Raw genomic sequence first — 243,793 nt, forward strand, 5'->3', positions numbered from 1 at the left:
TTGTTCATTTTTATAAGAGTCAGCCTGTCGGCATTGTCAGTTGACAGGCGGATGTGCTTGTCTGTTATAATTCCACCAGCGGCACTAAAAGCCCGCTCTCACAGAACGCTAGCAGCAGGGCAGGCCAGGACCTCCAAGTCATAGAGAGCCAGTTCATGCCTTGTGTCCAGCTTGGATGCCCAATAATTAAAAGGCACAGAAGAATCCTGGAGGATGTTTGTACGATCTGCAAGCCACCGTATTCCCAAACATTGCACTTCTTGAGACACCACTCCTTGCCTCTGTGGCGGCACGATGAGAAGGTCTGAGAAAACTGTCCCAGAACTTTGCCATTGTTCCCGTCTGAGCTTGATTGTACTTTTGTCTCTCTTGCTTGGACTCCTTGGCAGTACAACAAACTCTGATGTCTGCTGCCAGTGTGCTCACATGGGAATTTTTTCAGTAATTCCTCTACAAGGGCAGTATGGTACAGCAACATTTTTGTACACCTCTCTGCCTCTGGAAGAAGATATTGAAAGTTTTCCTTGTAACATGGGTCTAGAAGTATCACTAACAAGTAATGAGTGTCACTAAAAATGTTTATGATGCGAGGGTCATGGGAAACGCAGCGCAACATAAAGTCAGCCATGTGTGTCAGACTGCTACAGGCAAGACAGCCGTGTCCTCACCAACAGGATGACTAACCATGCTGCCGCCCTCATCCTCCTCCTTCCTGTCCTCAGGTCATCTCCACTGAACAGACGGTATGACAGCTGTGCTTGTAGTACCGTCTATAGCACATGAAAGTAGCTCCTGTTCTTCCTCCTCCTCATTGTCTACCAATCCATGTTGCGACGACATGAGGCTGGGCTGAATGTAATCACCCTGCATGTTTCCTTGCTCCATGTCCACGTGCTCTGCCTGCAATGCATTATCTTTAATTGTGAGCAGAGAGGTTTTCAGAATGCTGAGAAACAGGATGGTGATGCTAATGATGGCGTCATTGCCGCTCACCATCATGGTGGAGTCCTCAAAGTTCTGGAGGATAGTACATATGTCTGACATCAGTGTCCACTCCTGAGGTCTTATGTGTGGAGTTGCAACTGAATATCGACGGCCTTGTTGATGCTGGTAGTCAACAAGTGCCCTCTTCTGCTCACAAATCTTTCCAACATATGCAATGTAGAGTTCCAATGCGTGGGGACCTCATACACCAGTCGGTGAGCCGTAAGTAGCAAATGCTGCTGAAGCCCGGCAAGGGCAGCTGAAGCTGTAACTGACTCTCTAAAATGGGCAAACAGATGGCGTACTTTCACTAGCAGATCCGGCAGCTCCGGGGAGCTTTAAAGAAAATGTTGAACCACGAGGTTAAGCACATGGGCCAGGCAAGGTACATGTGTGAGCTCACCTTGCCTCTGAGCCGCCACCAGGTTCTGGCCATTGTCACACACGACTATGCCTGGCTGTAGGTTCAGCGGTATCAGCTAAATATCTGACTGCTCTTTCAGCACTGTCCACAACTCTTCTGCATTGTGCAGTTTGTCACCTATGCAGATGAGCTTCAGCACAGCCTGTTGCCGCTTGGCTGAGGCAGTGCTTCCAGCTTGTGACTGATGTGTTCATTTCAGAGATGGAGGCTGAAGAAGAGGAGGAGGTGCAGGAGCTTTGGACTGTGAGGGCAACCCTGATTGACGTAGGGCCCGCAATCCTCGGTGAGGGGAGGATGTGTTCCATCCCAAGGTTCGACAGGGCCCCAGCTTCCACTATATTAACCCAGTGTGCTGTCAGTGAGATGTACTGTCCCTGCCCACAGGCACTTGTCCACGTGTCTGTGGTTAGGTGGACTTTCCCAGTAACAGCATTGTTGAGGGCACGGTTAATGTGGGACACATGCTGGTGTAATGCTGGTATGGCACAATGGGAGAAATAGTGGCAACTGGGGACTGAGTACCTTGGGACGGCTGCCGCCTTCAGGTTCCAGAAAGCTTCTGTCCCAACGAGCCTGAAAGGCAACATTTCGAGCGCAAGCAGATGAGAAATGTGCGAATTAAGTACTGTGGCCTGTGGGGCATTAGCTGCGTATTTCTGCTTGCGTTTCAATGACTGGGGTATAGACAACTGAAGGCTGGGCTGGGACAAGGATGTGAACAGGCTTGATGATGGTGCTGGTTGACTGTGGGCAACAACAGGTGCAGGATCTGAGGTATCTTCACAGGCACAGTGAACTGGTGATTGGCTTGGACGCAAAACAGTGGAAGAAGCAGTGTTGTCACCTGCAGACAGTGTTCCTGGGGTTCGGCCTACAAAGTCAGGTGCTTTGCTGTCATGTGCCTAATCATGCTGGTGGTGGTCAGGCTGGTAGTTTTGCTACCCCTGCTGATGTGGGCATGGCAAGTGCTGCAAATGGCCTGTTTGTGGTTATCGGTAGAGTCTTTAAAAAATAACCAGACTCGGGAAGATCTAACAGTTGGAATGGCAACTTCCGTCCTGTTGGTGTTACGGGGAACGGATGCACACCTTCTGTGTACGGCCACCACACTGCTTCTTCCTGCCTGTTGGGGTGATATGCCTCCTTCCCCATGTGCTGTCCTCGCTCTGCATGTCCTCCTGCCAGGTTGGGTCAGTCACTATGTCATCTACCACCTCGTCTTCCATATCCTCACGCTGCTCCTCCTGACTTTCCGGCAATTGGGTCTCATCATCGTCCACCTCTTGTGACCGTGGCTGCTCAAAGATTTGTGCATCGCTACATGGAATATCATCTTGCCCCGCTTCAAGTGGAGAGGGCGAGAGGTATGAATCTCCAAATGGGAGACTGAACAGCTCTTCGGAGTGTCCGAGTGTGGGATCAGTTGTCTCAGGGCACTTGACATGGTGGGAGGAAGGAGGATCAGGGTGAGTAAAATCCAGTCCACACTCATGGCTACTCAGACTTGGCCATATAGGAAGACATGGTGGTGGTGGTGGTGGCTAAATGACTGCAAGCATTATCTGGTATCCAACCAACAACTGTTTCATGCTGCTCTGGATTCAATAGTGGTGTGGTGCGGTCCCCTAGAACCTGGGACAGGAAGGTCGAGTGCGAAGATATGGGTCTTTGCTGTGGCCTGTTGTGAGTTCATTTTTCCCTTCACCATTGAGGTCTGATGAACTCCCTCCTCTGGTGAAGGAAGGTAGTGAGACTGATTACCAAACACCTGGGCAGCTAGATGATGACTGGGTGGCTGGAATTGAGGACTGGATATAAGGCTGCCGACGCCCTTCTTCCTGGCTGGTGATTTTCCTGCTGGATTCTTGGAGACCAGTCTGATTCCTGCGTCTCAAAGCTAAGTTTTTCTGCTCTGCTTTGTACTCTTCAGTTTTGTTTTTGTTTTGCCTTGTTTTTTGGGAGTTCTGCCATCCCCGGCCAGGGGTGAGCTGAATTTCATTTTTGTCTCTGATCTGTTGATCTTTTGCTCTGTCTTCAGAATATACCTGAGTGCTGATATAGTCTTTTGAAGCCTAGCGACTTCAGGGCCTGTTTTTCCTATCAGTTGGTTGGCTCATTTTGGATAGGGTTTTTGCGGATGGCAGACAGCAGCTTTCCTATCCTGTCCTATGTAGTTAGCTTGGGCCCCATCATTTGCTCAACCTATCTTTCTATCTGTGTTAGTGTTTTCATCTTGCTTCTCCGTCATTATATGTTGGGGGCTGCCTATTGCTTTGGGGTCTGCTCTGGGGCAGTTTAGTTTTTCCCCTTTCTGTCTTTAGGCTATGTAGTTCTCCGGCTGTGATCGAGGGGTCTAGGGCACCGTAGGAACCCCCCACGGCTACTGCTAGTTGTTATGGATAGGTTCAGGGGTCTGCAATCCGATAGCTGCCAACCTCTCTGGTTTTTCTGGACTTAGCTATTATTTTGTTTTTTCCTCCTTCAGTGACTCATCATAACAGTGGCCCACTTTCAGCTTGGTCATGGCCTCGTCCTCTGCATGCACCATCAGCATCATGTCCACTTCCCCATCCCTTGCCCCTTGCCTTGCCAATTTTAAATGGACTACTGAAATATTTGAAAAGCTCAATACAAATGGATTTATTTGGAGAAAAATTAGATGTGATAAGTATGCCTGCAAAGTGAAGATTTTTCCACCACAGATACACCAGGCCTCAGCCTGAGATAACAGACTGTATTCATTTTTTTGGGGGGGCTTGCTGTTATGTTTTGAAAAGACAAAATAATGAGTAGAACAAGGCTAGCAGACAGAACTATGCAACGTATGCCTGTAAAGCAAAGATTTTTACACCACACTAAAACCAGGCCTCAGCCTAAGATACTGTAAAACAGACTGTATTAATTTTTTTTTATACAAAAGACTGCTGGATATAAAGACAGTGACAGCCAGGCCAAAAAAAGAAAAACACTGTAAACTGGCAAAACTTTGAGCACACACATTTTAGGGGGTAAAGAGCAAGAAGAGTCCAAATGGGGTTACCTCCCCTGCTCCCTGTCCAGAACCACATAGCTGGGCAGAATGGTTTCCAGGGGTAAGACTGACTGACTTTTACCGACTGCACCATGTGACCATCAGGAGCTGTGGAGGAAGAGAAGGGGCAGGGGACCGAAAGCTAGAGAGACTGAGGGCGCGAAAGCAGTGCGCACCAGAGTCAGAGCAGCGCGTGTCACCGATAGAGCAGGCTGCAGCATTGCGCTCCAGGAGAGAGTGGACTCGCGGTCAGAGTACTGAGACAGAAGGACGTGATATAGAGATTGCTGTCTGTAAGTACATGAATGCGGAAGCCACGGTGACCAGAAGAGGCTACCCCCCTGACAGTACAAAGACAGTGACCCGTGCGTGTAGCCCCGCACAGATATGAGCTGGCACGGAGATACCACACCAAAAAATGTGTGGCCTGTATTCCAATTACACCTGGGGCTAGCTATATACAGCTTATATATCCCACAGGCTGCAGCAGCAGCACCAGAACACAGGAAGGGAATGGACCCTCTTGATGTATGCAATGCTCTATATACACACATACAGTGCCTGCAGGCCTTGCACTGATGTGTATAGAACGACGTACACTACCCTGCCTGCCTATAGCTGGAACCTATATACTTCGGAATTAGCGCTCAGAAGGACTGTTGGTTTAGCTGGTTGTGAGTATTTAGGATGGTAGACCCCACACTAACTAAGAAAACCCCAATTATTTCCCTGTTAAGGCAACCGCTCTCCCTACACTCTCACAACGGAGCTGAATGCGCAGAGCAGGGCGGCGTCCGGTCTCTTATACCCCTGATGATGCTGTGCGGCAAGCCAATCACTGCGCGACCACAACTAAGATGGCTGCGGCGTTTCATAGCCTGGCGGACAATCCCTGCAGCGTAATTGGGTCTCTAAAGTCCGCCAAAAATGCTGGGTGGAGACCCGAGTTCCCGCTGAGTAATCCCGGAAATGCTCGGTGCTCACTGAGTACAGTGATACTCAGGTGAGTACCGAGTAGTGGCGAACACGTTCGCTCATCACTAGTCAGCATTACTTGTATCTTTTAGGATGATTCTGTGCTCATCTATTTACTCTTGTCTGCATTAACATACTATGTCAAAACTTAATAGACTGGACACTACTTGAGCACACTATTATCTCCTCCATTCCCTTCTAAGGATTTTGTAGGGGGACGATATTAAAGCACAGTGCAATTTATGGCATGGTCTACATTTTTAAGACACTATTTTGGGCCTCCCCTTACTCTTCCTTTGACATTATATGCCTATCAGTTCGCTTCATGGTTGTATTGTTGCCCGCCTTTTTTATATGATGTAATCTGCTATATGGATCTGTTTACATTGTTACTGTCTTGTTTATGTGATTGTTTGGATAAATAAAATAATTTTATACTTTTTGGCAAAGACCAGGAATTTACTTGGGAATATATCCATGTATTTTTTTAGTATATCTAAGTTAATATAATCGAATATTTAATATAAAAAAATATATTATTCTACTCCATTTATAGCTTATTTACTACATTGTTATTATAAGTTGTATTTTTTATTTTCCACATATCTAATAATTTTAACACTTTGTGATTAGATTATTTAACAAAACCCCTAACCGATGTTAAGACGTACAAAAATTGCTTAACAGCGCTCTTCTCATGAGCAGACATTAAGCCTACAGCAAACTGCGGAGAGCTTTCACTTGTCATATTAACTGTGATACTGTAATGTGATCACCCAGCAAAAGGTTTAACATTTCAGACCTGCAATGATACAGTAACCACGTTACTAGGTAAACATTTTAATGGGATGTATAACTAAGTTGTAAATATCAACACAATAGGTTAAATACACAGACTTAAGCCACAGCAATACTTACCATTGTTTCAGACATTAATAAGAAAAACCTGTCCCGACTCCCCACTAAATGTCAGGTGTATTGGTTACTCCACTGAGAACAACAGGAGATTATCACTAATGGACTAATAAATCAGCTGCCATCAGGGGAATATATAGAAATCATGGGGTACCAAAGCAAAAGTCAATCAAAATAGTCATGTGAGGGCTTGTTTTTTGTAAGACAAGCTGTAGTTTTTAATGTACTGATCGATTTTTCCATACAATGTATTGAAGACTGAAAAGAAAATCCAAGCCTAGGTCTCAGAGCATGTGAGACTGAGGAATTGGGAGCTGCTGAGGGAAACCTCCTAAATCGACTAACATCCCAACTTCTGTAAGCCATCCAGCCCTATACTTTTACAAATAATGCTTCCTAATGCATAAGGATCATTTTGACACCAAAATCTGCAAGATTGAACCAACCAAAAGCAATTTCATGCCTGGAGCCTGCTATCTCCCTAGGCCGCAAATCAAGGCCTAGCCTAGCTTGTACATCAAACCCATCCAGGATTTAAGACATCTTTAATCCTCTAGCAACAGAGAAGATTAGAGGCACAAAATATCCAACAAAAGCTTGGCACAAAGTCCTTAACCGGCAAAGTGAGCATCATACCATGTTTGTGGAGAGTGAATACCAGCGACATGACTATATCCGCGGCCTGCGTGGCATATCCGGCCTCCTGGGACCAGAGTTCTCCTTCAACATCATCTGCCCTGGAATAAAAGAGTTCAAGCACCTCATCTTTGCAAGCGGTACACAGTTTGTCCACATCGTACATTATTAGCGGCCTTTCTCACTCTCCAGTGCGGCTGAACGTGCCCGGGTAAGTGGCTGACACCAGCAGTCAAGTGGGCAATAGCAGTAACAAGCAGACAGTGTTGCAGCTTATACCGGCATATAACTGGTACCACACATTCCCATAACGCGCACTGACTTATTTGAGTCCCTGCTGGCTGACATCTGCTCTAAGCTGGACAACAGCTTATACATATTTTGACTTGCTATTTGATATTACTGTCCACAATCCTGCTAATACTGAGGACAACAGCAGCAAAATCGCTAATATAACAGTCACCTATTGCAATAAATGTTGGAGCTGCTATTTACACTGCAACAATAAGCCACCCACCACTGACACCAGAGAGCTGACAGGAATATAACGGTCACCTGCTTGTGCGACACAGTCCCTGCAGCTGCTGTGATACCGCTGTTATCCATAGCTCCCAACCGTCCCGATTGTCGCGGGACAGTCCCGTTTTTGACACCCCCCACCCACATCCCGCCCACTATTTTTCCAGCATTTCACTGAGCCACAACGCCCCCCCATGCACCGACCCCATCCTCGCCCTCCCAGAGACCCACTGCAGCCTGCAATGATGTAGCTTGGTTGTTCTGTGGCTGTGCACACAGGACCTGTGATGAGGTCACAGGAGGGGAGGAGTCAGGGGTCACATAATCAGGAGCCGTGTCTGCAGGTCTCTGCTGTGCTGGTTGTCATGGTGCTGGATGAGGTGAAGTTTCTGTGTGGGGTCAACAGGAGTTTACAGTGTGGATGTAGCAGTGCTGTGTGTGTACGAGGTGTATGGAGCAGAGCCGTGTGTGTATGAGGTGTATGGAGCAGAGCCGCATGTGTGCGAGTTGCACAGAGCGGAGCCATGTGTGTACGAGGTGTATGGAGCAGAGCCGCGTGTGTGCGAGGTGTATGGAGAGGAGCCGCGTGTGTATGGGGTGTACGGAGTGGAGCCGCATGTGTGCGAGGTGTATGGAGTGGAGCCGTGCGGGTACGAGGTGTATGGAGCAGAGCCATGTGTGTACAAGGTTTAAGGAGTGGAGCCGCGCGTGCATGAGGTGTACGGAGCTGAGTTGTGTGTGTACTTGGTGTACGGAGCGGAGCCGTGTGTGTATGGGGTATGCGGAGCGGAGCCGTGTGTGTACGGAGTGGAGCAAAGTGTGTACGAGTCATACAAAGTGGGCTTTTCCCACGGACACAGGAGTACATGGCGGAGCCCCAAGGAGCACTTTAAAACTCACACATGACGGTCCACCGGAAGTGACGTGCTGGAAGCTGACCGGAAATGAGGTAATTTCATGAGTAGATTGTGACGGAACCATGGAGGCACTTCAGGGAATGCTTCAGATCCATCACCGTGTACTCCTCGGACAGCGCGAACAGCGGGATCGCCTTGGAATCGGGGATGCCGGCCATGTGAGTGGATCATGATATGTCCTGCACCGGGAGGCTCAGGTGGGCATTACAATGGGAGCCAGGCTGCTATAGTATCTTTATAGAATCTTTTATTTCTTTCTTTCTCTCTCTCTGTTTGTTTGTTTCTTTCTTTCTTTCTCTGTTCTTTCTTTCTGTTTCTTTCTCTCTCTGTTCTTTCTTTCCCCTCTTTCTTTCTTTCTTTCTTTCTTTTTCTTTCCTTCTCTCTGTTCTTTATTTTTCTTTCTCTCTCTGTTCTTTCTCTGTCTCTCTTTTCTTTCTTTCCCCTCTTTCTTTCTTTCTCTGTTCTTTCTTTCTTTTTTTCTCTTTCTTTCTTTCTTTCTTTCTTTCTTTCTTTCTTTCTCCTTCTTTCGCTCTCTGTTCTTTCTTTCCCCTCTTTCTCTCTCTCTATCACTCTGTTCTTTCTTTCTTTCTCTCTGTTCTCTCTGTTCTTTCTTTTTTTTCTCTTTCTTTATCTTTCTCTCTCTCTATTCTTTCTTTCCCCTCTTTCTTTCTCTGTTCTTTCTTTCTTTCCCCTCTTTCTTTCGCTCTCCCTCTGTTCTTTTTTCTGTCCCCTCTTCCTCTCTCTGTTCTTTCTTTCTCCTCTTTCTCTCGCTCTGTTCTTTCTTTTTTTCTTTCCCTCTTTCTTTCTTCTTTCTTTCTTTCTTTCTTTCTTTCCCCTCTTTCTTTCACTCTCTGTTCTTCATTTCTCTTTCTCTTCTTCCTTTCTCTTTCTCTCTCTGTTCTTTCTTTTTATCTCTTCTCTCTCTGTTCTTTCTTTCCCCTCTTTCTTTCTCTCTCTGTTTTTTCTTTCTCTCGCTCTGTTCTTTTTTCTGTCCCCTCTTTCTTTCTCTTTTCTTTCTCTTTCTTTTTTTTCTTTGTTCTTTCTTCCTTTCCCCTCTTTCTTTCTCTCTGTTCTTTCATTCTTTCCCCTTTCTTTCTCACTCTCTGTTCTTTCTTTCCCTCTCTCTTTCTCTCCAATCTTTCTTTTTTCTATCTCTCTGTTCTTCCTATTTCTTTCTTTATCTCTGTTCTTTCTTTACTTCTTTCTCTCTCTCTGTTCTTTCTTTCTTTCTTTTGTCTCTTTCTTTCGCTCTCCCTCTGTTCTTTTTTCTGTCCCCTCTTTCTTTCGCTCTCTGTTCTTTCTTTTTATCTTTCCCCTCTTTCTTTCTTTCTCTCTGTTATTTCTTTCACCTTTTTTTCTGTCTCTCTGTTCTTTCTTTCGCTCTCTGTTCTTTCTTTCTCCTTTCTCTCGCTCTGTTCTTTCTTTTTTTCTTTCCCCTCTTTCTTCTTTCTTTCTTTCTTTCTTTCTTTCACTCTCTGTTCTTCATTTCTCTTTCTCTCTCTGTTCTTTCTTTTTATCTCTTCTCTCTTTGTTCTTTCTTTCCCCTCTTTCTTTCTCTCTCTGTTCTTTCTATCTCTCGCTCTCTGTTCTTTTTTCTGTCCCCTCTTTCTTTCTCTTTTCTTTCTCTTTCTTTTTTTTCTTTGTTCTTTCTTCCTTTCCCCGCTTTCTTTCTCTGTTCTTTCATTCTTTCCCCTTTCTCTCTCTCTCTGTTCTTTCTTTCCCTCTCTCTTTCTCTCCAATCTTTCTTTTTTCTTTCTCTCTGTTCTTTCTATTTCTTTCTTTCTCTCTGTTCTTTCTCTTTCTTTCTTTAATTCTTTATCTCTCTCTGTTCTTTCTTTCTTTCCCTTCTTTCTCTATTCTTTCTTTCTTTCTTTCTTTTGTCTTTCTTTCGCTCTCCCTCTGTTCTTTTTTTCTGTCCCCTCTTTCTTTTGCTCTCTGTTCTTTCTTTTTATCTTTCCCCTCTTTCTTTCTTTCTCTCTTTCTCTCTGTTATTTCTTTCACCATTTTTTCTGTCTCTCTGTTCTTTCTTTCGCTCTCTTTTCTTTCTTTCACCTCTTTCTTTCTCTCTGTTCTTCCTTTCTATTTCTCTCTCTGTTGTTTCATTCTCTCTCTGTTCTTTCTATCTGTTCTTGCTCTGTTCTTTCTTTCCCCTTTCTTTCTTTCTTTCCCCTCTTTCTCTCTCTCTCTGTTCTTTCTTTCTTTCTCTCTCTCTGTTCTTTTTTCTGTCCCCTCTTTCTTCCTCTCTGTGTTCTTTCTTGCTTTCTTTCTCTTTCTTTTTTCCCTCTTTATTTTTCTCTGTTCTTTCTTTCTTTCCCCTTTCTTTCTCTCTCTGTTCTTTCTTTCTCTCTCGCTCTCCTTTCTTTATTTCTCTCTCTCTGTTTTCTTTTTTCTCTCTCTGTTTTCTTTATTTCTTTTCCTCAGTACCAGTCAGTGTGCCCACAGTACCAGCCACTGTGCCCTCAGTTGTTATGATGAGTCACCGAAGGAGGAAAAAACAAAATACCAGCTAAGTCCAGAAAAACCAGAGAGGTTGGCAGCTATCAGATTGCAGACCCCTGAACCTATCCACAACAACTAGCAGTAGCCGTGGGGGGTTCCTACGGTTCCCTAGACCCCTCGATCACAGCCGGAGAACTACATAGCCTAAAGACAGAAAGGGGAAAAACTAAACTGCCCCAGAGCAGACCCCAAAGCAATAGGCAGCCCCCAACATATAATGATGGTGAAGCAAGATGAAAACACTAACACAGATAGAAAGATAGGTTGAGCAAATGATGGGGCCCAAGCTAACTACATAGGACAGGATAGGAAAGCTGCTGTCTGCCATCCGCAAAACCCTATCAAAATGAGCCAACCGACTGATAGGAAAACAGGCCCTGAAGTCGCTAGGCTTCAAAAGACTATATCAGCACTCAGGTATATTCTGAAGACAGAGCAAAAGATCAACAGATCAGAGACAAAAATGGAATTCAGCTCACCCCAGGCCGGGGATGGCAGAACTCCCAAAAAACAAGGCAAAACAAAAACAAAACTGAAGAGTACAAAGCAGAGCAGAAAAACTTAGCTTTGAGATGCAGGAATCAGACTGGTCTCCAAGAATCCAGCAGGAAAATCAGCAGCCAGGAAGAAGGGCGTCGGCAGCCTTACATCCAGTCCTCAATTCCAGCTACCCAGTCATCATCTAGCTGCCCAGGTGTTTGGTAATCAGTCTCATTACCTTCCTTCACTAGAGGAGGGAGTTCATCAGACCTCAATGGTGAAGGGAAAAATGAACTCACAACAGTACCTCCCCCTTGAGGAGGGGTCACCGAACCCTAATCCATGCCACCAGGGCGATCCGGGCGAGCCCGATGAAAGGCACGCACCAATCTTTCGGCATGAATATCAGAGGCAGAGACCCAGGAATTATCCTCCTGACCATAACCCTTCCACTTAACCAAATACTGGAGTCTCCGTCTAGCCAGACGGGAATCCAGTATCTTCTCTACCTCATATTCCATGTTACCTTCAACCAATATAGGGTCAGGAGGTGCCACCACAGGAACTACTGGTTCAACAAACCTCTTCAACAAGGACTTATGAAACACATTATGAATTTTAAATGTGACAGGAAGAGCCAACCGAAAAGAGACCGGATTAATAATCTCCAAAATCTTGTAAGGTCCAATAAATCTAGGCTTAAACTTAGGAGAAGCCACCTTCATAGCGAAATTTTTTGATGACAACCAAACCATATCACCCACCTTAAACTGGGGACCAACGGTCCAACGCCGGTTGGAAAACCGCTGGGCCTTTTCCTGGGAGAGAGACAACTTATCCACTACTTGGTCCCAAATCTGGTGCATTCTCTCCACCACAGTGTCAACACCTAGGCAGGCAGAAGGCTCCACCTGCCCTGAAGAAAATCGAGGGTGAAATCCAAGTAACAAAAAAAGGTGACATCAAAGTGGCAGAACTAGCTCTATTATTTAAAGCAAATTCGGCCAAGGGCAAAAATGAAACCCAATCATCCTGATCGGCAGAAATAAAACATCTCAAATACGACTCCAAAGTCTGGTTTGTTCTCTCCATCTGCCCATTGGTCTGAGGGTGAAACGCAGAGGAGAAGGACAACTGAATTCCCAGCTTGGAACAGAAAGTCCTCCAAAATCTAGACACAAACTGAACTCCTCTGTCAGATACAATGTTCTCAGGAATCCCGTGCAAGCCAACCACCTGTTGCAAAAACAAGGGCACCAACTCAGAGGAAGATGGCAACTTAGGGAATGGTACAAGATGGACCATCTTAGAGAATCTATCACAAATCACCCAAATAACAGTCATTCTCTGAGAGACAGGCATATCAGAGATAAAATCCATTGAAATATGGGTCCATGGCCTCCTGGGCACCGGCAAAGGCATCAACAAGCCACTAGAGCGAGAACAAGGTTTAGACCAGGAGCAACTCCCACAGGACTGCACAAAATTCCTGACATCACGAGACAAGGCGGGCCACCAAAAAGATTGACTCACCAGATCTCTAGTACCAAAAATACCTGGATGACCAGCCAATGCAGAGCAATGAACTTCAGACATCACTCTCTTCCTCCACTGGTCAGGAACATACAACTTTCCACTGGGACAACGCTCAGGTTTGTCCTCCTGAAACTCTTCCAGAGCACGTCTCAAATCGGGCGAGATGGCAGAAAGAACTACCCCCTCGCCTAAGATGGTAGCAGGCTTAGTCACAACAGGAGAATCAGCAAGGAAACTCCTAGAGAGGGCGTCTGCCTTGACATTCTTAGTGCCCGGAAGAAAAGAGACGACAAAATCAAAACGTGTGAAAAACAAGGCCCACCTAGCCTGTCTAGGATTCAAGCGCTTGGCCGACTCCAGGTAAATCAAATTCTTGTGGTCAGTAAGGACCACGACTTCGTGTTTGGCGCCCTCCAACCAATGTCTCCACTACTCAAATGCCCATTTCATGGCCAACAGTTCCCGATTCCCCACATCATAGTTATGTTCGGATGGGGAGAACTTTTGGGAAAAGAAAGCACAAGGATTCATTTTAGATGTCACAGGATCTTTTTGGGACAACACCGCTCCTGCACCAATCTCAGAAGCATCCACCTCCACCTGAAACGGGAGTGAGACATCAGGTTGCCGCAGAACCGGAGCAGAAGTGAATCTTCGCTTCAGCTCCTGAAAGGAAGAAACAGCCTCCAGAGACCAATTCAGCACATCAGCACCCTTCCTAGTCAAATCCGTCAATGACTTGGCAATACCAGAAAAATTAGCTATAAATTTCGGATAAAAATTAGCAAAACCCAAAAACTTCTGGAGGGCCTTCAAAGAAGTGGGCTGAACCCAATCATAAATGTCCTGTACCTTGGCCGGGTCCATTTTAGTAGTTGACGGAGACAAAATAAATCCCAGAAATGAAATCCTCTGTACCCCAAAAAGGCATTTCGATCCCTTGACATACAGGGAATTCTCCCTCAAGATCCGGAACACAGTCCGAACATGTTCCACATGAGAGTCCCAATTCTTGGAGAAGATCAAAATATCATCCAGATAGATAATCAAAAATGTATCCACAAAGTCTCGGAATATATCGTTCATGAAGCACTGGAAGACAGAAGGGGCATTAGTGAGCCCAAAAGGCATCACCAGGTACTCAAAATGTCCCTCCGGAGTATTACGTCGTCTTCCATTCATCCCCATGCTTAATGCGAATAAGATTATACGCCCCCTGAGGTCAAGCTAGGTAAACCAGCAAGCACCTTTAACTCTGGAGAATAGATCAGAAATCAGGGGTAACGGATACTGATATTTAACAGTAATTTTGTTGAGGGCACGATAGTCAATACAAGGCCTTAATGAACCATCCTTTTTAGCCACGAAAAAAAACCCAGCACCTAAGGGAGAAGAGGATGGTCTAATATGACCCTTCTCCAATGCCTCCTTGATATAGGATCGCATAGCCTCGTGCTCGGGTACAGATAAATTGAAAAGCCGACCCTTGGGGAATTTACACCCCGGTTTCAGCTCAATAGCACAGTCATAACTCCTATGAGGAGGCAAAGACGCAGACTCATTCTCACTAAATACATCATAAAAGTCAGCCAAATAGTCAGGAAGATCATGTGACTGGGGAGAGGTGGAGAAAACAGGAGCATCACTAAGGGCACACCGACAACCCCAACTCACCACAGACAAAGATTTCCAATCCAGAACTGGATTATGGATTTGCAACCAGGGAAACCCCAGAAAAATGGTATCATGCAAATTATGCAACACCAAAAATCTGCAATTTTCTTGATGGTCTGGGGCGACCCGCATTACCACCTGGGTCCAAAACTGAGGTTTATTCTTCGCCAAAGGAGTAGCATCAATACCCCTCAAAGGGTTAGGCGTCCGCAGAGGTGTCATAGGAAATCCACAAGGTTTAGCAAAATCCAAGTCCATCAGGTTCACAGCTGCTCCTGAATCCACAAGAGCCTTGGCGGAAAATGTGGACAGGGAACAGATCAGAGTAATTGCCAGAAGAAACTTAGGTTGAACACCACCCACAGAAAACGTGTGTGCACAATGTTTCTCTCGTTCAGGGCAGACAGAAATAATACGCGAGGCATCTCCACAAAAAAAACACAGCTTATTAAGCCTTCTGAACTCCTGACGTTGCGCCCTAGACAAAGCTCTATCACATTGCATAGGTTCAGACATTTGTTCAACAGGTGGCAACATCTCTCGTGTAGTTTTGTGTTCACGTAAACGCCGATCCACCTGAATGGCTAATGACATAGAATCGTCAAGACCAGAGGGAACAGGAAATCCCACCATAGTATCTTTTACAGTTTCTGACAAACCCTTCCGAAAGAGGGCTGCCAAGGCATCATCATTCCAGGTAGTAAGGACCGCCCACTTTCTGAATTTTTGACAGTACAACTCTGCCGAATCCCGACCCTGGCTTAATGCCAACATGGTCTTTTCAGCCTGATCAATAGCATTAGGTTCATCATACAACAACCCCAAGGCTTGAAAAAATGCGTTCACATTATTCAGAATAGGATCATCAGGTTTCAAAGAAAACGCCCAATCCTGGGGATCGCCGCGCAGCAAAGAGATGACAATTTTAACCTGCTGCGCGGAGTTCCCCGATGAGTTAGGCTTCAAGGCAAAAAATAATTTACAATTATTCTTGAAATTCAAGAATTTAGACCGATCCCCAAAAAACACATCAGGAGTAGGAATCTTTGGTTCAGCAGCATGTGAATGAGCAAGATAGGCGGAAATTCCCCGCAATTCAGCAGCGAGCTGCTCCACACGATCAGACAATTGCTTCATCTCCATTGAGAGAAAAATTCCCCCTACGGCCTCAGAGATATTGAGGAAAAAATATGCACACAAAAAAAAAAAAAAAAAATTCTGACACTTTTTTTTTCCTTTTTTTTCTTTTTTTTTACAATTCTCTCCTGCTATTGAGTACCCTAGGATCTGCGGTATGTCTGGTGATTCTGTTATGAGTCACCGAAGGAGGAAAAAACAAAATACCAGCTAAGTCCAGAAAAACCAGAGAGGTTGGCAGCTATCGGATTGCAGACCCCTGAACCTATCCACAACAACTAGCAGTAGCCGTGGGGGGTTCCTACAGTGCCCTAGACCCTTCGATCACAGCCGGAGAACTACATAGCCTAAAGACAGAAAGGGGAAAAACTAAACTGTCCCAGAGCAGACCCCAAAGCAATAGGCAGCCCCCAACATATAATGACGGTGAAGCAAGATGAAAACACTAACACAGATAGAAAGATCGGTTGAGCAAATGATGGGGCCCAAGCTAACTACATAGGACAGGATAGGAAAGCTGCTGTCTGCCATCCGCAAAAACCCTATCAAAATGAGCCAACCGACTGATAGGAAAAACAGGCCCTGAAGTCGCTAGGCTTCAAAAGACTATATCAGCACTCAGGTATATTCTGAAGACAGAGCAAAAGATCAACAGATCAGAGACAAAAATGGAATTCAGCTCACCCCCGGCCGGGGATGGCAGAACTCCCAAAAAACAAGGCAAAACAAAAACAAAACTGAAGAGTACAAAGCAGAGCAGAAAAACTTAGCTTTGAGATGCAGGAATCAGACTGGTCTCCAAGAATCCAGCAGGAAAATCACCAGCTAGGAAGAAGGGCGTCGGCAGCCTTATATCCAGTCCTCAATTCCAGCCACCCAGTCATCATCTAGCTGCCCAGGTGTTTGGTAATCAGTCTCACTACCTTCCTTCACTAGAGGAGGGAGTTCATCAGACCTCAATGGTGAAGGGAAAAATGAACTCACAGCGCTCAGTACCAGTCCGTGTGATCAGCAGTGCTAAATGGGTGCAGTTGGGTTTGTACATGGGTGTGACTAGTTGAAAAATGGGGGTGGTCAAGGCGTGGCCTAAAATTTGCAACAGCGCGCTGTTTACCCCGCATCCCTTGTCTCTATTTTCCTTCTTCAAAACTTGGGAGGTATGTGTTATCTGTGAGCGGCCAGGAACACAGAGACCATTCACAATAACACAACACAAATCCTACAGCTTCCCTGAAACTGCTGACACCAGCGAACCAACAGGAAAACAGCGGTCACCTGGAATAGTGCAACATAAACCTACAGCCACATCCAAACCGCTGACATCTGCGAGCTGCCAGGAAAACACCAGCCACCTGTATCAGCGCTGCGCAAATTCTGTATTCACCTAGCGAGGTGTGGAACCACTGTGTGATATGCCTGAATCTCCTCCACTCCTACTCCGATCGGACTTGTCCCTGGGCATTGCAGTACAGATACTGAACTTCATCCCCATTGCTTGGCCCAGAGAAGGTAAACCTACTTGCAGAACATCCAATCTAGCCACTGTGCATTCTTCTAACCAGCCGCAGGAGCTTTCTGGGAAAGATATTTAAAGGGACTTTGTTGTTTTTTCCTTGATAATGTAATTATAGTTACATTATTCCAGTTATAGCTTCCACAATTTATCAGCCTGCGCATCTTATATAATTACCTCTAAGGGATACTCATACTAAGCGTAGTGAGTTGATAGAAACATTATTTAGTATATTTGGTTTTTATTGTTATCAGTAGTAGATTCTCATTTTATTTATATTTGCCTATTTTATCCTGTTATAACTCAAAGGTCCTAAAGCAGTTCTTAAAGGGACCGCATACTTAATATTCTATAATAGTCAATATACTAAGCACCTCTTACTATTGGCTAGTAAAGTTTCTTTAGACCTATTTGATAAGGCTAGTTATATCATATTAGCATTTTATTAATTTTTCTTTTTCTTTGCTTATATTTGTTTACTTATTTATTTTCTTTATTTTGATTTAGAAACTTCAACAGCACCTCTTAAAGGGCTACGCACCCAATAACCCACAACATCCAAATTATCCCTAACAATTTATACCTTTATTAATATTACTGGTCATCACATCTCTCTTACTTCCCTTTTTTAATTTTGCTTGTTTTATTTTTACTTAATTGTTTATCTTTAAAACCTAGTCTGTGATTCAACTAGAAAGATGAGTTCAGAATCTAGCGCAAAATCTTTTACTCTACCCTCAACCAAGACTTATAAATCACAAAAAACAGAGAAATCATACTCTCAACGCCATCATTCAAATAATCAGGAAAAGTTAATCAGCCCAGTGAATTCCAGATCCCCAATTAGGAGGGCCAATCGTTCTATAACATATATTAAAAAAGCTGACCCCTCAACTCTGAGTAAACCAGATAACTTGACTCCCAAAAGCAGCATGCAAAACAATGTATACCAAGCTGCTTCACCGCGTCAAGGTAACCCTATTGAAGCAGTCCCTATCTAATGTATTTTAAACCTGAACATGTGAACAGTGTCTATCGACTAAATACCCTGTATTTGTTATCATCTTTTCATCAGCACTTGCTGACTACTGTTATGTGTTTTACTGCAGGATATTTCTGCACAATTGTCATTCTGTGCTCTCTGTTTGTGTTTGAGTCAGTGGGTGGTATGAACAGTGTCCTACCGACTTGTTCATATGTGTGCATGTCACATGTGTTTTTAGAACATAAAACTGCAGACTCCTCTATTGATTTACAACAATTATCAGCTGAAGTCCAAAAACTGAAATTGAAGCTAGCTGACCTCAAAAACAATTTAACCCGTTCACTACCAAGGGTGGTTTGCACGTTAACTCCCGGGACAATTTTTACAATTCTGACCACTGTCCCTTTATGAGGTAATAACTCTAAAACGCTTCCATGGATCCCAGTGATTCTGACATTGTTTTCTCATGACATATTTTACTTCATGTTAGTGGTAAAATTTCATTCATATAACTTGCATTTATTTGTGAAAAACACAGAAATTTGGTGAAAATATAGAAAATTTTGCAATTTTCCAACTTTGAATTTTTATGCCCTTAACCCCTTAAGTTCGGCCATTCCTTTCCTGGGGGTGCCGGGGGGGCCGGTTCATCAAATGCACAAAGCAGTGGACAAGGGGCAAGGGAGTCAGTAGGGGCAATCGGTCAGCCAGAAGCAGGGTCTCTGCTGGCAATTGAATGATGGCCAGTGTAAATTTGGGGCTAGATTGCTGCAAATTCAAGCACCTTTGATCCCATTGCAAAGGAACCTAGCATGGTGCTTCCAGATGCTTTAGGAAGCAGAAAGGAGAAGCAGTGAGAGAGTGCTAATTCAAAAGGGGTAGACGCCATTGAAACTGGCCACGATGGTCCCTTATGTAAGTAGGTTTCCGGATGGGGTTAAGTCGGAACTGTTTTTGTCCGTTTTCAGTGACGGGTTTAAAATTCCCGCCCCTCCTTTTGAGATACCACGGGTGATTAATCGAGATGAGTGAGTTTCCCTTTTTTCGGGCCGAGTTGGGTTTCATGAAACCCAACTTTCGCAAAAGTCGGGTCGAATGAAATCGGCCGATTATCGTGAAAAGTCGAAGGCCGACTGAAAGACGAAACCCAATGCAGGTCAATGGGGAAGAAAAGTCGGCAGTGAGAGGAGGACAGGAAACATACCTACAGTGCCCATTTTAATGCCAAAAACGTCAATTCTTATTACTTAAGCTTGTCAACCTTAGTTTACTTTATAATAATAGCTAGGCATTGAAAACTGGGGGGAGTTTGGCTAAAGTTGTGGGGGGTAGGGCTGGCTCCAGATTTTCGTGGGCCCAGGGCCAAAGAGTGTCAATGGGCTCCTTTAACACATGCCACAATTCATGATCCTCTGATACGGCAGAGAAATAGCGGTATAGTACAATGAAAAATACTTCACTTCTTACATTACATGACTGATATCCATTTTAAATTCTCCAATAGCTCCAAAAACGGACAGTATATTACTCCATACAGTATTATGGCCACCGCATAGTGCGCTATACAGAGTAATGAGGCCCATATATTTCTCCATACAGAATCATTGGTCCCATATAATGTTCCATACAGTATATGATGAGCTCCACATAATGCTACAGTATATGTTGGTCCCCATGGATGAAGCTCCACTGTCTTATGGGCCCAAATAATGCTCCATATATAATGGGCCCCATTTCTAATGCTCCAGTGTATAATGGGCCCTGTAAATGCTGCTCCAGTGTCTAATGTCCACCTTTGGAATGCTACAGTGTATGGTGGGCCCCATATGTCATTCTCCAGAGTATAGTGCTCCCCAAAAATTGCTCCCAACCTTTAAAACAATTAAATAAGTCTCCTCACTAGGGAATCCCTGTACTAGTCTGGACTCCTCGTCGTCCCCATCTTCCATCTCTCTGCACTTGGACTGTTTAGGCAGAGGGCGTACAGACGTGATGTCATTGCGCTCTCTGACCAGAATGTCACTGTCAGGAAACACGGAAGAAGTCACAGCGGTGTAGCAGGGAGAGGTATGTATTTCAACTTTGCAAGTGCTGTGATCCTGAGCAAGCAGGGGCGGCCCACTCGTTGGCGACGGCACTGGCACAGGGCCCCTCATAGTACGGCGGTGTGTCAGACGGCGGGTGGGCCGGAGGGACACTTTTGCATACTATGAGGGGCTCTGTGCCAGTGCCGTCGCCCATGAGTATTCCACCCCACCTGCTCAAGGAACCTGCACTTTCATCTGCATCTTCCTCTTTGTCACCGTGTAAGGTGGTATAGTATGCGGGAAGGGGAACCTGAGTTTCATCAAGGTCAGATTCTGGCTGTGTAGAGTGCGAGGGGAATGTAGTGGTCTGGGTCAATGTACCAGCAGAATCATGTAGCAGTGGCTGGGCATCAGTGCACTTGTAGCGCCCCTGGGAGTATGGTCGCCACAGTGGCATTACCTTCCTCCTAGGGAGTGTGATGTCATGCTTGGGAGCAATGAAGGATCTCTAGCAGTTAAACCAACACACAACACAATTCCCACTCCAGGCCAGCAGGGAGAGCTCGGAACCTGACTGCTGAGGAGCTGCTCTCTGTGGTCGGGAGGAGGGAAGTTAGGGCAGTCTGTGAAGGGAAGAGGAAGTGTGTGGATGTGAGAAGGGGAGCTGGAGGATGAGCAGAGTTAAGGCTCACTCCTAGCTGGAGCGCATGGTCTGGATTCCGGTCTCCGAGTTTGTAGGGACACTGACGGTCCTGCAGCAGAAACCGGAGGAAGTAGCAGCTGTAAAAGCTCTGTTCCCAACTAAGGCTCGGAGGCCCCAGCAGCGACTTGTGTGAACCAGAAGGAAAAGGCTACGGCTACCTGCCATACGAGAAAGTTTCAAAAGAGAGTCAACAGGGGGAACTTCAGTGAACTCAGTACTGCGAGTACCTCAGATAAGCGCTAGAACGGAGGCCACACTACCTATCTGCAGAGACAGAATTCCTAATTTGCTTCCAGGCTGGCCAACTCCTTCTCCATCTGTACTCTGGGTCCTGTACGGCACTTACCTAGTACAGGTAAAAGAACTGCACGACTGTGTCTGTCATCTTTCTCCTGCACCTGGCGCACGGCTCTGCTACATCTTGCACTGCACACCATCTACCAACTCTTTCATCTGCCCTGTGACTACGGCCCTACCTGTGCAGGGCTTCTACATCTTAGCTGCACCACAACATCTGTCCCAGAGAAGCGACACTACAGCGCTGGTCAATCTGATCAGAATCCACAGGTGGTGTCACGTATCATTCACCTAAAAACGTTATTCACCCCTTTGCATGGACGCCCATGCCCATAGACCGGGTCACCACCACTGTGACACATCCCTCTGAGACACCGGCCCGGTACCGATTATCCCCACTGCCCTGGCTGGCCACACACACTCGATGTCAGATTCATCCTGGACTGGGGAATTTACGATTTGATTTGATAACCCAGGCATGGTATGTGGGAAAGAGCTACATGGACTAATGTGAAGTGTGGCCTGCTGCATTATTCACTTTTGGTGGGGGTGAAGGACACAAGGAAAGGGGTTCTTCCTGACCAGGAGCTAGCACTTGATAACACAGTGCTTGCATTTTTTTGAAACTTCAGAAGAGGAGGGCATATTTGCTGGAGTCTGTTTCGGCAATGTAAGCCAAAACCAGTTCCTGATGCTCCGGCTTTAAAAGCGGTTAACCTACTCCCAGAAAAGGTAGCCTTTCAGGCGTTCTGGAGCCAGGCCATGACGCAGGCTCAACACCTTCTGCCGTAGCTGCTATTGTGCTTTTGCCTCTACCAGCAGATGCACCACCACCATCAGTACCAGCTGGCCCCCCCCACGCCCACGTCTACTGCCTCTCCCACCATACTTCCAAATTTTGGAGAAAATGTACCCAAAATAACATCAGATATATGGTACTGTATCAGAAGCGCACAGCTCTATACAGTCAAAGGATAATTGTCAATCTCCCTATATATTTCATGAGTCACACAGAGACGCTCACAGGCTCAGTATGGATTAGACAAGAATATAAAAAGTAGAAAAAGGGTACAGTATCATCAGATAGCAGGTATATATAGCATAGTTTAAACATTCTAAATCTCCGTATATATTTCAGGAGTCAGACACAGACGCTCTCAGGCTCAGTATGGATTACAACACAATATAAAAAGCTGTATAATGGTAATGGATCTGAAGCGTTCAGCTGTACACAGTGTAGGGGTCATTGTCAATCTCAGTATTTATTTCCACAGAAACAGACTCTCACTGGGTCAGTTTGGATTAGACCAGAATATAAAAATCAGTATATGGGTAATGTATCACAAGCGTAGAGCTGTATACAGTGTTGGGATAATTTTTAAATATACAACCCACAGACTCTCACATGCTCAGGATGGATCACACCACAATATAAAAAGAAGATCCGCAAGAAATAATCACACATGTGGGCCAATGTTCCAGGTGTCAATGATACACTTAGAGTGGTGGGTGGAGGAGGACTTCCTGGCAGAAAGGGTACAGTATCACCAGATACCAGGTATATATAGCATAGTTTAAACATTAAAAATGTACTTCTATATATCAGGAGTAGTGTTGAGCCACCCCGCTAGTGTTCGAGTTCGGTTCGGTTCATCCAACAGGAGGCAGGTTCGTCAAATGTTCGTCGAACGTTCGACAAACACCGTTAAGCCCCATTGAAAACAGTGGCAGGCAAACACACAAACACATAGAAAACAATTACAAAACACCTTAAAAGATGTCCCAAAGCAGACACAATGCTCAGAAGACAAAAATAACATATGGAAAAGGGCAACTATAGAAAAGAGGTGAAAGAGTAAAAGGAGGAGGAGGAGACACAGATATAGGCATGTCATGCCCTTATAAAGTCAAGAAAGGCTGGACTAAAATGTAAAGTAAAAAAAAATTCTAAAATTGTAAAATCGAAGACTATCATATACCGTCGGACTTCCCACCATAAATTATGCCAACTGCTGATCGGGCGGCGTTATTCCCACGACCCTCCGAACAGCGTCCATGAAGGCAAAGTGTTTGGTTTCCGGGGGCAGTATGGTTGCAAAGCTGAACCTTAAAGGAATGTCCAGAAGGACACCACCAGGAGTGGAACCTGCGGCTTAATTGGACTCCACAAGGGCAACTTCAACCATGCCAGCTACGGAAAAGATGGACAGATTGCAAGCTTTGTCAATTCTGTGGGTGGTGGTGCATGGCCGTTTTTAGTTGTGCTAGCGATTTGTCAGATTAATTCCGTTAACGAACGAGACTCTGGCATGACCCCGCGGTCCGCTTCCAGCTTACTAGAGGGACACGCGAGGCTCTGGCACGCGAGATCGAGCAATAACAGGTCTGTCATGCCCTTACATGTCCAGGGCTGCATGCGCGCTACACTGAAAGGACCAGCGTGTGTCGCTTACAGGTGCAGATAACCCGCTGAACCCCATTAGTGATGGTGATCTGGGATTCCAATTCTTCCCCGCGAACGAGGATTTCCCAGTAAGTGCAGGTCAACTGGAATTCCGGAATTAGGCCTAACCGGCATTCCAGAAAGAATGTGAAAAAATTAATTGTCCAAACCACAGGTGCTCTAGCTTGCTTAACAGCTGGGCTCCACTGCTGAGTAGCACGCAGTTCTTACATAAACAGGCGGCATAGCTTGGTTCACGGGTGGGCAACTCTGCTGAGTAGTAGACAGTGCTTACATAAACAGGCAACATAGCTAGGTTCACGGGTGGGCTCCTCTGCTGAGCAGTAGACACAGGTACTATGCCCAAAGTATTGACTGGGCTAAATGGAGTTAAAAAATGGTTCTTACATAAACAGGCGGCACAGCTTGGTTCACGGGTGGGCTCCTCTGCTGAGTAGCAGACAGTGCTACAAGGCCCAAAAGGATTTTCTGGACAAGATGCGGTAAAAAATTATTAGAAACACACACGGTGTAGCTCCTTGACAGGTGCTCTACACCGCTGGCTACCAGACACCGCTACTATGCCATGAAACTGTCTATTAACATTTAAAACCATTATTAATGTGAAAATAAAGTTACGCTTTTGGTGAACGGACCGTTCTTGAATGGAACTTCTCACAGCCGAATTTTAAGCAAAGTGTTCGAGTTCAACGAACGGCTCGAACACCGCCCAAAACAGCTCGAATTTGAACTTGGTGAACAGGTCGATTCAAACACCGCTCATCTCTAATCAGGAGGCAGACTCGGTCTCACGCCCAGTATGGATTCGACAAGATTGTAGAAAGTTGAGAAAGGGTACAGTATCACCGGATAACAGGTATATATGTAGCATAGTTTACACATTAAAAATCTATGTCTATATATCAGGAGGCAGACTCAGACGGTCTCAGGCCCACTATGGATTTGACAAGATTGTAGAAAGTTGAGAAAGGGTACAGTATCACTAGATACCAGGTATATATAGCATAGTTTAAACATTAAAAATCTCTGTGTATATTGTCGTAGTCCGACAAAGACACTTACAGCCTCAGTATGGATTAGACAAGAATATAAAAAGTAGAAAAAGGGTAATGTATTCGAAGCGTACACCAGTATACACTGTTGGGGTATTTTTCAATCTTCATATATATTTCAGTCTCAGTAAGACAGTCCAGACTCTCCGCAAGAGGAAACGAAATGGATACAAGTACAGACGGAAAGTCGAGTTATTGCAGAAATTTGGGAATTAATAATCACGGGAAAAACTCCCGGGAGAATTCTCAGAGGCGATGCTGACCCTCAATTTCTTTGTCTGTGGAGACAGCGAAAACAGTTCTTGTGAAGAAAGGTTTGCTGTATCGCAGTACCTTGGATCCCATCACCGTTACTCATCTCCATCAAATTGTGATCAAAGGGAGAGATGTAGACATTGTCCTCACTGCCTATCATTATCTGTCAGGTAACTTTGGAGTGCAAAAGACAGAAGCCACAGGCCGTAGGTGATTCTATTGGATTAGCATGAGAGGACAAATGTGGGCAGGAATGTCACACATCTGTGAGTCGGAAAACTGTGAAAACTGATGATAAACCACCAATGCATCTCATTGTGAGTTGACGTCCATAGCAAATGGAAGCCATTGATCATCTGAAGATAGAGCCCAGCAGGACAGGGAATAGCTACGTCTTAACCATCATCTATCAGTTCACCAAATTTGTATTGGCAGTCCCAGTGAAGGATTTAACAGCCCAGACTACACAGCAGTGGAGCAGGGAGAGGTAAGTATTGCAAGTGCTGGGGCCCTGAGCAAGCAGGGGGGCCCACTCTTGGGCGGAGGTACTGGCACAGGGCCCCTCACAGTAGGTCTGTGTGTCTGACGGCGGGTATGCACCCCCACCATCAGAGACACTTGATTGTACTATGAGGGACCCTGTGCCAGTGCCGTCGCCCAAGAGTGGGCCCACCCACCTGTCCAGGGCAACGGCATTCGCATTTTGGCAATGCGGGGGTCCCTTTTTAGGATCTGCAAGGCATAATCACATATGTGGGCCAATGTTCCAGGTGTCAATGATGCACTGCGAGTGCTGGGTGGAGGAGCACTTTCTGGCAAATTAACATCCCTTCAGTCACGCACAAACCCTGTACCTGACCTTGCCACACCAACATTTTCTCTTGCCCCCTGAGAAGCATCCTCCTCCCCTAAATAATCACACCCATCATCCTCCTCCTCTTCCTCAACCTCGTCCAGGAGAGTTACCAGAGCAAACAATGTCTGACTGTCATCAAGGCTTCCCTCCTCCTCTTCCTCCTCGGCTGCAGATTCCTGCTTCTTAATATGCGTCAAAGTTTGCATGAGCAGATGCATAAGTGGGATGCTCATGCTTATGATGGCGTCGTCTGCACTTACCAGCCCTGTGCATTCCTCAAAACACTGAAGGACTTTACAGAGGTCTTTCAGCTTCGACCACTGCACACCAGACAACTCCATGTCTGCCTTCAACCTGCCTGCCCGTGTATCCTCCCACAAATGCATTACAGCCTGCCTCTGTTCGCACAGCCTCTGAACCATGTGCAGGGTGGAGTTCCACCTTGTTGCAACGTCGATAATTAGGCGGTGCTTGGGAAGGTGGAGCAATCGCTGCAGCTTCTGCATACGACTGGAGTGTACGGGCGACCGGCGGATGTGCGAGCACAGTCTTCACACCTTATGGAGCAGGGCTGTGAACTCTGGATAATTATTGAGGAAGCACTGTACCACCAGGTTCAAGGTGTGAGCCAGGCAAGGTACTGTATGTGTCTGAGTTTTGAAAGGGCTATGGCTGCCACAAAATTCCAGCCATTATCATTAACTACCTTGCCTGCCTCAAGATGTAGACTGCCCAGCCATGACTCAGTTTGTCGCTGCAAGTAGTCGGCCAGTACCTTCGCGGTGTGTCTGTTGCCACGCAAACACATCATCTTCAACACAGCCTGCTGACGCTTACCACTAGCTGTTCGATAGTGGGACACCTTGTGTGCAACACTGGCAGCTGCGGATGGAGTGCTCATGCGACTGCGCTCTGTGGACGAGCTTTCGCTTCTGGAGGAGGAGGAGGGTCGACTGCCTACAGCAAACTGTTTCCTATACCGTGGGCTAGGCAGCACTGTCCCACCACCTCTGTCCCCTGTGGACCCTGCATCCACCACATTAACCCAGTGTGCAGTGATGGACACGTAACGTCCCTGGCCATGCCTACTGGACCATGCATCTGTTGTGAGGTGCACCTTTCCACTCACTGATTGCTTGAGTGCATGGACAATGCGGTCTTTCACATCCAGGAGGAGGGCTGGGATGGCTTTTCGAGAAAAGAAGTGCCAACTGGGTAGGTCATAGCATGGTACTGCGTAGGCCATGAGCTCGTGGAAAGCTTCGCTTTCAACCAACCGGTAGGGCTTCATCTCTAACGATATTAGTTTGGCAATGTGGGCGTTCAAACACTGTACGCGGATGAAAGGATGAGTACTTTCTTCTCCTACTGAGAGTCTCTGGTAGGGTGAACTGGACTTGAGAGCTGCATATGGTGGAACTAGCGGTGGACATGGCGGACTGAGAGAGGGTTGGTGATGGTGATGGTGTTGGTGATCTTGCGGATGGCCTAGATTCAGTCTTTCGTAGCAATAACATTGTGATTCCCTGACTGCTTTGGCCTTGCGACGACACCTCAACATTTGCTGCTGGTGGTGTGCTAACCGGTGGGCTTACAATGGGGGAAGCGATGTAGCGTTGCTGACTACCTTCAGTCGGAGCAGGTGCACATGTGGTACGTGAGGTTTGGTTGTCCGTCCACGCTTGCAAGTGCATGGTGGTTAAATGACTAAGCATGCAACTGGTATTCAAATTTCTCTGATTTTTCCCTCAGCTGAAGGTCTTTGTGCACTTCTTACAGATAACCTTTGCCTGATCATTCGGATTTTGTTCAAAAAAGTGCCACACTGCACTCATCCTACTATGGAAGACATTTTGAAGCCTGGCACGCTGTGCTAATTTGACTATCTGGCCAAGCTGTCCTGCAACTCTTTGGGTTTTTGTAAACCGTTTTGGACTGCTAGTAGAGTTGAGCGATACCAGCCGATACTTGAAAATATCGGATCGGAATGGATCGGCCGATCTTAAAAAAAAATATCGGTATCGCCGATTCCGATACCGGGAACCAATGCAAGTCAATGGGGCCAAAATATCGGAATTAAAAAAAACCCTTTCTTTCCTTGTAGGTTAATTCTACATGAAGAAAAACAACTAAGAATAATGTAGAATGTATTGTGGGAGGTGGAGGAGACATTAAAGCCATAGAGGTTTAGCCCAATAAAATGGAATAGCAGGAATTAAACTTTTTTTTTAAAGACGTTAGGAGTTACAAAGATATTGACTATGTTAGCCTCATTTATATTTTGCCAGACATGTATGTCTTCTTCTTCTTTCTTCTTTCTTCTTCTTTCTTATTCTTCTTCCTTTTTTTACCTTCTTCTTCTTCTTATTATTCCTTTTTTTACATTCTTCTTCTTCTTCTTTCTTTTTTTACATTCTTCTACTTCCTTTTTTTACATTCTTCTTCTTATTCTTTTTTTTACATTCTTCTTCTTCTTCCTTTTTTTAAATTCTTCTACTTCCTTTTTTTACATTCTTCTTCTTCTTCCTTTTCTTACATTCTTCATATTCTTCTTATTCAACAATTATTATTCTACATATTCAACTTCATCTTCTTCCTATTCTTCTTCATCATATTCTTGTTTGTGTCAGGCATTCCTGTAGTTGTTATCTAGAAAAGTTAGAAGTTTACACCTTCCGTTCTGCCTGTCACAAAAGATTTACAACAGGATTTGTCCGCGTTCAGTTTGGCCTGCAGCAGCAGGCCTTTTCCAGGGGCACCACGAGGAGGAACGGACTCACCCCCATACACTGCTTAGTCTTCTTCTGCTTATAAATAAGATAATATCATTTGCTCAGAGTATTAGTCTTATGCTTAATGTTCTTCTGCTTTGTTTTTTTATGCTTCTTTGTCTTCTCTCTCTTGTTGTTCTGCATCTTGGTGGTTGTCTTCCTGTTCTTTGTCCTCTTGAACCAGCTGACGGTACTGGCACCCGGAGGGGCAGCAGAAGGAACAAGAGCCAATGGCACTACCGAGGACCAGCTGACGGTGCTGGAACCCGGTTACTAAGCAGGAGGTACCTGTGCTACAAAGCACTACCAAGGACCAGCAGACGTTGCCGGAACTCGGATACCGAGATGGAGGCACCTAGGCCAAAGGCTCTGACGAGAACCAGCTGACGGTGCTGGAACCCGGAGGGGTAGCATAAGCTGCAAGAGCAAATGGAAATAGCGAGGACCAGCTGACAGTGCTGGCACCCGGAGGGGCAGCAGAAGGAATAAGAGCCAATGGCACAACCGAGGACCAGCTGACGGTGCTGGAGCCCGGTTACTAAGCAGGAGGTACCTGTGCTACAAAGCACTACCAAGGACCAGCAGACGTTGCCGGAACTCGGATACCGAGATGGAGGCACCTAGGCCAAAGGCTCTGACGAGAACCAGCTGATGGTGCTGGAACCCGGAGGGGTAGCATAAGCTGCAAGAGCAAATGGAAATAGCGAGGACCAGCTGACAGTGCTGGCACCCGGAGGGGCAGCAGAAGGAATAAGAGCCAATGGCACAACCGAGGACCAGCTGACGGTGCTGGAACCCGGTTACTAAGCAGGAGGTACCTGTGCTACAAAGCACTACCAAGGACCAGCAGACGTTGCCGGAACTCGGATACCGAGATGGAGGCACCTAGGCCAAAGGCTCTGATGAGAACCAGCTGACGGTGCTGGAACCCGGAGGGGCAGCTGAAGTTACCCCTGAAAAGCAAAGTTGGCATGCCGCAAGCTGGCCGCAGTTACCGAATCACACAGTCCTACAGGGGGTGCTTGTCCTACTGGCACTACGGAACAAGCCTTTCTTACCAGAACCCGCAGTCCACATAGGAAGCACCTAAACTGCTGGCACCCTATCCTCGGCTAACCCAACCGCAACACGACATGGCAACTTGGGGTGGCAAACTGACATTGACACTTCCCGGAAACAGCAGGCAGGGCTGGAACCAAGCTGGGCAGGAGGGAGTACCCGTGCCAAAGTCAGTTATGAGCAGCAACTGGCGATGTTGGAGCCCAGGGACAAGCACTTAGCAGGCTGAGGCCTGATGTGCTGTCAATTGGGAGGCAGCAGGACAGATTGCCATCAAAACAGCAGGGGAACAGCTGACGTTACTGAACCCCACAAACACAGGAGCTAGTGTTTTACTCTGTGAAGACGGCACTTCCGAGCAACAACTGGCTGTGTTGAAGCCCAGGGACAAGCACGGAGCAGGCTGAGGCTGCATTGAAGAAATTTTAAGCTCGGTTGTAGACTTCTACTAATTTTAACCAAGCTCCACTTAGGCCTGTGGCTTCACTGATATTCGTATTTCCCCTGTCCTCCAACCCCGCCAGTTACAGCTCCGAATTGGCGTCTGCACAATCCACACTTGTTCCTGTGTTACAGGTGTTCAGTCCGGTCAGTTAATCCCCTGATGTGTGTCCGGCAATGTCGCCTGCTCTGTCCACATTCCCATAACTAGTTATGGGAATGTGGACAGAGCAGGTGACATTGCCGGACACACATCAGGGGATTAACTGACCGGACTGAACACCTGTAACACAGGAACAAGTGTGGATTGTGCAGACGCCACTTCGGAGCTGTAACTGGCGGGGTTGGAGGACAGGGGAAATACGAGAGACAGTGGAGCCACAGGCCTAATTGGAGCATGGTTAAAAATCAGTAGTAGTACGACTGTGTAGGCAGCAGGAGACTTTGCCATCCACACAGCAGGGGATCAGCTGACGTTACTGAACCCCACTGAGACACGGGAGCAAGTGTCTCTTTCCGTGTGGACGGCACTTCCGAGCTACAACTGGCTGTGTTGAAGCCCAGGAAATAGGAAGTTGTAGGCAGAGGCCTACTGTATTTTGAATGTGGAGACAGCAGGAGAGACTGCCATCCACACAGCAGGGGATCAGCTGACGTTACTGAACCCCACTGAGACACGGGAGCAAGTGTCTCTTTCCGTGTGGACGGCACTTCCGAGCTACAACTGGCTGTGTTGAAGCCCAGGAAATAGGAGGGTGTAGGCAGAGGCCTACTGTATTTTGAATGTGGAGACAGCAGGAGAGACTGCCATCCACACAGCAGGGGATCAGCTGACGTTACTGAACCCCACTGAGACACGGGAGCAAGTGTCTCTTTCCGTGTAGACGGCACTTCCGAGCTACAACTGGCTGTGTTGAAGCCCAGGAAATAGGAGGGTGTAGGCAGAGGCCTACTGTATTTTGAATGTGGAGACAGCAGGAGAGACTGCCATCCACACAGCAGGGGATCAGCTGACGTTACTGAACCCCACTGAGACACGGGAGCAAGTATCTCTTTCCGTGTGGACAGCACTTCCGAACTACAACTGGCTGTGTTGAAGCCCAGGAAATAGGAGGGTGTAGGCAGAGGCCTACTGTATTTTGAATGAGGTGACAGCAGGAGAGACTGCCATCCACACAGCAGGGGATCAGCTGACGTTACTGAACCCCACTGAGACACGGGAGCAAGTGTCTCTTTCCGTGTGGACGGCACTTCCGAGCTACAACTGGCTGTGTTGAAGCCCAGGAAATAGGAGGGTGTAGGCAGAGGCCTACTGTATTTTGAATGTGGAGACAGCAGGAGAGACTGCCATCCACACAGCAGGGGATCAGCTGACGTTACTGAACCCCACTGAGACACGGGAGCAAGTGTCTCTTTCCGTGTGGACGGCACTTCCGAGCTACAACTGGCTGTGTTGAAGCCCAGGAAATAGGAGGGTGTAGGCAGAGACCTACTGTATTTTGAATGTGGAGACAGCAGGAGAGACTGCCATCCACACAGCAGGGGATCAGCTGACGTTACTGAACCCCACTGAGACACGGGAGCAAGTATCTCTTTCCGTGTGGACGGCACTTCCGAACTACAACTGGCTGTGTTGAAGCCCAGGAAATTGGAGGGTGTAGGCAGAGACCTACTGTATTTTGAATGAGGTGACAGCAGGAGAGACTGCCATCCACACAGCAGGGGATCAGCTGACGTTACTGAACCCCACTGAGACACGGGAGCAAGTGTCTCTTTCCGTGTGGACGGCACTTCCGAACTACAACTGGCTGTGTTGAAGCCCAGGAAATTGGAGGGTGTAGGCAGAGGCCTACTGTATTTTGAATGTGGAGACAGCAGGAGAGACTGCCATCCACACAGCAGGGGATCAGCTGACGTTACTGAACCCCACTGAGACACGGGAGCAAGTGTCTTTCCATGCGGACGGCACTTCCGAGCTACAACTGGCTGTGTTGAAGCCCAGGAAATTGGAGGGTGTAGGCAGAGGCCTACTGTATTTTGAATGTGGAGACAGCAGGAGAGACTGCCATCCACACAGCAGGGGATCAGCTGACGTTACTGAACCCCACTGAGACACGGGAGCAAGTGTCTCTTTCCATGCGGACGGCACTTCCGAGCTACAACTGGCTGTGTTGAAGCCCAGGAAATAGGAGGGTGTAGGCAGAGACCTACTGTATTTTGAATGTGGAGACAGCAGGAGAGACTGCCATCCACACAGCAGGGGATCAGCTGACGTTACTGAACCCCACTGAGACACGGGAGCAAGTGTCTCTTTCCGTGTGGACGGCACTTCCGAGCTACAACTGGCTGTGTTGAAGCCCAGGAAATAGGAGGGTGTAGGCAGAGGCCTACTGTATTTTGAATGTGGAGACAGCGGGAGAGACTGCCATCCACACAGCAGGGGATCAGCTGACGTTACTGAACCCCACTGAGACACGGGAGCAAGTGTCTCTTTCCGTGTAGACGGCACTTCCGAGCTACAACTGGCTGTGTTGAAGCCCAGGAAATAGGAGGGTGTAGGCAGAGGCCTACTGTATTTTGAATGTGGAGACAGCAGGAGAGACTGCCATCCACACAGCAGGGGATCAGCTGACGTTACTGAACCCCACTGAGACACGGGAGCAAGTATCTCTTTCCGTGTGGACGGCACTTCCGAACTACAACTGGCTGTGTTGAAGCCCAGGAAATAGGAGGGTGTAGGCAGAGGCCTACTGTATTTTGAATGAGGTGACAGCAGGAGAGACTGCCATCCACACAGCAGGGGATCAGCTGACGTTACTGAACCCCACTGAGACACGGGAGCAAGTGTCTCTTTCCGTGTGGACGGCACTTCCGAGCTACAACTGGCTGTGTTGAAGCCCAGGAAATAGGAGGGTGTAGGCAGAGGCCTACTGTATTTTGAATGTGGAGACAGCAGGAGAGACTGCCATCCACACAGCAGGGGATCAGCTGACGTTACTGAACCCCACTGAGACACGGGAGCAAGTGTCTCTTTCCGTGTGGACGGCACTTCCGAGCTACAACTGGCTGTGTTGAAGCCCAGGAAATAGGAGGGTGTAGGCAGAGACCTACTGTATTTTGAATGTGGAGACAGCAGGAGAGACTGCCATCCACACAGCAGGGGATCAGCTGACGTTACTGAACCCCACTGAGACACGGGAGCAAGTATCTCTTTCCGTGTGGACGGCACTTCCGAACTACAACTGGCTGTGTTGAAGCCCAGGAAATAGGAGGGTGTAGGCAGAGGCCTACTGTATTTTGAATGAGGTGACAGCAGGAGAGACTGCCATCCACACAGCAGGGGATCAGCTGACGTTACTGAACCCCACTGAGACACGGGAGCAAGTATCTCTTTCCGTGTGGACGGCACTTCCGAACTACAACTGGCTGTGTTGAAGCCCAGGAAATTGGAGGGTGTAGGCAGAGGCCTACTGTATTTTGAATGAGGTGACAGCAGGAGAGACTGCCATCCACACAGCAGGGGATCAGCTGACGTTACTGAACCCCACTGAGACACGGGAGCAAGTGTCTCTTTCCGTGTGGACGGCACTTCCGAACTACAACTGGCTGTGTTGAAGCCCAGGAAATTGGAGGGTGTAGGCAGAGGCCTACTGTATTTTGAATGAGGTGACAGCAGGAGAGACTGCCATCCACACAGCAGGGGATCAGCTGACGTTACTGAACCCCACTGAGACACGGGAGCAAGTATCTCTTTCCGTGTGGACGGCACTTCCAAACTACAACTGGCTGTGTTGAAGCCCAGGAAATAGGAGGGTGTAGGCAGAGACCTACTGTATTTTGAATGTGGAGACAGCAGGAGAGACTGCCATCCACACAGCAGGGGATCAGCTGACGTTACTGAACCCCACTGAGACACGGGAGCAAGTATCTCTTTCCGTGTGGACGGCACTTCCGAACTACAACTGGCTGTGTTGAAGCCCAGGAAATTGGAGGGTGCAGGCAGAGGCCTACTGTATTTTGAATGAGGTGACAGCAGGAGAGACTGCCATCCACACAGCAGGGGATCAGCTGACGTTACTGAACCCCACTGAGAGATGGGAGCAAGTGTCTCTTTCCGTGTGGACGGCACTTCCGAACTACAACTGGCTGTGTTGAAGCCCAGGAAATAGGAGGGTGTAGGCAGAGGCCTACTGTATTTTGAATGAGGTGACAGCAGGAGAGACTGCCATCTCCACAGCAGGGGAACAGCTGGCAGTGCTGAACCCCACTAACACCTGAACGAATGTGTTTGGCTCTGTGGAGACGACACTTCTGAACACCAACTGACGCTGTTGGAGCCCAGGATTAGGCGAGGAGCAGGCTGGGGCCTGTTGTTTTTGGCAGGTGAAGGCAGCAGGAGACTTGCCATCTCCACAGCAGGGGAACAGCTGGCAGTGCTGAAACCCACTAACACTCGAACGAATGTGTTTGGCTCTGTGGAGACGACACTTCTGAACACCAACTGACGCTGTTGGAGCCCAGGATTAGGCGTGGAGCAGGCTGGGGCCTACTGGATTTTGGCAGGTGTAGGCAGCAGGAGACTTGCCATCTCCACAGCAGGGGAACAGCTGGCAGTGCTGAAACCCACTAACACTCGAACGAATGTGTTTGGCTCTGTGGAGACGACACTTCTGAACACCAACTGACGCTGTTGGAGCCCAGGATTAGGCATGGAGCAGGCTGGGGCCTACTGGATTTTGGCAGGTGTAGGCAGCAGGAGACTTGCCATCTCCACAGCAGGGGAACAGCTGGCAGTGCTGAAACCCACTAACACTCGAACGAATGTGTTTGGCTCTGTGGAGACGACACTTCTGAACACCAACTGACGCTGTTGGAGCCCAGGATTAGGCGAGGAGCAGGCTGGGGCCTGTTGTTTTTGGCAGGTGTAGGCAGCAGGAGACTTGCCATCTCCACAGCAGGGGAACAGCTGGCAGTGCTGAACCCCACTAACACTTGAACGAATGTGTTTGGCTCTGTGGAGACGACACTTCTGAACACCAACTGACGCTGTTGGAGCCCAGGATTAGGCGAGGAGCAGGCTGGGGCCTGTTGTTTTTGGCAGGTGAAGGCAGCAGGAGACTTGCCATCTCCACAGCAGGGGAACAGCTGGCAGTGCTGAAACCCACTAACACTCGAACGAATGTGTTTGGCTCTGTGGAGACGACACTTCTGAACACCAACTGACACTGTTGGAGCCCAGGATTACGCATGCCACATGCAGAGGCCAATGGGCAGCGGTTTTTATGGAGGTTGTGGACTACTACTGATTCTAACCATGCTCCACTTAGGCCTCTGGCTCCACTGTCTCTACTATTTACCCTGGCCTCCAAACCCGCCAGCTACATCTCTGAAGTGGCGTCAGCACAATCTACACTTGTTCCTGTGTTACTGGTGCTCAGTCCCGTCAGTTGATCCCCTGATGTTTGTCCGGCAAGTTCGCCAGCTCTGTCCTCATTCCCACTACTGGTTATGGGAATGTGGACAGAGCAGGAGACCTTGCCGGACACACATCAGGGGATAAACTGATGGGACTGAGCCACAGGAACACAGGAACAAGTGTAGATTGTGCTGACGCCACTTCAGAGATGTAGATGGCGGGGTTGGAGGTCAGGGGAAATAGTAGAGACAGTGGAGCCAGAGACCTAAGTTGGGCACGGTTAAAAATCAGTAGTGGTTTAAATGTTGATGGAGCTGGTGACTTTGCCGTCCACACAGCAGGGGATCAGCTGGCATTACTGAACCCCACTAACACAGGAGCTAGTGTGTTTCTCTGTGCAGACGACACATCTGAGCGACAACTGGCTGTGTTGAAGCACAGGGATTATAGTTCAGGTGGTAGAAAAATGAACACACCAGCAGACCTGGATACAGTTGCCAACCACTAATTTAGTCTGTAAGAGGAATGGCAAAGTCTTTGGAGATCCAGGCCTTGTTCATTTTCAGAAAAGTCAGCCGGTCAACATTATCGGAAGATAGTCGCGTGCGACGGTCTGTTAGTACACCACCTGCGGCACTAAAGACACGTTCCGATAATACACTGGCAGCAGGGCAAGCCAGCACCTCCAATGCATACTGGCTAAGCTCTGGCCATGTATCCAGCTTAGAGACCCAAAACTTGAAGGGGGAAGAGCCATCTGGGAGTACAGCGACAGGGCAAGACATGTAGTCTGACACCATCTGACGGAAGCGTTGCCTCCTGCTGACTCGAGGCGTCGCTGATGGTGTAGACAATTGTGGTGGACACACAAAACTTTGCCACATTTGGGCCATAGTGGTCTTGCCTTGTGCTGCGGCGCTGCCTCTGCTCCCTCTTTGTGCAGAGTTTCCTCCACTGCCTCGACGCACAGAGCTGCTTTTTAAAGCACTAGCAACAATGCTGTCGGGTGGAATGGAAAACATTATGGACTGCACCAGTGACTCTTCGTACTCCCGCATTTTACGCTCCCGGTTCAACGTTGGTATGAGCCTTTGTACGCTGTCCCGGTAGCGAGGATCTAGGAGGGTGTACACCCAATAATCAGCCGAGACGAGAATGTGGGCGATGCGGCGGTCGTTTCTCAGGCACTGCAGCATGAAATCAACCATGTGCTGCAGACTCCCAACTGCCAAAGAACCGCTGTCCCCTGTTTGAGGCGTGACCTCGGCCTGCTCTGCATCACCCCACCCTCGCTGTACATACTGAGTAGAGGTTTGTGTACCTCCCTCCTCTGGAGAGATGTCTTCCTCCTCCATCGACTCCTCCTCATCCTCCTCACAAAGTGTCCCCTGCCTAGGCCTTTGTGAGGAAACACGTAGCGCAGACTGTCCAGAAGCAGATGGCATTTGGGACTCCTCATCCTCCACCTCTTCCGAAACCTCATCCCTTAGTGCTTGCAGTGTTTGTTGAAGCAGGCAGATAAGGGGGACAGTCATGCTGACTAGTGCATCATCTGCACTCGCCATCCGCGTGGATTCATCGAAGGCACGCAAAACGAGGCAGATGTCCTTCATAGAGGCCCACTCAATGGTGCTGAAGTGTGAACGGCGCACAGTGCGACTTGTTTGCGCCTGATGCAGCTGGTACTCCATGACTGCTGCTCACACAACCGCTCCAACATATGTAACGTTGAATTCCACCGGGTGGGTAGGTCACATATGATGCGATGTTCCGGAAGGCCAAATCGTCGCTGCAGAGCAGCGAGGCGCGATCTTGCCGTGCTGGAACGTCGCAAGTGAGCGCACTCTATGCGGACCTTGTGCAACAGTGCATCAAGATCCGGATAGTCCCTCAGAAAGCTCTGCACGACCAAGTTAAGAACATGTGCCAGACATGGGATGTGTGTGAGGTTGCCTAGGCCAAGAGCTGCCACCAGATTTCGGCCATTGTCACACACTACCAAGCCCGGCTGGAGATTCGCTGGCCCAAACCACACATCGCTCTCCAGCTTGATAGCATTCCAGAGCTCCTGCGCTGTGTGGCTTCGATTCCCCAAAGAAATTAATTTGAGTACAGCCTGTTGACGTTTGGCCACGGCTGTGCTCATATCGGTCGTAACAGGCTCCTGCTCTGCTGTTTCTGAGGAACTTGAGTAGGAGGAGGAGTCTATGTGTACAGACTGGAGTCCTGCAATCCGTGGCGTTGGAAGAACACGTACAGCGCCACTCTCCAGATCCGTACCCGGCTCCACAACATTGACCCAGTGGGCAGTGAGGGAAAGGTATCGTCCCTGTCCATGGTTACTGGTCCACGCATCGGTGGTCAGGTGGACCTTGCTACTAACGGCGTTTAGTAGAGCATGTTTTATTTTGCCCTCAACATGTTTCTGCAGGGCAGGGACGGCTCGCCTGCTGAAATAAAAGCGGCTGGGCACGTTGTATTGGGGGACTGCCAATGCCATTAAGTCCCGGAAGGTGTCAGTGTCCACCAGCCTGAATGACAGCATTTCAACTGCCAGAAGTTTGGCAATGCCAGCATTCAGAGACTGTGCTCGGGGATGGTTTGCCGAGTAAGGGCGCCTTTTATCCCATGCCTGTGCTACCGATGGCTGTGATGGATGGGAACGTGCTGCTATGGGTGGAATCTGACAGGGTCTCCGGACAACAGTGGCAGAGGTTCTTCCTTGGCGATCCTGTGAGGAAGCCGAACCAGCAGTGTGTGAGCTGGAGGAAGAGGCCCCAACACGAACTGAAGAGGTGGTAGGTGGTGCTGTACGTTGGCCTACGTCTTCAGGGTGTCTCTGCAACTCCAACTCGTGCTTGGTGCGCACATGTTTCCACATATTTGTGGTATTGAGGTTGCTGACATTTCTCCCTCTTTTGACTCTCTGATGACACAGCTTGCATTTGACAAAGCAAATGTCATCTGCAACTGTGTCAAAAAAGGACCACGCACTGCAACTCTTGTGAGCGCCCGGTTTGCCTTTGGAAGGAGGAATGCTCCTAACGGGTGCCGAAGTGGAGGGTACAGGCAACCAAGTCTTCCCCCTCCCTCTGCCTCCTGTTTTGGCCGGTAGGGGAATCTCTTCCTCCGAGCTGCTCCCACCACCTTCCTGTTGCTCACGCCATGATGGGTCAAGGACCTCATCATCTTCCCTCCCCTCTTCAAACAGCTGCTTCTCCGGGGTTGTCTCGCCAGCACCGTACGCACCAGAAAGTGGCAACTGAGTCTCGTCATCATCTGATGCGTACTGAGGTGTGCTGACCATAGGCACTGGCCCACTCGCCTCTTCAGATTCAGAGGGACAAAGAAGTTGCGCATCACTGCATACTCCCTCTTCTTCACATTCAGGAATGCTGCTTGGCTGGCCCCCTCTTTCCAAGCCAACAGATTCCGAGAACAGAAGTAGAGACTGTGATGGCTCCTGTCCATGTCTCTCTGACTGCCTGGGCACTTTGGCAGGTGGTGAAGAGACAGATGGTTGCTCTTCGGTGCTCTGACCCTGAGAGGATGCGGAAGTAATTGAAGTCGATGCGTTAGCTGCCATCCATCCGACAACGGCTTCAATTTGTTCCTCCCGCAGCAGTGGGGTACGTTGAGGTCCTACAAAGCTGCGCATAAAGGACTGTTGCCTGCTAAAACTGGGGGATGCTGATCCACTGGTGCCCGCAGCAGGCCCAGAATCCCCACGTCCTCTACCTGTAGAATCCCCACGTCCTCTCCCTGCAGAATCCCCACGTCCTCTCCCTGCTGAAACTCCACGCCCACGCCCACGCCCACGCGCCTTACTCCCTGCCTTCTTCATTTTGCAAGACTGCTTAAGATAGGCAGAAAAGTACAAAGGGGGGCCTTAGTGTGCTTATTCCTGAACAGCTGGTTACAGGTACAAGAAACACTAATTTTATGAAGTGTGTGTGTGTGGACTACACTTTAATAGGAGCTGATGTGGCCTACACAAGTTCCAAATGTAGTGTTTGGTGAACTTTTTTTGTGGTTTCTTTGTTGGAAACAAACTCAAAGTATGTGAACAAAGAATTGAAACTGATAGTATCACCAACTTTTTGGAGCTATTACAATGCAGGCAGGTAACCTACAATGCAAAAGATGAGGCTCCAAAAAAATTGGGTAATAATCTGGCTGCGCCGGCAGGGCACAAGCCAGAAAAAAAGGCTCCTCTATCTACTCCTATATAGTGTTTGCAACCAACCAATGTTGATGGATACGGATGGATGCACACTAATAGGAAAAGAAAAAATGAGCTGCACTCAAAGACAAATATGTGTGAGGCAGTGATGCACGTTGAGCGTCCTACAACCAGACGTAGCTGCAGGACACTCTACTCAGCGTGAGCTGCACTCACACACAGTCAGAGACCTCTCAGACAGCCGTGAACAGTGCAGCTAAGTGGGCACTGGCACTGACAGGCTGCAGAAAGGCTCCGCTGTGTACTCCTATATAGTGTTTGCAACCACCGTAGATGGAGACGGATGGATGCACACTAATAGAAGAAAAAATGAGCTGCACTCAAATAAAAATATGTGTGAGGCACTGACGCACGCTGACCGTCCTACAGCCAGACGTAGCTGCAGGACACACTACTCAGCGTGAGCTGCACTCACACACAGTCAGAGACCTCTCAGACAGCCGTGAACAGTGCAGCAAAGTGGACACTAGCACTGAAAGGCTGCAGAAAGGCTCCGCTGTCTACTACTAGTGTTTGCAACCAACGTATATGGATACGGATGGAAGCACACTAGATTGAAATTATGTAAAAAATGCAGCTCAAAAAATAAAAGATGTATGAGGCAGCAGTGATCACACTGGGTGGCCTACAGCCTGACGTGGCTGCAGGACCCACTCCACAGCGTGAGCTGCACTCACACAGCCCTTGCAGACAGCTGTGAACACTGCTGCTAGGGCAAAGAAGGCTACAGTGGTGGTTTATGTAGCCTGGGTAAAGCACTAGATGTTTGGTGGAATCGCTATTTCTAACTGTCCCTCACAGTCTTCTACAGCAGCCTGTCCCTAACTGAATTCACAGCAGAGTGACCAGAAATGGCGGCTGCGGTGGCTTTTATAGTGCATCATGACATCATTTCGGAAGCCAATCACAGCCATGCCAATAGTTAACATGCCTACATGCCTAACAGGATGTGCCCACACTTCGGAGGATTCCCATTGGCTTAATCAAAGCAAGCAGGCTCATAGCATGATGGGAACTTCCGATTCCGATTCCGGATTCCGATATGACAAAAGTATCGGAAGTCAGTATCGGAATTCCGATACCGCTAATATCGGCCGATACCCGATACTTGCGGTATCGGAATGCTCAACACTAACTGCTAGTGGTCTGCCAGATAACAGCTGTTGTGATGTCGATGCCTGCTGTGGATCCTCCTCCTCTTCTGAGCTATTGGCAGTGGCACCCTCTTCCCCCAATGGATGCCAATCTGGGTCAACAACTGGGTCATCCATCACCTCCTCTTCAATTTCATGTGCACCTTCCTCTTTGTCACCGTGTAAGGTGGTATAGTATGCGGGAAGGGGCACCTGAGTTTCATCAGGGTCAGATTCTGGCTCAGTACACTGCAAGGACAATGTAGTGCTCTGAGTGAATGTACCAGCAGAAAAATCTAGCAGTGGCTGTGCATCAGTGCACTCCATGTCAGATTCATCTTGCACTGGGGAATTCACGATTTGACTTGATAACCCTGGCATGGTATGTGAAAAGAGCTCCATGGAGTAATCTGTAGTGTGGCCTGCCGCATCCTTCACTTTTGGTAGGGGTGAAGGACTCAAGGAAAGGTGTTGTTCCTGACCAGGAGCCTCCACTGACGACTCAGTGCTTTTATTTTTTGAAACTTCAGAAGAGGAGGCGATAGAGCTGGAGGCTGTGTCAGCAATGTAAGCCAAATCTTGTTCCTGAAGCTCCGGCTTTAAAAGCGGTTTACCTGCTCCCAGAAAAGGGAGCCTTCGAGGCCTTGTGGAGCCAGACGATGACGCAGGCTCAACATCTCCTGCCTTAGGTACTATTGTGCTTTTGCCACTACCAGCAGATGCACCCCCACCCCCACCTCCATCAGTACCAGCTGGCAACCCCCGCCCACTTCCACGGCCTCTTCCACAATACTTCCTCATTTTTGGAAAAATGTACCCAAAATACCCCCAGCTATATGGTACTGTAAAACAAGGTACAAGGTGTATATAGTATTGGGGAGAATTTGAATCTCCTTAGAGATTTTAGGAGGCTGAACTATTATCTCAGGCCCACTATAGATTACACCTCAATTTAACAGGCTGAAATTGGCTGGTGTATGACAAAGTACAAGGTGTATATATAGTATTGGGGAGAATTGCAAGCTCCCTAGAGATTTTAGGAGGCTGAACTATTATCTCAGGCCCACTATAGATTACACCTCAATATAACAGGCTGAAATTGGCTGGTGTATGACAAAGTACAAGGTGTGTATATAGTATTGGGGAGAATTGGAATCTCCCTAGAGATTTTAGGAGGCTGAACAATTATCTCAGGCCCACTATAGATTACACCTCAATTTAACAGGCTGAAATTGGCTGGTGTATGACAAAGTACAAGGTGTGTATATAGTATTGGGGAGAATTGGAATCTCCCTAGAGATTTTAGGAGGCTGAACAATTATCTCAGGCCCACTATAGATTACACCTCAATTTAACAGGCTGAAATTGGCTGGTGTATGACAAAGTACAAGGTGTGTATATAGTATTGGGGAGAATTGGAAGCTCCCTAGAGATTTTAGGAGGCTGAACTATTATCTCAGACCCACTATAGATTACACCTCAATTTAACAGGCTGAAATTGGCTGGTGCATGACAAAGTACAAGGTGTGTATATAGTATTGGGGAGAATTGGAAGCTCCCTAGAGATTTTAGGAGGCTGAACTATTATCTCAGGCCCACTATAGATTACACCTCAATTTAACAGGCTGAAATTGGCTGGTGTATGACAAAGTACAAGGTGTGTATATAGTATTGGGGAGAATTGCAAGCTCCCTAGAGATTTTAGGAGGCTGAACTATTATCTCTTGCCCACTATAGATTACACCTCAATTTAACAGGCTGAAATTGGCTGGTGTATGACAAAGTACAAGGTGTGTATATATTATTGGGGAGAATTGGAATCTCCCTAGAGATTTTAGGAGGCTGAACAATTATCTCAGGCCCACTATAGATTACACCTCAATGTAACAGGCTGAAATTGGCTGGTGTATGACAAAGTACAAGGTGTGTATATAGTATTGGGGAGAATTGGAAGCTCCCTAGAGATTTTAGGAGGCTGAACTATTATCTCAGGCCCACTATAGATTACACCTCAATTTAACAGGCTGAAATTGGCAGGTGTATGACAAAGTACAAGGTGTGTATATAGTATTGGGGAGAATTGCAAGCTCCCTAGAGAATTTAGGAGGCTGAACTATTATCTCAGTCCCAGTATAGATTACACCTCAATGTAACAGGCTGAAATTGTCTGGTGTATGACAAAGTACAAGGTGTATATAGTATTGGGGAGAATTGGAATCTCCCTAGAGATTTTAGGAGGCTGAACAATTATCTCAGGCCCACTATAGATTACACCTCAATTTAACAGGCTGAAATTGGCTGGTGTATGACAAAGTACAAGGTGTGTATATAGTATTGGGGAGAATTGCAAGCTCCCTAGAGAATTTAGGAGGCTGAACTATTATCTCAGTCCCAGTATAGATTACACCTCAATGTAACAGGCTGAAATTGGCTGGTGTATGACAAAGTACAAGGTGTATATATAGTATTGGGGAGAATTGGAAGCTCCCTAGAGATTTTAGGAGGCTGAACTATTATCTCAGGCCCACTATAGATTACACCTCAATTTAACAGGCTGAAATTGGCTGGTGTATGACAAAGTACAAGGTGTGTATATAGTATTGGGGAGAATTGGAATCTCCCTAGAGATTTTAGGAGGCTGAACAATTATCTCAGGCCCACTATAGATTACACCTCAATTTAACAGGCTGAAATTGGCAGGTGTATGACAAAGTACAAGGTGTGTATATAGTATTGGGGAGAATTGGAAGCTCCCTAGAGATTTTAGGAGGCTGAACTATTATCTCAGGCCCACTATAGATTACACCTCAATTTAACAGGCTGAAATTGGCTGGTGTATGACAAAGTACAAGGTGTATATATAGTATTGGGGAGAATTGGAAGCTCCCTAGAGATTTTAGGAGGCTGAACTATTATCTCAGGCCCACTATAGATTACACCTCAATTTAACAGGCTGAAATTGGCTTGTGTATGACAAAGTACAAGGTGTGTAAATAGTATTGGGGAGAATTGGAAGCTCCCTAGAGATTTTAGGAGGCTGAACTATTATCTCAGGCCCACTATAGATTACACCTCAATTTAACAGGCTGAAATTGGCTGGTGTATGACAAAGTACAAGGTGTATATATAGTATTGGGGAGAATTGGAAGCTCCCTAGAGATTTTAGGAGGCTGAACTATTATCTCAGGCCCACTATAGATTACACCTCAATTTAACAGGCTGAAATTGGCTTGTGTATGACAAAGTACAAGGTGTGTAAATAGTATTGGGGAGAATTGGAAGCTCCCTAGAGATTTTAGGAGGCTGAACTATTATCTCTGGCCCACTATAGATTACACCTCAATTTAACAGGCTGAAATTGGCTGGTGTATGACAAAGTACAAGGTGTGTATATAATATTGGGGAGAATTGGAATCTCCCTAGAGATTTTAGGAGGCTGAACAATTATCTCAGGCCCACTATAGATTACACCTCAATTTAACGGGCTGAAATAGGCTGGTGTATGACAAGGTACAAGGTGTGTGTATATAGTATTGGGGAGAATTGGAAGCTCCTAGAGATTTTAGGAGGCTGACAATGATGCTCTCAGTCCAGGTATGGCAGCAGGCAGCCTAATAAGCAGGACTGCTGCACACAAAAGTCTGGAAAAATGAACGTTTGGTAACTGTGCAGAAAAGAGGAAGAAAAATATTTTTGCTTTTAAAAAAGCAGTTTGCACAGCAGTGTGAAAACAGCAATGCAGCTATCAGGGAGCCTTATAAGGCAGCCTAATCACCAACAGAGCTGATGCACAAAAATAGAGCCTCCCCTGTCACTGCACACTAACTGTTGTGTTGTACAGTGGAAATCGCTACCAGCAGAAGCAGTTTTTTTGTTCTTCCCTGCCTAACGCTTTCCCTTATTCAGAATCAGCAGCTGCAACCTCTCCCTAATGCTATCGGTCGAAGTATGATGGCGGTCGGCGTTCACGCCCTTTTATAGCCCCTGTGACGCCACACAAAGCAAGCCAATCACTTGCATGCCCTTCTCAAAGATGGTGGTGACCGAAGGCCCATGTCATCGCGTTGCCCACAGTGTGCGTCCTCCATCATTGGCTGAAAAAGGTCGCTGGAAGCATCATTTGGAACGCGACTTTGGCGCTCTGGTCGCCGACCTCGTGGCTGACCTCAGGCTATGGTCGGGTTTCGTTTCATGAAACCCGACTTCAGCGAAAGTCGGCGACTTATGAATTTGACCGACCCGTTTAGCTCAACTCTAGTGATTAACAATCTGAGGTCAGCTGACCAATATGCTGAGGTGGTGTCATAACAGTTGGGGAAGGAGGTTAAGTTGGGAAGGATGTCCGTGCCATTTAGGGATCCTCCGTTTGAGGATTTGGTAGTCTCGCCCCTGGGTGTAGTGCCTAAGAAACAGCAGAATAAGTTCAGGCTCATTCACCATCTGTCTTTCCCTCATGGTAGGTCGGTGACTGATGGAATTGACCCGGAGCTGTGCTCTTTGTTTTATAAGTCATTTGATGAGGCGGCAAAGTTTGTCCGGAAATGTTGGAAGGGGGCACTTTTGCCTAAAACGGATTTTGAGTCAGCGTTTATGTTGATCCCTGTTCATCCGGATAGTGTTAAGTTGTTAGTATGTTACTGGGGTGGTGTTTTTTGGGTTGATAGGTGTTTGACAATGGGTTGATCGGTGTCTTGTGCCTTTTTTGAGGCATTGAGTTCTTTTCTCAAATGGGTTGTCCGTGAAGTATCGGCTTCTGATTCATTGATTCATTACCTGGATGATTGTTTGTGTATCAGACGGGCTAATTCAGGTTGCTGGGAGAGGTTACTTAGAGCGGTGGAATGGTTGGCGGACCGTTTTGCTGTTCCGCTTGCTCCCGGTAAAACAGGGGGGCCTTGTACGTGCCTATCGTTTTTGTGAATCGTGATTGATTCGGTAAAATGTGAGTACCGTTTGACGGAGGATAAGGTAAAGGCGTTGCGGGGTGAGGTGTCTCGGGCAAGACGGTTGAAGAATTTGTCGTTGACATAGGTGCAGTCACTACTTGTGAATTTGACTTTTGCTTGTCGCATTATTACAATGGGTCGGGACTAGTGTTGAGCATTCCGATACTGTAAATATCGGGTATCGGCCGATATTCGCTGTATCAGAATTCCGATACCGAGTACCGATATTTTTTCAATATCAGATACCGGAATCGGAAGTCCCCATAATGCAATGAGCCACTGTTGTGGCTGTGATTGGCTGCTGAAATGATGTCATCATGATGCGCAGTCTGTGCGCTTCATGATGCGCGGTCTGTGCTGACTGCGGGGGTCAGTGCCGACTGTCGGGGGTCTGTGCCGGCTGCCGGTTGTCTGTACGCGCCTCTCGGGGGCCTGTGCCAGCTGCCGGTGGTCTGTACGGGCCTCTTGGGGGTCTGTATAGGCCTGTTGGGGGCCTGTGCCGGCTGCCGGTGGTCTGTATGGGCCCCTCGGGGGTCTGTACAGGCCTGTCGGAGGCCTGTACCGGCTGCCGGTAGTCTGTATGGGCCTCTCGGGGGCCTGTGCCGGGTGCCGGTGGTCTGTGCCGGCTGCCGGTGGTCTGTGCGGGCTGCCGGGAGTCTTGTGTGTGTGCAGGCATCGTCCGATGGGACTACAAGTCCCATCGGGCGAAGCCTGCTACAATGACAGTGATTGACACATTAGCCAATGATGGGACAGTAGTAGTCCCATCATCCGGCTAATGTGCTGAATGTAAAAAAAAAACAAAACCATACTACATACATACTACATACTGTATATACTACATTCATACAACATACATACATACTACATACTGTACATACTTCATATATACTACATTCATACAACATACATATATACTACATACTACATACATACTACATATATACTACATTCATACAACATACATACATACTACATACATACTTCATATATACTACATTCATACAACATACATATATACTACACACATGCTACATATATACTACATTCATACAACATACATACTACATACATGCTACATATATACTACATTCATACAACATACATACATAGTACATACATACTACATTCATACAACATACATACATATATACTACATACTACATACATGCTACATGTATACTACATTCATACAACATACATACATACTACATGCATGCTTCATATATACTACATTCATACAACATACATACTACATACTGTATACATACTACATACATACTGCATACAATACATTCATACAATACATACATAGACATACAGTACATATAACATAGAGAACATACTCACCATCACTTGTCACTTTGATCCCCGAAGCCAGTGTCATCTATGAAAAAAATATGAAAATAACAAACAAGCCATACACTTCCTGATCCGCAGAAATCCACGAGGGTCCCACGCCGATCTCCCGTTGAGAACAGCAGCATCAGCTGATGCGACCGTTCTCTAGGGGCTGCAGGAATCCAATGACGGGAGGTAGGTATCCTTCGCACTGTATTCCTCCGCCACTGTAAAAAAATAGTCCCTAGTCTCACTTTTGGCATTGCTGTGTGAGAAAGTTCCCACGCAGCTTTTGCCATAAAGTGAGACCAGGGACTATTTTTTTACAGTGGCGGAGGAATACAGTGCGGAAGGATACCTACCTCCCGTCACTGGATTCCTGGAGCCCCGTAGAGAGCGGTCGCATCAGCTGATGCTGCTGTTCTCCATGGGAGATCGGCATGGGACACGCGTGGATTTCTGCGGATCAGGGAGTATATTGTTTGTTATTTTCATATTTTTCCACAGATGACACTGGCTTCAGGGATCAAAGTGACAAGTATTGGTGAGTATGTACTCTATGTTATATGTACTGTATGTCTATATGTATGTATTGTATGAATGTATTGTATGCAGTATGTATGCAGTATGTATGTAGTATGTATGTACTATGTATGTATGTTGTATGAATGTAGTATATATGAAGCATGTATGTAGTATGTAGTATGTATGTATGTTGTATGAATGTAGTATATATGTAGCATGTATGTAGTATGTATATTGTATGAATGTAGTATATATGTAGCATGTATGTAGTATGTATGTATGTTGTATGAATGTAGTATACATGTAGCATGTATGTAGTATATATGTATGTTGTATGAATGTAGTATATATGTAGCATGTATGTAGTATGTAGTATGTGTGTTGTATGAATGTAGTATATATGTAGCATGTTTGTACTATGTAGTATGTATGTATGTTGTGTGAATGTAGTATATATGTAGCAGGTATGTATTATGTATGTATGTATGTATTTTTTTTTTTGCATTCAACACATTAGCCGGATGATGTGACTACTACTGTCCCATCATTGGCTAGTGTGTCAATCACTGTCATTGTAGCAGGCATCGCCGAATGGGACTTGTAGTCCTATCGGACAATGCCTGCACACACACAAGACCCCCGGCAGGCCCGCACAGACCACGACAGCCGGCACAGGCCCCCGAGAGGCCCGTACAGACCACCAGCAGCCGGCACAGGCCCCCGGCAGCCGGCACAGACCACCGACAGCCGGCACAGGCCCCCGAGAGGCCCGCACAGACCACCGACAGCCGGCACACGCCCCCGAGAGGCCCGTACAGACCACCGGCAGCTGGCACAGGCCCCCGGCAGCCGGCACAGGCCCCCAACAGTCGTCACAGACCCCCAAGAGGCCCGTACAGACCACCGGCAGCCGGCACAGGCCCCCGGCAGTCGGCACAGACCCCCAAGAGGCCCGTACAGACCCCCAAGAGGCCCGCACAGACCCCGCCCGCACACACAGACATGCACCGTGTCTTCCCACGCACCGCCCACACTCTTCCCCCCTTCCGAACAGGATGTACAAGGCAAGAAAAGGATTTTTTTAGTTCCGATATTTCTGTCCCATTGACTTGAATGGGTCTTCCGGTATCGGAATCGGCGATACCCGATACTTTTTGTGTATCGGGCCGATCCAATCCAATCCGATATTTCTGAATATCAGATGTTATCGCTCAACACTAGTCGAGACTTTTCTCGGCGGTTGGCGAGCGCTATGGCGAGAGTGCGGGCTCCGCATCATTTTGTTTGGCTTTACAGTGAACATAAGGCTGATTTGGAATTGTGGGACTATTTTTTGGAGCAATACAATGGACGTTTTTTGCTCATGGAGGTGGCAGTTGTAAATGATGACTTGGAGTTGTTCACAGATGCGTGTGATGGAATGTGCTTTGGGTCATATTTTAGGGGCCTGCGGTGCGCAGATGCGTGACCAGAGGAGTGGTTTCAGCTGCGCCTTGTTAGAAATATTGTTTTGTTGGATATTTTGCCTGTACTGGTGGCTGTGAACCCATCGAAGGAGGAGTTTCGGGACAGAAGGATCCGTTTTAATTGTGACAACATGGGAGTTGTGTGTTCCATTAACAGCTTGACAGCGTCCTCTCCTCCAGTGATTCGAGTCCTGCGGCAGTTAATTTTGACTTGTTTATCGCTTAATGTTCATGTGACGGCTTCTCAGGTGGCAGGTATTAGGAATTCCATTGCTGATTCTTGATCTCGTTCACAGTGGTAGCGTTTTCGGTAATTGTCCCCGGATGAGTCCAGCCGGGCTTTGGAAGGTGGCCTCAGGGCTGCAGAACCTTTCATACGGGCATCTCTGTCTTCTATTATTTGGTCGATCTATCAGTCAGTATGGATTTAACCGTAATACAAAATGTTGGAAACAGGTACTGTAGATCCCACGTGTTTCCAGTCTAGGGGTAATTGTAAATCTCCATCTATATTTCAGGATTCAGACAAAGACAATCACAGGCTCAGTATGGATTAGACAAGAATATAAAAACTTCAGCTGCATACAGTGTTGGTGTCATTTTAAATCTCATATTTTACCAGAGTAAGGCACAAATTCTCACAGGCTCAGTATGGATTACACCAGAATATAAAAATGAGAAAAAGGGAAATGTATTCGAAACATACACCAGTATACAGTGTTGGGGTACTTTGAAATCTTCGTATATATTTCAGTCTCAGTAAGCCAGTCCAGACTCTCCGCTACAGGATGCTAGATGGATAAAAGTACAGACGGAAAGTCGAGTGATTTCAGAAATGTTGGAATTACTAATCACGGGAAAACCTCCCGGGAGAATTCAGAGGCGATGCAGACCCTCAATATCTTTTACTGTGGATACAGCAAAAATGCAAATTAGTGAAGAAAGGGTTTCTGTATCGCAGTAGCGTCGATCCCATCACCGTTACTCGTCTCCATCAAATTGTGATCACAGGGAGAGCTGTAGACATAGCCCTCACTGCATATCATGATCTCTCTGGTCACTTTGGAGTGCAAAACACAGAAGCCACAGGCCATAGGGGATTCTATTGGATTGCCATGAGAAGAGACATTGAAAAATGGTGGCAGGAATCTCACACGTCTGTGACTATGAAAACTGTGAAAGGTGATCATAAAGCACCACCGCATCCGATTGTGAGCTGACATCCATTACAAATGGGAGCCATTGTTAATCTGAAGGTAGAGGCCAGCAGGACAGGACATAGCTACATCTTAATCATCATCGATCAGTACACCAAATTTGTAGTGGCCGTCCCTGTGAAGGATTTAACTGGCCAGATTACACAGTGGTGGAGCAGGGAGAGGTAAGTATTGCAGTGCTGTGTCCTTGAGCAAGCAGGGGGGACCCACTCGTGGGCGCCGGAATGGGCACAGGGCCCCTCATAGTACGCCAGTGTGTCTGATGGCGAGTGGGCCCCCCACCGTCAGAGACACTTTATTGTACTATGAGAGGCCCTGTGCCAGTACCGTCACCCAAGGGTGGGGCCACACACCTGTTCAGGGCAACAGCACTTGCCCGGGTGCACCAGGTGGTGACCCCATTCCTTTGGGGGCAGCCCAGTTAGGGAGGTTTGAGAAGTCCGAGGAAGAGGAGGACAAAAGCGAGCCTTTTTTCTGGCAACCTATGTGTTATCAGGGGAAGGTGGGACAAAATCCTTTGAAACCCATGCATGGTTCATTTTAATGAAGGTTAGATCATCAACATTTTGGGTCGACAGATGGGTCCTTTTTTCTGTCGGGATTGATCCAGCAGCACTGAAGGCTCTTTCAGATAGCACACTACCAGCAGGGCAAGCGAGCTCCTGTAAGGCATATTGTGCCAATTCAGGCCATGTGTCCAGTTTAGAGGCCCAATAATCAAAGGGGAATGACCTGTGAGGGAGAGCCTCGATATGGGAGGAGAAGTAGTTTGTAACCATAGTTGACAACTGCTGTCTCCTGTCACTTGCAATCGATTCTGTATTAGCTGTCATGTGCGCGGTACTTGAGAAATCAGACCACAACATGGTCAGGAAACCCCTGTCTCCAACGCCAATTCGGCTTTGTGCACTATGAACACCTCTTCCATTTTGCCCACTATGGCTTGTGGGAGAACCAGCTCCGCTGCTGTGTGCTGGGAATGCCTCAAACGGTTTACCAGAGTTGCTTGTTTGTTAGCCAATATTAGCTCTAGGTTCTCCTGTGGCATGATGTTGTGTAATTTGCCTTTATAGCATGGATTGAGGATGCTGGCCAACCAGTAGTCATCTTCCCTCATCATTTTGGCAATGCGGGGGTCCCTTTTTAGGATCCTCAAGGCATAATCACACATGTGGGCCAATATTCCAGGTGTCAATCCTGCACTGCCAGTGGTGGGTGGAGGAGCACTTTCTGGCAAATCCACATCCCTCCAGTCATGCACAAACCCTGTACCTGACCGTGGCACGCTCACATTTTCTCTTGCCCCCTGAGAAGCATCCGCCTCCCCAAAATAATCATCCCCCTCACCCTCCTCCTCATCTTACTCTTCTTCCTCCACCTCGTTCACGACAGTTCCCTGAACAGACAATGGCTGACTGTCATCAAGGCTTCCCTCCTCCTCCTCCTCCTGTTGCTCCTCAGCTGCAGACACCTGATCCTTAATGTGCGTCAAAGTTTGCTTGAGCAGACGCATAAGTGGTATGCTCATGCTTATGATGGCATTGTCTGCGCTTACCAGCCGTGTGCATTCCTCAAAACACTGAAGGACTTTACAGAGGTCTTTCAGCTTTGACCACTGCACACCCGACAACTTCATGTCTTCTTTCAAACTGCCTGCCCGTGTATCCTCCCACAAATGCATTACAGCCTGCCTCTGTTTGCACAGCCTCTCAACCATGTGCATTGTGGAGTTCCATCTTGCAGCAACGTCTACGATTAGGCGGTGCTTGGTGAGGTGGAGCAATCGCTGCAGCTTCTGCATCCGACTGGAATGGACGGTCCAGTGAGGGATGTGTGAGCACAGTCTTCGCACCTTATGTAGCAGGGCTGTTAACTCCGGATAATTATTTAGGAGGCACTGCCCCACCAGGTTCAAGTTGTGAGCCAGGCAAGGTATGTGTGTGAGTTTGGCAAGGGCTATGGCTGCCACAAAATTCCGCCCATTATCACTGACTACCTTGCCTGACTCAAGATGCAGACTGCCCAGCCATGACTCAGTTTGTCGATGCAAGTAGTCAGCCAGTACCTCCGCGGTGTGTCTGCTGTTGCCCAAAGACATCATTTTTAAAACAGCCTGCTGCCGCTTACCACTAGCTGATCGATAGTTGGACACCTTGTGTGCAACACTGACAGATGTGGATGGTGTGCTCGTGCGACTGCGCTCTGTTGATGAGCTTTCGCTACAGCCAACTGTTTCCTATACTGTGGGCTAGGCAGCACTGTTCCACCGCCGCTGTCCCCTGTGGAGCCTGCATCCACCACATTAACCCAGTGCGCAGTGTTGTGAGCTCATCTGTTCATTCACCTTTTGTGTCTGAGGATCTCCCTCTTCTGGTGAAGGAAGGTAGTGAGGCTCATTTGGATGAAAGAAACCAAACACCTGATCAGGTGGATTGTGACTGGGTAATGGGAACTTCAGACTGGATATAAGGCAGCCGACGCCCTTCTGAGTGGCTGGTGATTTCTCTGCTGGATTCTTGGAGACCAGTCTGATTCCTGCTTCCCAAAGATAAGTTTTTGCTCTGCTATTGAACTTATTAGTTTTGGTTTTGTTTTCATTGTTTTCTGAGTTCAGCCATCCCCAGCTGGGGGTGTGCTGGATTCTTTTTCCTTGATCAGTGTTCTCTTTTGCTCTGCTTTCAGAATATTCTGAGTGCTGATATAGGGTTTGAAGTCTAGTGACTTCAGGGTCCTTTTTGCTTATCAATTGTGTTGGTAAAATTTTTAGCAGGGTTTTATCGGATTGCAGACAGCAGATTTTCTGTCCTGTCCTTTTTAGTTAGCTTGGGCCCCAGCGTTTGCTCAACCTATCTTTCTATCTGTGTTACTGTTTTCATCTTGCTTCACTGTCATTATATGTTGGGGGCTGCCTATTGCTTTGGGGTCTGCTCTGGGGTAGTCAGTTTTTCCCTTTTCTCTCTTTGGGCTTATGTAGATCTCCGGCTGTGACGAGGTGTCTAGGATCATCGTAGGAATGCTCCACGGCTACTGCTAGTTGTGTGATAGGATTAGGGGTCTGCAATCCGCTAGTTTCCAACCTCTCTGATTTTCTGGGCTGAGCTTGTGTTTTGTTTTTTCCTCCTCGGTGACTCAATCATAACAGCGCAGTGATGGACACGTAACGTCACTAACAATGCCTACTGGCCCATGCATCTGTTGTGAGGTGCACCTTTCCACTCACTGTTTGTTTTAGTGCCTGACAATGCGGTCTTTCACATGCCAGTGGAGGGCAGGGATGGCTTTTTGAGAAAAGAAGTGCCGGCTAGCTAGGTCATAGCGTGGGACAGCGTAGGCCATGAGCTCTCGGAAAGCTTCGCTTTCAACCAAACGGAAGGGCATCATCTCTAATGAGATCAGTTTTGCAATGTAGGAGTTCAAAGCCAGTGTACGTGGATGAGAGGATGAGTACTTTCTTGTCCTACTGAGAGTGTCTGGTAGGGTGAGCTGGACTTGAGAGCTGCATATGGGGGAACTAGCATTGGACATGACGGACTGAGAAAGGGTTGGTGATGGTGAGGGTGTTGATGGCCTAGATTCAGTGTTTCCTCGTGAAAATATTGTGATTCCCTGACTGCTTTGGCCTAGTGACGACACCTCAACATTTTTTGATGGTGGCGTGCTTAGCGGTGGCCTTACAGTGGGGGAAGCGATGGTGCGTTGCCGGCTAACTTCAGTAGGAGCAGGTGCACATGTGCTACCTGACCTTTTGTAGTCCGTCTACGCTTGCAAGTGCATGTTGGTTAAATGTCTAAGCATGCAACTGGTATTCAAATTTCGTAGATTTTTCCCTCTGCTAAAGATCCTTCGGCAATTCTTACAGATAACCTTTGTGTCATCAGTAGAATTTTGTTCAAAAAAAGTGCCACACTGCCCTCTTCCTACTATGGTACAAATGTTCAGGGCTTGCACGCTGTGCTAATTTGACCGTCTGGCCAAGCTGTCCTGCAACTGTTTTAGTTTTCTTACCAAGTCTTTTGACAGCTACGGGCCTGCCGGATAACCGCTGCTGCGATGACGATGCCTGCTGCGGATCCTTCTCCTGTTCTGACCATTTGTCACCAGCAACCTCTTCCCCCAATGGATGCCAATCCGGGTCAACAACTGGGTCATCCATGACCTAGTCTTCAATGTCATCTGCACCTTCCTCTGTACCTTCCTCTGTGTCACCGTGTAAGGTGGTATAGTATGCGGGAAGGGGCACCTGAGTTTCATCAGGGTCTGATTCAGGCTCAGTAGACTGCGAGGGCAATGTAGTGCTGTGGGTGAATGTACCAGCAGAATCATCTAGCAATGGCTGTGCATCAGTGCACTCCATGTCAGATTCATCTTGGACTGGGGAATTCACGATTTGACTTGATATCCCAGAAATGGTATGGGAAATGAGCTCCATGGAGTAATCTGAAGTGTTTGCTGCAGCATCCTTCACTTTTGGTGTGGGTGAAGGACAAGAGGAAAGGTGTTGTTCCTGACCAGAAGCCTGCACTGACAACTCTGTGCTTGCAGTTTTTTAACTTCATAAGAGGAGGCAATAGAGCTGGAGGCTGTTTCGGCAATGTATGCCAAAACCTGTTCCTGATGCTCCGGCTTTAAAAGCGGTTTACCTACTCCCAGAAAAGGGAACCTTAAAGGCCTTCTTGTGCCAGACGACGCAGGCTCAACACCTCCTGCCTTAGCTGCTATTGTGCTTTTGCCAGAACCAGCCGATGCACCACCACCACCATCAGTAACAGCTGCACCCCCCGCCCACGTCCGTGGCCTCTTCCACCATACTTCCTCATGTTTGGGAAAATGTACCAAAAATACCAGCAGAGAAATGGTACTGTATGAGGAGCGTACAGCTGTGTAAGGTGTATGTAAAAAGTGAAATCTCCGTATATATTTTGTGAGTCTCAGACGCTCACCCAGTATGTATTTCACCGTAATCCAACAAGCAGATATACGGTACTATATGAGAAGTGTACAGCTGTATACGTTGTTGGCGAAACTGTCAATCTCCGTATATGATTTAACTCAGTGTCACACACACACGCTGACTCTGTATAGATGTGACCGTAATAAGAACAGCAGATATACAATACTGTTTGAGAATCGGACAGCTCAATATGGTGTATGGAGAAATGGAAATGTCTGTATATGTAATTACGGAGTGTCACAGATACACGCTAACTCTGTGTAGATGTGACCGTAATAAGGACAGCTCAATACGGTGTACGGAGAAATGGAAATGTCCGTATATGTACAGTATTTACGGAGTCTCACAGACACACGCTGACTCTGTGTAGATGTGACCGTAATAAGAACAGCAGATATCCGATACTATTTGAGAATCGGACAGCTCAATATGGTGTAGCTTCTATCACTAACCACCTCTCTAGGCCTCTCACAGCTTTCAACCTCTGAGACACACAAGGACGGTAACACCCTTGATCTGGTCTTCTGCCGGCTCTGTTCAATCTCCCACCTAAACAACTCACCGCTTCCACTCTCTGACCACAACATTCTCTCCTTCACGCTCACAAATCCTCGCCCACCCCAGCTCATTCCTACCTACCACACAGTCAGAAATCTACAAGCTATTAACCCTCAGACACTTTCAGATTCCCTACACTCATCTCTGTCCCCAATCTCCTCTCTTTCCTGTCCTAATCTGGCTGTTCATCACTACAATGACACTCTTAGAAGCACCCTTGACCAAGTAGCTCCCCTCACCCTCAGAACCTCCAAACACAGAGTAAAAGAGCCCTGGCTCACATCGCAAACTCAACTTCTCCAGCGATGCTCCAGGAGTGCTGAACGCCTATGGAGAAAAACCCGCACACCAGAAGACTTCATCCACTTCAAATTTATGTTAAGAACCTATAACGCTGCCCTTCACCTTGCCAAACAGACCTACTTCACCACCCTGATCTCCTCACTAGCCAACAACCCCAAGAAACTTTTTGACACTTTTCACTCCCTCCTCAGGCCAAAAGCACAAGCCCCTATCACAGACATTTGTGCTGATGACCTGGCCTCCCACTTTACAGAAAAAATAGATAATATCCGTCAAGAAATCTGCTCCCAACCACCAAGTGCTGTGACTCCCATCCCTTCCTACATCTCCCCTGGCTCACTCTCCACATTTGATCCCATAACAGAAGAAGAAGTCTCCAGACTCCTCTCTTCTTCTCGTCCGACTACATGCACTACCGACCCCATTCCCTCACATCTCCTCCAGTCTCTCTCTCCAGTCGTCACAACCCACCTAACTACAATCTTTAATCTCTCCCTCTCCTCGGGCATTTTCCCATCCTCCTTCAAACACGCCATCGTTACTCCACTACTAAAGAAACCTGCTCTCGACCCATCCTGCACAAACAACTACAGACCAGTCTCCAATCTCCCCTTCATCTCTAAACTTTTGGAACGCCTAGCTTACTCCCGCCTTACCCGTTACCTCTCCATTCACTCCCTTCTAGACCCTTCACAGTCCGTCTTCCGCCCCCTACATTCGACTGAAACTGCACTCATCAAAGTGACCAATGACCTTCTGACAGCAAAACGTAACGGTGACCACTCTCTGCTCATTCTTCTTTACCTATCTGCAGCTTTCGATACTGTTGACCACCATCTCCTACTCTCTAGGCTCCAGTCACTAGGCATTAAGGACACTGCACTCTCCTGGTTCTCTTCCTATCTCTCTGACCGCTCCTTCAGTGTTTTGTTCTCTGGCTCCACGTCATCTCCTCTTCCTCTTGCTGTCGGGGTACCTCAGGGCTCAGTCCTTGGCCCCCTTCTTTTCTCTCTCTACACGGCCCCAATTGGACAGACCATCAGCAGATTTGGCTTTCAGTACCATCTTTATGCTGATGACACACAACTATACACGTCTTCCCCCGACCTTACCCCCGCTGTACTACAGAACGCCAGTGACTGTCTGTCCGCAGTCTCCAATATCATGTCCGCTCTCTATCTGAAACTCAACCTCTCCAAAACTGAACTTCTTCTGCTCCCGCCGTCTACTAACCTCCCTAAATCTGACATTTCCTTCTCCGTGGGTGGTACCACAATAACACCCCGGCAGCAGGTGCGCTGTCTGGGTGTTATGTTTGACACCAATCTCTCCTTTACATCCCATATACAATCCCTTGCCCGCTCTTGCCGCTTACACCTAAAGAACATCTCTAGAATCCGCCCTTTTCTCACTATGGAAACAACAAAAACCCTCACTGTTGCATTGATCCACTCTCGCCTGGATTACTGCAACGCTCTATTAATTGGCCTCCCCGTCACTCGACTATCCCCTCTCCAGTCCATACTCAATGCAGCAGCCAGGATCGTCCATCTGGGTAATCGGTACTCGGACGCGTCCGCTCTTCGCCAGTCCTTACATTGGCTGCCCATTCATTATAGGATCAAATTCAAAGTACTTGTTCTCACCCACAAAGCTCTCCACAGTGCGGCACTCCCTTACATCTCTTCTCTCATTTCTGTCTATCGGCCTAGCCGATCGCTGCGCTCTGCAAACGACTTTCGACTAACCTCTGCACTAATCCGTACCTCCCACTCCCGACTCCAAGACTTCTCCCGTGCTGCTCCTATCCTCTGGAATGCTCTACCCCAAGAAATCAGGACTATCCACAATTTGCATAGTTTTAGGCGCTCCCTCAAAACACACCTGTTCAGAGCGGCCTATCACATTCACTAATCAAAGTCATTCTCTGTGTAAGTGTGCGTGCGTAGCCCATTCACTATCTCCATCCATCCTTCACTCCTGCAAGATGGCTGGACCTTCATTGTAAATACACCATTGTAAATACACACCTGTACTCTGTATCTCCCTCACCTCATTGTAGATTGTACGCTCTCACGAGCAGGGTCGTCTTATTTCGTCTTATTTTGCTTTAATTATTGTATTGTTAGCGTTGTTACTTATGACTTGTGTTTTGAAACTGTTAAACTGTAAAGCGCTGCGGAATATGTTGCCGCTATATAAATAAAGATTATTATTATTATTATTATGGTGTATGGAGAAATGGAAATGTCCGTATATGTAATTACAGAGTGTCACAGATACACGCTGACTCTGTGTAGATGTGACCGTAATAAGAACACCAGATATCCGATACTGTTTGAAAATCGGTAACACCTCTATACACGGTGTATGTATGGAAAAATTTTAATCTCCGTGTATTTTTTTACGGAGTCACACACAAATAGCATGTATATTTGTCCATGATACCAGCCGGTACACGGTAGTGTGTGAGGAGCGTACACCTCTATTCGGTGTGTGCAAAAATTTACGCTCAGGTACTACTGTGCAGAAAAAAAGGAATAAAATTATTTTTGCTTTGAAAAAAGCAGTCTGCACAGCAGTGTGCACACAGCAGTGCAGCTATCAGGTAGCCTTATAAGGCAGCCTAATAACCACCAGCGCTGCTGCACACAAAAGTGTGAAAAAATGAACGCTTGGTAACTGTGCAGAGAAAAGGAATAAAAGTATTTTTGCTTTTAAAAAAGCACTCTGCACAGCAGTGTGCAAACAGCAATGCAGCTATCAGGGAGCCTTATAAGGCAGCCTAATCACCAACAGAGCTGCTGCACACAAATATAGCCTCCCCTGTCATTGCACACTATACTGTTGTGTTGTACAGTGAAAATCGCTATCAGCAGAAGCACTTTTTTTTTCCTGCCTAAACACTCTCCCTATTGAGAACGAGCAGCAGCAACCTCTTCCTATGCTAAGATCGGCAGAAGTAAGATGGCGGTCGGCGGTCACGGCCTTTTATAGCCACTGTGACACCACACAAAGCCAGCCAATCACTTGGATGCCCTTCTCTAAGATGGTGGGGGCCGCTGCCTATGTAATTGCGTTGCCCACAGTCTGCGTCCTTGATTATTGGCTGAGAAAAGGCGCAGGAAGTATTGTGGGAAACGTGACTTTGGCAGTCAAGTCGGCGACCTCATGGCCGACCTCACGCTATAGTCGGGTTTTGATAGGCGATACCCGACTTTAGCCGAAGTTGTCGACTTCTGAATTTGGCAGACCCGTTTCGCTCAACTCTAATAATGACTTCTCCTTGAGTCGCCGCTTCATCTATTTGCTTTTTGAGGATATTCTCAGTTGCTTCCATTATTTTTGGAGACTTATAACAAACCCCTATCAGTAATTTCTTTTGTTTTCCCCCTCCCCTGATCTCCACCCACAGGGACTCTACATTTTCATTAGATTCACATATATTATTACACAGGATGGGTTTTAAGGATGATTTTACATATAAAGACACACACCCCCTCGCTTATTCATACGGTCATTTCTAAACAGACAATAGCCCTTTAAATTAATAGCCCAGTCATGGCTCTCGTCCAGCCATGTCTCAGATTTTCTCACCATGTCATAATTATGTTCCAACAAAATTAATTCTAATTCCTCCATTTTGTTGGTGAGGCTTCTGGCATTAGTATACATGCACTTTATGTAACTCTCTGTACCTCTATTCTTTCTTAAATTATTAACTGTTCTAACCCCACCCCCATGACACCCCCACCCAAGGAAGCTCTAACTCCCTATCCACCACCCAGTTCTTTGGAGGAGGCCATGACTCAGGCCATTCATATAGATCATTGGAGATTCTGGGAGAGAGGAATAATTCAGCGAGAGGCTCTAATACAACCTGCTAAATCCGAGGTGATAACATATATGGAACCTATGGAGCTTGGGGCCACTAACCTCAAGGAGAAGGAGAGGAAGTGGCGATGCAAAGGGAGATTATGTTTTTATTGTGGAAGTCTGAGACATTGGAAAAAGCACTGCTCTTCTTGCCCACTGACTAACAAGTTGCCGGGAAACGCTTAAGTCTGGGTGATTGCCGAGGAGATCACCCAGACTCTCAGTTACCTTTTTCCTCATTTCAAAAGATTTTATTAGAGGTGGAACTTTGTTATAGAGATGGTCACGTACCCACTTCAGCTTTTGTGGACTGTGGGTCATCCATAAACTTTATAGACTTGAGCCTGGTGTCCAAGAGTAAGATAGGGACAGTTAGGCTTAAAACCCCAATCCATATCATTGCCATTGATAAGACACCACTGGCTCAAAATATTGTTAAGTTTGTCTCTGAGAAGTTTCTCCTCAAGGTGGGTTCCTTGCACCAGGAACGAATTTCATGTTATGTTCTGGATAATCTTCCAGTGGAACTGGTGTTGGGATTCCCCTAGTTACAGTTGCATAATCCTGTTATTGACTGGGAATCTCATGATATTGTGAAATGGGATCCTAATTGTTGTAATAGTTGTCTTTCTGCTGTTCTGGTGTTTTCCTTTATTCTGGATGGTATTCCGGAGTACCTGAAAGATTTTGAGTACGTGTTTTCTGAAAAACAGGCTGAGGTCTTGCCACCACATCGCCCCTATGATTGTACTATTAATCTGATTCCGGGTGCTAAATTGCCCAAGGCCTGTTTGTACAATCTTTCCGGCCCAGAACACACCGCTATGAAAGATTATATCTCAGAAAGTTTACCCAAAGGTCACAACCTTCCCTCTGTCTCACCTGTGGCTGCTGGATTCTTTTTTGTAAAAAAAATAAAATGGTGGTTTACGCCCTTGCCGCTATTTTCGGGAACTAAATAAAATTACGGTGAGAAATACCTACCCTATCCTGCTTATTCCAGATCTTTGTGACCAATTATCTGGGGCTAAGTGGTTTTCCAAGTTGGATCTCAGGGGAGCATATAATCGTATCCGTATTCAGAAAGGGGATGAGTGGAAAATGGCATTTCTCACCTCAGAGGATTTGTTTGAAAATTTAGTCTCATGAACATTCCAGCAGTTTTTCAAAACTTCATTAATGATGTATTTTCTGACTTCATTTGGCGTTTTATGGTTGTATACCTGGATGACATTCTTGTGTTTTCATCTGACAAAGAATCTTACATTGGTCATTTATGTGCAGTTCTTCATAGGTTACAGGAGAACTCTCTGAGAAGTGTTCATTTTGTGTCCAAGAGTTTTCCTTTCTGGGGTTCATCATCTCTGCCAAAGGGTTTTTTATGGACCCCGGAAAGGTACAGGCCATTCTTAATTGGGTGCAACCCAGAGACCTCAAGGGTCTTCAGCATTTTTTGGGTTTCACCAATTATTATCGTAAATTTATTAAGGGGTTTTCTCAGGTGGTCAAGCCTCTCACTGATGTCACTTGTAAGGCGGCTGATCTTAAAATCTGGTCATCTCTGGCAGTGGAAGCATTTTCTACATTAAAAATTTTTTTTTATGTCTCCTGTGTTTTTCCAGCACAATCCATCAGAACCATTCATTAAAGAGATGGATGCATTGGAGGTGGGAGTGGGGGCGGTCCTGTTTCAGGAACTCGTCACTTTGACTAACTTAAGACCTTGTGCCTTTTTCTCCAAGAAATTTTCTCCTGCGGAGAGAAATTGTGATGTTGGTAATAGGGAGTTGTTGGCCATAAAATTGGCTTTTAAAGAATGGAGGCACTTTTTGGAGAGGGCTGTTCATCGGATCACTGTGATTACGGACCATAAGAACCTGTTTTACATGGAGTTTGCCAAACGTTTAACTCCTAGACAGGCTTGGTGGTCGCTTTTTTTTCACGTTTTCATTTTTCTATCACTCTTCGTCCCGGTTTCAAGAATGTCAAGGCTGATGCCTTATCTCGCAGCTTGGATCCGATATCACCTCCCGCACCTCCTTCCTCCATTCTTCAGCACAGGGTGGTCGTTGCTGGGGTGTCCTCCGAATTGGAGCTTGAAATTTGTAAGGCTCAGTCTCTTGCTCCTCCATCATTGCCTGATAACAAGCTCTTTGTCCCAGTTAAGTAATAGTTGAGGGTGATCCTGGAGTTCAAACACTCTGCTCTCAGTGGGCACCCTGGAGTCTCAACCAACTAGAGAGCCAATGCTAGACTGTTTTGGTGGCCCTCCATGTCTTCTGATATCGCCGTGTTTGTGTCTGCTTGTGATCCAATCTACACGAAGATTTCACCCATTATAAGTTTATGCTTAGAACATACAACACTTCCCTTCACCTCTCCAAACAAACCTATTTCAACACCCTCATCACCTCACTGTCCAATAACCCGAAACGTCTCTTTGACACTTTTCATTCTCTACTCAACCCAAGAGTACAGGCCCCAACCACGGAGCTCCGAGCTGACGATCTGGCCAATTACTTCAAAGAAAAAATTGACCAGATCCGACAGGAAATTATCTCCCAATCACCTCATACCATGCACTGTCCTCCCTCCCCCATTGCATCTAGCTCACTCTCTGATTTTGAACCAGTTACAGAAGAAGAAGTAAGCAGGCTCCTTGCATCTTCTCGCCCAAACACTTGCACCAGTGACCCATTTCCGTCACATCTCCTCCAGTCCCTTTCCCCTGCTGTCACCCCTCACCTAACTAAAATAGTTAACCTCTCTCTCTCTTCTGGTATCTATCCCTCCTCATTTAAGCATGCCATCATACATCCACTACTTAAAAAACCATCCCTCGACCAAAACTGTGCCGCTAACTATAGACCTGTCTCTAATCTTCCCTTCATCTCTAAACTCCTGGAATGCCTGGTCCACTCCCATCTTATCCGCTATCTCTTTGATAACTCTCTTCTCTACCCTTCCAATCCGGTTTCCGCTCTTTACAATCTACTGAAACTGCCCTCACTAAAGTCTCTAATGATCTACTAACAGCTAAATTAAATGGTCATTATTCCATGCTAATTCTCTTGGATCTATCTGCAGCATTCGACACTGTGGATCATCAGCTCCTCCTCACTATGCTCTGTTCCATTGGCCTCAAGGACACCGTTCTCTCCTGGTTCTCCTCCTATCTCACTGACCGCTCCTTTACTGTATCTTTTGCAGGTTCCTCCTCCTCTCACCTTCCCCTTACTGTTGGGGTTCCTCAAGGACCGGTTCTAGGCCCCCTCCTCTTCTCCCTGTACACTGCCCCTATTGGTCAAACAATCAGTAGATTTGGTTTCCAGTACCATTTCTATGCTGATGACACCCAATTATACGCTTCTTCTCCTGACATCACGCCAGCCTTTCTAGAAAACACCAGCGATTGTCTAAATGCTGTGTCTAACATCATGTCCTCACTATATCTGAAACTGAACCTGTCAAAGACTGAACTCCTTGTGTTTCCTCCCTCTACTAATGTACCTATACCCGACATTGCCATTTCTGTGTGTGGTTCCACTATTACTCCCCAGCAACATGCCCGCTGTCTTGGGGTCATACTTGACTCCGAGCTTTCCTTTGCCCCCCACATTCGATCACTGGCTCGCTCTTGTCATCTGTACCTCAAAAACATTTCTAGAATTCAACCTTTTCTTACTTTTGACTCCGCAAAAACTCTTACTGTTTCTCTTATTCATTCTTGTCTCAACTATTGTAGCTCTCTTCTAATCGGTCTCCCTCTTACCAAACTCTCCCCTCTCCAATCTGTCTTGAATGCTGCAGCCAGGATCATATTCCTCACCAATTGTTACACCGATGCCTCTACCTTGTGCCAGTCATTACACTGGCTACCCATCCACTCCAGAATTCAGTATAAACGTATTACCCTCACCCACAAGGCCCTCCATGGCTTAGCACCACCCTACATCTCCTCCCTTGTTTCAGTATGCCACCCTACCTGCGCCCTCCGTTCTGCTGATGACTTGAGGTTAGCATCCTCAATAATCAGAACCTCCCACTCCCGTCTCCAAGACTTTACACGTGCTCCGCCAATTCTTTGGAATGCACTTCCCAGGTCAATACGATTAGTCCCCAATCCCCACAATTTTAAGCGTGCCCTGAAAGTGCATTTATTCAGACTGGCCTACCGCCTCAACACATTAACCTAATCTATACCTTGGAGGCACAGTCAAAAGTTTTACCATAACCAGGTTCCACGCATCATGTTCCCACATGCTTTATGCATCCATTAGCCCTCTGTTTCTGTACTGTTACACACTTAACATTATGGCTGGTCCAAACAATCAGGGCAATTGTTACCACCCACCTTTCGTGTCTACCTCTTTCCTCATAGACTGTAAGCTTGCGAGCAGGGCCCTCATTCCTCTTGGTGTTTGTTATAATCTATGTGATTATTGTTATGCTGTAATGTCTATTGTCTGCACAAATCCCCTCTGAAATGTAAAGTGCTGCGGAATATGTCGGCGCTATAGAAATAAAATTTATTATTATATATTATTATATGATACTTGTGCTCATGCTAAAGTCTCCCATAAAGACCGGCCGGGGAATTGGTGCCATTGCCAATTCCGAATAGACCCTTGACTCATTTGTCCATGGATTTTATCACTGATCTCCCTCCTTCCAATGGCAAGACTGTGGTTTGGGTATTGTTTGACAGATTTAGCAAACAGGCGCATTTTGTTCCTTTGGCAGGACTACCTAACGCTGAAACACTATCTAAATTGTTTATTGAGCACATTGTACATTGCATGGTGTGCCTCTGAACTTGGTGTCTGACAGAGGGGTGCAATTCGTGTCTAAATTTTTTAGGGCATTTTGCAAGAGATTGGGTATTAACTAAACTTTTTCCTCTGCCAACCATCCCGAGACCAATGGTCAGATGGAGAGGACCAGTCACTTGAACAGATTTTGCGGTGTCTTGCCACATCCCAGCAGGATGATTGGTGTTCCTCGGTGGCCATGGCTGAGTTAGCATTTAATAATCGGGATAATCAGTCCACTAGCACCTCTCCATTTTTCTTTAACTACGGTTTTCACCCACATTTTGTTGAATTTTCGTGCCTGGATTTGGGGTGTCAAGGGGCTGATTCGGCAGTTCTACGGTTGGGGAAGGTTTGGAGGGAGGTCCTGAAGAACATTGGGGTGGCTCAAGGCAGACAGAAACATTTTGCGGATAAGCGACGATCTGTAGGACCTAAGTTTTTGGTAGGAGATAAAGTGTGGTTGTCTACCAAGAACATACGTCTGAAACTAACCTCCGTTAAGCTGGGTACCAAGTTTATTGGTCCTTACGAGATCATTGAGGTTGTCAACCCAGTTGCATTTTGTTTGCACTTACCTCCGTTGTTTGTATCCCCAATGTGTTTCATAAGTCCCTTCTTAAATCATTTGTACCTTCTACTGCTGAATCTCCACCCCCTCCGCTTCCTGTTTCTGCGGATGGACAAACTGAGTATGAAGTTGAATGTATTGATGACTCTCAGATGGTTCGCTGTTCGCTTCAGTACTTGGTACATTGGAGGGATTATGGTCCTGAGGATCGATCTTGGGTCCCGACGCGATCAGTCCATGCTGATTGGTTGGTTTCTGCTTTTCGTACATGTTATCCTGGGAAACCTGGGAGTCCGGTGGCCCCCCTTGAGAGGAGGGTACTGTCATGATCCAGACCGGGTTTCGGTCTTGTCTCTCCTTTCTCGGTCTGGTCAAGTCAGGGGTTAACTTTCTCTGCCTCTTTCCTGTGTCCGGTTTGCTATACCTCTGCATTAAAACCGGCATGCAGTGCCAGTTATACTTCTTGCCTTCGGCGTGTGCAGCTGGCTCTGGTGAGTTCCTGATTTGTCCTACTGCATTTAGCTGACCCTACCCGTGTCTGTTTACCTTTCTCCTACCCGTCCCAGCTCCGTTTGTCCGTGTGTGTTTGCATTTCCCGGTACTCGACTCTGCTTTGGTTCTGACCCGGTTCTGTCTCTCCCTTCTGATACCTTTGCTACGGAATGGTACTGACCTTTTGCGCTCCTCTGACTCTGTGTTTAGGATTTTCCCCTTTCTACTACGCTACTCTCTGGTATCGATTCGGCTCTCTGACTATTCTGCTGCCACCTAGTGGTCTGCTCATAGCAGGATATTCAGCTCCACTCTGCTGCCATCTAGTGGAGTTTGTGTTATTCTGCATTTACCTGCAGTGCTGCATCGTGACAAAAGGCAAATGGATGAAATGTTACTCATTGGAGAGTGCCAAGCCACTGAACTCCTCATTAGACTCTACATCTACCTTTCATTTTTCATTCAATTTTACCAGGGGTCCATGTCTGAGTTTCATAGTGTAAGGAGGTGGCGGAGACCCTCAGCTGCTCCCTCTCTCCTTCTCTGTTTGTTGTCCCCTCATGCGGTGCTCGTGCAGTGGGTTCTGCATTGATGTATGTGCAATATTTACTATATGTATTAATGTGATGTCATGTGTGTGCTGTTTGACCTGTCTTAATGTTGTATCATTGCAATGTATGTATTAGTTTAGTGATAGGAAGGAGTTAACTGAGGGGGCTTGGTCAGCAGCCACCAAAGCAGACAGGAAGTCCCTGTCTGCAGGGAGAGCCCAGGAAGGCGTGCCCGTGGCAGGACGTGCTCCCCGACTGGGAGCTTGCCAGACCCCTGGAGCGGACTGGGCAGCCAGAGGACTGTCGGGCAGTGGGCACAGGGACTGGATGTGTGCCCCACCAGAGCCTTTTAGCTCTGGAGAGCCTGTGAATAGGGACAGATCAGGGATCATTACCTTCTTCTTTACTACACCTTTATTAAATACAAGTTGCCACTGTTGGGCCTTATAATGTGTGCCTTGTGTTTCATCCAGCATGGAGAACATCCTCATGATTGAAATAACCCACCGTGACCCGGGGCTGGGATTAGAACTGTCATTTTATGTGCAAGGGGCCGGGGTGTGGATTGACTCTGCTGTAGTGGACTCACCCGCAACTACCAGTCCGTGCCACCTTGTTACAATAGCATCAGATGACAGGAGAACTATATGGTGTCGGAGACTATATTGTTAGGGAAGAAAATAGAGACAGAACATCCATGTGTTTTTCCCCTTCTTAGAAAGTACAGTTCTGATAAATAGTTATTTATTATGATCTTGGCTAGAGCTCAGTGATTCCCATGAAATAAACGTATCACCAAAACCACATATTCACAACTAAGGACATGTTCAGGAGCTGGATGACATGAGAAAGCCTTTGACTAGTGTTGAGCGATACCTTCCGATATCGTGAAATATCGGATCGGATTGGATCGGTCCGATACCCAAAAAGTATTGGATATCGCCGATTCCGATACCGGAAACCAATGCAAGTCAATGGGACAGAAATATCGGAATTAAAAACCCTTTCTTTCCTTGTAGGTTAATTCTACATGAAGAAAAACAACTAATAATAATGTAGAATGTATTGGGGGAGGTGGATGAGACATTAAAGGCATAGAGGTTTATCCCAATCAAATGGAATAGCAGGAATAATTTTTTTTTAAGACGTTCGGAGTTACAAAGATATTGACTATGTTAACCTTTTTTATATTTTGTCAGATATGTATGTTTCACTACTTCCATGCTCTTCACCTTCTTTTTACTTCTCCCACACTTTCTCTTTCATGATCCTCAGCAGCAGCATCTTTTTCATCAACTTCTTCTTCACCTTATTCATCTTCTTCTTCACCTTCTTCCTATTATTCTTTTTTTTACATTCTTCATATTCTTCTTATTCAACTATTATTCTTCTTCATATTCTACTTCTTCATCTTCTTCCTATTCTTCTTCTTCATCATATTCTTATTTGTGACAGGCATTCCTGTAGTTGTTATCTATAAAAGTTTGAAGATTACACCAGCCGTTCTGCCTGTCACAAAAGATTTACAACAGGATTTGTCCTCGTTCAGTTTGGCCTGCAGCAGCAGGCATTTTCCAGGGGCACCACGAGGAGGAACGGACTAACCCCCATACACTGCTTAGTCTTCTTCTGCTTATAATTTAGATAATATCTTTTCCTCTGATTTTTAGTCTTATGCTTAATGTTCTTCTGCTTTTTGTTCTTCTGCTTTTTTTTCTTCTGCTTCTTGGTCTTCTGTCTCTTGTTGTTCTGTATCTTGTTGGTTGTCTTCATGTTCTTTGTCCTCTTGGTCATCTTCTTAAGGGTCATCTTTTTGGTCTTCTTTGGGGTGGTCTTCAGGGTCATCATCAGGGAGATCCAGAGTGATTACCAAAAACCATTTCAAAAAGTTTGAACTTGGAAATGTAGCAGAAGGTACAAGAAGGCTGAGGAACTGCCGAGAACCAGCTGACGGTACTGGAACCCGGAGGGGTGGCAGAAGAAACAAGAGCCAATGGAACTACCGAGGACCAGCTGATGGTACTGGAACCCGGTTACTAAGCAGGAGGTACCTGTGCTAGAAAGCACTACCAAGGACCAGCAGACGTTGCTGGAACTCGGATACCGAGAAGGAGGCACCTAAGCCAAAGGCACTGCTGAGAACCGGCTGACGGTGCTGGAACCCGGATGGGTAGCAGAAGGCACCCATGAAAAACAAAATTGCAGGGCCACGAGCCGGCCGCAGTTACCAAAACCCACAGTCCTACAGGGGGTGCTTGTCCTATTGGCACTACGGAACCAGCCTTTATTGCCAGAACCCGCAGCCCACATAGGAAGCACCTACACTGCAGGCACCATAGAGTCGGCTAACCTGACCGCAACACAACAGGACAATGTATTGGTGCCAAAGTGACGTTGACACTTCCCTGAAAAAGCTGACAGTGTTGGAACCCGGAGGGGCTGCAGAAGGAACAAGAGCCAATGGCACTACCGAGGACCAGCTGACGGTACTGGAACCCGGATGGATAGCAGAAGCTACAAGAGCCAATGGCACTACCGAGGACCAGCTGACGGTACTGGAACCCGGTTACTAAGCAGGAGGTACCTGTGCTAGAAAGCACTACCAAGGACCAGCAGACGTTGCTGGAACTCGGATACCGAGATGGAGGCACCTAAGCCAAAGGCACTGCCGAGAACCAGCTGACGGTGCTGGAACCCGGATGGGTAGCAGAAGGTACCCATGAAAAACAAAGTTGCAAGGCCACGAGCCGGCCGCAGTTACCAAAACTCACAGTCCTACAGGGGGTGCTTGTCCTATTGGCACTACGGAACCAGCCTTTATTGCCAGAACCCGCAGCCCACATAGGAAGCACCTAAACTGCAGGCAACATAGAGTCAGCTAACCAAGCCGCAACATGACAGGACAACGTGTTGGTGACAAAGTGACATTGACACCTCCCGGAAACAGCTGGCGCGCTGGAACCAGGCTGGCCAGGAAGGACTACCTGTGCCAAAGACACTTCTAAGCAGCAACTGGCGGTGTTGGAGCCCAGGGACTACAGTTCAAACAGAGTGGAGGAAGAGTCCTAATTGCAGCAAGTTTAAAATCTTTAGTTGTGTGAGTGTGGACAGAGCAGGAGACATTGCCGTACACACAGCTGGGGATCAGCTGACATTACTGAACCCCAATAACACTGGAGCATATGTTGACTGTGCAGTTCTGAGCAGCAACTGGCGGTGTTGGAGCCCAGGATCAATCATGGTGTAGGCTGAGGCCTACTTGGAGCAAGTTTAAAATCTGATGTAGTCTGATTTTGGAGGGAGCAGGAGATATTGCCGGACACACAGCAGGGGAGCAGCTGGCGTTACTGAACCCCACTAACACAGGAGCTAGTGTTTATTTCTGTGCAGACGGCACTTCTGAGCAACAACTGGTGGTGTTGGAGCCCAGGATCAACCATGGTGTAGGCTGAGGCCTACTTGGAGCAAGTTTAAAATCTGATGTAGTTTGAATGTGGAGGGAGCAGGAGATATTGCTGTACACACAGCAGGGGAGCAGCTGACGTTACTGAACCCCACTAACACAGGAGCTAGTGTTTTACTCTGTGCAGACGGCACTTCTGAGCAACAACTGGCGGTGTTGGAGCCCAGGGTCAATCATGGAGTAGGCTGAGGCTTACTTGGAGCAAGTTTAATATCTGATGTAGTTTGAATGTGGAGGGAGCAGGAGACATTGCCGTACACACAGCAGGGGAGCAGCTGCCGATACTGAACCCCACTAACACTGGAGCTAGTATTTTTTTCTGTGCAGACAGCACTTCTGAGCAACAACTGGCGGTGTTGGAGCCCAGGGATTACATTTCAGGTGGTAGAAACATGAACACAACAGGAGACCTGGCTACTGTTGCCAACCAATTATTTAATCTGGAAGAGGACTGGAAAATTCAGGCGAGATCCAGGCCTTTTTCATTTTCAGAAAAGTAAGCCGGTCAACGTTATCGGAGGATAGTCGCATGCGACGGTCTGTTAGTACACCACCTGCGGCACTAAAGACGCATTCCGATAATACACTGGCAGCAGGGCAAGCCAGCATGCTAAGCTCTGGCCAGGTATCCAGCTTAGAGACCCAAAACTTGAAGGGGGAAGAGCCGTCTGGGAGTACATTGAGAGGGCAAGACATGTAGACTGTCACCATCTGACGGAAACATTGCCTCCTGCTGACTGGAGCCATCTGTGATGGTGCAGACATTTGTGGCGGGCACACAAAACTTTGCCACATTTTGGTCATACTGGTCTTGCCTTGTGCTGAGGCGCTGCTTCTGCTCCCTCTTTGTGCAGAGCTTCCTCCACTGCCTCGACGCACAGAGCTGCTTTGTAAAGCACTATCAGCACTGCTCTCTGGTAGAATGGAGAACATGATGGAATGCACCAGTGTGTCTTGGTACTCCCGCATTTTACGCTTCCGGTTCAACGGTGTTATGAGGCTTTGTAAGTTGTCCCTGTAGAGAGGATCTAGGAGGGTGTACACCCAATAATCAGTCGTGTTGAGAATGTGGGCAATGCGGCGGTCGTTTCTCAGGCACTGCAGCATGAAATCAACCATGTGCTGCAGATTCCCAACTGCCCAAGAAACGCTGTCCCCTGCTTGAGGCGTCATCTCTGCCTGCTCTGCTTCACCCCACCCTCGCTCATAATTACTGACTACTAGAGCATTGTGTACTTCCCTCCTCTGGAGAGATGTCTTCCTCCTCCATTGACTCCTCCTTATCCTCCTCACAAAGTGTCCCCTACCTAGGCCTTTGTGAGGAACCATGTTGCGCAGACTGTCCAGAAGCAGATGGCATTTGTGACTCCTCATCCTCCACCTCTTCCAAAACCTCCTCCCTTAGTGCCTGCAGTGTTTTTTGAAGCAGGCAGATAAGGGGGACAGTCATGCTGACTAGTGCATCATCTGCACTCGCCATCCACATGGAATCATCGAAGGCACACAAAACATGGCAGATGTCCTTCATTGAGGCCCACTCAGTGGTGGAGAAGTGTGACCGGCGCGCAGTGCGACTTGTTTGTGCCTGATGCAGCTGGTACTCCATTACTGCTGCCTGCTGCTCACACAACCGCTCCAACATATGAAACGTTGAATTCCACCTGGTGGGTAGGTCACATATGATGCGATGTTCCGGAAGGCGGAATCGGCGCTGCAGAGCTGCAATGCGCGATCTTGCCATGCTGGAACGCCGCAAATGAGCGAACTCTATGTGGACCTTGTGCAGCAGTGCATCAAGATCCGGATAGTCCCTCAGAAAGCTCTGCACGACCAAGTTGAGCACATGTGCCAGACATGGGATGTGAGTGAGGTTGCCTAGGCACAGAGCTGCCACCAGATTTCGGCCATTGTCACACACTACCAAGCCTGACTGAAGATTCACTGGCACAAACCACACGTCGCTCTCCTGCTTGATGGCATTCCAGAGCTCCTGCGCTGTGTGGCTTCGATTCCCCAAAGAAATTAATTTCAGTACGGCCTGTTGACGTTTGGCCACGGCTGTGCTCATATCGGTTGTAACAGGTAAGCGTTCACGGGTCCATGTGGAGGTAGACCGTGACGGCTCCTGCAGCGCTGATTCTGAGGAACTGGAGTATGAGGAGGAGTCAATGTGTACAGACTGGATTCCTGCAATCCTTGGAGTTGGAAGAACACGTACAGCGCCACTCTCAAGATCTATACCCGGCTCCACAACATTGACCCAATGGGCAGTGAGGGAAAGGTATCATCCCTGTCCATGGTTACTGGTCCACGCATCGGTGGTCAGGTGGACCTTGCTACTGACGGCGTTTAGTAGCGCATGTTTAATTTTTCCCTCCACATGCTTTTGCAGGGCAGGGACGGCTTGCCTGCTGAAATAAAGGTGGCTGGGTACGGTGTATTGTGGGACTGCCAATGCCATGAAGTTACGGAAGGTGTCAGTCTCCACCAGCCTGAATGACAGCATTTCAAGGGCCAGTAGTTTTGCAATGCCAGCATTCACAGCCTGTGCTCGGGGATGGTTTGCCGAGTATGGCCGCCTTTTCTCCCATGCCTGTGCTACCGATGGCTGTAGAGTGGCCTAGGAGCGTGAGGATGACAGGGAACGTGGTGCTGTGGGTGGAATGTCACTGTGTCTCTGGACAACAGTGCCAGAGGTTCTTCCATGGCGATCCTGTGAGGAAGCCGAACCAGCTGTGTGTGAGCTGGAGGATGAGGCTACAACACGAGCTGAAGAGGTGGTAGGTGGTGCTGTAGGTTGGCCTATGTCTTCAGTGTGTCTTTGTAACTCCACCACATGCTTGGTCCGCACATGTTTCCACATATTTGTGGTATTGAGGTTGCTGACACTTTTCCCTCTTTTGACTTTCTGATTACACAGCTTGCAGTTGACAAAGCAAATGTCATCTGCAACTGTGTCAAAAAAGGACCACGCACTGCAAGTCCTGGGAGCGCCCGTTTTGGGTTTTGGAAGAGGAATGTTCCTAATGGGTGCTGAAGTGGAGGCTACAGGCAACCAAGTCTGCCCCCTCCCTCTCCCTCTGGTTTTGGCCGTTCGGGGAATCTCTTCCTCAGAGCTGCTCCCACCACCTTCCTGTTCCTCACGCCATGATGGGTCAAGGACCTCATCATCTACACTCCCCTCTTCAAACACCTGCTTCTCCTGGGTTGTCTCGCCAGCACCGTACGCAATAGAAAGTTGCACCTGTGTCTCGTCATCATCTGATGCGTACTGAGGTGTGCTGACCATAAGCACTGGCCCACCCGCCTCTTCAGATTCAGAGGGACAAAGAAGTTGCGCATCACTGCTTACTCCCTCTTCTTCACATTCTAGAATGCTGCTTGGCTGGCCCCCTGTTTCCAAGCAAAGAGATTCAGAGAACAGAAGTAGAAATGGCTCCTGTCCAGGGCTCTCTGACTGCCTGGGCAATTTGGCAGGTGGTGAAGAGACAGATGGTTGCTCTTCAGTGCTCGTGTCCTGAGAGGATGTGGAAGTAATTGAAGTCGATGCGCTAGCTGCCATCCATCTGACAACGGCTTCAATTTGTTCGTCCCGCTGCAGTGGGGTACGGCGAGGTCCTGCAAAGCTACGCATAAAGGATTGCTCCCTGGTAAAACTGGGGGATGCTGAGTCACTGGTGCCCACAGCAGGCACAGAATCCCCATGTCCTCTCCCTGCTGAAACTCCACGCCCACGACCACGTGCCTTACTCCCTGCCTTCTTCATCTTGGTAGACTGATAAAGATAGGCAGAAAAGTACTAAGGGGGGGGGGGGCTAGTGTGCTTATACCTGAACAGCTGCTAACAGGTATAAGAAACACTAATTTTATAAAGTGTGTGGACTACACTTTAATATGAGCTAATGCTGCAGCCTAGTGGAGTGTTTGGTGAACTTTATTTACGTGTTTTTTTTAAAAAAACAAAAAGGATGTGACCAAAGATGTAAAAACGATAGTATCACAAACTTTTTGGAGCTACTACAATGCAGGAAGGTAACCTACAATGCAATAGATGAGGCTCCAATAAATAGGCTAATACTAATCTGGCTGGGGCTGCAGGGCACAAGCCAGAAAAAAGGCTCCTCTATCTACTCCTATTTGCAACCAATCTAGCTGGATACAGATGGAAACACACTAATAGGAGAAATTCAGGAAAAATAAGGAGCACTACAGCAAAAAAGGACAATGTATGAGGCAGTGAAGCACGCTGAGCGGACTACAACTAGAGGTGGCCGCAGAACACACTACAGCGTGAGCTGGACTCACACACAGAGACCTCACAGACAGCTGTGAACAGTGCAGAGAACTGTGCACTAGCACTGAAAGGCTGCAGAAAGGCTCCGCTATCTACTTCTATATAGTGTTTGCAACCAATGTAGATGGATACGGATGGATGCACATTAATAGGAGAATTAATGAAAAATGAGCAGCAATAAAACAAAAATAAATATGTATGAGGCAGTGACGCACGGTGAGCGACCTACAACCAGAGATGGCTGCAGAACACACTACAGCATGTGCTGCACTCACAGACCTTGCAGACAGCTGTGAACAGCCCTGCAAGGCAAAAGAAAGCTTCTCACAGGGGTTGCTAAACTAGCCTGGGTAAAGCACAATTTAGCAAATTGATATTTCTAACTGTCCCTCAGAGTCACAAGAGCACCGTCCTGTCCCTAACTGAATTCACAGCAGAGTGAACCCAAAATGGCGGTGGCGGCTTTTATAGTGCATCTTGACATTTCAGCAGCCAATCACAGCCATGCCATTAGTTAACATGCCTACATGCCTAACAGGATGTGCCCACACTTCTTAGGATTCCTCATTGGCTGAATCAAATCAAACTGTCTCATAGCATTATGGGAACTTCCGATTCCGGTATTCGATATGCAAAAAGTATCGGAACTCAGTATCGGAATTCCGATACCGCAAATATCGGCTGATACCCGATATTTGCGGTATCGGAATGCTCAACACTACCTTTGACTATTTCACAACCATGTGGCACATTTTTGCAGGCCTTCCCAGTCCCAATTTTTTTATGCAGAGATTACAGGGTTGTATTGCATCTAATAATAGGAAGAAATGCACCAGTTAAACAAGGATCATGCTGGATTGTGACATTCACCAGTATTCATGTTAGGGAGCACTGAAGAAGTAGATTGGCTATGCTTACCTCTTACTTTTGCTGTACTTATGTCAGCCAAATGAATGCTTTGCAGGAAATGTCCCTCAGAGGTTTCTGAGGGGCTGCAGTAGGTGTGGATGGGCAAAGTCCACAATTTTAAAGATCACATGTTTTGTTTTGAACAATTTTCTTGGCCTGCACCCTTTAATCATTTCTCTAAAGTTGGCATTTTTTAATTTATATAGCAGTTCTGACAATTCTCTTCACTTCCAGGCTCCACTGATCTCTTACCAGGGAAGTAAAGATTGCTGTATTAAACATTTTATTGAAAGAATGTCAATTTTCAAATTATGGAAAGGTTATGCAATTGGACAAAAAGAGAGGCCGATAGAAAGATTTTTATTAAAGGAAAATGAAGATGTTACATCAAATGTAAAACATTTTGGGAAAAAAAATGCCCAAAGCATTTAATGAAAATATTTTAGTTTGACCTAGTTGCCAATAAAGTTCACCAATATATTGCATCTGAAATTAAAGGGTGAATTTAAATGCAATTTTTAAATTGCAAATAAAAAAATGTTTAGAATCAACTATTTTATTTCTTGAACCACCACTACTTTTCAATGCCTTCTAGTGTGTTGGACCTAATGGTATCAAACATGTGGCTCATCAGCTTTCATGAAAATAGTGCGTATTTGATGAATCCTTTTTTAACACAGCAAGGGACTTCAGGCTTTACAGACATTCACTGATATTAAGATTAGGTCCTAAAAAGAGATAACAAGAGATAAGAAGACTTTACTTTTTTCATATCAATGGATAATTAGATAGGTCAGTTCTTAATAATGAAACACTCCTGACACAATTTAAAGGCTGTGTTATAATTAGAGAAGTACCCATTAGGCAGAGCATGTGTGACGACATGAACATGTTGCCCACATTCCTCCTTGAAGAACATGTGAATTGTGTAATGTGAATAGTGATATGCGTTGATAATGTTTGTATGTGTAATGATTTGCATTGTTAATGATGAAGCTGTATTCTACCCAGCAACAGGTATTTGGCATGGACAGTTAAAGTTAATATTTGGAACTAGCCCAAAATGGTAGCTGAAGGGAAAGAGACAGCTTCCTGTCAGGGAGTTAGAAAGGATCGAGTGTGCATAGAAAAAGGACCTAAGGTCCAATATGAACAGTGTCGCATGACGTGGGTGTCCCTACCGAGAGGAGACAGAGAGCGAAATCCTAGCAGAAAAGAGAAAGAGAAGTCACTAAAGGAACAGGGCAATCAATATGAAACTGGACCCGGGTCAGGACTACTAGCAGTATAGTCCAGAGTTTATAACACAGTTAACAGGCCCAATAGGACTATAGTGCCAGCATCTCTGCAAGCTTCCTTCCATTCCTTGCAGGGATGCCAACTTACCGCCACAGCCGCTGCCCTGCACTCCATCCTCCTCTTCTGCTGCTGCTGCCCAGGGCACTGTGCTTAAGGTGCTTGGTCCCACCCTCTTAAAGGGACAGCATGTGCCATCCTAAAGTGTTCTCAGCCAAAGCTGGGAGACATTTATTATTTAAGGCACCTCCACCACATGCAAGGTGCCTAAGCAATGTGTAAAGTTACTCTTCTGCACGCTTGCTAATTGTCAGGTCCCCAGTACCTGCCAGTCCATTTACCTGTACTGTACCTGTTCTGCCCATACTTGCCTTTTGTCCTTGCAATCCAGCCGTGCCCGCCAGCACCTGCCTAGATATCAACCAGTGCCCATCTGTGTAACAGCCTGCAAATTCCAGTGCCTATCTGTACACCAGCCATACCCACCAGCATCTGTGGTTCCTGTGTTCATGCCGTACCAGCTGTACTCTCATTCCGGGCCATTTCAGCTACCTGTCCCTTGGGGGTCAGCTGCCATGAGTCTGAGGTCTGTCCTGGTGTAACACCTGGTGTTCATCAGAAGCCAAGCCTAATTCCACCACTAGGGGCTCTAGTGAAATGTCAGGTGCTCATCTAGTGATGCCCCTCCACGTTCTCCTCGGACCAAGGTACAGTGGTTCCACCACTACCTTTACAGGAACAGCATGTGTAAGACAAAGAGAGGCCCAGGCATGAGTTCCAAAGCATCAGAGGCAGATGAGATAGGTAAAGGCCATACTGGTAGCTCTTCTAATTGGAAAAGGACGTGGAATTGCGGGTTGAGCATAGGACTCCTACAAACTGGACTGTTGTACTGAGCTTGGCTGTAGTAACATAAAGCGGAAAGGGGCAGATAAAGGACATGTGAGAAAAGGAATATGTGTGGAAAATGCTCTGTATTGTAAAAGAAACGTTCATCAAGATATAACGTTCATCAAGATATGTTCCTGCTACTTCTTGCTTATAATCCCTAACAAGTTCCCGTTCAGTAAAAAAAATTTTTTCTTGAACTATGGTCTACCTCATTGAACTATGAAACATCTGGTGCTGGCAAACCAGTGCTATCGGTTACATGCAGCCGGCACGGGATCTTACACCCAGCTGGCACAGGTCCACACATCCAGCAAGCTCCCCCACCTTTATGCAACGTTGCGAGGTGTAAGAGACAAGTACCTCGCCCACGGCTGCTGCCCACTCCATGTTACACATGACATGCTACACATGACTAAGCTGTTCCCTGAATATCTGTGTCAGACACTGCCTCCTGAAAACAGAGCAGCTATGCCCAAGGTGTTCCAGACCTCAAAAGTATGTGAATGGATAGAATTGCCATTCAAAACCGAATTTCCTCTGGCCCATCCCTGAGACCCCTTTCTGAAGATACATACAGGTTTCAGTTACTGCTTTTATCTTATATTTATTGCATATCTAGAGGGGAAAGATTCTGCTGCAGCTAGTCATCTCTCAGCTAGACACAAAACAGTAATGAGAAGTAGGGAGGGGGATATGGCTAATCTCCTGCAATATCTTATTTTTACCAGTGTACTACTTGCCTGTTTTAATTGCATTAAGAGACAAGATGGGATAAAATAATGAGGAACAATTGCTGATCTTATTTATTATGGAGTGTGTATATATGTATATACAGAAACACATTTTTATTTTATTTTTAGTCCAATCATGTGGTTCCAGAAATATTATGGACCTTTATATTCAGTGATCATTTTTATGGTCTTTATAAAGGGGCTGTGGCTCACAGGGTAATTATATGAGCCACACTCCACTGGAACAGCTTAAAGACAGTCCTGTGAGCAATGTCCCCTTGATAAATATCATAAAAATTTGTACAAAATTAAAAGGCTCATATCTTGACATCTGTATGATGGATGTTATAAAAACAAAAAAAAGAATACTGAGGGGATCAGAGGGAATAAAATCTTTTAAACTTTTAAACCTAATAATATGTCTTCTTTAAGGGTATCTACTATAGCATTTGTCAGTGATGATTCTACTGTATTACCTTATATATTTCAATTTGACCATTAGCCAAATTGATATCCAGTTTCTGCAAGACGTCAGGAATGGGAATTGGTTGAAGTATACCTACAATCAAAAAAAATTTACATTTATTTGCATATTTCTTGAAGAGTTTTGTAAAATTGTATTAAATGTGTCTGTGTTGACATCATCAGTTTGCCTGTTATGTCCTTGTACAGAACATATTTGGGGTCATTAATATCTAGTCCAGTAGAAATTGGGGAGGTCTATACAGTGCAGAAGTAATACTAACCAGAAAGTAACAGCTTACCATTTATAGCGGGGGTGTACAGTGTGTTGATCATAGACTTTATAAACTCATTTAAGTCTTGCACCTGGATTAAAGATATAAAGTAACATTGGTGTGGGTAAATATGTGTATTCAACCATATATAATTAAAAAGTACTTTTTACATTTCATACATCAATCTTCTATATGTTGTATAGGAAATTGTACCATGTTGCTAAAATTATAAGAATCAAAATTCCTTTCTTTAACAATACATGCAAAAATGGAAATTTGGGATGACAGAAACCATATACACTCTTTTCAAGGATGGCAAAAAATCACAGGGAAAACAATGTATATATTAATTGATTTATACAGTCCTGCTCACCATTATTTGCATTTATTAATTAGTGGTCCAAAGTAATAGAACAATAAAACATTGTTTTTCAACTTACATATTACAATTTCAAAGAAGAAACAGAATAAACAGCATGTGCAGCAAAAAAAAAAGGCACCCCTAATTAATACTTGTTGTACACCCTCTGGCATGGATGACAGCCTCTGTTTCTTGCAGCCATCTATGAGCTTCTTGCACTTCTCAGCTGGTATTTTCTCCCAGTGTTCCTTTGCAGTTTAAGCTCCTGAATGAATGTTTGCAGGGTTCTTTTTCCCAATGGCAGATTTCAGCCCACCCCTAAGATTTTCAATGGGATTGAGGTCAGGACTAGAGTTGAGCGAAACGGGTCGAAAAATTTCAAAAGTCACCGACTTTTGGCAAAGTCGGGTTTCATGAAACGAAACCCGACCCTAGGATGAGATCGGCCACGAGGTCGGCGACTTACGCGCCAAAGTTGCGTTTCAAAAGTTTGTTTTGCGCTCTTTTTCAGCCAATCAGGATCCACGGACACTGTGGGCAACGTGATGACATAGGCAGGGGTCACCACCATCTTTCAGAAGGGCATGCAAGTGATTGGCTTGCTTTGGTGGGCGTCACAGGGGGTATAAAAGGGCGTGCACGCCGACCACCATCTTACTTCTGCCGATCTCAGTATAGGGAGAGGTTGCTGCTGATTCTGTAGGGAGAGCGTTAGGCAGGGAAGAAGACAAAAAAACTGCTTCTGCTGCTAGCGATTTGGCCTGTACAACACACCAGTCACTGTGTGTGCAGTGCAAGGGGAGGCTATATAGTGGTGTATCAGTGGTGTTGGTTGTTGGGCTGCCTTCTAAGGCTTCCTGACATTCCTGCATTGCTGTTTACCCACTGCTCCGCAAACTGCTTTTTTAAAAGCAATCCCAATTTTTTTTTTTGTCCTGCTGAGAAGAAAAAAAAACTGCTTCTGCTGCTAGCGATTTGGCCTGTACAACACACCAGTCACTGTGTGTGCAGTGCAAGGGGAGGCTATATAGTGGTGTATCAGTGGTGTTGGTTGTTGGGCTGCCTTCTAAGGCTTCCTGACATTCCTGCATTGCTGTTTACCCACTGCTCCGCAAACTGCTTTTTTAAAAGCAATCCCAATTTTTTTTTTTGTCCTGCTGAGAAGAAAAAAAAACTGCTTCTGCTGCTAGCGATTTGGCCTGTACAACACACCAGTCACTGTGTGTGCAGTGCAAGGGGAGGCTATATAGTGGTGTATCAGTGGTGTTGGTTGTTGGGCTGCCTTCTAAGGCTTCCTGACATTCCTGCATTGCTGTTTACCCACTGCTCCGCATACTGCTTTTTTAAAAGCAATCCCAATTTTTTTTTTTGTCCTGCTGAGAAGAAAAAAAAACTGCTTCTGCTGCTAGCGATTTGGCCTGTACAACACACCAGTCACTGTGTGTGCAGTGCAAGGGGAGGCTATATAGTGGTGTATCAGTGGTGTTGGTTGTTGGGCTGCCTTCTAAGGCTTCCTGACATTCCTGCATTGCTGTTTACCCACTGCTCCGCAAACTGCTTTTTTAAAAGCAATCCCAATTTTTTTTTTTGTCCTGCTGAGAAGAAAAAAAAACTGCTTCTGCTGCTAGCGATTTGGCCTGCACAACACACCAGTCACTGTGTGTGCAGTGCAAGGGGAGGCTATATAGTGGTGTATCAGTGGTGTTGGTTGTTGGGCTGCCTTTTAAAGCTTCCTGACAGGCTGGCATTGCTGTTTACCCACTGCTCTGCAAACTGCTTTTTTAAAAGCAATCCAATCTCCCTTATCCTCTAGTCACTTTTGTCACAGCTGTGCCATCGAGCCCGTGACATAGCGCTCAGATATCAGTGGGCCTCACACAATCCAAAAGTGTCCAGTGTCCACAAGTGTCTGCAGAAATTCAAAATCTCCCTTATCCTCTCGTCACTTTTGTCACAGCTGTGCCATCGAGCCTGTGACATAGCGCTCAGATATCAGTGGCCCTCACACAATCCAAAAGTGTCCAGTGTCCACAAGTGTCTGCAGAAATTCAAAATCTCCCTTATCCTCTAGTCACTTTGGTCACAGCTGTGCCATCGAGCCTGTCACATAGCGCTCAGATATTCATTGGGCCTCACACAATCCAAAAGTGTCCAGTGTCCACAAGTGTGTGCAGAAATTCAAAATCTCCCTTATCCTCTAGTCACTTTGGTCACAGCTGTGCCATCGAGCCTGTCACATAGCGCTCAGATATTCATTGGGCCTCACACAATCCAAAAGTGTCCAGTGTCCACAAGTGTGTGCAGAAATTCAAAATCTCCCTTATCCTCTCGTCACTTTTGTCACAGCTGTGCCATCGAGCCTGTGACATAGCACTCAGATATCAGTGGGCCTCACACAATCCAAAAGTGTCCAGTGTCCACAAGTGTCTGCAGAAATTCAAAATCTCCCTTATCCTCTCGTCACTTTTGTCACAGCTGTGCCATCGAGCCTATCACATAGCGCTCAGATATTCATTGGGCCTCACACAATCCAAAAGTGTCCAGTGTCCACAAGTGTGTGCAGAAATTCAAAATCTCCTTTATCCTCTAGTCACTTTGGTCACAGCTGTGCCATCGAGCCTGTCACATAGCTCTCAGATATTCATTGAGCCTCACACAATCCAAAAGTGTCCAGTGTCCACAAGTGTCTGCAGAAATTCAAAATCTCCCTTATCCTCTCGTCACTTTTGTCACAGCTGTGCCATCGAGCCTTTCACATAGCGCTCAGATATCAGTGGGCCTCACACAATCCAAAAGTGTCCAGTGTCCACAAGTGTCTGCAGAAATTCAAAATCTCCCTTATCCTCTCGTCACTTTTGTCACAGCTGTGCCATCGAGCCTGTGACATAGCGCTCAGATATCAGTGGCCCTCACACAATCCAAAAGTGTCCAGTGTCCACAAGTGTCTGCAGAAATTCAAAATCTCCCTTATCCTCTCGTCACTTTTTTCACAGCTGTGCCATCGAGCCTGTCACATAGCGCTCAGATATCAGTGGGCCTCACACAATCCAAAAGTGTCCAGTGTCCACAAGTGTCTGCAGAAATTCAAAATCTCCCTTATCCTCTAGTCACTTTGGTCACAGCTGTGCCATCGAGCCTGTCACATAGCGCTCAGATATTCATTGGGCCTCACACAATCCAAAAGTGTCCAGTGTCCACAAGTGTGTGCAGAAATTCAAAATCTCCCTTATCCTCTCGTCACTTTTGTCACAGCTGTGCCATCGAGCCTGTGACATAGCGCTCAGATATCAGTGGGCCTCACACAATCCAAAAGTGTCCAGTGTCCACAAGTGTCTGCAGAAATTCAAAATCTCCCTTATCCTCTCATCACTTTTGTCACAGCTGTGCCATCGAGCCTGTCACATAGCGCTCAGATATCAGTGGGCCTCACACAATCCAAAAGTGTCCAGTGTCCACAAGTGTCTGCAGAAATTCAAAATCTCCCTTATCCTCTCGTCACTTTTGTCACAGCTGTGCCATCGAGCCTGTGACATAGCGCTCAGATATCAGTGGCCCTCACACAATCCAAAAGTGTCCAGTGTCCACAAGTGTCTGCAGAAATTCAAAATCTCCCTTATCCTCTCGTCACTTTTGTCACAGCTGTGCCATCGAGCCTGTGACATAGCGCTCAGATATCAGTGGCCCTCACACAATCCAAAAGTGTCCAGTGTCCACAAGTGTCTGCAGAAATTCAAAATTTCCCCTGTCCTATAGACACCTTGTACCTTGTTTTACATTACTATATAGTTTGTTGGATTTTGTCTACATTTCTACCAAAAATGAGGAAGGCTGGTGGAAGAGGCCGTGGAATTGGGCGGGGGTTGGCAGCTGGTAATGATGGTTTTGGTGGTGGATCTGATGGTAGTGGCAAGAGCAAAATAGGACCGAATGCAGGAGGTGTTGAGCCTGCATCATCATCTGGCTACATAAGGCCTCGAACGCTTAGTTTTCTAGGAGTTGGCAAACCGCTTTTAAAGCCAGAGCATCAGGAAAAAGTTTTGTCTTACATTGCTGACTCAGCCTCCAGTTCTATCGCCTTCTCTTCTTCAGTTGTAAAAAGTAAAAGCACTGAGTCGTCATTGGAGGCTCATGTTCATGAACCACACCTTTCCTTGTGTCCTTCACCCCAACCAAGATTGAAGGATGACGCAGGCCATACTACTGATTACTCCATGGAGCTCTTTTCACATACCATGCCTGGATTATCAAGTCAAATGGTGAATTACCCAGGCCAAGATGAATCTGACATGGAGTGCACTGATGCACAGCCGCTGATGGATGATTCTGCTGGTACATTCACTCAGAGCACTACATTGTCCTCGCAGTGTACAGAGCCAGATTCTGACCCTGATGAGACTCAGGTGCCCCTTCCCGCACACTATACCACCATACACGGTGACACAGAGGAAGGTGCACATGACATAGAAGAGGAGGTGATGGATGACCCAGTTGTTGACCCAGATTGGCATCCATTGGGGGAAGAGGGTGCTGCTTCCAATAGCTCAGATGAGGAGCATCCACAGCAGACATCGACATCGCAACAGCTGTTATCTGGCAGGCCCGGAGCACTCCAAAGACAGGTTCCAAACATCAAAAGAGTTGCTGGACAGCTTGTCCAGAGGGTCAAAAGATCACAGCGTGCTAGGCCGCAAAATGTCTGCCAAAGTAGGAAGAGTGCAGTGTGGCACTTTTTTGACCAAAATCCTGATGATCAGGCCAAGGTTATCTGTAAGAAGTGCGCAAAGACCTTTAGCCGAGGGAAAAATCTGAAAAATTTGAATACCAGTTGCATGCTTAGACATTTAACCAGCATGCACTTGCAAGCGTGGACACAACAACAAACCTCAAGTGCCACATGTGCAACTGATCACAACGAAGGTAGTCAGCAACGCTACATTGTTTCCCCCACTGTAAGCCCACCGGTTAGCACAGCAGCAAATGTTGAGGTGTCGTTGCAAGGCCACAGCAGTCAGGGAATCCCACTGTTATATCAACAAAAGACTGATTCTAGGCCATCAGAAAGAACACCAACTCCATCACCATCATCAACCCTCTCTCAGTCCGCCCTGTCCACCGCTACTTCCACCATATGCAGCTCTCAAGTCCAGCTCACCCTCCCAGACACTATGAGTAGGTCAAGAAAGTACTCAGTCTCTCATCCGCGTACACTGGGTTTGAACGCCCACATTGCCAAACTAATCTCGTTTGAGATGATGCCCTTTCGGTTGGTGGAAAGCACAGCTTTCCGCGAACTCATGGCCTATGCAGTACCACGCTATGACCTACCCAGTCGCCACTTCTTCTCTCGCAAAGCCATCCCAGCCCTCCACCATCATGTGAAAGACCGCATTGTCCATGCACTCAAGCAGTCAGTGAGCGGAAAGGTGCACCTCACAACTGATGCATGGTCCAGTCGGCATGGCCAGGGCCGTTACGTGTCCATCACTGCGCACTGGGTTAATGTGGTGGATGCAGGGTCCACAGGGGACAGCGGTGGTGGGACAGTGCTGCCTAGCCCACGGTATAGGAAACAGTTGGCTGTAGGCGTTCGACCCTCCTCCTCCTCCAGAAGCGAAAGCTCGTCCACAGAGCGCAGTCGTACGAGCACTCCATCTGCAGCTGCCACTGTTGCACACGATGTGTCCCCCTGTCGAGCAGCTAGTGGAAAGCGTCAGCAGGCTGTGTTGCAGATGATGTGTTTGGGCAGCAGACACACCGCCGAGGTGCTGGCCGAGTACTTGAAGCGACAAACTGAGTCATGGCTGGGCAGTGTACATCTTGAGGCAGGCAAGGTAGTTAGTGATAACGGCTGTAATTTTGTGGCAGCCATAGCCCTTTCAAAATTCAGCCATATACCTTGCTTGGCTCACACCTTGAACCTGGTGGTGCAGTGCTTCCTCAAAAATTATCCGGAGTTAACAGCCCTGCTCCAGAAGGTGCGAAGACTGTGCGCGCACATCGGCCGGTCTCCTGTACACTCCGTTTGTATGCAGAAGCTGCAGCGATTGCTCCACCTTCCCAATCACCGCCTCATTATCGACATTGCAACAAGGTGGAACTCCACCCTGCACATGGTGGAGCGGCTGTGCGAGCAGAGGCAGGCCATAATGCATTTGTGGGAGGATACATGGCCAGGCACTTTGAGAGCAGACATGGAGTTGACAGGTGTGCAGTGGTTGAAGCTGAAAGACCTCTGTAAAGTCCTTCAGTGTTTTGAGGAATGCACACGGCTGGTAAGCGCAGACGACGCCATCCTAAGCATGAGCATCCCACTTATGCGTCTGCTCATGCAAACTTTGACGCACCTTAAGGAGCAGGCGTCTGCAGCCAATGTTGATGAGGAGGAAGAGGAGGAGGGAATCCTTGATGACATTCAGCCATTGTCTGCTCAGGGACCTCTCCTGGACGAGGTGGAGGAAGAAGAGGAGGAGGAGGAGGATGATGGGGATGATTACTTAGGGGAGGAGGATGCATCTCGTGGGGCAAGTGAAAATGTTGGCGTGGCAAGGTCTGGTACAGGGTTTGTGCGTGACTGGAGGGATGTGGATTTGCCAGAAAGTGCTCCTCCAACCAGCACTCGCAGTGCATCATTGACACCGGGAACATTGGCCCACATGTCAGATTATGCCTTGCAGATCCTAAAAAGGGACCCACGCATTGCCAAAATGATGAACGATGACGACTACTGGTTGGCCAGCATCCTGGATCCACGCTATAAAGGCAAATTACAAAACATCATGCCACAGGAGAACCTTGACCTAATATTGGCTAATAAACAAGCAACTCTGGTAAATCGGTTGCTTGAGGCATTCCCAGCACACAGCAGCGGTGATGGTTCTCACACGAGCCGTACGGGCCGGGGGCAGCTTGGCAGAGGTGTTCGTGGTGCACACAGCAGAAGTGGCGTTGGAGACAGGGGTTTCATGACAATGTTGTGGACTGATTTTTCAAATACCGCTCACACAACTGGTAATACTGCATCGATGGAAAGTGACAGGAGACAGCAGTTGTCAACTATGGTTACAAACTACTTTTCCTCCCATATCGATGTTCTCCCACACAGGTCATTCCCCTTTGACTATTGAGCCGCTAAACTGGACACCTGGCCTGAATTGGCCCAATATGCCTTACAGGAGCTCGCTTGCCCAGCTGCAAGTGTGCTATCGGAAAGAGTCTTCAGTGCAGCTGGATCAATCCTGACAGAAAAAAGGACCCGTCTGTCAACCCAAAATGTGGATGATCTAACCTTCATTAAAATGAACCATGCATGGGTTTCCAAGGATTTTGTCCCACTTTCCCCTGATGACACATAGGGTGACAGAAAAATGGCTTGCTTTGGTCCACCTCTTCCTGGGACTTCACCTATTTCGCCTTTTGCATCAGCTGAATGTCCAACATCAACATATGCCACTTTCTAAAACTCCTTAACTGTGCTGCCCCCCCCATGGCCGGGGTCACCACCTAGCGCACGACACCGTGCAAGTGCCGTTGCCCTGGACAGGTGGGTAGGCCGCTCTTGGGTGCGGGAACTGGCACAGGGTCCCTCATAGTGCAATCAAGTGTCTCTGACGGTGGTGGTGCACACCCACCGTCAGACACACCGCCGTACTATGAGGGGCCCAGTGCCAGTACCGACGCCCACGAGTGGGCCCCCCTTGCTTGGGCAGGGCCCCAGCATTTGCAATCTTTACCTCTCCCTGCTCCTCCGCTGTGTAATCTGGGCCGTCAAATCCATACTGTGTCTGACACCGTCTGAGCCTGCCTCCTGATGTACAGACATATATTTTGAATGTGTACGCTATCCATACATGTTATCCGGGGATACGGTACCCTTTCTAACCTTTGTGCAATCACGTGCAATCCATACTGGGCCTAACACCGTCTGAGCCTGCCTCCTGATGTACAGACATATATTTTGAATGTGTACGCTATCCATACATGTTATCCGGGGATACGGTACCCTTTCTAACCTTTGTGCAATCACGTGCAATCCATACTGGGCCTAACACCGTCTGAGCCTGCCTCCTGATGTACAAACATATATTTTGAATGTGTACGCTATCCATACATGTTATCCGGGGATACGGTACCCTTTCTAACCTTTGTGCAATCACGTGCAATCCATACTGGGCGTGAGAACGGCTGGCGAGCTGTTAAGCAAGCTACAGCACCTGTGGTTTGCACACGTAAGTTTTTCATTTTTTCAGGAATGACGGTTAGGCCTAATTCCGGAACTGCGGTTGACCTGCACTTACTGGGAAATCATTGTTCGCGGGTAATAATTGTCATCAGTGATCCCCATCACTAACGTTGTTCAGCGGGTTATCTGCACCTGTAAGCGACAAACGCTGGCCTTTTCAGTGTAGCGCACATGCAGCCATGGACACACCAGTTATTGGCCAATCTCATGTGCCAGAGCCTCACGTGTCCCTCTAGTAAGCCGGACTCGGACCACGGGGCATGACGGAGTCTTGTTCGTTAACAGAATTAAGCTTGCAATGTGCGCATCTGTTCTGTATCTGGCATGGTTGAGGTTTCCCAGGTGGAGTCGAATTTAACCATAGGCTCCACTCCTGGTGGTGCCCTTCTGGACATTCCTTTAAGGTTCAGCTTTGCAACCATATTGCCCACGTAAAACAAACACTTTGCCTTCTTGAACGCTGTTTGGAGGGTCATGACTCGTGGGAATAACGCCGCCCAATCAGTTAACCTGCTAGAGAGATCGTTCGTTGCTCCCAAGCATGACATCACACTCCCTAGGAAGAAGGTTATGCCACTGTGGCGACCGTACTCCTGGGGGCGACACAAGTGCACTGATGCCCAGCCACTGCTCGATGAATCTGCTGGTACATTGACCCAGACCACTACATTCCCCTCGCACGCTACACGGCCTGAATCTGACCCTGATGAAACTCAGGTTACCCTTCCCATATACAGTTCCATCTTACACGGTGACAAAGAGGAAGCTGCAGATGAAAGTGCAGGTTCGGCCCACCCGCCATCAGACACACCACCGTACTATCAGGGGCCCTGTGCCAGTGCCGTCGCCAACGAGTGGGCCCCCCTGCTTGCTCAGGATCACAGCACTTGCAAAGTTGAAATACTGTGCAGTGAGATGGAAGATGGGGACGACGAGGAGTCCAGACAAGTACAGGGATTCCCTAGCGAGGAGACTTATTTGATTGTTTTCAATGTTGGGACAGCAATTTTTGGGGAGCACTATACTCTGGAGAATGATAGATGGTGCCCACCATACACTGTAACATTCCAAAGGTGGACATCGGACACTGGAGCAGCATTTACAGGGCCCATTATACACTAGAGCATTAGAAATGGGGCCCATTATGTTTGGAGCATTATTTGGGCCCATAAGACAGTGGAGGTTCATCCATGGGGACCAACATATACTGTAGCATTATGTGGAGCTCATCATATACTGTTTCAAACATTATATGGGACCAATGATTCTGTATGGAGAAATAGATGGGCCTCGTCTTGAGATGTAAAAAGTGAAGTATTTTTCATTGTACTATACCGCTATTTCTCTGCCGTATCGGAGCATGATGAGTTGTGGTATGTGTTAAAGGGGCGCTCTTTCGCCCAGGGCACATAAAAACCTGGAGCCAGCCCTACCCCCCACAACTTTAGACAAATAACCCCCATTTTTCAGTGCGTAACTTGTATTATGAAGTTAATTAAGGTTGACAAGCTTAAGTAAGAAGAATTGATGCTTTTGGCATTCAAATGGGCACTGTAGGTCTGTTTCCTGTCCTCCTCTCACTGCCGACTTTTATTCCCCATTGACTTACATTGGGTTTCGTGTTTCGGGACGACCCCGACTTTTCCCTATAATCGGACGATCTTGCTCGACCCGACTTTTGGAAAAGTCGGGTTTCACGAAACGAAACGCGACCCTAAAAAACCAAAAGTCGCTCAACTCTAGTCAGGACTCATTGCTGGCCATTTTAAAACAGTCCTTTTTCTCTTTTCAACCTTTCCTGTGTACCTTTGGATGTGTGCTTTGGGTCATTGTTAGAGTTGAGCGACTTTGGTCGGATCGGGTTTCATGAAACAAAATTTGTTTCAGATGAAACTGGTCCGACTAGGGCAAAAAAAGTCGGAGTTTCGTCCGAAACCCGACCCCAATGCAAGTCAATGGGAAATAAAAGTCGTCATTGAGCGGATGACATTTATCCACTCAATGCCTACTTTTATTCCCCATTGACTTGCATTGGGGTTGGGTTTTGGACGAAACTCCGACATTTTTTGCCCTAGTCGGACCAGTTTCATCTGAAACAAATTTTGTTTCATGAAACCCGATCCGACCAAAGTCGCTCAACTCTAGTCATTGTCTTGCTGGAGGACCCACAATCTTTGACTCAAATAAAGTTTTCCTACACTGGACATTTTGCTCTAAAATCTCTTGATAATTCTCTGATTTCATTATTACGGCGATACGGTCAAGACCTAGAGTACCAGAGGTAGTAAAGCAACCCCACCACATTATTGATCCTCCACCATGCTTAACTGTTGGTAGGATGTTCTTTTCCTTATAAGATTCATTGCGTCGTCTGTAAACAAACTGTTGTTTTGCCAAAAAGCTCTAGTTTTGTTTCATCTGTACACAGAACATTTTCCCAGAAGGATTGTAGTTTGTTAAGGTATTCTATAGCAAAGATCAGCTGGTCTTTTTTATGTTTTTTCATCAGCAATGGTTTCTTCTTGGCCTTCGTCAATAAAGCTCTGCTTGATTTAGTGTGCGGCATATGGTACCATGACCCCAGACTGTTACAGATTAGCCTTCAGGTCTTTGGATGTTTGATGTGGTGTTTTTTCCACCACTTGCACCAACCTTTAAAGACATCTCTTGTCAACTTTCCTCTTTCCCCCACGTCCAGGGAGGTTCTTGAGGATTACATGCTTGGCATAACTTCTTATTAACATTGTGCACTGTTGAAACTGGGATACCAAGGTCTTTGGAGCTGGCCTTATAGCCTTTGGAAGTCTTGTGTTTGCTATTAATAGTGGTTCTGATGTCCTCGGACAGCTCCCTTTGTCTTCACCATTGTGACAAAGGAACAGAGCATACCATGTGGCTTTTTAAAACACTGAGGTCTTCATTCATTGGCTAATTCATGTCACATGGGCACCAGCAATCACAGGTGATTCTCATTTGTGATTTACCACTGGCGAGTCAAAATATGTTTCCATTCTAATTTAATGTAAAAGGTGCCAATACCAGTGTCACAGCAAGCTTTAGGTTCTATTTTTCCCTCCCACTGTTTTTGTTTTAAATTATTGTTCATCATTTGCTCTTTTGTATTTAACACGCATGCTCTATGCAAAAACTGTCTTAATTCATTTTTTTCAGGAGATATTCCTCATTATGTACTTACACTTCATGGGTGCTAATAACGATGAGCAGGACTGTATATATGCTCTCTTTTTGAAGCATCCTGTTATGGACGGGCGGAACGCACCTAATTAAATAAACGTAGAGGCTAGGTGCATTCGCTGTCCGTGGTCCACCGTGCAGAGGTGTTAACTGCTGCTAGACAATAACGGACAGTGTACAATAACGAACAGCCAAACTCACACGGGTTACAGTCACCCGGTGTGAACTGAGGCAAACTCTGTTACCTCACAGATAGCGTCCTGAAGGGTATAGGAACCGTAATCTGTTCAGCCTCACAGACTACAGCTAGGAGAGCGCAGGTGTGACGTCACAGGACGCTGCCCCAAGACACGGGGTCAGCGTCCCTCTAGACCCACTTGCGCACGGAACCACTACTGCGGTGCCAGGGCTATACCCTTAAGGGATGCTGTGCCCTGTTAACTGTCACAGGGTGCAGCAGACAGTTGTTTACCGCACAGAGTATGTACAGCACCGCACTGGCGGACGCTGTGGTAATGCGGTACAGAGGTGCCGTGTGCTGAATGGCGCCCTTGGGAGCTAAAGTGTAGATGGTGCAGAGAGCACTGCGGCACTAGGCAGTGCCAATACTCGGTGCTGACTCAAAGACCCTAAGCCCTAACAAAATGCGTATCAAAGAGAGGGAAATATAAAAAGTCAGTCACCAGAGTCAGACATCCATCATCAAACACACCACTTAGCTACAAGTCTCTATATTAGCGCATGGCCGGGCGGCCATGCAAGCCTTATTATAGCTGCATCCTTCCAGAACCTTCCTGACCTTCCTGATGGTCCAATCTGAGCTGGAGAAGGACCTGAGCTTGTGACCTCCGATCTCCAATGAGAGATCGTCTCACGGGCATGCTCAGTGGACTGAAAGGAGGACTTAGTCCCTGGAGTAACTCACTGCTGACCAGCATGCGTTGTTGTAGCTGGACCAAAGGTGGCAGCAGCAACCAACCCCACAGTGCTGGTCTGAGCAGAGCGCTGGAATCGACGAGTCTGCTGTACAGCCTCCTCTGCGGCCAGAGAGGAATGGGAGACCGCAAAATGCAAGACTCGGGATTCCTGCTGTGCATCGACAGGAACCTGACGCCTAACACATCCCTAAGCAAATTCCAAGCAGATGTTGTCTGTGGCCATATTTCAACCCATGTGGCATATGAGGAAAATAATGCTTGTAATGGAGCAGTCACTCTTTTCAATAAATGCAAAGCTAGAGAGAAAGTTAGTTAAATCAATTCTTTATTATTATTAGATGTCTTGGCAGGTAATGCATTCCGGGATAGACACCCCTTATTCAGACCAGGTTATTTAATTATCTTTGTTTATATAGCGCTATCTTATTCCGCAGCTCTTTAAAGGTATTATCATCACTGTCCCCATTGGGGATCACAATCTAGATTCCCTATCAGTATGTCTTTGGAGCATGGGAGGAAACCGGAGAAAACACATGCAAGCACAGGGAGAGCATACAAACTTTTTGCAGATGTTGTACTTGATGGGTTTTAAACCCAGAAACACCCCAGCAACTGTGCTGCTCTTATACAGAATTATGCATATTTGTCTATCTACAAATCACTTAACCCGCCAGACATCAGGAATAAAGGATTAATTGGAATAACTTTCTACCTACCTCTGCATATACTGGGTGAAATTTCAATGATATTTCAAGTGTCTTTTCATTTACTGACTTTCTCTAGAAGTGAACAAAGATCTGTACTCTCCTGGAGACAGAAGCTGCGCTTAAGCCGCAAGCCATAGAAGTCAACACTATTCTAAACCATGCAGAAATACAGTTCAAACGTTTTGCCACTGTAAGCACCCATTTGAGGGGGTAATTAATTTGGTTTCCTTTTATTAAAGTTTTCTATATGAGGAGTTGTCCTATTTTTGTATTTTTTTTTCCAATGCATATTTAAAACCAGGACCCCAAAGCTGATAGATTACAGTGTCAGTTATTGAGTCAAATATATTGAATATTCTGTTAATTTTCAAAATTGAAAAACAAGCTTTCAGAGGGCTGGAGGCAAGATAATCAGAATTAAATTGTAGACAGACTGTCTCCACATATATTGCAAATGATTTACCATCTTACCTCAAATTTTCCAACTGTGGATGACTCTAGAGCGAGGAAGGTCCTAAGAAAATAAAATAAATATGTTCTTTCATAATGTAGCTCTCATAATACACAGGCAAACATGGCAATCAAGTAACTCCAAGAAATAAGATGTGATGGAGGCTATAGGTGTACTAAAGTCAAATAGGTCAAAAGGGCCTGATGGTCAGTCAGACAGATAATTCTGTTACATTATATAATACAACTTCCACTTAGTGCCTTATTTGAAAAAAAAAAAAAAAAATCAGTTATTAATATTTGTTTCAAGACATATTACTGGCTTTAGTAATGAGGTTACTCAAGTCAGTCATTTCTTCAGCTTAATTATTCATCAAGTTTTAGACCAATTTCTGTCAGGTGATTCATACTGCCCAAACTGCAGTCAGCATGAATTCATCCAGATATATTATTCTCTGAAATGGTCCAGTGTATAGTTTAAAGATCTGGCTGAGGACCATAGGCGGCGACCAGACTTGTCCGCCGCCATGCCCTCTTTGCAGCACTGTTTGAAGTGGTAGACTGGTCCATAAGGAGAGGGAAAGGCCAGTCAATCACCTCTAGCAGTCCTGAGAAGATGGGGTGTCGCTAGTTTCGTCTCCAGCTATTGTCTTAAGTCGGATCTTCTAACCAACATATTTTTTGAAACACCGGAGCATTTCAGAGAATATTATACCTGACTGAATCCTTGTTGCACGTGGTTTGGGCATCATGAATTGCCTGACTAATAAAACTAACAAGTGTATAGGATTTTTTGTGCAAGATGTGATTTTTGGGTTTGTCTCCCCTAGAAATATCACTCACAACTATTATGAAAATACTGAATGAATTTGGTATAGTTTCTTTTAAAAATGCCAAATTTTAGATCTTAGGTTTATGAGTAAAGTTATAAAAAAATACTTAAAAAATCAATTAAAAAAGTATCAGTCAGATGCTTAATCTACTGCTTAAAAAGAACCTGTCAAGTAAAAAAATGCTATTCACCTGCAGATGTGGGGTTGATCTGAAGGTTAATTTCATTCTGAATCTGCCTGGCGACTGCACTAAGGACCCCTCTGTAGGGAGGAATTGCATCGAGCAGCATCAGGCTTTTAATAATAGAGGTGCTTCATTCACTCCTCAGTGCATAGTGAGCGGTGGCAGTAACCATACCATGGCACTGACTGACAGCCGACTCAGTATTAGATCCGGCTTTCAGTTTGTGCCAGGGCATTCTTACAGCTGCCGCTCACTATGTACTGACCGGTGACTGAAGCTGCATTGGCCATGCCTCTATGACTGAAAGCCCAAGACTGCCAGGAAGAATAAAGTTCATTTCCCCCGACAGTGGGGCTCGCAGGTTCAGAACGCTATTAACCTGCATATTAACCCCATATCTGCAGTTTAGTGTTTTTTTTATACGACTGGTTCCCTTTAAGCATCTGTTTAACTTTTGCCCCAAGAAAACAATTTAAGGAGATGATAATAGATGTGGTAAACCTCTGATTTCTTGGTTAAAAATACAGCAACATAAAAAATAAGATGTTGTTTTATATTATATTATGTCAGAACTTTTCAAATTCCACTACCAAGCTTAACGTTAATTCATTGGATCAAAAACTTCTGAGATTGACACAGAAGCTGAAATCAGTTTGTTAAACATATAGTATGTATCATAAAGGCTCATGTATAGATCCGTGATTGGGTCCATAGTCTGGTATGGGTCCATCAACTGCGATATTAATTAGGTACAATGAGAGTACCTTGGGAATGAGATTAAGACCCTTATATTTAAACAATGGATCAACTGAATTAATAAAGTAAATGTAATGTAATGTAATGTATTGAAATGTAAAGTGCTGCGGAATATGTCGGCGCTATAAAAATAAAATTTATTATTATTATTAATAAAGCAACGGATGTTTGGATTAATTGAAATTTATTTAATTAAATTAATTTAATTTAAACTATCTTAATGAAAAGTTTTCTGTTATAATTAAAATTACAAAATGTAAATATGCTAGGCACAACTGATTCACTCAGTCAGTTCCACTGTCTTCTGGACTCACTTTGTCTTATTTTAGTTTCTCCATTTTAATACTATTTTTAGTGGACATTACATTATTTTGTGATTGTGGAGATACTGAAGTAGAATTTCAGCAGAAGAAATGTAATCAATAACGCTATTGTATGTGAAGTCTAAAATACATACGGTGAATTTTAAACATTCAGACATGTTTTTGTTTTTTTCTTACTTGTCGAGGGAAATCATAAAGGTTAGTGTTTTTTTATTGGCTGTAAACTGGAGCTTAAAGTTCATATGCTGCAAAAAGAAATGAAAATATACTTGTTAACTTCAAGAAGTTTTTATATTTTTGCATTCATTTGCCACATTTATTGAAGTGACAGTTGCTCATTCTTAATCAAGAATCATACAGTACGTGCAGTTTTTGATGGTGTTTTTAATGATGCATGACAATACATGTGAGTGTGCTCGTGATTGGGGGGCTCATGGCAGTGATGTTATGCTCTTCTGTCACTTGCATGCTAAAGTCACCTGCCAGCTTAAGAAGAGGACGCCGCGTGTTGGAGGAGCGGAGGGAAGGAGAGTATAATAATGGTTTATTTTTTTCTATGTAACAGTGAATAGATGTCCATTTTAAAAAAGATATATATTTTACTAAGTAATATATTAAATGCAAATAATTAAAACTCAGAATAGGTACTGAAAATTGATGGACTCGGAAATGATTCTATTTAATGTTAATACGGTAGTAACATCAATTCTTAGTATTACAATACCAGGGCAATTAATGTATTTACAAGAGTTTTTTGGATATTGCAGCTAAAACAATGGTAACATATATGGGAGACATACATATATGCTGTTGCAGTTTGAGGACAGTGCTAACCTATGAATTGTGCCGTCAACCCTACTAGATATGGTCCACATGCGTTATACTTTAATAAAATTGTGTTCGCTAAGATCTTACATTTACTTGCCACTGGATGTCAGATTGTAGTGATGTGGTGAATTAGCACAGCGTCCCTTCGCCCCAACACACATTTCACCCATCTTCTTACCGGGGTAAAGAAGTATTCACTTCTCTTCTGCTACTGAGCAACACCTGCTCAGGGCTTGGTTTTAGTTTATAGGTATTGAAATGGTTTCTCTATGAGTTTTTCTCAATATTAGGAATGTTTTGTGATAAATATTTTTGTCTATGTATTAAAGAACGGCAGAATGGGGTATATATACCAGAATGGGGGATATATACCAGGATGGGGGATGCATATACCAGGATAGGGGATGTATATACCAGGATGGAGGATGTATATACCTTGATTGGGGATATATACCAGGCTGGAGGTGGCCTGGTCCAAATCTTGCATGGGGGCCCATTGGACTGGAGTTACACCACTGGTAAAAGAGCAGTGAAGAGTCAATCTTTCCTCTGAATTGTCGTTACTTTTAAATCTGATGCGGTCTTTGACTTAATACTGCATCAAAAACTATATATGTACTGGATAATTCCATATAGTGTAATAATCCTTAAATACGTTTTGGCGCATTTTTTATTAAACACAGGGCAGATTCGTTCATGAAATTTCAGTCGCAGTAACATGCTGCAAAAAATCACTCTAACAGGACTTTTTGTAATAAAGCTACTTTTAGATGTATTGTCACCAATATCAACAGTGTTATCATTAAAAGAACTTGTTGTCCCACCAAAATAATTTCTTTTCAGAAAAATATTGGCTAAAGTATCAAACTAATGAACAAACAAAACACCAGTGCCCCACTAGGTATGCCAAGCTACTGAGGGTTAGTATTGTGAGGAAAGAGGGAGACACAAGCGCAATATAGGGTCTTATCCCACAAATAAAGTAAGCGGTTTGACAAAAAACTGCTCACCTGGTAGTAGGTATTCAAAGCATGTATAGATAAGTATAGATAAGGGCTGCTGCAGATCCAGAAGTTGGTCACCGACTATCTGAAACAGAGCTCTGCAAAGGAATACGTGGATTTCGTCCACACTGCCCAAATGATGAAATTCCAGAAGGTTGATAAAGTTTGACAGTGGTTTGAAACACGTAGAATAAGCCACTGTCAAACTTTATCAACCTTCTGGAATTTCATCATTTGGGCAGCGCGGACGAAATCCACGTATTGCTTTGCAAAGCTACTGAGGGTAAAATACGGTATCTGTACAAACCGTGCAAAAAATGATATGACTCCCTGATGAATTAAATATTTCTAACAAAATGTGTGGAATTGTGGATTCACTAGGCCACTGTACTTCCACAGTGAGGTTACGCACTGACTATAAGAACATGTGCATCTAGTTGGTGGGACCTGTACCGGTCAGAGTGCACTCAACCAGATTACTTACAGCTATAAGGAATCCTTGATGTAAATCAAGCAAAAGTGACAGGCACTCACTGTTTTACTACTTTACTTAATGATACATTCATCAAGTATTACCGGGTTTATAAATCAGTACAATTATTAAACCTCGAATGAGGTATATTGATTTATAACATCAGATACAATGCAACACAAAGGCTTAAACAAATGTAGAGATGAGCGGATCTTTTGAAATTTGATTTCTTAACTTCACAGAATTTTCCCTCAAAATTTAATTTACGATGAATAAATTCACACAAATCTCAATACCGGAGATCTTAGAATGGCTTGGAAAATACATGGGAGAAGTGTTGTGACAGAGGATCTCACACAACACAAAAGCTTACACTCTACAGGAGAAAGAAAAAGAGGACCCTGCTGAACATAAGAGCTTACACTCTACAGGCAAGATAGACAGAGAATCCTGCTGATCATAAAGGCTTACAGAGTGGACAGGAGAGATAGAGTGGACCCAAGAGATTGGAAGAGCTTGCACGTTACAGGAGAGAGAAAGAGAGGACCCTGCTAATCATAACAGCTTACACTTTACAGGCGAGATAGCAAGAGAATCCTCCTGATCATAAGGGTTTACGTTTTGAGATATTTACTCAGTGACTCCAGAGATGAAAAATGACTCTGCCGTTCAAACTGTGCTCCACTGGGAACATCTGATCTGTGATGGCCCATCTACTGATCACCAAGGTACAAGTTATGATAATCCATATGATGTCATGGCTGCAGGACTTTATGAGGAAGCCCATGTGGCAATCCAAGATGACGTGAGCCTGCTCTCTGACTCTTGAGCAGTGTTGGAATTGGTGTTGGGCAAGTTTGTTTCTTTCAAACTGTGAATCGAATCTCAAAATGCTCTGATTCACGCAAAACTGCAAATTTTAAGAAATTCAACTCAAACTCAATCCTGAGCAGATCAATCCGCTTATCTCTAAATGAAGGCTGTAATTTTGGTGTATTTTTATGGTCACTTTTCAGTATGCTGAGTTATTACTGTTTAGTAGAGATGAGCAACTTTGCTTCCGGGAGGGTCGAGTCGGGTTTCGGACCACCCGACTTTGCCAAAAGTCGAGTCGAACGAAATCGGCCTACTATCGGAAAAAGTCGGAGTTCCGACTGAAATCCGACCCGACCCCAATGCAAGTCAATGGGGAATAAAAGTCGGCAGTGAGTGGAGGACAGTAAACACACCTACAGTGCCCATTTCAATAGCAGCGACATCAATTCTTATTACTTAAGCTTGTCAACCTTAATTTACTTTATAATAATAGTAACGCATTAAAAACTGGGGGTTATTTGGCTAAAGTTGTGGGGGGTACAGCCCAGTTAGGGAGGTGGAAAAACTGGCATATGTTGAGGTGTAGGCTGGACATTCAGCAGCTGCAAATGTAGGAATTGGAGAAGTCGGAGGAAGATGAGGACAAAGCGAGCCATTTTGCTGGCAACCTATGTGTCATCAGGGGAAGGTGGTAGAAAATCCTTGGAAACCCAGGCATGGTTCATTTTAATGAAGGTGAGATCACCTACATTTTGGGTCGACAGACGGGTCCTTCTTTCAGTCAGTATTGATCCAGCAGCACTGAAGACTCTTTCTGATAGCACACTACCAGCAGGGCAAGCGAGCTCCTGTAAGGCATATTGTGCCAATTCAGGCCAGGTGTCCAGTTTACAGGCCCAGTAGTCAAAGGGGAATGAACTGTGAGGAAGAACATCGATAGGGGAGGAGAGGTAATTTTGAACCATAGTTGACAACTGCTGTCTCCTGTCTGTTGCAATCGATTCAGTATTATCAGTCGTGTGAGCGGAAAATCAAGAAATCAGTCCACAACATGGTCATGAAACACCTGTCTCCAACGCCACTTCGGCTGTGTGCACGACGAACACCTCTTCCATGTTGCCTAGTACGACTCGTGGTAGAACCTGCACCGCTGCTGTGTGCTGGGAATGCCTCTAACAAACGGTTTACCAGAGTTGGTTGATTGTTCGTCAATATTAGCTCTAGGTTCTCCTGTGGCATGATGTTCTGTAATTTGCCTTTATAGCGTGGATCGAGGATGCTGGCCAACCAGTAGTCATCATCCTTCATAATATTGGCAATGTGGGGGTCCCTTTTTAGGATCCATAAGAGATAATCACACATGTGGACCAATGTTCCAGGTGTCAAAGATGCACTGCCAGTGGTTGGTGGAGGAGCACTTTCTGCCAAATCCACATCCCTCCAGTCACACACAAACCCTGTACCTGACCTTGGCAAGCCAACATTTTCTCTTGCCCCCTGAGAAGCATCCTCCTCCCCAAAATAATCATCCCCCCTCATCCTCCTCCTCCTCTTCCTCTTCTTCCTCCACCTCGTCCAGGACAGTTCCCTGTTATGATTGAGTCACCGCAGAAAGCAAAAACAGAAATGCTAGCTAAGTCCAGAAAACCGGAGAAGTTGGCAACTATCAGATTGCAGACCCCTGAACCTAACAACACAACTAGCAGTAGCCGTGGGGGGTTCCTACGATGACCTAGACCCCTCGATCACAGCCGGAGAGATAAATAGGCCTAAAGAAGGAAAGGGGAAATCTGACTGCCCCAGAGCAGACCCCAAAGCAATAGGCAGCCCCCCACATATAATGACGGTGAAGCAAGATGGAAACACTTACACAGACAGAAAGACAGAGTGAGCAAAGATGGGGCCCAAAAACTACCTGGATAGGAACGGATAGGAAAGCTGCTGTCTGCAATCTGAAAAAACCCTATCAAAGACAAAGCCAACCAGCTGATATAAAAATGGCCCTGAAGCAACTAAGCTTCAAAACTAAATCAGCACTCAGGTATTTTCAGAGGACAGAGCTACAGGAATACTGCACACTCCAGCAGGGAGTGGCAGAATCCAAAAAGCAAGAAAAACAAAAACAAATCTTAAATGCAAATGGCAAAGCACAAAACTTAGCTTTAGGAGAGCAGGAATCAGACTGGAGTCCAAGAGTCCACAGAGAAATCACCCGCAGGGCAGAAAGGGCGTAGGCAGCCCTACATCCAGTCAGAGACTCCACTCAGCCAATCATCTTCATCAGTCCCAGGTGCCTGATAATCAGGCTCACTACCTTCCTTCACCAGGATAGGGAGTTCACCAGGCCTCAGAGACAGAGGGGAAAATGAACTCACAACAGTTCCCTGAGCAGACAATGCCTGACTGTCATCAAGGCTTCCCTCCTCCTCCTCGGCTGCAGACGCCTAATCCTTAATGTGCGTCAAAGTTTGCATGAGCAGACGCATAAGTGGGATGCTCATGCTTATGATGGCGTCGTCTGTGCTTAGCAGCCGTGTGCATTCCTCAAAACACCAAAGGACTTTACAGAGGTCTTTCAGCTTTGACTACTGCACACCTGACAACTCGATGTCTGCCCTCAAACTGCCTGCCCGTGTATCCTCCCACAAATGCATTACAGCCTGCCTCTGTTCGCACAGCCTCTCAACCATGTGCATGGTGGAGTTCCACCTTGTTGCAACGTCTATGATTAGGCGGTGCTTGGGGAGGTGGAGCGATCGCTGCAGCCTCTGCATACGACTGGAGTCTACCGGCGAGCGACGGATGTACGAGCAGTCTTCGCACCTTATGGAGCAGGGCTGGTATCTCTGGAAAATTATTTATGAAGCACTGCACCACCAGGTTCAAGGTGTGAGCCAGGCAAGGTATGTGTTTGAGTTTTGCCAGGGCTATGGCCGCCACAAAACTACGTCCATTATCATTGACTACCTTGCCTGGCTCAAGATGTAGACTGTTCAGCCATGACTCAGTTTCTCGCTGCAAGTAGTTGGCCAGTACCTCCGCGGTGTGTCTGTTGTCACCCAAAGACATCATCTTTAAAACAGCCTGCTGACGCTTACCTCTAGCTGTTCGACAGTGGGACACCTCGTGTGCAACACTGGCAGCTGCGGAAGGAGTGCTCGTGTGACTGCATTCTGTCGATGAGCTTTTGCTTCTGGAAGAGGAGGAGGCGTAGGGTCGACCGCCAACAGCCAACTTTTGCCTATACCGTGGGCTAGGCAGCACTGTCCCACCCCCACTGTCCCCTGTGGACCCTGCATCCACCACATTCACCCAGTGCGCAGTGATGGACATGTAATGGCCTTGGCCATGCCTACTGGCCCATGCATGTGTTGTGAGGTGCACCTTTCCACTCACTGATTGTTTGAGTGCATGGACAATGCAGTCTTTCACATGCAGGAGGAGGGCAGGGATGGCTTTTCTAGAAAAGAAATGCCGACTGGGTAGGTCATAGCGTGGGACAGCATAGGCCATGAGCTCTTGGAATGCTGCGCTTTCAACCAAACGGAAGAGCATCATCTCTAATGAGATCAGTTTGGCAATGTAGGCGTTCAAAGTCAGTGTACGCGGATGAGAGGATGAGTACTTTCTTGTCCTACTCAGAGTCTCTACTAGGGTGAGCTGGACTTGAGAGCTGCATATGGTGGAACTAGCGGTGGACATGGCGGACTGAGAGGGGGTTGGTGATGGTGGTGGTGGTGGTGGTGATGATGGCCTAGATGCAGTCTTTTGTTGGAAAAACATTGTGATTCCCTGACTGCTTTGGCCTTGCGACGACACCTCAACATTTCTTGCTGGTGGTGTGCTAACCGATGGGCTTACAGTAGGGGAAGCGATGTAACGTTGCTGGCTACCTTCAGTCGGAGAAGGTGCACGTGTGCTACCTGAGGTTTTGTAGTCCATCCATGCTTGCAAGTGAATGGTGCTTACATGTCGAAGCATGCAACTGGTATTCAAATTTCGGTGATTGTTCCCTCACCTAAAGGTCCTTCCGCACTTCTTACAGATAACCTTTGTCTCATCAATAGGATTTTGGTCAAAAAAGTGCCACACTGCACTCTTCCTACTATGGTAAAAAATTTCAGGCCTTGCAAGCTGTGCTAATTTGACCGTCTAGCAAAGCTGTCCTGCAACTCTTGCTGTTTTTTTAACACATTTTTGGACTGCTACTGGCCTGCCAGATAACCGCAGATGCGATGTCGATGCCTGCTGAGGATCCTCCTCTTCTGAGCTATTGCCAGCGGCACCCTCTTCCCCCAATGAATGCCAATCCAGGTCAACAACTGGGTCATCCATCACCTCTTCAATTTCATCTGCACCTTCCTCTGTGTCACCATGTAAGGTGGTATAGTATGCGAGAAGGGGCATCTGAGTTTCATCAGGGTCATAATCTGTCTCAGTAGACTGCGAGGGCAATGCAGTGCTCTGGGTGAATGTATCAGCAGAATCATATAGCACTGGCTGTGCATCAGTGCACTCCATGTCATATTCATCTTGGACTGGGGAATTCAGGATTTCACTTGATAACTCAGGCATGGTATGTGAAAAGAGCTCCATGGAGTAATCTGAAGTGTGACCTGCCGCATCCTTCACTTTTGGTGGGGGTGAAGGACACAGGGAAAGTTGTTGTTCCTGACCAGGAGCCTGCACTAATGACTAAGTGCTTGCAGTTTTTGAAACTTCAGAAGAGGAGGCGATAGAGCTGGAGGCTGTTTCGGCAATGTAAGCCAAAACCTGTTCCTGATCCGGCTTTAAAAGCAGTTTACCTACTCCCAGAAATGGGAGCCTTCCAGGCCTTCTGGAGCCAGACAATGATGCAGGCTCAACACCTCCTGCCTTAGGTGCTATTGTGCTTTTGACATAACCAGCAGATGCACCACCACCACCACCATCAGTACCAGATGGCTCCCCCGCCCACGTCTGCGGCCTCTTCCACCATACTTCCTCATGTTTGGGAAAAAGTACCAAAAATACCAGCTGATACATGGTACTGTATCAGAAGCGTACAGCTGTATACGGTGTAGGGGAAAATTTAAACCTCCATAGTTATTTCCGGAGTCACACACAGACACTCTCCCAGTATGGATTTCACCATAATACAAACAGCAGATATACAGTACTGTATCAGAAGCGTACAGCTGTATACGGTGTAGGGGAAAATTTTAATCTCTGTATTTATTTCCAGAGTCAAAAACAGACGCTTTCCCAGTATGGATTTCACCGTAATACAAGCAGCAGATATACGGTACTGTATCAGAAGTGTACAGCTGTATACGGTGTAGGGGAAAATTTAAATCTCCGTATTTATTTCCGGAGTCACACACAGATAGTCAGCATGTATTTGTCCGTGATACCAGCTGGTACACGGTAGTGTGTGAGGAGCGTACAGCTCTATACGGTGTGAGAAAAAATGAACAGTCGGAAACTGTGCAGAAAAAAAAGAATAAAAGTATTAGTGCTGTGTAAAAATCAGTCTGCTCAGCAGTGTACACACAGCAATGCAACTATCAGGCAGCCTAATAATCAGCGTTGCTACACACAAGAAAATCCTCCCCTGTCACTGCACACTAACTGTACAGCACAATTGCTATCAGCACAAGCACATAAGAACTTCTTCTATCTTCACAGCCCTAACTCTCTCCCTACTGATAAACAGCAACCTCTCCCTACTGTTAAGATCGGCAGAAGTAAAATGGAGGTCAGCGTTTAGGGCTTTTGTAGACACTATGACGCCCCCAAAGCAAGCCAATCACTGCAACGCCCTTCTCTACGATGGTGGTGGACACGTCACATGTCATCTCGTTGCCCACAGTGTACGTCCTTGCTCATTGGCTGAAAAAAAGGCATCTACAAGCATTCTGGGAAATCTGACTTTGGCGCTGTTTTTTCCGACTGCATGGCCGACTTCACACTATGGTCGGGTTTCGGTCGGCGAAACTCACGCCATGGTCTGGTGCCGGTCGGCGAAACCCGACTTTGGCAAAAGCAGACGACTTATGAATCTGGCCGACCTGTTTCGCTCAACTCTACTGTTTAGTAAATAGGTCTCATGGTATTCTATGCATCATTATAATATGTGATATATTTACTAAATGTTTCTACACTAATGTGCATTTTCATAGATGCTCATATGGTCCATATTAGTAAATGAGGAATAGGGTGCGTCCCACCGAAATCACATCTCATGAGACATCACGAAACAATCACTGACCTCAGGGAGACTAGTCAAAGAAAACACTGCGGCAGCCGGCAAAGGCGTTCAATCAGTGAAATCCTAGGTGCATTGCTCCCTGGTAAATACGAATATGCAAATAAAGTCCGTGGAGCCTCATTTAAGGGTCTCAAACACAGGACTAGTCAAATCTTCCTCCAGGGAAGGGACCCAGCCAAGGAGTGGCTCCTTTCAGAAACCACCATATTAAGTGGCCCTTTAAGTCAATATCCAGCTCTTTACGAGTTTACAGATATGACAAGGGAAATACCAAGGCCAGGTATCCATCCACAGACAGCTGTTTCGGGTTGTTGCTCCTCATCAGTGTGGAGTAGGATTCTGGCTAGGTGGGAGCAATGCCTAGTAGACCAACATCATGAAACAATCACTGACCTCAGGGAGATCAGTCAAAGAAAACACTGCGGCAGCCGGCAAAAGCGCTCAATCAGTGAAATCCTAGGTGCGTTGCTCCCTGGGAAATACGTATATGCAAATAAAGTCCGTGGAGCCTCATTTAAGAGTCTCAAACACGGGACTAGCCAGATCTTCCTCCAGGGAAGGACCCAGCCAAGGAGTGGCTCCTTTCAGAAACCACCATATTAAGTGGCCCTTTAAGTCAATATCCAGCTCTTTACGAGTTTACAGATATGACAAGGGAAATAACAAGGCCAGGTATCCATCCACAGACAGCGGTTTCGGGGTGTTGCCCCTCATCAGTGTGGAGTAGGATTCTGGCTAGGTGGGAGCAATGCCTAGTAGACCAACATCACGACACAATCACTGACCTCAGGGAGACCAGTCAAAGAAAACACTGCGGCACCCGGCAAAGGCGCTCAATCAGTGAAATCCTAGGTGCATTGCTCCCTGGGAAATACGTATATGCAAATAAAGTCCGTGGAGCCTCATTTAAGAGTCTCAAACACGGGACTAGCCAGATCTTCCTCCAGGGAAGGACCCAGCCAAGGAGTGGCTCCTTTCGGAAACCACCATCTCATGAGACAAGATGAAGAGCAGCATGGTATGTCAATGTTTGTTACTATGATTGAATTAACATATTGAATAAAGAAGGTATGCTGTCCCAAAAAGCTGGCAGATGTGAAAAGACCTTTATTGATTGTGCTGATTAATATGCTTAGTAATACCTGAAGACATACTGTAGAATTTAATGACAAGTTTGCAATAGCTGCGCATTAGAGGTCGAACAAATTGCTGAACTGTATAGTCATAAAGTCACAGTGACTGACTCTTTGAGTCTGCGAGCAACAAAGTATCAGTCTTTAAAAGATTGAAAAACTCTTTTTTTTATATCCTCCATCCCTCATGTGCTTTATGATACTAGCTGGGTGAGATGATGCAGTAAGAGTAATGCTGCATTCACACATCCGTGTGTCACCGTCCACTATTCATGAACCGACTGCAGGTCTCCGGGCCTGAGCTCCCCAGACTCGGAGGCATAAAGAGTATAAGGCTGTTAACTTTGTACCAGGAGACACATGACTGGTTCTTGTATCTTGGTCCGTACTCAGACCCCGACACACAGATGTGTAAATGCAGTATTAGGGCAAATCTAGACTATTATCGTTAACCAGAAATTCTAGGAACACTTCCGATAATTGGGCAGTGTAAACAGGCTTCCAATCACCTGATGAATAAGCAAACCACTCAATAGTGAGGTGAAATGATTTTTAAGCATGCTAAACTGGACGTGCACCACTAAGAACAATGGAATTTATGTACAAAGAATGATCTACTAACTTGTCATGATCCAGACCTGGTTTTGGTCTTGTCTCTCCTTTCCTGGTCTGGTCATGTCAGCGGTTAACTTTCTCTGCCTCGTTCCTGTGTCCAGTCTGCTATATCTCTGCGCTGCATCCTGCATGCAGTGCCAGCTATATTTCTTGCCTTCGGCATGTGTAGCTGGCTCTGATGAGTTCCTGATTTCTCCTGCTTCATTTAGCTGACCCTACCTGTGTCTGTTTACATTTCTCTTACCCGTCCTGGCTCAGTTTGTCCCTGTGTGTTTGGATTCCCCGATACTCGACTCTGCTTTGGCTCTGACCTGATTCTGTCTCTCAATTCTGATACCTCTGCTACGGACCAGTACTGACTTTTTGCGCTCCTCTGACTCTATGTTTAGAATTTTCCCCTTTGTACTATGCTACTCTCTGGTATCGACTTGGCTCTCTGACTATTCTGCTGCCACCTAGTGGTAGCCTCACTGCAGTACTGCTGGTCTGCTCATACCAGGATATTCAGCTCACTCTCCTCTGCTGCTATCTAGTGGAGTTTGTGTTACTCTCTATTTACCTGCAGTGCTGCAGCGTGACATAACTATAGTTTTGTGTGCATCAGAAGCCCAGTTGGCATTTCTAAACAGGCTATTAAAAAGCCACCAGTCTGAAATAGTCCTAAGTCTGGGAAAATTATGGTAAGGCGGCTTTGTCTCTGGCCAGGCGGCAGCATAGTTCAGTTCTATATTACTCTTACTGTTTTGGGTAACTGAGAACTTACCCTTTTTAACATTACATCTAACAAAGCAAGTAGGTAGGTGAAGAACCCCTGTTTTCTTTGTCAGATTTCTATAAAATCCCAGGCACAGAGTCATATTATGGCTCCATTTTGCATGGAGCTATACAGGGTCTGTCATTGGAGTATTTACTTTATCTCCATATAGCTCCGATTTCATATAGCGATATAAAGGCTTTACATGGACTTCATTACTTCTTCTTTAATAATCTACAGGCTGAATTAAAATGCTTAAATTGCTCAATTCGTACCAAGTTCACTTCAAATAATGTCCAGGAATCCGCGTCTGGGGATGACGCAATGACTTCCATAGTTGAATAAAGATGGAGAATCGCTTTATTGCTGGCTGCTGTAACTAAAGCTGATTTATTCACAAATATATTTATTTTGTAATCTTGCAATCCTGAGGGAAGCTGGAAGAAAAAGTATGCATTATTAGAAAGCTAAACTAGTGAAACAAGTGACTGATTAAGGGGTTATCCAATCCAAAATGATGTCTGTGTGACTGCAGACTTGTGAATCCCCCAGCGCATGCAGTCTGCACTGCAGACATTCGCCGGATTCTGAGCCGTGACCGGTGAATACATATGCGTTAAATATACTGCTGGACAGAGCCTGACTAGTGGGTGCAGCGTTGCTCCATACACTTGTATAAAGCGAGGTCGCACCTAGTCTAGTGATGCAGCCATCCACCGGTCACAGCTGAGAAACCGGCGAATCTCTGCAGGGCAGAGTGCGTGCACTACAGGGATTCATAAGTCAGACTTATCATTTTGGACTGGACAATTCCTTTAATTGTGGAAGTTGGTGTGCTTAGAGGTGTTATCAGACCTGAAGGGTCTTAAGTGAGCAACATTGATTTAAGCTTTTGATTATTTTTTATATATTTTATTTTTTTAAACCTTTTTTATTTTTACTTTATCTTTTTAGTCCTCTTGGGGATATTGAACTTGTGATAGTTTGTTTATATTACATACTGTAATACTGTGAAATGCTACTCTGTATAATCTATCCTACTACATACTGCAATATGTAATGAAATCTTTGCTATCCAATGTGACTGATCTTCATGGGAAGACCAAAATTGAAGTTATAAGGGGTGTTAGCAGGCCCCCGACTGACATGGTCTGTTACTATCACATTATGGGAGCTATTGGTGTTGTTTAAATGCAGCATTCTGTAAGTGACAGCGAAATTCAGCTTAAACTACATATACTATAAGTAAACAGTGACAGGATTAAATACTTTGCTTAGTAAACTGTGATGATTAAGCTGATCAAAAAGTATCCCTCTACCCTGACCTTCAGTGAGAAACTATAATCTACAGAAGACCCGGTTTAATTGGAGTGCTTGTATGTCCTCTGAGACATGTCTTTTGGTGGCTTATCTCCAGGATACAAAACTATTATCAGTCTTATATAGGACATGCAAGGTCTATATTTTCCCAAACTATAAATTCTCTGGGGCTGTCATACACAATAGACTATTGACTGAACCAGTCAATATCTGCGGATTCGGCCGACATTAGTCTAACGTGTAAGGAGGACAGGGGAATTCCCATCTCCAAGACCCTATTTCAATATGTAGTAGGTGTAATAATAATAATATTAGCAAATGCCTCCAATTAGAAATGTAGTATAGTTCTTCTTATTCACTATGTCACTTACCCCATGTGCAGGGCATTGCAGTAGCTTAGGTATCCTTGGTTACGATTATTAACAGCTAACTGTCACTCTATGAGTGGTCGTAACCATGGACACCTAAGCTACTGCAATGCCCTGAACAATGGATAAGCAACATAGCAAATCAAAACAATATTACATTTCTTATTAATGCTAATATTATTATTTTTACTACACCTACTACATATTGAAATAGGATCTTGGAGATGGGAATACCCCTTTAAGTGTTCTATTTCTCTACTCTGCCACCACAGAGAAAATATGCAAGATAACCAATTCAAAACCTTTGTTTATATCTGAATTATCTCTGTAGGAATGGTTCTCCACATACATATAACAAGAGTAACAAAAAATATATACACATATTAAGTATCTACACAGGAGTTGGTGTGTCTCCGCACAGGATTTTCCCATCCACTACTCCTTATCACCATTTGAGCCAATATTTGGGTATATTTATGAATTATATATTGGTCAATATTCTTCTATCAGGTGTTTTGGCCACGTGGTCATATACTCTATTGTGTAGGTATATAGTTTTGTGGGTTGTAGATTTGTTATCCGATTTGGGTCGGATCTGGGTGGCACAGACCTTTTTGTTCTATATTGTCTTCTTATTGGATGTTTTTCATTATGGTGTGTTTTTGTTAAATTATAAAGTGTTTTTAATATGTTTTTATCTTCTCTAGCAACCATATGTTAGAGTTTTTTTTTACAAATGAAATCCACATCTCTGGATCATCTATACCTCCGGACCCTCAGTCCATTTGAGATGAAGTGTCCTTCAGTTTCACGTTCTATTTTTGCACTTTGGAACCTTATCAAGGAACTCTCCATGGTGACCACGCTGGCAGCAAACTACCATCGAGGAGCTACATTGGCTATACGTTTTTCCCAGAGTTGTGCCTGGAAGCACAACTCCATAAGTTGGCTTTGTCACTGTTAATACTAGACTTAGATAGTGCTCCCGTATTTCTCCTCTTTTCCCTGGTTACACCGCACTATTAAATAAATATAATTATTTTCTTGGACATATGCTTCTATTATTTGTAGGTTCTTTTTATCCAGACAACCATAATAATTTAGATACCGTATTTTTCGCTTTGTAAGACGTACTTTTTTCCCCCCAAATCTGGGGGGAAAATAGGGGTGCGTCTTACAGTGCAAACATACCTTTTATTGTGCTGCCGCTGCGGGTGTCCATTACTTGCCTCCACAGCGCTGGGTCCTCCGGGTGCTGCCGCTGCCACTCTGTGTCAGCGCTGAAATCTCATCTCCCTAGATTTCAATGCCGAGATCTCCATCTGCGCTTGCGCGGTGGCCATTTTCCAGGAAGCAAGCCACCGCACAGGCATGGATGAAACGGCAGAGCCGCGCACGCAGCAAAGGACAGAGCCCGGCGGCGGAAGGCACCGGGGGGACACAGCGTAGCGGCGGCAGCACCTGAGGGACCCAGCGCCGCGGCAGCACCCGGAGGACCCAGCACGGTGGCGGCAGCACCAGGTACAGAGTGGGGGGCAGCACCCCGGGGACAGAGTGGGCGACAGCACCCCGGGGACAGAGTAGGTGACAGCAACCCGGGGACAGAGTGGGCGACAGCACCCCAGGGACAGAGTAGGTGACAGCAACCCGGGGACAGAGTGGGCGACAGTACCAGGGGACAGAGCGGTAAGCAATAAGATGCCTGGATTATAAGAAGCACCACCATTTTATTAAAAAAGTTTTTTCCTATTTTTCTCCTCAAAATTTGGGGTGCGTCTTATAATCCGGAGCGTCTTATAAAGCGAAAAATACGGTAATTCAGTTATTTAGTGGTTATTTGGTGTGGAATTGAAATGGAAGCAAAATAAACTAAAAAAAAAAAACTAAGCCAAAGATTGCTTTTTTCTACATTTGTGTTGCACAAAATATATCAATTACCAAGAAATTTATATGTACTCCCAAAAGTACTATTTTGTACAATTTGCCCCCCATAAAATAAAGGATCATATAGCCATGTAAGAGACTAAAATGAAGAGAAAATGCCCAGTCAATAGGTCCCTTCGGACATGGTCATTAAGGGACTAAATCCAACAATTCCCAAACCCCAGTCCTCATGACCCCCAATAGATCATATTTTCAGGATTTCCTTAGTATTGCACAGGTGAGAGAACCTATGGCAACTTCTGATGCCTTAGTAATAATTCCATCACCTGTACAATACTAAGGAAATCCTGAAAACATGACATATTGGGGGCCATGAGGATTGGCGTTTGGGAAACACTGCCGTAATGGACGGTTCCCATGAATTGGATTTGTTAGAGATACTGTATCTGTGATTAAAACCAATTCTATACACATGAGTACAGTTGTTTCTGCAGGAAGTGCATAGATATTAATAAACTTCATTCAGACATATGAAAAAGTACCAGACATTTCAGCAACAAATCTGCTGTATGAAATATAGCCTAAGGATGGAACACAACCCTTCCCGAGTACGTGAATGCACTCCATAAATTCTGCATCTTGGAGTGTCGTGTGACCAGTACAGGTGGGGGGTCGGTTGGTTACTGAGACAATTGGCTAATCTAATTTATGTGTACATTCTTACCTCTGGGATGATTTCACTTAAAATTGATGTAGACATGGCCCCTCCGTTTACTAGCTGGAAAAAATGGCAAAATACCATAAGTGCAATTATACTGTGAATAATAATATAGCACACAAGGAAAGATCTAATTATTTTCCGATATTTCAAAAAGTTCCCCCAGTCTTAAAGAAAGCACCATGGCTAACCTTAAGAATAGATTCCGTTGTAGGATTTACTTCTACTTTTGCTGCTTTACTTGAGGCAAGAAGCAGACCATTCAATCTTTTGTCTTGCTTACACTGATGTAATGTTAATAACACAAACAAAGCAAATGAGTCCTTCCATGTTTAGTGTGTATTCCATTGTCATCACTTGAGTGTTTTACACTTTGTGGGGACACCTCCATTTTCCTTCTGTTCTAACTTAACAGGGCAGTACGATGTTATCTTGATCCAGGGGCTTCCAAACTTTCACATCATGCTCCACTCATTGAGAATTGAAGTTATAGGATTATAGTTTAAAATAAACCCAATGATGTCAGTATATTCCATCCACTATTTTTATGTATGTTATCAAATTGAAAATGTGTGAAGTTTTTGTTTACAAATATAGGGGCGGTCCATAACTAAAATTTAATTTTAATCCTAATTATCTGTCTATTTAATGTCACGATTTAATTGCTTTTCTAATACACTCTAATTACAAAGTCTCTGTTGTTCCCCATTACACTAACTGCTTTATTTTATTTTATTTTTTTTACTACTTCCTGATTTCCTGGTCTCTGCTCACTCTTTCCCTCCTTACAATGCTCACTGACAGTGCCCTCTCTTGCTGACTTATCACTTCTCATTAGAGGCGCGGTGAGAGAGTGCGCTGTGACTGTGCATATTACACAGTGGCAAGATCCTTCTGAGAATTCAATGTAATTGACAACATTCTCAGTAGAACATGGACTAGCCCAGGCCCTGAAACAGACATCACTGATGATGCCTTGTCTCAGGGGTTGGTGCAGAGGCTGCCCCCTCGATGATGACTCGTTTGAATATCCCAGCAAGCACTGGGATTTTCAAACGAAGCACCATCATACAGGAAGTAATAAAAAAAAATAAAATAAAGCAGTTAGTGTAATAATAGACTTTGCAGTTAAAGTATATTAGAAGAGAGATTAGATTAGAACATTATATAAGTAGACATTTAGGATTAAAATAAATTTTAGTTTTGAACCACTCCTTTAAGCCTTTATCAACTTTTGAGGACTTTTTTTGCACCAACATTTTGAACTCATATCAAATTGATAAAGGCTTAATTGTAAGCCAAAATATCACACCCTTTTTGTATGATGTGGAAAATTAAAAACCCTGTGAATGGAATATGCTGACTTCCTAGAGTATTTGGGGAATTTTGATGATTAACTGGTAGCAAGTACTACCTATATACTGTGTTATTGATTTGGGATTTATACAGTTGTGCTCAAAAGTTTACATACCCCGTCAGAATTTTTGCTTTATTGGCCTTTTTTCTGAGAATATGAATGATAACACCAAAACTTTTTCTCCACTCATTGAACCACTCTAGGGAGATCTCGAGCACGCAGTTCATGCTAGAAAGCCCAGGAATTTACAGGAACTGGAGGCTTTTGCCAAGAAGAGTGGGCAGCTTTACCATCTGAGAAAATAAAGAACCTCATCCACAACTACCACAAAAGACTTACAGCTGTCATTGATGTTAGAGGGGGCAGTACATGGTATTAAGAAATGGGGTATGTGAACTTTTGATTAGGGTCATTTTGATGTTTTGGATTGTCATTATGATTTACATAGTAACATAGTTAGTAAGGTCGAAAAAAGACATTAGTCCATCCAGCTCAGCCTATAAAATTCTGTCAGAATAAATCCCCAGATCTACGCCCCTCTAAAGATCCTAACAATAACTGTAAGATACAATATTGTTACGCTCCAGGAAGACATCCAGGCATCTCTTGAACCCTTCGACTGAGTTCGTCATCACCACCTCCTCAGGCAGGGAATTCCAGATTCTCACTGCCCTAATAGTAAAGAATCCTCTTCTATGTTGGTGGAAAAACCTCTGCTCCAGACGCAGAGAATGCCCCCTTGTGACCGTCACCTTCCTTGGTATAAACAGATCCTCGGAGAGATATTTGTATTGTCCCCTTATATACTTATACATGGTTATTAGATCGTCTTTTTTCTAGACTAAATAATCCTAATTTTGCTAATCTCTCTGGGTATTGTAGTTCCCCCATCCCCTTTATTAATTTTGTTGCCCTCCTTTGCACCCGCTCTAGTTCCATTATATCATTCCTGAGCACCGGTGCCCAAAACTGTACACAGTACTCCATGTGCAGTCTAACCAGAGATTTGTACAGAGGCAGTATAATGCTCTCATCATGTGTATCCAGACCTCTTTTAATGCATCCCATGATCCTGTTTGCCTTGGCAGCCGCTGCCTGGCACTGGCTGCTCCAGGTAAGTTTATCATTGACTAGAATCCCCAAGTCCTTCTTCATGTCAGATTTACCCAGTGGTTTACCGTTCAGTGTGTAATGGCGATATTGATTCCTTCTTCCCATGTGTATAACCTTACATTTATCATTGTTAAACTGCATCTGCCACCTTTCGGCCCAAGTTCCCAACTTTTCCAGATCCATCTGTAGCAGAATACTATCTTCTCTTGTATTGACTGCTTTAAAAAGAGAAAACACAGTAGTTTGACAATAAATGGCTGCACCCAACCAAAAACCATGAGTGGAAAAAAGTTTTGGTGTTATCATTCATATTCTCTGAAAAAAAAGCCAATAAAGCAAAAATTATGCTAGGGTATGTAAAGTTTTGAGCACAACTATAGATTCAGTCCTCCTGAGGGCTCCCTTCATGATAGTGATGTTAGTGGAGCTATTTGCAGCAACATTTTGAGAACTTTGATCAAAATCAAAGCCCAAGAGCATTTATTGCAATGTGGAAGTCACATCTGTGATGCTGAGTCAATTCTCAAGGCCAAGTCATGAGATGGAATAGTCAATGAGTCCGAGGTCAAAAGCCAGGAGGTTAAAGGGGGTTTTATACATAGCGATATCGCTAACAATATCACTAAAGCATCACCGACTTGGTGACTCAGCAGCGATATTGCTAGCGATATCGCTATGTGTTATACTTACCTCCGACCGGCTCCCCCGCTGTCTTTCGCTGATCGCGCGAGATCACGCAGCTCCATTTCTCGTCGGGCGCTTCCTGCTGGGCTTCCTGCTGGCGCCGACAAGCGACGCGTGGACGCGGGCGAGAGGACGTCAGGATCGCCGCGTCTGAAAGGTAAGTAACGACCGCTGTATCGCTGCTGCATCGCTGTGAGATCTGCCTGTGTGTCAGCTCACTAGCGACCATTTAGCGATGCACCAGCGATCCTGACCGGGTCGTATCGTGGTCGGGATCGCTGGTGCATCGCTAAATGTAACAAACAGAAGGAAGAGACAAAGGCGTAGTCAGATAACGTCTCGAGGATAAAAATACCATGAGGATAACGGATAAGAGCAAAAGGGGTTAAACAGATGGATAGTCAGAACGAGGTCCAAGGTCAGGCAGCGAAAGATCTACAAACAGAACGCAAGGCACAGAGATACAAACCACATAGTAGCTGAATGTACGTCTGGCAATGGTCTGGGAGTAACAGCCCAGGTATGTAGCTTGGAAATCACCTGGGACTATGAACACTTGGAGACAGCCAGCTCCCAATCAACAATCTGACAGCTCAGCATGCTCCTGCACCAGACTGGATGACTAAGATGTCAATCAAAGTACTGACAGCTACAGCATGCCCCTGTACCAGATTGGATGGCTGAGCTGTCAGTAACTGCGTTCCAGACACACTGAGGGGAGGAAGCGTGACTACATCTTCATGACATTTCCATAGAAACACTGGACATCCAGTGCGTTTTTTCCTGCAACCTAACCTAAGGATTCAAATATTTTTCATACATCATCTTCACTGGCCGTGAAGTTGAAAGCTCCTTCTTCTTGAAACACAGTGAAGACATGTCCAAGAAAGTCAGCTGTCAGAAGAAATGTAGTTTCAGAGACATATGGCATGACAAGTGAACTTTTATTGATGTCATCTGCTGGATTAATGAGATTTTCTCCTTTGAATACTTGGACCTTTGGGAAAATAAAGAATGATATGATTTAAGGTTTAGATTAAAGTTTTGTACTTAAAGTGAATCTGTCAGAAGATGTTTGCTAGGTAATCAGAAGACAGCATGAGGAAAGGGTTAAAACAGATTTCAGCAAAGCCTCTCTTATCAAGCTTTCCTTTGCTTGCAATGATTGTTTTAGCACCAAAAGCATATAATTGCTGGGATACAACAGCTGTGCCTCCTGGACCGAGTCTGCCCCCTTCTGTGATAAGCACCTCACTGTCTATAGCCATTGTACATAGGAGCCTGGTTTCGCTCTTTCTAAGCTCTGTTTCATTGCTAAATCTAAAAACTCTGTGTCCGAACGGCTGCACTCAGCAATCTAAGTGACACATTGCTGGATTCAGGGTCTCTTCACCTACATCAGGCTGCTCTCAGATCAGATAGCAAAATCTTGCTGACAAATTCCCTTTAATCTTGGTTACTGGTATAGTTACAAATTCACCATACTCCTATCGCTCTATAAGCATTTCAAGAGAGTTTCCAGCCTAACATGCCTTAAAATTGTGGTCAGATTTTTGCCTCCACCCACCAATTCTGTTTGCTTCAGTTGGCATTTATTCTTCCTAAAAGATAGGATATACATTAGGTTTCTTTTCAGATTTCTTGCATCTACCCTTTGGAGATAAATTGAAAACTGTCCTTGGTGGGATTTGAACCAAGACCCCATCATTGCAAAGCAGCAGTGCTAACCACTGAGCCACCGTTTTGCCCTATTAGCAACTTTATAAAGGCCCCTACAATTTTGTATTAATGCTGGCATCCAAAATGTTTAAAAGTGGAGTCATTGGATGATATTGCATGAATATACAAAAATAATTGGCCAAATTGACAGGTAAAATGGACTCACATTGAATTCAATATCAATATGTTCTTCTGAAACTGATGGTGTTGGAGATGTCACGTAGTGGAGACTTCCTGACTGTCCAAAAGGCAAGCTTGCTGAAAAAATATACTCAATTATTGCAGTGTTATGTGACTCCATATAGTGGACAGATCATAACAGCATGACATAAAGCACTTGTAGGTACAGTGTACAGTGGGTACAGTAAGTATTCAAAGCCCTTAAAATTTTTCACTCTTTGTTTCATTGCTGCCATTTGGTAAGTTCAAAAAAGTTTATTTTTTTTATCTTTAATGTACACTCTGCATCCCATCTTGACTGAAAAAAACCCCAGAAATATAGAAATTTTTGCAAATTTATTAAAAAAGAAAAACTGAAATATCACATGGTCAGAAGTATTCCGACCTTTTGCTCGGACACTCATATTTAAGTCACATGCTGTCCATTTCCTTGTGATCCTCCTTGAGATGGTTCTACTCCTTCATTGGAGTCAAGCTATGTTTAATTAAACTGATAGGACTTGATTTGTAAAGACACACGCCTGTCTCTATAAGACCTCAGAGCTCACAGGGCATGTCAGACCAAAGGAGAATCATGAGGTCAAAGGAACTGACCAAGGAGCTCAGAGAAAGAATTGTGGCAAGGCCCAGATCTGGCCAAGGCTACAAAAGAATTTCTGCTGTACTCAGGGATCCTAAGAGCACAGTGGCCTCCATAATCATTAAATGGAAGAAGTTTGGGACCACCAGAAGTCTTCCTAGACCTGGCCATTCAGCAAAACTGAGCAATCATGGGAGAAGAGCCTTGGTGAGAGAGGTAAAAAAGAACCACAAGGTCTCTGTGGCTGAGCTCCACAGATGCAGTAGGGAGTTGGGAGAAAGTTCTACAAAGTCAACTATCACTGCAGCCCTCCACCAGTCAGGCCTTTATGGCAGAGTGGCCCGACGGAAGCCTCTCCTCAGTGCAAGACATATGAAAGCCCACATAGAGTTTGCTAAAAAAACACATGAAGGACTCCCAGACTATGAGAAATAAGATTCTCTAGTCTGATGAGATGAAGATAGAACATTTTGGTGGTAATTCTAAGCGGTATGTGTAGAGAAAACGAGGCACTGCTCATCACCTGTGGAGAAAACCAGGCACTGCTCATCACCTGCCCAAAACAATCCCAACAGTGAAACATGGTGGTGGCAGCATCATGCTATGGAGGTATTTTTCAGCTGCAGGGACAGGACGACAGGTGGCAATTGAAGGAAGCATGAATGCGGCTAAGTACAGATGAAAACCTCTTCCAGAGTGCTCTGGGCATCACACTTGGCAGAAGATTCACCTTCCAACAAATGACCCTAAGCACACAGCTAAAATAACAAAAGAGTGGCTTCACAACAACTCTGTGACCATTCTTGACTGGCCCAGCAAGAGCCCTGACCTTAACCCAATTGAGCATCTCTGGAAAGACCTGAAAATGGCTGTCCACCAACGTTCACCATCCAACCTGATGGAACTGGAGAGGATCTGCAAGGAAGAATAGCAGAGGATCCCCAAATCCAGGTGTGAAAAACTTAATGCATCATTCCCAAGAAGACTCATGGCTGTACTAGCTCAAAAGGGTGCTTCTACTCCATACTGAGCAAAGGGTCCGAATACTTAGGACCATGTGATAATTCCGTTTATCTTTTTAAATAAATTTGAAAAAATTTCTACATTTCTGTTTTTTCAGTCAAGGTGGGGTGCAGAGTGTACATTAATGAGAATTTTTTTTTTTAAATTTACCAAATGGCTGCAATGAAACAGAATGAAAAATTTATAGGGGTCTGAATACTTTTTTGTACCCACTGTACACAGATATAAAGAAGGGAATGACTTTTAGTAAAAATGAAAATGGTGCCTGCTCATGAAACTGAGAGGTGGGCTGAGGTTTGTTTCTGACTGTAATACTTAACTGTTTTTCATGCACAACTTTCCATTAATTTCAGAAATGACAAATTCCACTGCTGGGCAAACCTAAAATATATAGGCATTTAAAATGTTATAGTCTTAAATAAGAGAACCAACATTAAAAGAAAAGTTAAACATGTCTTCTCATAACATGAATAAGGCTAGGTTCACATTAGCGTTTGAGTCCGCAGCGTATCATCCGCATCTGCAAACGCATGCAAAAACGCATGTTAATGCAGCATTTTTTATCCACATCATCTTACGCATGATGCAAAAAAATGCTACGTTTGCATGCATTTGTATGCGTCTTTGCATGCGTTTGCGATGTTTATGAGCATTCGTTAGAAATTTTCAATGTTTTGCAGTAGCTTTTACTTGACATCAAACACCCAGTAGGCGTGTCTCATGGTATTTATATATATATATATATATATATATATATATAGACACACTGCACTGAGGAAATCCTCATCTTTGGCTGCTGTATCTAGCTGCAAGATGGATCTTGACCTGGACAGCTTCCTAGAATATCTGCATTTACAACTGAAATTGGCTGCTGCCTTTGCTTTTGCTTATCAAGAACAAAGAAGAAGAGAAAGACGGAGAATACGTCATTGTTGCTATTGGCAACACCCCATCCTTGAACTCCGAGAGAGCCGTGGAGCCTACCACTCTTTGTACACAGAGCTGCAGCAAAACCCAGAGAATTTTTTTGACTACACGAGGATGTCGCAACAGAGCTTCCATGACTTGCTGCTACGTGTCCAAGGATCCATCGCCAGGCAGGACACACAGCTCCGTAAATCAATTCCTGCTGAGGAACGTCTTTTCTTCACCCTGAGGTACGTAATTTGGAAAAAGATACACCTGTCGGTAATATGATTGCTATAAAAGCCATGTACTGATTTCTTTTTTCTCATTTATTGTTCTACAGATTCCTGGCTACCGGAGAGGCATTATCATCACTCCATTTTCAATTCAGGATTGAAGTGTCCACCCTTTCTGAGATTATTGTAGACACTTGTCGTGCTTTAGTTGACATTCTGCGGCAAGAGTTCCTCCCCCAACCCCCAACTGAACTCTGGCTTGAAAATGCTTCCAAATTCCAGGAAATTTGTAATTTTCCTAACTGTGTGGGGGCTGTGGATGGCATACACATTATGATTATGAAACCAGCTGGAAGTGGAACTGAGTACTTCAATTATAAAAAATACTTTTTCATTGTTCTAATGGCTTTTGCGGATGCTGAGTGTAGATGTGTTGCCATGGACATTGGCTCATTTGGACAAGGAAATGATTCACAGACTTTCAAAAACTCTGACATGGGCCAAAGTCTGTATGGGAATGATTTTAATTTTCCGCCACCACGACCTCTTCCCAACACTGATGGACCGCCAATGTCTTTTGTTGTTGGGGATGAGGCATTCCAAATGTGTGCCAACCTAATTAAACCATACTCAAGTCGGAACTTAAATCACACAAATAACATTTTCAACTACCGACTGACAAGGGCACGAATATACCGTGGAGTGTGCATTTGGATTGCTGGTATTGAAATGGCACATTTTGTGCACATCCATTAATCTAAAATTTTACACTATTGATGAGGTTGTGAAAGCGTGTGTTGTTCTGCACAGCTACATCCTGGTAAAAGAGCGACCAAACTTACAACCTGAAGAACCTGTTACATTGCATGATTACCAATTTCACCCACTGAGAACCACAGTTGCCCAGATGAGGGATAATTATATTTACTTTGTTTCAGATAATGGACGTGTGGCATGGCAAGACGAAATGATTTAAGCCGCTAAATAAAATGTACCTGTGATTTTTAAATTTACCTGTAATGTCAAAATTACATACCTGTAATGTTTAAATGTACCTGTGATGTAAAAATGAACATGCAATGTTAAAATTTACCCCACTGAGTTAAATAATAAAATGCTTTCCCTCAAAAATAAAGTGTGTTTGTGGCAGCGGCGCATAAAGGTACAAATAAAAAAAGATATAGTGCAAAGAAAATACAATTTTTATTTTCCAAAGTTTAACAAAAAAGAAGGGTTAAGGTTGGGGTGATTGTTTTTTGCATCGGGGTTTACGTGAGGGTGAGTTGGGGTGGACCTTAGAGGTGTGGAGATATGAGGATTGGGTGGTAGTTGATGAGGAAGGGGTTACAGGGGAAGGGTCTACAGGGGAAGGGGCAACAAATTGAAGGATTTGATCAGGGATGGCAGTGGAGACATTGGGGATAGATGACAAAGTGGAATCATGGGAATCGATAGACACACTGGAAGGAACAGACAGAGACACAAGGGAATGTATTGACAAATTGGTAGGTGAGGGTGGAGGTGGTGGTTTCAATGTGGGAATAGTTTTTTGGCTCCTGGTTTTTGTCCTGGTGAAAATATTTTTTTTGGACCTCTGTTTTCTTGGCCAAGTGGGAGTGGTGGCCTCTGTAGCAGTCGTCTGGCAGGGTGCTGGACTGGGCCACATTGTGGATACTACTGACTGCAGGGGTGCTGGACTGGGCAGGGTTGCTGGACTGGGCAGGTGTGCAGGACTGGGTAGGGGTGCTGGAGTGGGCATTGGTGCTGGAGTGGGCAGTATTGTTGATACTGCTGGCTGCATGGGTGCTGGACTCTGGAGCATGGTGGATGCTGCCAGCTGCAGGGTTGATTCACTTGGCAGCATGGTCGCTCTGTGAACTGGAGGTGGTGGTGGTGGCAGATAGTTCATGGCTGTGGGAGCTGGAAACTAGATTGGCTGCTGGTAATATCCTCCGGCCTGTTGATTGTAGATTTGTGACTGCTGCTGGGACTGCTGCTGCTGCAATGTGAGGCTGAAAGCAGCCTGGCAGGCCTGCATGACGTTCAGCTGGAGTTGAGGCGTAAGGTTTTCCAACACACTCCGCTCTATTGCATAAAAAAAGTCACGCCAGTCTCTCAAGGTCGGCTTCCAGGCGGTCAAGGCGCTTGCTGACTTCCTTGAACCCACTCTTCACTCTGTCAGCAATCATCCTAATCCCATCCTGGAAGACCGAGCTTAAGTGCATAAACTCGGTCATGCCTGACCCCTCCCAGGCCCTCTGCCACTGATGAGAAGACCCACCAAAAGCAGCGGCAGAGGGCTGGGAGAGGGGAAAACCTGATGGACCGGCTGCCTGTTCCCCAGCCTGTGAAGCCTGCAAAGTTGCTCCATCACTGGTGGATGATTGGAACAGTGTCTGTTCAGTGGCTGGTAGATGAGGGGCCGCTTCAACAGAGGATGATCCGGGTTGTGCTGTGCTGCACCAGATTCTGTGTGGAAAAGAGAAAAATATTAGTGAAAAAATTCTGGTTGTGTTATGCTGCTCCAGGTTCTATGTGGGGAAAAAAATAAAACATCATTAAAAAGAAATTAAAAAAAACCCCAAAAAATATACTTAGCTTCACTGAGCACGCGCAGGCCTCAGAAAGGCAAGGTTCCAGTGGTACTTGTATTTCTGAAACCTTTGAGCAGAACCACTTCGAACCCGAATCTCCTCTCTTATGTCCTTGTTGAAGCGGTCCTCCATCGAGCGCCAATGGATTTTGATTCGCTTCACTGTGAAGGGGAAAAAAAAAAAAATTATTTGGAAAACAATGCACATTAACAGGTTCACTGCCAAGTCTGACCACATTGCAATACTTACCAAAATCAGTTCTGGCACACGGCGTGGCACGATGCCAATCAGCCAGCAGCCACGTTGCCACTTCTTCCCAGAGATGTTGAATCACCACATTGTCGGTCACGGGTGTCCTACAATGTTGCTCGCTCTTGCACAAGGTGAATAAGTTGCTCGTTGTCTATATTGAGTGTGGATCCTTCCCTTTGTGAAACCTATAGATAAAATAGAAAAAAAGAATTTTAAGTAAAACTGAAAAAAAATTGTATTACAACTCTGATGAAAAGACTGCTTACACCCCGTCTTTCCTCCTGAGACACATGAACCCGACGACCCTGGGAAGAATCATTTCCACTCTCCTGCTCTTCATCACTGGAAGGTACCTGTAAAAAAATTACATGATTTAACACATGTGTAGTATTGCCAGTCAATACTTACCAATCAGTATAGCAAATGTGATTACATAATCTTTGTCGGGTCCACCCGGGGAAGAAGTCAGTTCTTCACTTGAGGACATTTTGAATAGCAGGCAGCAGTCAAGTGAAACACTACAGAAAAGAACAGAGAAGAAAAATTAAACTTGTAAAGATCCAAAAACAATGTACACAAAAAACATTGACACCAATACTTACATTACAGGCAGTAGTCCAACAGCACAGAAGTCAGCACATGCCAGGGACAGACGGCAGCACCAGGAGACAACCACAGCACCAGAAGACAACTAGGAGACACCCACTGCACCAGAAAGTGAACCAGTCTACAAGGAACAGAAAAAGCATTGAGAGAGACAGAGAATTAAAAGCTTCTATACCTACATAGACAGTGTTGGCATCACCACGACAGAAAGCAGCACCAGGAGACAACCAGGAGAAAACCACTGCCCCAGGAGACAACCAGGGGACACCCACTGCACCAGAGAGTCGACCAGTCTACAAGGAACAGAAAAAGCATTGAGAGAGACAGACATTTTCAAAGCTTCTATACTTACATAGACAGTGTTGTCCTCACCACGACAGAAAGAAGCACCAGAAGAGAACCAGGAGAAAACCACTGCACCAGGAGAAAACCAGGAGACAACTACTGCACCAGGACAGTCAACACATCTAAATGTAATAGAAAAAAAATAGTATAAAGTACAAACAGCAGTGAGAGAGACAGACATTTTCAAAGCTTCTATACTTACATAGCCAGTGTTGTGGTATCATCCAGAGTCCAGAGAGTTATGACCTTGCAGTGTCCACACTTCCTTTTATAGAACTATCAATTAGCAGGTGGTTGAATCTCTTTCTGGACCAACTCATTAAAATTACGCATGCGTATTTAATGCATGTGCATACGCATGTCCTTGTGTATGCATGCGTTCCCATAGACAGCAATGCGTTTTTTGATGCACTCATCCGCATGCGCATGACTGCGCATATTTGACAGATTTTTGCTGCTTCCAAAAATGCAACATGTTGCGTTCACTGGACCCCGCCACACACCAAAAAATGACACATACATACCCTGATGCATGCCAACTGATTCAAAAGCATGCCCCTGCGTACACCATGTTAAAGATAGGTACACATGATGCATTCGGATTGCGGTGGATGAAACGCTGCGCACACAGATGCAAATGTGAAACCAGCCTAAGAAACACTTTTTTACAGTGGAAGTAAGGAATGAAGGTTCCTATTGAATAGTATGGCCACATACTGCTTGAGACTGGCAAAACAGTGCTGACAGTTCTCAAGAGGCATGATAACACCTGGATAATACCCACAAAAAGAGACAATATAGCTGAAAGGTCCTCCTTAAATATGTCTAAAAGGTTGTGAGTTTGTAAATGTGAAAATTAAATTTTAAAACCTTTTATTTTACAGATAATATACAGTATATTTGTCAAATATGTACTATCCATCCATGTATTAACTTACTGTAGTAGGCAAAAGATTTTTAAGGTTTTTATCCAAAAAATTATTCATCACATTTGGCAAAATGCTGGAAAATGAAAACGAAAATTATTAAAAAAGTCATAACAATAAAATCACAAAAGAATTTTGAATTTCAGATATGTATGCATTTCCATGGGTCTATTTGGGTATGTATGAAGATTATCCAGAGCCATCACCAAGGTGAAGTGGCATTAAAAGAACCTTTCTGTAACTCACTGTTATGCACAAGTGGTAGTAAACGTGGCGGTAAAGGATCTAACTATGAAAAAACTGCACAAACCCCACTCGATTCCTGTATACACTATAGTATCGACCTGGTTAAACCCTGCAGGTAGAATTAGAGCAGACAACTTGGACCTGATTCCCTGAAAAGCCGTCGAGTGTATCACATACCTCCAAAGGAACCAAGGGAGAGTGCAGTGAAAAAAGATACCCTGACTGGCCTAGATTCTCTGAAGTAGGACTAGACTGCCAAGCAGAATTCACTGAAGACTATCACCAGCAGAGAAGACCAGCAGGGGGAAGGATTACATAGTAGCACCTGCAGTGTAATAAAACAGGCTAGATAACAAATGAAAAAGATGTTGTCCAAAGGGAATGGGCAAAGGCAAAAGGTAATCCGCATCCAGACAGCGTCATAACCGGCTTTGGCCCTGCAGACCGAGACGTCGATAGAAGACTCACCCTCTTGGAAGATTGGCTTCAACATTGATGATATTGGTTTTACATTCCACTTTGACGAACGTCGGACAATCTATGTTCTCTTTCTTCAAACTTGTATTTGTTATAATGTCCACTTCAATTTTCATGACTGTTTTTCCACCCAAGAAACTGTTAAATTATAAAAATACACTGGGAAGTTGTGTGTGGAAATATATTTAGGCCTTTCTTTAGGGGTGTGCATCTGTTTTGTTTGAATAAGACTTATAAATTCATTCTGCCAAAGGGGCTGCGTTCCATTATTTGGCAATCATTGGCAGTGTACAGTATAATTATCTTTATATTAAGCGATTTTCATTTTTGCACTTTAGTTTTATTTTCTCCCCTTCTTTCATGAGCCATTTCTATTTTATTTTTTCATCTACATAGGTATTGCTTTTTTGTGTGAAATTAGTTGTCGTTTTGAATAGCATCATTCGCTTCACCATTTAATGTACAGAAAGGCATCTAAAAAAAATTCCAAATGGATTGAAATGGTGAAAAAAAAAATTCATCTTGCTTTTTAAGTTTTTTTCATCTTGTTTTTTAGGTTTCAATTTTAGTGTTCATAGTGTGGTAGAAACAACCTAATAACTTGATTCTGCAGGCAATACATTTAAGGCTATACAAAAATAATACATATAACTTTTACTGCCATGAAAAAACCTATGGTTTGTGTTACCATTTTCTGAGACCTTTAACTTTTTTTTTCTTTAACTTTTTTTTTCTCTTGATGGAGCTATGTGAGGGTTTATTTTTGGTGTGGTGAGCTGTAGTTTTTATTGGTATCATTTTGGGGTCAATATGTTGCGATCACTGTTTTTATGGGGAAGTGCGGTAACTGAAAAAAAATTCCTGATTGCAATTTTTTTTTTACAGTATTTAAGCTGCGGCTACAGGCAGACTTTGGCCAAAACACAGGACGCATGTCCAAAGATTGCTATGTGTATCACATACATACATAGGACGACAATGCAAGTGAATGGGATCACATTGCAACCTCAAGGGTACCATGACCAGGAAAAAACAGTCACAAAATTAATCGTTCGCATTGTATAGCAATGTAGCAGTTATACATAGCAATTTAATGTGTAGCCCTAGCCTTACACTGTGGGATAATTAATTGTATATTTTTATGAATCAAGCTTTTACTGATATGGCATTACTAAATCTTTTTTTTCTTAATTTTTGCATTTAAAAGAGGGGAGTGATTTAATAATATATCTTTTTTAAGCATCTTTTAATTAATTACTTTTGAACTACTTTTTAGTGTACTATATACTCATTGCTTTAGTGTTGCAGCAAATAGTAAATGATTTACATGCAGGCCCTTTGCTGCCATTACATGTATAGATGACCGGATCACTTCATGCATCTTAACCCCTTAATGTCCAATGACGGACACAGTCCGTCATCAGACATTTCCCCTGCTTTGATGAGGGCTCCGGCGCTGAGCCCGCATCAAAGCCGGGACATGTCAGCTGTTATGAACAGCTGACATGTGCCCGCAATAGGCGCGAGCGGAATCGCCGTCCGCCCGCGCCTATTAACTAGTTAAATGCCGCTGTCAAAGCTGACAGCGGGAATTTAAATAGCATTTCCGGCCGCCGGGCCGGAAATTACGTCAGAGCCGACCCCCGTCACGTGATCGGGGGTCGGCGTCATGTTGCCTGGACAACCAGAGGTCTCTATGAGACCTCTATGGTTGTTCCAGGCATATGGCTTTCAGCGCCACCCGGTGGTCGGCGCTGAAAGCACAGCAGTAAATCTGCTACATATGGGCGATCTGCTCATCGCCCATATGTAGCAGAGCCGATCGGGTTGCGCAAGCTTGCGAGGCTATTGAAGCATGCCAAAAGTAAAAAAAAAAAAATGTTTAAAAATAAAAAAAATTTAAAAAAACATAAAAGTTCAAATCACCCCCCTTTCGCCCCAATCAAAATAAAACAGTAAAAAAAAAATCCCACATACACATATTAGGTATCGCCGCGTTCAGAATCGCCAGATCTATCAAATAAAAAAAAGCATTAACCCGATCGCTAAACGGCGTAGCGAGAAAAAAATTCAAAACGCCAGAATTACGTTTTTTTGGTCACCAAGACATTGCATTAAAATGCAATAACGGGCGATCAAAAGAACGTATCTGCACAAAAGTGGTATCATTAAAAATGTCAGTCTGGCATGGAAAAAATAAGCCCTCACCCGACCCCAGATCATGAAAAATGGAGACGCTACGGGTATCGGAAAATTGCGCAAATTTTTTTTTTTTTTTAGCAAACTTTGGAATTTTTTTTCACTACTTAGATAAAAGAGGACATAGACATGTTTGGTGTCTATGAACTCGTAATGACCTGGAGAATCATAATGGCAGGTCAGATTTAGCATCTAGTGAGCCTAACAAAAAAGCCAAGCAAAAAACAAGTGTGGGATTGCACTTTTTTTGCAATTTCACCGCACTTGGAATTTTTTTCCCGATTTCGAGTACACGATATGGTAAAACCAATGATGTCATTTAAAAGTACAACTCGTCCCGCAAAAAATAAGCCCTCACATGGCCATATAAACGGAAAAATAAAAAAGTTATGGCTCTGGAAAGAAGGGGAGGGAAAAATGAAAATGTAAAACCAAAAATACCCCTGGTCGTTAAGGGGTTAAGCCAGCGTCACACTAGAGAGAAATACGGACGAGTGAGAGGCGTTAAAAACACGCATTGCACACAGACCAATGATTTTCTATGGGGTAGCACCCATCAGCCATATATTTCTCGCATATACTCAACGGTCCGTGCCAATCGCAGTATGTTGGAATTGTCAGCATACAACGCCCATAGTACACCAATTCAATTCTATGGGTGCACAAAAAAACGCATTACACACGGACCACATGTGTGACTTGCAAGAAATATGCACCCACTGTCCTGCAATTCAGTGCACGATACAGTAAAATCACACTGACAGGTTTAATAAAGAAACTAAAGGATAGATATATACACATAGAAAATATATATATATATATTTATTTTTTCATAGAGTTCTACATAGTAGAATAGCTGCAAAATCAATTGCCAGCTTCTGTAAAATCATTCCCAAACCCAACATGAAATGACACGTGGTTTACATACAGTAAACCATTTCATTTCATGTATTTTTTATATGTCCTTGACTAATAATTAACCCCTTACTGCCATGTGACGTACTATCCCGTCCATGTGACCTGGGACTTAATTCCCAGGGACGGGAAAGTACGTCACAGCGATCAGCTGCTCCCACGTGGTGAGCGCCGCTGATCGCGGCCGGGTGTCAGCTGATTATCACAGCTGACACCCGGCACAACGTGTCAGGGGCGGTCACGGACTGCCCCCGACACGTTCACCCCTTGCACACGGCGATCAAACACGATCGCAGTGTACCGGGGTTAAGGGGAAGCATCGGCAAGGAGGGGGCTCCCTCTGTGCTTCCCTGAGCCCCCCACAGCAGCGCAATGTGCAGCGCTGCTGCGGAGAGCTCCATCCCTGCAGGTCCCCGAATCCAAGATGGCGACGGGGACCTTTGGGGGCCTGTAGGGAGCTGGCTTCCTCATGCCTGCAAAGCGCAGGCAAGGAGGAAGCCTTGTGCAGTGCCTGTGACAGATCGCTGATCTGTCACAGTGATCTGTGATGTGACAGATCAGCGATCTGTCACAGGACAGTGATGTCCCCCCTGGGACAATGTAATAAAGTTAAAAAAAAGTGTAAAAATAATTTTTAAAAAATCGCTAAATAAATTTAAAAAAAAAAAAAATTTCCCTAATTCATTTTTTGGAAATAAAAAAAACAAAACAATAAAAGTACACATATTTGGTATCACTGCGTCCATAACGACCCGCCCTATAAAACTGTCCCATTAGTTAACCCCTTTAGCAAACCCCTTAAAAAATAAAAATAAAAAACGAAGCAAAAAATAATGATTTATTATCATACCGCCGAACAAAAAGTGCAATAACGCGCGATCAAAAAGACGCATATAAATATGCATGGTACCGCTGAAAATGTCATCTTGTCCCGCAAAAAATGAGCCACAATACAGCATCATCAGTGAAAAAATAAAAAAGTTATAGCTCGCAGAATAAAGCGATGCAAAAATAATTATTTTTTATATAAAATTGTTTTCATTGCATAAAAGCGCCAAAACATAAAAAAAGACCTAAATGAGGTGTCACTGTAATGTATTGACCTGAAGAATAAAAAGACTTTATCAATTTTACCGCACGCGGAACGGTGTAAACGCACCCCCCAAAAGAAATTCATGCAACGCTGGTTTTTGTTCATTCTGCGTCCCAAAAATCGGAATAAAAAGCGATCAAAAGATGTCACATGCCCGAACATGATACCAATAAAAGCGTAAATTTGTCCCACAAAAAATAAGACCTCACATGACTCTGTGCGTCAAAATATGGAAAAATTATAGCTCTCAATATGTGGTGATGCAAAAACTATTTTTACAATAAAAAGTGTCTTTTAGCATGTGACAGCTGCCAAATATTAAAACCGCCATAAATAGTAAATCAACCCCCCCGTTATCACCCCCTTAGTTAGGGAAAAATAATAAAACAAAAAAAATGTATTTCTTTCCATTTTCCCATTAGGGTTAGGGCTAGGGTTAGGGCTGAGATTAGGGTTAGGGGTGTGTTGGGGTTAGGGTTGGAGTTAGAATTGGGGGGTTTCCACTGTTTGGGCACATCAGGGGCTCTCCAAATGCAACATTGTGTCTGATCTCAATTCCAGGCAATTCTGCGTTGAAAAAGTCAAATGGTGCTCCTTCCCTTCCAAACTCTGCCATGCGCCCAAACAGTGTTTTACCCCCACATATAGGGTATCAGCATACTCAGGACAAATTGCAAAACAACTTTTGGGGTCCAATATCTCCTGTTACCCTTTGGGAAATAAAAAATTGGGGGCAAAAATATCATTTTTGTGGAAAAAAATGATTTTTTTATTTTCACGCCCAGGCGTTATAAACTTCTGTGAAGCACTTGAGGGTTCAAAGTGCTCACCACACATCTAGATAAGCTCCGTGGGGGGTCTAGTTTCCAAAATGGGGTCACTTGTGGGGATTCTCAATAGTTTAGGTACATCAGAGGCTGTCCAAACGCACATGACACCCGCAGAACATTCCATCAAAGTCTGCATTCCAAAACGTTACTACTTCCCTTCCGAGCCCCGACGTGTGCCCATACAGTAGTTTTCTCCCACATATGAGGTATCAGCGTACTCAGGACAAATTGGACAACAACTTCTGGGGTCCATTTTCTCCTGTTACCCTTGGAAAAATAAAAAAATTGGGGACTAAATGATCATGTTTGTGGAAAAAATACGATTTTTTTATTTTCTTGCCCGGGCATTATAAACTTATGTGAAGCCCTTGGGGGTTCAAAGTGCTCACCACACATGTAGATAAGTTCCTTAGGGGGTCTAGTTTCCAAAATGGTGTCACTTATGGGGGGTTTCCACTGTTTAGGTACATCAGGGGCTTTCCAAACGCGACATGGTGTCCGATCTCAATTCCAGCCAAAGAAGTCAAATGGCGATGCTTCCCTTCCAAGCTCTGCCATGCGCCCAAATAGTGGTTCAACCCCACATGTGGGGTATCAGCGTACTCAGGACAAATTACACAATAACTTTTAGGGTCCTGTTACCCTTGGAAAAATAAGAATTGAGGGTGAAAAGATCATTTTGTGGAAAAAATATGATTTTTTAATTGTACGGCTGTACTGTTATGAACGGGTTGCCGAGGAGGAAATAAAAAACAACAAAGCTAAGTCTCAGAAAACCAAAGAGTTTGGTAACTATGCAGACTGCAGACCCTGATCCTAACACGCAACTATCAGCAGTCGTGGAGCGTTCCTACGGTGGTCCTAGACGCCTCATCACAACCGGAGAACTAAATAAGCCTAAAGCAGGAAAAGAGGAAAACTAACTATCCCAGAGCAGACCCCAAAGGAGAGAGAGCCCCCCACATGTATTGACGGTGAAAAAAGATGAAAACACAAACAAAGACAGGAAAATAGGCTGAGCAAACGATGGGGCCAAACTAACTAGAAAGGACAGGAAAGAAAAGACACTGTCTGCGGTCTGCCAAAAAACCCTACAAAATGTCCAACACAACTGATAGCAAAATTAACCCTGAAGTCACTAGACTTCTCCCACTATATCAGCACTCTGAAATTTTCTGAGACAGAGCAAAAAGAGGCCAATCTAATAAGGGACAAAAAAAAGGCAATTTGGCAAATAAGAGTGGCAATTTAGCACAGCCCAGCCGGGCTGGCTGACCGCACAAAAAACTGATAAGACCAACAAAAGCAAGTGTGAACATTAGCAAAAAACAAACTTATCTGAGAAGACTGGAACAGGGCTGAGTCCTAGACCTGAGAAGCAGACTGAATCACCAGCAACAGGATAGGGCATCAGCTGTCTTATATCCAGTCTGATACACCAGAGATCCAATCACTATCTTCCTCACCAGGTGGCAGATCACTACCACTCAAACCAACCTCACCACCTCCCGTCACCACCAGAGGGAGAACGGAAGGGGAACTCTCAACTGGTGGAGCAGAAAATGAGCTCATAACAGTACCCCCCCTTGAGGAGGGGTCACCGAACCCTCATCCATGCCACCAGGCCGATCAGGATGGGCCCAGTGAAAAGCACGAACCAATTTATTGGCATGAATATCAGAGGCAGAGACCCAAGAATTATCCTCCTGGCCATAACCCTTCCATTTGACCAAATACTGGAGTCTCCGTCTAACCAAACGAGAATCCAATATTTTCTCTACCTCATATTCCATATTGCCTTTAACCAACACAGGGTCAGGAGGTGCTGCCACAGGAACTACTGGCAAAACAAACCTCTTCAACAGTGATTTGTGAAATACGTTATGGATTTTGAACATAACTGGAAGACCCAATCGAAAAGAAACAGGATTAAGAATCTCCAAAATCCTATAAGGTCCAATAAATCTTGGCTTAAATTTTGGAGATGCAACCTTCATAGGAATATTCTTAGATGACAACCAAACCATATCACCCACTTTAAACTGGGGACCAATGGTCCTATGCCGGTTGAAAAAACGCTGGGCCTTTTCCTGAGATAGAGACAATTTATCCACCACTTGGTCCCATATCTGCTGCATTCTCACAACCACAGTGTCCACACCTGGGCAGGACGAAGATTCTACTTGCCCTGAAGAGAATTGACGATGAAACCTAAAATTACATAAAAAGGTGACATCAAGGTGGCAGAACTAGCTCTATTGTTCAGCGCAAATTCGGCCAAGGGCAAAAATGAGACCCAATCATCTTGATCAGCAGATATAAAACATCTTAAATAAGACTCCAAGGTCTGGTTTGTTCTCTCAGTCTGCCCATTGGTCTGGGGATGAAACGTGGAGGAGAAGGATACCTGAATTCCCAGATTGGAACAAAAGGCTTTCCAAAATCTGGAAACAAACTGGACCCCTCTATCGGACACAATGTTCTCAGGAATCCCGTGTAACCGAACCACCTGTTGTAAAAACAAGGGTACCAACTCAGCGGAAGATGGTAACTTTGGGAGTGGTACAAGATGGACCATCTTCGAAAATCTATCACAAATCACCCAGATAACAGTCATTCTCTGAGAGACCGGAAGATCAGAAATAAAATCCATTGAGATATGGGTCCATGGCCTCTTGGGCACCGGCAGGGGCATCAGCAACCCACTAGAACGAGAACAGGGTTTAGACCGAGAACAAGTCCCACAGGACTGTACAAAATTCCTGACATCACGAGATAAAGCAGGCCACCAAAACGACCGACTGACCAAATCTCTGGTACCAAAAATACCTGGATGACCAGCCAATGCGGAGCAATGGACTTCAGACAACACTCTCTTTCTCCACTGGTCCGGAACATACAATCTTCCCATAGGGCAATGCTCAGGTTTATCCTCCTGAAATTCCTCCAGAGCGCGTCTCAAATCGGGCGAAATGGCAGAAAGAACTACCCCCTCACCTAGGATAGCAGTAGGCTCGGTCACATTAAGAGAATCAGCAAAGAAACGCCTAGAAAGGGCGTCTGCCTTAACATTCTTAGTGCCCGGAAGAAAAGAGACCACAAAATTAAAACGCATGAAAAACAAGGCCCATCTAGCCTGTCTAGGATTCAAGCGTTTAGCCGACTCCAGATAAGTCAGATTCTTGTGATCGATGAGGACCACAAATTGATGTCTAGCTCCCTCCAACCAATGTCTTCACTCCTCAAATGCCCATTTCATGGCCAACAATTCCCGATTCCCTACGTCATAGTTGCGTTAAGATGGGGAGAACTTTCAAGAAAAGAAGGCACAGGGATTCATCTTAGAAGTCACAGGGTCTTTTTGGGACAAAACAGCTCCTGCACCAATCTCAGAAGCGTCTTCCTCCACTTGAAATGGAAGTGAGACATCAGGTTGCTGTAAAACTGGAGCTGAAGTAAACCTCCGCTTAAGCTACTGAAATGCTGAGACAGCCTCAGGAGACCAATTCAGCACATCAGCTCCCTTCTTGGTCAGATCAGTCAATGGTTTGACAATACTAGAAAAATTACCTATAAATTTACGATAGAAGTTAGCAAAACCCAAAAATTTCTAAAGAGCCTTCAAAGAAGTAGGCTGAACCCAATCATAAAAGGCCTGTACCTTGGCCGGGTCCATTTCAATAGTCGATGGAGACAAGATAAACCCCAAAAATGAAATCCCCTGTACACCAAAGAGACATTTCGATCCCTTAACAAACAGGGAATTCTCTCTCAAAATCCGAAACACAGTCCAGACCTGTTCCACATGGGAATCCCAATCATTAGAAAAGATCAAAATATCATCCAGATAGATGATCAAAAACTTATCCACAAAGTCTCGGAAAATATCATTCATAAATGACTGGAAGACAGAAGGAGCATTGGAGAGCCCAAAAGGCATCACCAGGTACTCAAAATGTCCCTCCGGAGTATTAAACGCCATCTTCCATTCATCCCCTTGCTTGATGCGAATAAGATTATACGCCCCCTGAGGTCAAGCTTAGTAAACCAGCAGGCACTCTTAACTCTGGAGAATAAATCAGATATCAGAGGTAACGGGTACTGATATTTAACCGTCATCTTGTTAAGGGAACGATAGTCAATACACGGTCTTAATGAACCATCTTTCTTGGCCACAAAAAAAAACCCAGCACCTAAAGGTGACGAGGATGGTCTAATATGACCCTTCTCCAACGACTCCTTAATATAGGATCGCATAGCATCATGTTCGGGTACAGATAAGTTAAAAAGCCGACCCTTGGGAAATTTACACCCAGGCATCAACTCAATTGCACAGTCATAACTCCTATGAGGGGGCAAAGGCGCAGACTTACTCTCACTAAATACATCAGAGAATTCAGCCAGATAATCAGGAATATCATGAGACTGAGGAGAGGTGGAGAAAACAGGAGCGTCCCTAAGAACACACTGACAACCCCAACTCACCACAGACACAGATTTCCAATCCAAAACTGGGTTATGAGTTTGCAACCAGGGGAACCCCAGAACAATAGTGTCATACAAATTATGCAGCACCAAAAATTTACAATTTTCCTGGTGGTCAGGCACAACTCGCATTATCACCTGGGTCCAAAACTGAGGTTTATTCTCCGCCAACGGAGTGGCATCAATACCCCTCAAAGGAATGGGCGTCTGCAGAGGCATCATGGACAAACCACAACGTTTAGCAAAGTCCAAATCCATCAGATTCAGAGCTGCTCCTGAATCCACAAAAGCCTTAGTGGAAAATGTGGACAAGGAGCAGATCAGAGTAATTGCCAAAAGGAACTTAGGCTGTATACTGCCCACAGCAAATGTGTGTGCAAAATGTTTCTCTCATTTAGGGCAGACAGAAATAGTATGAGAGGCGTCTCCACAGAAAAAACACAGCTTATTACGCCTTCTAAACTCCCGACGTTGCGCCCTAGACAAAACCCCATCACATTGCATAGGTTCAGACATTTGTTCAAAAGGTGGCAGCGCCTCCCGTGTATTTTTACGTTCACGTAAAAGCTGATCAACTTGAATGGCTAATGCCATAGAGCCATCCAGACCAGAGGGAACAGGAAATCCCACCATAACATCTTTTACGGTCTCTGATAAACCTTTCTGAAAGAGGGCTGCCAATGCACTATCATTCCATGTAGTAAGGACCGCCCACTTTCGGAATTTTTGACAATATAACTCTGCAGGATCCTGACCCTGGTTTAATGCCAACAGGGTTCTCTCAGCTTGATCAACGGAATTAGGTTTATCATATAACAACCCCAAGGCCTGAAAAAATGCATCCACATTAGTCAGAATAGAATTTTCAGGTGTCAGAGAAAACGCCCAATCCTGGGGATCACCGCGCAGCAAGGAGATGACAATTTTAACCTGCTGCACAGAGCTTCCCGATGAGTTAGACTTCAAGGCAAGAAATAATTCACAATTATTCTTAAAATTCAAAAATTTAGACCGATCCCCAGAAAACACATCAGGAGTGGGGATTTTGGGTTCAACAGCATGTGATTGAGCGAGATAGGCGGAAATTCCCTGCACTTCAGCAGCGAGCTGCTCCACACGATCAGACAATTGCTTAATCTCCATTAAGGAAAAAATCCTCCTACGGCCCCAGAGAAAAAGAGGAAAAATGCATATTAAAAAAAAAAAAATTCTGACACTTTTTTTTTTCCTGCTTTCGAGTATCCTAGAATCTGCGGTATGGCTGGTGATTCTGTTATGAATGGGTTGCCGAGGAGGAAATAAAAAACAACAAAGCTAAGTCTCAGAAAACCAAAGAGGTTGGTAACTATGCAGACTGCAGACCCCTGATCCTAACACGCAACTAGCAGCAGTCGTGGAGCGTTCCTACGGTGGTCCTAGATGCCTCGTCACAACCGGAGAACTAAATAAGCCTAAAGCAGGAAAAGAGGAAAACTTACTGCCCCAGAGCAGACCCCAAAGGAGAGACAGCCCCCCACATGTATTGACGGTGAAAAAAGATGAAAACACAAACAAAGGCAGGAAAATAGGCTGAGCAAACGATGGGGCCAAACTAACTAGAAAGGACAGGAAAGGAAAGACACTGTCTGCAATCTGCCAAACACTCTACCAAAAATAATGTCCTACACATCTGATAGCAAAATTAACCCTGAAGTCACTAGACTTCTCCCACTATATCAGCACTCTGAAATATTCTGAGACAGAGCAAAAAGAGGCCAATCTAATAAGGGACAAAAAAAGGCAATTTGGCAAATAAGAGTGGAAATTCAGCACAGCCCAGCCGGGCTGGCGGACCACACAAAAACTGAAAAGACCAACAAAAGCAATTGTGAACATTAGCAAAAAACAAACTTATCTGAGAAGACAGAGCTGAGTCCTAGACCTGAGAAGCAGACTGAATCACCAGCAACAGGATAGGGCGTCAGCTGTCTTATATCCAGTCTGATACACCAGAGATCCAATCACTATCTTCCTCACCAGGTGGCAGATCACTACCACTCAAACCAACCTCACCACCTCCCGTCACCACCAGAGGGAGAACGGAAGGGGAACTCTCAACTGGTGGAGCAGAAAATGAACTAATAACACTGTACGTTATAAACTTCTGTGAAGCCCTTGGGGGTTCAAAGTTCTCACCACACATCTAGATAAGTTCCTTGGGGGGTCTAGTTTCCAAAATGATGTAATTTGTGGGGGGTTTCCACTCTTTTGGTACATCAGAGGTTTTCCAATCGCAACATGGTGTCCGATCTCAATTCCAGCCAAAAAAGTCAAATGGCGCTGCTTCCCATCTGAGCTCTGCCATGCACCCAAATAGTCGTTTACACCCACATATGGGGTATCAGCGTACTCAGGACAAATTGCACAATAACTTTTAGGGTCCTGTTACCCTTGGGAAAATAAAAATTGGGGGTGAAAAGATCATTTTTGTGGAAAAATATGATTTTTTAATTGTACCGCTGTACGTTATAAACTTCTGTGAAGCCCTTGTTGGCGCAAAGTTCTCACCACATATCTAGATAAGTTCCTTGGGGGGTCTAGTTCCCAAAATGGGGTCACTTGTGGGGGTTTCCACTGTTTAGGTACATTAGGGGCTCTCCAAACATGTCTTGGTGTCCGATCTGAATTCTAGCCAATTTTGCATTGAAAAAGTCAAACTGCGCTCCTTCCCTTCTGAGCTCTGCCATGCGCCGAAACAGTGGTTCCCCCCCACATATCAGGTATCAGCATACTCAGGACCAACTGCACAATAACTTTTGAAGTCCAACTTTTCCTGTTACCCTTGGTAAAATAAAAAAAATTGAACCTGAAGTATTATTTTGTGAAAAAAAGTTAAATGTTCATTTTTTTTTTAAATATTCAAAAAATTCCTGTGAAGCACCTGAAGGGTTAATAAACTTCTTGAATGTGGTTTTGAGCACCTTAAAGAGTCCAGTTTTTAGAATGGTGTCACTTTTGGGTATTTTCTATCATATAGACCCCTCAAAGTGGCTTCAAATGTGATGTGGTCCGTAAAAATAAAATGGTGTTGCAAAAATGAGAAATCGCTGGTCAATTTTTAACCCTTATAACTTCCTAAGAAAAAAAAATTTGGGTTCCAAAATTGTGCTGATGTAAAGTAAACATGTCGGAAATGTTACTTATTAAGTTTTTTGTGTGCCGTATCTCTGTGATTTAAGGGCATAAAAATTCAAAGTTGGAAAATTGCGAAATTTTCAAAATTTTTGCCAAATTTCCATTTTTTTCACAAATAAACGCAAGTTATATGAATGAAATTTTACCACTAGCATGAAGTACAATATGTCACGAGAAAACATTGTCAGAATCACCAGGATCCATGGAAGCGTTCCAGAGCATACCTCATAAAGGGACAGTGGTCAGAATTTTAAAAATTGGCCCGGTCATGAACGTGCAAACCACCCTTGGGGGTTAAGGGGTTAAATTAGGGTTTGTGTGTAAAATTTGGGATGTCTAGGTTTAAAATTAAGGGGTTAATTAGTTGGCAAAAAATGTGTGGGCTCCCGCAGCAAAATCGAAACCAGAGAGGTAAAGCAGGTGAATGAGGGAAAATTGTAATAGCCTTTAGAGAGACCATTGTTTTTGCCCCTCCCCCTTGGCTACAAAAATCTGCCCCCAGACACCCCAGAAAAGGCGCATCTATAAGATGTGCCATTTCTGGCACTTATCCTCTCTATTCCCATTGCCCTGTAGCGGTGGCTAATGGGTTAATATTAATGGGTTAATGTCATCTTGCAATTGGAAGGTGACATTAAGCCGATTTACAATGGAGAGGTGTCAATTAGACACTTATCCATTATTAACCCTAGACTATTAAACGGTTAGAAAACACACACAGATATTGATTAAAAATTATTTTAATGAAATAAAGACACCAAGTTTTTGACAAGATTTATTGCTCTGGTAATCCAAAAATAAACCATTGACCTGTGACAAAAATAAAACAAAAAATCAACCATATCCTTACCTCTCCGCTCCTCAGTCAGGTCCCCCACTGCAATCCATCAGAAAGGGTTAAGTGGTTTACACAGGGACCAGTGCTAATGCAACAGCCCAATGTAAACCACTGCCAGAATGAATGATTTCATCTCTGCGCAGCCTCCCTGGCTGCCTGGAGATTAACTAATTACCGTGGGAAAGTTTCTGCATTTTTTCCCACGCTCATTAGGTCACCTTAGGTAAGCCAGGGGACTCCGCGCAGCCTCACTGACGTCACTGGCTGACCTAAGGTGAACTCATGAGCGTGGGAAAAAATGCAGAAACTTTCCCACGGTAATTAGTTCATCTCAGGGCAGCCAGTGAGGCTGCGCAGACCTGAACTAAGTCATTCTGCAGTAGTTTACAGTGGGGCTGGTCGCATTATCACCGGTCCTCATTGTAAACTATTTAACTCCTTGTGAAGGATTATAGCATGGGACGTGACTGAACGGTGGAGAGGTAAGGATATTGTTGTTTCTTTTTTACGTTTTTTTTGCAGATCATGGATTTATTTTGGAATAGCAGAGTAATAAAAATTTGTCAAAAACTTGGTGTCTTTATTTCATTAAGACTTTTTAATTAATGTCTGTGTGTGGTTTTTAACCATTTCATAGTCTAGGGTTAATAATGGATTGGTGTCTTATTGACACCTCTCCATTATTAATCGGCTTACTGTCTCTTTCCAATCGCAAGATACCATTAACCCTTTGTTATTAACCCACTTGCCACCGCTACAGGGCAATGGGAATAGAGAGGATAAGTGCCAGAAAAGGTGTATCTTATAGATGCGCCTTTTCTGGGGTGTCTGGGGGCAGATTTTTGTAGTCGGGGGGGGGCAAAAACAATGGTCCCTCTCGAGGCTATTAAAATCTGCCCTCACTCACCTGCTTTACCTCTTGGTTGACAAATTACCGCGGGAGCCCACGCAACTTTTTACATCCAATTAATCCCTTAAATTAACACCTACACCTCCCAAATTTTACACACAAACCCTCATCCAATTACTAGTGAAAGACATATAAAAAAAACATGAAATGAAATGGTTGACTGTATGTAAACCATGTGTCATTTCATGTCGGGTTTTGGAAGGATATTAATGAAGCCGGCAAATGTTTCAGCGGCTATTCTGTTATGTAGAACTATATGAAATATAAATATATACCGTATATATTCGTGTATAAGCCGACCCCCCTAATTTTGTCATAAAACTGTGAAAAATTTTTGACTCGCGTATAAGCCGAGGGTGCACAGTGAGTGGCCCCAGTTATGCTGCACAGTGAGTGGCCCCAGTTATGCTACACAGTGAGTGGCCCCAGTTTTGCTGCACAGTGAGTGGCCCCAGTTATGCTGCACAGTGAGGAGTGGCCCCAGTTATGCTGCACAGTGAGTGGCCCCAGTTATGCTGCACAGTGAGTGGCCCCAGTTATCTGCACAGTGAGTGGCCCCGGTTATCTGCACAGTGAGTGGCCCCAGTTTTCTGCACAGTGAGTGGCCCCAGCTTTGCTGCACAGTGTGTGGCCTCATCATATTTCTGCTGCTGCCGCTGCCTCCATTACCAAAAAACAAAACTGTATACTCACCTCCGTCGCTGCCCCCTGCTCATCAGCGTTGCGGGCTCTGCAGTGAATGTGCAGGCAGAATGTCACTGCAGAGGACACAAGACAGCAGAGCACAGGGACAGGTGAATATGCCTCCCCGCTGTTCGTACTCACCCCCGTCATGGCGCTTGTCTCTGCAGTGCAGCCCCCCTGCTTGTTCCATGTTGTCGGCGCTGCTCTGTTCTTGCTTCAGTGGTCAGGAGGTACCGCTCATTAAATATGCGCATATTCATGAGTTTAATGAGTGGTACCACGTGACCGCTGAAGCAGGAAGAGAGCAGCGCCGACAACACGGAACAAGCATGGGGGCAGCAGAGAAGGGTGAGTATGATCTCCGAGACCCCTGCTCCCCCGCAGATCCCCCCCGGTATATGACTCGTGTATAAGCCGAGAGGGGGACTTTCAGCCAAAAAAATAGGCTGAAAGTCTCGGCTTATACACGTGTTTATACTATATATATATATATATATACACATACACACATACATACATACACACTTTGTGCTTTATTTATTATATATATATATATATATATATATATATATATACAGTACAGACCAAAAGTTTGGACACACCTTCTCATTCAAAGAGTTTTCTTTATTTTCATGACTATGAAAATTGTAGATTCACTCTGAAGGCATCAAAACTATGAATTAACACATGTGGAATTATATAATTAACAAAAAAGTGTGAAATAACTGAAAATACTGTATGTCTTATATTCTAGGTTCTTCAAAGTGGCCACCTTTTGCTTTGATTACTGCTTTACACACTCTTGGCATTCTCTTGATGAGCTTCAAGAGGTAGTCACCGGAAATGGTTTTCACTTCACAGGTGTGCCCTGTGAGGTTTAATAAGTGGGATTTCTTGCCTTTTAAATAGGGTTGGGACCATCAGTTGTGTTGTGCAGAAGTCTGGTGGATACACAGCTGATAGTCCTACTGAATAGAATTTGCATTATGGCAAGAAAAAAGCAGCTAAGTAAATAAAAACGAGTGGCCATCATTACTTTAAGAACTGAAGGTTAGTCAGTCTGAAAAATTGGGAAAACTTTGAAAGTGTCCCCAAGTGCAGTGGCAAAAACCATCAAGCGCTACAAAGAAACTGGTTCACATGAGGACCGCCCCAGGAAAGGAAGACCAAGAGTCACCTCTGCTGCGGAGGATAAGTTCATCCGAGTCACCAGCCTCAGAAATCGCAGGTTAACAGCAGCTCAGATTAGAGACCAGGTCAATGCCACACAGAGTTCTAGCAGCAGACACATCTCTACAACAACTGTTAAGAGGAGACTTTGTGCAGCAGGCCTTCATGGTAATATAGCTGCTAGGAAACCACTGATAAGGACAGGCAACAAGCAGGAGAGACTTGTTTGGGCTAAAGAACACAAGGAATGGACATTAGACCAGTGGAAATCTGTGCTTTGGTCTGATGAGTCCAAATTTGAGATCTTTGGATCCAACCACCGTGTCTTTGTGCGACGCAGAAAAGGTGAATGGATGGACTCTACATGTCTGGTTCTCACCATGAAGCATGGAGGAGGAGGTGTGATGGTGTGGGGGTGCTTTGCTGGTGACACTATTGGGGATTTATTCAAAATTGAAGGCATACTGAACCAGCATGGCTACCACAGCATCTTGCAGCGGTATGCTATTCCATCCGGTTTGCGTTTAGTTGGACCATCATTTATTTTTCTACAGGACAATGACCCCAAACACACCTCCTGGTTGTGTAAGGGATAGGAGAGTGATGGGGTGCTACGCCTGATGGACAGGCCTCCACAGTCACCAGACCTGAACCCAATCAAGATGGTTTGGGGTGAGCTGGACCGCAGAGTGAAGGCAAAAGGGCCAACAAGTGCTAAGCATCTCTGGGAACTCCTTCAAGGCTGTGGGAAGACCATTTCCGGTGACTATCTCTTGAAGCTCATCAAGAGAATGCCAAGAGTGTGCAAAGCAGTAATCAAAGCAAAAGGTTGCTACTTTGAAGAACCTATAATAAAAGATATATTTTCAGTTGTTTCACACTTTTTTGTTAATTATATAATTCCACATGTGTTAATTCATAGTTTTGATGCCTTCAGAGTGAATCTACAATTTTCATAGTCATGAAAATAAAGAAAACTCTTTGAATGAGAAGGTGTGTCCAAACTTTTGGTCTGTACTGTATATATATATATATATATATATATATATCTAATAAATAAAGTACAAAGTGTGTATGTATGTATGTGTGTATGTGTGTGTGTATGTCCGGGATAGGCATCGGCACCGTCGCAGCTACAGCCACAAAATTTGGCACAGTCGCACGTCTGGACCCCAAGAGCATCCTAAGCTATGTTGTGAGGCAAAATTTTAACCCCATGCGTTCCAATTCACCAAACAATTTTGCCCCTGTCTACATAATGGGGGAAAAGTGTGTGCACGTCAAGCCCCGCCCCTCATTATGATGTCATAATGCCCCTATCTACATAATGGGGAAACAGTGTGTGCGTATCAAGCCCCGCCCCTCATTATGATGTCACAATAGTTGCCATGGCGACGCTTATGTCATCAAGCCCCGCCGCTCATTTTGATGTGTGATGGGTATATGGGCCCGGGCCTATGGGATGGTGGTTATGTATGACGGGTATATGGGCACGGGACTATGGGATGGAGGATGTGTGATGGGTATATGGGCACTGGACTATGGGATGGAGGATATGTATGACGAGTATATGGGCACGGAACTATGGGATGGCGGATATGTATGATGGGTATATGGGCATGGGACTATGGGATGGAGGATATGTATGATGGGTATATGGGCACGGGCCTATGGGATGGTGGATATGTATGATGGGTATATGGGCACAGGACTATGGGATGGAGGATAATTATAATTTGTTATACAGTAACTAACCACAGTTAGTTACTATGCCCGGGCAGCGCCGGGCTCTTCAGCTAGTATATATATAATATTACATTTCATCTTGTTAAGAAGTTAGGCAGTACAGTACATGGCACACTATAAAGGGAAGTACCAATAGTAAGTGACACATCATTGAGTCCAAGGCTTGTTCTGATTATAGCTTCCCATGTGAAATTTATATTCAAGACACTTTACCTTTTCCCGCTGATTTCTATCTTGTTTGTTACAAACATCTGTATACCAATGTCTGGTATTATGTTCATTGCAATCTTGGAGAATTCAATCTTATCCACCTTTACACTGTGAATAATTATAAATGGTTAGTATCAAGGTCGTTACCAGCTGTAACATATGAAAAAGCATATGATAAAGATGTTTATAGAGTAAAGATCTCATTGATATGACCTCCCTAAACAGCATGTCATCCTCTTAGAACATGAATGGGGAACACTGGGTTATTTCTTCCATGCTCCCTATGCAGATTCTCAGAGAACACATTGCTTAGACACCTGGACCTGTTTTGCACAGACAAAATTAGCTGCTTCGCACTCAATGAATAATTACATCCTGATGTTGGACGTTCTTTGTGGGGGGGAGTTAGCACCCTGTGCTTTTGTCCCATCGATGATGAAAGCAGTCTTGTGTCTCCTATGTAAGGAATATAGCAGACTATGAATCCTGTGTTATGTATGTACACAAGTCCAGTGTCTCCTATGTGATAAGGACTGCTGTACATGTAGCACATTGGAGACACAGGGACAGGCATATATGTCTTCTATGTGATCTAGATACCCCAGTGTCTCATATGTGATGTATGTACACCAGCACTACCCCTTTTTGATTTATACAATGCCTTAAAAAATTAATCATACCTCTTGAAATTTTACACATTGATTGTTGCACTCAAAAACTTAAATGCATTTTATTGGTATTTTATATGATATACCAACACAAAGTAATGAATATTAGTAAAGCGTAAAGGAAATGTTATTTTTTTTGTCAGTATAAATGGAAAATAAATATTAAAAATTTTGACGTGCATTTGTATGCAGACCCCTGTAGGCTGATACCCTTAAATAAAATCCTGAGTCACAAATGGCCTCCAGAAATCACAGAATGAGTATAGAGTCCAACTGATTTTAATTTATTCTTAGTGTAACTACAGCTGTTCTGTCAAGGCCTCAGAGGTTTGTTTGAGAACATTAGGGACCAAACAGCATTGTGGAAAGCAATGAACACACCAGACAGGTCAGGCATAAAGTAATGGTGAAGAGTAAACCACAGTCATATGGCAGGTAGATTTTGCTGAAGTGAGATCATCCCTGCACAAGTAATTTAGTTTATGTTGCTGCCATGGTGGCAATGATGTTATGTAAGACGTTGTCCATTTAAGTATGTGCACTGATAGCCATGCTGTGATTTGCATTTGTGTCTAAAGGTTCTTTTGGAATGCACAAGTCACCAGTCCGCAGCGAGGTACAACCCTCATAGCATACAGCGCAGGCGCGCTCCCTCACTCAGCGGCGTCCAGGAGAGGGCATCTACCGCGCCTGCACATGTATCCCAAAAGCGGCATAAAGCCATCCAGCAATCCAAGGTGCACTGCGCAAGCGCCATCACTCATAAACGGCATCCAGAAGAGGATAACTGCCACGCATGTGTCATAGAAACGGCATCAAAGCCGCCAAGCAATCCAGGGCACACTGTGCAGGTGCAGCCCCCATCAATAGTGTCTGAACCTCACAGGACACACTGCGCAGGTGCCATCCCTCATAAGCAGCGTCCAGAGGATGACATCTACCGCGCATGCACGTGTATCATAGAAACAGCATCAAGGCCGCCAAACAAACCACGGCACACTGCGCAGGCGTAGCCCTCATCAGTGGTGTCAGAACATCACAGTATCCGACCTATAAGAAGGCATCTATAGCGCATGCCATTTCCTGTTCTACACCATGGGGAAGGCATACTTGGAGGTAACTGCTGGCATATGGGGAGTATGCATATGTTTGGTATGGTTTATCAAGTAGCATAAAAGTTATTGTGGTTGTGTTCATAGGGCACATGTGATTGGGGATGGGGTGAAAAATAATAATACTAATCATACAATACCAATAGCTGTTATCCAGGTTTTGCAACTACTAATAGAAACATAAGATGAGCTTCAATTTCACAAACTTCAACATTTACTTACTTTGTTATACCTTTTACTGGGCTTTTACCCTTTTTACCCAGGGCTTTCTTAGTTTCTGGCGAGTCTGTCATTTTCTTTAATGTGCTTTCATCTGTTAGAATATTTGTCACAGCTGTAAGAGTGAATATTTTGCAATATTATATGTAGAAGTCATTTATGGTTCAGCCTTAGAAAGCAAAAATAAATATTGTCTCACAGGATGGAAGCATTTAGGATCGCAAATACAAAACAGTTTATACATTGGGGAGAGGAAATGATTAGTTTCCAAATGCAATTACTCCACCATTCTGTTAGATCCGGTTTGGATAAATCTCCACCAAAGAATCTATGTTTTGTTCAAAGACATACACAGTAGTCAGCAATACTTTGCATTTTAATATATTGGGTTATATATGTGGCAGGTGAAGGCTGGTTCATAGATCAAATTAGTTTTCACGCCTTTGCACTTGCATTTTTTACATAAAAGTGATGCCTAAATGATAAAAAAAGCAATAAAAGGTGCAAAATAGACCCCGTGTTTACATGCTGAAAATTAGCAATTTAGCTGTGGGCATAGTGTAAAAAAGCTTTGTTTAATATGTGGCGCCCCTGAGGCTCAGTCGCCACAGAGGTACTGCACCTTCTCCTAAGGTGCGGTGCCCCACCAACTAGGTAAGTTGGGAACTCCTTTCCACACTTCAACACCTGCACCCCACACACAGGATAGTTCAGCAGGACCACATTGCGGCTCCATGCTTAGAGGATAGCAGAGCACCTTTCGTGGGTCCTTGCTTCGTAACACGAAATGTGCTGGGAGGTGGGTGGAGTTAGATATAAAAGGTTGGGAAGGTTTAGAATTACAGGACAGTCTGAGGTCAGTCTGACAGAAGGTCAGAGAGGAAGGAAGCCACTCGGGAGGAGTGGGGATCCCTGGAGGAAGGAGTGCTGAAGCTGCCTCAGTGATCTGAGCCAGCTGGCACGGGAAAGGAACAGAAGGAGAAAGATGTAGAACTGCAACCTAAGCTTCCATAAGAGAGAGAAGGAACAGTGCGGAACGAAGGAGTAGGAGAACAGAGAGGAGTTGTGGGTTGGAAGAGGAACCCTGCCTATAGGTTCTCAGCACAAGGCCAGGGCCCGGTCCCCGAGGTTGTATGGACACTTATGGTTCTGCAGCAGACACCGGTGGAGTAGTTGGCTGTAAATGCATTACTCCCATCTAAGACTCGGGGCACAACAGCAACTGAATAGAGAGCCAGGACTCCGGAGAATGGAGTCCCCAAGAGAGGCTACAGCTGTCTGCCATACAAGTAGAGTTGTTAGGAACATCTGACAGGAGGAACTTCAGAGTACCACGGTACTGGAGCTCTTCACACCGTAAGGCGCAATAGAGGAGTCGTTCAGGAAAGGTACATGTTGGCGGAGTGTTGGAGAGGAGAATCCTGACTTGCCCAGGAGGTTGATTGAGTCTCTGCCCTGGAGGACACGGCACGGAGGCAGGCACCAGTGTGTGCCAAGGACTGTGAGTAAAGTTTTGGAACTACAAGCCCTGGTGTCTTCCATTCATTTGCGCGCTAACACCGTGTTACGAGTGGCGGAAGGCGCTAAATGAAAAATAAATGAAGTGCCTTCGCCACTCGGGGTCCACCGTGCGGCAGGTGATATAACCGCTGCTAGAGAGGCAGAGCACTGTGGCGGTAATGTGCACGGGGTTAACTGTACCCTAAGTGCACTGAAGCGAGCTCTGTTATGCTCACAGAGCTGCAGGCAAAAGTATAAACAAATACGCTGAGTCTGTTCACGGACACAGACTAACAGCGAAACTGTCACGGTATTTAGAGTTACAGAAGTAGCCTTAGGCCGCAGGACTACTCCCTCTAGACCTACCGTTAAATAGGACAGGAGGCGTCGCAACTGCAGACGCGGGAGAACTGCAATCGCAGCGCGGTGTAAACAGAGCCACTGAAGAGACACCACAATATCGCTGGCGCGATGCAGGACGCTGGCTGCTGAGAAGGTATAGCTGGAGCGCGCTGGTGCTAGCGCTGCTACTGGCGGCTTCCCAATCACTCACACAATCATAATAACCAAGGAGGGGGATATTTAATGAGTCAGTCACCTGTCCAAGCATCCATCACCAAACACACAGCAGCAAGTATGAAAAATACTAGCGCATGGTGGAACAGCCATGCGCACTTTTTATAGTGACCGGGACCTTCCGGTAATCTCCAGAGCCCTGAACTGAACCAATGGAATCAGGAGCAGGACCTGAGCACCTGACTCCTGAACTCCAATGGGAGCTCATTCCAGGAGCATGCTCAGAAGTTGGCTGAAAGGACTTAGCCTCTGGAGACAAATGTGAGGATCTGGATCTCTGCATAGCATAAGTATGGTAGGACACAGATTCCTAACACACCGTCAGCACCGCTACATCTGGGTACCAACATTCCTCACACCGCCTGCGCCTATACACTGCCCTGGGGTTACAGCTTCACCTGTGGGGAGCTGCACCATCTATGCTGCAACACACCATCAGCCCCAGAGGATCTGCACGCAGCGTTGGCTTAACATCTTGCTTGCCAAACACCACAGGTGGCGCCACGAACTATCACATAAACTATATCACAAACCACCATTGATTTGGGCGCCAAGGGCCATGGACCGGGTCGCCGCTGCTGTGACACATCCCCCTGATACCGGCCCGGTACCGAGTACCCCACAGCCCTGGGAGGGCGACCCAACTTGGCGTCACAAACAGGATGATGAGACCCAATGCCATCAGGTTTTGTGTGCCTAAGATTTGTTGGACTTTGAACTTTTGAAAATGTGTAGAAGACCTGATTTAATAGACTGTAAAATGGACATTAGAAATGGCCGCTGGCACAGAGAAGAAGGGCGTGAAGAGATGGGAGGTCCTAGGAAAAGACTGTGAAGAGTATTGGGCCTTCCCTGCCTGAATTACTATGTGACAGCGACATGGCCCACCCCCCGAGGGGTTCGTATACTGGCTTGGTATGGAGGCGCTGGAAGAAGACACTGCCCCCGGAAGGAGGGGCAGAAGAAGCCAGTGGCGGGAAAGGGGCCGAGGCAGGAAGAACGCCAGAACGCCATTTTGGAGAGTGAGGAAAGGAGGCCTGCAGAGTGTGGGGAAACGGATCTCCCTGGCGCCATGGCTGACGGCTCTAACCCGATCTCCAGAATGAACCGCCAGCAGTTAGAAGACAAAATTGCTGAACTGACTACCCCTCTGCGGCTGAGGCAGGAGGCCTTGGAGCAGCTGAGACGGCAGCAGGCCCAGGAGGGGCCTACGCCTGCGGTACCCGCTCCAGCGGTACCTGCTACCGCTGCATCGGACTGTCCTCCGGCAGCGCTGATTTTCACCTCAACGCTGTCTGTGCAGCTGAGTGTACCGGAGGACCCGAGAGCTGAGACCATGCTCCTGCCCAGACCTGTTGCGGCTGCGCAGGTCCCAATTGAAACCCCCATGGACCCAGAGCTGCCATCGGCCTCACCACCACCGACGCCCGGACCAACCATTCCGGTGGATATCCCTACAGTTGCCCACCGTCACGAGCCTGCACCAGAGCAGAGACCGCACCGCCAGGATGCCTCAGGTACGTCAGATGTTCCTCCACCTAGGAAGGCCCTGGCGTGCACCACGGCTGCAGCGGCTGGGCAGGTCGTGCTAGACCTGGTCTGGGACCGGGATGACTGTCCCCAGGGGGAAACATCGGAACCCTTGACGGTGGTGCCGCAGTGTAAGACAAGCTTGGAGCGGTCCCGGGAAGAGCAGGAGGAAGAAGAGAACTGGGCAGGATGTCGGGCCACTATCCAGCTGAATACCGGGAGAGGGAGCAGTGCCGGCTAGCGATACTGGGCCCAGATCTGGACCACAAGGAGAGGGCCCGTGCTGGTCATTACGGCCCCCGGGATGCAGCTGGATTGGGGCAAGTGCTGAATGTGAACAAGGGGTTTTGGATTTATTGCGGACTCCAAGAGAATCAGTGACTTGTTCTTCAACAGGAGGGATGTCGAGTCACATCTGAGAAAGGGGTTTTATTGCGGACCCCAAGAGAATCAGTGACTTGTTCTTCAACAGGAGGGATGTCGAGTCACATCTGAGAAAGGGACATCCTGACAGAGACCTGCAGCCTGGGGAGTATGTGACATTCACCCGGCACGAGGGGCTCAGGGGGTGGTATGCCCTGAATGTACGTCGTATTCCGGAAGAGTTCATTGAAAGGTACAAGCCGAAGCGACCTGTTGCTGCCCCCTCCACCCACCGTTGCCACCCAGACTGCTCAGGTACCTGCTCCCAGGAACCAGGCTGTTCTTGCATCAGCTCCAGTCCGGCGGCCCAAACCAAAGATCCCTGGCTTGACACCTTGGGAAGAAGAATACTTAAAGATTGTCAATGATTACCTTGAATCTGGTAGCAGTTCCGGTTCAGCTTCCAGAACCCCAGGAGGGGAACACAATTAAGAAATTTCTCACAATTCTCGTTACCCAGGAGGGTTTATTTGCACCAGTTGTGCCTTTTTGTTCATCATGTCTTTGTTTTTCTGGTAGCACTTTTGTTGCCTAGTTTTGATTGGCAGCATTGTTTTCTGATTGGAACTGAGGAGATCATGGATGCTGAATGATCCAAAACTGTGCTTGTAAATAGTTTGCACCTCTTTAGGTGCTCTCTCTTGGTTTTACATATACAGACACTTTGCGAAGATAATGTTTTACATAAAGAGACTTTGCGAAGATGGTGTTTTGCATGGACACTTTTCGAAGATGATGTCTACCTCAAAGGACACTGCAAGAAATCCCGGCTGGGAGCGGTGTCCAGCACTTACAAGAATAATTGTTGAATGTTTTACTGTGAAGCATTTGATAATGTGTTTTATAAGAGTATTAGTAACTGAGAAATGGCTTTTATAGAAGAATTAGGAATGTCTGATATAGAGATGAGTGATATGAATAAAGAATTGAAAGTGACAGATGACGGACCAGGTATTTGCGGTCAGCGTCTTGCGTCTAGAGAAAGAGAGTAAAATGATAAAGAAAAATGTGTTACAGAGAATAGCACTTTGAATTGAGAATTGCACTTAGAATTAAAAATTTTAGATAGAATTTTAGATAGAATTGTTTGTAACGTTCAAGATGAGTACCTCCTATACTAGGAAGATTAGTATAAGAAAAATTTGTTATGCATTATGAAATTTTTGTATGCTTCCTTGCTGTCTACTTTGTTACCTTGCAGCCCGCGGACGTGCTGTGTTTAACGGGGAGGTATGTGGCGCCCCTGAGGCTCAGTTGTTATGAATGAGTCACCGGAGGAGGGAAAAACAAAAATGCAAGCTAAGTCCAGAAAACCGGAGAGGTTGGTAGCTAGCGGATTGCAGACCCCCGATCCTATTCACAACTAACAGTAGCCGTGGAGCGTTCCTATGGTGGTCCTAGACGCCTCTTCACAGCCGGAGAACTAAATAAGCTGAAAGAAAGGGGAAATCTAAACTGCCCCAGATCAGACCCCAAAGCAATAGACAGCCCCCAACATGTATTGTCGGTGAAAACAGATGAAAACACAAACACAGACAGAAAGACAGGCAGAGCAAACGATGGGGCCCAACTAACTAGATAGGAAAGGACAGAAAAGATGCTGGCTGCAATCCGCAAAAACCCTACCAAAAATGTCCCAACACGTCTGATAGGAAAAACGGCCCTGAAGTCACTAGACTTCCAAATCCCTATATCAGCACTCCGATATATTCTGAAGACAGAGCAAAAAAGATTTAACCGATCAGGGACAAAAATGGAAATTCAGCAAAGCCCCAGCCGGGGCTGGCTGAACACAAAACTAAGCAAATCAGACAAAATCTCATGGAACAATAACAGAGCAAAACTTAGCTTTAGAAGACAGGAACTGAACTGGAGGCCAGAGCTCAGAGCAGAGCAATCACCAGCAACCCTACAGGGCGTCGGCTGCCTTATATCGACTCAGAGATTCCGGATGTCCAATCGCAATCCACCTGTTCAGGTGACAGGTCTCTCCCATCCAAATCAGTTTTACGACCTCCCTTCACCAGCAGAGGGAGTTCATCGGACATCAAAGGTGAACGAGAAAATGAGCTCACAACACTCAGTCACCACAGAGGTACTGCACCTTCTCCTAAGGTGTGGTGCCCCACCAGCGAGGTAAGTTGGGAAATCCTTTCCACACTCCAACACCTGCACCCCACACACAGGATAGTTCAGCAGGACCATATTGCGGCTCCATGCTTAGAGGGTAGCAGAGCACTTTTCGTGGGTCCTTGCTTTGTAACACGAGATGTGCTGGGAGGTGGGTGGAGTTAGATATAAAAGGTTGGGAAGGTTTAGAATTACAGGACAGTCTGAGGTCAGTCTGACAGAAGGTCAGAGAGGAAGGAAGCCACTCAGGAGGAGTGGGGATCCCTGGAGGAAGGAGTGCTGAAGCTGCCTCAGTGATCTGAGCCAGCTGGCACAGGAAAGGAACAGAAGGAGAAAGATGTAGAACTGCATCCTAAGCTTCCATAAGAGAGAGAAGGAACAGTGCGGAATGAAGGACTAGGAGAACAGAGAGGAGTTGTGGGTTGGAAGAGGAACTCTGCTTATAGGTTCTCAGCGCAAGGCCGGGGCCCGGTCCCCGAGGTTGTATGGACACTTACGGTTCTGCAGCAGACACTGGTGGAGTAGTTGACTGTAAATACATTACTCTTTTCTAAGACTCGGGGCACAACAGCATCTGAATAGAGAGCCAGGACTCCGGAGAAGGGAGTCTGTTATGAGCTCATTTTCTGCTCCACCAGTTGAGAGTTCTCCTTCTGTTCTCCCTCTGGTGGTGACAGGAGGTAGTGAGGTTGGTTTAATTGGTAGTGATCTGCCACCTGGTGAGGAGGATAACGATTGGATCTCTGGAGTATCAGACTGGACATAAGACAGCCGACGCCCTATCCTGGTGCTGGTGATTCAGTCTGCTTCTCAGATCTTGGACTCAGCTCTGTTCCAGTCTTCTCAAGTTAAGTTTGTTTTTGCTAATGTTCACACTTGCTCTTGTTGGTCAATTCAGTTTTTTGTGTGGTCAGCCAGCCCAGCTGGGCTGTGCTGAATTTCCACTCTTATTTATCCGTATTTGCCAATTGGCTTTTTTTTGTCGCTTATTAGATTGGCCTCTTTTTGCTCTGTCTCAGAATATTTCAGAGTGCTGATAAAGTGGGAGAAGTCTAGTGACTTCAGGGTTAATTTTGCTATCAGATGTGTAGGACATTATTTTTGGTAGAGTGTTTGGCAGATTGCAGACAGTGTCTTTCCTTTCCTGTCCTTTCTAGTTAGTTTGGCCCCATCGTTTGCTCAGCCTATTTTCCTGCCTTTGTATGTGTTTTCATCTTGTTTCACCGTCAATACATGTGGGTGGCTGTCTTTCCTTTGGGGTCTGCTCTGGGGCAGTTAGTTTTCCTCTTTTCCTGCTTTAGGCTTATTTAGCTCTCCAGTTGTGACGACGCGTCTAGGACCAATGTAGGAACGCTCCACGACTACTGCTAGTTGCGTGTTAGAATCAGGGTTCTGCAGTCTGCATAGTTACCAACCTCTGGTTTTCTGAGACTTAGCTTGTGTTGTTGTTTTCTTTTTCCTCGGCCACCCATTCATAACAGGAGTCCCCGAGAGAGGCTACAGCTGTCTGCCATGCGAGTAGAGTTGTTAGGAACATCTGACAGGAGGAACTTCAGAGTACCACGGTACTGGAGCTCTTCACACCTTAAGGCGCAATAGAGGAGTCGTTCAGGAAAGGTACATGTTGGCGGAGTGTTGGAGAGGAGAATCCTGACTTGCCCAGGAGGTTGATTGAGTCTCTGCCCCGGAGGACACGGCATGGAGGCAGGCACCAGTGTGTACCATGGACTGTGAGTAAAGCTTTGGAACTACAAGCCCTGGTGTCTTCCATCCATTTGTGCGCTAACACCGTCAGCACCGCTACATCTGGGTACCAGCATTCCTCACTCCGCCTGTGCCTATACACTGCCTTGGGGTTACAGCTTCACCTGTGGGGAGCTACACCATCTATGCTGCAACACACCATCAGCCCCAGAGGATCTGCACGCAGCATTGGCTTAACATCTTGCTTGCCAAATACCACAGGTGGCGTCACGAACTATCACATAAACTATATCACAAACCACCATTGATTTGGGCGCCCAGGGCCACGGACCGGGTCACCGCTGCTGTGACACATCCCCCTGACACCAGCCCGGTACCGAGTACCCCACAGCCCTGGAAGGGCGACCCAAATGCTCTATAGATATATCTTTGTAGCGTTCAAAGAGAAAAGTACCGGTACCAGACAACACATAAAAAATTCCCTAGAAGGCAGATCGAATGGTGTTTAGTGCACTGCATAAAGTGCTTAAATGTGCAATATAGAAGAGAAAAAAAGATGTGGTACTCACTAGTTCGAATGGATGTGAATAAGTCCTTTATTCCATACCTTGGGATTAGGACTATAACATTATGTGCAGGTTACAGAGGCATGAAGGGAGAGGCAGAGTGGACGACCCGTTGAAGAGAAGTTACGCTGGAATTAAGGACTTTTTCACATTCATTCGATCTAATGAGTGCTGCATCTTTTTCCTTCAATATTGCAAATATATGTTTTTTACCACAACACTTGGGTTCCCAGAAGTAAAGCTACATTCATACTCGCACTCAGCACATCTAATGCAGTTCAAAACAACGTTTTGGTCCCTTCTGATGGCAAAAAATTGGGAAGCATGTTATTAATCTTTCTATCAAAGCATACGTCATTGGGACTTCATCAAAATCCACATATCTACCGGTAGTTAATTCCCTTAGCTTCAGTTATGAATAGAAACCATGAGACAGTGTGAATCATTAACTGTTTAATTATGCTAAACATTATCTGACTGATTTCTCATTCTTTGACACCTATATAGTAGCAAAGGCAATAAGTTCCAACATCTGCAAATCTCCATTTATAGGAACATAGGTTTATTAATATTTCCTACTCTACAATGTTTCTTGGTGTGTAGTAGTAAGTGTTAGAATTGATCACCGTAGTGTAAGAAAAACACCAGTGGGGCAGCGCAAATAGACAATGTTTTCCATGGTAATGATTCATATTGGTGAATTTTTCTCCAATGAGATGTTCAATTTATGAAGTTCGTTGTATCATGGGCAAATGTCTAAATCCATGGCCACTTTAGCGAGCCTTAATTTGGGGACCTTCAAATTGTATTTTTTCACTGGTATTACGTAACAAAGAAGTGCCTTACAAACCATGAATATAGCAAAGAAACTAAACAGGAAAACTGTATAGCATATACTGAGTTTCTATTTTCACAGGTATAATAATCAACTGTAGAGAAATTTTACTTTATATTTTAGATGACTTTTTTAACTCATGGACTGACCCCATAATATATGTTAGTAAAATGTTTACAGTATATGACTAATGAGGGGGCAGGACGTCAACTATTTAAATCACCTATACACAATATATTATATAGTGTATAATTGCACAGTATAAAATAAGTGATACCAAGATCTAAAGAGGTTTTATGAATGAAGTAGACATTGAAACATTACTTTTTAATGCATGTTAGATATAGAGACATATAGTTAGAGATGAGAGATAGGTAGATCAGATGAGACATCTTACCATTCTGTAGAGCACAACTATCCAGCTGCAGATATGCCCCAGGTCCAACTGAATCACACAGAGTTACAAGCCCTAAGAAGACCCCAATGTAGGACAACATGGCCATGCTTCACCCTTAACGCGGCAAAAACCAAACCTGGCAAATTACAAAAAAAACTCAAAGCCATTCTATGTTGCTTCATATCGACTTCTAATGCAGCTTGGGATATCACTTTACTCATGCTTACTTACACACTGGAAATCCTTTTTTAAAGGAGAACTACCGTACATTATACTATTAGAGCAAAGCATTTCAAGCAAGCAAAAAAAGTCACAAACATACATTTATAATCTGCTATTAAAAATAATAGTTTGCCACTGTATTATTTTTATATATATACCGGTGCATCTCACAAAATTAGAATATCATCAAAAAGTGAATTTATTTCAGTTCGTCAATACAAAAAAGTGAATCTCATATATTATATAGAGTCATTGCATTTCAAGTGTTTATTTCTGTTAATGTTGATGATTATGGCTTACAGCCAATGAAAACCCCAAAATCATTATCTCAGTAAATTAGAATACTTTATAACACCAGCTTGAAAAAATGATTTTAAAATCTGAAATGTTGGCCTACTGGAATGTATGTTCAGTAAATGCACTCAATATTTGGTCGGTGCTCCTTTTGCATCAATTACTGCATCAATACAGCGTGGCATGGAGGCGATCAGCCTGTGGCACTGCTGAGGTGTTATGGAAGCTCAGGTTGCTTTGATATCAGCCTTCAGCTCATCTGCATTGTTGGGTCTGGTGTCTCTCATCTTCCTCTTGATAATACCCCAGTGATTCTCTATGTGGTTAAGGTCAGGCGAGTTTGCTGGCCAATCAAGCATGGTGATACTGTTGTTTTTTGTTGTGGGCAGGTGCCAAGTCCTGCTGGAGAATGAAATTTCCATCTCCAAAAAGCTTGTTGGCAGAGGGAAACATGAAGTGCTCTAAATTTCCTAGTAGACGGCTGTGCTGACTTTGGTCTTGATAAAACACAGTGGACCTACACCAGCATATGACATGGCTTCCCAGCCATCACTGATTGTGGAAACATTACACTAGACCTCAAGCAGCATGGACTGTGGCGTCTTCACTCTTCCTCCAGACTTTGGGATCTTGATTTCTTAACAAACCATGCAAAAATTATCCCTTTATTTTGAGATCAGGAATAGGTTTCTTGTTTTGAAAGTGAAGAAGCAATGCCTCCTTAACAAGCCGTGCAAAAATGATTCCTATTTATTTCTATTTTCGGAGCAGGTACAGGTTCATAACATAGTAACATAGTTTTGAAGGCTGAAGGAAGACCTTATGTCCATCTAGTTCAGCCTATTTTTAGTGCAGCTGTTCTGCATTGTTGATCCTGGGGAAGGCAAAAAAAACCCCACAGAGTAGAAGCCAATTTTCTCCATAGGGAAAAAAATTCCTTCCCCTAAGCTGGGTCAACCATCTACCTATAATATTCTGTTATTCGTAACCTTCTATACTGTTACTCACAAGAAAAGCATCCATTCCTTTCTTAAATTCATTCAGTGAGTTGGCCATCACCACTTCCTCAGGAAGAGAATTCCAGAGCCTCACTGCTCTTACCGTGAAGAACCCTCTTCTATGCTGGTGCAGAAATTGTCTTTCCTCCAAATGAAGAGAATACCCCCTTGTTCTTGTCACAGTCCTTGGTACAAACAGGTCATTGGAGAGATCTCTGTATTGCCCTCTGATATACTTGTAAATATATATTAAGTCTCCCCTAAGTCTTCTCTTTTCTAGAGTAAATAGACCTAATTTTGATAACCTTTCTGGGTATTGTAGTGAACCAACTCCATTTATCATTTTAGTAGCCCGCCTTTGAACCCTTTCAAGTTCAGTAATGTCTTTCTTGAGCACCGGCGTCCAAAATTGCACACAATACTGCAAGTGTGGTCTGATGAGTGATTTGTACAGAGGGAGAATTATGTTTTCATCTCGTGTCCCCAGACCTCTTCTAATGCATCCCATGACCCTATTTGCTTTGGTGGCAGCTGCCTGACACTGGGCACTCCAATTTAGCTTCTTATTGACTAAGATGCCTAAGTCTTTTTCCATGTCTGATTTCCCCAGCAGTTTCCCATTTAGTAAGCAATTGTAGCATCTGTTTCTCCTTCCCATGTACATAACCTTCCACTTATCTGTGTTAAACCTCATTTGCCATTTTTCAGCCCAATTCTCCAATTTACTCAAATCTGTCTGTAGTTGCAAACTGTCCTCCTTTGTGTTAACTACCTTACATAGTTTTGTATCATCTGCAAATACTGATATTTTACTGTGTAAGCCATCCACTAGATCATTAATAAATATATTAAATAGTAGGGGGCCCAATACAGAACCCTGTGGTACCACACTAGTAACCCTGGCCCAATCTGAGTATGCACCATTAATAACCACTCTTTGTTTTCTATCACTAAGCCAGCTACCCACCCATGTACACACATTTTCCCCTAGCCCAAGCTTTCTCATCTTACTTACTAATCTTTTATGTGGGACAGTGTTAAATGCTTTAGAGAAGTCGAGCTAAATGACATCCAATGATTCTCCTTGGTCCATTTGAGAGCTTACATCCTCATAGAAGCTGATCAGGTTAGTTTGACAGGAGCGATCCTTCATAAATCCATGTTGATATGGAGTTAAACATTTATTAACATTGAGATATTCCATAATGGTATCCCTTAGAAACCCTTCAAAAATTTTACCCACAACAGATGTTAAGCTTACCGGCCTATAGTTTCCAGGTTCCCTTTTACACCCCTTTTTGAATATTGGTACCACATTTGCTTGCCGCCAATCAAAAGGAACAGACCCTGTTTCTATAGAGTCTTTAAATATAAGGAATAGAGGCCTGTCTATCACATTACTTAACTCCCTTAATACCTGAGGGTGAATGCCATCAGGGCATGGTGATTTGTCAATTTTAATCTTACTAAGGCGGTTCTGCACTTCTTCCTGGGTTAGGCAGGTAATACTTAATGGGGCGTTTACATTATCACTCTGCATTTCCCCTGGCAAATCCTTTTCCTGTGTGAACACTGTTGAGAAAAAAGTATTTAAAACATTTGCTTTTCCCACATTGCTCTCTATAATTTCACCCTCATTGTTCTTTAAAGGGCCGACACCATCAATTTTAATCTTTTTACTGTTTATATAATTAAAGAATAGTTTGGGGTTTGTTTTACTTTCCTTAGCAATGAGTCTCTCAGTTTCCACTTTTGCTAAATGTATTTGTTTTTTACACATTTTATTTTTTTCTCTATAAGTTTTTAATGCTTCTTCATTGCCTTCTTGTTTTAGCTTCCTAAATGCCTTGTTCTTGTTATTTATTACCCTTTTTACATCCTTATTTAGCCACATTGGTGTTCTCCTGTTCCTAGCCCTTTTATTTCTGTACAGTATTGCTAGCTCGCAGTGGATGTGTAGATCTGATTTAAATATTTCCCATTTATTTTCTGTGCTCCTATTTTTGAGGACATTGTCCCAATCAATTCGGCGAAGGTCCTCTCTAAGCTGATCAAACTTTGCTTTCCTGAAATTCAGCGTGGACAAGTGGAATTGTATTATATTGTGGTCACTGTTCCCTAGGTGCCCATCGACTCGTACTTCTGTTATTCTTTCTGGCCTGTTGCTTAAAATTAAGTCCAGAAGGGCTGTCCCTCTAGTTGGGCCCTGCACAAGTTGTGACAGATAATTATCCTTGGTTACTGGCAGAAATTGGTTTCCTTTCTGAGATACGCAGGTTTCAGTTTCCCAGTCTATGTCAGGGTAGTTGAAGTCCCCCATAATAATCACCTCATTGTGATTTGCTACTTTGTCTATTTGTTTCAATAATACACTTTCAGTGGTTTCTGTTATATTTGGTGGCTTATAACAAACCCCTATGAGGATTTTATTACTTTTCCCTCCTTGTATCTCCACCCATAGAGACTCCACCTCTTCATTTCCCTCTTGTATATCTTCTCTTAATGGGGGCTTTAAAGTGGACTTTATATATAGACAGACTCCACCCCCTTTCCTTTTTTTACGGTCCCTCCTAAACAAATCATATCCTTGCAAGTTAGCCGCCCAGTCATAGCTGTCATCTAACCATGTCTCAGTTATTCCTACTATGTCGTATTTTTCCTCATACATTACCAACTCCAGATCTTCAATCTTATTGGTCAGACTTCTTGCGTTGGTCAGCATGCAGAAAAGAAGTTTTGCTTCATTTTTCTTAGCTTCCTTCTGAGTACCCTGTCTTGGGTCCTCTTTATCACATCTAGTATCCTTGATTATTTTGTCCTTCTGCTGCATGTTCTTGTCTGCTGTTTTTCCTCCCATCCCCTCTTCTTCTATAAAACTATAAAACATAATGCACAAGCAGATGTGTGTTGCTCACTATAGGCAGTGACATTGGATGTGGCAGCAGCAACAACTACACAGTATAGAATATGATGTTGCAGGAAAGTATATGTCTGATAGTTTAGGGCCAACAGTGACAGCCTAGACAGCAGCAGTACAGCATAGCTATAAAACGAAGTAGGCAGGCAGGAGATGTTTGAATGTCATCGTTGTCAATCAGCAGTGATGGTGTGGCAAGAGCCTCACAGTGTAGAATAGGATAGGTCAGGAAAAGAGATATCCAGCTGTTTGTCACCACCACTGAAAACCCCAGTACCAGAAGTACAGTATAGCCACAACTAGAAATGAGCAGATCTTTTGAAATTCAATGTGCCAGTGTGCCGACTTCACCAAATTTTACCTAAAAATGTGATTTGCTGAAAATAAATTTGCATAAATCTCAATATAGGAAAGCTTGTATTTGCTTGGAAAATACACATTGGGCAGACGAAATTGAGAGTAACTACACCACTGAGCAAAATAGCTTACACGAGAGAGAAAGAAAGATAGAGAGGACCCTGCTGACCATAAGAGCTTACACGCTACAGGAGAGAGAAACTTACTCAATGACTCTGGAGGTGGAAAATGATTCTGCCATACAAACTGTGCTCCACTTGTAATAACCATTGATCTGTCATGGTCCAGGTACTGACCACCACTGTACAAGGTATGATGATCTGCAAGATGTCATAGCTGCAAAGCATTGTGATAAGCAACACAAAATGACATTATCTCACTCTGATGCTTCAACAGTGTGGTAAATTATTCCAAGCAAGTTTTGGCGTTTTTTCATGAACTGCGAATCAAATCTCAAAATGTTCTAATTCGTGTGAAATTGAAAATACCAGGAGATTTGACTTGAACTTGATCCTCCACAGATCTGTCTGGTCATCTCTAGATATAACCTGATTTGAAAGGCAGGAGAGGACTGTCTTTGCATGGAGTGTTAACACTGACGGAAGCAGAAAAGGGTTATCCATACAATGGACAAGCATAAATTTGTTACTGTCGATCTAATCATTGGTGTGAGCCACAGGTGAGAAGATTGGCACTAATCTACGCCTGATTCAATTTTACAAATATAAGGTTTTACTTGCTTGCAGAGGACAAACTAAACTGTGTGACAAAGCCACCTGCCATGCTGAATACCCTCTATGACAGTACACTGAAAACTAGACAGGACACTAAGCCAATAGCAAACTAGGCTAGTTCTTGCCATTGGTCCAATCTGCTGACCCAAAAGTCAATGTGGTCAGCTCTTAGGGTATCTGCCAGAGAAAAGATACAGTCCAGGTACAATTTAAATCTGGCTGTTTAAACTTTATTCATGATAAAGTGCATCAAGTTAATGCATCAGATTGGCACATCTTATTATATATACTGTTTTGGCAACATTTTCTAACTCTATCACTTGCATAAGCAGGGGAATGTTGGCTCTGTTGGTAATGAAGAGGGGTCTTCTGATCAAACATATGGTAAGTAGGCATTTGGCGGGGTAACGCAGCTTATCCTGGTAGTGCACCAATTTCGACTCCTTTTAAGAAGACGAAAAAAGTCCCTCTTTTTCCAGTCCTCCTTGAGTATATCATTGTTTAATCACACAGTCTGCTGCTGGTATCTCTCCTATCTCTCTATCAATTTAACCTATGCATTATTTACAGACTACTACTCCAGTGTTCTATCTTAAGTGTTGCAGTTGTACACCACATTTTTCTGGAATAGTTATCCAATGTTTTAGCCCTTTCTTTCCCTATTTCTATTGCATAGCTGTGTGCTCTGAGGTCCTCTCTATAGCCTGTAACACACTAATATGGCTTCTGCATTCTTTTTATCAGCATCAGATGTGTAGCTTGGAGTTTAGCATAGGTGGGGGGCAAAACACATCTGAGTAGGTCCTTGACCTAGGTAACCATGTTTACAACAAAGATGAGGCACCCTGATCATAGTGGGTTTATTGGAACCTTAGTACAGGAGTACAGCACATTTCTGTTATTTAAATAGTTTGGTTTTGCTATGCCAAGTGATGTGAGGTTATATAAGTCCTCTCTGGCTGATTTAATGTGTGACAGTGTGTAAAATGGTGCTGGACATTTTTTCAGAAATTTGTTCTAATTGAATTGCAAATTCTTTGCGTTAACCAATGTTTGTGAATTTCAACACAAAGTCGATTTACATTAAGCTGATTAGCTTCTCTAGTTATTAATATGGGCCCCCCAGTAGTCACACTCAACACATATGAATAATGTGACAGTGTACTTGTGGACTCCATATGCCATTATTTTAAAAACTATTCTAAATAGCTTTTCTAAAAATGGAGAAAACTGTCTATTGTGCCACCGAGGGGTATTCACATCTTATAATGCTGATATATTATGATATTAGGAAAAGGGGGTTGACATGTCGTGTCACTTCTCCATTGGGAAGCTCAGTGCTGATCATCTGCTGTGCAGGGAATTATTCAACAAGTAGCCAGCAACATCTCTGTGAAGTGAAAACTGTGGATTAGTGAGGATCATGACACTCAAACCTCTCTGCTTAGAAAGTGATGCCATATCATTTCTATGGTAAGAATTCTCCCTTGAATAACATGAACAAACTGGACTTTTTAATTGGGAATATGCAGGCCAATTATTGACTCATCAAAATTAATATGATATGTCTTACAACAAACTAAACCCATTATGTCACCAAGTGTGTGCCTGATGCAGATTGTCCCATAATCTACTTCAGCTAAATATAAGATCCTTATATTCAAATAAAAACATCACCTGAGATTTTCTTATCTCATATCCGACGATAAGTTTAATCTTATTAACTCGGTTAATGCATTGTGAAATGTCTATTGAAAAAAATCTATAAACCTGATCCACTTCTTCCACTTGCGTAAAGATATGAAGGACAAGATGATATTGTGCATTGAGGTCATTTTAGGTTGCTCAGTGGCCATTGTTTTCAATTGTTGTAGTTCATACTGCTGGGATCCTTGACAGGCTGCCAAAGTCTACAGTAATCCACTGATCCTTATTAGTATGAACAAGTGTCACTTGTCATCCTTACAGGCATACTGTATTATCTGAATCTTCAATTTCGGAGGAAAGTAGACTTTCACTGTGATACTCATAAAGGGAGTTTATGAATACTTCATATCCACTTACTTCATTCCCAATAGTTGCAAATATTCTGATTTTCCCTCATCTGCTTCTAACGGATGATGGCATTTCACTTAATACTGAGGTCTTGTCTATTTTGATCAGTGGTGATAAACATGCTGTACTCCATCCAAGGGGTCTGCACATTACACTCAGTGTCCTGATCTACCTCTCCATTTGCTGCATTCAGAATTTCCGTATACAGTATCTTGTTCAGTATGTAGAGTAGCTACACATAGGATGTCACTTATTTGAGGATAACAATCTGAACATGACTACCTTCAAACTCCCTTACATGAGATGCAGCCTTGCATTGGTTTGATCATGTAATCATTTGATAGCCAGAGTACTGATCTGTTGTTTCATGTTTTGCATTCTTACATGTTTTCAAAAATGTTATACTGTATTTGATGCTGAGTGGATTAAAAACTGGCCATCATTAGAAGAAAGCCTATCCAGTAAAAATGAAAAAAGCATATACAGAATGGGAGGAATAGGCCTAAGCAACAGCACATGTGAAAAAGATTTGGGTATACTAATAGATCACAGACTGAATATGAGTCAACAGTGTGATGCAGCAGCAAAAAAAGCAAATGCAATTCTAGGATGTATTAACAGAAGCATACAGTCTAGATCACATGAAGTCATTATTTCCCTCTACTCCTCTTTGGTCAGACCTCATCTGGAATATTGTGTCCAGTTTTGGGCACCACATTTTAAAAAAGACATCAACAAACTGGAGCAAGTTCAGAAAAGAGCAACCAGAATGGTGACCGGTCTGCAAACCCTGTCTTATGAGGAAAGGTTGCAGGATTTGTGATTGTTTAGTTTGCAAAAGCGAAGTCTGAGAGGAGACTTAATAGCGTCTACAAATATCTAAAGGGCTGTCACATTGTAGAAGGATCAACTTTATTCTCATTTGCACAAGGAAAGACTAGAAGCAATGGGATGAAACTGAATGGGAGGAGACACAGATTAGATATTAGAAAAAACTTTTTGACAGTTAGAGTGATCAATGAGTGGAACAAGCTGCCATGAGAAGTGGTAAGTTCTCCTTCAATGGAAGTCTTCAAACAGAGGCTGGACAGACATCTGACTGGGATGATTTAGCGAATCCTGCTTTGAGCAGGGGGTTGGACCAGATGGCCCAGGAGGTCCCTTCCAACTGTACGATTCTATGATTCTATGATTCTATCCACAGCTATTATAGTGAGCCAGGCAGTGGTCATCATTATATCCATTGTGCCACTTAACCTTCTACTATAGTAGGCCATGTATGAAAAATGAACATCTTTGAGTTCAAGAAGTGGGAGGTCTAATTGACAAGTGTAGCAGACCACTTCCTAGAGTATGATGCCAAATGCATGCTAGGAATTGCTTTATGTGTAGGGTCTGCTGGGAGAGCATTCCTGAAGCGATGTGGCCCTGATTATGCTTTTAGTTATGGTCCTTTCCCTGATGATTGAGTACTACAGGGTGAGCCATTTATAAGGTTAGACCTGGGTGGGCCATTTATATGGATACACCTAAATTAAATGGGAATGGTTGGTGATATCAACTTCCTGTTTGTGGCACATTAGTATATGGGAGGGGGAAAACTTTTCAAGATGGGTGGTGACCATGGGGCCATTTTGAAGTCATCCCACCCAGGTGCATCCATATAAATGGCCCACCCAGGTGTATCCACATAAATGGCCCACCCTGTATTGAAATGTATGGTATATTAGGAATGCTTGGACATGACAAGTACACAATAGTATACCCTAAAGTGACTAGCATCTATAGACTATGCCAGCCTGCCTGTCTGGCAGTTGCATGTGGTAAGCAAATTGTGACTCGAGACAGTGAGGAAAACTTAAAGAATAATCATTATTTATTTATTTTTTTTACATAAATCATAGATCCATGTTAAAATAAGAACCATGTGGTATCTGCTTCATTCTCCTGCTGGACTGATCATTCATTCTCAAAATTCTCAATTAATAGATAAAATTTGTCATCTGGGAAAAAAAATTTCCAAATAAATTGAGAGTGAAAAATCAGTCCTGGGAGAGAGAGAAGAGAGAGAACCAAATTTCTTTCATAAGATGTATTACAAAGTTGCTTATTTTGGGTGTATTATCAATTTATTAAATAAAATTTAACGCTTACTCATTAATCATTGAGTTCTATGGTCACCTGCTTCATTGAGTCCTATGTAACATGCATATTTGAGTATCATGTAAAGCTGTACCTAGTGAGAAAATATCTGTGAACATTATCAAGTCTGTGCACCACTGACGGATGTCCCTAGTGAATTGCCCTGAGTACTGAGTTGTTAAGCTATTGATAACCTCATACTGTATATAGTTCTAAAAACTGTTGATGTCGATAGTAACTGACAAGCTTTGTGCCTTAGTTAGATGTGTAACTGTCAAGCTCTGCATCTTAGTTTTGATGTGAAACTGCTAAGCTTTGTACTTCCATTCTGAAATATAGCAGTTAGGCCTTGTATTTCGATAGTTATAAAACAGCAGGCCTCATGCCATTAAGCATTGTATAACTGAAAAGTTTGCTTGTACCTTGTTTCAGAGATTATAACTGCTAAGTTATTGTGCCTCAGTTGAGTAAAATTGCATTAAGTTAGAACCTGATGTGCCTAAGACCTCATGTATGCCATCCTTGTATGGGGAGCAGTGTTTGGGGTCAAAGGCAACACACAAAAACTGACACACTTTATAGTACACATATGAAAGAAGGGAGCCAAGAGCTGCAGGGTGAGCAGCTAAGGGCCACTGGTTGACCAATGCTATTTTAAAGAGAACCTGCCAGCATGATTTTGTAATGTAAAGTAAAGAAATGGCTGTAATGGTCCTGTAGTACTGATTTCATTAATTCCTTTGGTGAAGAAATCTGCTTTGTGGTTCTTCTTTAATCACCATGGAATATGTTATTCTAGTAAGATTTTGGTGCACAGGGGCTGGACTGTGCACTGGGTCTCCACCATGTTGGTGATTCCCCGGAGCATCCACAGGCTACGGTCTTGGAATGCCAGGTCACTGCTTTTTTAGTGATTAACTACTCTGCTTTAAATCTCAGCAGTGACCTGTCATACAAAGATCGTAGGCAGGCAGATGGGCCAGAGAATCTCAGACAGGGAAGAGAGGACCCAGTGTATAGTCCGGCCACTGCTCACAAAAATTTAATTAGCAGAAAACTTCAAGTGGTGATTAAAGAAGGACAAAAAAGTGAATTTCTTCTCAAAAGTTATCAATTTAATCGGTATTACAGCACCATAACAGTCATGTCTTTAGTTTTACATTACAAAACAGTGCTGACAGGTTCTATTTAAATTATCAGTGATTCAGAAATAAGTGCAAGAATATAATACAGCAAAAATCATACAGCACAACGTTTATTAGGGTGGGTCATTTTTTGCAGGATATCTACTGTCACTTTCATTGATACACATGTTAAATGTTTTCTTCACAGTCGATTATTTGTATGGGTTACTTCACATATTGAAGATCACATGACATAACAGCATAATCCTGTGACAAAGGAAAATAATGGAAATGGTTAATATTAAAGAATTTAATAAAAACATAATTATACTAGTACAAATAAACCAACGCAAGTTATTTTCCACATTGTATAATCAGTACCTGACTTGGACATACAGTAGACTTTAGGTGCTTTTCTTGCTTTACCACATGCATTGTTGTGTATGTATTCAGACAATTTGGATCTCTAATTAATACTGACACCTAACGACATGTATCAACAAGATTGTGCGCCAGCCTATTCTGGCATTTCATACATTTCAGTGACCAGGTTCCATTCACAAGTAGGACTAGAGTACAATCTGGCATTATTATCGCATACCCTCTTATTTTACAGACATGGCCAGAACATTAGCTCATGCCGTGCTAGACAAACACAACCCAACAACACACATCTAATAAGGGATAATGGGTAAATGCTTCTGAATAAACTTATTTTGGCATGTCACTCTCTGCAAGGAGAAATGATACTTCTTGGATCCAGGTCAGATGCCTCTTACACAGGCAAATCAGATCTCACATTTTGCACTGATGAGGGGCAGTACCCGAAACACAGTGTCTGCAAATTGAGATCCTGGTTTTGCTTTTATTCAAAGTCATGTGACAAAGCTCGATAAAGGGTCGACATTGACTGTTAGGATTGCTACTTCCAATAGGTGGCACTAGAGTTCTAGCCCTCTTCCTCTCTGAAGAGACAATCTGAATAAACTATTATACTTACTTCCTTGACCTCCACAACTTCATGGATAAGCTGCACATTAGGTAGCGATGGCAGAGCTACTCCAACACTCAGGTCCTCTGCAAAATGAAGGATAGTTATTTTTAATCTTTTATTGCAAATTGAAAAATATAGAGTAGAAGGTAAAGATTATCAGCTAATGAAGTGGGAAGCTATTGTGAACCTAGCAATGTTTCAAAAGTTTTTAAAATTATAATTATCCACCTATTTCCTTTATCATTAATGTATATTTTAATTTGTTAAGAACATTTTTTTCAGCCATACATTACTTTAATTTAAGGGTGGTTTGTACGTTCATGACCGGGCCAATTTTTACAATTCTGACCACTGTCCCTTTATGAGGTAATAACTCTGGAACGCTTCCATGGATGCCAGTGATTCTGAGAATGTTTTCTCGTGACATATTGTACTTCACTTTAGTTGTAAAATGTTTTCGCTATAACTTGCATTTATTTATGAAAAAAACAGAAATATGGCAAAAATTTTGAAAATTTTGCAATTTTCAAACTTTGAATTTTTATGCCCTTAAAACAGAGACATATGTGACACAAAATAGTTACTAAATAACATTTCCCACATGTCTACTTTACATCAGCACAATTTGGGAAACAAAATTTTTTTGTTAGGAAGTTATAAGGGTTAAAAGTTGACCAGCGATTTCTAATTTTTACAACAAAACTTACAAAACCATTTTTTTTAGGGACCACCTCACATTTGAAGTCACTTTGAGGGGTCTAAATGGCAGAAAATACCCAAAAGTGACACCATTCTAAAAACTGCACCCCTGAAGCTACTCAAAACTACATTCAAGAAGATTATTAACCCTTCAAGTGCTTCACAGGAGCAGAAGCAACGTGGAAGGAAAAAATGAACATTTAACTTTTTAGTCACAAAAATAATATTTTAGCAACAATTTTTTTTATTTTCCCAAGGGTAATAGGACAAATTGGACCACAAAAGTTGTTGTCCAATTTGTCCTGAGTACGCTGATACCAAATATGTGGGGGGGGAACCACTGTTTGGGCAAATGGCAGGGCTCAGAAGGGAAGGAGCCCAGTTTGACTTTTTCAACCCAAAATTGGCTGGAATTGAGATCGGACGCCATGTCGCGTTTGACGAGTGTCTGATGTGCCTAAACAGTGGAAACCCCCCACAAGTGACCCAATTTTGGAAACTAGACCCCCTAAGGAACTTATCTAGATGTGTGGTGACCACTTTGAACCCCCAAGGGCTTCACAGACGTTTATAACGCCCGGGCGTGAAAAAAAAAAATCATATTTTTTCCACAAACATGATCATTTAGTCCCCAATATTTTGTTTTCCCAAGGGTAACAGGAGAAATTGGACTCCAAAGGTTGTTGTCAAATTTGTCCTGAGTACGCTGATACCCAATATGTGGGGGGAACCACTGTTTGGGCACATGGCAGGGCTCAGAAGGGAAGAAGCCCCGTTTGACTTTTTCAACCTAAAATTGACTGGAATTGAGATCGGACGCCATGTCGCGTTTGACGAGTGTCTGATGTGCCTAAACAGTGGAAACCCCCCACAAGTGACCCCATTTTGGAAACTAGACCCCCTAAGGAACTTATCTAGATGTGTGGTGACCACTTTGAACCCCCAAGGGCTTCACAGAAGTTTATAACGCCCGGGCGTGAAAATTAAAAAATCATATTTTTTCCACAAACATGATCATTTAGTCCCCAATATTTTGTTTTCCCAAGGGTAACAGGAGAAATTGGACCCCAAAGGTAGTTAAATTTGTCCTGAGTACACTGATACTGAATATGTGGGGGGAAACCACTGTTTGGGCACATGGCAGGGCTCAGAAGGGAAGGAGCCCCGTTTTACTTTTTCAACCTAAAATTGGCTGGAATTGAGATTGGATGCCATGTCACGTTTGACGAGCGTCTGATGTGCCTAAACAGTGGAAACCCCCCACAAGTGACCCCATTTTGGAAACTAGACCCCCTAAGGAACTTATCTAGATGTGTGGTGACCACTTTGAACCCCCAAGTGTTTCATTAAAGATTATAATGCCCGGGCGTGAAAATATAAAATCCTGTTTTGTTCCCACATAAATGATCATTTAGTCCCCAATTTTTAATTTTCCCAAGAGTAACAGGAGAAATTGGACCCCAAAAGTCGTTGTCCAATTTGTCGTGAGTACTCTGGTACCCCACATGTTGGAAAAAACTGTTTAGGCACACGTCGGGGCTCGAAAGGGAAGTAGTGTTGTTTTGGAATGCAGACTTTGATGGTCTGCTGGCGTCATGTTCCGTTTGCAGAGGCCCTGATGTGCCTAAACAGGAAAAAACCCCACATGTGACATCATTTTGGATACTAGACCCCCAAAGAACAAATCTAGATGTGCCCCCAACTAATCTAATGTAAATTAGTAGTGCATGGAGGTGTGGTACAATTTGAAGCAATCCTTCATACACAGGCAAGGTTTTTCGGGACAGGTGTCGCATTGATAAGTGGTGTCCCTGCGTATTCCTTTAGTGTAACACACTCGACACCTTTTTTGCGGCTTACCTTTTCTTGGGGTTGGCGGGACCACCCCTCCGGAAAATGCTGACCTGGTACAATACGAGCACCTTCAGTTCCAGAAGTACTGGGGCCCGCTCCTTCCTGAGCGCCAAACATCAGGGCCTTAACCACTACCTCCTGGAACTGAAGGTATGACGTATCGCCGGGGCATGCACACTGTGACAGCAGGAATGCGTTGAGCATTGCCATTTGGACGATGTGCACGGCCAGCTTTTTATACCACACCTTGGCCTTCCTCAATGCATTGTACGGTTGGAGGAGTTGATTGGAGAGATCAACGCCCCCCATGTTTTTGTTGTACCCCACTACACATGTCGGATTGTGGACCTGTGTAGAGGTACCCCGTACAGTGCAGAGGGTACTTCCATCACCGTGTATGGTGGTCAAGAGATGGACATCTCTCTTGTCCTTGTACTTGACCACCAGCAGGTCGTCGCTACATAGGGCTCTGCTCTCACCTTTTCGGAGCATCTGCCCAAGTAGCATCTTCGGGAGGCCTCTCTGATTTTTTGCGGACAGTACTGCAGGCTGCGGTACGTCGCTCAGAGAGGGATTTGTAGAGTGGGATGCTAGTATAAAAGTTATCAGTGTAGAGGTGATAACCTTTATCCAGCAGTGGGTGCACCAAATCCCACACAATGTTCCCACTCACTCCCAGGAAAGGAGGACACTCAGGGGGTTCGATCCGGGTGTCCTTCCCTTCGTAAACTCTAAACCTGTGGATGTACCCTGAGGTACTCTCACACAGCTTATAGAGTTTGATTCCGTACCTGGCCCTCTTACTGGGCACGTATTGACAGAATCGCAGCCTTCCCTTGAAGTGAACCATGGACTCAACCACGCAGATGTCCCTTTGGGGCACATACACTTCAGCAAACTTTTTGTTGAAGTGTTTGATGACCGGCCGAATTTTGAAAAGATGGTAAAAGTTGGGGTCATCTCGTGCGGGGTACTGTGCATTATCAGAATAATGCAGAAACTTGTGGATGGCCTCAAAACGCGTCCGGGCCATGACCATTCGGAACACTGGAGTGTTGTATAAAATATCAACACTCCAATATTGCTGAATTGCCGGCTTCTTCAGTATCCCCATATGGAGGACCAGGCCCCAAAACTGCGTCATGTCAACTACGTCTACAGGAGACCAGTTTGAAAATGTTGAACGAGGGTTTTGCTCCAAAAATTGCCGAGCGTACAAATTAGTTTGCTCCACCATGAGGTTAACAAAATCCTCAGAGAAAAAGACTTTGAAAAAGTCAATTTCTCTGAGGCCGGTGGTGTCAAACTTGATTCCTGATTCTGCCACAAAATCAGGAATCAGTGGCTCGTAATTTTTGGGGGGCGAGGTCCATACAGGGAGCACTGGGTCAGCTGCGGGCATGGTGGGCGCTGCCTCATCTTCTGTCCTGGAGCGTCTGCGTGGCGGTTCCGCAGGACCCGAGAAGGAAGATGAGGAGGGGGAAGAGAAAGAAGAAGAGGATGAAGAATCCGAGAAATAAAGAAAAGTCGGATCCTCATCCAAATCGCTATCAGTGTCGGAGGCAAGTATAGCATATGCCTCCTCCACTGAATAGCGCTGTTGGGATGAATTTGACATTTTTGTGTAAATATGGTGCTTGGGTGTACACTTTATTGAAAACTGTATGTGTACATGAGGGGGGGAGTGATTGGTGTAAACTTTCTGTAAAGAAAAAGCTGTGGGAAAAAAGTCTAAAACAGCAGGCCCTAGCTGATAAGTGTCACTTATCAAAATTAGGCTGCTGGATGTGCGCACGGGGTGGTGCAAGGGGGGGTGGAAAAAAAATGGAAAACGGCAGGCACAAACTCTGATGAGTGAACTGTGTCACTTATCCAAGTTTTGCGGCTGCGGGATGTGTGTATGGAGGTGGCGCAAAGGGGGCTAAGGAAAAAAAAAGCGAGCACGAGTGTTGATCGGTGAACTGCATCACCGATCAACGCTCAGCGGCTGCGCACGGATGTGGCGCAAAAGTGGGGTGGAGGGGGGTAAATATAGGGGAAGGGGGATGGGGGATTGGGGTGGATGAAGAGAGATTGGGCAGGGATCAGTTAGGGTTGTAGTTAGGTGGCACAAGGGGGGTGAAAAAAATGAAAAACGGCAGGCACAAGCTTGGATAAGTGACGTGTGTCACTTATCCAAGTTTTCCGGCTGCGGGATTTGTGTACGGAGGTGGCGCAAAGGGGGCTAAGAAAAAAAAGCGAGCATGAGTGTTGATCGGTGAAGTGTGTCACCGATCAACGCTCGGCGGCTGCGCACGGAGGTGGTGCAAAAGTGGGGTGGAGGGGGGTAAAAATAGGGGGAAGGAGGATGGGGGGATTAGGGTGGAGGGATGGGGGGATGAAGATAGATGGGGGGGTGAAGATAGATAGGGCAGGGGATCAGGGATCAGGAACACTTATGGTTGGAGTTTTTTTCTTTCTACTTTCTTTTCTGCAGGGATTGTGATGCTACAAGTTGTGGCACCACAATACCCAGCACAGGAGCTCTTGCTGCATCCGACCTCTCTGCAGGAATCCTCAGCTAGAGTGAGGACCCCTGCAGACAGGTCAGACAGGTCAGAGGCAGGTCAGGGGCAGGTCACAGAGCGGTCACATCGCTGCTGTGATCCACCAATCCCTGATCTGCCTGGTGACCATGGCAACTGCCTAGAATCGGAGCTCACAGCTCCGATTACTAGACAGGTCATGTCAAGGTCACCAGCAGTGCACAGAGCGGTCACATGGTGACCGCAGCTGTGCCCTGTGGTTGGCGCGATCGCCGATCTAATGGATCACGCCAGCCAGCTCCTGCAGGCCCTGCTGGGCCTGCATCAGGCTCCAGCCTAGGATCGGTGCTAATAAAGCACCGATCCGAGCCGGTACTGGCAGGACACAGCGGCGATATAGCGCCGCTGTGCACTGCGATTGGCGCGATCGATTAGATCGGCGATCGCGCCAATCCGGGTGCTTTTTGCTGGTGCCTGGCGTTGCCAGGCACCGGCTCTAGGATCAAGTACATCGGTACTCCAAACCTAGCCTAGGACATCATTGTTTCAGCCAAGCTGATTGGCTGAAACAATAAGAAACACTGGGATTGGCTGTTCAGAATTGAACAGCCAATCACAGCGCTCTGGATGCCGGGGGGCGGGATCGCAGCCCGGGAGGCCGACACCATCTTCTGTAAGGTGAGATGGCGTCGGAATTTTAATGCGATCACCGCAACTTAAGTCGCGGTATCGCATTAAAGGGCCCGACGTGTTATCCCGTCCACGGTCATACGGGCCAGGGTACCGTGGACGGGATAGTACGTCGGATGTCAGAAAGGGGTCAAGCAAATAGAATTTTGAGAATATCCTTATAAATCCATTTTTCTTTAACAAGGAGTAGTCAATATGCCCATTTCTACTCATTAGAAGGAGTGGAATTTCCATCTCTTGTTACTGACAGCACCATGGAAAGTCACAGCTGTTGATGAAACATTACTTACTATTAATCTGAAGTAGGTAGGCTTTCTCAAACACTGTATGCATGTACCCAGCCAGCAGTGAAGGCTATGGTGGAAGCACAAAGATATATTAGAAATAGTATAGCATATTCAAAGTTTCCTATATCTTGCTCACTTTTTCTTCAAGCACTTTCCATAGCCAGAGGTAGTGAGGGGAACTGAACTATATGCGAGGACTGTTATGTATCCCCTAGAAGGTGCTTAGAAGCATATTGAATCAGCTGGAGTGCATTGTAATAATAGCTACAGCTGTGGTTGCAATGCAAAATAAAAGTGTGGATTTGGTCAAGCAATTTGACTATATTAAATTTAGAAAACTTGACATGGGCTTTTGTTTTTGGAGAGACCTTTAGGATTGGTAGCGGCATGAGTCTCTCCCTCCACTCCATGTTTTGGGAGTGGCCCATGTCCACAATTCCCATTTAAACTTTCAATTTAGCTTTGGGTGGGGCAGTTTTTGGTTGTCAAGCAGCAGAGTAGGAAACTCTGTGCAGGACAGGTCTGTGTGAGTCTGATCAGAGACCAGAACCAGGGAAGCAAAGCCACTGACACAGTAATATGGTAGTGGAGTGTTACGGACTGATTGACAATCTGGCTGTTATCCTGAGGATAAAGTTTGCCTTTTTGTTGTAAGTCGCCAAAATAAAGATTTTTAAGTTGGACTAACCTGGGTCACTACCTCTTTACCACACTGTGTGAATACCGCTCCATTACACCACTAAAAGTGTAATTGCAGCTTCATAAAACTTTTGACATGTCATAGTGACAAGTCACATGTTTTGTTAGCTGTGTATTTGGGTGTTCAGAACCCCAATTGTCACTACTGAAATCAAGGAGATTCTGTTCTATGTGATTAAAAGGGATGTCCACTACTCAAACAACCTCTTCTGAATCCATATGTTTCCCTCCAGTAAAATAAGAACACTTATACTCCCTTCCAGCAGTGTCAGCACTGGCTCTCCCTTGGCTCTCATGACATTAAGTTATGCAAGCCCTGCAGCCTATCAGTGCTGGCTTCACTCCCCCCTCCTTTGGACATAATTGACATCCAGAGGAAGTGAGAAGGCATCAGGAGTAGTGATGAGCGAGTATACTCGTTACTCGGGTTTCCCCGAGTATTTTGGCGTGCTTGGAGATTTAGTTTGTGTCTCCGCATCTGCATGATTTGTGGCTGCTTGATGACCTGAATACATGTGGGGATTGCCTGTTTGCAAATACTCGGAGACTACCTGAGAATGCTCGGAGAAACCCGAGTAACGAGTATATTCGCTCATCACTTAACAGGAGCTCTCACTTTTTATTGGGTTATCTGAGTAGTGGACAACTCCTTTATCTGAAAAGTGTCTAAGGCTACTTTCACACTTGCGTTTTTTTGCGCTGCGTGCGCAGTGCAAACACATAAAAAACGCATCATGCGTTATTATGCTTTTTTTGTGTTTTTGCGCATGTTTTTTTAAAAAAACACATGTGTTTTTTTTGCGCTGACGAGCGCATTACCATGCACGTCAGCACTCCCATAGACTATAATGGTCAGCACTCCCATAGACTATAATGTGTTTTTGGGTGAATTTTGTGCGCATTGCATGCGCATGCTTTTTTTGAGACAGGTCGGACGCACAAAAAATGCAACAGGATGCATTTTGTGCGCCCGGGCGCACACTACAAAAAAACGCATACGCATACAAACGCATGTCTATGCGCACTAGGGTGACCGCAAAAAATCGATGTCGGAATTTTGTCCGTCTGGACCGCACAAAACGATTCCCCTTTTCAGATATTGAGATAGCCAAAATTTGAGCTCGATCAAACGACGTTAACCCGTGCCGCTCGTCGCTCAAAGTTTGAAAAAATTCAAATTGAGGTATTTTAAGATTTAGGTATTTTGCATAGTCTGTTAGACTATAAAGAATGTGACAACAACATTGCAGAAATAGCCCTGACCAAATTTTCGAACCATTTGTGGTATTTGAATGCAGAGTTGGTGGGATTATCGTTTTTTGATCACACCATTACAGACAATGAAAAGTTGTTAATGGCTAATAAATTGCTCAGTAGCATAGATGAACCATCAGAGCACGCTAGGGTTGTAAATCCAAAAGTTAGGAAAGAAAAATTAAAAGAGGTAGGAAGTAACCGACTTTAACGACCTTCTGACAAAAGATGAAGAACAAAAGCAATATGTCCTGCAAGTTGTAAGCAAATGCCGAGCATTATATTCTGACGTTTCAAAAACTACTTTAACAAAAGCTCTAGAATAGATTAGATAACTATGTAAAATTATCAACTCATGTAGGTTAGCGTGCTCTGATGGTTCATCTGTGCTACTGAGCAATTTATTAGCCATTAACAACTTTTCATTGTCTGTAATGGTGGGATCAAAAAACGATAATCCCACCAACTCTGCATTCAAATACCACAAATGGTTCGAAAATTTGGTCAGGGCTATTTCTGCAATGTTGTTGTCACATTCTTTATAGTCTAACAGACTATGCAAAATACCTAAATCTTTTAAAATACCTCAATTTGGATTTTTTCAAATTTTGAGCAACGAGCGGCACGGGTTAACGTCGTTTGATCGAGCTCAAATTTTGGCTCTCTCAATATCTGGAAAGGGGAATCGTTTTGTGGGGTCCAGACGAACAAGATTCCGACATTTTTTCCCCCCCATATGAGATCCGGTCACCCTAATGCGCACCCATGTTAAGTATAGGAAAAAAACGCAAGTGTGAAACCTGCCTTAAAGACTATGAACTTGAAAGTCATAAATTTCAACTACCATACATTTCTTATGTTAAACTGTTTCTTGCATTTTCATTCTTCAGTAGTTTCACTGTTTTCTTGCCTCTTGGCTTCCTGTTTGCCCGGGAAAGGTGCTCTCCTGATGATTGACAGTTCAGACTAGTAGCATAGCTGATCCACTGTGCTCTCTTTAATGCTGTTAACAGATGTAGCTTTGCCTTTGCAGTATCACAGAAGTGCAGTTGCACTAAAGGTGACCAAATTCAGCTACCTGTCCAGCTTCAATGCAGTGCTGTGACACCTTCTAGATAAGAGCTTGGAAGTACTGTGCTACTTGCCTGTCACTGATACACTATAACATTAATAAAAGATAAAATACAAAATTGGCAGCTTTTACAAGCACTTAACCTCTTAATAAGTTGAGATAACCACTTCAGCCTATAAAGGCCCATTTAGATGAGCCAATAATCGAGAATGAGCATTAGTTAGAGTGCTTTATTGCAGATTATGGGCTTTTGTAAGCACGTTTGTTTTTCGGTCAATTGGCTCATTAAAATCATCATTATTGGTAGCATATTATGTTGTGTCACCGACTTGCATACAACCAATCAGCAAACATTTAATGGCTGAGGTCAACAGGTATAAATGCTATTCTCTTTAAAGCCAGTATGAAAAATCGTACGAGTTTCATCCAGAAAACTCAGGTGATTTTCACCCGTGTGTCCATTTTAAATGTCCATGTGACATCATTGTGACATCTAAGTGTGATCCCTGTGCTATCTATTTACATAAATCTACATTAAAAAAGTATTATCACATACGTTTCCTAGATTAATAGTTGAAATGGATCCGTAAATATAACACCCATAGACTTGAATAGTTAGGTCTCATTTGAGGCTTAGAAGGGAACACTGTGACTTTATTTTCTCATGGACAGTCATCAGACCAGCATTGTTGTATAACATGGGTTAATGTGCAATTCAATCGAAAAATTAGATAGCACGAGTCCGATTCATGTGCTCATCTGCTCGAGCCCTTACATGGTTCATTTGTCCACTTTGTTGCCTCAGTCTCACATCACACCACTATCATCATACAAGTCATGAACATACACAGGGGTATAAGTCGACAAGCCCTTGGACTAATTTGTGACTTTAACCTCTTGGAATATGACTGGCTAAATATAGCATTAGTCTTTTTATTAACCAAGTAGGGTACACTGACTTACATTGCATTTTCCAAAAGAAGATGATGCCATTACCAGATTAAGATCTCTGCAATAAAACACAGAAATGCCTTTAAAAATGAATTTATGAAGATTAAATACATAAATGAATGCGCATTAATGCAATAACTGAAGTCATCCACACAAGAAAACAAGTGACACTATTTCATACCCTTGCAGTGACAGTGAAGTCTTGAGATTTCCTCCTTTAACATCCAACTTGGCAAGCAAATTAGCTCCCTAAAATTTTATAGGAGTTGAAAGCATTATATTTATTAAGGCAGTGGCTTCAATAAAACTTCAATATAGTGTGTGTGTGTGTGTGTGTATATATATACAATATATACAGTATTAAAAAAAGTGTTTGATACACTACTGATTTAGCAAGTTTTCCCACCTACAAAGAACAGAGAAGTCTGTAATTTTTATTCGATGTACTCTTCAACTTTGAGATCAAAATTTAAAAATGAAAACCATAAAATCACATTGTATAATTTTTCCATAATTAAAATTCATTGTATTGCGTGAAATAAGTATTTGATCATCTATCAATCAACCAGAATTCTGGCTTTCACAGACCTGTTAGTTTTTCTTTAAGAAGCCCTCCTACCCTGCACTCATTACTTGACTTAATTGTACCTGTTTGAACTCGTTTCATGTATAAAATACACCTGTTAACACACTCAATCACACTCCAACCTCTCCACCATGGCCAAGACTAAAGAGCTGTCTTAGGACACCAGGGACAAAATTGTAGACCTGCACAAGGTTGAGATGGGCTACAGGACAATAGGCAAGCAGCTTAGTAAGAAGGCAACAACTGTTGGCACAATTATTAGAAAATGGAAGGTGAATGTCTATCTTCCGCAGTCTGTGGCTCCATGCAAGGTTTCGCCTCTGAGAAAGTTCAGAAATCAGCCCAGAACTACACAGGACCTGGTCAATAACCTGAAGAAAGCTGGGACCCCAGTCTCATACATTACCGTTAGTAACATACTAAGCCGTCATGGATTAAAATTCTTCAGGGCATGCAAGATCCCCCTGCTCATGTCAACATATGTCCAGACCCGATTGAAGTTTTTACAATGACCATCTGAATGATTCAGAGGATGCATGGGAAAAGGTTATGTGGTCCGATGAGACCAAAATAAACTCCACTTGCCACGTTTGGAGGAAGAACAAGGATGAGTACAACTCCAAGATCACTGCCCCAACTATGAAGCATGGTGGGGGAAACATCATATCTTGGGGGTGCTTTTCTGCAAAGGGGACAGAATGACTGCACCGTATTGAAGGGAGGATGGATGGGTTCTTGCATTGCGATATTTTGGCCAACAACCTGCTTTCCTCAGAAAGAGCATTAAAGATGGGTAGTGCCTGGGTATTCCAGTATGACAAAGACCCGAAACAAACTGCCAGGGCAACTAAGGAGTGGCTCCGTAAGAAGCATTTCAAGCTCCTGAAGTGACTTAGCCAATCTCCAGTCCTGAATCCAATAGAAAATCATTTGAGGAAGCTGAAGCTCAATGTTGCCCAGTGACAGCCCTGAAACCTGAAAGATCTGGAGATGTGGGCCAAAATCCAGGCTACAGTGTGTGCAAACTTGGTCAAGAACTACAGAAAATGTATGACCTCTGTAATTGCAAACAAAGATTTCTGTAACAAATAATACATTCTTCTTTTCTATTATATCAAATACTTATTTCATATAATAAAATGCTAATTAATTATGTAAAAATCATGCAATGCGATTTTCTCAAAATTTAAGTGTACCTCTGATAAAAATTACAGAGCTCTCTGCTCTTTGTAGGTGGGAAAACTTGAAAAATCATCAGTGTATATATAGATAGATGGTTTATATATAAATATTAGGCTGTTCAATCATTGTATGCAAATAGATGGGCAAATAGACATATATTCTGTATATCTCATTAGGACAAAGCTTGGACAATCCCCATTCAGCTGGAATAGTCGCTAGATTATACGGTAAGTTTTTATTATTGGAAGACTAGACCAGTAATTGTTTTTTTTTCCTTTTGATACTATTCACTTATTGGTATCAAAAGGTTATCTATGTAATACATGGATTAGAATGGTCCTCAAAAGAAAGATAGTTTTGGGGGAACCTCAATTTTGATTATAAATGAATTAGCAGTCGTCTATCCCTTAATGTTGCTTCATCCATAGTATTATACTGTCCCTTGGCAGCCACAAAGGCCAAGAGATACCTCCAGATTTTTTTCTGCCTCTTTTCTTGAGAATTTTACAAACTTTATTTTTTTTACTTTTGATTCTCCTTAACTCATTCCCTATTGATCAGTGATTGTTAGTGTGAAAATCATTCAGAAAACTGAACTTTCAGCTCTCTATGTCAAATTCATACTCACCACATTGATAGTCATCAGATTCTCAATACGTAATTTGGGCTGGACGACAAAGATCTCTACTTGTGGAGTAATCTGGACTAATAACTGGTTGGACTTGAAAGTGACTATAGGTGTTTGGCTAAGAACAATATTTATCTTCACAGGAAGAGATTGTGGGTACTTCATACTGATCTAAAATAAATAATATTATACATTACAGATATAACTTCACAATTTAAATGTACAAAAATAAGTATTACTAAGTCAATGTGGTTGTCCATGCGGACAGTCGCTTTTTGATACACAGATCCCAAGAGAACCATAGGGTGTGTTGCTGTTGGTTCTACCAATTAATTGCAATCACTGTAGAAATTCAATATGCTATGCACTAAGGCCTATGATTACTTCCTATTAACAATAAATGCAAACAAAGATAGGAGGGAAGTATGTACCATAAAAATAAGAAATACTTTTTATCTTGTTAAAACCAACATTTTATTTGGTAGATAATCAAAAATAGTGAGACTCATTTGTAAAAGTCACAAAACAGAGATACATAAATGCAAAAATAGCAACCAGCAGAGGTCCCTCAGAACAAAATTTTGGGAAAAGAGTGCACTGAATTATGTCATCAGTCAATATAAATTTACAGTCAAGTTATATGTATAATCTAAAATAGATGTGCACAGCATGACATAGTTTCCAAAAGATTGTAAATATCTGCCTTGAGTGTAACCAAGGGATAAACTAACATAGAAAAGGCTACCCTAATTAAAAAATGTATGTAAATAAAGTCTCTATAAATAAGCACAAGGATCAAACTTGTGACTAGCTGTCATATATCTATAGCTTCAAACAGATATAGGCTCAAAAAAGTGCAAAAGTGTGTAGTACATACAGTACTTACCCCTCATTGAAGAAGCCTACGTGAAACGCGCGTCGGGGAGCCTTTGCCACCAGCAGGTCAGGTACCTCATTATCAGCTGCCATGTTTACTTTCACTTTCGGTCTCTATATTCATTTATGTATCTCTTTTGCACAATGAGCACTTTTTACTGACATACTTATGTGATCTACATATATTTACTCAGGGCTCTAACCTATGTCTGCCACATGGCTATATATATACATTGTATGTTGTAAACTCTTCTAGAGAGATGCAATTACCCTAGCAAAAGACCTTTATCTGTATTTACTCTGCACTAAATATGACTCACCCCAAAACCATTATAACAAACAAGCCGAATACCGGCATTCTGAACAGCCCAGTGCACAAAACCGTAAGTCTGACACACAGAATCCGGTTTACTATCACTCATGCGCTATAATTCATTGTGCCTGTCGGCGCCATCTTTACTGAGGGCAAAAGACCTTATCGTCATGCGCACTTCACAGCGTATTATCTCCAAAAAAATTATTGCAATTGCGCTTTGATTCTAAACATAATTATTTAAAACATAAGTGAATATTGTGCTTTTAATGCTTAAAGCCACAGGAATAAGCGGTTTATGAGTATCCATAGGAGACAGGCACACATCCCATTAGCTGGGATTACCCATAAGGGTATGTGCACACAGTGCAGATTCACCTGTGGAATTTTCCACGTGGATTTGCAGGTAAAACCGCATGTAAAGTGACCTGCGGTTTTCCTGCGGATTTGCCAGTGGTTTTCCCCCGGCGGATTGACACCTGGACAATGGAACAGGTGTCAAACCACAGAAAGAATTGACATGCTGCGGATTTAAAACCACAGCAAATCCGCACGGGAAAAATCTGCAGCATGTGAAATCCCAGTGGCTAACATTGTACTGTACAATGTCTGCGGACCTGCTGAGGATCCATAGGGCCAAATCCGCTGTGGATCCGCAGCAGAATCCACAGCGTGTGCACAGACCCTAACCGGATAGCAAGGGTAGTGGTGTTACAGGCACAACACTCAACCCCTCCTAAAGCTGGACAACCCCATTGCAGAACCGAAAGTTCAATTCCCAGTAATAGCACATTCACAAAAAACACTAAGATAAAACAAAAATATTGCACAATATATTATTTATTAAACAATTTAAGGGACATAATATTCCTTTATAATGGTAAATAGTTGGGGGAGTCATGTATTCCAAAAACCACTGTCGCCAGCGGTTTTTAAAGAGCTCATGTGTATAATATCACTGGTGATCACTGTATTACCTGTACACAGACACTGCATACTAAGTACAGATCTCCTGTGTATAATGGCACTTATGGTGATAATATTATTATTTTTTTTAGCAATTATCAGTATTATTGTATTCAGTCAGCATGTGGTGGAAATATGTGGTCTGGGCATGGTGCGGTGGTATTTGTCCCCTATATGTGCTATTATTCTGTCACTGTGGTGGTAATATGTGGTCTGGACATGGTGTGGCTGTATTTGTTCCTTGTATGTGGTATTATTGGTCGCCATGTAGTGGTAATATGTGGTCTGAGCATGGTGCAGTGGTATTTGTTCCTTGTATGTGCTATTATTCTGTCTCTGTGGTGGTATTATGTGGTCTGGTCATGGTGTGGCTGTATTTGTTCCTTGTATGTGGTATTATAGATCACCATGTGGTGGTAATATGGTGTCTGGTCATGGTGCGATGGTATTTGTCCCTTTGGATGAAATATTATTGGTCATTTTAAATATTGAAAAATAAATAAAAAATATATCTAAATTGTATTGGATATTTTAACAAATGTTTAATAGGTCATAGTAGAGTATGGCCTAGCCAAAAGAGTCTACCTTGTCATGGTGGCAGATTTAAAAAATCTTTTGGCCAAAACAAGAGCTGCTGGCTATGTATGTGATGTGGAGATGGGAACTGTTAATGTGTGATTGGTGAGAAGTGAGTTTTTCTGAGAGAGAGCGGTGGGACTGTGGGCAGTTCGAGGGGTGGTGGACGGGGCTGGGGTGGAGCCTGGGCGGAGTCTCAAGGGGGCTCCAAAAATTTTGCCAGTATGGGGCCCTGAAATTCCTAGTGGCAGCCCTGATGGAAGGCACCATCCATGTAGCATAGACAGCATCTCCAGGATATGGTACCGACCCCGCTCCTGAGCCCACTTCACACACTGGCAACGGACATGTTAAGTACTATAATATCACATGGCAAGAAGGGGTTAAGCATTACATAGGGGTTTTTAAAATGCACAGACATCCCAGGGTTCTCCAGTGTAAAGGTTCTCTTTGTAGCCACTTTCCACACAAGTGAATGATGATTCTGAACAGATGACCACTTAGAAGATTTATAAATGGGTTTACTAAAGCAAATAATCCCTTTAAGCAAGCCTAGGGATTCACTAGATTATAAATTACTTTTTTAAAGTGAATACAGTTTTGACATTTGTAAATACATAGCTGTGACCTTAGGTGATATTCACATGTCCAGTAGTCATCAGAATGGATCCAGTAGAAAAAAGTTATGCGTACACAACTTTTGTGTCTGGCTAAAAGAAACTGATTTCAACTGGATCTGTTTTTTGCATTGAAGTCTATAGAAAAGTGATCAATTAAATAGCCATCTGTTTTGTTTAATTTGAAACTGTTTCGGTATGCAAAACAACATGTGAACATAGCCTTACTCAATTCTCATTGGTGTATAATGTCTGTATTTTAAATCACCTTCTAGAAGGGGCGGATTTAAAAATATGAATATTCATAATAAATATATATGTATATCTGTACAATAAATATATATACCTCGGAGATATAAGATCCCAGGACAGATGTTTTCAGGTAACTACCGACAATCCCCTACAGAAAAATGAACCAAAAATAATTATTGGGTCAAGGCACAGGTAACTTACAAGACGTTATACCAATCAAAATGTACGTTAAACATATATATACTAGCGGAAGAGCCCGGCCATAGTAACTAACTACGGTTAGTTATAACAAATTATAATGATTATATCTATATATAAAGCTGAGTGTAGAGCCCCGCCCATTCCGTATAGTTACATTCACTATAATATCCCACATCATCCCGTCAGCCAGAGTTACCGGACTACTACCCCTAATATCCCGTCAGCCAGAGACACTGGACTACCAGTCCTAATATCCCACATCACCCCATCTGTTAGGTGTCGGGTTCCTGCCACTGCACAGCAGGAATCCAGAGCCTTGCACTCTGCGGTCTCCCATTCTCCTTCAGCCGCAGTGGAGCCTGCTCAGCAGACTTGTCGGTCCCGGCGCTCTGCCCAGACCAGCAGTCTGGGATCGGTTGCTGCTGCCACCTCTGGTTCAGGTATGACAATGCAGCCTGGCCAGCAGCAAAAGACTCCAGAATCTACGCAAGTCCTTCCGTCGCTCCACGGAGCATGCTCATGTGACGATCCTCCATTGGGGATCGAGAGTCACATGCCCAGGTCCTTCTCCAGTTCTGATTGGTCCATCAGGGGGATCTGGAAGGTTCCGGAAGGTCTCGGCTATAAAAAACTTGCATGGCCGCTCGGCCATGCGCTAGTATATACACTCTAGTTGCTATATGTGTGGATGATGACGGATGCATGTACCTGGTGAATGCCTTTTAAGATTCCCCTCCCTTGGATATTATGCATGTGGTTAAGGTATCAATATTAGAGTCAGCGCCAGTCAGTGGCTATGCTATAGGCCACAGTGCACATCAGTCCACAGCACTAGTGTCCGATGGTGTCGCCTACTACTGAGCACTATCGTACCGCGGCAGTCACTGTCGCTCCGCGGCAGTCTGACTCAGTTAGCAGCATTCGCGGTTGCATCGCCGCATGCTCAGTAGGTCTAGAAGGACGCCGGCCCGTGTCCTTGGATACGAGTCCTGTGACCATATACTGAGCGTTCATCTCCCCGAGCTCTGTGAGCTTGAACAGGCTCGGTATTTGTGTTTAGCGGTTCGGTGGCTCTATGAAGCAACAGAGTTCGTCCTGTGCACACCGGGTGATGTTTAACCTGCATGTGTTCCACCATTATACCACCATATTGAGCGTCCGCCATTATCTAGCAGCAGTGTACCACCTCTGCACGGTGGACCCCGGGCTGCGAATGCACCTACTATTATTTTATAATTTGATGCGTTCCGCCAGCCCTAACACCATCAGCCAGAGCCACCGGACAACTACCAGACTACTACCCATAATATCCCACATCGTCCCATCAGCCAGAGCCACCGGACTACTACCACTAATATCCCACATCATCCCATCAGTCAGAGCTACCGGACTACTGCCCATAATATCCCACATCATCCCGTCAGCCAGAGCCACCGGACTACTCCTCCTGATATCCCACATCATCCCATCAGCCAGAGCCACCGGACTACTACCACTAATATCCCACATCATCCCATCAGCCAGAGCTACCGGACTACTGCCCATAATATCCCACATCATCCCGTCAGCTAGAGCCACCGGACTACTCCTCCTAATATCCCACATCATCCCATCAGCCAGAGCTACCGGACTACTACCCATAATGTCCCACATCATTTCGTCAGCCAGAGCCACTGGACTACTACTCCTAATATCCCACATCATCCCATCAGCCAGAGCCACTGGACAACTACCACTAATATCCCACATCATTCCGCCAGCCTGGAGTCAGAACCAGAGCACTGAGTCGAACGGTCCTAACTTCCATACTGGGGATCCCTTTAAGAGAGGCTTGGGGTCAGTACCAAAGCGCAGAGTGGATTTTCCCTCACTTCCGTTCCGAGGATCCCTTTAAGAGGGGACTTGGGTCAGAACCAGGGTGCTGAGTGGATCTGCCCTAACTTCCATATCGGGGATCCCTTTAAGAGAGCCTGGGATCAGAACCAGAGCGCCGAGTGTATTTGCCCTGACTTGCATACCAATGATCACTTTAATAGAAGCCTGGGGTCAGAATCAGAGCGCCGAGGGATTTGCCCTAACTTCCATACAGGAGATTCCTTTAAGAGAGCCTGGGGTCAGTGCCAGAGCATTTGAAGGCAATTGCCCTGACTTCCATACTGGGGATCCCTTTAAGAGAGGCCTGGAGTCAGAATTAAAGCGCTGGATGGAATTGCCCTGACTTCCATACCGGAGAGCCCTTTAAGAAGGGCCTGGGGTCAGTACCAAAGCGCAGAGTGGATTTGCCCTAAATTCCATACCAATGATCCCTTTAAGAGACCCTGGGGTCAGAACCACAGAGCTGAGTAGAACGGTCCTAACTTCCTACCGGGGATCCCTTTAAGAGAGGCCTGGGGTCAAAACCAAAGTGCTGGATGGATTTGCTCTGACTTCCATACCAATGATCCCTTTAAGAGGGTAGATGTGCCTACGGGACGGAGGATGTGTGATGTGTATATAGGCACGGGAGGGGGGGGATTCATTTCTGTCATGTGCTCTCTGCTCCTTTTTGGGGGGCAGACAATGGCTGGGAGCTTATGATCCCAGGGATGCTGGATTTCTCCCACCATATCAGTGTCTGCTGAGGTGTTGTCAAGTGGGAAAACTGTTGGTCATAGCAACCAATCATAGCTCAGCTTCTTTTGAACAGCTCTGGTGAAATGAAAGCTGCTTCGTGATTGGTTTTGATACACACACACATTCATTTTTATATATTTATAAAATATATATATATACAGTGGGGCAAAAAAGTATTTAGTCAGTCAGCAATAGTGCAAGTTCCACCACTTTAAAAGATGAGAGGCGTCTGTAATTTACATCATAGGTAGACCTCAACTATGGGAGACAAACTGAGAAAAAAAAATCCAGAAAATCACATTGTCTGTTTTTTTTTTCATTTTATTTGCATATTATGGTGGAAAATAAGTATTTGGTCAGAAACAAGCAATCAAGATTTCTGGCTCTCACAGACCTGTAACTTCTTCTTTAAGAGTCTCCTCTTTCCTCCACTCATTGCCTGTAGTAATGGCACCTGTTTAAACTTGTTATCAGTATAAAAAGACACCTGTGCACACCCTCAAACAGTCTGACTCCAAATTCCACTATGGTGAAGACCAAAGAGCTGTCAATGGACACCAGAAACAAAATTGTAGCCCTGCACCAGGCTGGGAAGACTGAATCTGCAATAGCCAACCAGCTTGGAGTGAAGAAATCAACTGTGGGAGCAATAATTAGAAAATGGAAGACATACAAGACCACTGATAATCTCCCTCGATCTGGTGCTCCACGCAAAATCCCACCCCGTGGGGTCAGAATGATCACAAGAACGGTGAGCAAAAATCCCAGAACCATGCGGGGGGACCTAGTGAATGAACTGCAGAGAGCTGGGACCAATGTAACAAGGCCTACCATAAGTAACACACTACGCCACCATGGACTCAGATCCTGCAGTGCCAGACGTGTCCCACTGCTTAAGCCTGTACATGTCCGGGCCCATCTGAAGTTTGCTAGAGAGCATTTGGATGATCCAGAGGAGTTTTGGGAGAATGTCCTATGGTCTGATGAAACCAAACTGGAACTGTTTAGTAGAAACACAACTTGTCGTGTTTGGAGGAAAAAGAATACTGAGTTGCATCCATCAAACACCATACCTACTGTAAAGCATGGTGGTGGAAACATCATGCTTTGGGGCTTTCTCTCTGCAAAGGGGCTAGGACGACTGATCCGGGTACATGAAAGAATGAATGGGGCCATGTATCGTGAGATTTTTAGTGCAAACCTCCTTCCATCAGCAAGGGCATTGATGATGAAACATGGCTGGGTCTTTCAACATGACAATGATCCAAAGCACACCGCCAGGGCAACGAAGGAGTGGCTTCGTAAGAAGCATTTCAAGGTCCTGGAGTGGCCTAGCCAGTCTCCAGATCTCAACCCTATAGAAAACCTTTGGAGGGAGTTGAAAGTCCGTGTTGCCAAGCGAAAAGCCAAAAACATCACTGCTCTAGAGGAGATCTGCATGGAGGAATGGGCCAACATAACAAACAACAGTGTGTGGCAACCTTGTGAAGACTTACAGAAAACGTTTGACCTCTGTCATTGCCAACAAAGGATATATCACAAAGTATTGAGATGAAATTTTGTTTCTGACCAAATACTTATTTTCCACCATAATATGCGAATAAAATGAAAAAAAACAGACAATGTGATTTTCTGGATTTTTTTTTCTCAGTTTGTCTCCCATAGTTGAGGTCTACCTATGATGTAAATTACAGAGGCCTCTCATCTTTTTAAGTGGTGGAACTTGCACTATTGCTGACTGACTAAATACTTTTTTGCCCCACTGTATATAATTATATTTTTGTCTTGAACCCAAAATCTAGTTTTCATATTTTTTCTTATGTTGTTTCTAATTACAATATCTGGCTAGGGATTTATGCAGTCATCATCATAGGGCGACTACAATAAAAGGTAACCCTCCTGTTACAAACCTAAAGGCACTTTGTAACACAAGATCCACCACTGACTAAATGCAAAGGGGTCAGCTCAGGTCCGCTTTCCTTCCTTTCCCCCTCTCGTGGGTTCATTATTCACTAGATCATGACTAGTCAGTTCATACTTGTAACTAACTATAAAAATAAGCCTACATGATAATTCATCAAAATTTAGGAATAAGGCTGCGTTCACACGTCGCGTTTTTTTCACAGCGGTTTTTACCGTGCAATTTTGCTGCGAAAAAACAGCATCCCATGCAATCCTATGGGACTTCGCAATGCTGTGCTAATGCTGCGGACTTTCCCGCTGCGGAATCGCATCGCGGAAAAATACGCAGCATGCTCATTATTTTGCGGAATCGCGGCGATTCCGCCCACATAGGAATGCATTGTTCTGCTTACTTTCCGCATGTGGCTGTGCCCACCATGCAAAAAGTAAGCAGAACATTTGCGGATGGTACCCACAGACCGGAGGAGAGGAGATTCTCCTCCGGGCTGTGGGTGCCATATCCCTGTAAAAAATAGAATTAAAATAAAAAAATCGGGTTATATTCACCTTCCGATGTCCCGCGCAGCGTCCCCAGGCTTCAGCGATACACGCGTCAGGTCCGGTTCCCAGTGATGCATTGCAGTGTCCTTTGCTAACGTCGCTGTCTCGCGATGCTATAGCGGTCTCGTGAGACCGCGACGTCATCAACGGTCATTATCGCAATGCATCACTGGGAATGGAAGCTGCCGCGTGTATCGCTGAAGCCTGGGGACGCAGCGCGGGACATCGGAAGGTGAATATAACCCGATTTTTTTTTTTATTACTGTTTTTAACATTAGATCTTTTTACTACTGATGCTGCATAGGCGGCCTCAATAGTAAAAAGTTGGTAACACTAGTCAAACACTATGTTTGACGAGTGTGACCAACCTGTCAATCAGTTCTCCAAGTGATGCTACAGATCGCTTGGAAAACGCTAGCATTCTGCAAGCTAATTACGCTTGCAAATCGCTAGTTTTTCGGTGGGAAAATCGCGGGAATTAAAAAAGGCGATTTTCCTGCAGAATGGAATTCCGGAATTCTTGCTTTAATTTCCGCAGGAATTCTGCTACGTGTGAACCCAGCCTTAAGGTAGAGGAAGTCAATAATATGAAAAGGCTAAATAACTTTTTTGGCATGTTTATGTTCTTTAAATTATATGTGTGACCATCCCCTCCTTACCCCAACCATTTTTTGTTGGGGCTGAGTTATTAAGCAGGTATAAACTTAAAGTATTTTTAAGCTGTACGTCCCATACATAAAACAGACTTAGGTAACTGATATAAAGATTTTTATCAGCACTTACCGAGGCAGATGAAATTTCGAAATTGAATCCTTCTGAGGTCTGAAACGCTGTAAACAGAGACATGAAGAAGTCTTGTGAAAAGCCCATGTTGACCATTGAGTTCTGGTCTCCAGCTCCAGGTGGCAGTGTGAATTCATTCTCTCCGGTTGGGAGGTCAACAACTTTCTCATGCACGGTGTATTCCACCTAATAAAACAACAAATGAATATACAAATGTAGAAATGGACATTATATTTATATTTTTCTTTACCTTAATTTTTATTTCTAATGTTAGCTCATATATTATATTACTGAATGTATTGACCATGGTTGAATTGGCCTACCAGACGATTCTCATTTGAGCCTAGGTTCCGACAGAGTAATGTACTGTAAGGTTCAACAGAAGACAACCCCACTGTATGCTAACTCTGGAGCCAATCACTTGCCATTAGAGTATATTTTTTACCGGTTTAAATTACCGATAACTCATTAGACCATAATTGATGATGTGTGCACAATAAATTTATGAAGCAATAAAAGCGGCTTCATAATGATTCCTAAAATCATTTACTTTGGTGAGCCCAAAAAAAGGACCCCAATCCAACATAGCTAGTGGCAGAGGAAGATAAATTCCGGTTGTCCTAAGGTGGTCTACTGGATTTTGTGAATTTTGGGGTTATTGCTTGGGTCAATTCTAGCTTCAGAGATGGCTATATAAAAGTGAGATCGCCAGTACTGTAGGAAGGAGATATCCACCCTTAGATTAGGACATTTTCCATTGATAATTAGAGCATGGACATATCACACTAAGACAACAGTATATGGCTTTGTTGTGGTGACTCAATATTGAATTGATAATGATTTTGGAAATATATTATTGGATTAGAATGACATAAAAACATAAAAACAAGCAGGTATCAGTGCCATCCATTCCATGTGTTTACATCAGCAGCACTATAAGTGTGTAATATATGACCCCATCATTGTCGGGTGCCGTACATGATGATGTCAAGGCTGTGAATAATAACCGGCTATTGTGGTGACATGCTCTTGGACAACACTTCATTGTGCTGCTGATGAAAACAAGACCAAGTGGGAAATGGTGACCGAAAATACATGGGATTTATATTACATTCTGTTGCTGTTAGTAGGAAAAGTCTTTAATTCAAAAACTGGCAAAAATTTAAATCACATTATATCTTGTGAAGTAACATCAGCTTACATTCATATCCATGTCCATATAGTCATTGTTCACTACAGGTGGGGAGGGCATCATGTATTGCATGCCAAGGTCATTGCCAATAGTCTTTGCACCTTAAGAGATAGAATTCAAGGGCAATGTATTAGTCACCCAAGTGGGGATGCAGTTTTTCATCACTGTATTTGGATGACTCTGTTGGTGGTTTAATAAAATCTTTTTGTACTGTTCCCTCCCATACAGTGCTACTCACCTACAAGCAGCCCAAGATCGGCATTCAAGCCCAGGAATACATTTGAAACAGTTAAACAAAGCTGTGCAGAAATAAAAGGAAATATATGATTATCATGTCATAGGTAAATTGTCTTTTCAGAGAGGAAGAGGGCTAGAACTCTTGTGCCACCTATTGGAAGTAGGACACAGCTCATTAAAGGGTCAACATTGAGTTTTAGGATTGCTACCTCCAATAGGTGGCACTAGAGTTCTAGTCATCTTCCTCTCCGAAGAGACAGTTTGCATAATTAAGGAGTATTGCGTCTTTAAGTCTCCTCATCTCGGCATGCTTAGCATGTCAATCTCTGCAAGGAGAAACTATACTTATTAGATATCATGAACTAGATAAAATGACTGGATTAGTTACAAAAACAAATTTAGAATATAATTTTATAGCTCTACATATTCTGCTTTGCAGTTTGTTAAAGAGAATGGGTCTGATTCATTACCGCTTTTATGCCAGACACCTGGTGTAAAAGCTTTGAAAAGCCACAAAATGTTTGGGCAATGCAGAGTAGGAGCTTGGGAGGAACCGGGACAGGACGTGGTCACTCCCCCTGTGATTCATTATAAATGGCGGCATTTTGTATGCCAAAACTAATATTCCAGTCTATTGTTCCTGGCGTAGCGCATGGAAGCATGTTCCACTCAAAAGATGCATAGAATTCATTGATTGGCTTTTTCCTCTTAATTAATTCAGTGTTTTGCACTCTAGTAAGACTGGCATAGCATGAACAAGCACTAGACCAGTTTTAATGAATTTTCCCCATTGTATAAGAAGAAAAGACCTATTATTTAATCATTTTATTATGTTAAACATGTTTTTAAAGAATTGTTGCTGTTTTTTTATTTTTATTATCATTCTATTAAAAATAAAACTGTAATCTTTCCCTTTTGGCTAATAATTAGCAGACACTTCCTTGTTGTGAGTTCATTTTCCCCTTCACCTTTGATGTTTGATGAACTCCCTCTGCTGGTGAAGAGAGGTAGTGAAATTGATTGGGATGGGAAGAACCTGTTATCTGAACAGGCGGAGTGTGATTGGACATCTGGAATTTCTGAGTGGATATAAGGCAGCTGACGCCCTGCAGGGTTTGCTGGTAATCTCCCCAGTCGCATGATGTTCCTGACTATTTGGCTGATTTTTATGATGTATTTAGTGAGAATGAGTCTGCGTCTTTGCCTCCTCATAGGAGTTATCACTGTGCAATTGAGCTGAGCCCTGGGTGTAAATTTCCTAAGGGTCGACTTTTCAATTTATCTGTACCCGAGCACGAGGCTATGCGTTCCTACATTAAGGAGTCATTGGAGAAGGGTCATATTAGACCATCCTCTTCACCCTTAGGTGCTGGGTTTTTTTTTGTGGCCAAGAAAGATGGTTCATTAAGGCCTTGTATTATCGTTCCCTCAACAAAATTACTGTTAAATATCAGTAACCGTTACCCCTGATTTCTGATCTATTCTCCAGAGTTAAAGCTGGTTTACCAAGCTTGACCTCAGGGGGGCGTATAATCTTATTCGCATTAAGCAGGGGGATGAATGGAAGACGGCATTTAATACTCCGGAGGGACATTTTGAGTACCTGGTGATGCCTTTTGGGCTCACTAATGCCCCTTCTGTCTTCCAGTGCTTCATGAATGATATTTTCCAAGATTTTGTGGATAAATTTTTGATCATCTATCTGGATGATATTTTGATCTTTTCCAAGGATTGGGACTCTCATGTGGAACATGTTCGGACTGTGTTCCGGATTTTGAGGGAGAATTCCCTGTATGTCAAGGGATCGCAATGCCTTTTTGGTGTACAGAGGATTTCATTTTTGAGATTTATTTTGTCTCCGTCTATTATTGAAATGGACCCGGCCAAGGTACAGGCCATTTATGATTGGGTTTAGCCCAGTTCTTTGAAGGCCCTAAAGAAGTTTTTGAGTTTTGCTAATTTTTATCGTAAATTTATAGCTAATTTTTCTGGTATTGCCAAACCATTGACTAATTTGACTAAGAAGGGTGCTGATGTGCTGAATTGGTCTCCGGAGGCTATTTCTTCCTTTCAGGAGCTGAAGCGAAGGTTCACTTCTGCCTCGGTTTTGCAGCAACCTGATGTCTCACTCCCGTTTCAGGTAGAGGTGGACGCTTCTGAGGTTGGTGCAGGAGCTGTTTTGTCCCAAAAAGATCCTGTAACATCTAAAATGAATCCCTGTGCTTTCTTTTCCCGAAAGTTCTCCCCATCCGAACGTAACTGATGTGGGGAATCGGGAACTGTTAGCTATGAAATGGGCATTTGAGGAGTGGAGACATTGGTTGGAGGGAGCTAAACATCAAGTTGTGGACCTTACTGACCACAAGAATTTGATTTGCCTGGAGTCGGCCAAACGCTTGAATCCTAGACAGGCTAGGTGGGCCTTGTTTTTCACACGTTTTGATTTTGTGGTCTCTTTTCTTCCGGGCACTAAGAATGTCAAGGCAGACGCCCTCTCTAGGAGTTTCTTTGCTGATTCTCCTATTGTGACCAAGCCTGCTACCATCTTAGGTGAGGGGGTAGTTCTTTCTGCCATCTCGCCCGATTTGAGACGTGCTCTGGAAGAGTTTCAGGAGGACAAACCTGAGTGTTGTCTCATTGGAAAATTGTATGTTCCTGACCAGTGGAGGAAGAGAGTGATGTCTGAGGTTTATTGCTCCACATTGGCTGGTCATTTTTGGTACTAGAGATTTGGTGAGTCGGTCTTTTTGGTGGCCCTCCTTGTCTCGTGATGTCAGGAATTCTGTGCAGTCCTGTGGGACTTGCTCCCGGTCTAAACCTTGCTCTCGCTCTAGTGGGTTGTTGATGCCTTTGCCGGTGCCTAGGAGGTCATGGACCCATATTTCAATGGATTTTATCTTTGATATGCCTGTCTCAGAGAATGACTGTTATTTGGGTGATTTGTGATAGATTCTCTAAGAAGGTCCATCTTGTACCACTCCCTAAGTTGCCATCTTCCTCAGAGTTGGTGCCCTTGTTTTTGCAACAGGTGGTTCGCTTGCACGGGATTCCTGAGAACATTGTATCTGACAGAGGAGTTCAGTTTGTTTCTAGATTTTGGAGGACTTTCTGTCCCAAGCTGGGAATTCAGTTGTCCTTCTCCTCTGCGTTTCACCCTCAGACCAATGGGCAGACAGAGAGAACAAACCAGACTTTGGAGTCGTATTTGAGATCTTTTATTTCTGCTGATCAGGATGATTGGGTTTCATTTTTGCCCTTGGCCGAATTTGCTTTAAATAATAGAGCTAGTTCTGCCACTTTGATGTCACCTTTTTTTGTAACTTTGGGTTTCATCTCGATTCTCTTCAGGGCAGGTGGAGTCTTCTGCCTGCCCAGGTGTTGACACTGTGGTGGAGAGAATGCACCAGATCTGGGACCAAGTGGTGGATAAGTTGTCTCTCTCCCAGGAAAAGGCCCAGCGGTTTTCCAACCGGCATAGGACCATTGGTCCCCAGTTTAAGGTGGGTGATATGGTTTGGTTGTCATCAAAGAATATCTCTATGAAGGTGGCTTCTCCAAAGTTTAAACCTAGATTTATTGGACCTTACAAGATTTTGGAGATTCTTAATCCGGTCTCTTTTCGGTTGGCTCTTCCGGTTACATTCAAGATCCATAACGTGTTTCATAAGTCTCTGTTAAAGAGGTTTGTTGAGCCAGTAGTTCCTGTGGTGGCACCTCCTGACCCTGTATTGGTTGAAGGTAATGTGGAATATGAGGTTGAGAAGATACTGGATTCTCGTCTGGCTAGACGGAGACTCCAGTATTTGGTTAAATGGAAGGGTTATGGCCAGGAGGATAATTCTTGGGTCCCTGCATACGAAATTCATGCTGAAAGATTGGTTCATGCTTTTCATCTGGCCCATCCTGATCGCCCTGGTGGTGTGGATGAGGGTTCGGTGACCCCTCCTCAAGGGGGAGGTACTGTTGTGAGTTCATTTTCCCCTTTACCTTTGATGTCTGATGAACTCCCTCTGCTGGTGAAGAGAGGTAGTGAAATTGATTGGGATGGGAAGAACCTGTTATCTGAACAAGCGGAGTGTGATTGGACATCTGGAATTTCTGAGTGAATATAAGGCAGCCGACGCCCTGCAGGGTTTGCTGGTGATCCTTTCTGCTCTGAGCTCTGGCATCCAATTTTAGTTCCTGTCTACTAAAAGCTAAGTTTTTTACCCTGCTATTATTCCATGAGATTTTGTCTGGTTTCCTTAGTGTTTGTATTCAGCCAGTCCTGGTTGGGACTGGCTGAATTCCATTTTTGTCTCTGATCAGTTAATCTCTTTGCTCTGTTTTCAGAATATACCTGAGTGCTGATATAGTGATTTTGAAGTCTAGCGACTTCAGGGCCTTTTTTCCTATCAGATGGTTGGGACATTTTTGTAGGGTTTTTTGCGGATTGCAGCCAGCATCTTTTCTGTCCTGTCCTATCTAGTTAGTTGGGCCCCATCGTTTGCTCAGCCTGTCTTTCTGTCTGTGTTTGTGTTTTCATCTGTTTTTCACCGACAATACATGTTGGGGGCTGTCTATTGCTTTGGGGTCTGCTCTGGGGCAGTTTAGATTTCCCCTTTCCTTCTTTAGGCTTATGTAGTTCTCCGGCTGTGACGAGGGGTCTAGGGCACTGTAGGAACCCCCCACGGCTACTGTTAGTTGTGGTGAATAGGATCAGTGGTCTGCAATCCGATAGCTACCAACCTCTCCGGTTTTCTGGACTTAGCTTGTATTTTTGTTTTCTCCTCCTCCGGTGACTCATTCATAACACTTCCTGCTCTGTAGAGATCACTTCTCAGCAGTCATTTCATTATCATGATAAGCAGGTTTTCATTGAAAGTTGACACTTATTCACGGAAAGTATTTCATACCCAACCTTTCCTCATCCCCTTCCCTGCACAGTGACCTCTGCGCAGAGCACAGAGCATGCATAGAATTCAGTGTTCATCTTCAGTGTATTGTTTCCTATGGTCCATGTGTCTGTTGTAAATTATATCTCTGAATTCTTTTAACAGGAGTTCAGGTAAGATGCCATTTATCATAATCATGTACAATAAAATAGAAAAAAAACTACAATAAAAAGTAGATAAAAAAAAATTAACAGCATATGGTTTAAAAAACTACATTCCTTTCAAATACATGTAGATTTTTAAAGGCAAGAAATTAAAACAGACTGTAATCTGCACTTACCCTGTCACTTAGAATGGCTTGTATGTGTCCTTTAATTGTGTCAACTATTCCTGGAATTAAACTAGGGAAAAGAAAATTAATTAGATACATACCATAAAGAAAGATGCATAAGTTAAAAAAAGACATAGGTCTATCAAGTTCAACTTTTCATAATTAATTATAATTTATTTATCATTACTAGATTATTTATAACCCACAATGCCATTTTTTATCAGAAAAACTTCTAACACTTTTTTAAATGCTGGTATAGTGTCTGCCATTACTACCTCTTGTGGTCGAGCATTCCACAGTCTGACTGCTGTAACTGTAAAGAACCCTTTCCAATTTAGATGCTGGAATCCCCTTTGCTCCATATGTAATCAATATCCACTGGTCCTTTGCTAAGTCCGTGGAAGAAATAAAAGATCTACCAGTTCTTTCTATTATGTTGTACAATACTTATAGTAAAAATCAATTATTCCCATATCAATGTTCTCCTGACAACAATATATGTATGAATTCAATTTCCACATTCTGAAAGCAGGAAAAATAGAAAGCAGTATCTGACCTAGGTGGTTTACTACAGTGCGTAAGTGTCTGTATAAAGAGTGAGGTCGCGTGATGGTGTTGGAGTTTGAAAAACAATCAGTGAGAGTGGATACATGGCAGACAACATTAGTGCCAGTGTAAGAAGATAGACCGGACCTCGGGTACCTGCATGCTGGGTGCGGAACTAGAAGGGCTGCATCCTCTGCTCCCGGAGGGAAGCCTGAGTGGAGCGGACCTCCCTCTGCTGCATAAGAGATGCCTGAGAGAGACGGAGCTTCCTGCTGACAGGAGGGGGTGGGGAGAAGCAGAAAAGGGCACGCAGCAGCTGGCACATAAAAGGAGAAAGCGATCCAAAAGAGACAGTCTGGCACCGGCGAAGTGCAGAGGGCAGCACGTAGAGCGGCGCGCTCTGCTTCCCTCACCAGAGTGTTCCGGGGCAATGACAGACAGTGCTGCACCCAATGAGAGATAGAGACAAGTACCGCTGTGCAGAGAGTGCAGAGCCGTGTGGCGCCGAGCTTGAGACTGCAGAGCCGTGTGCATCCGAACCAGAGAATACGGAGCTGTGCAGAGCCGTGTACACAGAGCAGTGCCATGCAGACCAGCATCCGCCATCGACCGCCGTCAACAGCTGGGAGCAGGGAGAGCGGGACGAACAGTGTGTGGCCATCGACTGCCAGAGAACCGGAGACTGTGCCTTACGTGACCGTGAGTACCGCATACGTGCTGCACAAAAGAGACCGCATACCAGACTAACACTTGCGCCCTCACTGGGCTAGTAGATAGTTGCCCTGACATTTTTTATCAGATGTTACTAGTGGAGAGAGTGGAGGAGCCACGTTGAGCTCATACAGGACTGTGGCCCGTGTCGTTAATTAGCCATGATAATATATGGACAAGGGGCAGTGGAAGGTACCAGAGACCGACCACTATTACCAGAAGACGGGGGGTATTGTTGCTTCGTTGAACCCCATCAACCGGCATCGTTGCCGGCACCATCGAGTTCGCAGCAGGAGCTGCAAGTTCCGAATTGCCGCTATTTGTAGCGTTGTGCTTTACTGTAACTTTACTGTGCCACCATTTCTAATGTTTAACCTTTTATCTCCCTGCGTGGAGTATTAACATGTAAATAAACCTCTTAACCCCTGCTCTGCCTGCGTCCCATCACTGCATCCCGCTTGATATTTTACACCAGCACCACATCTACATGGACTAAGATGGCGCTGTGCATGGTGCGGCAATGAAGGCGCTACTGCAATTTCTGTTATTTGGTTTGGGGTTTTTAGATCAGATCAGATTACTGTTCATGGAGAGACCATCAATGTTATACCCCAGAACTCGTGCACATCCCGAAACTCCTCAGCGTCTTGTAGTATCTTTTTTATGTAAATTTACAACAGTCCAATTGGGCAACCTTTTATTTCTGTTAGAGCAAAGTCAGACGACCATATCAACCGAACCAAAATTAAAGAGAGGATCTCTAATGTGAAGAATCCAGAGTCCTCAGACCGTGCTGAAGAGTAGTATATAACCTCAAGATCCAAATAAAGAATAAGGGGATTGGAATGAATCAATATAAATTTTATTGCGCGCACTAAATAACAGACAAAAATATTGAAATACTCAGGTGTGGTGTAAATACCAGCTAAAAGAGCCAGTGCTGACCAAGCTTATAGATGACAGGTAATGCACCAGAAAGAGAAACATGTGTCTCACATTGCATGTCTGCATGGGGTAGATAAAAAAATAGATATTGTCCGCAAGATGTTAGTCAGTTGTCAAACCTTTAGGTCTGAAAAAAATCTTTTTTTTTAGATTAATAGGCAGAGCTTAAAAGGTTAGATTGCTATCTCCGCATAGTTGCAGGCTTAGGATTTAGACAATTGCGGACAAAAGGGCCTCTGGTGAATAATGTGTCAGTGAAAACAAATATGATGAATAATTACCTTGAGATATTGTGAATGCCACATGCAGCGGTGCCGGTGAGACACCCATGTGGACGTGCAACATGACACACGTGTAATTTAGTGTGTGCAATAAAATTTATATAGATTCATTACAAATCCCCTTATTCTTTATTTGGATCTTGAGGTTATATACTCCTCTTCAGCATGGTCTGAGGACTCTGCTTGGATTCTTCACATTAGAGATCCTCTTTAATTTTGGTTCGGTTGTTTAGGCTTAGGGGTGTGTCCCGTTTGGCCACATGCACAATGTTTATAGGTTCATAGACGACCATATCAACCGGTCTGAGATTGGAATCCAATGCACAGACTGGGCCGTGGGGCTCCCCACCCGAGCGCGATAGTTTCATATAATTTGATATCTTGCTGTCGTGTCGGGAAACCCGTTGGCCAGTCCACACATTGCAATCCGATCTTATATGGTTGTCTGACTGCGCCCTTATTACCAGAGAATCAATTGAGGACTGTGTTCCAGATTGGTACTTCTGTTTGTTATATTAATGGGAAACTTTCAGGTGATTCTTTTTTTTAATTTAAACTGAGTACTTCCTTCCAATTGCCGCTGCCCACTGACTCAGGAACAGTTGTTTTTTGTTATTTTTTTTCTGTGCCCCTCCATTCCAAAGTTAAGCCCCCGGTATAAAAAATGCAAATTTTCTTGTCATTCAACTGGGCGTATAACACAGAATTTCATTCACAGAGAAGAAAAAGCAAACATTCACAGAGAAGTTCTGTGATATACGCCCAGTTGGTTAAAAGGAAAATTTGCTTGTTTATTACTGGCCTAACTTTGGAACAGAGGGGCATAGAGAAAAAGAAAAACTTACAGAATCAACGCAACAGTACCAATTGGAGAAGGTACTCATCTAAAATTAAAAAATCCAGTCAAAGGTCCTCTTTAAACAGTCAACATAGAGGAAAAAATATTGCGTCTGATCCTGTTCGCCGACTCTACTGCCCTTATCTCACATAGCCCAGAGTATTATGAAAAATTTGTCTTAAGGCTATGGTGTCTGTCTTTTACCGTACTCCTCCTGTAGTGATCTGTATGCCTCCTAATAAAGACTTGCAAGCAGAAACTTCAAGAATAGGGAATCCTTTGGCTGTCCTCATGACCTTCAGTTCTGCGATTACTCCAGCTCCTGCATTGATAGTGATTTCTCCAACAATGACTCTGGTAAAATGAAAAAGAAAAGAACATAACTAAGTGTAGCACAATATTAGAAGTGAACGCGGATAATGTAAGGCATATACTTAGGTGTTTTGTACTTTTTATTATAAACTTTTAGGAGATGGCTGCCAGCTTAATGAATTTGTAAAATGCCTACAGTAGATGAGGTTTGTCACTGTACAGATGTGTTATGCCCATAAAGCATGCCCAACCTTTTACCACATAAGAAATCATACATATTACTAAGAGACTTGAGAGCTGTGACTCCATCAATTGCTCCCCACCCCAAATACTCCTCTAGAACTACACGAAGAGACAAGGAGACACGTTGGCCTACATCTAAAGATCCATGGTTAGTAATGATGAGCGAGTATACTCGTTGCTCGGGTGGTCTCCAAGTATTTTGGCGTGCTCGGAGATTTAGTTTTTGTTGCCGTAGCTGCATGATTTGCGGCTGCCGGACAGCCTGAATATATGTGAGGAATGCCTGTTTTTAGGAATTCCCCTCATGTATTCAGGCTGTCCAGCAGCCACAAATCATGCAGCTACGGCGACAAAAACTAAATCTCCGAGAACGCCAAAATACTTGGAGTCCACCCAAGGAGCGAGTACACTCATTCATCACTAGTGGTTAGTTCTCCAAAAAGCTTGGAAGAACCTCCGTATGTATGTATAGAAATATATACAGTGTGGGCCATTTATATGGATACACCTAAAAAAAATGGGAATGGTTGGTGATATCAACGTCCTGTTTGAGGAACATCAGTGTATGGGAGGGGGAAAACTTTTCAAGATGGGTGGTGATCATGGCGGCCATTTTGAAGTTGGCCATTTTGGATCCAACTTTATTTTTTTCCAATGGGAAGAGGGTCATGTAACACATCAAACTTATTGACAATTTCACAAGAAAAATAATGATGTACTTGGTTTTAACGTAACTTTATTCTTTCATGAGTTATTTACAAGTTTCTCTTTGTTTAGAGCCATTGACATGTCGCAGAGGTTAACACATGAGGAGTGGATAGAAATTGTGTTGATGTCTGGTGAACGCAGTACCTGGGTCATTGCAGCAGATTTCAATGCAAGACACGCTACGCAAGAAAACTGTCACTATTTCTATTTTATTTAGGTGTACCCATATAAATGGCCCACCCAAAAAAGTTTGCCACATCACTGAACATAATGTTCTGTTAAACTGAGGGTCCTGTTCAAAATTTTGTTTTGCCCATTCTGCACATTCAGCTCACCGATCTGGGTCAAAAACCATTCCCATTTTATTTAGGTGTATCCATATTAATGGCCCACCCTGTGTGTGTGTGTATATATATATATATATATATATATATATATATATATATACTGTATATATGTATGTATGCATAAAAAACAGGAAGCACACTGTAAAAATATTTTTAAAAAAAAGGCGACAAACTTTTAATTTGCCATGTGTGCACAAAAAGCAATGTTTCAGCTCCAAAGAGCTTGACAAGGCACTGTAGAATCTTCACAACATGCAGTGTGTGAGCTGCGAGGATTCACAAGTCTGCAGTCAGCCACATAGAGTGACTGCAGACTTGTACCCTAAGGCAGGATAACTTCTTTAGATCTGATTTTGCAATTGAAAGGGACATTTTTTTACTTAGAAACTACAAAGATTGTAAAATGTTATATTAAAAAGGCTTCTCTCCTGTACAGTAAAAACATGAACAATCTGTGAATATGCTTTAATCAAGTGCTCTGCTTGCTGAGATGAAATAGAAACATTCTTATTCATCAGAAGCTGAATTATGATGATGTTCTCTTCACTTAGGCAATGTTCACTTCTCCTTATCTGTTGGAGGAATATGTGGGGAGGTTTTCAACACATACAACAAACTTCTAACACATTTGTAGGCCTCCATGTCACCAGATTGTTTCAAAAGAGCGTCCTTTTTCCTTTTGCAAGATTAGTATCCTTTGGCTTACATCTTTTTGCAGTTTATTGGAAAGCATGGGCTTCTATGCTGTGCTTTGCAGAGGGACATCGTATAAAAGTATTTTATAGGTTACCTATCCCTGTACAGTGGAATACATCACAACTCTCCATTGAAGGCATTTATATCTTCTACATAGGCTCAATATAAAATGTGGACTTAGCTTAGGTGCCCAGTTTATTACAGGAGACGACTGCATTGTGTGTATATACTGAGTGATTCGATACAACCATATGGCCCTCAGATCAGAAAAGGTAATGCATCCCTGATTAAAATGTAAATGTAATATTAAACACAAGGGGGCGCAATTGCATCACATTTTTTACATGGAAACCTTGCTGTAATAGACAGGGTCCTTACACTCTGCATTTCATACAATGTAGCAGGACATCCATTTCTTACATATTGGGTTTCATCTCCTTGTTGGTTCTGATCAAGACAAAACATTTTGTATTCTCGCGCTTTCTTGGTGTATTACAGCATTGTATAGAACAGCAACATGATTTTTATCACTAGTGCATCTTAGCTACTTACAGTTTTGCACTGATGTGTAGATTGGTGTCTACGGAAACTTGTACTCCAGTATGTGGCATAAACTTCACATTGATTTCTGGAAGCTGGACTTTATGTATTTTTATCCTGTATTTGTATGAGAAATTATAAAATAAATAACTTTGCACTTTTTTAGGACTTTTAGAGATGCTATGTTTTTGTAAATCACAGCATGGAGACTTGTTATATGGTTGCAGTTTACACCCAGTGTAACATTATGAGCAAAAGTGATACACAGTGTTATGCCCAGAAGAAGGTTACTTTTATGCAGGATATATCTTTAGAGGGAATCTGTCATGCCCACAAATAGAATCAACCTGCAGATACAGGGTAATCTGCGGAATGACAGCATGCCAAAGATGTCCAGCCGCCTTAATAAAAGTGCGGCTACTGGTAGAAAATTAACTACATTCCTCCAGGGAGCTGCCGGCTTTCAGTTATAGAGACACGCACGGACCAGCTACAGTCACCACTCACAGCATGGTGAGCTGCGGCGCTCTGTACACCCGGCACTTTAGTAACATAGTAACATAGTTAGTAAGGCTGAAAAAAGACATTAGTCCGTCCAGTTCAGCCTATAAAATTCTGTCAGAATAAATCCCCAGATCTACGTCCTAAAGAACATAACAATAACGGTAAGATACAATATCGTTACGCTCCAGGAAGACATCCAGGCCTCTCTTGAACCCTTCAACTGAGTTCGCCATCACCACCTCCTCAGGCAGGGAATTCCAGATTCTCACTGCCCTAACAGTAAAGAATCCTCTTCTATGTTGGTGGAAAAACCTTCCCTCCTCCAGACGCAGAGAATGCCCCTTGTGACCGGCACCTTCCTTGGTATAAACAGATCCTCGGAGAGATATTTGTATTGTCCCCTTATATACTTTGACAGCTCGATCTGCAGCGCATCTGTGCAGAACAAGCTGTCAATCAAAATGCCAAGGCATGCTTACAGTTTCCAGTCACTGTGTACTGGGTAATGACTGCAGCTGATCCAGGCACATCATCTCAGGACATGACCTGTTCCGTTTAAGATCCAATTGAAGCCAGGAACCACAAAAAAAGTGTCATTTGAACTCTAGTAATAAAGCCATATTATTGACCATAACAATAGGTTTCATAGATGGACGAGGAGAATGGTGCAAGGTTTTTTTCCAGTGGGAAGAATGTGTAGGCAAAATTCTAGCATCCCACTATAATTGTTTTCTTTAAGTTAACATGTGACATTTTCTTAGGGTGGTTTCACATTTGTGTTTAAGGCCGCAGCGTCAGCCTGCGCACGGCCACCGCTAAGCCCCGCCCCCTGCCGTGCCTCCGCCAGTAGCTCCGCCTATGGGCACATGACGCTGCATGCGTCCTGCGTCCCCTATCTTTAGCACTGGGGACGCAGGTCGTGCGCAGGTATGTGTTTGGCGGCGCATGTGTCCTTTTGACGCTGCACCGAGCGCACCAAATTGCAACCTGTTGCGTCTGGCGCTGGTCAGCGCAGCGTCAAAAGGACGCATGCACCGCCAAACGCATGCCTACGCACAGCCTGCATCCTCAGTGCTAAAGATAGGGGACGCAGGACGCATACAGCGTCTTGCGCCCGTAGGCGGAGCTACTAGCGGAGGCACGGCAGGGGGCGGGGCTTAGCAGCAGCCATTCGCAGGCCGATGCTACGGCCTTAAACGCAAATGTGAAACCACCCTTAGCTGTCTGCAAGACCAAAATGTTTGAGATCTTATGATATTGAAAAGCCACCCAGGATATGGTCCTCAATTCTACTACAAGGCAAAGTTGGTCCTTTTTTAAGTGCTTAGTAGTGATGAGCGAGTATTCTTGATACTCGGGTTTTCCCCAGCATGCTCGGGTGTCCAACGAGTATTTTAGCGTGCTCGAAGATTTAGTTTTTGTCAAAGTAGCTGTATTATTTGCCACTGCTGGACAGCCTGAATACATGTGAGGATTCCCTATCAAACAGGCATTCCTCACATGTATTCAGGCTGTCTAGCAGCTGCAAATCATGCAGCTGAGATGACGAAAGCTAAATCTCTGAGCACGCCAAAATACTCGGAGGACACCCAAGCATGCTAGGGGAAAACCCGAGCAACGAGTATGCTCGCTCATCACTAGTGCTTAGCGCTAAATAACAGATAAAAAATAAAAAATCACTTTGTTAGTATCTGCAGATAAAACTTGCCATTAAATAGTAAAGTTTTTGGTATTGCTTCAGTGTATTGCTGTTATTGGTATTACATTAGCGAGTCATAAAGGTGATAGGATGGGGTTGTGGTAATATAGCTTTGTAATTGTGAGCATAACCATTTCTCTATAGCAATGACTTAGATTTAATGTACATTACATACATTTTTCAATTTGTGTTAATATGTAATTATCTGGAGCTATACAGTAAATACATATAATACCTACCCTACTAGGTTAAGGACATTGCCCGCAAGTGATTGTCCAATGCCAAGTAGACCTCCAAACAGTCCTGACTCCTTTTTCTCTACAACTGATGGAATTGGTATGAGTCCAAATGCATTCTGGAAAGATCTTCTTTGGGTCTGACAAGCTGTAAACAAGAAAAAATAAAGATTTATTATACCCTAAAAAAAAATTAAATTAGAATAGTGTTAGTATGGATTTTTCCAATAAGTACATTTATCACCTATCCACAGGACCCCTATTATTGACAGAGGTGGTTGAACCAATTGTAGGAATGGGTGTTCCTGAGACCCCTGTGTGAATGGTTTAGTAGTGTGCACACATTCATCATCTATCCTATGGATAAAAGATACTGTATATTGTAGTCATGGTGAGTTACAGCAATTAACTACCTATATAATATTTAAGAGTTGATCCTTCAGACCTTTTATAGTCAAAAAGAACAGGTATGAACAGTATCAGGATGACCAAAAGCCTCATGAAGATCCCCACGTCAGGTTCCCTATAAATGTTATCAATTAGAGTCACCAAACTCATTAAACAGTAAAACAGGCTAGAAACAGTGTTAAACATGTCCATGGATTGTGTCAGTTACTATACCTTGGCCCCATATACTTGACTAATATTAGATACATCACATGGACAGATATACCAGTGTTTTTGGAGAAGAGCAGGCATGTTTTTCTAATCCTGGACCGCCCGCTTTATCTTCACCAGCAGTACATAACTTGGTAATCACAGTGTTAACCCTTTTACCCCTGAGGGTGGTTTGCATGTTAATGACCGGGCCAATTTTTACAATTCTGTCCCTTTATGAGGTAATAACTCTGGAAAGTTTCAACAGATCCCGGCGATTCTGAGAATGTTTTTTCGTGACATATTGTACTTCATGATAGTGGTAAAATTTTGTCGGTATGACATGCATTTATTTGTGAAAAAAATGGAAATTTGGCAAATATTTAGCAGTTTTCAAACTTTGAATTTTTATGCCCTTAAATCACAGAGATACTGTATCACACAAATTTCTTAATAAGTAACATTTCCCTCATGTCTACTTTACATCAGCACAATTTTGGAAAGAATTTTTTTTTTTGTTAGGAAGTTATAAGCGTTAAAAGTTGACCAACGATTTCTCATTTTTCCAACAAAATTTACAAAACCATTTTTTTTTAGAGACCAATAGGGATGAGCGAGTAGTGAAATACTCAGACTCGCTGTACTCATTACCAGTAGCTCCTAATACTCGGGTATTCGTAACGAGTAGCGAGTCTAATGTAAGTCTATGGGAAATGCGAGTAATGTGCAAAAAATGTGTGCGGGGGTCTGTGGTGCTGTGTGTGTGTGCGGGGCTGTGCCGCGCTTTGCCGGTGCTGTGCGAGGCTGTGCTGGGCTCTGCCATTGCTGTGCAGGCTATGCCGGTGCTGTGAGGGGCCTGTGCGGGCTGTGCTGGCTCTGTGCTGGGCCTGTGCAGGCTGTGCGGGTGTTGTGCGGGCTGTGCTGGCTCTGTGCGGGCTCTGTACAGTGGCTGTGCAGGCATCGTCAGATGGGACTACTTGTCCCATCCGGCTATGCCCTCTACAGTGACAGCATTAGCGGATGATGGGAAAGTAGTATTCTCATCATCCGGCTAATGTGGTGAATGTAAAAAAAAAAAGACATACAGAACATACAACATATAACATACAGTACATACACATAACATACAACACATAACATACAGTACATACTCACCGCACACACCGAATTCCCTGAAGCTATTGATCACCTGTAAAAAAATTAAAAACTCACCTTTCTGCCGTAATCCCATTAATAACGAGGGTCCCACGTCGATCTCTCGTGGAGAGCAGCCGCATCAGCTGATGCGACCGCTCTTCAGGGGCTCCAGCGATACAGTGATGCCACAACAAAGAAGGCGGCGGCTTTACTGTGATTGGCTTACACATGCTGGCAGGAGATCCGAATATTGCGAGGCAAGTAGTGAAATTTACTTGCTAGGATTCGAGTACCGCGAGTACTTCATTACTCGCCGAGTACCGAATCCTAACGAGTATACTCGCTCATCCCTAGAGACCATATCATATTTTTAGTGACTTTGATGGATCTATATGAATAAAGATACCCAAACGTGACACCATTCTAAAAACTGCACCCCTCAAGGTGATCAAAACCACATTCAAGAAGTTTATTAAACCTTCAGGTGCGTCATAGGAATTAAAAAAAAATAACTTTTTTCACAAAAAATTGACTTCAGATCCAATTTTTTTTATTTTTGCAAGGATAACAGGAAAAAATGGACCCCAAAATTTGATGTATAATTTTTACTGATCATGCCAATACCACATATGAGTGAGAAAACCACTGTATGAGAGTATGGCAGAGCTTGGAAGGGAAGGAGCGCCATTTGACTTTTTGAATGCAAAATTTGCTGGAACAATTGGCAGATGCCTTTTCGCGTTTGGAGAGCCTCTAATGTGCCTAAACAGTGAAAATCTCACACACGTGACACCATTTTGAAAACTAGACCCTTCAGGGAACTGATCTAGATGTGTGGTGAGCACATTGAACCCTCAGGTGCTTCACAGAGGTTTATAAAGTTGAGCTGTAAAAACAAAAAAATCTAATTTTCTGCATAAATATGTTTTTAGGACAAAAAATTGCATTTTCGTAAGGGTAACACGAGAAATTGCACCATACAATTTGTTGCCGATACCCCATACGTGGGGGAATACTACTTTTGAGGCAAAGTGCAAAGCTCAGAAGGGGAAGAGGCGCCATATTGGAATTCAGATTTTGCTGGAATGGTTTGAGGGTGCCATGTCACATTGACAGAGCCCCTGAGGTGCCAGAACAACAGAAACCCCATATATGTGAACTCATTTCACACTCCCTAATGAATTCATCTATGGGTCCAGTGATCATATCGATACTATATGTGCCTCATAGAATTTTATACCACTGAGCGGTGGAGAAAGAATAAATTGCATTTTTACCACTAAAATGTTGTTTTAGCCCCAAGTTTTTAATTTTTCTAAGGGGACTAATAAGATTTTTTTTCAGAAAACTAAGGTCCATTTTTTCCTGAGTGTACCAGTATCTTGCATGTAATTGGGAAATATTTTTCAGGCACAGTACAAAGCTCACAAAGCAAGAAGTGCCAGATTTTACTGTTATGGTTTGGAGGTGCAATGACCCACTGGGGAGCTCATGAGGTGCCAAAACAGCAGGGCTCCCCATAAGTAACCCCTTTTTACAAACAGCACCTCTCAATGAATGTATCCACACAACCTGGTTGCAAGCAATACCTCTATAAGCACGGTAAAAAATCAGAAAAATTCTGATAAGGGATTATTTAAATTTATATTTAAAATTACTATATTCACCGTGTTATATAGTTGCTTAAAGGAGAATGGTTGACCATTCGAGAAGAGACTAAAATACCAAACCAGAGAAAAACTCGAATTTGTGGTCGAGATAAAAAATAAAAATAAATATATAAAAAATAAAATGAGGGATGATAAAATACAATTAAAATACCTTTATTAGACAATAGTTGTAAATGGTAACAAAAGCAAGAAAGGTAAAAAGCATTGTGTGCTCATACAATCAAAGATGTATGTACCTATATAGGTTATCAATAGAAACACAGCAGTTTTCATATGTAACACAGTAGCAAAAATGAATATAAACTCTCCCTCATATAAAGGTGACGGTAAAAATAGGGAGCCAAATTAACCATATATGGGCTCGATAACAAGGTGACAAGTGCACTAAATCCAGGAATTCATAAATTGAACAAAGGAGCAATACATTGCTACTATGTGCATTTGTGCATATAAAGTGCTGAGTGCAGAGGAAACCAAAAAGGTGAGGGAAAGCAAATAGGGGTGTATACCTTTAAAGACCGCCTGTTAACGAGCAGCACAGCCCCGATGCGCGTTTCAGATTAAATGTTTCATCGGGGGTTCCAGGATGGAATAGTATGTCCGATGGCAGTATCCCCCGTTTTGATGTGGGGTCCGGCGGTGAGCCCACCTCAAAGCCGGGACATGTCAGCTGTTTTGAACAGCTGACATGTGCCCGCAATAGTTGCAGGCGGAATCGCGATCCGCCCATGGCTATTAACTAGTTAAATGCCGCTGTCAAACTCTGACAGCGACATTTAACAAGTAATTCTGGACATCCGGCTGGAAATGCCCACACTGGTGACCAGCCAAATCATGCCAAAAGTAAAGGAAAAAATGTTTTTAAAAATTATGAAAAACATAAAAAAATAAAAGTTCAAATCACCCCCCTTTCGCCCCATTCAAAATAAAACAATAAAAATAAAATCAAACAGACGTATTTTGTATCTCCGAGTTCAGAATCACCTGATCTATCAATAAAAAAAGGATTAACCTGATCGCTAAACGGTCAAATCAAAGCACCAGAATCACGTTTTTTGGTCGCCGCGACATTGAATTAAAATGCAATAATGGGCGATCAAAATATCGGATCTGCACCAAAATGTTATCAATAAAAACGTCAGCTCGGCACGCAAAAAATAAGCCCTCATCTGACCCAAGATCATGAAAAATGGAGTTGCTACGGGTCTCGGAAAATGGCTCAATTTTTTTTTTAGCAAACCTTGGAATTTTTTTTCACTACTTAGATAAAAAAGAACCTAGACATGTTTGGTGTCTATGAACTCGTAATGACCTGGAGAATCATAATGACAGGTCAGTTTTAGCATTTAGTGAACTAGCAAAAAATTCAAACAAAAAACAAGTGTGGGATTGTACTTTTTTTTGCAATTTTACCGCACTTGGAATTTTTTTCCCGTTTTCCGTTACACGACATGCTAAAACCAATGGTGTCGTTCAAAAGTACAACCCGTCCCACAAAAAATAAAGCCCTCACATGGCCATATTAATGGAAAAATAAAAAAGTTATGGCTCTGGGAAGAAGGGGAGGGAAAAACGAAAACGCAAAACCTAAAAAAGCTCTGGTCATGAAGGGGTTAATGATCCTTTTGGACCCTTAAAGGGAACCTGTCAGCTGATTCATGCTGCCCAACATTAAGCACGACAATCCAGATACCAGGTACATTATTGCAAAACTGTATGTTTTACTCGGAAACTCTGATATTTTAGAGAATGCATATTTTATAACAGTGGCTAGGGATGTGGTGACTAGGAGGACCGGTCACAAGAGATGGGTCTTCACTGGCTTCTCCCTGCTCCTCCTATGACAGGTCACAGAGACAGGTCTTCACTGGCTTTTCCCAGCTCCTCCTAGCTATGACAGGTCACAGAGACAGGTCTTCACTGGCTTCTCCCTGCTCCTCCTATGAAAGGTCACAGAGACAGGTCTTCACTGGCTTCTCCCTGCTCCTCCTAGCTATGACAGGTCGCAAGAGATGGGTCTTCACTGGCTTCTCCCTGCTCCTCCTAGCTATGACAGGTCACAGAGACAGGTCTTCACTGGCTTCTCCCTGCTCCTCCTATGACAGGTCACAGAGACAGGTCTTCACTGGCTTCTCCCTGCTCCTCCGATGACAGGTCACAGAGACAGGTCTTCACTGGCTCTCCCTGCTCCTCCTAGCTGTGACAGGTCACAAGAGACAGGTCTTCACTGGCTTCTCCCTGCTCCTCCTAGCTATGACAGGTCACAAGAGATGGGTCTTCACTGGCTTCTCCCTGCTCCTCCTAGCTATGACAGGTCACAAGAGATGGGTCTTCACTGGCTTCTCCCTGCTCCTCCTATGACAGGTCACAGAGACAGGTCTTCACTGGCTTCTCCCTGCTCCTCCTATGACAGGTCACAGAGACAGGTCTTCACTGGCTCTCCCTGCTCCTCCTAGCTGTGACAGGTCACAAGAGACAGGTATTCACTGGCTTCTCCCTGCTCCTCCTAGCTAGGACAGGTCACAGAGACAGGCCTTCACTGGCTTCTCCCTGCTCCTCCTAGCTATGACAGGTAACAAGAGATGGGTCTTCACTGGCTTCTCCCTGCTCCTCCTATGACAGGTCACAAGAGATGGGTCTTCACTGGCTTCTCCCTGCTCCTCCTAGCTAGGACAGGTCACAGAGACAGGTCTTCACTGGCTTCTCCCTGCTCCTCCTAGCTAGGACAGGTCACAGAGACAGGTCTTCACTGGCTTCTCCCTGCTCCTCCTAGCTAGGACAGGTCACAGAGACAGGCCTTCACTGGCTTCTCCCTGCTCCTCCTAGCTATGACAGGTAACAAGAGATGGGTCTTCACTGGCCTCTCCCTGCTCCTCCTATGACAGGTCACAAGAGATGGGTCTTCACTGGCTTCTCCCTGCTCCTCCTAGCTAGGACAGGTCACAGAGACAGGTCTTCACTGGCTTCTCCCTGCTCCTCCTAGCTAGGACAGGTCACAGAGACAGGTCTTCACTGGCTTCTCCCTGCTCCTCCTAGCTAGGACAAGTCACAGAGACAGGTCTTCACTGGCTTCTCCCTGCTCCTCCTAGCTAGACTGATTTTGGGGGAGCGAGGCAGAGACCGGCAACTGTCACTACCTACCTGTTACAGTAAGACAAAAGGTAAATAATTAGCAAACAATGATAATAATTAATAGTATATGGAACAGTATGGATTTGTAGCTGAAATGGAATCATCAGACGTATTCAGAACCAAGGTTAATGATCATATGACTACTCTCATATGTGCTAATAATTTGACTGACGGACAAGTACTACCTACCATACTGCATGGCTTCTTGCTTTACACGGACAACTGTTTTACAATGTGTACTTTTCATTGGAGGGATCCATACTATCAGCAGCGCGGTTATGAAAAGTAACTTCATGTTTTCTTCTGTTAGACCTCTTTGCCTTGAGAAAAGCAAAAATTAAAAATATGACGGAGCTGCACGATTCCAATGTAATAAACTTATAATACAACTTGCATTGACTTTACATAATTAATTTGCTGATCATGTGTTCAAATGGGACAGCCACTCCTCTGTATACAGAGCAACAGGCATTAAGGTGTACTCAACCTTTTTTCCGTATCTGCTCGAAGACAATGTAAATAAAAAGGAACTATACAACAATGGGACTTAAAAGCAATCTGTCACCAGGTTTTTGTCTAATAATCTGAGAGCAGCATAATGCAGGAGCATAGACCTTAATTCCAGTGATTTGTCACTTTCTGGGTTGATTGCTGTAGTTTTGTTAAAACACACTGCATTATCAGAAGGAGACTATTACTAAAGGATTAGTAAATATGCTGCAAAGTAGTCCTCCGCAATCATGAGTTCTGTATAACCCCATTTCCACCATTTGGTTGTCAGCTTTCTGCCTAATAATTATCTTTATTTTTAAATAGCGCTAACCTATTCTGCAGCACTTTACAGTTTGCACAATTATCATCATCACTGTCTCCGATGGGGCTCACAATATAAATTCCCTATCAGTATGTCTTTGGAATGTGGGAGGAAACCGGATTACCCAAAGGAAAACCCACGAAAACACGGGGAGAACATACAAACTCCTTGCAGATGTTGTCCTTGGTGGGATTCGAACCCAGGACTCCAGCGCTGCAATGCTAACCACTGAGCCACCGCGCTGCCAATGCATAGTGCACGCAGAAAGCCGTCAATCATTGGTGAAGGCAGTTTTATAGAGTGCTCAGTATTCAGAAAACCAGCAGATAAATTAGTAATTTTATCAAAAAGACCACAGGAAATCCAGTAAGTGACACATAGCTGGAATAAAAACCTCTGTCCCTACATCATGCTGTTATCAAAAGGTGTTAGCAAAAACCTGGTCACAAATTCCTCTTAAAGGGAATCTGTCAGTGGGTTTTTACTTTGCAATCTGACAGCAGCAAAATGTATGAACTGAGACCCTGATTCCAGCTATGTGTCATTTAGTTTACTGGGTTCAGCAGTTGTGAAAGAATCACAGCTTTCTCTGTTGCATTTAGCAGAGCTGGGATGTTGAGCCCTATGTAACCTCGTCCACACTGCTGATTAGTAGCTTTCTGGGTACATTGTATAGTGGCAGAGAGCTACTAATCAGTGCTGGGGTGTGGTTGGACTAAGAGGCATGAGGCCAGTTGTCCTGTAGTGATATTCTCCTTTTGATAAAGCTCTATTGAAACAGAAAAACATAGCATAGCAAGTGACACATCCATGTAATCAGAATCTCTTCCTTCTCTTCATGATGCTCTCAGATTACATAGGAGACATATTCCCATTAATTAAATTAGCTCTCCCATTAAATGTTTTATTCATTAAATGTGTGTGTATGTGCATGTAATGTAGAGTGTGAGTATTAATATACTGCTGCACTTTCTGGTGTCCAGCGCCATTCTGCTCTTCTTCTCAGTGATGTCACCACAAATGCGAATATCCGGCTTACGCTCTGCTCGATGTATGAGACGCAAGTCTCTTTTGCAATGAAAACCTCAATAGGCTTACACTGTAAAAGCCATTTCGGGTCATGCAGAGCGCAGTGTGACCTGGAGAGTCTGCAAAGCGATGATGTCACTGAGAAGAGGACTGGACACCTACAGAGAGCAGCGGGATTATATGTTACATGCACATAATTAATTAGTCAAACAGTTTGAGTGCTTCAGCAAACACTTTCTATAGTTTTGTTAAGAAAACTATGATATCAAACCTTAAGGATATTTCTTTACCTGCAAATGCTTGCTCAGAATCAGAACCTTCCTCTAGATACTAATCGTAGCTTTGTAGCGGAGATTGAAGAGAACAGGAATTTATAGTTGGTTTCCGAAGTATTGACATAGGAAGTAAATATGTAAAAAAAGCTCCCTTTAAACCAAGATTTATGTATGGGTGTAGCTTTGTAAACATTTAATATGTATTTAGTTGCTAGCAAATGAAACTGATGCCAACTTCATGTTTCTCATAACATCAAAAACTTGTCACGTAGCTGTACTGCTGCAGTTTGCAGATGCCATGGGACAAGTTTACATAATATACTGTATAATAGAAGATACTTTGTATAATTCATATGATTCACTCTGTACAGAAAAAAAGCAGCATCTCATCATCCATTACTAATCTACCCAGTTTATTATTATATAGAGATATAGGTAAATTTGTGAACAGGGTTAGTGTAATATTTGTAAGCAGGTGACAAGTGGGCCCCCAAAGTCAATGTTACTGGTGGGCTCTTGGCACCCCTGTACGACACTGGCTGTGACCCATGCTCCATCTGGCAAAGTAGCCTTACTGCTCAACACTTCAAGGTCTCACTCTTTGGCAGTCATCCCTCTCCTCTCTGCCAAAGCCTTATCATGTATATCAACCTCTGGTCCACCACCTCCACAGCTGAAGCCTTTTATTATGTCTTGCCTCACACCAGAAAAACAAGCTTGCTCCTGTAGATGACAAAAGTTCCGGCCCAACCAAAGTTTAGACCTTGAGTTATCAGCTCTAGCACCTATTGTTGAAAGTTTGCACTCACTCTAAATGGCGGTAAATTTTCTTCTTATGCAAGCTTTCCTGTGTCCCACCCACCGAGACGGGGAGCCCACTTACGCTTTCTGGGATACCATACATAGCTCCCAAGTCACAGCCAGCAATGAGTCATTGCTATGCTGTTCTCTTGTGTGTGGCATAGGACCTGTGATGAGATCACAGGAGGGGAGGAGTCAGGGGTCACATGATCAGGGGCTTCTGCGTCTGAAGGACTCTGCTGTGCTGGCCGTCATCATGGTGCTGGATGAGGGAAGTTTCTGTGTGGGCTCAGGAGGGGTTTACAGGGTGGATGTAGCAGAGCTGTGTGTGTACGAGGTGTACGGATCGGAGCTGTGTGGTGTGTGTACGAGGTGTTCGGTGCAGAGCCCGGAGCTGTGTGTGTACAAGGTATGCGGAGCGGAGCCACATGTGTACGAGGTGTACGGAGCAGAACCGTGTGTACGAGGTGTACGGAGCGGAGCTGCATGTGTACGAGGTGTACGGAGCGGAGCTGCATGTGTACGAGGTGTACGGAGCGGAGCTGCATGTGTACGAGGTGTACGGAGCGGAGCTGCATGTGTACGAGGTGTACGGAGCGGAGCTGGATGTGTATGAGGTGTACGGAGCAGAGCCGTGTGTGTACGAGGTGTACGGAACGTAGCCCTGTGTTTACAGAGCTGAGCCGTGTGTTTACAAAGCGGAGCAGAGCCGGGTGTGTACTGGGTGTACGGAGGGAATCTGCATGTGTATGGAGCAGAGCCGTGTGTGTACAAGATGTACAGAGCAGAGCCGTGTGTACGAGGCATACAAAGTGGAGGTGTATGGTGAGCATTCATACCTTCCAACCATCCCAGATCCAGCGGGACAGTCCTGATTTTGAGAGAGAGACTGCCCCAGCCGGGAGTTTACTTTTCCCACAGACTCAGGAGTACACGGTGGAGCCCCAAGGAGCACTTTAAAACTCGCACGTGACGTTCTACCGGAAGTGCTGGAAGCTGACCAGAAATGAGGTAATTTTGGGAGGAGATTGTGACGGAACCAAGGAGGCACTTCAGGAATGCTTCAGATCCATCACCGTGTCCTCCTCTAACAGCACGGACAGCAGGATCGCCTTGGAATCGGGGATGCCGGCCATGTGAGCAGATCATGATATGTCCTGCACCATGAGGCTCAGTTGGGCACTACAATGGGAGCCGGGCTGCTATGGTATCTTTATAGAATATTTCTTTCTCTCTCTGTTTCTTTCTCTCTCTCTGTTCTTTCTTTCCCCTTTCTTTCTTTCTTTCTTTCTTTCTCTCTCTCTGCTCTTTCTTTCTCTTTCATTCTCTCTCTCTGTTCTTTCTTTCTTTCTCATCTTTCTTTCTTTCCCATCTTTCTTTCTTTCCCCTTTCTTTCTTTCGCTCTCTGTTCTTTCTTTCTCTCTCTGTTCTTTCCCCTCTTTCTTTTTCTCTCTACCTCTCTGTTCTTTCTTTCCCCTCCTTTTTCTCTCTCTCTCACTGTTCTTTTTTTCTGTCCACTCTTTCGCTCTCTGTTCTTTCTTTCCCCTCTTTCTTTCTCTCTCTCTGTTCTTTCTTTCCTTCTTTCTTTGTTTCTTTCCTTTCTCTCTCTTTTCTTTCTTTCTTTCTTTCTTTCTTTCTTTCTTTCCTTTCTCTCTCTTTTCTTTCTTTCTTTGTTTTATCTTTCTTTCTCTGTTCTTTCTTTCTTTCTATCTCTCTGTTCTTTCTTTCATACGTACACTACTAATCAATAGCCTCCTTTACATGAACATGTTTTGCCACAGACCAGGTGTCCGTGTGGCTCACATGCGTGTCCGTGTGATCCACAAGGAGACAAGTCCGTTTTTGGCCGGCACCACAGATGTCACACGGCATGAATTGTGGTATGTGTTAAAGGGTGGTGCCCACTGAGACTCTTTCGCCTGGGGCCCTCAAAAACCTGGAGCCGGCCCTGTTCCCACCTAACAGTATATAATTGTAACTACTTTTTGTCCCCTAGCTAGCATATGTACAATACACAACCAAGGTTTAAATTGCAAAACCAACAATCTAAACTGTACAGTGGGGAAAAATAGCTCAACAAAGAAAATAGCACCATTATGATAGTTATAAAGTATACTTCACAGTCATATTATGATTCATTATAGTGCTCATGTAAAGAACTCAGGTGGACCGATCGCCAAAAATAGACATACAAAAGGAGAAAAAATGCGATCAAGCAGGTCCAAAGTAAGATAATGTAAATAATTTATTTAAATAATATAGATCAGGGGACAGGTAGGGTGGGGGAGCAAAAAGTGCATACAGTATGTGCTGTAAACAAAGCTAGGAGGCAGAGTGCATGCTTAGGGTCATATAATACACACAGTATACTTAGCAAGTAGCTATTAAATCAACTATATATAATAAAGACCAATTGTCCATACACATAATCAATAGGTAATGGTCAGAGGCACGTATGGACTGGGGTTGAAATTCAGCCCTGGCATTTGAAATGACACTGGCTCATGTTGTCCCCATCCCCAAGCACCAGATGGCATATATTACTAATATAACTCTGGATGGAAAAAAGCAAGATTTACTACAAGACCAATATTTCTAATGATACCCTTGGCCTTGTGGGGTAAGTGCTCGATCACAACTCTTAACAGTATGGGCATCTTGAGAACACTGATTCTGTTAACAATGTAGCAGACAAGGCAACCCACGACCAGACAGGCCCTTCTGGTATTGCCAGAATTGCCAGATGGCCAATACGGCCCTGGTCAGAGGTATGAGAAAAAGTACCAAATAGTACCTGCAACATTAGGCTTAAAAAGCGCACTTCTGAGGCCAAATATTGAGATGAAGCATACCTTACCTAATTAAAGAATGTATAGATGGACACCGCAGCACCTGCATCCACACCAAAATGTGTTTCGACATTGCCTTCGTCAGGGGACGTGCCGGAGTGAGTAATGCAGAGTTTAAAAACAGCCCAGGACCAATCAAACGATAACCGGAATTGGTGTATATTGCCAAGGAAACATACACAAAGACGGCACAAGAAGCACCGGAAGTGATGCCCATAGCAGCATGCAATGCAGAAACCCGGAAGTGACTGGACCGCATATTGAACGCATGCGTACGTAATCTGCCTAGAGACCGCAAGTGACGCATGCACAGTCATGACAACCCCCATGGGAGACGATGTCTGCGTCATGCAAGGGGAGGCGCCGGAGACACGGAGCGTGTCAACCGACGTCACCACACACTAAAAGACACGGAGAGCCGTCAGGCAGAGCGGGCGCATGGCGCGCATGCGTGCAGGGCCAAATGGTAATAGTTACAGATAAAATATTGTCACAGATAATACAAAACAGATAATCAATTATATCTAGAAAGGCCAGAGAAATACAAAGCAGATACAGACAAGAATCAATGAACATTGGTACAAATATCAAAACAGGGGGAATAATTATGCCAGATAGATAATTTCTATCTATAAATTGGACAAAGTAAATGTATCCAAAAGGACATGCGCTGTGACACAGAGCTTGTCAGGAGCACTAATCATAATCAATTTATTCTCATCAGAGGTATATATTTAAAAGAAGCTCCAGACAGCACACGTTGCCGCAACACATGTGAACATGAATACATTCAGATATACCAAATGAAGACATATGTAAATTTACATGTAGATATATTAATATTTATAACAGATGCAATGAAACAAATGGTGTAAACTCAGGAGGGCAGATTAAATCCGATTGGAAGCTTGACGAATAATCAGGATAATTGGCAAAGCACAAAAACATAATCAGAATGGATCAAGAATAAAGGACGATAGAGAACCCTATAAAATACAAATAATCAATTAAAACCATGATAAAAAAAGTCCAAATCCAACAGGACTCAAGTTAGGCCAACCTCTGAGATGTCCTTCTCCCACGGACGGAGGCATCAATAGAATCAATGTCTCTCACCCGAAGGAGGGTGGCATCACAGCAATAGCACATCCACAAATGCCGTGGAAGGGTTTTGAGAGTGGATGGCTTTGTGTGGTCGGTGGAGGCAATAATACCTAAGGCTAGTTTCACACTTGCTTTTTTTTGCAGCGCGTTTTTCCCGCAAAAAAACGCATTGAAAAAACGCATACAAAAGCATACAACTGCTGCGTTTTTTTCAAGCATTTTTATGAGCATGCATGAAAAAAACGCAGCGTTTTTATGCGTTTGTATGCGTTTTTAGTGCGTTTTTACCGCGTTTGCGTTTTTTTCCAACATTAGTTGGCCCCTCACACTAACCCAAACCATGACTTTACTAACCCTAACCCTGACCCTAACCCTAACCCTAACCCTAACCCTGACCCTAACCCTAACCCTAACCCTGACCCTAACCCTTAACCAAACCATACTTAACCCTAACCCAAACCCTAAACCCTAACTAACCCTAACCCTAACCCTAACCCTGACCCTAACCCTAACCCTGACCCTAACCCTAACCCTAACCCTGACCCTAACCCTTAACCAAACCATACTTAACCCTAACCCTGACCCTAACCCTAACCCTAACCCTGACCCTAACCCTTAACCAAACCATACTTAACCCTAACCCTGACCCTAACCCTGACCCTAACCCTAACCCTGACCCTAACCCTTAACCAAACCATACTTAACCCTAACCCTGACCCTAACCCTGACCCTAACCCTAACCCTAACCCTGACCCTAACCCTTAACCAAACCATACTTAACCCTAACCCTGACCCTAACCCCAACCCTAACCCTGACCCTAACCCTTAACCAAACCATACTTAACCCTAACCCTGACCCTAACCCTAACCCTAACCCTAACCCTGACCCTAACCCTTAACCAAACCATACTTAACCCTAACCCTGACCCTAACCCCAACCCTAACCCTGACCCTGACCCTTAACCAAACCATACTTAACCCTAACCCTGACCCTAACCCCAACCCTAACCCTGACCCTGACCCTAACCCTAACCCTAAACCCCTAAATTCCATGGTTAAAAAAAAAAAACGCATGTGCAAAAAAACGCATACATGAGCATGCCAGTGCGCATGTATGCGCATCCATAGGCTATAATGGCCATTTTTAGCGCAAAACGTGCGCATATGTGCGCATGCGCTTTTTTGCAGGGCCAAAAAATGCAACATGCTGCGTCTGGAAAATCCAAACGCACACCCCAAAAAAACGCAGCGCATGAAAATCGCATACATGCGCTTACCAGCGCGCAGGTATGCGCACCCATGTTAAATATAGGGGAAAAAACGCATGCGCAGGTATGCGTTTTTTTCCAGCGCTAAAAAACGCAAATGTGAAACCAGCCTTAGACATGTTTTCTAGCATGTACCTTCAGTGGACGGGTAGTCAACCCAATATATATTAGTCAACAAGGACAAGAAGCAAAATAGATAACATTATGGGTAGTACATGAGACACATTTCCTGATGTCATAGTTTTTTGATCTATCAGCATTAAAAAAGGTATCACATCTATCAATATTAGGGCATGCCACACAGCGTCCACATGGAGCACATCCACGTCTCAAAGGAAAGGAATCTAAAAAAGTAGTCCTCGGAATACCCACATAGTGGCTCCGCACAAGTAAAGGTACTGTCACACTTAGCGATGTACCAGCGATCCCGATCAGCGATATGACGCAGTCAGGATCGCTGGTGCATCGCTAAGTGGTCGCTAGTGAGCTGCCACACAGGCAGATCTCACCAGCGACATCGCTGGGGACGGGGGTCGCTACTTACCTGTCAGACGAGGCGATCCTGCGTCCTCCCGCCTGGCTCCACGCGTCGCTCGTCGTCACAGCAGGAAGCGCTGCAGGAAGCGGACGACGAGAAACAGTCCTGAACGTTCTCGCGCGATCAGCGATAACCATCGGGGGAGCGGGTTGTAGGTAAGTATCAGACACAGCGATATCGCTAGCAATATCGCTATAACGTCACTAGTTATAGCGATATTGCTAGCGATATCTCTTAGTGTGACTGGCCCTTAAGTCACAGATTCTTAGAACGCTGTGTGGTAATACAGTAATGGGTATCTCTGAGATATTTAGATATAATTGGATCAGCCAATAAAATAGGCCATGATCTTGAAAGAGCCTCTCCTATCTGTGCAAAGCATGTGTGGTAATCAGTAACAAAGTGTACTTTAGTATCATGCTGTCTATCAGATAATTTATAGACTAAATCATTACAAGATAAATATTATGTCCAATTGTAAGATTTCTTTACCATACGGCGACTATAACCACGTGCATAAGGTTTGGATTTAAGGTCTTCTGCCTGTAATTCAAAATCCTCATCTGTAGAACAAATTCTACAAAGGTGAAGAAACTGCCCAGTGGGGACAGACTTTATCATGTGCCTCGGGTGTGCAGAGGAGGCATGCAGCAGTGCGTTAGTAGATGTAGGCTTTCTATATATAGTATATATCAGTCTGCAGGATATCACTATCATCCCGCTTTAACAGGACATCCAGAAATTCAACTCTATTCATATCCCAATGATTGGCAATATGAATATTCTGCTCACTGTTGTTCAAAGATTTCATAAATCCATTGTTACGGGCTGGCGAAACGCACCAAATAATAAAGATGGAATGATATACAAGGTGTGTTCACAGCCCAAGGCCCACCGTGCAGAGGTGACCAACTGTAGCTAAACAATGAGGAGAAGGCGTGCAGGGAAAGCCGGACACCGGTGTGAACACTAACCGGTGCTAGCAGGAGCGGACTCTGTTACTTCACGCAGTCTGCCCCAGCCGGCGAGTAACCACAACCTGTTTAAAGGCACAGGCCGCGGCAGTGTAAACCTCCGCTTGGAGCGGGTGCAATGTCCGCTGAGACAGACGCCACTAACCAGCTTGTGAGAGGTGCTAGAAAGCGTACATACGGTGCACGGCGTTGCTCAGGTGTGCACTGCAGTAGCAACAGTTCTGGAGCCTGTACTGGCCGACGCCCAGAACTCCAGTGGATGAGGAGGAGCGACACACTGCAGCGCTAATCAGTGTCTGGACTGAGGTGCTGACTCTGATTGCTAACCCTAACTCATACGTAATATCCAAGGAGGGGGGATTATAATGCGTCAGTCACCAGTCTCATTCATCCATCATCACACATACACTAAGGTCTGTATAGTCTATCATAGCGCATAGCGGGGCGGCCATGCAAACCTTTTATATCCGGGACCTTCCAGAAGCTTCCAGATCCCTCTGATGGTCTAATCAGAACTGGAGAAGGACCTGTGCATGTGAATCCCGATCCCCAATGGGGAATCGTCCCACGAGCATGCTCAGTGGAGCAACAGAAGAACTCAGACTCTGAAGTCTTTTGCTGCTGGCCAGGTTGCATTGTCATACCTGGACCAGAGGTGGCAGCAGCAACCGAACCCACAGTGCTGGTGTGAGCAGAATGCTGGGACCGAGGAATCCGCTGAACAGGCTCCGCTGCAGCCAAGGAAGAATGGGAGACCGTCAAGGGCAAGGCTCGGGTTTTATGAGCTCATTTTCTCCTTCACCTTTGATGTCCGATGAACTCCTTCTGCTGGTGAAAGGTAGTGAAATTGATTTGGATGGGAAAAACCTGTCATCTGAACAGGTGGAGTGTGATTGGACATCCGGAATCTCTGAGTGGATATAAGGCCGCCGACGCCCTGCTGGGTTGCTGGTGATCCTCTCTTCTCTGAGCTCTGGCCTCCAGTTTAGTCCTGTCTACTAAAGCTAAGTTTTTGCTCTGCTATTGTTCCATGGGATTTTGTCTGGTTTGCTTAGTGTTTGTGTTCAGCCAGCCCTGGTTGGGACTGGCTGAACTCCATTTTTTGTTTCTGATCAGTTGATCTCTTTGCTCTGTTTTCAGAATATACCTGAGTGCTGATATAGTGATTTTGAAGTCTAGTGACTTCAGGGCCTTTTCTATCAGACGTGTTGGACATTATTTTTGGCAGGGTTTTTGCGTGATTGCAGACAGTTGCTTCTCTTTCCTGTCCTATCTAGTTAGTGAGGGCCCCATCGTTTGCTCAGCCTGTCTTTCTGTCTGTGTTTGTGTTTTCATCTGTTTACACCGTCAATACATGTTGGGGGCTGTCTATTGCTTTGGGGTCTGCTCTGGGGCTGTTTAGATTTCCCCTTTCTTTCTTTAGGTTTATTTAGTTCTCCGGCTGTGAACGAGGTGTCTAGGACCACCGTAGGAACACCCCACGGCTACTGCTAGTTGTTGTGAATAGGATCAGGGGTCTGCAATCCGCTAGCTACCAACCTCTCTGGTTTTCTGGACTTAGCTAGTATTTTTGTTTTTTCCTCCTCCGTTGACTCATTCATAACAGAATCACCAGCCATACTGCAGATTCTAGGGTACTCAATAGCAGGAAATAATTGTTAAAAAAAGTGTCTGAATTTTTTTTATGTATATTTTTTCTTCTTTTTCTCTGGGGCAGTAGGAGGAATTTTCTTAATGGAGATTAAGCAATTGTCTGATCGTGTGGAGCAGCTGGCTGCTGAAGTGTGGGGAATTTCCGCCTATCTTGCTCATTCACATGCTGCTGAACCAAAGATTCCTACTCCTGATGTGTTTTTTGGGGATCGGTCTAAATTTCTGAATTTTAAGAATGATTGTAAATTATTTCTTGCCTTGAAGCCTAACTCACCGGGGAGCTCTGCGTAGCAGGTTAAAATTGTCATCTCTTTGCTGCACGGCGATCCCCAGGATTGGGCGTTTTCTTTGACACCTGATGATCCTATTCTAACTAATGTGGATGCATTTTTTCAAGCCTTGGGGTTGTTGTATGATGAACCTAATGCTATTGATCAAGCTGAGAAAGCCCTGTTGGCATTGAGCCAGGGTCAGGATTCTGCAGAGTTATACTGTCAAAAATTCCAAAAGTAGGCGGTCCTTACTACCTGGAATGATGGTGCCTTGGCAGCTGTCTTTCGGAAGGGTTTGTCAGAAACCGTAAAAGATACTATGGTGGGATGTCCTGTTCCCTCTGGTCTTGACAATTCTATGTCATTAGCCATTCAGGTTGATCGGCGTTTACGTGAACGTAAAAGTACACGAGAAATGTTGCCACCTGTTGAACAAATGTCTGAACCTATGCAATGTGATAGAATTTTGTCTAGGGCACACCGTCAGGAGTTCAGAAGGCATAATAAGCTGTGTTTTTTCTGTGGAGATGCCTTTCATATGATTTCTGTCTGCCCTGAACGAGAGAAACGTTTTGCACACACATTTGCTGTGGATGGTGTTCAACCTAAGTTTCTTCTGGCTATTACTCTGATCTGCTCTCTGTCCACATTTTCCGCTAAGGCTTTTGTGGATTCGGGAGCGGCTATGAACCTGATGGACTTGGATTTTGCTAAATGTTGTGGGTTTCCTATGACACCTTTGCGGACGCCTATCCCTTTGAGGGGTATTGATGCTACTCCTTTGGCGAAGAATAAACCTCAGTTTTGGACCCAGGTGGTAATGCGGGTCGCCCCAGACCATCAAGAAAATTGCAGATTTTTGGTGTTGCTTTATTTGCATGATACCATTGTTCTGGGATTTCCCTGGTTGCAAATCCATAATCCAGTTTTGGATTGGAAATCTGTGTCTGTGGTGAATTGGGGTTGTCGGTGTGCTCTTGGTGACGCTCCTGTTTTCTCCACCTCTCCCCAGTCGCATGATATTCCTGACTATTTGGCTGATTTTTATGATGTATTTAGTGAGAATGAGTCTGCGTCTTTGCCTCCTCATAGGAGTTATGACTGTGCAATTGAGTTGAGCCCTGGGTGTAAATTTCCCAAGGGTCGACTTTTCAATTTTTCTGTACCCGAGCACGAGGCTATGCGATCTTATATTAAGGAGTCGCTGGAGAAGGGTCATATTAGACCATCCTCTTCACCCTTGGGTGCTGTTTTTTTCTTCGTGGCCAAGAAAGATGGTTCATTAAGGCCTTGTATTGACTATCGTTCCCTCAACAAAATTACTGTTAAATATCAGTATCTGTTACCCCTGATTTCTGATCTATTCTCCAGAGTTAAATGTGCTTGCTGGTTTACCAAGCTTGACCTCAGGGGGGCGAATAATCTTATTCGCATTAAGCATGGGGATGAATGGAAGACGGCGTTTAATACTTCGGAGGGACATTTTGAGTACCTGGTGATGCCTTTTGGGTTCACTAATGCCCCTTCTGTCTTCCAGTGCTTCATGAATGATATTTTCTGGGACTTTGTGGATAAATTTTTGATCATCTATCTGGATGATATTTTGATCTTTTCCAGGGATTGGGACTCTCATGTGGAACATGTTCGGACTGTGTTCCGGATTTTGAGGGATAATTCCCTGTATGTTAAGGGATCGAAATGCCTTTTTGGTGTACAGAGGATTTCATTTTTGAGATTTATTTTGTCTCCGTCAACTATTGAAATGGACCCGGCCAAGGTACAGGCCATTTATGATTGGGTTCAGCCCACTTCTTTGAAGGCCCTCCAGAAGTTTTTGGGTTTTGCTAATTTTTATCGTAAATTTATAGCTAATTTTTCTGGTATTGCCAAACCATTGACTGATTTGACTAAGAAGGGTGCTGATGTGCTGAATTGGTCTCCAGAGGCAGTTTCCTCCTTTCATGAGCTGAAGCGGAGGTTCACTTCTGCTCCGGTTTTGCGGCAACCTGATGTCTCACTCCCGTTTCAGGTAGAGGTGGACGCTTCTGAGATTGGTGCAGGAGCTGTTTTGTCCCAAAAAGATCCGCTAACATCTAAAATGAATCCCTGTGCTTTCTTTTCCCGAAAGTTCTCCCCATCCGAACGCAACTATGATGTGGGGAATCGGGAACTGTTAGCCATGAAATGGGCATTTGAGGAGTGGAGACATTGGTTGGAGGGAGCTAAACATCAAGTCGTGGTCCTTACTGACCACAAGAATTTGATTTACCATCAGTCGGCCAAACGCTTGAATCCTAGACAGGCTAGGTGGGCCTTGTTTTTCACACGTTTTGATTTTGTGGTCTCTTTTCTTCTGGGCACTAAGAATGTCAAGGCAGACGCCCTCTCTAGGAGTTTCTTTGCTGATTCTCCTATTGTGACCAAGCCTGCTACCATCTTCGGTGAGGGGGTAGTTCTTTCTGCCATCTCGCCCGATTTGAGACGTGCTCTGGAAGAGTATCAGGAGGACAAACCTGAGCGTTGTCCCATTGGAAAATTGTATGTTCCTGACCAGTGGAGGAAGAGAGTAATGTCTGAAGTTCATTGCTCTGCATTGGCTGGTCATCCAGGTATTTTTGGTACTAGAGATTTGGTGAGTCGGCCTTTTTGGTGGCCCGCCTTGTCTCGTGATGTCAGGAATTTTGTGCAGTCCTGTGGGACTTGCTCCCGGTCTAAACCTTGTTCTCGCTCTAGTGGGTTGTTGATGCCTTTGCCGGTGCCCAGGAGGCCATGGACCCATATTTCAATGGATTTTATTTCTGATATGCCTGTCTCTCAGAGAATGACTGTTATTTGGGTGATTTGTGATAGATTCTCTAAGATGGTCCATCTTGTACCACTCCCTAAGTTGCCATCTTCCTGATAGTTGGTGCCCTTGTTTTTGCAACAGGTGGTTAGCTTGCATGGGATTCCTGAGAATATTGTGTCTGACAGAGGAGTTCAGTTTGTTTCTAGATTTTGGAGGACTTTTTGTTCCAAGCTGGGAATTCAGTTGTCCTTCTCCTCTGCGTTTCACCCTCAGACAAATGGGCAGACGGAGAGAACAAACCAGACTTTGGAGTCTTATTGAGATGTTTTATTTCTGCTGGTCAGGATGATTGGGTTTCATTTTTGCCCTTGGCCGAATTTGCTTTAAATAATTGAGCTAGTTCTGCCACTTTGATGTCACCTTTTTTTTGTAACTTCGGGTTTCATCCTCGATTCTCTTCAGGGCAGGTGGAGTCTTTTGCCTGCCCAGGTGTTGACACTGTGGTGGAGAGAATGCACCAGATCTGGGAACAAGTGGTGGATAAGTTGTCTCTCTCCCAGGAAAAGGCCCAGCGTTTTTCCAACCGGCATAGGACCATTGGTCCCCGGTTTAAGGTGGGTGATATGGTTTGGTTGTCATCAAAGAATATCTCTATGAAGGTGGCTTCTCCAAAAGTTTAAACCTAGATTTATTGGACCTTACAAGGTTTTGGAGATTCTTAATCCGGTCTCTTTTCGATTGGCTCTTCCTGTTACATTCAAGATCCATAACGTGTTTCATAAGTCTCTGTTAAAGAGGTTTGTTGAGCCAGTAGTTCCTGTGGTGGCACCTCCTGACCCTGTATTGGTTGAAGGTAATGTGGAATATGCGGTTGAGAAGATACTGGATTCTCGTCTGGCTAGACGGAGACTCCAGTATTTGGTGATGTGGAAGGGTTATGGCCAGGAGGATGCTTCTTGGGTCTCTGCATCCGATATTCATGCCGAAAGATTGGTTTGTGCTTTTCATCGGGCCCATCCTGATCGCCCTGGTGGCGTGGATGAGGGTTCGGTGACACCTCCTCAAGGGGGAGGTACTGTTATGAGCTCATTTTCTCCTTCACCTTTGATGTCCGACGAACTCCCTCTGCTGGTGAAAGGAGGTAGTGAAATTGATTTGGATGGGAAAAACCTGTCATCTGAACAGGTGGAGTGTGATTGGACATCCGGAATCTCTGAGTGGTTATAAGGCCGCCCACGACCTGCTGGATTGCTGGTGATCCTCTCTGCTCTGAGCTCTGGCCTCCAGTTTAGTCCTGTCTACTAAAGCTAAGTTTTTGCTCTGCTATTGTTCCATGGGATTTTGTCTGGTTTGCTTAGTGTTTGTGTTCAGCCAGCCCTGGTTGGGACTGGCTGAACTCCATTTTTGTCTCTGATCAGTTAATCTCTTTGCTGTTTTCAGAATATACCTGAGTGCTGATATAGTGATTTTGAAGTGACTTCAGGGCCTTTTCTATCAGACGTGTTGGACATTATTTTTGGCAGGGTTTTTGCGTGATTGCAGACAGTTGCTTTTCTTTCCTGTTCTATCTAGTTAGTGAGGGCCCCATCGTTTGCTCAGCCTGTCTTTCTGTCTGTGTTTGTGTTTTCATCTGTTTTCACCATCAATACATGTTGGGGGCTGTCTATTTCTTTGGGGTCTGCTCTGGGGCTGTTTAGAATTCCCCTTTCTTTCTGTAGGTTTATTTAGTTCTCCGGCTGTGAACGAGGTGTCTAGGACCACCGTAGGAACACCCCACGGCTACTGCTAGTTGTTGTGAATAGGATCAGGGGTCTGCAATCCGCTAGCTACCAACCTCTCCGGTTTTCTGGAATAAGCTTGCATTTTTGTTTTTTCCTCCTCCGGTGACTCATTCATAACACTCGGGATTCCTGACATGCAGCACCCAAAACCGGACGCCTAACATCCATGAAGTAAATCCACAGGTCCCTGCCAGATGAAGAGGATATCGTCAATGTACTGGGTCCAAAAAGGGACGAGGTCCATCAACGATGCCCGATCTGACAGAAACAGGTCCCTTTCCCAAAGCTCTAGGAACAGACATGCATAGGTAGGCACAAAGGCAGCCCCCATGGCTGTCCCCTGGAGCTGAAGGAAGAAGGACCCCTTAAATATAAAGAAATTATGGGTTAACGTAAACTCCAATAATTCCAATACCAGATTCTGAAATTTAACAGTCAAGTCAGAATGCCTAAAATTGGTGTACAGTGACTTAACATCTGCTGTCACCAATATGGCATCCTTGTCAATATGTAGATTGTCGATCCTTTTTAGTAATGCACCCGTATCTTTAAGGAAGGAGGGGAGGCTCTGCACAAATGGTTGTAAAATCGAATCAATCCATTGATTGACATGTTCCAAGAAATTCGCCGTTCCTGAGATGATAGGGTGCCTTGGTGGATGCTGAGTGTCCTTATGGATTTTTGGCAAGAGGTATAGAGTAGGAATCATGGGTTACAAGATGGTGAGTGCTGAAGCCAGATCCTTTTCAATCATCTCATTCTTGGCTGCTCTAGAGAGAATCGAGTTGAGTTATGATACATAAGCAGATAAGGGGTTGAAAGTAAGCTTTTTGTAGCAAATTTTGTTATTCAAATGACAAAAAGCTTCCCTTTCATGTGTTATTTTAGGCAAGATGACTATATTGCCCCCCTTATCTGCCGGCTTCAGCACCAAATCAGGGAGTGCCTGTAGATACTGCTGACACTCACGCTCCTCTCTCGTCAGCTTGTCATCCTTGAAAGATTTGTGAATTTTAAGAAAATCCTTAGTGACAATCTGAATGAATAGATCCACATTGGCACAGGTGGAAAGAGGGGGGAATTTCTTGGAACATGGTCGAATTTATGGAGGTATCTTACCTCCAACAAAGGTACAGTGTTCGATAGACAGGTCCTCAAGTATAACTAATGCGGATTGTTCCCCCTCTGTAAAAAATAAAGTAAGCAGATTACCATCATGGAAATGTTTTTTAAACAACAATGGACCAATCAAAACCCGCAGACAGAGGAAAACAAAGTCCCCTATCAAGCAGTGAAAGGTCAGCCTGTGAAAACTCGTGCTCACTTAGATTGATTACCTTATTATCGATTTTAGTTGGTTCAGGGGACCTAAGGTCATGCCTTCTGTAGGGATGGTAGTTGCATTCATGTGTTTTTTTGGTTTCCAACACCTGAAAGAGAAACCATGTAAGATGAGGCAGTATCCGACCGCTCACTCATAGAAGATATGGCGGTGATGGAAGGATTATGTACATGAGATGTCAAAGTAGCTGTTTTTTTCCAAAAAAACCCACATTTTTAAATTCATAGTCTCTAGTATCCCTATTAAATGTAGACATCTGCACTTCATTTAGTTTCTTGATCACTGTGTCCAAAGTTTTATCAAGCTGACCCTCAACATTTTTTAAAACATCAGTAGGACATTTGAATCTTAGATTGGTGAGTTCTGTATCAATTAAAAGATCCAAATTAGTAATTGATTTGGAATTCAAGTCAATCAATGGTTGCATAAGAGAAAACGAACAACTGCTACATGTCATGATCCAGGCTGGATCTGACAAGTTAAATGGACAAATTGAACTTTTTTCCTTTGGCTGTGTGCCAAAGTGGTGTGATTGCCCCCGGTGGCCATTAAAATTATTGCTCTGTGGTGTCATTTGTTCTAAGTTGCCCCGGGGGTGGTGAGCGGTAGCGCACTTTAGTTTCTTTGGTTAAGTGCACGTAATTATAAAACAGGTGTGATGCTCTATAAAAGAGTGTCAGGTGTGTTGATCACGGTTGGTGATAGTTAGTTATTCACAAGTAAGCCTGGGTGAAAGATGGTGCTGAACAAGAGTCCTGGGCAGCCCAGTCAGAGGGGTCGAGTAGCAGCTATGGAGTCTGCAAGGAGTGCTGGCATGGCATGGTGGAGTCGCAGTTATGGTGTCAGCCGGAAGTGCTTGCATGGCTGGGTGGAGTGGCGACTATGGTGTAGAGTTGCACTCAGCATGCTGGACTTGGTTGCTGAGGGCTGGACTCAAACATGCTGGATTTATTGGCAGAAAAGTTGGACTCAAGCATGCTTGACTTTTTGGCAGAAGCTGGACTCATTTTCGGGATGTTAGCACCGCAGACTGTGAGGAGGAATACCCTGGAGTGGACCCTCTGGACCGTGGCACCGAGGGACCCCGGACGAGCAACCAGGTGTGACCGACCCCTATACAGGGATCGTTAGGCGCAAGACCAGAGACTCGAATGCCATGGCAGCCAGAACAAAGAGGGGCGGCTCGGAATGGTTCACAGGGCGTGAGCAGGAACAGACACAGGACTTGAACAGGCATGGTTACCGGACTGGAGCAGGCACGGACACAGGACTGGAACCGGCACGGAGACAGGACTGGAGCAGGCACGGACACAGGACTGGAGCAGGCACGGACACAGGACTGGAACAGGCTCGGACACAGGACTGGAGCTGGCGGATACCGGACTGGAGCAGGCACAGACACAGGACTGGAGCAGGCATGGACACAGGACTGGAACAGGCACGGACACAGGACTGGAGCAGGCACGGAGACAGGACTGGAGCAGGCACGGACACAGGACTGGAGCTGGCATGGAGACAGGACTGGAACAGGCACGGAGACAAGACTGGAGCAGGCACGGACACAGGACTGGAACAGGCACGGAGACAGGACTGGAACAGGCACGGACACAGGACTGGAACAGGCACGGACACAGGACTGGAGCAGGGCTGGAAGCAAGCACAGAGATTAGGCAGAGAGCCGGATTCCAGCGGAGTACACAGGGCCTGAGGTGCAGAAAGAAACAACCACGGTCAGGCACCTCCACTAAGGGAGGGCGGCCTGATATGGCTGCTGCTGTGCCCCCATTGGTCCGGCGGTGCAATCGGGGCAGGGCACCGCCAGAGACCAGCTTAGCGGTGGAGGACCGGCCGCGACCTACTGCGCATGCGCGGGACCCTCGGTGACGTCACCAGCCGTGGGCCGGAGGAAGAGAGAGGCCGACGCCGGGGCTGGAGGAAGCGAGGCTGCTGGAGGGAGCGCGGCTGCCGGGCGAGGTGAGTATAGCTGCGCGCACGGGGGCGCAGGGCTGGGAGCGTGACAGGGGGATCGGGGGCCGTGACAGTACCCCCCCTTAAGCCGCCCCCTGCTGCGGTTGGCAAAAAATTTCCTGAGAATGTGGGGGGCGTTGATGTTCTCCCGGGGCTCCCAGGATCTCTCCTCAGGACCAAACCCCTCCCAGTCAACAAGGAAAAAGGTCCTCCCTCTAACTCTCCTCATGGCGAGAATATCCCTCACCTCGAAAGTATCATCCGAGCCCACAGGCTGAGGGGCTGGAGTGGGTGAAGGATGGAATTGATTCAGGACCACAGGTTTCAGGAGGGAGACGTGGAAGGTGTTCGGGATACGGAGCGAAGCAGGCAACCTCAATTTGTAGGCGACTTCGTTGACTCGATCCAGGACCTCAAAAGGACCTATGTACCGAGGGCCCAGCTTGTAAGAGGGTAGTTTCAGTCGGATGTACTTGGATGAGAGCCAGACCTTATCCCCAATGTGAAACGGTGGAGGATCCAGCCTCCTCTTGTCTGCGTGGTTCTTCATTCGCTCACTGGCCCTTTTGAGAGCGGAGTTGGTCTCGGACCAGATTTCAGAGAATTCCTGGAACAAGGAGTTGGCTGCCGGTACTTCGGAGGTTGGAGCGACAGGAAGAGGTATGTTAGGGTGTTTGCCGAATACCACAAAAAAGGGTGATTTAGTAGAGGGTTCGCCGGCATGATTGTTGTAGGCGAATTCCGCCCAAGGAAGCAGATCAGCCCAATTATCCTGGTGGCCGTAGGAAAAATGCCGAAGGTATGCAGTCAGGATCTGGTTAGTTCGTTCCGCTTGCCCATTGGTTTGTGGATGATAGGCAGAAGAAAAATCCAAGGAAATATCCAGAAGTTTGCAAAGTGCTCTCCAAAATTTAGCCGTAAACTGTACCCCACGATCAGAGACAATTCGTTCAGGTAGACCATGTAGTCTGAAAATCTGATGGACGAAGATCTTGGCTAATCCGGGAGCGGAAGGGAGGCCGCTTAACGGAATGAAATGCACCATTTTAGAAAAGTGGTCCACTACCACAAGAATCACCGTACAGCCAGACGAGCGGGGCAGATCCGTGATAAAGTCCATGGCGATATTCTCCCAAGGCGACTTCGGTACTGGCAAGGGAAGCAGCAGGCCAAATGGAGGACGACGGACTGTCTTATTCCTAGCACAGGAGGAACAGGAGGCGACGAAGTCTGCCACATCTTGACGAAGAGTGGGCCACCAATAATACCGCGTTATGAGGGCCAGGGTCTTCCCAATTCCGGCATGACCAGCCAGTTTGGAGGAATGCCCCCACAGAAGAACTCTCCTCTTGACGTCCTCTGGTACGAGAGTCTTGCCCGGAGGTGGAGAAAGCAGAGACAACGGAGCCACTGTGATTATCCTCGTTGGCTCGATAACATGGGAAGGCTCCTCCCCAGATTCAGTTGGTTGAAAGACTCTGGATAGAGCATCGGCTTTAGCGTTCTTGTCTCCAGGGCGGAAGTGCAGCTCGAAATCAAAGCGGGCAAAAAACAGAGACCACCTAGCCTGTCGAGGATTGAGTCTCTGGGCGGTCTGGAGGTAGGCTAGATTTTTGTGGTCAGAGTAAACAATAAAAGGGTGAACTGCTCCTTCCAGAAGGTGACGCCACTCCTCCAATGCCAATTTCATGGCCAGAAGCTCACGGTCGCCAATCGAATAGTTACACTCAGCCGGCGAAAAGGCTCTGGAGAAGAAGCCACAAGGGCGTAGGCGGCCCGAACCGGTCCTCTGGGATAAGACGGCCCCGGCGCCAGTCGAGGAAGCGTCCACCTCCAGCACGAAAGGCTTGCCGCTCTCAGGACGGATCAATACGGGAGCCGTGGAAAAAGCTTGTTTTAGCAACTGGAAGGCCTCTTCGGCTTCGGGTGTCCAGGAGTTGGCAGAGGTCCCCTTTCGGGTAAGGGCCGAGATCGGCCTGGAGAGCGAGGAGAAGTGCGGAATGAACTGCCGATAGTAGTTCGCGAAGCCCAAGAAACGTTGAATGGCTCTTAAGCCAACGGGGCGAGGCCACTTGAGAATGGCGGACAGTTTCTCGGGATCCATCTGTAGCCCGGCATCGGAGATGATGTAGCCCAGAATAGGCAGTGAGGTCTGTTCGAACAGGCACTTCTCCATCTTGGCATATAGACGATTCTCTCGAAGACGCCGAAGAACAAGGCGGACAGTCCTCCTGTGGGATGGAAGATCCGGGGAGAAGACCAGAATGTCATCCAGGTAGACTACGACACAGGAGTACAGGAGGTCCCGGAAGATTTCATTGACGAACTCCTGGAACACCGCCGGGGCATTGCACAGACCGAATGGCATCACCAAGTACTCATAATGACCGTCACGGGTGTTAAAGGCGGTCTTCCATTCATCGCCGGCACGGATGCGGATGAGGTTGTATGCCCCCCCTGAGGTCCAGTTTGGAGAAGATGCGTGCCCCCCTGAGACGGTCAAACAACTCCGGGATAAGAGGAAGTGGGTACCGGTTTTTGATAGTGATGTTGTTCAATCCTCTATAATCGATACATGGGCGCAGCGAACCGTCTTTCTTTTTAACGAAAAAGAACCCGGCACCGGCAGGAGATGAAGACTTCCGAATGAATCCCTTGGCAAGGTTCTCCGTGACGTACTCGGACATGGCTGCGGATTCTGCAGGGGACAGCGGGTAGATCCTGCCCCTGGGAGGAGTAGAACCGGGGATAAGCTCAATCGGGCAGTGACCGATGCGGTGGAAGAACCTCCGACTCCTTCTTGTCGAAAACGTCTGCATAAGCCCAATAGGCGGAAGGAAGCCCAGAGAGATCCTGAGGTGGGCGAACGGGAACCACTGGCTGAATGGGGTTCAGACAGCGACCATGACACGGGTCTCCCCAGCGCAAGACCTCCCCGGTCGACCAGTTGAGTACCGGCTGGTGTGTCCGTAACCACGGGAGACCGAGGAGAATGTCATGAGACAAGTCGGGCAGCACGTAGAAGGCCACTTTTTCACGGTGGAGGGCACCGACTTGCAAGATTACCTCTTCTGTGACCGCGGTGATGGATTCCAACAACGGTCGGCCATCGACGGAAGCGATAATCCGGGGGTTCTTCAGGGTGACCACGGGAATCCGATATTTGTCCACAACTTCACGCCGGATGAAGTTGCCTGCTGAGCCCGAATCCACATAGGCCACCTCGGACCCACGCCTCTCCCCTGAAAGCAGAAGAACAGAAAGTGTGAGGGCCTGAGAGGAATCATAATCACCTAGGAAGGCCTCTCTTACCTGGCCTAGGTGGAAGAGTTTCCCGGTCTCTCAGGACAAGAGCGGATGAAGTGGGATGCCCCTCCACAATAAAGACAAAGCCCTTGCTCCCGTCTCTCCCTCTGACATCTCTCAGCCATCCAGACCCGATCTACCTGCATGGGCTCAGGGGGCGGAGTATGTACAGGACCAGGCGGACGAGGATTAAAGGACCGGCTAGCGATCAGGGCCGGCCTAATGGGCCTCCTATCCCTCGCCGTTTCCCGGGTGCGCTCCTGGAACCGGAGGTCAATTCGAGTGGCCAGGGAGATGAGGTCCTCGAGGGTGGTGGGAGTATCACGCCCCGCCAACTCATCCTTAATTCTGCCCGACAACCCACGCCAAAAGGCCCCGACCAATGCCGCGTTATTCCAACCCAATTCGGAGGACATGGTGCGGAACCGAATGGCGTATTGACCAACAGTCAGGGTGCCCTGGTGTAGGTTGAAAAGAGATTCGGTAAGCGAGGCTACCCGTCCAGGCTCATCGAACACCTTACGAAAGGTGTCCAAGAAGAGCGGGATGTTAGAGACTATAGGATCGTCCCTCTCCCAGAGCGGATTTAACCAAGATAAGGCCTCTCCCTCCAGATGGGACATGATAAAGGCCACCTTGGCCCGATCGGAGGGATACTGATGAGGCTGAAGCTCAAAATGTAAGCCACACTGGTTTAGGAACCCTCTACACTGTTTGGGGTCCCCAGCGTATCTGGGTGGTTTGGCAAGGCGAGGAGAGGGGAACGGAGCGGGACTGGGGATGGCGGCCGAGGCGGCAGCGGCGGACTGGAGATCTCCCAGATGGCTATCTACCGAGGCCATATACGACAAAATATGGGACTGAGCGTCCCGCTGCTGGCTCAACTCCTGCTGGAGGCCGGCCAGCTGTGCGGCATTCCCCGGATCGGCCGCCTGAAGAGCGGACAAGCGGGACTCCATGGCCTTCATGACCGACATAATGCGCCCCTGGTTCTCCCGTAAAAAGAGGAGCTCCTTTTGACCGGGAGCGGCAGCACCGGCGGGATCCATGGCCTGACCGTACTGTTAGCACCGCAGACTGTGAGGAGGAATACCCTGGAGTGGACCCTCTGGACCGTGGCACCGAGGGACCCCGGACGAGCAACCAGGTGTGACCGACCCCTATACAGGGATCGTTAGGCGCAAGACCAGAGACTCGAATGCCACGGCAGCCGGAACAAAGAGGGGCGGCTCGGAATGGTTCACAGGGCGTGAGCAGGAACAGACACAGGACTTGAACAGGCACGGTTACCGGACTGGAGCAGGCACGGACATAGGACTGGAACCGGCACGGAGACAGGACTGGAGCAGGCACGGACACAGGACTGGAGCAGGCACGGACACAGGACTGGAACAGGCTCGGACACAGGACTGGAGCTGGCGGATACCGGACTGGAGCAGGCACGGACACAGGACTGGAGCAGGCACGGACACAGGACTGGAACAGGCACGGACACAGGACTGGAGCCGGCATGGAGACAGGACTGGAGCAGGCACGGACACAGGACTGGAGCTGGCACGGAGACAGGACTGGAACAGGCACGGAGACAAGACTGGAGCAGGCACGGACACAGGACTGGAACAGGCACGGACACAGGACTGGAACAGGCACGGACACAGGACTGGAGCAGGGCTGGAAGCAAGCACAGAGATTAGGCAGAGAGCCGGATTCCAGCGGAGTACACAGGGCCTGAGGTGCAGAAAGAAACAACCATGGTCAGGCGCCTCCACTAAGGGAGGGCGGCCTGATATGGCTGCTGCTGTGCCCCCACTGGTCCGGCGGTGCAATCGGGGCAGGGCACCGCCGGAGACCAGCTTAGCGGCGGAGGACCGGCCGCGACCTACTGCGCATGCGCGGGACCCGCGGTGACGTCACCAGCCGTGGGCCGGAGGAAGAGAGAGGCCGACGCCGGGGCTGGAGGAAGCGAGGCTGCTGGAGGGAGCGCGGCTGCCGGGCGAGGTGAGTATAGCTGCGCGCACGGGGGCGCAGGGCTGGGAGCGTGACAGGGGGATCGGGTGCCGTGACACGGGACTGTTTCTGGATAGCTGCATACGGGTGGTGGACTCTGCTCCAGGTCTGCACTACGGTGATGGATCCAGTTATGGTGATGGATCCGATTGGAGGAAAAGATGCACGCAGGTTGTGGGCTCTGTTGCGGGGAGCACAAGCAACAGAGCAAAAGCTAAGTGGTGTTCCCCTGTATTGTCATTTTTCCTTGTGTGTGTTTAGTGCAGTGGTGGGATTAGTTTCCGCACCAACCAATTCCCTAGTGAGGGTTTAGGTGCAGGGCGAGTCAGGGTTTTGAGGTTCCTGTGCATCGTCCGGTGCGGAACCAGCATTGGGAACCTTAGGAGTGTAGAAACACTGACACAGGGGAGTGCAGGAGGTCTCCACGTCCCCGTTCCCTATCGCAGGGCCCTCCATTGTTAATGTTACCCAGGTTTTCCCCTTATTGTATATATACGTGTAATATTTAAATTCGCCTGTTGGAGGCGGCATATCCAGCTGCACGTGTTATTGTTTAAATTCGCCCAACTGGAGGCGGTGTATCCAGGGTCACGTGTGTCATCTAAATCCGCCCTGCTGGGGGCGCTGTGTCCAGCCGTGCGTGACCGTGACATTATCACCAACCTTACATTTTTTTTTTCTGGTGAGCTTTGGCCATGTGGAGACCTGTGAGCAATAGCTGCTGGGCCTCACTGAGGTGTATGGGGAGCTGCATGGTGTTGAAGCAGTTCCAGCAGCAGTAATCAGGGTCTGGGGCCTTCCCTTTGGCTTCACCAGAAAATCAAATTGCTGGTCTGGCAAAAGCCCCCTTGAGTCGCTGCTGGGGAGCGGGACTTGTTCATACAGGTGGACGTACCCAGACAGGTGGGTGGAGTTGGTGATCCCCATGGTGCTGTCTGGGGTTCCCCGAGGTGAAGGGGTATGTCCCTGTAGTGAGCAGACTGGTGATAGTCCGCGGGGCTCACGTCAAATCTTCAATATCACCGAAGAAGCCGCCCCCTCCTGGTCAGTTGGAGGAAGGCAACCAGCGAGTGTATATTTCCTCCATATCCTGGTCCCCTTCTCCTCCAGGTGTGAGCAGCAGGTGTGCTGCGGGGGAGTAGGGGCATATCTCAACCCTTGCCATTAACCAACCCTGGGAGGCGCAGACCTCATTGTGAAAGGGCTGGAGGGTGGTGTTCCCTGGTGAATAGCGGGGGTGTGAGTGGGGTGACACAGGGGGACGCCTCTTTTGTCGAGTCCAGAATGAATTCACCAAATTATGACAAATGAATGTGTGGCAATAAACGTTCAGATCTGGACCTGTGTGTGAACGAGTGTGTATGGGTGGCCACCAAAAAACATCCTGTGGAAGTGTGTTGTGGAGTCTTACCTGCTCATAACAAACATACACATACATAAACTCGATCCCCAGGTCGGCACTGTGAAGATGAGTGGTGCCTCCAGAAGATACATTGCCAATACCAGCGGTGCGTTTGTCATTAACCTGAAGTGTCAGGTAGTGGTGGGGTGAACTCTGGATCTGGGTGTCCCCGTTGTAGGTGTTTCCCTATTGAGGAGTGGTCATGAGGGTCCAGAGGCCCCTCATTAAGGAGGGGTACTGTCATGATCCAGACTGGATCTGACAAGTTAAATGGACAAATTGAACTTTTTTCCCTTTGGCTGTGTGCCAAAGTGGTGTGATTGCCCCCGGTGGCCATTAGAATTATTGCTCTGTGGTGTCATTTGTTCTAAGCTGCCCCGGTGTTGGTGAGCGGTAGTGCACTTTAGATTCTTTTGTTAAGTGCACTTAATTATAAAACAGGTGTGATGCTCTATAAAAGAGTGTCAGGTGTGTTGATCACTGTTGGTGATAGTTAGTCATTCACAAGTAAGCCTGGGTGAAAGATGGAGCCGAACAAGAGTCCTGGGCAGCCCAGTCAGCGGGGTCGAGTAGCAGCTATGAAGTCTGCAAGGAGTGCTGGCATGGCATGGTGGAGTCGCAGTTATGGTGTCAGCAGGAAGTGCTTGCATGGCTTGGTGGAGTGGCGACTATGGTGTAGAGTTGCACTCAGCATGCTGGACTTGGTTGCTGAGGGCTGGACTCAAGCATGCTGGATTTATTGGCAGAAAAGTTGGACTCAAGCATGCTTGGCTTTTTGGCAGAAGCTGGACTCATTTTTGGGACTCTGTTTCTCGATAGCTGCATACGGGTGGTGGACTCTGCTCCAGGGCTGCACTACGGTGATGGATCCGGTTATGGTGATGGATCCGGTTGGAGGAAAAGATGCACGCAGGTGGCGGGCTCTGTTGCGGGGAGCATAAGCAACAGAGCAAAAGCTAAGTGGTGTTCCCCTATATTGTCATTTTTCCTTGTGTGTGTTTAGTGCAGTGGTGGGATTAATTTCCGCACCAACCAATTCCCTAGTGAGGGTTTAGGTGCAGGGTGAGTCAGGGTTTTGAGGTTCCTGTGCGTCGCCCGGTGCGGAACCAGCATAGGGAACGTTAGGAGTGTAGAAACACTGACTCAGGGGAGTGCAGGAGGACTCCACGTCCCCGTTCCCTATCGCAGGGCCCTCCATTGTTAATATTACCCAGGTTTTCCCCTTATTGTATATATACGTGTAATATTGAAATTCGGCAGCTGGAGGCGGTGTATCCAGGGTCACGCGTGTCATCTAAATCCGCCCTGCTGGAGGCGCTGTGTCCAGCCACGCGTGACCATGACACTACATGTCTCCTCCCACATCGAAACAAGTGTCTCATCCTTCACAGGGAAGACAGGGATGACCATAACACATAATCCCCTTGGAATAAGTTTCCGGGATTTATATTTCTCCAGAAAAGCCCACCTCCACCAGATTTTCATGCATTTCACCAGTGGAAATTTAATGTTGGAACACTGGCTATCACAACTTGGACCACTAGACGGTTGCAATTCAGTATAGCAGATAAATTCAGCTGACAGCACACAGATGGTTCAGTAGGATGCACGTTCCAGCGTCCCAGGGACCCAATAGGACAGATAACTCACAAAAAATATGTAGAAGGAACAGCATCCAATCCGGGTGAAAGAGTTCAATTCCTTTATTCTGCCATCAATACATCAATACAACGTTTCGACCATAACATGGTCTTTTTCCCAATAGCATAAGGAGCGACCATATATAGTGTGGGCAAACCAATCACTCTTCAGGTAACGCCCCATAGTAATAAATACAGAAAACTGAATCATATAATACATCAGATATATAAAAAATACATTACAGGGTATAACAACCGTCACACGGACATATACATATCAAAAATTGTCAAACACAATGGACATAAATATAGTAAACAATGTTTTCTACCATGATCACCCAATCCCTGATAAGCATAGCAGTCACTATGGTAATAATGCACCACAACGGCTTGTGTCATTGGCTGCTGAAACCACATGTTCCTCTGCATATCAATTGCAGATATGTTGTTTTAGTGCCATTTTTACACTGATACAGCGCAGAGCGGCTGCTCCTGACGCTGCCACTGTTTGCATCCAAATTTCAGCTATTCAGTTAGGCAGTTGTATATCAGTCAGATAGTGTAGCTAGAAACTGTCCAGTTTGGCTGTAAAATGTACCTTCCGGATTTTTTTTTTAGGGGGGGGACATAACTGAGGTTCTCAGACAAAGCCATCAGGGCACAAGTCCTACAAGTGTGTTGTGCACTGCTTCTATAGTGCTCCATGCACAAGTATAGCATTCTAAATAATTGTATTTCAGTCGCTGAATGTGAAAAAGCCTGCTGAATCCCACATTGTAGCTAGTTAGATAGGTGGCTGCATATCAGTCAGATAGTGCAGCTAGATAGTGTACCTTAACCTTAATTTTTTTTTTTTGAAGATTCAACTTTTCTGTGGTTGAAAGCCTATGACTGTGATGAAAACTGTGTGCGTCACTGTTGTCTTGGGGAAAACCATTGTCAAGATTGTCTTCAAACATATTTTGATACTGCAGAATGGGCGCGTCCCTTTTTCAAGTGAGGAGACAACTGTCAAAATTTCCTTTTGAATCATGGATAGACCACAGTGGCACCCAGAATTCAGCACATTTTGAATCATAACTATATGGGTAGATAGTGCTGCAAGAAGCCGCACATGGGTCGGTCTCTTTCATGAGGTCCAACTCCACAGTGTGTTGGTGGTGGAATGACACTCAAGCTTTCTTCGTCCATCCCCTTGTGGCAACCATGGACAAGAGAGAGGGAATAATTATCCTTTTCATCTACTAACTGGTGCGCATCCATCACCTTTTCCTTCTCCTCCTTTTCATGGTCCTTCTACAGTATATTTGTTAGTTCTCCATTTGTTCCTCCCATGGCAACCGCCTGTGAGATGACAGACCTGAACTTACAGATATTGTTAACATTAAAGGCATCCTCCTCTGCTTCCTCTTTTTCCTTCAGGACCATCAGCACCTCCTCACCCAGACTGTTTAAGGTGTGGTCCAGCTTTTAGATTACATTAATAGTGATGCAGATTACGGCATTGTCACCGCTAACCATCTTACCAGCCAATTGAGAAAACATGATGAAGGGTGCAGAGGTCCTTCATCTGTGTCCGCTACGCAAGTGTGAATTGCACCACGTCCGTACTGAAATGTACCAGGCCATGCAAAACGTCATACTGCACCAGGTCTCGGCGCTACTGCCACAGTGGCTGCGACCTGTGCAGAGTTGAATTCCATGATGTGGTCACTTCACATATCAGTTGGATAACTGGTAGTCCGAAAGATCTCTACACCCACTTATGTGGAATGGTGAAAGTGAACACACAACAACAGTGTTTTCTACTGTACAGCAGTGCATCCATGCTGGGACAGTGGTGTAGGAATTGCTGTACTACCAGATTGAGGATACAATCCATAAAAGGCACGTGTGGAAAGTTGATGCCGCCATAGGGCCACCACCAGGTTTGCACCGTTATATCACATGACCTTCTCTGGCTACAGGTTGAGTGTAGGCAGCCATTGGTCAACCTTGGCATGGATAGCTGCCCACAACTGTTGATCTGTATGACTGTGATCTCCAAGGCTTATTAATTTTAAAGCGGTCTGATTGTGGTGAGCCGTGGCTGCGCAGTACACAGCTGGGAGGATTCCCTCAGCAGTGTTGTAACGTTGGTTTCATTAAGGCAGATGGTTGAGGGCACAGGTGGAGGCACTAAAGGAGGTGGAGGAAGCAGAAGCACTGTGCGAAGTGTTACAGAGGTTTGTTCTGCAAGCCATGGGGATTCAAAGACTTGGTGTCTAGTGACACCTTGCTGTCTAGTGCTTAAAGTCTCCATCCCCTGTTGTGTAGTAGTTTAGTTTCACAAGTCAAGGTATTTAGTAGTTTAGTTCTCCAACCCCTCTAGTCTAGTAGTTTAGTTCTCCATGTTCTGTTGTGTATTTGTTTAGTTCTGCATTCATAGCTGTTTAGTAGTTTAGTTCTCCAACCCATGTTGTATATTAGTTTAGTTATGCATCGTATGTTGTGTAGTGGTTTAGTTCTACAACCCTGGCTGTTTAGTAGTTTAGTTCTCCAACCCCTGTTATCTAGTAGATCCACCTATTTAAAGCCTAGATTAAAGGCACTTCCATGACTTAACAAATATATCCCATCAGAAACAAGGAAGCTTAAGCCAATAAAATTAATACATTTTTATTGAATCAAAAAGATAAAAACCAACATAAAATCAAAAAAATTAAAGGAAAATACAAAATGCAGAATATGCTGTCTGCACAGAAAAATATACAAAGGCCTAAAGAATTATATGTCAAAAAGACAAATATTCAGGTCCTACTTAATTGCATGAATTAATCCAGTTCAGTCACTTAATGAATAATATCAAGCAATGGCCAATTGTTTAAAGCAGATAAATATATACAATGTTAGAAAAATAGTACAAAAGAAAAAAAATGTCTTTTTCTTCCAAGACCCGAAAGAATCAGGTATAAATCCACTAAAATTTTTACTCACATGAGAGATTTTTTAACTGAAACTGGCAGTAAAAAACACCTGAGACACACTAACAGCAAATGATACAAAGATCTAATATCCAAGTCCAATCAAAAAAACATATCAAAAAACCATATTTGTATAGCAGCGATTCATAGTATTCACAAATAAATACATAAGAAAGGTTAAAGGGATTAATAAATATCCACAAAAGTGTTAATATACAAATGATAATAGCTAAAGCTAGTGCATAAATTAAGACCAGGTGGTCAAATTCAATCCATCATCAGAGACACCATGAAGGCTCCTATATAAAGTAATAAATTAAATAAATTTAAATGTGTAAAATGCAAAGGGTGAAATGCTTTGAATACAGTAGGCTGGATGCTGTATGTTGCCTGGCAATGCAATGCAGAGCCCCATAAACGTGCAAAATGCAAAGAGTTAAAGTGTCTCGAGTGCAGTAGGCTGAATGCTATATATTGCCTGGCAGTGCAGTATAAAGCCCCATAACTATGCAAATACAAGGGGTAAAGTGTCTCAAGTGCAGTAGGCTGAATGTTGCATATTACCTGGCAGTACAATGCAGAGCCCCGTGTTGCTTCTTCCTGGGGTGTAGCTAGCATGATTTTTAAGATTTTTTTGCAAATGTAAAAAAAAAGGACCGAAGCTAGGCAACTGCAGAACCGTGAACGATGCTGTCCACTGCAAGAGTTGGGCCTCAGGATGCATTAGTTGTCGCGATTGCATAACTCTGTGTGTACGTAACCTCATCTTCATCCTCCTCATCCTCTGCTGAGCTACTCAGCTTCATTCCTCGGGGTTTGCAACAAGTGTGATTTACTACCTCATCATCATCCTCTTCCTGCCTTGACAGCACAGTACAGTCCGTGGGCGCCTCAAATATCTGAGTCTCATCACAAATGGGTCACCTTTGCCCAATGGGGTTAACATCTGTTGAAGAGGGTTTGGTTTATGCTCTGACAAAACTTCGTCTGGCCAACGATCTAAGTCAGAAAAAATTTGGCCGTCGGTGCAGATGATTTCCTAAATTTGTGTGTCTCCTTTCCACCCCTTCAACCATAAGGCCCGCCTGCCTGCATTGGTCAGTCCTGCTGCTCTAGCCGACAACCGGAGAGAATCCACGGAGGAGTCGGAGAGGAAAGCCGCTGCTCCTTTAATGAGGGGCATAGAGGAAAGAAGCCTACTCCTAGCTACTCCATTTTTAATATTGTCCTCCAAGTCGTTCAGCCTCACCAACATAGATCTTGCCGTACATGTGGCTGCTATTGCGGGCTTAAAGGCTGCCGTACAAGCTTCCCAAGATCTTTTGAGGAATGTATCGGTCTTACGATCCGAAGAATCAGCCAAAGTTCCCGAATCCTCCACCGGCAAGGAGGATCTACGGGAAGTAGAGGCCACTGCCGCATCCACCTTGGGGGCTCTCGACCAGGCCGTTAACTCCTCATCGTCAAAGGGATACTTACGCTTTGACGTTAAGGGGAGGAAGGTCCTCTGACCTTGTTTCTCCCATTCCCTCTTAACTAGGTCTTTTACAGCTGAGACCACTGGGAATGCTCGGATCTTTTTACGAGAAATACCCGCAAACATAATGTCCTGAGGGGTCTTGGGGTCCTTACTCTCCGGCAACCCCATGGTATTTCGGACAGACTTTACAAGATTACTGACACTGTCCGTGGGGAAACACGTCTGATCCTCGTCCTCTGAGGAAAGGTATTCCTGGGACTTATCGGAATCTAGTTCTCCGGTATCTGACGGTGACCTGGACGCCAGCGAGACTCCTCCTTTAGGTGAACATATTTCTCTCATGGAGGAGTGACCCCCTAGACTACTGGAACCTCCTAAGGCCCGTAGTTCCTCTCTTATCATTGCCCAGATATCCTCCTTCTTTCGTGAGGATTCCTCCTGCAAGGCCTCCTCAACGCATGATTGGCATAATCTCTTTGGGTGGCCATCCGGGAGGGGCTGCGAACATAAGGCACACTCTCTATGTTTCGCCTTCTCTGTTCTTTTAGCCTAAAAGGGGTATGGACCAGAAAGAGAAGGCCATCAATTATCTAACCTGACCAAAAAACACTCACCCGTGAATTTCGTCAGCAACTACCGGCTGCGGTGTCCGGGACCCAGGCTGAGGCGAGGCATGGGACGACTTCCTTTCCTTACGTTTCTTCTCTACTGGCTCATCTTGTCTGGAAGGCCCAATGGATTCCTTCCTAGAGCTGCCACTTCTTCTGGTGCTATTGGATCTTCTCGTAGCACTGCTCTGTCGACTACCAAGTGGGGATACCACTGGCTGACCTAATGGGAGCGAAGCTGAGTCATCTAAGGACGACATGACTGCGCACTGGCGCTGTGTCTGTGGCTTCCTTTTAAAGCCTTTGCTATAGCTGCTCCTCTTTTTTTTTTTTTACCATTTTTTTTTCAGCCCCTACTGCGCATGCGCGGGCGTTGTCCCGCGGTCTCTGCCTTCAGCCTGAACCCGGAAGTCCTCCTCCACTTCCGGGTTGCCTCTCCTGCACTGGGTCACCGCAAATAGTGATGCGGCCGGCGCATCGCGCGTCTGCGCCCCCTCTCCACGCACGGACTCCTCTCCTGTCCAGGTATGACTCCAGCAGCGCCGCTCAGCACACGCCGCACAAGCCCTTCTGCCACGGGGGGGGGGCGCCGGCCTCAGTACGCCCGATGGCGTTCGTAATGCGTCCAACCCCGGGGGGGGAGGGGGGTATAGCCATCACCCCAGTGAGCTTTGGCACCACTTTCGCCTCCAGCCTCACCTGCATTACGCCAGCTCTGGGGGGGGGGGGATACCCCTCTCCGCCCGACGCTGCCTCCGGACCTGGGGCCCCTGCTACTCATATTATGCAGGCAGGCGGCTACCAGACCAGGTATCCTCTTCTGCGGGTTCCTCTCTCAGTGGGTGCTGTCGTGGCGAAGAGGAAAAAAAAGGTTAATTCAGGTGCCACCACTGAGTACTGTGCTGTGTGTGATGTTAAAGTGGAGGAAGAAGAGCAGAGGCCACTTGATGAAGCACTTGCCATCTACTGGAGCTCATGTTCTTTCTGGCTCTCATCTACAAAGCATACAGCTGCAGGAAAGAGAGCGGAGTTGCCCGTTTAGTAACAAGTTGTA

At 44.9% G+C, this 243,793-nt stretch overlaps 3 protein-coding genes across 3 annotated transcripts; all 3 read right to left on the minus strand.

Annotated features, from left to right (window-relative positions):
• Positions 1-75,905: 75,905 nt before the first annotated feature.
• LOC141058996 (BPI fold-containing family B member 6-like) lies at positions 75,906-154,283 on the minus strand. The gene is made up of 15 exons (XM_073555219.1): positions 154,178-154,283; positions 144,520-144,631; positions 142,521-142,625; positions 124,255-124,401; positions 123,553-123,616; positions 117,996-118,056; positions 116,059-116,150; positions 114,994-115,170; positions 111,026-111,079; positions 107,005-107,166; positions 95,035-95,102; positions 92,783-92,825; positions 78,899-78,962; positions 78,611-78,693; positions 75,906-75,944 (listed from the first exon to the last, which is right to left on the minus strand). The coding sequence occupies exons 1-15, from the start codon at positions 154,281-154,283 to the stop codon at positions 75,906-75,908; spliced, it is 1,377 nt and encodes a 458-aa protein (XP_073411320.1).
• A 9,324-nt stretch (positions 154,284-163,607) lies between these two features.
• On the minus strand, positions 163,608-212,057 carry BPIFB2 (BPI fold containing family B member 2). The gene is made up of 16 exons (XM_073555260.1): positions 212,011-212,057; positions 210,067-210,197; positions 203,345-203,489; positions 200,915-201,019; positions 198,261-198,410; positions 194,745-194,805; positions 189,532-189,592; positions 189,303-189,394; positions 188,102-188,287; positions 182,136-182,189; positions 178,442-178,612; positions 176,227-176,294; positions 176,058-176,103; positions 172,073-172,136; positions 166,021-166,097; positions 163,608-165,287 (listed from the first exon to the last, which is right to left on the minus strand). Exons 2-16 carry the CDS (start codon positions 210,170-210,172, stop codon positions 165,246-165,248), a joined length of 1,428 nt encoding a protein of 475 aa, XP_073411361.1. The 5' UTR covers positions 210,173-210,197; positions 212,011-212,057; the 3' UTR covers positions 163,608-165,245.
• A 14,756-nt stretch (positions 212,058-226,813) lies between these two features.
• LOC141059017 (uncharacterized) lies at positions 226,814-243,381 on the minus strand. Its single transcript, XM_073555225.1, has 5 exons — positions 242,769-243,381; positions 241,996-242,680; positions 227,577-227,728; positions 227,361-227,453; positions 226,814-227,059 (listed from the first exon to the last, which is right to left on the minus strand). The coding sequence occupies exons 1-5, from the start codon at positions 242,997-242,999 to the stop codon at positions 226,814-226,816; spliced, it is 1,407 nt and encodes a 468-aa protein (XP_073411326.1). The 5' UTR covers positions 243,000-243,381.
• Positions 243,382-243,793: the final 412 nt, after the last annotated feature.

Source organism: Dendrobates tinctorius, unplaced genomic scaffold, assembly GCF_039654945.1.
Source record: "Dendrobates tinctorius isolate UK_male_01 unplaced genomic scaffold, ASM3965494v1 ptg000223l, whole genome shotgun sequence".
Lineage (NCBI taxonomy): Eukaryota > Metazoa > Chordata > Amphibia > Anura > Dendrobatidae > Dendrobates > Dendrobates tinctorius.

Coding starts and splice junctions, on each gene's coding strand:
- LOC141058996 (XM_073555219.1), bottom strand. CDS start 154,283: ATGGCCATGTTGTCCTACATTGGGGTCTTCTTAGGGCTTGTAACTCTG. Junction 142,626..144,519: donor CCAGTAAAAGGTATAACAAA/GTAAGTAAATGT, acceptor AATTATTCACAG/TGTAAAGGTGGATAAGATTG. Junction 124,402..142,520: donor ATAGAAATCAGCGGGAAAAG/GTAAAGTGTCTT, acceptor ATAATTTAACAG/TTTCTTGGGTGGAAAAACAG.
- BPIFB2 (XM_073555260.1), bottom strand. CDS start 210,172: ATGAAGTTACTTTTCATAACCGCGCTGCTGATAGTATGGATCCCTCCA. Junction 201,020..203,344: donor AATGTCCTTAACCTAGTAGG/GTAGGTATTATA, acceptor ATACAAATACAG/GATAAAAATACATAAAGTCC. Junction 189,593..194,744: donor AAGCCATTCTAAGTGACAGG/GTAAGTGCAGAT, acceptor ATTTCTGCACAG/CTTTGTTTAACTGTTTCAAA.
- LOC141059017 (XM_073555225.1), bottom strand. CDS start 242,999: ATGTCGTCCTTAGATGACTCAGCTTCGCTCCCATTAGGTCAGCCAGTG. Junction 227,729..241,995: donor TTTGGCTGATTCTTCGGATC/GTAAGACCGATA, acceptor TAATTGATACAG/AACTCACCAATCTAAGATTC. Junction 227,060..227,360: donor CAACTAAAATCGATAATAAG/GTAATCAATCTA, acceptor CTATTCATTCAG/ATTGTCACTAAGGATTTTCT.